Here is a 282,538-nt window from a genome sequence, read left to right as displayed (position 1 = left end):
CGCCAAGTCTGACCCATCCCCATCACTGACCCCGTCCCTTAGTGCCACGTCTCCATGGCTCTGTAACACCTCCGGGGACGATGACCCCACCACCTCCCTGTGCAACCTGTGCCACTACCCAACCTCCCCTTCAGATAAGTTTTCCTAATATCCAACGTGAATAGTACAACCCTTCTTCTTCCCAACACCGAGACACCTTTCTACCTCCCAAGGCAACCCTGCTGACTTCAGGCTTGGCCTTGCTTACTGATATTGCTCTGCTGTTGAGTTTGTCTTCTTGGCGAGTCCAAGTCTTATGCGTTTCTCCAGGTCCAGAAGTAAAATTGATGTTAGAGAATTGAAAGCCAAAAGGAAACACAGCATTTCATTTTAGATAATTAATAGATTTTTGATAGGAGAACAGTGTCGGTATTTTTGCTGATATTTAGTAATAAGTGCTGTCACTGAAATGCCTCCTTTGAAATATAATTTTAATTGAATTTGAAGCAGAAAGAATTTCAAGATGAGGAGAGCTGAGCTGCTAGGCTCGGAGAAATATTGCAACTAGACATTTTGATTTTGCAGAATTAAAACATTTCAGAGTGAAGAGCCTTCAATGTGAAGGAGTCAGGAGTGATTTGAGAAGCATTTTGATGTTATTGCATTTGCATTTCTCCCTGGTATCACATGCGTGGATGGTACTGGAACGCTTCTACCTGCTTCCACAGTGGATGAGGAGGTCAGAGTCCTCTGATGAAAAGCCTTCCAGTTTAAACAGAGAAACTGGCAAGTTAGCTCACCTCTGGGTGCTTTTTGCCTGCCAGTGAAGGAAGGATTTCTCACTTGCCCAGCTCAGTTTTGGCCAAGCCAAGAACTGAAGCTGGGCCTTCTGAGTCCTTGTCCAGCATCCCATGACAAGATCCCTGTCTTTTCTCTTTGTTTGTGCTTTGTGATTAATCGCCCAAGTCCGCAGATATTATTTCTGTTCTGCTCCTTGACTGTATGAGTTGAAATTTTATAAACAGGCCATAGAGAATGCATTTGACATACAAAAATATGGGTATTCATCAAAGGAGCACAGCTGCTCCTGAAACAATGGTGCTAAGGAAACTCATTCATACTAATTACAGTGGCACAAAGAATTGTGTTGCTAAATTTGCTGGCAGGTCCGAGAAGTGTTTTGGCTTGGCCTGGAACAGTCTCTTTTGGGGAAGAAATTTCTGGCAAGTTGAAGCGTTTTAGTTTAGCTCTAGAGGGAGCATTTTGTTTTGAATCAGAAGGATTTGCTTTAAATAGAAATTAGGAATTAGCAGGTGAAACCTTTCTTCTAATTTAAGTTGAAGTGGAACTTTTTCGTGAGCATGGGGGGAAAATTCCTCTCTTAAATGTTGCCAAGCCCGAAAGAAATGGGACGTGGTTACCCTCCCTGTGTTGGTATTTCTATGTACTCCTCTGGTGGCACTCCAAGCACACAATGATATTTTCCTTTCTGAAGATAAAATACCTGTTTAGTAAAAATCCTTTAATGTTTAGAAAACCTGGAAATGCATAATTGAGGTATCCAGCCAATTCCCCTTTTTGCCTTGTAATTATTGTTTGTTCATTATCACCCCGACTGACTTCCGCCACCCACTCAAGCTTAACTTTGCCCTGCAAATCTGTCAAAATAGAGACACGCATCAACATTGCAAATTGCTGTTGCAACAGGGGGAACAAACTTTCCTTTTCCCTCAGATGAATCAATTTTCAACGTAATTTCACAATCGTGCAGTAGGTAGAATGATTTGCTGCTGAACAATCTCTGCATTCTTTCCCCTTTGACTGTCTTACCTGCTCCACCTTCCTGGTTGTGTTTCGGGTACCTAAAACAGCCCCAGAGAATGGTTGCATTCCTAGAATAGAATCATGGTGTCATTACCTAAGGAAGACCTCAAAAATCACTGAGTCCAACCCCAATCCAGCCCCAGCACTGACCGTGCCCCTCAGCACCTCATCTCTGTGGTCCTTGAGCACCTCCAGGCATGGTGACCCCACTGTCTCCCTGGGCAGCCTGTGCCAGTGCCTGGCCCCTCTGAGTAAATGTTTCCTAATATCCAGCCTGAACCTCCTCTGGCACAACTTGAGACCTATTTCTGTTACCTGGGAGAAGAGGCTGACCCTCATCCTCCTATCAGGGGGTTGTAGATCATGCAATGAACATCCAACATCATAACAGCGAAGACCCTGTTCCCAAAGCTGCCTGGGAGTTGGACACTAAAAGCTGCCCTCACTACAGCTTTGCTCCTGGATGTAGGTCGAAAAGCAGTGTTTCCAGCCCTCAGCAGCTTTGCTGACTTCACCAGGAGCTGCTTTGCTTTGGCAGTGTGGGGCTGACTGTTGTCCACGTGAGCTGGTGGGAAAAGTGCATCTCACGTTGTTTCAGTCCCTGACTTTATCAAACAGCCATTCCAATGACATATGGAAATTAATGTTATATTTAGGCATGTTCCTGGATGTCCACGAAGACAGTTACAAACCTATTTTTAACTCTAATGCTTGTACTAATCCTCCTAAAACTCACTGAGGGACACTAACTCTTCTCCAGCAGCAGAGGAATACTCAGGCTGGGCTTTAGGGGGCTGTTTCTGGATAGAAAGGTATTTGCTATGATTTCCCCCTTCTGTTCACTCTGGTTCTGCTCTCATCTCAAGTTGCTGTGCCCTTCTTGCCAGCACCCTGCTGCTTCCTTTGGCTGGCAATGCCTGCAGCCTTGCCTTAGCGAGTCCCAGGGCTTGGCAAACGCCTTGAGCTGCTCCTGGTTCTGGCAAGCACCAGCAGATGTGTTGCAGAGCTATTCCAGTGCACATCTGTGTGGGGCTGTTCCTGTCACTACATGCCCCATGTCAAAAGCTGGGATGCTGCTGCTCGTGCATGCCCTGTGTGATGTTCCAGATGTTTGCTTCCAGTTCATGGGCTGCATGTGCCCACCTACCCCACAGATGGCTCCTGAGCACTGCAGCCAACCAGCAGTATCTCTTCTCTCTTGCAGGCCAGGGCAAACTGTAAAGACTAGGGGGCCGTCCAGGTTGCCAGTGGAGATGCACAAGTGCCACTAAGAACTCTGATTTTTTGCAGAGAGGCTGGAGATGGTGTGCCAGGATCTCCTGGGATGACTCCTGTCTGGGGTATTCCTGCAGGTCTGTGCTTGTGAAACCCTTATTCTAACTTACTGGGGTGTTTTCACAGATCACAGAATCATTGGGTTTGGAAAGGACCTCTAAAGTCACCTACTCCAGCCCCAGCCCAGCCTGACCACTGACCACATCCCTCAGTGCCACATCTCCATGGTTCCTGAACACCACCAAGGATGGTGACCACACCACATCTCTGGGCAGCCTGTGCCGGTGCCCAGCCACACTCTTGGGGAAATAAATGCTCCCTACCATCCAACCTGCACCTCTCCTGGCACAACTTGAGGCCAACACCCCTTGTCCTGTGGCTGTTACCTGTGAGCACAGGCCAGCACCACCTCACCGCATCTCCTTTCTGGCAGTTGTAGAGTTCCCTCAGCTGCTCCCCATCAGACCTGTGCCCCAGCCCCTGCACAGCACCGTTGCTTTTCTTTGGACGCACTCAATGACTTTCTTGTAGTGAGGGGCCAAGCACAGGGCCAACACTTCCCAGCTGGATAACGTCGCAGCTTGCTCCAGCTGGTCAGCAGGGAAGCATCTCTTTGCTGTTTTTTCCACTCTTTAGCATCTTCTGCCAGCCCGCCCCATCCCCAGGAAGGCGTGGGGTTGCTCCTTCTCCTGGGTGAGGGCACTCCCACGGTGCCATGCAACACACGTGCCTCCTCCTGCGGCTGTGCTGCGGGCAGCTCTGGCCAGCACACCATTATTATTACCTTGCACTTCTGCACTGCGGTGTGGAGATGACTGCAATTTATCAGGCTATTCCCCGGTGGACTGGATTCGACCTGAGCAGCGCTAGAGTGTCTCAGTGCTTCCAGCTAGCTCCAATCACGTGGTGCCCGTGCCAGCTTTCCTGGAAGGCAGGCATTGATGGCGGGAACCGCCTGACACATCGCCATCAATGCATAATAACCTTTATTTAAAAAAAAGAAAAAAGGAAAAAAAAAACCCACCAACTTTCTGCACACGATCCCACGGTAACGCTGGCAATATGGGCATTAGCGTCCAGAGAGCTTTCTCCTCTGGAAGGGGGGAGTTAATGGGTTTAGATTATTTGTGGTTATCTGGATTTCAGATTGACACCATAAATATTCAAACTCTGAACCTGGCTGGATGCAGCCGCTGTTGACTTTTGTATGACCTAGCTGGAAACTTTAAATCAGCTGTCGGCTTGACTTTCAAGGGAATGAAATGCTCCAAATCCACTAGATAGCATCTCCTTGGTGTTTTATTACCTCCTGAGAACCTCACTTTGGTAGGGCCCAGCTCCAGGCTGCTTTCAGAAAGCAGAGCTTTGTGAGCCTCGCGGAGTCGTTAAACCTGCCGTGTGGGAACAGGGGTGCCCTACCTTGTGACAGCACACTGGGCTCATTATATAAACCACACATGATTAATATACGAGTGGAACGAGTCCAGATGCAAGCCCAGCACCGTGTTATTAATAGGCTAACATAGATCTCTATCAATGGCTCTCTGTTCTCTAGATCACATTGTATGCTGTATTTTTTTATTTTTATTTTGTTTTTTAAAGTGTTCCTTTGTCTTTTGGAATAGTTAGATAGGGCGATTCTGCAGGTACTGGACACATCTTGCTCCCCATGCATGGTGTGCTGTCACTGTGGTCCAGAACTAGGGTTTGGTTTGTGAAGTGCTGAGTAAGCCCAAAATGGAATGCCATGAGCTGTGGTCAGGGTTGCCCAGCGGCTGAGAGCAGGGCTGTCCTCTGATGCCAGATTCATCATAGCAAGTGGCCTGTGTTGAGGGCCACTGTCAGCTTAATGGATGTCACAGCAGCCACAATGTCAATAAAGGTTAAAGCCCGCGCTACAGTGAGAGACCCAAACACCACTTAAGTAATTGCGTGATGGTGGGGGTGGGAATGGCTGTGACGTGTCTGGCTGCTCCACATGTTAATTCTCCTCTAAAGAGAAGGGCAGTGCATTCAGAGATAATAAAAAACGCTGGGGCCTGTTGTTTTGCTGGAGTGAAGGGAGCTCCATGCTGAGAAGGAGGTCTGCAGTGCGGTTGAAGCCAAGGCTTCCAGCCCTCCATAGCTTCACAAAACACGCGGGGGAACTGTCTGCATCTTCCCTCAGTCACCTTGGCTTATTTTTCTGAAGTCATTACTGAATTCAGTAGCTCAGCTTTGGGCTGGTCTGGTTTGGCACTGGGCAATCCCAACACCAACAGTCATGTGGGACAAAGGGCTCTCAGGTCTATGTGTCATGCCTGAAGGTAGCCCAGGGTAGTAGCTGGCTTTGAAAACACAGAGGTTGGCAGGTCTGGGCTGACAGCTTTTAGACTAATTGGTTTCATGGCCGACTCCTTTAAACTAATGTTTTATTAGATCCAACAGATTTCTGTTCCAAATTCCCCGGGGAGCTCTCCAAAATAACTGTTCAATGAATAGCTTTTCCCTGCAGCTAAGTGAGAGAGGCGCTGGCAATAGAGAGATTTTGGCAACCCAGCCCGACAAAGACTTGGAAAGGCTCAGTCCAACCTTACAGATTATCTCACATCTCCACGCGTCTTGCTGGTACTGGAAGCATAGAATCATTAAGGTTGGAAAAGACCTCTAAGATCATCTAGGCCAACCATTCACCTATCCCTCATATTGCCTACTAAACCATGTCCCTCAGTGCCACATCGCCACGGTTCTCCTCCAGAGACAGTGACCCCACCACCTCCTTGAGCTGCCAGTTCCAATGCACCACCACTCTTCTGGAAAATCATTTTTTTCCCTAATATCCAGTTTGAACCTCCCCTGGTACAACTTAAGGCCATTCCCTCTTGTCCTGTTGTGTCACTGGCAAATGGTTGGGTCTTCTGATGGCTGGAAATGTCACTTCTGGGTCTTCTTTTCAGCTCTATTTCTCTCAAGAAGTTCTTCCTGTGGTTCCTCTTCATGATGCATGAGATCCCCTCTGTAGAAACCCTCAGACATGACCAAGGACAGGAAGCTGCAGGTCCCCATGTGGCTGTAGCCATCCTCTCATGTCTGCAGCCCACCTGGTGTCTTCTCCTGTGGGCAGTGGGCTCATGTAGTGACATCTTCCTCCATCCTCACTCTTCTTCATGAAGATGTCTGGACACCCCAGCACATATTCTCATGCCTTGTGCTTTTAATATCGTGTATGAATTGCTATCCACTGACTAAGATTAATTGAATATGTAAAACAATAGGTACTAAGTATTAATACAAGGCTTCGTAATACAAGCTGACTTTTATTCTAGTTTGAATACTTCACAGAGTGGCTGTAAGTACATTAGTTTTATTGATCTATGTTCGCAGAATTATTTAAATGTACTCTCTGGTGCTGAGTGTCAGGGATTTTCCAATGCTTGCGTTTTTCATTAGAGGCCAGCAAAAGCAGATCCAAACTTGGACTGCTCAGGCAAGATTGATTCTGCCCTGCCAGTGGGGGTGAATCACAAGCGTGATGTCTGGGAGCTGACCCCTAACCACACCGCACATCCCACAGTGGTTACCCCAGCTCCTCGTGTTGGGCTCTGCACCATCAGCATTGCAGCAGTGCCAGGGTGGGCTGTCTACCAAGCGGGCTGTCCTCGCCCAAGCTTTTCTTCTGCTTTGAAGAATGAGAATGGATCTGTTCCTATATATAGCTGAAGCTCTTAAATTAAAGCCCCGTCCCTTCTGCGCATACTAAACCTGCCCTGATCTCTCAAGGTCAGATGTTTGGCAGGTGCCAACTGTCTGTAGCTGGAACAACGCCTTTTTTTCCATCCATATGGAATAGGGTTGTCTCTTATTTCAGCAGATTTTCTTTTTTCACTTTGGTCTGCAAATGCTCGCTTCATCTTCTTCTAGTGGAGCATTAAAAAAAAACAAAAACACAAATTTCCAGCAAGTTTCATTGCTAGTGAAAAGCATTCCCAACTTTCCCTTTTAATAGTGTTTCTAATTAGTGACCAAAAGGAACAGAACTGTTTTCAGGGAGCTTGGGATTAGAAGAATTAAACTTCCCAGAGACAAATGAAATGTGATGATGGGGTTTAGTGTTTGGAAGTAAGGAGGGTGCTCAGGTGAGAAAGACAGGTTTCCTACAGATTTGTCTTAAGGTTGGGAGTTCTCAAAAGCTGCCATTCCTCCAACCCTGGCAATTCTCAGGTGTCTGCTGTGAGGCTGAGCTCACACTGCAGCCTTTGCTCAAGAGAGGACGCTGAGAAAGTGCCTGTCCTCTAGCTGACAGCCCACTACAACTGAAAGTTCTCTGTTTCAGCTAAATGGGGATAAAATTAGCTGACAGGTTCCAAAGCGATGGGAACACACAAGCCCACGGTGTAATTGCATAAGCCACTTTTCTTGGGAACGGAGAGCAAAAGCATCAATATGTTTTACAATGCTTATTCTAACAGTCATTTGGCATCTGGTGGTTCACAGTGCCATCTGAACGTGAACTTCAGGAATGCTGGAGGGGTGCATGGCTGATGGGAGGGTGGATGTGTGTGCTGTAGCAGGAACGCCTTTGGGCCTGGCCTTGAAGAGATGCTCATGTCAGTCCTGCCCTATGTAGGGAGATTGCTCCTTGTGCTTCTCTGTGGGGTTTTCGAGGAGGATCTATGCTTTTATTTTTTATTTCTGTGTTTGTAAGAAGTGGAGGAGCTGGACTGGGAGCTGTCCCTACTATCACTTGATCTCCATCTCTCAGCATCTTCCTTGCAGTGGAGATGGAGTTTAGGATGGGGCCAGGAGCCAGTGCTGCGCTGAGTATTGCTCTTGTCCCCAGCTCTGCCTCTCCCAGGGTCCCGGTGTGGCTTGTGCAGGGACAGCTGACCCTGGGACATGGTGCCCCAGCGCTCAGACTCTGGATCTGGGAGAAGACAGTGCTGGGAAAGGGTTCGTGAACTTTGCTATGTTTTATAGCCACTAGAGGGGGGTCAGAGACTGCTGGCTTAGGCTACTGCATGCCGGGCTGCCCGGGCTGGGGGGAGCACAGGGCAGCTGGGTGGGGGGTTTCAGGCTGAGCCCTCAAGTGTGCAGCCAGGGTTTCCTCTCCCATAGCATATTTTCAGCATCTGTCACAGCCTCGTTGGAAATTCCTTTGGGAAGGTCAGAACTGAGATATGCTGTGCACAGACACCTTGCTTCCTGCCCCTGGGAATGTGGTATGGCAGGACACGTGGACTGGGAGCAATGGGCTAGCTGGGAGCCAAGCCGAGGAGTCCCTGTAGCCTAGGGCAGACTTACCAGTAATGCTTTGTAGCTGGGGAGCCAAGTGGTGTCACCCAAAGGCAGCCATCCTGCGCTCCTTCTCCAGCAGGACTTCAGGCTCCTGGGTGGCAATGCAGGCCTTTGGTTCACTCGTGGTGACTGCAAAGTGACAGTGGAGGACAGTGCTGGCAGTTCAGGGCACATGGCATTGGCCTCGTGAAGTTGGTGCACCGAGAGCTGCTGAGGAACGTCATCCTTCAGGACCACTGGCACTGATGCAATTTCTGCTGGCCAGGAGCAAGTCTGTTGACTGTCTCCATGGCCAGGTGTTCAAGGTGCTGAATTCCCCCTGGTAGCAAAGCACGGAGCAGCACTCTGTGCTGAGACGAGAGATTTTCAGAGTGCTTTTATAGCTCAGTGCTTTCCCTTGTGGGTCCTCCATATGATATTTTTAAAGGAGGAGGAAGCGCTGGGTTTTCCATTTCTTGGTGCTGCTCTCTAAAGTCTGAGTGACGTGAGCCGTAGCACTTGGTAACTTCTCACAGGAGCCTTGGCAAGGCTCGATGAACTTCTGAAGAGCAGGAACAGGGTGAAGAGAGCCAACAGTTGCCATGAACAGAGTCTGGCACAGCACTGAGAGGAATTTCATAGAAACTTGGAAGTGTTTGAGCTGGAAGAGACCCGTAAAGGCCATCTGGTCCAACTCCCCTGCACTGAACAGAGGCACCCACAGCTCCATCAGGTGCTCAGAGCCTTGGCCTTGAATGTCTCCAAGGAATTTTAATTCCTATGAACAACACGCCTACGCCACCATTGCATGGTGGATGTTCCTGGTGACACAGGATTCAAAAGCAGGTATCCAGTGGCTTCAAACCAATCTTCCAACGTGCTGTACTTGTTGCTGACAGCACCCAGCCCCTAACACCTCGTGGGATGTCTTATCTGCTCTCCGTGTCACTGGTGAGTGATGGGAACTTGTTGCGTTAATGAATGGGAAGGATTTGCCCTCGACACAGCTCCAGGATTGTTTTAAGTGCAAGGCTCTGGATTATAAATTATACAGCATTTATAATCAGGAAAACATCTGCTGGGTGCTCTTTGCAGTGGACAGGGCCAGCCGAAGGCTCCAGGACACGATGCGTAGGGGTTGCACCAATCGCCACCTGTCTGCTCCTATAATCGAGTTGATTTTTTATGGTCTTGACATCAGCTTTCAAGACGCATGATCTATGTGTTTATTTAGCTGTCTTTCCTGGCGTCCCTTAGTTTTGAACTCCTGTAAATCCTCCCACAGTTGGATTTCTGCACTTTTCAGAGATTACGTTTCCTGACAGTACATTTCTCCTTCCCCCTCACTTCAGTGACAGCTTAGGCGAGGCTCCAGGGACCAAAGCGCTCAAACCTGGCTCTGGAAATCTGAGCTCCGACACAGAGCAAGCCTAACTTTTTAGGTGCTGAGCAACTCATGCTAAGTGAGAGAATGAGACCCAGAAATGATGATTCGAGGCTGGTGGTCCCATCCAGGCTCAGAAATCTGTCTCAAGGTGTGCAGGAGCTGGCAGCTGGACCACAACAGTGTCCTTCCCGCTGGGACCTCTTGGTCAGCCTCATCCAGTTCAGCAGAATTTATGATTGAGCATACGGTGAGTTATCCTGTGTAACGAAGTGCAAAAAGATCTCATTCACACTTGGCATAACGAGCTTGCCCTTATGGGCATCTCAAAGCCTCGGCCTTGAATGGAAACCTGTCTCCTGCTAGCAGAAGGTTGGGTACATCTCTTCATCACTTGTGCGTATTTTTGCTTGCCAGGCAATCACAGGAAAACAGATGAAGGAAGATTGATCCGTAGGCCTTAATTTTATAGACTTGAGTGGAATCCACCTCCCATCAATTTACCAACGAAGGTTGGAAGAGCCAGTATCCTTATCATTCCCCTCATCGTGGCTGGGAATAATCTGCCAAATGAGCTATCCTTTTAGAAGGGTGCTATCACGGAGAAGCGCATTTGCACCCAGGAGGGCTCTGGAGTTATTTTTGTATTGCTTAGTGCCTAGCTGAGGTTGTTCCATCTGTGCATGGGGCGAACCCAGCCTTCCTCCTCCATTTGTAGAGAGATTCAGCGCCCTGCATCCTTGCTGTGGGGCCTGGGAGCCTTGCCCAACCCAGCTTTCACATTCTGTGCGTTCCCATCCTGCAGCTTGGAGGGACATGAGAGAGCTATCCCTGCCACCAAGAGCTGGTGACATGCCTTCCTGGTGGTGTCACAAGCAGATTTTGCCCTCAAGGATCTGGTACCCATATTATTTTATTTGTTAAAAGTACCCCTGAAAACTAAGGCAGAGAAATGGAGCCGTTTGCCCAAGGTCGCTTAGCAGCTGCAAGGCTGCCCTGTTTTCCTGCTGTTGTGTCACGAGTGTGAGCAGCTCCTTGCTCTGATGACAGTGAGGGCTTTACAGTAAGGGGGAAAAAAAGCCATCTTTCAGCAGGCACCTCACTGTGCTCCCAAGTGCATCCCACAGGGTGTGAGTGAAGTCAAGAGGCTGCTGTGGAAGGGTTGTACCAGTTCTCTGATCACTGCTGGCTAATGACAGCCCCAGGGAGCCAGGCCCTCGAGCTGGCAGCAGGGAGTGTATGGAGAGTGACACAGTTCTAAATGCAGTGGTCAGAGACCAGCACAGAGCAATTGCGGGGGAAAAGCTGTGCTCAAGCACACGGCAACAGTGAAGAATCATAGAATGATTGGGTTGGAAGGGACCCCACAACCCCCAGATCCACTCTCTGCCATGTGCTGGCTGCCCCACCCCAGCTCAGGCTGCCCAGGGTCCATCCATGACACCACCAAGGATGGGAAACCCACAACTCTGGGCAGCACTCTGAGTAAAGAATTTCCTCCAATACTTCTAGAGGAAAGTATCCTAAATTTCTAAATCTCATCTCTTTTAGTTTAATGCCATCCCCTCTTGCCCTATCACTATCAGACCACGCAAAATGTTGGTCCCCCAATTGCTTGTAAGCTCCCCCAAAGTAGTGTAAGGCTGCAGTGAGGTCACCCTGGAGCCTTCTGTTTCAAAGCTAAACAAGCCCACCTCCCCTAACTTTTCTCCACAGGAGAGGTGCCCCAGTCCTTAAGAAGTCGAGGTGATTTCCCCATCCCACCAATTTGCATCCAAGCCTTCAGCCACCAAAAAATGACTATGAGTGATTGGCTGTAATGTTTTTTCTGGTTATTTTTTATTTGCCCAAATAAGCACAAAGCTGCCACGAGTTTAGGTTAGTACTTAACACCAACAAGCATGCGGCCACTCCCCATGAGGAGAGAAACTGAGGCACGGCATCGGGATGGGGCGAACAGGGCCAGGAGGAACCTTGCTCTCCCAGTGCTGCTGTGCAACCAGCTTTGTGCTGGCCTCAGCACAAACCTTCCCTTAACGTAATTAAGGGATGAGCAGAGATGGCTGCGAGCGGAGGCGGCTGTTTATGAGCACGGAGGAGGAGGGCATGCCGGGAAGCTGCTCCATCCTCCCGCTCCATCCCGCTGCTCAGGAGCACGACCCCTGGGTGAGGCTGTGTGCAGTGCTTGGAGGCCCTCCAACTCCAGTGCATAGGGCTGAAAGCAAAATGGTTGTAATGGTTGTGATACGGCATGAGGCACTTGCTCTTCCACGGGCTGCGGGGTGGAGAAGAAGCCCGTGCTTCTTCTGCAAGTGGTCTGAGCCCGCTTGTTAGACCTGGTCAATAGTTTGCTGTCAGATGCAATTCTCTCATCAAATAGGTGTTGTTTTTTTTTCCTTTCTGCCAGAGTAGAATTTTTCTCAGAATGTGTCAATTTTCAGCCAAATTTTTTTGCTTTCGGTGCTTTCTTTACTTTTTCCTTTCTTTCTTTTTTCCTTTTTTTGCCTTCTTAAAAAAAAAAGAAAAGCGAAATAGCACCGGCTGACAGCTCCTGATGCCTGAATCTGAGGGCTCAAACCAGCAAGGTCTCCACGTACACTTTTGATTTAATGTCAAAAAGAAGTAGTGGAATGGAGGAAGGTTTTTAAGGGCTGATTTTCACAGGGAGAAAATAGTATGTGTTTAAAGGATGTCAGGGAAGTTTTCGAAGACTTGGTCCTTACAGCGAGCCTGGGAGTGGCTCAGAAGGAGCAGTGCTCAGGGACAGGGGTGGCTGCAGCCAATTACTGGTGACATCCAGTGGCATGTGGACTTATGCTTGGGCATGGTGTGTCATCAGCTCGTGCAGTGGTTGCGTTCATCACTAAACATGACAGATCCATGATACAATGGAAAATGGGCCGTCTGGAGCAACGCTTAGGAAAGCTTTGATTAATAGAAGCAATTAAGGCTGGAAAAGACCTCTCAGATCACCAAGTCCAACCACGGTCCACCCCCACCATGCCCACTGACCACATCCCTCAGTGCCACATCTCCACAGTCCTGGAACACCTCTAGGGATGGTAACTTCACCATCTCCCTGAGCAGTCCATTCCAATTCTATATATCCAACCCGAACATCCCCTGGCCCAACTTAAGGCTATCACCTCTTGTCTTATCACTGTCCTTTGGGTAGAGTCTGCACTCCATCCCATGGGATCTGCAGTGGTGAAGCTTAGCTGGTGCTGGTGATGGGAACACAGCTTCTGCCCCACTCCAAAGGAAACAAAGGTACCTCTCAAATGGACCCTAGGCAGTGGGGACATGACCTGCAGCCCCAGGTCTGTGGGCTCATTGGCTTCACAGGGCGTTTGGGTGTTGCCAGAGTTAATGCTGGAAGCATGCATGCCTCTGCCGCGTGTGTTTATGCATGCAAAGATGTGCCTGCTGGGGAAGGAGTGGAAGGCTTGTGATTTATCATTGCTTTGTAATGGGTGCCATGCTTCTAGTGAAAGAGGTCAGCCTCCCTGTGAGATACCGAACCCCCTCCTTATTAACGTCCTGTTAGAGCTAATGGCTTGGGGTAGGGCAAGCAGGTCTTACAAGGAAGGCATTAAAGAGCAGCACTACTTGGAAGGGAAGCCAAAGAATTTACAGCAATATTTACACAGAGGCTCTCCCCAGAGATAAGGAGGTACACAGTCGCTCAGCAGATAAGCAGAGCTGTGGGACGAGGCACAGAAGGCACTGTTGTCTGTGCATCCTGAAGTTCAACGGGAGTGTAAGCCAGAGCTGCGTGGAGCAGGAGGAGGGGATGTGGTTGGGACTACGTGTACCAGCTAGGGGCTGGTGTCTGTGGATACATAAATAGCATTAGTTCAGTGCCTGGGAGCGAGGAATGGGGCCAGTAGAAGGAACTCCATCGTGCTCCTAATTGAATCCCCAAGCCTTGGTTTGAAGACCTTAATGAATGTCTTTAGTCATCCTAGTGAAGATAGGGAGATCTGGGCTGGGTGAATATTTGTGGCAATGCTCTCTGTCCTGCCCACAATGTGCTTTGTGAGTTACAGGCTGAGAACTGTTCCTTCAGCAGTTCATGCTGGTGTCTCCCAGCTCTTGCTCCGAGCCCTGCCATGACCCTAGGGGCTGTGTCCTGGGGGCACAAGGACCTCTTCTACAGTCTAAAGGAAAGAGGCAGACCTCCCCATACCCGGGCTTTTGGAGAGAGAGAGATGTGAAATCTAATCCCTTAACAAGTGTGTTTTCTCAGAGAGCAGGTCTTGCAAAAATCCCTCCAGCTGGGGGGCAAGTGAGACACTTGGGGCTCGTTCCTGTCTGGCTGCTGTTAGGTCCCACCTCCCAGATGCTTCCCTCCAGGCTCACCTTGTCACACATTTCCCATGTTTGCCCTGTTAGGCCTGCAGTGTGTCTGCACCCAACCGTCCCAAAGCCACTGGGCTTTGCATCCAGCCATGTCTGCAAGAGAGAAACCCAATAGCTCCAGTGCAGCAATCCATAACGAGACACTCCTGTCCGCTCTGTGCTCCCTCCTCTGTCCCCAAAGGCCTTCATGTGCCCCTCATTTCCCTCCCAGCCTCAAATAACCCACGGCCACCACTTCATCTTGCACTCGGCCACGTCTTCACTCCGTCGACCTCCCCAGCCCCTAATAGCACTCGGACAGCGATCTCCAAGCACGCCATCCATCACTTGGCTAGCACATTATTTATTTACCATGGGGGAGAGAAGGGAGTTGAGTTGTCTGGAGAATGTATTAAATTTTCATTTGTTCTCATTGATTCCTGAAAGGAAATGCTGAGTTATGCCATCAGGGTGGACTAGTTACGATGTAGAGAGTGTCTCCTATAGAGGGGAGCTGGATGGGAAATGGGGACAGAGTTAAGGTTATTTGGACTATTCAAAGTAAAACTATGATGACTGTTTGTGAAATGTACCTGAGCGTATTTTCTCTGTTCCCCTTCCCTCTGCTGCAGCTTCTTGCCCAGATACTTGCTAGACTCACCAATTTCCCTCACCATATGGGATGTGTGTGGTGCTGCTTCCTCCTGGCTGTTGGGTGAGTGGCTGTCACTCGTGGGGTTCTGCACAGGCTCCAAAGCTTTGTGTGTGAGAACTGCTCCTGGCTGAGGCTCATCTCTGTCTGCTGGAGCTGCTCAGTCTCTTTCAGCACATCCCATTCTGTTCAGAGACAGTTCCTGCAAGCATCTCTTCTCCAGGCGTAGCTGCTTTCTCTTCCCCGCATTTCAGCCGTGGTAGTTATCACGTTATTTATGGTAAATTTTCCTTTTCTCTTTTCTTTTTTTTGAGTGTATGCTGATAACATAAGTTGTACAGAAATGACTTCTGCACAGGACTCCTTGTCATCCAAGACCTACTCAACTTCCTTCCCCAGCCAGGAATTGCATCCCAGCCAAAAGGGATGATGATGGGTCATGTTTCTATGCTTTGAAGCCCACCATGGACTGACCTGGAGTCCAGAGAGCTGTGGGTGCCCCATCGCTGGAGGTACCCCAGGCCATGGATGAGCCCTGGCAGCCTGATCTGTTGGGTAGCCAGCCCATGGCAGGAGTAGGGCTGGATGGGCTTTGAGATCTCTTCCAACCCAACCATTCTATGGTTCTGTGTCCTAGGAGCGTGGACTGGAGAAGGTCTCATCTCAGAAGGGATTTTTGCTCCTCCAACCCCTCCAGCCCTGCTCTCTGCCTCCTGGCACTGAGTCTCCTGAACTCAGGGAAAGGCAGTGCAGAAGGGGGGTGGCTTTACTCTGGTTTTATTTGTGCAGTCTGGAGGATAATCAGGGGTCCTCAAGTTTCTGTGGGAGTTGAAAGAAAGGACAGCGCAGACTGGCACTGTTCCCAGTCCAAAATGTTTTTACTAATTGCATGCAACCTTTCCTACAAGAGAGAGAGACTACAAATACCACAGGCAGTTTAATTACCACTGCTGGTTCACATTGATCTTATTTATGCTGCTCCCGGTGCCGTGTGTGCAGTGTGTGTGTGCAGGGCAGGGACAGGCTGCACGGGGAACTGTGGATGGCTGGAACTGGGTGGGGAAATCCAAGTGGCAGGCACATTTATTTTGGGTGCAGGCTCTCTCCAAAAAAGACATCACCATTTGAATCTGGTGTGCGGGGCAGCTGTGCCCCAAATACCCCGGTGTGGGTGAGATGTGGGCTCAGTGAGGATGAGGATGGGCGCAGGGAATGTGGTGCCACCATGGCCAAGTTGCCAGTGACTGGAGGAACCCTGATCCCCGTTGGTAAACAGCCTTCCCTTTGCCAACCTTCCCCTCCTCTTTTCCTCCCCGTCCTGCAGTGGGGAGAAAGCAGCATGGGAGGAATCCGAGGCGAGCAGGCTGATGGCTGCCGTCCCAGTGCAGGCTCAGCAAATGGGGCTCGTGATGGATGAATGTGCAGGGCAAGAAGTAATAAAATGGGCCCCAGTCATGTAATCTTCCATTAAAATGAAATGCATACCAGAAATGAGGCATTTCTGCAGCTTGTACCATCTCCCACGGAAGATCATGAATAAAAGAGGCAAGTGTACTGTTGACAGATGCCGGCATGCATAAAGGACAGTTCCTATAAAGGCAAAGCCCCGGCTAACAGATGGACTAAAGATGTGAGATGCAGGAAGATTTACCAGTCTAAATAATTCAAGGGAATGTCGTATGGGGAGGCAGTGCTGGAGAGGGGAGCCGGCAGAAGGTACAGATGGAAAGGCAGGCCAGGCCTTTCCCACAAACCCATTAAGAACGTCGCTTGTCTGAGTGACAGTATGTCGCGCGCGGCACCGGCAGAGAGGGTGGATTTGCCTCCAGCACTCCTTCTGCAAGGTCAGGAGAGGAGGCAATCTCAGAGGCTGCAACTTTTGGAGGGCAAGCTTTGCCTCCTGCAAGGCTGCTTCCTCTGGGAGGCTTGGCACAGCAAGCAGAGGGGCTGCTGGGTTGGGGCTTGGGAATGGAACAGCCCCAAATTGCTGATCGAGAGCATCAGTTCCCATCCCTTTGGTCCAGACCCTGGCAAACCTGAGACAGTTGCAAGGATGGATGGAGGGCTCCTATGAGTTGGTCGTGTTTGTGCTGTGCTGAACGTAGTCCATCATGGCTTGGGTGGCTGCTAGTGTGCATGGGACTGCGCGTGGAGCTTTTGCAGCTGGAAACACGAGTGCTGATCTCATCTGCCACGTTCGGGTCCCCTGTTGCAACCCAGCTATGGCAGGGCAATGGGAGCTGGAAGCACGATGTCAGGCTCAGAGGTGCCAAGCTGGAGGCAAGAAGTGTGCTAGAATGGTCCCAGCAGTGTGGGGTATGGGTAAACTGCTGTTCATCACCCCTGGGTGTGCCCTGGACCCCTCTCCCCCCAGGTGAGCCCAGGGCTTGCTGGGTGAACACAAGACATTTTGGGAGAAGCAGGGAGATAAAGGGCAAGATGCAGAGGGTTAGATAGAAGTTGGCAGCAGCTGCTTGGCAGAGATTGTGCGTGCTCTTCGCTTGGAGAGGACGCCTTCCCTGGGCTCGTCAGCCGTCTGCAGCGCAGCGATTAATCATTGGTGTCAGAATCCCTAATCCTATTCAATGGAAAACAAACAGCGCGGCATCCAGCCCTGTGCTGAGCCCAAGCAATTAGCATGTTTACATGGACTGGGAAAGCTCAACAAAGAGTGGCCAACGGGGGCCACGGGAAATGAACTCTTGTCAGCCCACGATCTTGGACAGCCCAGGATCCCTGGGCACTGATGAAGGTTTGGGCTTGGAAATGGGGTTTAAATGGGCTGAGTATGGGTGTCCTCGCTATCAAAAGTGATTTTTCTTGATAAGGGCTCGGAAGTGTGTGAGTGGGAGCAGATGTGGAAGTGGGGGCTGTGCCCGGGTTGTAGGGTCAGCTCAGGAGATGGAATCTGGGAGGAATGGGAGTTTTGCTTATGGTTCAGTTATAGACTCACAGAACTGTTTGAGTTGGAGGGGACCCTTAAAGGCCAACCAGTCCCACTCCCTGCACTGAGCTGGGATGCCCACAGCTCCATCAGTGCTCAGAGCCCCTCCAGCCTGACCTTGGCTATCTGCAGGGACAAGGCACTACCAGCTCTCTGTTCAACTAGTTCCACAGCTTCACTAACACTGTTGAGTCAGCAGTGGAAACAGCAGGAGGAAAGGCTTTTGCAATTCCAGCACACTAAATCCTGCCTCCAAAAGAAAAGGAAAAAAAAAAAAAGTTTACATTTAAGTTTTGAGTGCAGCTTGAGAGCTTGGGAGGCTGGGAGTGAGACGGACCTCATGAGCACTTGGTTGCTCTCAAAATGAAGGGGCATTTGCTGGGTGCACGGCTCTCCTGCTTCCCTCCCAGAAACACAACTGATTTTGGGGGGTGGAAAAGAAGAGGATTGATTCAAATAAAAATGTATTTGTATGAGAAAAATTATTTCCTTCCATGAGAAAACACATAGTTTGAGGCAAATTTATGGCTTTGGCCTGGTCATTAATATCTGGTTGTCAAAAAGTATTGGTTTGAACAAAAATATGTTGTAATAAAAATGCATTGTTTTGAAGAAATTTATTGTCCCCATGAAAACCTATTCAATTCAGAAAGATATGTTGATTTCAATGAAAATCTATTTGTTTTAAGAGACAGACAGAAGTTGCATTCATCTGAGAGCCGGAGGCTTCTCTCAGTACAAATCGCCCTGCAATCCTGCTGTATTTGGGATGGAGAAAGGCAGATCTGCAACTGGACCACAGAGGCAGCTCAGCGACATGGTGACTCCCCAGTGCTGCCCCAGACATGCTACGGGTGAGGTCTGGGAACCCCTTTGGGCTGAGGGGAATTGTGTGGGTTTGCATTTCCCAGCCCTGCTGTGGGGTTAGCCCAAGGTGGGACTGGCTTAGGCTGTTCTCCCTAAGCCTCTTTCCCTGCCAGTCAGGACTAGGTAAAATTCACTCTGAGCTCGAAAGCCATAATGCTGCCTTAGCTGGGATTATAAGAGGAGCCACCGTGGCATCACCTGAAATCCAGCTCCCAGTGCCTTCCGTGTAAAACAATCAGCGCTTGTTTGCAGTGGGCTTTTTCTTTCATTACTCTCTAACTCTGCTATTTAATCAGCTTCTTCCTTCCTCTGTTTGTACAAGGCATCGCTAGCCCATATTAAAAGGGGGAATGGAAGGCACAAGATAAAATAAAATCGCCTACCCAAGAAATGTCACTGCTGCAGTGTTATCCCCTCCCTGCCAACATGCGCTCAGGTGCTGGTGTCAATGGAAAGGTTGCCTCTGATTAATATTAATAAAGAATTAGAGCTGTGTTTGTCATGATCACCTCGTTTGGTATTGCTCTGTGTGGCAGGTGAAAGCAGAGGAAGGAAGGGAAGAGGTCTGCGTGGCATTCATTAATCATTTCATCAGGAAGGAGTTCAAAGCAGAGCCCTGCCTTAAGAAGGGCTGCAGGCAGGGATGGGGCTGCACCTATCCACACATTCCTCCTCACGTCTCTGACCTCCCACCTGGTCAGCTGCTAAGGTACTTCTAGGATCTGGGGCGTTTTGGTGTCCAAATGGGGGCTGTCTTGGTCTTGGATGGGCCGAGCTGATGTATGAAATGCTGTTATAGGTCTCCCATTGGTATCTATAGGCCAGTTAGAAAATGGACAAATGACTCTTGATTCTTGAAGAATATCTTTGGTTCCCCTTTGATTCAAGAAACAGTGATGAGACCAACATCTGAGCAGCTGGGTTTTTCTCTCTTGGGCAGTAACCCTCCTCCTCCATGCTGAGACGCAAACCTCCTTAGAGCAAGGACTTCTGCTTGGTTTGCAGGTGAAGAGTGGCCAGGAGCTGGGACTGCTTGTGAGAGAGTGATCAAGGAAACTCCTGGATTAAGCCCCGGGAAGAAGATGAGTGAGGTAGGGATGCAACTGAACTCAAAATAGGTATTCAGTCTAAGAGAGATCCTTGACTTCCAAAAGGTGTTTTTTCCCACTAGGTAACAAAGTGGGAAAAAACACCTTTTGGAAGAGGAAGCTACCTACCCAGCTACCCTTCCTCCATTGAAAGATGTTGTAGACAAACAGAAACAGTAGATGGCTTGAATTCTGTGCTGGCTGATGCTAGCATTATGGTCCAATGTGTTTCTTTAACAAGTATGAAATTCCTGTACATACTGGCTTGCATCCACATCTGTACATGTCCAGAACTGGTCTGGGCTTTATTTTTTTTCTATCCTGTATTTTCTGGGCACAAGACAACAAAGAATTGCATGTGTACATATTGTAAAGGGTCTTTGCATTAAGAGTTTGCAGCTCAACCTTCTTCTTGCTCCCTTTTCCTTCTTTTCGTTTGAAGATGCTATTTATTATTCAAATGTGGGAAGAGTCGAGCCAAGTGGTGCATTGCTCTCATTAATTATTCTCTGGGATTAAGGAATCAGTTAAATCCATATCTCCCTTAATCCTGTTTTATTAATTTTATATTCTTGGCAAAAAAGAAGGAAAACAACAATCTCCCACCCTCTTTACAAAGGGATCATGCAGCTTGCTGCTGGGACCGTGAGAACAGGAAGTCTCTGGTGTTCCACGGATGCTCTTCTTTTTAATTTGATAAAATAAATTAGCACAGGATTAGTGCCTTCCTGCGTGGGCCTGCAGCGTGGCTCAGCTGTGGTTGCTACCTTAGGGGGTGGCATTAGGCATTGTTATGGTTGCACAGAGGTGAGATGTGACCCCAGCCACTTTGTTGCTGGGAAGAAGAGCTTTGTTCTCAATAGCAGTGCATCTCGTAGCCTTCCTTCCCATGAGGCCTCCGTAAAAGTGGCTCCTTGTTTTACGTGGCTATCAGATAGAAGAGAAAGGCCAGTGGTGGCGTGTGGCCACATGATCTGTTCCTTGAATGCAGGGGAACCTGCTCTGGATTTCCATGAGCAGGATAAAACCAGCCCAAAAAGGGGGCTGGGGCTTGCAAGGCACAAGGACCTGGATGGGGATGTATCTGGTTCCTTAACCAAATAATGTTTCGTAAGTAATAGTTGGGAAATCTCTGCCATCTCTCCATTTAAACTGTAATTGATAGGACAGTGCTCAGAGCTTTGCTCTGGAGAGTATAGGGCTGATGAAATAGGTTGCATCAAAAACCAATCAACCAACCAACCAACCAACCAACCAGCCAACCAACCAGTGATCCAACCAACCAGCCAACCAACCAAAAAATGACTGTACTGCCTGCACAACTGATAATTTCTTACCCTTCTCTTGTCTTGAAGATGACCTCAACCAGCACTGAGCTGGGCTCTGGGGATGCAATACTATTTAACTTTACTCTTTGATTAAGGAAAGCTTTTAAAGCAGAATTGTGCCTGAAGAATTGCCAAGTGTTTTCTCCCTAGGGAGGGTGCCTTGTTTGCCAATAGTGACAAGACTTTGAAATGAGTCTGCAGCAATGTTAGCTGGGCAGGGTCACAATGGAGAGGGGTTTGTCCTTTGGCACAGGGACCACCTACAGCTTTCTTGTCAAGGACTGTGTGTATTAACAGGTGTTGGCAGATAAATGTTCTTATATTCCATCAGCACTGGGGTCACTTCTGAAAACTGTTCTTTCTTTTGAGGGTGTCTGGCTCACGAAATCTCTTCTGGCCTCTCCTGAACACCTTTGCCACAGGATAGTGGGACACACCGAAAGTGTCTGGAGTTGCTTTTGGGGCTTTTTGTTATGGAAATTCCCACAATTTCAGTCCTCTGAGAGTATAGAGATTTTTGTAGAAGAATTTCATTTTAGCGTAAAAGAAAGCAGAAGCTGTCAAGTCCCTGCAATAACAGCAAAACATCTTTAGGATTGTATTTATTAAAGACCCCAAATCTTCTTCTGTCTTTTCTGTTCCAGCCAGGGATTGCTTTTCTTCTGCAGTGTATCTGTTATGCTTTCTTGTTCGTGAAGATTCACTAGATAGTGGGGAAGCCTATTGCTCTAAAAACACGGTTCCATTGGAGGAAAGGTATGAAGTAAATGGCTTCATTTGTTTTGTACAGTCTAGGAACAACTTCCTAGCTTGCTGTGTTAAGAAGAGCCGGTTCCTTCTCTTTCTGCTGTAAGTAGAGCAGGCAGGGAGCAGTGGATGACCCATTCCCAGACATGGAGAACACCTTGTGAACACAGCCTGATGTCCCACGTGTGCTGGAATACAAATAAGATTCAGGCAGGATTTCATGGCTTAATAATTCTGAGCTCTATGGAAAATCACTGGGAACCAGCAAGGTACCGGGCTGGCATCGAGGAAATCCTTATCTCTTATTGTGAGGCCCAAAACTGGACAGATGGTGGAGGGGGACACATGGAGCTGGTTGGAGGCAAATGGTGCTCTGGGCCTAAGGAAATGAGTGGGAATCCTCCTTGCCACGCCAATGATAAGCTGAGTAAGGCTTTACCTTGCTCCTGAAATCCAGAGTTGGCTGGGAGGACTTTTTTTCAGTGCTGTTTGGGTAGAAAATATCATCACGCACCAAGGCCTGGTTGGGTTGGCAGAGCCTTCCCTCATGTTGGGCACACAAACCAAAGAAGAGCGTGGGCTGTGAACACTACTAGAGTTAGCCTCAGCAGTCATTTTCTTTGAGGAAAAAAAAAACCAACAGAGCTGAGAAAGAGCTGAAAAGACGTTAATAAAGATTTCAAACAGCATTCTGCTAAGTGCTCCAGTGGTGGCTTGATCTCATTCCCAATCTTTTAGGTGAAAGACCTCTTTTAAGTTAATTTGCATTGCGAAGCATCACTGATGCTCAGGTGAAGGAGACCTTGTGCAGCCATACACAAGGCAAGCCAAAAAAACAAAGGCGTGTATTTCAAATTTGAGGTAGGAATTATATACACTTAGAGTCATGAACTCTGGGTAATAATTGAAAGGTCAGATTGATGAGAGCAGCCTCCGAGATACGATTTCTATGACAGCTTGATGGATGCCCCACTATCAAGGTGTGCTTTTAATCATAATCTCATTACTCCACTTCTTATGGTTCGACTCACCTAAACTCATGGGAGGAATCAGGGGCCACCTCTAAAATGTGAATCGGCTTTTATTTGGAGAAAGAACAGTTGAGTGGCTGGGAGGACAAAAAGGAAAGGAATGAGCCAAAAAAAAAGATGTTCCTGGCTGAGGATGAGTCAAGAGCAGACGTGGAAGCAACACCTGCATGAGCAGTTTTCCAGCTAGCTCTCCACGGGCTAGAAATGTGACCAGTGGAGATGACCTGAGTAAAAGAAGGGAGATTTGAAGCCCCACCAGCTTGAGCATGTGTCATCCCCACAAGTCTTGCTGCATCACTGCCCTGAAGAGAGTGGCCATGGGCACTCTGGAGTGATGGCCATTACAGCTCTCCCAAGCAGGAGAGGAGCTTCATCTTGGGGAAAATCCACGTGCTTTGATTTATTCATCCAAAATCCATGCTGAAGCTTCCTGTTGATGGCCAACTGCTAAAATGCATGTGCATGGATGAAGAACACCAGTTTCTAGACTGGGACTGCTGAGACCTGGAGAAGGCCAAAGCCTTTTTCTTGAGGACTGGTGCATGGGAATTAAATATAGAGCTGTGCTCTATGTCTGCTGGGCCCCTGTAGCCAATAAGGCACTGCTTCTTCTCATCGCACTAAATACCAAGATACCCTGGAGATCCACTGTTTCCACTGGTCCATCCATAATGTGGCTATGCAGAAACTGTACCTCGGACCCCATCACTGGGGGTGGGCATTGTCCCTTCCCTGTGCCATTGGCCATGCCATACCAGGGGTCTGCCTGACTGGGAGCAGCCTCCAAAGCATCCACATGGGCTCCTCCATCAGAGCTGGGTGCTGAGGCCAGAAAATGCTGGGGTGGCACTGTGCAGCCCATCAGCCAATCCTGCAATTCATCCTCGTCTCCCTTGAACCTCCTGGAAGAGTTAGTATGGAAATTTCAACCTATTTTTAAGGGTTATTTTCACTCAAGTGAAATCTATCAAAGAAGGAGGGTTATTTTTACAGCGCGCAGCAACTGCCGGTTGCCATGGCAGCGGGCCGGGTGAAATGCAATAAAGCATCCCTCTGTTATTGTAAACACAAAGGGAACCACTGGCACTGCAAAGAAAGGCTATTGTCGTGGCGGGAGGAAGGCAATGCTGAGGTGCACTTCCCAAGATCTGGTCCCAGCTTGGGCTCAGGGAGCCATGTCCCAGGAATTTCATGGGTTCCTCTGTGCCAACATGGGTCTGGGATCCAAAAATACTGAGCCTCTCTGAGCTCCCTTCTGTGCATCTTAAGGGCTCTGGTACTCAGCCTGAGCTGAACTTTTTCCCCCTCCTTTGCAAAAACTTGGAAGAAGTTCTGAAAATGTATTGCCTAAAGAATGGGACAGGGTGGGGGAACCTCTGCGGTTTTCAGCCTGACTTCCATGACAGGGAGCAGTCACAGCTGGCTGCGAGGTCACTTCTTTAACATGCAGGCAGGCTGTAAAGAGGAGACAGGTCTCCTCCTCTCCATCTCTTCCAAATGTATGTCTGTCTGTACATTTAGGTGCCCTGTTTGACCGAAGAAGCTGAACATGTGTGACTGAAGTGCTCCCTGACTCTCTCAGACCATGGAGAACTGTGGTGAGCATGGACATCATCAGCTGCTAGAAAGGTGGAGGATGCCTGCTGGGATCTCTCTCATGACCTGTGGCTGTCCCCACCTGAGCAAGCCCTCGGCTCTTCCAGCAGCATCAGGGTCACCACCTCTTGAGGTATGTGTTTTGTCCCTTCAGTCTGTGTTGTGGTGCCTCCAGTGCTTCTGCTGTGCCTATTTGGAAACCACGTCTGCTTCTTGTTTTTCTTGCTCACGAGATGCAGGCTGCCCTAAAGTGGCACATCCTGTGAGCACAAGGGTCTGCCTGGGAAGGGGAAAGCCCAGCAGAACTGTCCTCATGTGCTGAAGTTTTCTTGAAGTACCATGTGGGTATTTTTATCTTTGACTCTAGCTGAGGTAACCACTAATAACGTGGAGGGAGAGCAAGGAGACGCAGGACCTGACCTTCCCACTCTACAGACACCTCTTCAAGACCCTGATGCTCTTTTTGAGGGAGTTCTAGGCACCCAGAGCACTTTTTGTTTGAAAACATCTCAAACCGAGTACCAAAATCCAGACCCTCAAAAATGTCTTGCCATTTGGTTCACCTTAGCAAAGTCACTGATGTCTTGGGGTTGTTACTTTGCTCTGTCATCAGACAAAGCCAGTGGTTGCCTCATTACCACTGAATGCCAGAGGAGCTGGTGTAGGAAGTAGTCAGTCTCTTGCACCAAGCAACATTCCCTCTCCTACCTTGCAGCACAGACATCCCCACGCTGGTTGATCTCAGGTCCTTCTGTAGAGTTTGCAGGGGATGATTTTTGGAGATTCTGTGGCCTGTTTTTTCAGTATCTCATAAGCAGAGAAAAGAAACAAAGGCAAGAATTGCCGTGCAACAGCATGTGTATAAATAGATCCCTGGGAGGGTGAGACCAGCAGGAGGGAAGAGATGGAAATGATTTCTATTTCCAAAGGAGCAGCCGTGAAGCTGCTTGCCTTTGTGCTTGACCCTTTGGCTTTAGGTCACTGCTCCTTGTGCCCAGTGCTCACTTATCCAGGAAAAGATTGTACTGAAAACTTGCTGCTCGCCACGGGAAGGGAGATTACTCCATGTTTTAAAGAGGTTAATGGCTTTTTTTGTTGCACAGTAAGGAAAAAAATTATGATAATGCTCATATGGAGATGTATCTCATCTAAAAGGGTTTCTAATGATTGGGTTTAATATGGAATTATTAGAAAGTCAATAACCAGAGCACGTGGTGATCTGTGAGTCCCTCGGAGGAAGGACTTGAACTAGTAATGCAGTGACTGGATTTGTTAAGACCACCTTTGGCATGGTGGGACCCAATGTCCTCGAGAGTCCGGGAGCATGTGTGTCCAATCCCATGAGGTCTTTTCCCACCACCCCTCTGTAGCTGTGGTTGGCAGCACTGAGGACACCTTTCTGTGATAGCTCCAATCTCAGGTTCCTAACCTACAATCCAGGGGCTGTTTCTTATTCAATTTTGTTCCCTTTGAAGTGCCCCAGCATGTTGACAACCACTTCTTCTTGCTTTATGATGAGCCCTGCCAGGAATACCAGCCTTGGCTGTGTGTGATCACGCTGTAGACCCTAGGGAATGGCATGGAGCTGTATTAGGGGAGTGTCAAATTGGGTGTTAGGAAGCCAGAGGGCAGTGGGCCTGGCACTGAGCTCAAGGAGTGCTTGGACAATACTCTCGGGGTCTGAACTTTGTGTGAACCTGTATGGAGCCAGGAGCTGGACTTGGTGATCCGTATGGGTCCCTTCCAAATCAGGATATTCTGTGGTTCTATGATCTCCAGCAATTCTTGAGCCACACTCTTGCTGAAAGGCAGTGTTTTCACCAAGGTCCTCTTCAAAGCAAAGTCAAGGAACATTTCTTCAGCAGACTCAGGTCTGAGCCCTCCCCATGTCAGCCCGCCACAACAACCTGGCAGGGTGCTGGATGATCTCCTTGAGATGAAACTTAATTCACAACTCTTTAACCTAAGGTTCTCGTTCATAAGTGGTTCGTTATTAAGGGGTGAGTACATAGCAGCTTCATTCTTTAATAGCATATATAGCATGTTACACTTTACAATGCATTAGCAATAAATGCTTAATGGAAGAGGCTATATCAAGCTGTTAGATAGAAAGCCTATTATAAAATGTGGGCTCCTGCTCAAACAATGCATGCGTCTGTTTAACACCTGATGTTAACTCAGGAAGCGTGTTAGAAAGCAGTGCTCCTTGGCATCGAGAAAATAAGAAGCACTTTATGTATTAAAGTGTCACCAAAATTTCCTCGCTTGTTTAAAACATTCTCGAGAAAATGTTGTCTAAAAGGTGGCTGGCAGAGATGGGAAGTCTGGAGCAATGTGTCTGGAGCAGGGGCTGGCAGGGGAGCAGATGCTTTGTGCACTTCACATTCACAGTCTCCACAGCCAGGTGGTGTGTGCTACACCTTGCAAAACCCACAGTGGCTTTGGCACCAATGGAACCAGACCAGGCTTCTTTGACTTCCAAACCAAGCACGACACTGCAGCCCTGACCCCTCTGTCTCCTTCCAGTGCTTCAGCAGTTAAATGAAAAATGGTGCTTGAGAAGATGAGAATTAAGTTATTAAAGCATCTGGACACTTTTAAGAGGATTGCTGAGTGTCGTAAGACTCAAGATTGACTTGAGAATTTGGGGGTGGATTTGCAGCTGGAAGAAATTCCTCATGTACTGTATACCTGCCCCCTGTGTATATGTTAGCATACTTGGCACAGATGTCTCTTTGTTTCCATACAGGAAACTAATTGCCTTTCTTGTTTCAGTCTGAAGTTTTCCTGTGTCATTCTGTAAATAATGAGAGGCATTTCTCAAAGTTTGCCAGGTGCCTTTGTCTCTCCTGACGGTGCTTCAGCTGCATGCCCCACGCTGGAGGAGCATCCCCTTGCTAGAAACCCACTGCCACCTTGCACCTCTGCTCTGGCCCTGAGGTTTGTCAGCTGGGAGACGTCTTGCCCAGCAGCAGGGAAAGGAAAGCAAGAGATGGAGGCTTGGAGTGAATGCCATGCTTTGCCTTGGAGGTGGAGAGAGCTCCCAGTTTTTTATGTGAATTCTGCCTCCAGAGATTCAAGGCCTTTATTTATCCTGAGCACAGCAATGGCTTAGGTTGCAGGGACAGCAAACACCTCCTGAGCAGCTCCTGCATGGTTGCGTTGAGATGCTGGGAGGGAAGGGGAACTTTCTCAGCCCATGTTCTGACCCTCTTCTGTCCTTTTGTGAGCCTTTTGGAGGCTGAATTTTTGGTATGCACTCTTTCCTTGTCCATCAGATACATCTCCTGAGGCTTGAAGAAGAACAGCACAAGTTCAGGGCTTGAGTTGGAAAGAGAGACAGTGCCATGCTGTGATGGAAATCCAGCTCTCTCCTCCTGGCACCAAGCTATTTCTTGCTACTTACCTGTGAAGAAAACAGAAATCCTCAGAGCCTTCCCAGGCTGGGAGCTGGAGCAGACACAGACAGAAACAGGGATGAGAGAGCCTAGAGCTAGCCTAAAGCTGTGCCCACTGCTCCCATTCGATGTGAAGGAGAAATTCAGGTCAATAATGAGAGCCCAGATGTGGTAGCAGGGAGGGGTGTACAGTCAGCAAAAGCACTGAGGAGGGCTTGTGGTGAGGGCAAGGTTTGGTGTTCCCCCTGGGGGACCAGGAGATCTGGTCAGGCATCTCCAAGCAGTGCCCTCACTGCTTGGCCTGTGCTCCTACCACTGCTCCCCATGTGTGCTGGGGGTGGCTGAGCTGTGTCCCAGTTTCCCCTCCCAATGATCAAAGGAAGGAGCCTGGGCAGTGAGGAGTCAGCACAGGGCTCTGACTGGGGACGTGCAGAGGGCTCTGCTGGGGCGGCTATTTATCAGTAACAACAAATGGACACCCTGAGCCAATTCAAGGCAGCAGCTCTCTGTGAAGGATTTGGCCTCAACCTTTGTCACCTGTTCCCCTTGTCACTTCTGGGTGAGAGGCACTGGGACGTGGTGGGTACCTTGTTGCTTGGGGCTGTCAAATCAGCTGCAAGGTGAGTGACTTGCTGGTGCCATTATTGCAGATCTCTGAGGCTGCTGTTGGTCGGGATCTGCTGGACCTCCTCTGCAGAGCCCCTCAGCTGGAGCTGGCTGGGCACTGAACCTGCCTGGCACTCAGCACCTGGGCAAGGGGCTGCCACCTTCTCCCATGGGGGGACACGCTGCAGTGCTGCTAATTGTGAAGGGCTCGTGCTTTTGGCACCTCTGTCTGCAGGCTGCCAATCACCCCGAGCACCGAGCATCGTGTCGGAGCCATCGCTGTTTGCTCTGACATCGGCCTGGCCCTGATGAACATTAATTGGGCCCCCCCTCCGCCCCGTGCTGGCCAGACAGTGTCAGTGTGGCAAACTGAGCAGCACTGAGAGCTTTGGGATGGACACGGACCCGTCAGGCTCTGCTGGCTGCAGGCAGCGGGATGAGCCTGCAGGTGCTGTCAGAAGCATGGGGCTGCAGGTAGCATCTCAAAGGGGGCTGGCACACGTTTAAAGACACTTGTAAATCTGACATCGTACCTGGCTGAGGTGGCTGCTAATGCTGCTGTTACAGGTTGGCCTGCAGGCTCTGGGCTTGCCCACCTGCCCCCAGCTCATAACATCCACTTCTCACCTCCTTGCAGCCTTCTTGCGTTAAGGAGGACAGCCCTGTGACCTTTCAGGGGCAGGAGGGACTCTTTCACTCTCAGCTTCCATAGCCATGGTGCCAAAACAAGGAAAAAAAAAGCCATGAAATGTAGGAAATGGTTGGAAAAAAAAAAAAAAGTACAACATCCGACTTGTTCTGTTAGTTTTTGCTCCTCTTGCTGCTGGCTTCCCACAGGCCCTGCTCAGATCACAGGAGGCCGCTCTCCCCTCGCAGCCTGGCAGCCCTGTGGAAGCAGGGTGTCCTTTCTACCTCATCGTACCTGCTTCGTATTTTCCAGGCCTTTTGGACCACATTAATGATTAAAGCAAAACAGGTTTCTTATTGGCATCACAAATCACTTTTTCAAGATGACACCAGCACTTACAGTCTTATTACTGTCATTAACAAGATTATTATTATGACTTTGCCATGCTCCCCCGTTCTAAAGAAAGCAATGCAAATCCAGACATAGTGGCTTAAAGATATCCTGGCCTTGTCTTCCTCTCTAACCAAAGGTCACACCATATGAAAGAGCAGCATCTTCCTACGGACGTACATAGGCTATGGGCATGCAGGCTACCCTGAGCTCAAACACCATGCAGTGAAACCATGCTGTTGGTGTTTGTCACAGCTGGGACTGTCCTCACTGGCCTGGAGGTAGCTGGATGATAGGAGACACAGGAGAGGACACATTGTTCCTCATCTTGGCATTACTGCTTTACAAATGACTACTCCAAGCTGAGATCCAAAATGGTGTCGTGGCTTTCGCTGCTGTCATCAATTGCCATCAACACTGCATTTAGCTGACATAATTACTTATTGTTACAATCAGTGCCCATTAGGTTAAAGCTAAATTACAGTCTCAGTCCTTGGGAACTGCCTATTACATCCATATGAATACGCAAAGTTCATCACTCATGATTAACGTTGCTACAGTGAATACAAAAGGAATTAGTGAGGACCTGTCACTTATTGTAAAGTGCTGCCAGATTATGGTATCAGAAATGATGTGTCAACTGTTAAAACTTAATAATCCATGCTGGAGTGCTGTATCTGATTATAACACTGATCAAAGGAGAGGCCTGATTGGCAGTGGGAAACCCAGGCTGGGTGGTGATGGCACCAATAACCTACATGGGTCAGGAGTCCTGTGCCACGCACTGGGGCTGCTCTCCCAGTGCCACAGGGTCGGGACCCCACTGGGGCACGTGGTTGGGAAGGATGGATGTGGTCTGTGGGCACGTGCCTGGGCCAGGAGGCTGGTTCAGCTCCAGCCAGCAGTGAGAATGGCTGCTGCAACGAGCTGCTGTCACAGCCCCTGCCTCTTACAGTGGTTGGAGATGGAGGAGTTTGGGAACAACTGGGGATCAGTTTCCCACTGCCCATCGACAATGACCTGGGAGGTCTCCTCAATCCAATGTGTTTGCTGGGGGTGAAACAGCATGCCATAGTGTATGAGTATATATGTAATTATATATAAGTGCAGGAATGCATGAGTTCAGATCAAGTCCTGTGTCTTTGCTTTGGCTTCATGCAAGGGAACCCTCTGGTTTTTCTAATTCAAAAAGACTTTTTGCTTTGAAACTGTTTTTTCCATTTTTCTTTCCAACTCCTGAGACTGAAGAAAATTCTCTTCTTGTCTTCCAACGTGGGTTAGTGGGCACAGTGGGGATGGGTGGATGGTTGGACTCAGTGATCTTACAGGCCTTTTTCAACCATAATGGCTCTATGATTCTATGAATATAATAAGGAGCCTGGTAGCAGTACAAAGGTTCTACAAAATAGCCACAAAATTGAAAGTTTTTGATAACTTCATGTAGTTGTTCCTCGCAACAACTTTCCTCTTACACTGACTTATGGGGTTATTTCATCTTTGGTTGCCTAAGCACGATGGCAAGAGCTGGATTTCTTCTTCTCCTGCTGCAGCTCCAATAGAACAAACCTAATTAAACTAAAACCCCTCATTTGGGATAAATTGCAAACATTTTCTTGAAACATCATAGAATCACAGAATATCTCAAAGTTGGAAACGACCCATGAGGATCATGGAGTCCAACGGCTGGCTTCGCACAGGACCACCTGAAAATCAGACTGTATGTGAGAGCATCTTCCATATGCTTCATGAATGTGCTCAGCACCATGACCACTGCCCTGGGGAGCCTGTTCCATACCCACTGCTCTCTGATGAAGAAACTTGTCCTGATACCAACCTGAACCTTCCCTGAGATGTGAACCTGCAAACCTTTGGTCCGAGTCTACTAACAGAACTGATACATTTGATATTTGGAAAAAAAATACTTAAACATTTACTAATTCTAGACAAACAAAACTCTCTTTAGAGGACCTGAAATGCAATCTGTCATTTTTGTTTCAAATCGTTTTAAATGTCTCTATAATTTTAACCATGAAGTGGAAAGTGTGACTGACTAGTCACTGCAAATGGAAATGTTCCTTTCTAAAGCATTCAAATGAAACATTTTTTTTTTTTTCTCAAAGGTTTCCTGTCTGTTGGCTGGTTTGGAAGTCAGCAATTCCCCGAGATGAAGTTGTACAAAGTTGGCTGGTGCTGAATTTGAATTTTTTTCCCAGAAGAGAGAGAGATTGAGGGAAAAATGTCACCGTGCTGCATCACCGGGCGCTGCATCCCACGGGTCTGCCCATCCTCACCCCTCCAATGCCGACGTCCTCTCGGGCGGTGATCCCCGTGTCCCCGCTCGGACTCAGGATCACAGCTCCAGCAGCCCTTCCCAGCACATCATCAACATGTTGTTTCCAGGGTCATAAATTTGCACGGTGATGAGACACAACCAGATGTTCGGCTACGTGAAGCGACTGGCGAAGCAGCCTGCCTGGCGCAGCCCCCGCCGCCGGAGCCAGCCGCCTGCTAATGAGAAGCAGGTCTCTCGCCTCGCGCCAGGCCAGCACAGACGGGGAGAGTCCCCGGGAGCACCTGCAGAGCTGCCATCCCGACCCCCGGCCTGCTCTTGGCGTCCAGGGAACGACTACAGGCTCTTTGGTGTCTATCGGCTTCTGGCGGCCATCTGGAAAGCGAGTTTGGCCTAGCGCAGGGGGGACGTTCAAGGCCGTGGTCCTCCTTGCTAGCGAGGAAGCCGGTTACAATGCAGAGTGATGCTTTATCATGTACAAATACTTCTGAGACACGTGCTCAGTATGGCTGAGCAGGTTAGTTCTTGACGGAGAGACCCACGGGGGAGTGAGGTCTTAGTTCAGGATGCTGAAGCAGTACCCTCTGCCGGGAGCTGGTGTTGACTTGAGATACCTATTTCCACGTCTCTGAATGCCTGTGTCCCCTGAATGGGTTGAAAAGTGCTGAAAGGTGGGCTGCGGTGGTCCTCAGGACAGCTTTCGGCCAACGCACAGCAGACGCAACTGCTGCGACATTCTTGCGACGTTTTGGGATACGCACTTAACATCTGTGAAACACACAGTGATGGCAGTCCCCAGCCACAACCATCCTGTGGGGGCTTTCTCTCTGTGGCCTTCTTCTAGAAGCCTCTGGAGGTCCCAGGGACAGGACTGAGCTCTGTGTGAGGCTGGCACGACTCCATCGCTGCATGCCAGCCCTTGAATCACAGGGTGAGTCTAGGGTGAAAGGTGACCCCATGTGAAGCTCTGGCCTTGGTGTCACTTCTCTGTTTCTTTGTTCTTCCCTGGATCACACAGGCAATGGTGGCACCTCCTCATATGCCTGCATGCACTCTCCCATTGCCTGGGCACAGACAAGTGCAAGGACTGTGCACATGGGTGGGCTGCAGAGGAGAGAGAGAGGACGTGTTTGAAGAAGAATAAGGAACATGTTGATATGAGACTCCATGGCTGCAAGTTGATCCTGGGCAGTCACTCCTTGCTTGGAGGTTCAGGAACAGCCTCTAGATTAGAAGAGAAGGAGATGGATCTTGGTGAGTGCTTGGAGGTGACAATGCTGGCCTGTAAGCCATGAGCATATCCCTTCTAGCTGTGAATGCAATAGAGGGGAAAGCCAGCTGTCCTTGGAGGTCTTAGCCATTGGCCCAAGGGGTTTCCCAAGGCCATGCAGGAGGGATGGGATCCTTGGACGTGCGTCCACCACTCCCATCCAGTGACTTGAGAGGGAGGGTGAGCACATGTGGCTCTGGGCATCCAGGAGAGCTGTTGTCCTCCCTGATGGGACGCCAGGTGACACGGGGCCATCGCCTTGCTGTCCCATGCATGTAGAGGGAAGGAGGGGACACAGCCCTACAGGGGGTGAGGGACCTCGATGTCCCCACTGTGTCACATGTTGGCCGCTCCATTGTGTGGCAGTATGTTGGAGGGAGTTTGGGTTAAAAGGGGTTAACAGCTCTCTGCTGTAACACATGATTGGTCTTTATGAGGTTGAAACTCTTGTCTGTTTGAGGCCTACAGATGATGCTAAAGAGCACAATAATGACAGCAATTCAAAGCAATCTAATTATGCAAACGGGAGGCTAAACAATTTCATCATCCTTAAATTAGATTGTCCTAATGAGATAAAGACACCAATTAATCCTGAATTAATTTCAATAGCCTATTTCAGGCAAACACTTTAATATGCAAATGTAAATGAGAAACAAAGCCTACTGTAGAATGCCAGAGTTCAAAACCTCTCTCTGCACAGCTGCAGCGGGTGTAAATAGTGTCTAATGAGTTTGCATGGAAAGGCACAACCAGTTGAAAATTTTAGCCTTCATGAAGCACAGCCGGTGCCTCAGGTACGTGCGGCGCTGAGGCGGGCAGGGAACCTCGGGATGGGACCCACGTGGGACAGAGGGCTCCAACAAGATGCTGCCCCGCCGAGCCCAGCGCTTCATGCTGGGTACCTGGCTGGCCGCCTTTCTAGGACACGGAGATGGTTTTAATTAGCTGTTGCATAATTGTTTTAAATTAGCTGGTTTGCTGTGTGCTCGCAAAGGTCCGCTCCCGGTTGTTCTCCCAGGCACTTGGCAGAGGAAAGGGCAGAGCCTGGGATGTTGGTTATGGACAAAGACAGATGTCCTTTCTCCCTGTTCTCACACCTTGCTCCCCTTCTACCGCAGCACCAGGGGCATCCCTTTGGTTAGGTCCCTGGGCATGGTGCTGCACGGAGGGCTGTGGGAAATGGTGTCCCTGATGATCAGGCCGAATGAATCACAGAATCATAGAGTCACAGAATCCTTAGAGTTGGAAGGGACCTCTGAAGGCCGTCTAGTCCAACTCCTCTGCAATGAGCAGGGACACCACAGCTCCATCAGGCTGCCCAGGACCTGACCCAGCCTCGCATTGGAAGTCTCCAGGGATGGGGCCGTGGCTGTGTCTCCCCTCCAGCAGGTCCCAGGAGTATGCCTTGGAGAAGATAGTCGAAAAAGTCCCAAACCACCCAAACTGACCCAGAATGAGCATCTTTTGAATAATTTCCTGCTCCTTCCACTAGATTTGTTCAGGGCTGCTGGTAGAGGATAACATAAACAGAGAGGCTTTGTGTCCTTCCAAAAATTTCCTAATGTGTGTCAGCCCTAGATGCTCTTCCCCTTAAAAACATTCATTTTGTCTTTGAATTTTGCCAAGCTTTATTTCAGCATCACCCTGTGGTAGTGCATACCCCCGGATAAGGGCTGTCCCATGTGGGGATGTGATCTCATCACCATTAGCGGATTCCACCAAATGAACAGCTCAGTTCTTCCCTCTGTGTTAGAGGGATTTTGCTCTTCGTTTTGACACTGTGTGGTTTTACTGCTGGGACAGTTCATGGAGCAGGGAGAGGTGTGAACTTCCAGCTCAAAGTGAGGTCCTGCCTTGCTCACATCACCTCTTTCAGGGACTTTATGGACCAAATAACATCCCTGCAGTTAATTGCCCCTCCTGCTTCACTTAGGAGGGCATTGAGAGTGGTGATTTTGGCACTTCTAGCAGGAAACCTTGGGTCAGCATTGTTTGGTGACATGGCGTTTAATCTTGCCGGGTGGAGCATGAGCATCCCTTTCCATTTCTCCAGCCTTAATGGCGCAGTGGTTTATTGACAGATGAATTGAGACAGGGAAAGGGCTGGTGGCCCAGAGCTCGCTGCGTGCCAGCAGATCTGGAGATCTTCTATCACACATGTTTGTCCTTGGAAAAAAGACAATTGACTCAGTAAATTGCTTCAACTCTGGCATGCTGGGTACCAGCACCGCCTTTTGCTCTGGAGCAGGGGAGATTTTCCCCATAAGCTCTACCTCTGCTGGAGATGCCATGCCTGCGGATGGAGATCTGGGCAAGAGCTCAGTGTGCCTGCTCCTCATCCCACTCCTGGCCAGGAGTGTAAATCCATCCCGTTGGAGTCCAGCCAGCACCTTGGGACAGAGGCATGCACAGTTCTGGAGATGAAGCATCTTTGGTCCAGCACACAGAGCCGGGGGATCACTGCACCCAAGTTGGGGAGCCATTAGCAACCGCAAGCTGCATCCAGAGGAGGATGACAGATCGCTGCCTCTGGCTGTGGTTTCCCCTTAATTAATACCAGATCTGTTCATTACCCGCTCACCCCATGGGATGAGTTGGGTCTGAATCGGGGGTGAGCACATGATGGCGCTTTTGCCAAATTAGCCGGCTCGTGCAATATGGTGTGCAGCTGGCCGCCCGCCAGCGGGAGCACAGAGCAGTACCTGATTCAGCAGAAAGTCTCCCTGGCCCCTTCGGAGACACCGCGAGGCAGCAGAAAAGAGTTTTTCTCTCTCCAGGCTGGGACTGGGTGCCATCAAATTGGATTTAGTGTCTCACTAGAGTGTGGCCAGAGGAGCGCAGGCTCTCATGCCGGTGCAGCTTAAGCCTGGGCATGGAGATGAGTGCAGAAGTCCTCCTGATGTCCACTGAGGATGGGCTGCGTTGCCTGGATCCATCTGCTCCCGAAGTGCCACAGGAGATGAGCATGCTTCTGATCCCCAAAACGCGGATGCTCACTCACATGTTGGTTATAGGGCTCACAAAGCCACCTGGGGGACTTGTAAGAATGCCACCCCGAGGGCTCCTGTTTATCCTCCGCTCCGAAAAGATGACATTTTTCTAGCTGGTGTCTGAAGGATCCAGCTGTTTTCTTTCCCCCTATAAAATCACAATGGTGGCTGAGGGATGGTGGGTGTGCCCACACCCCACTGACGTGGGGGATCAGGGAGGTAAAGCCAGGCGGTGTAGCCTGGTTACTGATGAGCCATCCGAGGTGCAGTGGAGAATCTGCATAAAATATTCCTGGTGGAGCTCGGGTAGCTGGTTCCAGCCCAGATAACAGGCTGACAGGAGCCGAGGAAGGATGCCTTTAACCTTCACAAAAGTGAGAGGACGGGAAAGAAATGAGGCAGGCAGCAGTGTCATGAAAAGCACAGCCTCAGCGATTTGGACGTGTTTTGCTGTGCTGTGGAGTGGTGTGTGGCGGAAGGGAAGCAATCAACGCTGGGGGAAGCTGGTGGGCAAGGGGATTCTAGGGGCTCAGAAGGGTCTGTGCATTGGGCTGCGTGCTGCTGCTTCCACTTCTGCCTGGTGATATTGTCCCAGCTTGGGTCCCTGCAGGCAGTGGACGTGACAATTCACGTCCAGATGTGGTGTAAAGAGGTGGGAAGGGCCCCATGGGCTGGGGGCATGCTGTGCTGAATGAGTCGGGGCAATAAAGTGGCTTTCAGTGGGGCTGTCCCTGCTGAGCTTGGAGCCAAGTGCCTCCCCACCAGCGCAAGGCAGAGCTTTGGGGATGCCTTGTGACACTCAGAGAGACCAAAGAAAAGGGAGAGGAGGGGTTCAACCCTTCATCTGGAATGGAAATCAAGCTGGTGAAAGGATGGATGATTTCTCTTTTGCCTTGAGGTTAGAAAACAGCAGGAGATCCTTGCTTTAAGAAAAGGCACATGGCCACCAGTGTGACTTGCACAGGCTCTGCTGCCTTGAAGTCAGCCTGCAAACAGAGTTTTGCGGTGGATACAATTTCATAGACTTTCCATGGGTTGTGGCTGCAGCCTTTCTTGTGCCTGGCTTGAAGCTAGCATTACATTTTTGCCATACTTGCACTAGCCTGGGAGGCTGTGTTCACGCCATGGGTGTCACGTAGCAGAGTGAAGCAAATGCTGGTTTTATCTTGCCAGCGCTTGCACATGTTCGCAGCTTTACATCTGGCAAGACTGCCTGTGTGAGTTATCTGGGGGAAGTATTTGGAGTCATCATCCCTGGAGGTGTTCAAGAGCCGTGGAGGTGTGGCACTGAGGGATGTGGTCAGCAGGCATGGTGGGATGGGCTGGGGTTGGACTTGGGAATCTTAGAGGTCTTCTCCCACCCTAATGGTCCTGTGCATACCTCTGACCCAACAGTGTTTTGCAAAGCAAGCCCTCCCTGTACTGACAACCCCACAGCCTGCAGAACTAAGTTTGCCTTCCTCGCTTATTAATAAGCATCTTTTCCGAGTAACCAAGACGTATTGAGTTGGGACTCCCCAGGTGCGAGCAGCCAGAGATAGCTTTGACTTTTCCTTTTTTAATTTACCTTGTGAGGCTGTGGGAAAAGAGCAATCCTTCTGGCTGTCAGTGCTGCTGGTGGTGGCATGGCGGGGGGGCTGCGAGGGAAACGCGCCCCGGGACCGGCTTCTCCTCCTCGCTCCAACCGTTGCTGATGGGGCTGCAGCCAGCAGGATGCTTGTGGCTCCCAGACAATAGTTTTTGCATCAGTTCTCCCTCTGCCCAGCCTGCTCCAGCCCTTCTCTTTCTCCTTCCCCTGCCCTCCTCTCTCCACAGAAGCCAGTGCTCTCGTGGCACTTTTGGGGGTCACCCAACCCCAATTGGTGGTGTCTTCTTCCATGACTTCGTGGCAAGGGAAAGGAGGCTTGCAGGTGGGCATGGGGAGAAGGGCATCACCTGCACCATAATTGGGAAAGAAGTGAGGTGCTGCAGCTGAGTGTGGTGAGGCTGGGAAGAAGGAGGTGGGAGGAAATAAAAGGGATGTAGGTGATCACAGGGTGTTTGTTGGCCTGGGGACAGCAGAGTTGTGGGGATGTAAAATCCTAGAATGGCTAAGGCTGAATGGGACTTTGAGAATAAGCTCCACTCCCTGCTGTGGGCTGGCAGCTCAGGCTGCCCAGGGTTCATCTATGGCCTGGGGCATCCGTAGCTCTGGACAGTAGTGCCAGGGTATCACTGCCATCTGAGATGTCTGCTCGAAGACATAAACTCTAAGTGGGGTACTGGGGAGGACCGTGTGTGTTTGTTTTGGGATTCTGCTTAGTTGTGGGTGTTTGGGGCCAAGGAGTGCTGCCCAGGTTTCTGTTGCTCCAGGACCCTATTGTATGCTTGGTTCTTGCCTGGGCTGCTGGCTTTTTGCAGGATGCAGGCAGCAGTGATGGCTTGTGATGGGTTTTGAGGCATCTCTTTCTTGAGTGTTGGAGTTTAGCTTTGTCTGTTGCACTAGAATAATCTGCAGGGAGCACATAGATTTGCCTCCTGTTGTGTGGCTTCTGGTCCAGCCTGGGGGGGACCTGATGAAGGGAAGGAGCAGGTAGTCTGTGACAAAGGCTGCTTCCCACCTCTTTCCCCCCCCTCTCAGTGCCCAGCTGCTGGCCGTGACCTGGGCGTGGAGTCACTGAGGTTGGAAGAGACCTCTAAGATAGTCAGGCATGACCCAGGTGCCTTCCAGAACCTCCTCTGTTGATCCCTCCATGAACAGGTAATGTTTTGTGCCATTCAGTGCTTTCCCATGGCTCCGTGGTCATCACAGCTGGTGGGAGCTGTCTTGGTGCCATTCATCTCTGATGCTTTTCCTCCCCCTTGGTGAGATGCTTTAGGCTTTTAGATCACTTCAGGTGATCTAAAACGGACCTCTCCCTGTCACTACTGCTCCATTTCACTGCAGCAGCGATGGCCATCACAGGGGTGGTAACCCCATCAAGGCCGCTTAGCGTGGTTCATTTTCCAAAGGATGCTTGTGACAGCGTGGCTGGGCAACGCAGGGAAGTGGTTTAACCCCGGTGGGCAGAGGAGTTGGTGAGCAGGAGAAGGGCCGCCTGGCCCAAGAGGAGCCGGGCAGGGGACAGCCATTGATTTTATGACAAGGGGCACAGCGGTGTCAGCGCGGTGCGGGGACGTTTCAATTAGTGATGGCAGGGAAACTGCGGCCGCTTCGTCGCTTTATTTCCTAACAGTGAAAAATGAGCCCGGAATTAGAATCCCTATTAACAATTAGCATAATCAAAGGAGACACGTTATAATTTCAGCAGAAATGTGCTCTCTGATGATACGGTGGCCTGAGATAATTACGGCCGGAGCGGTGCTGCCTGCCACTCGCTCAGCCCCGCTATTACCCTGCACGTGACACTGTCCCCACTGCCACCTCTGTGCTGGCACAGAGCTGTCCCTGAAGCATTCTTGATGCTGAGCCCATCACCCAGTCATGCTGCAGCCTTTCCTGTGCTGTGGTGGGCAGAGCGTTGTCCCCTTGCCCTGGGGACTGCATGGAGACTACGGGGGCCCATGCTTTGCAAGCAAAGTTGCTCCAATTTTGGCAAATTATCTGAATAATTGCATGAGCAGAGCTACCCCAGAGTGTTGGAATGTGCAGCAACGCGTCCCATCTGCGTGCACACAGCATCAAAGTCGGAGCTCTGAAAGGAGGTCGGGCTCGCTTGCGTTGCAATTTGGGGAGGGAGGGGAAGGGGGAGGGAGAGGAGCTAAAAAGGAACCGCTGCCAAAATGACCCACTTGGTCTCAGAGCCAAAAGCTTGCGTTCGGAGGGCTTTTTTGAGGCTTGAGATCGTTTTGGATTACAGTTTACATAAGACAATGCGAACCTTGAAAGCGTTCAGCTGGAAGCAGAGCTGTCAATTCCGTGGCAAAGGAGCGCTTTGATCAACAGGAGAGGAATTTTTTTTTTCTTGAGTTTTCCTCCACTGAGGATCTCGAGCGTGCTGGGGAGGCTCCTGCAAATCTGGAGCGGAGTCAGGCAAGTGGCTCCTGTGCCTCTGAGCCCCTTCATGGGGATAAACCTGGGGATCTGGGGGCTCTCCCCACGAGCCTTGCCAAGCTGTTGGGCTGAGGACCTCTCCTTTTCCCTTCTGCTGGCCTGCAGAAGGGACCTGGGATGCTCTGCTCGAGCAGCTCGCTCCCGCTGGAAGGCAGTTACTGGCAATTTACAGCGTGTGCAGGGAAGTCCCCCGGAAGAGGGCTTAAGAGTCGTTGAGTCAACACGGAACTATATATCAGTTAATGAAGTTTAATAGCACCGAATAAGAACTGCACTGCGGCTCTGGGATCCTCTTGCAAATGCAGTTACGGTCTAAAAAGAGAGGCTGGGAAAGCAGTCCCCAGCTCCTGCCCATATGTCGTTCCCTCCGTGCTCTGCAGCTCAGATGCCTCTAATGGAGAGGTGGTCCCACGGAGGTGATAACAGAGCTGGCTGGCATCTCCTCTGCCCTGCAGCATCAGCAGGAGAGTGCTGGAACAGTGAGTCAGGCCTTTCCCAAATTAGCTCCGAACCTGGCTTTCCAGTGGGAAGGCCCATAGTGGAGCTCTTCCCTTCTGCTTCACGCCCCTGATGGCCTTTGGGGGAAATGAAGCTCTCAGCTTCCCAGCAAGGGATTTGCTGGTGGCAATTTTGTTGTGAATGTTGGGATATTTTCCCAATGGGACATCAGGAAAACTAGAGAGGAAAAGGGAAATGGGAAGAAGACCAAGAGCAGAAGTGTTCCTAGGATGGCAGATCTCACTCCTAGCTGGGAGTGCTGGCTCTGCACATTGTTGCCCTGCCCTGTGACCATGTGAGAAATAACCATTTGACAGTATGGTGAGTGTGGGATGGCAGAGCTGTGCAGGAGGGACATGTGCATCCCTCCCACTCCCACAGGGTCCGTCCTTGGGATGGAGCAGGGGAGAGCAAATTCTGCTGTTGGTACCCAGATAGTGATACGATCTGTGCTTGTGCAACATGGAACTCCTGCTTGGAGGCACCTGGGCACCCTGCTCCTACAGCATCAGGCATGGGGGACCTGCAGGGAGCATTGCGTCCCCAAAATGATGTGGAGCATCATTTCTCTGCCCTACAGTTAGCTCCTATGGGAGGGCAGCATGCTTCCTGGCACTCTCTAAGTTCCAATATCAGAATAAATGCTGCCTGACCCCCTCCCTCTCCCTTTCCTCCCTCCCTCTCCTTTCCCATTGCCAGCTCCCAGTAACCCAGGTCCAATAATTTGGTTGTAATAAAATGTGACTGCTGGGGCTATTTTTACGGAGCTGGCATTCATTTGCATGCCGGCTCCGTGTGGGGCCCCAGGCGATCTTTTTTCCTCTCCCTCCCTGTGCTCCCCCCACTTCCTCCACCCCGCTGGCATGGCTCTGATCAGAAGTGACAACAGAAACACAGCCGTATTTCCTGGAGATTTACCGAGTTAGATGATGAAAGCTCGGAGGAGCGGCAACAAGGGAAGGGGGGATGCGAAGGGGAGAAGTGTGTGTGTGTGTGTATGTGTGTGTGTAGGGGGGGAAGTTCCTAAACTGATCACTTTCAAATGTCAGCTCTGTTCTCGGGGGCTCTTGGAGTGAAGCCACTGCTTGTGAAAATGCTGTGAGACAGCTGAGGCAGGGATGGAGAAGGCCAGCTCCCCATGCATCCCACCCGCAGGGCATGGAGCCTCTGCTCCCTCAGGGTGACTCTGAAGGTTTTGTTCTTGACTGGGCACTGAGGGTGTCACCCATGTCCTTGTGCTTCACTGCTTCCTTCTGCACCTCTGGGCACAGCATCCCAGGAGCAAAATGGGATTGAAGGGAAGGGGCCAAGACTTGGATCTATGCAGGGGAGGGAACTGGGGACCCTTGAGTAGGATGGAGGAGGAGGGACCGGGACTGGGGAGCCATGGGCAGGAGGGAAGGAATGGGACTGGGACCAGCTCCTCCACTGGGGCCAAGAGGTGTGAAGTGTGGTGGCACGTCCCGACCTGACTGGTGCCAGTGATGCCATCAAGCTGCCCCATACCTCTGGGGATGAGCAGGATGCTCACAGCCAGGACCAGTAACGCAGCACGTGGTCACCCTGTCTTCCCTCCTGTCCTCACCCTCCCTCTGCTCTCTCTGTGTCTCTCTGCAGCACTGCTGTCAAGCCGCTTGATCACCTGCCAGCCCGTATTGATTTTTGCTTCCCAATCTCCAAGCTGGATGGAAAGAAAAGATTAAAAACAGTTTGTCAGTTTGAAGTTGAATAAGAATTCAGCACGAGGGACATCTCGGTGGCTTGTAGGGGGGAGAAGGGGTCAAGGCCGAGGGACGATGCTGGTGGGAACGTAGCCCTTTTCCACCGGTGATGCCCATGCCCTGCACAGCTAATGCACTCAATGGATCCCTGGCTGCTGGCATCATCCCTGCAGGCTGGGTGTCCCATGGGGGCCCTGATGCTCCATATCAGGGTACCTTGGTTGCTTCTCCCCCTGCTGCTCCGCCAGCAGTGCCCAGCCCCAGCGCTCCCATCCCCACGTGTCCCTGCTGCTGGTGCCATTAGTATTCATGTGGTGGGGCTCCTGCTGTCCTTGTCAAGACTGAGTGGGCAGGCTAAGGAAATTTGCCCTTCAAAAAATGAGAATCATTTGAGTCAGGGAAGCTCTTCCCTCGTGCGTGTGGTTTCCTTGCCAGCCCGGGGGATGACGAATGGTTCGCCGTGATCCCTGTGCAGCAAAAAGGACTGCTGGGCTGAGATTAGGTGGGTGATTCTGGGTGCAAGAGAGAGCACAGGCAATGCTGGAATGTGGGCTGGGAGCTGGGCTGCAGGAATTTTGGGGTAGGTGGATGTGTGCTGGCATGGGGTGCAACACCTAGTGCTGGAGGATGCTCAGATGGAAGAGATGACTTTACAGGTTGGTTTCTGGATGGTGGCTGGGTTCAGCAGGGCCAGGTCCTCAGCTGATGTCCATGTTGTTGTGAGCCTGTACCCCTCTGTGGGTAAAGCTTTCTCTTCTCTGCTTCCATAAGGCAGCAGAGCTGCAGGCTCTTCCTACTGCTTTCATCTCTGGCCAGCATACAGTAAGAATCCGCTAAGATGTGTTTGCTTACGTAAGAAAAGTAGAGTGAGTTTACTTGAGTTTGTATCTGTGGGTGTAATTCCTTATCTAAATAATAAATGGTTCTGTTTTCAGCCAGGGAAAGCTGGCAGAGTGCCTCCAAGGTCAGCAGAGCTGCGCTGGCTCACACCCAGAGGAGAGGACCTGGTCCTTCCAAGAAATAGTGGCGTGGTGGCAGAGTGCATGGCAGAGGCTGAGGGTAGGAAGCACTGAGGATGGAAGTGTCCTCATTTGTGCAGGGCCTGGGAGGTCTGGGTTGCATTCCCTGCCTCTGTCCTGGGTGATGTGGGACAAGCCTTCTTGAGGTTGGAGATGGCAGTGAAGGACCAGTCATCTCAGGGATGGAGAAGACTTTGCCTCTTTGCTCTTCATGTTTTTTGCTACCAACCTGCCATGGGGGGACCTGGTTTTCACCAGGTGCTGGAACTGGACCAAGATCCTTCTGCTCTTGTGACCACTGTGGGGATGGTGGTCAGTGGGTGCTAGATGGTGGTCAGGGCTAGGCTGGGAGGTACTGGGGGCTCTGTCTGCTCTTGCTGAAGTTTCACTCAAAAACATGTTGTTAGTGCACAGGTATTGCAGGGCCACCTCCCCTCCCTGCCCATGGGAGATACTCTGCTGTCTCCATCAAATCTGTAGCTCTGGTGGCACCTCTTGAAGAGGTGAGGAAGCAAAGGGGAACCCCACTGTTTGCTGGTACCAGTGAGGCACCATGCAAGGCCGGCTTTCTTCCTCATCCTGAGCAGAGAGCTGAGCATCCCCATGCTGTTGCAAAGCCCCGAGCTGAAGGGATGTGTGGCACACTGACAGCAAACTGCTGCGTGTCCCTTCCCTCCTACCCTGAGCTTTCCCTGCAGTATGGAGTTGTGGTCTCCCCACCAACCCACATCAGGGATGGGGCTGTGGAGCTGCCACCCTGCCTTGCTGCATGGCCAGCACCAGCTCCAGAGCTGCCTCCGACTTCCCTGGCCTTAATTACCAAATTTCCATATCATCAATTCCCTGCGAGTCAGCACTTGACAGGGAAGGCTGTGGCCACTGTCCTTGCTGCTGCCATCAGAGAGCACCAGCCCCGTCCAGGGGACAGCTCTCAAAACGTTATTTTTATCTCCATCTCATAAAGCCTGTTCTGTATAAATATATTTTAATTAATTAATAAATGGGACGTAATGAGTTCTGGCAGGGTGACATTTGAGCATAAAGCGAGGCTTAAACAGATCCTGACATGTGTTAGCTGGGAAAACACGACACCCACGTGCGCAGCACACACACATACACACACATATACATTTTGTTACTGGTGTCTGGTGATCTCCGGGCTGCGGTTGTGGCTCTGGTCTCTGCTCAGCAGTGGGGACTGAGCAGGGCTCTGCTGGGGTCCCTGCTCCTTCCTGTGAGTCTGAGGGCTGGAGGTGCACCTGGCAGTGGCCCTACTGTGGGTGTGGGAGCTCAGTGGGCAAGGAAGGTACTGTGGCTCATCAGGGTTGTATTACGGGTCTGACTTTGTGCCAAATGGGGAGAGCATCTCAGAGGTCCCTATGCCTGTGGAAAATAGCACAAAAGCTTGAACCTGGTGGCAAAGACCTCATGTACCTCTTTCCATACCTCTGTGCATCCAAAGGTCTCCTTTCCTGCATGGTAGAGGGCTGCTCTTATCTAGGGCTCAGGGTTTGATCCAGATGCAGATGCTGATCTCCAAAAGCCCGTCATCACTTGCACGCTAGGGTCTTGATATGGAAAACTGAGGGATGAGGAAGGTGAAAATTGTCCAGCCTTGAATCTTGGAAGTCTCCTCCTTTCCAGAGGTGGGGAATGTGAGTTTATGACCGCCCCACTGCAGCTCCAGCTGCCCATCAGTTAGTCCCCACCACGTTAACTCAACATGAAAAGGTCGCACCTACGTACATCAGTGCATGTGAAGGGAAATGTAATAGGGGTGAGTCATTCAGCAGCGTGGAAACACTGCCCGAAGACCCATAAGCCTGATAATGCCTTCTTCCCCTCTGCAAACCAGCCCTTGGTAGTCACATACCCCTGGCTGATGCCTGCTGTGGTGCCTGTTAGTGATCGTGGCAATCTCGCCTTTAGGTTCACCAGCATCAACGTGGGGAGAACGGGAGAGAACAGGATGCTGTGACCTGCAATTCTGTGTATGAACGTATCTGCTTTTAGAGTTTGATCAGATGGGAAGGATGCGGCGTTTTGTTGAGATTTAGTCACAAGGTTTGGCTGCTGGGAAGATGAAGTGGAAGCATATTTCCAACAAACAATGCACAAGGCTGGTTGGACACTGGGCTCATGTGGGAGGATGGGTGAGTGGGGATTTCAGTGTTTTCCTCCATGGAATGGGTCAGTATTCCTCCCCTCTCCCCTGGGTAGCTAATAATACAGTGGTTGGCTCTTCTTCGCCCAGCAGGGCTATTGTCATCCTTGCTAAAGTTTGACATTTTACACTTTAACTAAGCACAGCCTTAGGCAAGAAGCTGCTAAGAGACACATTTCCTTATTAAAAGATGTCACCAAAAGAGCAAGTCAACAAATATGCCACTGCCCAGAAACAGCCAGGGAGCAGGGGGAGGCACATGGGGGCCGGGGGCCCTTCCTTGTGACCGTGCATGTGGCAGCTGTGGCAGTGGGGTCTGGGGACACATCGTGGCCATCATCCCCCAGCTGTGGGGTGTTTGGGTGTCTCCGTGGGAAATTTCTGAGCCCAAAAACGTTTTCAAGGATTTTTCTCAATGTTGTGCTCGTGAAATGCCAGACACAGGGCTGCAGGCAACTGCTCTTTTTTTTCTTTTCTTTTTTTTTTCTTAAATCTGATCGTGCTTGGTAATGTGCCTTTTCCCTATGCTGCTGACAATGGTTTTTTTGCTCCCCTTTATGGAGTTTAAGTATAATACACTTAATAGCAGTTAGTGATGTCAGTGCTCTTTGGTATAGCAAGTCTCTGGTGTGAGATAGTCTTAGTTAATGACCAGCATAAAACAGATAGAGGTCAGTGTTTTAGCGTGGCTATAAATCCCACATTTACCACGACAGAGTTGGAAGGAGGCGATCCCATTAACCTTTCTGCTGTGTTGGTAGGACACACGTCCTGCCATGGCCAACCGGGCTGGAGGAGCTCCTTGGGCTCGTGCTCACCCTGCTCTGGCCAAGCCAAGCATCACAGAGAAACCATGTTGGCTCCAAAGCTCCAGGGCAGCTCTGAGTCATCCCTGGACCAACAACTGCTGAGGATTTTGGCAGTAAGTCTGCTGTGGTGGAGTGGATGCTCTTGATTGTATCGTGTAGTGATATAGGCAGTGTGGAGGGGGAAAAAATAAGATGAAGTCAATGAAGCGTTATGGTTAAGAATCAAATGGTGTAAAAGGCAGGAAATAAAACATTTAAAGCTCCTATAGGAACATTAAATCGGTGAGGGCTGTGCTTAGGTAGCATCAGCCCTGGCTTTTCCCTGAGCATCCATGTGTCTCAGCTTCAGTTGTGCAGAAGGGCAGCAGAGGGGCTCACAAGATGCTCCAAGCTTTGGGAAATGAGCTTTTTTCTGGCTAATGAGGACCAGGAAGCAGCCTCCCTTGAGGAGGAGTGGCTAATGGCTTGGCACCAGCATTCAGGTGCTGGCTGGTTTGGTGTGAAGCCCTTGGGCAGATCTGGCTCAGCTGATTCTGAGGGTGAGAAAGGAAAAATCTGCTGTTTCTCTGTGGGGAAATATTTGTGGTGTCTGAGCTGGACTTTGAGATAGCTCTGAGGCTAGGACTTCAGTGAAGGGTGTTTTTCAGAATTCCCCTCCCCAAGATTTGGGCTGTAAAGGCTTGTGTGTGCTGCACTGGATTCATTTAAACAGCCAGAATTAGAAGAAAGGAGTCTTGGAGCAGTCCTTGTGCCAGCAGCCAGGATGTGGGGCTGAATGTAGGTGCTTGGCAAGTCCTGCTGCTGCTAGGGTGGCTTTTCTTGACCTCTCTTCTTAGAATTAATGCAGCAGGGTGGCATACAGTGCATCTCTGCACTGCTCCAGGAGAGTGTTGTGCTCCTGTGACCTCTGACCACTGCCATGGGGGCACATGCAAGGGTTTGGGGCAGGATGGAGACCTGGGCAGGCAGGTAGGATGGTGCCCACACCCCATTCATATGGCCATGGGGACACAGAGCCTGCAACAGGTCATCAGCAGCACTCTCCTCTTGCAGGGCCTCTTCGTCCCTCCCTTCCAGTGCTTCTAGCAGCTGGGACTGGTCTTGCAACGTGACTCAGGACCCGGGGCTTTACTGCACTTCAGGCCACACCTTCTCCCCAATGTCCTTGATTAGTTGCCTTGGTTGTAGGGTAGCACTAATTCGATCAGCTTTAGAAATCAGTGCAGGGCTGGAACCTTTTTCCCTGTCTTTCAACTGAATGGATAGAGAGGGCAGAAATAAAGGCTCCCTCGGGTTCTGGTTCATATGTCACCATGAAGTGCACTAATGAATCACTGGTCCCAGAGCACATTTGCGGCTTGTTACTAGCAGATAATCCTGTGCTGTGACCCAATTGCTACTTGGCTGCCCAAGAGGAGATCTTCCTCCAAGGCCCCGAGGAGCAAAGATGGTCTGGGCTGGAAGTCGCCTTCAGCTCTGGAGTGGAAGCAATGCATTCATTAGGGAGTTATTTCATGGCTAGGTTTTTTTTTTTTTTTTGTGTGTGTGTGTGCTTTTCAATGGAGAAAGCTTGGAAAAATTGCCCCTAGAACATGTTTCCACATTGCCCTGCTGCTGGAGGTGCTCCTCTGCATTATTACACAGCTTTGCTGAATGCCTCCTGCTTTTAATCAGCTACAGAATGATGCTCCCAAGTACACCAGGTCTCTGCGGCACGGGGGATTTGACACAGGGTAGAGGTAACAGCTCCCACAGTGAGCATGGTTACAATGAGTAGAGGAGCTGAAGCAGTGACTATACTGATGCAAACCATACTTGTCTCACTCATCTGTCCCAAAGCTAATTTGCTTGGGAGAAAGCTGCTGCACATCACGGTATAAGGTTGGTGGCAGGTGCCTGAACGACTCTTCTTTGATGGCAGCAAGTTTGCAGGCAGTCGTGGGCAAGCCTAAGTATTGCTCTTCCTTCCCTACCTCCAAAAACAGCTATGCACTTTCATAGAACCATAGAATGGTTGGGTTGGAAGGGACCTCAAAATCCCTCTGAGGTCTGTCTGCCTCCCACCAGGTCAGGCTGTCCAGTGCCCCATCCAGCCTGGCTGTGGACACCTCCAGGAATGGGGCCCCCACAGCCCTCTGGGGACTCACCAATGCTACTGGAGCATGAAAGGAGCAAGCACATCCTCCAGCAATGCCAACCGTTGGAGACTCCTCCACTAAAACCAGAGGAACCCATGGGAGATGTTGTGCAACGGCAAGATCTGCTAGTTGGTGGAGAAGTTAATATTTCCTGCCATAAGAAGTATCTTTATGAGCATTTTCTCTGCGTACAACCACTCAGTAGAAGGGGCCGTGCAGGTCAGGAAAGTCATCAGGAATTGGCAAATACAATCACCCCTTATTTATTAGGAAGTTTATCTCTGCCTTAAATTTTGTCTGAAGAGGGTTTCATTAGGCCCACAAGGCTGGTATAAATGGGAAGCTGGAGCGGTGTTTTCTGCAACTCCAGAGCTAATTTCTTGCTCTGTTTTTCAGTTTTCTCATTGCTCTTGCACTGGGACCGCTGAGCACGCTGAGAGCAGCCTGTATTCAAGTCAGATTTTTTTTTTATTTCCTGCATTTGAGCAGGCCAGAATTTATATTGCTCAGGTCTCCTTAAATTAGTCCGAGAGGATTTCATTTTACAGGCCTGCTTGACTGGGATCCTTTTGGCACGATGGGCTCAGCTTTGTATACAACTGAGATTCATATTTTATGTGTGTATAAAAATCCCAGCCATGAATCTAGCGGCTTAAAACTTCACCTTCATTCTTTACAGCTCAATTCAGAGCGCTCCGCACGCTCTCAGCCGCTTGGTCTTGCAGGCAGCCGGGCTGGAGAAGGAGGGTGGCAGAAATGGGGGATGGCTCCCAAGGATTGCTTGGCTCTCCTTGCCCCCAGAGGTTGTTAGAGAGCCCTAAAAGCCCATGGCGGCAGCAGGTCTCCAGTTCATGACAATGTGGTTCATGGTGATGCTTTTCTCCCATTCAGAGTCAGTTCTAATTTTGAAGGGAGACCTGAGAGATATTCCTGGGTCTTAGGGAGACAGCAGCAAACTATGGCTCTGGGCTTCTTCTGTCTCTCTAGCCAGGGTTATTATGGACAAACCCAACTGAGAGTGAAAGGCAGGTTAAAATATTGGTGGCAAGGGTTATCTTGCTGCCCAAGCCTCCACCTTTCTTCCTCTTCACGTGGGACTGGTCCTTTGCTCACCTGGGGGAGGAGATCTATGGGGCTTTGTGTCTTTGTACACACTCCTTCCAAAACACAGCCTCTATAAGATGCGAAGGAAGTGAGCTCTGCCTTCCTTTGCCCCGTCAGAATGACAGAATATCCCAAGTTGGAAGGGACCCATAATGATCATGAAGTCCTGGAGCTGCTGATCTCCATTGTTACTTGTAGCAAAGTCCTTTGGATTGATGGTGTCCCATTGAAGTTGGAAGTAGGTGGTGCAGCGATGTGGATATTGGTCTGCAGACTGCGAATTCAGAGTTAAGTCAATGGGTCATCTTGAACAAATGGGTCAGTTAGCAACAAATGTTCCAACTATGCTTCACAGCTCTTGCTGCTTGAACAAGCAGAGATGTCGTCCTCAGCAATCATTTTCTTTGAGGTTTTCTTCTTGGCTGGGACTTCCAGTAGAATTCAGCAGCATTAAATTTTGTAGAAGAAAGATTTTAAGAATATGGATGCACAAATGTCGGGTTTTACTCCAGGCTTCTTGGCAATACCTGCTCTACATTTGGTTGGCAAGCACGTCCAATGCCGTGCTGTCTTCCAGTGTTAGCACAGTTTGGCTCTGTACGTGTGAATCCCCTGAGGCTCACGTCAGCCTCAGCAGATTCAACGTGGCCCTTAGAAAACCACAAAGGAAACTTGTTCAAGAGTTGAAAAGCAGTGGAGAAACGGGCTGCTCCTTGGCTTAGCATTGCTGGTGCAGCTTAGCTGTAGCAGGAGCATCACTGCTGCGCGCTCCGGGTTGTGAATCCGAAGCACATCCAGCCCCATGCACTCCCTCCCCAAACCATGTTTGGCTTTCCAGTGGTTGGGTTTTATCGAGCAGTTCTTTATTGGATTTATCATGCCAGTTGTTAAAGCTTCCAGCTGCTTAAATTTACTTTCTTGTTTTCTCATTTTCTCATCTGTCTTTTCTGTGTTCTTTACAACAAAATCCACACGGCCCTCTATATCATTAACTCCACAGGCAAGTTAATCAAATTTACTGTCAGGCACAGCTATAGCTGTTGGAATGTTTCTAATTTCTTTGGAGGGGATATTGGACTCGCAAAGAGTCAGCCAGTGCCTCCATTTCTGCTGGCTTTCTCTCTAACATGCCCTGCAGTTACCACAGTTCCCCAGCGAGCTCAGTTGCTCCACTTCCCACCGTTGTCTTTCTGCTCACTCCATGTCATGGCTTTGGTCTGAATTTTTGAGTTTAGCATTGGATCATAGAATCATTAAGGTTGGAAAAGACTCTAAGATCATCAAATCCAGCTGTCCACCTACCAGCAATATTGCCCTCAGTGCCACAGGAACTCCTCCAGCGATGGTGACCTCACCATCTCCCTGGGCAGCCTGTGCCAGTGCCCAATCATTATTTTGGAGATGTTTTTCCTCATATCCAACCTCAAGTTGAGTGAACTTCTCTGATGTGTGGTCCTCTCCTCAGAGTGGCCGCTTGCTGGGGGCTGCCCAGTGGAAGGCTGACCCCTGTGCAGGAGCACTGGGAAGGTTTGCCTTCTACAGGCCGTCCTTTGGGAGAAGAAAGAGGTTCTCAAGCCTTTGTGCCGGGCTATCAGTGGCTGTGCTCAGGTCTCCATGGTGTCCTTGGGAAGTGGGCTACTTTGCTGCTTTTGGATGCATGGCACTAAAAGCATTTATGGGCTCTCCTGCTGCGTTTATGGGTCACGGTGGGTTCCAGAGGCAGAACAGAGACTTGAGAGTCATGAGCATGTTGCTACATGACCTTGCCACTTGCCTGCCTTTAGTGTTCAAAGGCACTTTGTGGAGCAAGTGCTTTTCTTACGGGGCTTGGTCATCTCTCTTGTGGTTGTGGGCTTGTCACACATGGGGAAACATAGCCTCCAACCATATATGTCCCATAGCCTGCAAGCAGAGAATGGATTTTGTCCCTGGCTCCTGTTGGCTTATATCAACAGTGTCGCCAGAGCTCCTGGACCAGATCGCCAGCAAGATGCTGGGGCTGCACATAGGGCTGGGGTGGCATCTGTAGGTCTCATTTGGTTTTTGGAGATACGGCCCAAGAGGTGGGGAAGGGAGGAGGAAGGGGAGAGGAGCAGAGGAGGGCTGGGAGAAGGTGAGAGAACAGGAGGAAGGAGGGAGGGGGAGCGAGGGGAGGAGGGAGCGGAGCGAAGTAAACAGGGCTGGAATTGCAGGTAAAAATAAAGCTGAAGAAGCCCAGGTGGAATTCATGCAAAGTCTCCTCATCAACACTGCGACTCCCTCCTGTCACGGGAACTGTCATCCGGGCTCGGCTCGTAATGAAAGGGAAAATATTTTATTCAGATTTATTAATTTGAAAATGAAGCCCGCCTGTCGAGAGGGGGACAGTTCTTCTCAATCTGTCATCGTTGAACCACACGCTCCTGACACCGGGATTCATTTGTCTTGTCGGCTCTGACAGTCGGATTCTCCCAGAGCTGTTCCTGGTGGATCGCCCTGGGATTTTAAACCGGATGAAACACATTCCGACAAGGAACAGCCTCTTTATTAATGCAAATTACACGAGGAGAGAGCGCGAGGGAGGGGGAGAGGGAGGGAGGGTGACGCCAGCAGACGCGCTGGTTCCTCTCCCTGTATCAGTCATTTGTTATTTACTTTTGTACACATTTTTCAGGTTTAATAAAAGGAGACTGGGATTTTCGGTGACATTTATGGACGGATTGGTTAAAAAAAAAATAAAAAATGGGACCGTCACCACAAATGTATGCAAAAATACATATGTGTGTGCGTAGACGTATATATTTTTGTGTGAGCAAGCCCAGCCCCTCTCCTGCTCATCCGTGGGGAAGGGGGTGGACTGGCCCAGGATGAGGTGCCTTGGAGCAGCTCCGTTAGCCCCTTAGCTCATCAGCACGGCATAAAACAAATGCCAGAGCCGGGAGTGTGGAGAGCCTGAACGTATGTGTCTAATGATGTCTCCACAGTCTATAGAATGAATATTTAATAGTGCTTGTCAGCAAGATCTTATAGAGGGATTTCTTTCCTAAAATGCTCGTTAACTCTTGTGATTTCCACAGCGGCCTCGGTTTTAGTGTTGGTGTTTATGGTGGCATCTGCCTGGCTTGCGGCTGTCCCCTGTGTTCACCTCCTCAGGGTCCCTGCCAGCTCCAGCAAAGGCTGCTGCTGTTGTCACAGCCCTCGGCAGCGCTGTCCCTAGTGATGCTGGAGGTGCAAGGCTGTGGTGTGCACCTTGGAGCTGATGGGCTCCGCTCCCAGATGGGGAGGTGACGAGCTTCAGGCTTGAGGACTCTGGCAGCCAGTGATTCCCTGAGCCAGGATCCCCTCAGACACAGGAGAAACAGGATTGCTCAAATACCTCCAATCCATGAGCCCACAGAATGGTTAGCGTTGGAAAAGACCTCTGAGATCGTGTTCAACTACCTGCCCCCACCATTCCCACTGACCACATCCCTCAGTGCCACATCTCCACGGATCATGACCGCCTCCAGGAATGGTGACTCCACACCTCCCTGGGCAGCCTGCGACCACACTTTCTCAGAAGAAATGTTTCCTAACATCCAACCATGTCGTACCCAAAGTGGTGGGTGGCACGTGTTTTAGGATCACAGCCCGTGGGTAGGTGGGCATCCCTGCCTTAGGGTCAACTTGTGGGTCTGAGACCCTCATCCCTTAATTCCCACACCCTGTGCAACCTCCCTGGAGAGTGGCTTCACTTGAAGCCTGCAAGTTGATGGAGAATCTACCACATCGTTAGGCAAATTGTTCTGCTGGTTAATTAGCTTCGCTTTTAACGTGCAATGAGAGCAGTAATTCACATTAGGAATAGGGACGTGCGGTGCGGTGCTGGAGAGGTGGGGAGGATGGAAAGTCAGAAAATGGAATTAGAGCAGAGATGTTTTTCAGTGAATCTGTAGTTTGTGAGAGGTAATGAGAGAGCGGGAGTAAAAAATAAGAGAAAAAATAAGCACGGAGGAGAAAGAACATTTCAGAGGGACTGATGTTATTTTTGAATTTGGGTTGAGTTTTGCGAATACTATTTTTAAGACAGAAAGCTCAAGGGTGGAAATGCCAAAATGCCATTTGGTGACATCTCTGAAACGTACCCTTCAACTTTATATTGCCAAATGGCAATTTCTTACATTTAAAGCTTGGTCTGAAACCTCAAAAGAGAAAAAAAAAAAAGGGAGGGAGGGGATCGGTTGGAGTATTTGACCCAGATTTATCCTTTTAAGATGGAAAAAGGAGTGAGATGGAGACCTCAGTGTGGTTTGCCCTGAAGGAGTATGCATCTCTTTAGCCTCCCAGGCACATCAGAGGGGTGCTGCCTTCAGTAGCCCGGTGCCCATCAGTCCTCTGAAAGCCACAGCAGGGAGGTGTTTTTTCACTGGGGTGCAGAAGCCAAAGGGACGTGGCCCCAAGCCTGCTGTGAGCACAGCCTTGAGTGGAGCCACCTGGAGCCCAAACCCACAGTGTTCAGAGCACTTCTAGATGGTAGCAAGGAGCTCCTCACTACGTCTGTGGGGACAGTCTGAAAAATCACTTCTGTCCTTGGATTCCCATTTCCTTGTGAAGCCCGTGGCTAGGGCTCGCCCCGGTGTAATAGGCATCTGCTTGCAGTAATCTCACCATCCCTCCCCAAACCTACTTACAAAATAATGTACCTTGCACCAATTTTTGTTGGTGACATTGCATTAAAAAAAAAAAAATCCATTAAAAGAAATAAAAGCAGGTGCAGTTTGGTGCTGCAAACACTCCTTCACTCTCATTCTCTCCCTTCCGTTCCCTCTCTCCTTCGCTCCTGGTGTTTGCTAGTTTGTATGATTAATTTTATCAATTTTCCTGACCTGCTTTGCCACTGAAATAAATATGACAGCTGCAGTGCTGCCTCAATTCGTTCTCTTGCCAAGTGAGCTGCTGAGATGTGTTTTCTTGTTGATCGCAGACTTTGGTAAATATCAAGTAAATAGACTGAAGAGGATTCATTTCAGCAGCTTGGATTGTCAGGACTTCAGCCCCAGAGCCCATCCTTCAACAGGGAGACAAAGAGAGAAGGCAGGCTCCCGTCCCTCCCCAAAAAAGCAATCAGGAAATTCGTGCGCTGTACCGAGCTGTGTCAGCCCGGCTGGAGATGAGCGGTGTCAGCAGGTGTTGTGGTGGGGACTCCTAAGGGCCGGGTGAAAGAAAGCCAGCCCCATGGCTGCTGTGCGTGGGGCAAGTTTGGAGCATGGCGTGGTGACCTCATGCTCTGTTTTCTTTATGGTCTTTTTCTATATCGTAGAGGTTGGCAACCCTGCCCTCCGCTGGAGTTGGAAGTCATTGATCCTTAAGGTGCCTTCCAACCCAAGCCATTGTGTGATTCTCTTATCACAGATGTGATCCATCATCAGCTCTCCTTTTGTATCTCGGTGTTGTCTCTTGAACGGGAGGGTGGCAAATGGGAGTACCCAAACAGACGTCACTCTGTTCGGGGCCAGTGTTGGTGACTAATGCAGGGAGGTGACCCGGTGACAATCCAGTGTTGCAACGTCTTCACGTGAATGGGTTGTGTCCGGTACAGCTTTTCTCCGGTGTGGTTTCAACCATCATAGAATCACAGAGTCACCAGGATTGAAAAAGACCTCCAAGATCATCCAGTCCAGCCCTCCACCCGCCACCACATTTGATTGGGTGACATTTGCTGTGTTACCTGCCCATTTTCTTTCGGCATGGCCAGCTCCTAGATAGGAATGCTATTTTGAAGTCTTTGCTGTCTAATCACTGATAGAGCTGAGCTGTGCTCCAGTTAACTGGAAGCAGTGATACCTGGCCCAGCCCCGTGCTAAGCCTTCAGCTGACACGTACAGGCAGGTGGGGAGAGGAAAAAATAGAAACTTTCAGCCTCCAAAATCGTTGAGAGAACTTGTAAACGTGACCCAGATAAACACAATGCAGGATGGCTTCCTTGAGTCAGCAGAGCCTAAAATACCGCCTCACGCGACCTCCATCCTGCTGTGTCTGAAGCCTGAAAATGCCATTTGCAAGGGCTGGGTACCCCACCAACCACCCCAACCTGCTCTTTGCTCATCCACAGCGGTTGTGCATGGCCAAGCTGAAGCTCAGCATCTTGAGGGCAGGAAGGAGAGCCCCAGAAAACACCTGCGGTTGCCTGTAACACCAGAGATGTAGGGCTCCCCTGCTGCCTCAGCTCCAGTTTCATGCAGATTGACTGTGAGCTACAGCTTCACCTCTTGGAATTGTTATATTATTACCATTAATAAGACAATAATTTTCATTAATGACTTACTGCTGGAAGCTGCAGCTCTCCAGGACTTTCCATCAGAGGGAAGGTCTGCCCAGCTGCAGGATCCCACCAGGGCTGTGCAGGTGCTTTCTTCTCCCCACGGCTGAGCTCTGACGGACTAAACTGGCCAAGCAGATGCCTGCTTTCCTCAGCAGAGGGAGACCAGCACCTCTTTGCTGAGCCCAGTGGTCTGGGCCTGACTTCTGACAGTCCTTTGGTGCAGCAAGACTCCACTGATGGTGAAAGAATTAAAGATGACCAGGGCAACCAAGGTTGAAATGTCTGTAGGCAGTCATGGGGCACCCACCTGGGAACCAGGAGCTACTGAAACATCCCTGCTTCCACTAGCCTTGGGACAGTTATAGTTATGTGGTGGTGGTCATGCTCCTCTAAGTCCTTGCATGGCATGCTCTTGGACAGAAAGCCCAGCCTGGAACAACGCTCCTGGCCAGCCTCTGTTGCGATACAGTTTTTGGCTGAGGAACCCAACCATCACTTCTTGGTGTTGGTGGAAATGCCCAGGGGATGGGAATGGGACAGCGTGATGCTTGCCAACAAAGCCTTGGTTTAGCAGCATCCATCCTGCTGGTGGTACTCAGCTGGACCAGCAAGAGCTGGAATCAGGAGTGATGGGGAGCGAAGGCATTCAGCACTGCCCTCCTTCCCACGGGGACGGCCAGAATCCCAACTATGTTGACTGGGCATATTTTTCTAACCGATGCAGCTCACCTTGGTCCAGCAAGGAGTGCGTGCAGCAGCCGCCCGCCATCAATTCAGATACCCCCTCCCCTCGTTTCAAGGACTTGGGAGAACACAAGGCTTGTGGCTACAAAGATTTACACCCCCTCGGCAAGGGTTAACTTCATCTCGCCGCCACTATTGTCTCAGGACAACTTGTCAGTCTGCAAGAACGTGCCGTAATGGATTTGAAGTGGATTGCTCAGCCCACGGAGAGGGTGATGCTGTATTTATTGAATAGACATTAAAAAGAACATTTCTCAATTTCTCAGCACTGAACTCGAGGTCAATGGATCTTTTTTGGCACTGACATGCTGAGTCAACTCCTAGCTTAAAGCTTTTAGAAGGACCAGGGTTAGATGAAAGGATTAGACTCCGTCTTTAACGTTTCCCTGGCAAAATTGTTGGGTTCTAAATCATTTATGTTGCTTTGCGTTGCTTTGCTCGGCCTCTCCCCGTTACCTTGGGATAAAAAAATAACACAAAAAAGGTTGGCTTTTTTTCGGATTGAAATGACACAAGTAGATTATGTGCTGCCCCGAGACGAGGCGGATCCAAAGTGCTTTGGGCTCCCAGAGTGTGGATCTGCCCCCGATAATTGTGCAGTGCTCTGAGCATTGCTGGGGTGTTTGCTTGGGCAGCGAGCAGGGGGCATCCCAACTGAGCCCACCGACCGCCGCCGATGTTTCCATGGATATGAGCAACGCTGACCTCCTCGCTGTGTTGCATGTTGCTGCCATTCCCCGAGGTTTCTGGCAATTTTGTTGAGGTACATTGGTGTCATGCTGAGGGCAGGGCTGTAGCTGTAGCAAGGTTTGGATAAGCTTAAGAGAAAACCTCAGGAAAGACATTTTTGGAACCACAAAGAGTGGTGAGAAACTGCTGCACGTTGCTGGTCCCCATGCTCCTGCAGCCAGCATTTACCTGGAAAGGGCCCACGGTTTCAGGGCTTCTGGTAGCAGTGCAACAAATAAAATGCAATCCGCCTGTATCATAAAGTCCAATAAAAATGAAACTGAACATCCACTTTGCAGACAGCAAGTACACTGTAAATTTATGAGATCATATCTCGTGGAGGACAGGGTAGTTAAGGGGGGAAGGAAGGGGCTGGCAAAAATGGGAGAGAGCGGCCAAGGGGTAGTAAATATGTTTTCAATAATGAAGAGGCCCGATTACCCTCTTTGCAATAAAAGCGTGCACAAGGCAGAGCTGCTGTAAAAATTACTCCCGAGCAGCCGGGCGTATTTGCACCTTGTCATCTTGTCAGCTCCATGCAAATCCGCGGGGCGGGCCGAGGGCCAGGTGACCGTCCTCCCTCCGCAACAGCCACTCCATTTACAGCCCCCGTCACCCCGGACCCGTCCGTCGCCCCCTCCTGCTCTGCCAAACGCTGTCGATTTGCCCGTAACCGTGGCAACCAGAGAGGCTGCAGGATGCAGGATGGAGCTGAGGGCAGCCCCGTGCCCTGGGTGCTCCCAGCCAGGCAAGGATGGTGGAAGGGGCTTCGGTTCCTGTGGGGTTCTGGGGTGTGACGCCCTCCCTAAAAAGCAGTCGTGAAGCCCCAGCTGCAACCTCCTGCCCTGGCCACAGTGCAAAGTGATGTTTCTCATTGCTGGGGTGCCTCATGCATCCTCGCTGAGGCTGCCTGGGGCGAGCAGGTAGAGCTGGGTGCTGTCGGGCATCGTGGATCTAAAGCAAAAATATCAGCTCAGTTTCTTTTTCTCCCGGCGCAGAACAGAGCAAAGGGCGAGGCCTTGCTTCTCCGAAGGGGCTTCTTCAGAAGGTGTGGGTTTAAAGTGAATTAATGGAGGTGAAGTAGGCAGCACAGGTGCGGCTTTGTGTCGTCTGAGAATCAGCCTGAGCTGTCCTCAAATAAACCACCGCTGGGCCCCGGAGAAAGCAATTACACAGGGGCTTAACTGCGCTGATTTAACAAAGCTGCAGTAATTAAACCTCAGACACTCAAGGCTGGGGATTCAGCGCTGAGTGCTGGCAGGATCCTGCTCTCTGAAGGTGAATCTGGTCGGTGCCGGCAGCTGGGTGGCTTTCAGCCAATGGTGCTGGGGTGATTCCCTCTTTCAGCTCTGCTGCCTCTTGGCCTTGCCCTGCATGGTTCTCACCCTCCATCCGAGCATCTCACTCATCATCAGTGCGCTTTGAATTGGCCCGTGGATGCAAACACGGGTGGAAGAGTCCAGAGTGGGACAGGATGGGAGCATCCCAGTGTGCTGCATCCCACAGCCCCCCGAGTGCCATCCACCAGCCAGCCCAAGTCATGGGATTTAGGGTCCCATCAAGTCCTGGGCTGTGTGGGTGGCAATGTCCACCAGCAGGGGTGGGAGAGGCCGGGACCCCTGTGGTAGGGGCTGGCTGAGGACGTGTGGATGGAAGGGCCTTCTGCCAAGGGAAGGGGTGATTAACCCAGTGCCTTGGGCAGGGGGACAGAAGAGAGCACTGAATCTGTAAGTAGAACTGGGAAGCCCAGCTACTGGTGGATGGGTACAGCTCCTGGGAAACTATCTGTGGGGGGAAAGACATTGTTAAGGAGTGTCGCCAGTTATTACGGGCATGGTCCAAACACTGGCGTTGCAGGAGAAAGATAAAAAGCGTGGCGAAGGATCACGGAGCTCGGATCTGAGCAATAAACCTGGGGGAAATGAAAAGTAGGTCAGGCCATGAAGATCAAGTAGAAAAGCGCAGCGTGCGCATGCAGAGAGAAGATCAGATGAGCCAAGGCACATGGTGAGATACAATTAGCAGGGGACATCAAGTGTAACGAGCGATCGCTCCAGAAGCACATTAGCAGTCGCAGGAGGGCTGCAATTTTGGTTTGGTGCTCGGGGAGAGGAGAAGCACTCAGCAGATGATGCCAGAGGAGCGTGCTGTGCCTTTTCCCTGTTTGTTTTCACCTTTGAGGTCAGCGAGGATCCTGGTTAACAGCAAAGGTCTCAGGGGAGAAAGGTGTTTGGGCATTGCAGAGACAGGGTGGGTGCTCTCTGAGCACATGGGGTGAGTGAGCTACATCCTGAGGTGTCTGAAGAGCCGGGTGCAGCCTTCCACCAGCAGCTCCCAAGGGATGCCTGGAAGGTGGGCAGAGGAAAGGGAAAATATCCCTATTCTGGAATTGTTTGAGTTGGAGGGACCCTTAAAGGCCATCTGGTCCCACTCCCTGCACTGAGCAGGGACACCCGCAGCTCCATCAGTGCTCAGAGCCCACCCATCCCTTGGCTGTCTGTGGGGATGGAGCACCCACACCTCTTTGGGCACGCTGTGCCAGTGCCTCACTGCCCTTATTGCTCTTCTTTCTCATGAATCCAGGACATCACTAGTCAGCTGCTGGTGATGACATCTGTGTGCTGGTACTGGCTCAGCTGAAAGCAGAGAGAGCAGACAGTAACATCATGATGATACCTGTTTATTGCGATACCAAAGCTGGCAAACTTTGGGAGTTATGGCTTTGAGATGCTGAAATTAGGAGAGAAAATCCTCCTGGCCATTCCGCAGCTGAAACATTCTGGAGTGAGTGAGGATACTTGTGCCAAATCTATTCAAGCAAATGGAGGTTTTTTTTCTGGTTCAGATGGTAAATGGTCAGTTATGTGCCCCAGCCCCTTCTGTTTTTCACAGTGGATGCAACAGGCTCATAGTTTTTGGATGCCATGCAGACTCTAAGTGGTTTTATCTGTCTGTGTCTCATTCACCAAGCATTTTGGAAGGAGGCTGAGTGGAAAGGACCTGGTACTGAGAGCATCCCATGCATGGGGTATACCCGAACCAGGGGGGCTCAGCTGTTTTGGATGCTCTGTAATGGGCCGGCTGGAGGAGGGCTCCAGCCCGAGCAGCCTGGAGAAGTGTTTCTCACCAGGACTCAATCGCGCCTGTTTCGGGGAGAATATTTAATTTCAAAGCCCAGTAGATCAAATGCAGCTGTGGGGCGGAGCTGCGTCGTCTCTCTCGCCTTCTCCAGAAGTTGGAACAGCAGAACAAATGGTTTGATCATGTCTTCCTCCTGCTTCTCCCCTTCCCTCCTTTCGGGGAACCGTAAGACAGAGAGAATCTGCAATTCTCCCTGGTTAACGGCGCTGCCCGGCCACCTGAATGCCAGCACCGCGAAGGGAGAATGCCCTCCATCTCCTCAGCTCTCCTCGCAGCTGGCTGCATGGCCCACACCCCAGCTGTTCCCAAGGTGAGAATTTTCAGAGGTGCTATATGGGCACTCCTCCAGCCCAAAAGGGTGGGGGAGACCTGATGGGAAACCCTTGTGCAGGGAAATTAGCTAAAGATGGGTAGGAAAAATGGCCATCGGGCTTCATATTTAAGCCCAGAGTAGTACCCAGTAGGATGAAAAGCTGTTTAACAGCAGTGAAGACTTGAAAGCCAGCAGGCTGATTTTTGTTGAAATATTAGCTTTTTTTCCCCTTGATTATAAAATTGAATCAGAACCACGTGCCACATGCCTCATTCAAGGGGAACTAAACCAACTCACCCCCCAAAACAGCCCCAAACACCAACACCCCGCAGCAGCCAGAGGCTTTCTCTCCCCCTCCTTGCACCCCACTACCATTTCTGCTTTGCTTTGAGGGGCAGAAAAATAAATTCATATAAGAAAACGACCCACACAACTTTCAAATCAATATTTTACATTACCTGGAAAAAAAAAAACCTATTTTTTTTTCCAAAGCTCCACACTGATGACATGAACTGGCTGGACATGGCTGCTCCCTTCTGGAAGCTCCCTCTGTGGGTGATGCTGCGTAGAGTTGCTGCAGCTCCAAGCCACGACCCTCTGACTGATTTCCAGGCTGCTGTGCCCAGCTTCTGGGTTCAGTCCTTTCTTTGTTTCCTCCACTCACCCCCTGGACAGAGAGAGGTTAATAAGGAAGTGTTTCTGAGTGACGCTGCAGTCGGAGGAGGTAGGCTCAGTGCCTGGCAGGGAAGCTATGGGGTTTGTCCAGTGGGTTTGCGACCTCGTGTGCAGGTCTTGACAGTGCTTTTGCTTTGCATGATGCGATCTTCTCATCTCTGTGTGCTGATGAGAAGCTGAAATTTCAGAGTAGCCACTGGGACGGGTGTAAGATGCTATAGAAACATTTTGCTGCTGAAATACAGCGCATCCTAAAAGCAAGTTCAGGGTCAAAGGGAGAAATCCTGTTCAATGGCCATGAAATCTGGCCTTGAGAACCCCTTGCTTTCACAGAAGACCTGGAGTTGCTGAAGCAGCATTTCTGAGTGAGAAGAAGAGCTGTGAGAGCACATCACAGGGCAAAGCACTAGAGCTGGGGTTGGAGGCAGAAGGTTTCATCCTAGGGTCCCCCCTTTCTCTGGGGCCGGCAGCAGTGGGATGCAGGTGTGGCCCTCAGCTCTGAGATGCCCTGACCCCTTCACCAAGTGGAGTTATGCCAAGCTGTCGTGTTGGTGCACAGCCAGTGGGAAAGGCAGGAGAAGCACCTCCCTGCAGAGGGCTGTATCTTTCCCCATCAAGTAAAACATGGTGTAATTTTATCTGGTTACTATAAAGCAGTTTATACTCCTTGTTTATAAAAAAAGACAGGAAAGAAAAGCATTTTTCACTTCTTCTGCTGACAGGGTGTGGAGGAAAAATAGGTGTTTTTTCTGCATTTAGTATTTCAAAGCAAGTAGACCCTAAAGAAAAAGCAGCAATTAACCACAAGTACCAGCAATGTGTTCCTTGCATTTCTCCTCTCTGGACTCAGCTGCCAGGAGTGAGTCTGGAGCACCTCATCTGTAGTCACGTTATATCTTTTAGAAGTAATTTTGTAGGTGGTGTAAGGAGGAAAGTAGTTGGTGTGATCACCTTGAAGACATCAGAGCTTTACGATGGGACCAGAATTTGGTGTGATACCGTGCAGATATGAGCTGCATCCTTTGTGGCCAGTGAATGATGAGCAGATATTTGACTTTATGATGGAGCACATTTACACACAGAATCAAAGAACCGTAGAATCATTAAGGTTGGAAGAGACCACCAAGGTCTCCAACCATCAGCCCATCACCACCATGCCTGCTACCCATGTCCCTCGGTGCCACGTGTACAGCAGGGAATCTTCATAGGGTTGTGGTGCAGGTTCTCTGTCCTTGTACACACAGAGGTGCACAGCCATGTATTTTTCTCCACCCACTGTTAATTCCACGCTGTGGACCTGCTCTGTAAACCCAGACGACGAGAGGAGCCTGCGTGTTGTCCCGTCTGTGCCTGCTGCATCACCTTGCCAGCACTGCTCGGGCCCTTGCCACCAAACTAACACGTGCTGTAAAGCCAGGATTAGCTGAATGCTCAGCAGGAATCCTGCAAGGACGCCGGGCTCCTCGCCTGCTGCCTCTTTCTCTAAATAGCCTGCACCCAGGCTGGCAGCATGCTGTGACTAACTCTTGTAGACTGGATTTCTCCAAGGGAGGACTGGTGCTTAATTTGGCTGACTGTGCTCTGTGGGAGCTCTCATCCATGCCAGCTCGAGTCCTTGCAAAAACCCATCATCATTAGTCCTCGAAAGGAGCGGCTGGGATCTTCTCCACCCCCATTTGCACAGGCACTGCGCCTTCCCCCCCCTCCCAAGCTGAAATTCCCCTGCTAGGCTCAATTACAGCAATCTGCCTTCACGCTCCTTTCTGTGCTGCCAGCTCAGCACGGCCACCACGCTGTGCCTGGGGGTGGCTGTGCTCCCACTGGGGACAGTGACACGGCTGTGGGACGCTCTGCAGGGTGGGCAGAAAGCAGGGTGCATTCACTCCAGTGCAATGCACTGGGGTGGGGAGGATGAGGCCGGTGTAATTCTCCCCGCTGACACATTGGCAGACTCTCAATGTATAAAACAAACCCAGAGTCGCTCTGGTGGCTGTTAGCAGGGCTGAGGAGCACCAGCTGCTTGGCACCGGCCCCTTCTGCCACCCTTGGGGTGAGCAGAGAGCCCCCGGCCCCTTGTGCAGCTTTCCCACTCCAGCTCAGGATCCAAATCCGAATTTCATGGCTTCACGTGCCGCCTGCGCTGCGCTGGAATCAATGCCTTTGCTCCGAGTGCCAAACCCCTCCAAAGAGCTCGGTGGTGCCAAGGTTTTTCCGCCTGTGGGGAAGCCTGGCTCTGTGTCATGCTGACTTTGAGGGGATGAGGACGGAGTGGGGACGTGTTGTTTTGGCTCTTGCAAGGCGTTAACTAACCCTTTCTTGGAAACCGAGCCTGGGAGACCTGCTGCCCTCCCCGTGTTTTGCAGCCGTGGCTGCTCCAACACCAGCTGTGGTTGAGCCCCACGTCCGCTGTTCAGCACAGGAGATTGCAGTGCTTGGTCACAGTCAGGAAAGGTCTGGTGGCAGGAGCTCCATTTCCCTTCCATCTAAGATCCACCAGTGATAAGCACTAATGAATGTTAACTGTATCTCAAAGTCTCTTCTGGCCAAGGGCACAGCTAGAATCATAGAACGGTTGGGTTGGAAGGAACCTCAAAGCACACCCAGCCCCATCCCCTGCCGTGGGCTGGCTGCAGCCTATCAGACCAGGCTGCCCATGGCCCCATCCATGGCATGTTTTCCTCAAAAATATAAAGAGGAGCAAAGGAAATTAAGTGGTATCGCACAAGGACAGCTCTTGGGGTGCAGGGTTTTCTGCCTGCCCTTCTCCCAGCTCCCACCCTGCTGCTGCCTCCTCCCTCCTCCTAGGATCCCCCTCCTGAAGCCTCACCCTGCTGTGGCACCTACTGTCAAATGCTTCACACGTTTGTCACCAAAATGTTTTGGCAGCAGCAGCATCTCTAGGTTTTGACATAATCCCGACAGGAGACTTTCTCAATTATTACTAATGGAACATTATGCTCTTCTTTGGGAACTCCTGCATGAATAAAAAGGGTCATTAATGACATCTGCGCAGAGCCCGGAAATTATTAGTCAATGCTGATAACAGTTTGATTTTATTTTTTTAATTTTTACATATATATTTTCTTAAGCTCCTGGTAATTTCCCACCTTGCCTCCCACCCTCTTCTCCAGAGCCTCCCATGCAAGCCGGAGCTGAGTTGCATTCGTGCCGACACTCCTGCTTTGTTCAGGTAAATGCAGCTCCCCTCCCACCCTTCTTCCCTTCTATTCCCTCTCGGCTTCTCCGCAGATCGTAGCTCTCGTTTTGCTCCCAGGAGATCTCGTCACACCTTCCTCTGGGCTTGATTTTACTGTCAGTGCAGCTCAGACACTCCTTGGGCCCGGAGAACCCGGCACTGCCTGCCCACGGAGCACTTCTCCAGGCTCCATGCTGGGTTATCGGCGAGACTTAGTGGGATTGGAGGTCCCCAAAGTGTCACACAGAACAGAAGCTCAGCCTGGACCATTTTCAGGGATTTTCTACATAGCAAGCTATGGTTTTTCCCGTCTTTCTTCCAGCTGTTCATTTCTTGCTGCTCAATAACCCTAAAAAAGGCCCATGACACGGTTGTTGTTGGCTTTTTTCTTTTTTTCTATTCTCTTCAGAATAATGCAGCAATTGGACAAACGTATTTTGCAGGCCAGCAGAACCCCAGTGGCTGTGCTTCCATGCGAGCATCCCAGACATGAGCTGCCCCTTCCCAGGCACTTTCTTTTGCTCACCAGGAGGGATGGGCACCGTGGCACACCACTTCCTAAAGAGTGGGAAGGTCTGGAGGAAGGGAAGGACCTGCCTTCAGGTACACAGATGATCTCCTGACCTCATCTCCTCCTGATTTCCCTAATGAGCTGAGAGCAAAAACCCAGATCTCATCACCAAACCATGCCAAGTGGTCGCAGTGTCTTCCCCATGGCCCCACCGGGGCCGGTAGGAGCCGTGGCTGTTCCCCATGGGATGTCTGTGCCCACGACAGAGCTGCTGTGTTGCCCTGGTGAAGGGTCAAGCAAGGGATCAGTGGCTGCAGTTCAAACCTGGCACCGGGGCTAAAAGGTTGACGCAGTAACTCTGAAAACTGCTAAACAAGAAATAGACTCCTTTACAAGAAAAAAAAGAAAAAGAAAAAAAAGAAAAAGAAAAAAAAAAAAGTCCCTGGGAGAAAAGATATTTCAACCCCTTCTTGATTTATGACCTACTATAGGATATTGAGACATTATTTACAATCGATATATGCTCCTGCAGGACTCCCGCCGGAGCCATAGACCCTGCCTGTTAGAGGCAGAGCGGTCAGCTCGGCCGTGTCCTGTCGGAGCGAGCCGGGAGCCGCACGCCGCCGTATATCTCTCTGAAAACAGACCTGGTTACACGTGTCTTCGGGCAGCTGACAAGGGGTTGTAGTTTAGGGCTAAGAAGGGCAGTTTGGTAAGCAGAAATCGGCGTTCCTCGGCCTCGCCGACGATGAGATCTCTCGCACAGCACTGAGAGCACTGCAAACCTTAGAGGTGCAAAATGGAGTTGTTCCGTCGGCGTAGAATGGAGTCGGGCCAAATTCTGAAGCAAGCTCTGGATCTTATTCCGGGATTTTATCTTTAAAGGGGGAAATTTGCAAACATTTGCAAGGAGGGGAGGGGGGGGAAGTTCATTCAGCGTAAAATTGCGTCCTGGCCAAATTCCAGTTTGGGTAATTACATTCTCTTTCTGTAGTGGCTGCAGGACAAAGGGCCATTCATCACGCTCCAAACTGCTGCAAAAGGGCTCCCGTGCTCCTCCGCAGAAGGGGTTGAAACTTTTTTTCTCCCCGTGGTTGAGGCCACTCCAGAGAGTAACGGAGCTTGGCAGGGTTTTAGGATGCTTTTGGGTGAGATATAGGGGCGAGCGCGTCGTCACGCGCCGCTCAGCCTGCAGCAGATCTGGGTAAGTAGGGCGCTCAGAAGTAGGCTCGAGGACACGCTTTGCTTTGCAAAGTGCCTCCGGAGCTCCAGGGGCACTCAGAGGGAGCTGGATTCCCTCTCTGCCAGTTTGCCCTTTGGAAGTGCCTCCAGGCTGGAGGGGGGCTGCAAGGACTTAGGGCTCGTTTGGAAACGGGGCAGGTCCTCTCTCCTCCTCTCCCTTTATCTCCCTGGTAGAGCCCAGCTTGGAGAGGCCCAGCGAGGCTGCAGGCCTGGTGGCCGTGGGGAGGCTGCGTGCTGCTGGGGCCGTGGGGCAGGAGCATGTCCACGGGCTGTGTGCCTCGAGAGTGTCCCTTTGAAGCAATTTGTAGACTGTTATCCTGTATCATTAACCTAATTAGTGTAATTGCCGCCATTTATGTAATGAGTATAAATACTGGAGGAATCCCATAATTAGAAGATGTAATTAGGTAATTAATAGATGACATGGTAACAAAAATCCAGGGGAAACTTTGCAAGGTGGACAGCATGTGCGTGCGTGTGCATGGCTGCTCAGGCACGCCAGCCCCTGCTGCAGGCGTGCTATGGGGCTGGAGCCTGCTGCATGGCCCTGGACAGCTCAAGAGCCCTGCAGGAGGCAGGAGAAGGCTCTCGCACACCTCCACCAGTGCTGCAGACAGCCAGCTTTGCTCAGGGGCAAGGCCGGACCGGCGGGCATCGCCTTGACATCCTTCGCTTTTCAGCTCTGTGGGGAAGTGAGGTGAAGCGAAGAGCTCTGCAACTGGCTGAGAAAGTTTCTGCCAGGCCTGGAGAGCATTTTTTGGAGAGGTCCGTGAGCTGTGAGTGTTTTAGCTGGACTCTCGCTCGTTTTTCCTGCTGCTCTTTGTCTCTTGCTCCTGCTCGTGCTTCCAGATTATTTGCACAAAGAGATGGATGTGATGTCACGGTTAAGGTAAGGTTTCTACACTGCTGTTGCTTGGACTTCAGTTTTCACGTGCCAGGAGTCACTGCCCCCTGGCCTCCCACCTCCCTGCAGGAGCGTGTCCCCTCCAAGAGCTGTGCTATACCACGCTCCATTGCAGCAAGAGGTGACCCCAAAGCCCACAGTGCTGCAAGAGGGTCCCCAAGAGCCAGGGGGCAACCTGTGCAGGTGCCAGGCAACCAGAGGCCGCCGAGTCCCCAGGACCAGCAGCTAGAGGGAGATATGACCTCACGCTCAGGGCCAGCCTCCTCCTGCCACCGATGCCTGTGGAAATGCCAAGGGAAATCCGCTCGCTTTCCACTGTTTAGGGTCCACATAATGCATGGCCATAATGCAGGCTTCATTACGTGGAGTAAGTAATTCGTGGGGTTAAAGACTTTGAAAATGGCTCTTGCTGGAGTTTCTGCCAAAGCGTTTCTTAGTCCCTGTCTCCATGGGGAAGTTTTATCAGGTGTATCGCGATCAGAATGCAGGGGTCCAGTTACACCAGGAAGACTCTGTCTAGACGCTTTAATTCCAGCACAAAAAGGGCCTTTTTTTCCTTTAGCTTAAATTCATTTGCGAACGGCCTTGGCAGTACTGGTGCTCCTTGATCAGTGTCAGGGTCTCCCGGAGCAGAGCACGACAACGTTTTGATGTTTGTATCCCCTCCCTGCCCTGCCCAAACACTGCTCTGCTCCCATCATGGCCCTGGCTCAGAAGGTGGAGGTGACACAGAGCTCGGCAGCGAGCTCTCGGTCCCAAAGTTTTGTTCGGAGGCTCCCCAGGCTCTTGCCTGAGCCCTGCCAGGTTTCACCTCATTCCTGAATTATTCCTTCATTTCCAGATGTGTCTTCCTTTGCTGATCCCTCCCTCAACTCCTCATTTTCCCTTTGCAATCCTGATGCTAAGTGTGAATACCCTTTTCCTCCTAAGGCTCAAAGCCTTGCTGGAAGGGTTGTTCCACCTGCCTGTCTAATTAAAGGAAAAAAAATTGAGATCTCCTCCCTGTTCGAGTCTTCAGTCATGTTGTGCATGTCAATAGCGTCCTAGTTCTGCCCTAGCGTTGTGTGTTTTTTCCTGTGAATTTCAATATCCAGGATCAGTATGAACTTATTTTCTTTGCCAAAACTACAGCGTCAGAAGAAAGCCCAGGAGCAGCTAGGAGCTTGGGTAGAAGGAGCATCCCAGTTTGCCCAGTTTGGAGCAGCCTTAGAGCAATGGCTGACACTGGGGGAGGAGGATGTGAGGCTTCAGCTGGCAGTAGTTAATTGTGTTCCACTGTAAGCTTTGTCCTGCTGCAAAAATGGACCTGAGGAAGTCGCACGGCTCGTGTTAGGCTAGAAGATCACAGTGTTACACATATTTTTTCCTCCTAACTATCTGTCTACATGCAAGTCAGGTTGCCAGGAGTGTAACTGAATAATTACCCCGTGCTGCCTTACGGTAACCTTTGCAAGACGGTGTTTAGATTGAGGAACCGTGTGAACTACTCATTAATATCTCACAGGTCAGAGTTAAGGATGTTGCATTGCGATGAAATATGTATTTCTCCTTATTTCTTAGGAAAATGGACTCCTGAGACAAAGTAAGATTTATGGTGATCTTAATTAGTTATTTCCTAGCTCTCAAAATGTTTGGGTTTCAGCGATGATATGATAGATAATTAACTCGTTGTCACACGGTGACTTTTAAAATTAAGTGTTTGTTCTCCATATTTATCTCAGTATGCATGGCATGTGTGCCATAGTACAGGTATGGAGAGAGAAATGTGCCCATACACATCCCTGCAGCGTCCCCTCCGGCCTCAGGAGCGCGGCGAGCACGATGCTCACGCCTCAGGTGTTGAGCCCAGGGTGTAGCAATGCACTGCTGCTAAGAATCGAGATGTCGTGATATTTGCTGCTGAAATAGTGAAGTCTAAAGGAAGGGAGCTGTATCCCTCCATGCTGCATGCCTTGGGTGGCTGGAGAGCAGCTGCAGGGCAGGCAAAGGGAAGGGCAGCGCTGACCCCACACGGAGGTGGGCCCTGTGCCCGTGGAGCCTTGTTGCTGCAGGGAGCATGAGGTCATTTTATTTTCTGCCTTCAGGTTTTTTTTTTTTCACCAAAGCTTTATAAATAACTGACAAACCTCCCAAGGAAAACCCTCCCAACCAACCGCCTGTTGCAGATCCTCCAGGAAACGGGAGGCGGAGGGAAGGAAGGCTAAATTTGGTGGCTCTTATTTTTAACAAGGGCTATTTCAATCCATTTAAACCCATGCAAAAAAATACAGAGCCATGGGAAACTTCTGCTGGTGCCAGAGGAGCCTGGCAAGGTCTGCGACATCACCAAGTACATCACGGGGATGGGGAGATGGGAGGTGAACACCTCGAGGTGCTCAAGGCCTCACACAATTCCTCAAGCAAAGCCAAGAAATGAGCTTGCATCCCTCAAATTCTAGGCTTGAAAGCTGCTTTATGAAAAACCCCATGACCAGCTTTTCCCTCTTGGCTGCCCCTTGCAGGAGCCGGCCGTTCCCAGCAGCGGATCCGGAGGCACATCCAGCAGCTAGGCAGCCTCCATCCGCGCTCCCCCGGCACTCTTCTGCGAGTGAAGGTGTTAACTTGGTGTCCTGGCCTCCTGTCAGGATAAGTAATTACAGCTTGGGCTTCATTTCGGAGGCTGGGGCCTCCATTTTGGAGGCTGGTGGCTGGTGACTGGTGCGCAGGCCACGGGAGCTGCTCTTTTGCATCGCTCCTCTGTGTGTGGGAAAGGATTTCAAGAAACTATTGACCAAATGAAACCTCCGTAATGCTTCTAAATACTCAAACACATTAGACATGCCTGCCCAGCTCAGAGATAAATTAGAGCTATTATCACTAGAGCCCAGACAAACAAACGGAGGGCTCTCTCCAAACAAGCCATTCACTCAAGAGACTGGATTTACAAGGGTCAGGGAAGCAGCGTGAGCTGTGGGCACCTGCTTTCTTCTGAAACCTCTTTAAATTGGCCATATTGACTGGGGCAGAGGGAAGGGAGGGAGCACTGCTCTGCCTTTGGGGTGTGGTGATCCCATCCCTGCATGGCACCGTGATGTACTGCTGGCATTCTGCTCTCTGCCTGCAATTAAAAGCTGCAAATCCGACCCTAGTCCATTTTGCTTTTCTTCCACGTGTGCTTGGGAGAGTGGGGGGCTTGTGAACACCAGGGATGCCGTGGCTGTTTGTTCTGCTGCACTCTTGGGTTTTTGCTTCTGTTCCTACGGAGGGGTGGGAGCTGTGCTGGTGGTAAGGTGGCGATGGGAGAGGTCAGATCAAATCAGCATCTTGGGCATCACTGAGACTGCCTGAAAGGGTAAACAGAAGCTGCAGTGTGTATTTTGGGCTTGGTTTCATGTGGAGGAGGGAGGAAGGAGCAGACACAAAGAATAAAAGGAAGAAAAGAGAGCATTATTCTGCTGCCTCGATGCAGGGAACCTGGTGGCACAGCTAGCAGCAGTGGCTGCAGGACTCAGCTCCCAGCCTGGCTGGGTGCCTGCAGACGGGCAGTGCTCAGCCCCAAACCCAGCCCTGGTGCAACCAAAGGGAGCTGCAGGCTCAGCAGCACTGCGACCCCAACCGTGTGCCAGGCATCACGTGGTGGCTGTGATGGAGAGCACTGTTCTCCTCGGAGGGATACTCTTGAAGCCAAAGGTTTGGTCCTGAACCTGTGCATCTCTTCTTGGAAGACATCCAGTCTCCGCGTGCGACCTCTGGCTGGTGATGAATTTGCCATTTCCCTTGGTAACCGGACCTGGTGATTAACTACCCTCGCTGCTCCAAATTGTCTTTTATTTCCCATTCAAGGTTCCCTCACTCAGTGTTGTCAACTCCCGCTATTTATTTTGGGTTGTGCTGCTTACCTGCGAGCCTAACGATCATGCCAGTCTCAGCTATTTTCACTCTGTGGGTATCTGGGCTCAAGTCACGACGAAGATTTCCTCTGACTGCTGAGCAGACAGAGCCCTTTCAGCCTTTTGCAGGGTTGAGCACAGGCGAAGCAGGAGCTGCGCTTACCACTGCCTCGAGCATCTCCCAGCGCGTGGGATTTTATTTAAAGTCCCAGCCTCTGGACTCGCACCATTACAAGGACTTGATTTTACAGAGACATCAAAGCATCACTCAAAAGGCAAACAAAAATCATCATATTCTGAGGGATTTTTTTTTTCTCAGTTGCATAAGGAATTCTGCGATGTTTTGGTTTATTGGGAGTGGAAGGGGTGGGGATGCTGGCTCAGGGACTAGCTCATGAAGCTGTCCACGCACTTGGGACATCACGGGGTCTCTGCCTGCGTGCCTGTGGGGGTCCTGCAGGATCCAAAATTCCTGTGGCTCTTTCATCTGTACATCTCCCTCTGCTGGGCTAATGCATTTTGGGAACATTGGGGTTTAAGCTTTCTCATCTTCCACTGCTTTGGTCACCTCCATGTCTCCTGGTGGCCGCCCCTACGTGACCAGGACATTCCCAGAGCTGGAACTAGTGGCTGCACAGACTTCACATGGTGGAAAAGCTGCAAACAGAAAAACTTGGAAGGGAAATGGTAGTAAGGGCTCGGAAAGAGTGGAAAAGGATCTGCTTTGGGCTGGCCCGGAGGTCAGTGGTTGGGGACAGTGGTGCTGGCACATCTGGGACAACTAACAGGTCCTCTGAAATGGGAAAGTAGGAGCCAAGAGTGTTCCCAACTGGCACAGCAAGATGCCTTCTTTAAAAATAGTGCTAGGAGCTGACAGTGCTGGAAATTTGATTTCTGACTGTGCGTGCCTATGTGTTTCTTGTGAAAGAAGAAGGAGAGAGAGCCAGGCGTACTTTGAATCCTGCAATCATTAAAACCAATTCCACTTTTCCTGCCCCTGCCCACCTCCTGATATGTGTGTGAAACAATCTTTACAGCTACACAGCCATCAGATGGTATCGACCCAGCGGTGGAAATTGCTATTGACTGCTGCTGGTGCTGCTCTCTGCACTTCCGTGGCTTTTAAAGCGACACTATCCAGGTGATTTCATTTTGCCCATGATAAAGCCTGGGAAGCTGAGCCTCAAACAGGCCACAGTGGGGATGTGTGTGTGTGCAACACGACACTGCTCACTGCTGCACAGCCAGGGGAAGGGTGTTAGAGCTGGTGGGGAGAAATGCTGACTCCAAAGATGCTCGCCTAAAGGGGAGGGTCAGGAGTGAGCTTCCTTTCTTTACTCCAGCAAGAAGGGATTCTTGCATCCCGCTGCAGATTTTCCCTTTTAGCTCTACTGCTTAAAAAGCTGCTGCAATTACAGCACCAAGCCGAGAGCAGCCCACTGCCCTTACGAAGGATCCATCCAGTCCTAGAGAGATGGATGCATTGATTTCTCGTTTTAACGGACCCCTCTGGTTCTGCATTATGAATTCTCTCTCATCTGCACGAGGTTCCAGAGGAAAAAGCAGGACATGATAATGTTTGCCTTTTAGTGCGAGTGGTTTGTGCAGCCTAAAGAACTCCTTTCATCATGAAGCACGAGAACAGGGCTCCAGCTCAGAACTGTAAAAATGTGCATTTTGTTTCCTCTGGGGCAATTTAATTGATGGCATTTGGTTAATCCAGCTTGGGGTTGGAGCTAAGTGGTGGTGAGGGGAGATGATAGACCAACTGTGTAAGAGCTAAGGTTGGAGTCTGATTCCAGCTCCACAGAGTAAATCTTGTGTAATGCCATCCTTGTATCGCCTGAGTTTCTGGTATAGAAAATGACCTGAGGCTGAATGGAGTCAGCCTAACCAATGGAGGTGTGGCGGGGGCTATATGCTGTAGGCTATGAAAATAGCCTAGGCACGTTTTGGTAAATGATTCTGGTCAAGGAATGGAGTAGAGTGCTACTTGTAACTTACAGCCTACAGATACCTCACTCAGGACCTGGCCAAGCTTCCGTCCTTCCTCTACCAGCAGCTGGAGGGAACTGTTAGGAAGGAAACAGCAACTGTGAGGGAAGGAAAGGATGTTGTTCGTTCTCATAAAGCTCTGCCTTTGCTCTTCTTCCTCGTGCCTTTGACTTCAACCACACGGCAATGCTCAGGAGCAGCAGTTGGCCAGCTGTGTCTAGGAGCATGTCTCCTTGCCTGTGATCTGGAAGTGACAGCCTAAAGCTTCTGAGACCCCAGCTCAAATGCAAATAACCAGTGCTCTAGCTCCTAACCGAGACTTGCTTCCAGACCCACCAGTATCTTTCTCCCTGCCCTAATTCTTGTATTGCTCCAGAAATAGACTATTCCTCCAGGAAAACAAACAACTAGCTGGAGAAAGGGGCTGAGCAGTCTGGAACAAGGAAGGAGATTTAGCTCTTTCATTCAGGGACAGGTACGAGTGAGCCTGGTGAGGTCTTCCCTTGACATTCAATGCCTACTTAGGGACCCTAAAATCTGAAAGTTAGATCTGTACTGTGAGTAAATTGGTACTCAATAGGATCTCCTTCTAAAGTCACAAACGCGGTGAATTTGGGCTCAGTGCAGTGGCTTGTCCCCCCCAGCAGGTGATGAACTGACCAGTTTTGGTGGGCCACCCATTTTATGTCAGTGCTAGGTGGATCTGAACTCACTGCAAAAGGTGTGAACACATTTTGTTCTGTGGGCCAGGCATTTCTGGCTGCCCTTCAGGAGAACTGTGCCCATTCCTAGGAGGGCAACGTGCTCCCCCAGCCCCCTTCCAGTGTCCCACACTAACTAGGTGCCAGTGGACTGCGGATGTGCCCTTATCAAACAAGCAGCCTTTGAGAGTTTTTCTTTCTTCCAGGCTTAACCTGCCTAGATCTTTTTTGGGGGAGATACGATATGTGATTTGACAGCAGTTCTAGGTGAGATTTTTTCCTCCTGGGAAAGCGTGGTAAGAAATTAAGCTTTGTGGGTTTTCTGCCCAGTCGACCAGGAAAAGTGAAGTCCTTGGTGAACCTGGGTTGGGTCTGGAGGCAGGAGAGCTGCTGCTGTGATTTGTGGTTATAATCTCTGCAGCACTGCCTCCTTTCTCAGAAGTGAGAGGCAAGTGGCTTTGACACCTCTGTACGACCTGGGAGCTACAGGAAGCAGCAGTGACATGTTCTGGGAAGACAAGGTCGTCGGCAGGGGTGGTGTGAGCATCTTTGGTCCGGCTGACCGTACAGGGATCCAGACAATTAGGAGGAATTCACAGGAATCGAAGGGAAATCTTGCATTTGGTTTGCTGTGTGTTTGTAACTTGGTCCTTCCCAGGGTGGTGTGCGATACAGCAAGGTTACTGGGAAAGCTGCTGGTAAAAAAGCAACCATGAAAATGGATGTCCAGTTGTGAAACCTATCTGTCCTACAACCTTCAGGGCCTGCCAAGGGACATGTGCCATGGGCTGTGAAGAACCAATATGGGACGCGACCATATATCAGTGATTATATCGATCACTGTCTCAGACCCGCTCAGCCAAGGGCACTGGCACCTCTGCAGGGGAAGCTTTGCTCCTGCTCCGGGAGTCAGGGGAGCACACTGAATACGTGGCAGCGGCTGCGTGAGAGGGGAAATGACCCTGTTTTAGGGAATGCTGTGCCTGTGATCCAAACAATTAGTAGAATGGAGCTGAGTAAAGTGCAGGAGGGACCAGACTGATAATAAGCAAAGTGGTGAAATATGGGAAGTTGGGGAAGAAGCCAAATGAAAATGAAACGAAAGGCTGAGGTCCAATTTCAGCAGTTGCGTAGAAAGAATGGGACAGCTGACAATAGGAAAGCCTGCAGGAACACTGGGTCAAAAACACCGCTGGAGGAACCCATGGAAAAGCCAAGAGGATGATTTTATTGAAAAGAGAGATGGCAAATTCGAGTTGTTGGTTTACTGATGGCCATAGAGACCTGAGTGTCACACTGTGACCCCTCTGCTCGCTGCTCTGTGCTGGTGCGCGTGGGTAGGCAGGCTCTAGGCTGGAGAGCACCAAGGGCCTCCTTGTCAGGAGGTCTCTGCACGAGATGGGACAGTTCCCTGTCTGAAACCTGCCTCTACTTTTGCAGCCTTTCTCAGCCTCGAACATCTACGGAAAGCTCGAGAGGGGAAAAACAACTCCTGCTTGGAGATGAATTCAAAAAATGAGGGTAGGTGACATCGTGGAAGATTAAAGGCCTGACTTGTGAGAACTCACGGAGAAGCTGTGGGATACAGTCATGCGTTTGTCCCTCTAATGTGGTTTTCTCTTTTTAAAAAGTACCGTGCTGAATGTGAGGCACACTCGATAAGAGTGAATGTAACAGCTATTTCCTATCCTTTGAGGAACATCAGTTTCGGCTGAAAGAGGGGAAAAGGCCGTTTCTGTAGAGTCCACAATAGGCCTGCATTTACTGGAGGCATCGGAGCGCTTTTGCTGATATTTCCTTTGATAGCTTTTACCTGACTGGTTTTCAAATCCCGCCTTGAAATTTTTCAGCCTTTCCTTGTTGAAATTTCAGTCTTTCCTTGTTGAAATTTCAGTCTTTCCTTGTTGAAATTTCAGTCTTTCCTTGTTGAAATTTGACTTTGAGAGCTGGAATGGTGTCCAAAATGATTTTGCAAACGGCCTGCGGTGCCGTGCGGGGCAGGTCGCCTGTTTGTTTGTGGGAGGGCAGAGGATTTATTCCAAACAACACCGTTTGCTTTTCAATTATAGGCATTTTCATGGGGGAAAAAAAAAAATGGCAGCAGCCTCTCAGAAATAGCACGTGATCGCAATTAGAGGATGCGTTGTGCCGTATCGGAAGGTGGCACTGAAAGCAGGGAAAGCCTGAATATTGGCTATAACTCATTGTAATTATGCCATCTATTTCCAACATGTAAATATGTTTGGTAGTGCTTACATGTTTATGTCAGCTATTGGGAAAAGCAGTTTTCCTTTTTGGTAAACTTCTGACGAGAAGAGTTTTGTTACTTGCATTTGAATAAGCGAGCAGCAGCAAGGTTAGGCACACTGTTAGACGGGAGTGAATCCTCTCCCCTGCGGCTGCAGCTGTTTGTAAGAACGCTGTGAGCAGGAGATGTTAATGGACAATGAAAAATACACACAATTTAACAGAATACACTATCAGCATGTTAAAGCTGGTGTGATGGAAAGGACTGAACGTGAGCCTGGAGCGAGGTGACTGGGAATCCCTTCCCGGCTCTCCCAGTCCCTGGCCTGATGAACCTCAGCAAATCCCATCCTTTAACTGGGAAGAGCCGTATCGAGCTCCTCTGGGAGAGGCTTTGTGATCTACAGATCAAAATGACTCCAGCAGACCCAAGCACTTTGCTGAGGTCTAACGTGCAAACCAGGAGAAAGCTTGAACGCTGATTTAGCCTGGCATGGTGAGTGAAGTCATGTCTCTGCTAAAATGGATGAGAAAACTCCCTTAGCTTCTGGGGACTGGGATCCTTCGCCAGGGGAAATTATTCTGAGCCTATTTCCTTTCCCTTTGACATTTTCTGTCTTATCAAAAGCCAGATGAGTAAGGGAGAAGGATAATGACTAAACTGACAAATAAACAATCCGTTCAAAAAACAAAACAAAACAAAAAGGAACACAACATTTCCAAGTAAATTTAAGAACCTGCTCTGAAAACCTGCTAGGAATTTAAACTCTGCCACGTTTAACCCAACAGAGACCGTCCACCCAGAGCTCACCGTGCTCCTGGGGCTGCAGAGGGCTGAGGAATGGGACGGGCTGCGTCTTCGTGGAATTAATCAAGGGAAACAGCAGAAGAAGAGAGAGGAAAATGAATTTGGTCACGAAGAACAGAGAAGGGCATGGGCACGGGCAGGTTTTAAACAAGTGGTTCCCATAAACATTTTCTTCAGGAATCTGTGATAAACCAAAGACAGCGATAGACCTGCTGCCAGGGAGCGGAGCCGGCGGGCTTGGAGCCCGTCCATCTGCTCCACCATCGAAACAAAACCACTTTATAAGAACCACAGAGGAAAGGAAGCGATGCAGCTTGGCATATACACTTACACACTACGTGTGGTGGAAATGTTTATTCTTTATTTCAGAAAGATTTAGTGGGTGTAGAGATAATAGAGAATAGCGCCTGCTCATGCGCTGGGGAAGGAGGGGTGGTGGTGGTTGGGCTTTAAGGGAGTCCGGTGTCGGCTCCCGAGGGGGATATTTTCGGTAATGCCTATTGCAATCTCATGCACTTGGAAGTGGAAGGAGACAGAAGAATGAAATGTGCTTTTCAGGAGAGGCGTTGTAAAGGCCCCAGGATTAGTTATCTCTGACAGGAAGGATTTTACAGGCTCCGGTAGATGGCAGAGAGTCCTGGCCATGGCTGACTGCTCCTCCAAGGCTCTGTGCTGGATGCCTGCCTTGGAGCCGCTCGGAGTATGAGGTTCCTCTCCCTGTGACACAGCACAGGGTCACCTCAGGCTCACTGTCCCAAAGACAGCTCGGCTCATCTCCACGTGTGCCTCATCTCCCACACACGACAGCTTCCCCAAAGCTCTTCTGGCTCCATGCTCCCACAGTATGCTGTGATTTGGGAAACGGGGAGGGTCGGCATGCCACCACAGCCCACATGCCCCAACATCTCTGGGGTGCCACTGTCTGTCCTCCCCGGACTGGCCTGTCACTGCCGTGCTTCCTCTCCTCGGCGCTGCTCAGGATCAAACCCAACAGATCCTGTACTGACCTCTGGGGATGGGAGAGTCCCTGCCAAATGTTGAGACAGCACACGTCTAGACTCGGTGCGCAAGCAAGGGAGATGACTGAGTGTCTGAAAGGTTGGACCTTTGGGCAGAAGTCCCTTGGCTCCTTGCTGCTTGGATTAAGTTCCACATCCTGTGCAGCCATGGAGATCCTGAATATTTTCTCCTTGTTTCTGGCCTCAAAAAAAAAAAAAGCAGCTAAAAATAATAATAATAAAAAAAGACGTAGATACATCTTGGGTGAAAAGCTGATTTGGCAAGCCAAGAAACAAAAAGAACGTGTCGAGTGAAACATTTCACAGCGACAACGATCAAAACATCTCGCTTCGCCTTCAACCACTTTAAAACATTTTAATGGTTCGAAAGGAAATTTCCAAATGGGAAGTCGTGTTTTGCTTAAAATATTGGAAAGCGTTTCATTCAAAGGGAAGAGCAGAAGCAAAACAATTGCTTTATTGTTATTATTTTTGTGTGTGTGTTTCCGACACACTGCTCCATCCCGACCTGAGCTGAGGTCAGGGAGCGGGGCTGTGCAGGACCTGCAGCTTGGCAGCCCTCGGATCTGATGAAACCATCTGCCAAGCAGGAAGTTCTCGTGATCGCCATAACTGCCCTCTCTGTTTTTCAAAGACAAGTTTGCAGGCTAGCCTGGTTTTATAGCTGGCCTCGTTCACCATCAGATAGAGGTATATTCTTAGATCCATGACAACACAGATAGGCATTTGGGAAGTCCTTTCACCCTTCGGGTGCTATGACGTGTAGATCTGAATGAAGTTCTCCATGGCTTTGGGACAACCACCAGCTTCCCATGCCTGGAAGAGGTGTGCTTTGGGCTGAAGAACCCCGTGTGAGCCCCTCAAGGCACGCAAGCGTCCTTCGGAGTAAATGCCACGCACTGGGCTTGCTTGTGGCAGGAGGGAGGTCGCACCCCACCATCCCCTGGCCCAACAGATCTCTGCGCACACTCTCCTCCCATCCGCGGCTGCTTTTGTTGCCCTCGGCTCTCCCCATCGTTCCGTAGAAGGGAGGAAGCAAATCCCGCCACCGCCTCATCCCGTGCAACAGAACCCAAAGGGACGGTTCACGCAGCACAGCCCCGGCGGCCACATCTCCGCGCACGGAGCTGGGGGACGATGGGCGAGCTGGGGGGCACGGAGCCGCGCTCCCCACACGGCCGCACCGCGGCGCTGCCCTCTCCCATCCGCCCGCGGCCGAGGCCGCTTTAAGGCGCGGGCGGGGCGCGGCCCCCGGCCCACCTCTGAACCCGGAGATTGACGGGCGGCCGCCGGGAGGGCGGGGCTGCCCGCGGGGGCCGGCCTTCCCGCCGCCGCCGCCAATGGGGCCGGGGGGGCGGAGAGCCGCCGCTGCCCCTTCCTCCCTTCCCTCCCTCCTTCTTTCCTCCCGCCCCCCCCCCTCCCCTCCTCCTCCTCCTCCGTCCCTCCTCCTCGGGCTCCTCCGTGCCACTTTGAGGAGTCCGGAGCCGAACAAAAGCAGGCGGCGAAGGCCGGGGGGAGGGAAGGGGGAAAGTTTGGAGCCCGCTCCCGCCGAGCTCCGGCCCCGCGGTGCGGCGCTGCCATCGCGGGGGCCGCCCCGCTCCGCTCCGCCCCGCGGCGGCCGCTGCCCGCCGGCCCTGCCCGCCCCCCGCCGCCGCCTCCCGGGCCGCGCCGCGCTGCCCTGCTTTTGGAGTCGCCGCCGTTTCCCCTCCCTTCCCCGGAACCCCCCCCTCCCTCCTTCCATCCCTCCTCCTCCTCCTCCTCCTCCTCCAGCAACCAAAGGGATTTTTTCCCCCCTTTCTTTTCTCTCTCTCTCTCTCTCTCTCTCTTTTTTTTTCTCTTTCTTTTTTTTTTTTTTCCTCCTCTGTGTGTGTGTGTGTGTGTGCGCGCGTGCATTTTTTCCCTCCTCCTCCTCCTCCCTTTTCCTCTCCGCCGCCGAGCTGGGAGCCAGCGTGAAGGATAAATAAATTAAAAAAAAAAAAAAAAAAAGGCGAAGAGGAGGAAGAGGCTGCGGGGAGGAGGAGGAGGAGGAGGAGGAGGGGGGGAGGGGGGGGAAGGAAAGAAGAAGAAGAAAGCGAGCAAGAAAAGAAAGCGAGGAGCCAGGCGGGCAGCCCAGCCGCCGCGGCCGGCAGCCAGCAGGGAGGCGGCGGAGCGGGAGCCGGCGGCCGGAGATGGACGAGCAGCCGCGGCTGATGCACACGCACAGCGGGGTGGGGATGCCGGGCCACCCGGGCCTGTCCCAGCACATGCAGGATGGACCAGGCGGGGCGGAGGGGGAGGCAGGCAGGAAGCAGGACATCGGAGACATCTTACAGCAGATCATGACCATCACGGACCAGAGTTTGGACGAGGCGCAGGCCAGGTGAGCGGGTGGGGCGGGCGCGGGGAAGTTTAGCGGCGGTGGGGGGGACCGCCCGGCTCGCAGCCCTTTGTGCGGCTTTGTTGTGCGGCGGGAGGGCGGCTTCTCCCGTCCCTTGAGCTCGGGGGGTTGCTTCCCATCCGTGTTTGCATCGGGGTGAGGGTGGGGGGGGTTGGAAGTATACGTGTGTGTTTTATTTCTCCCCTTTTTCTTGCAACTTTGGGGCAGTTCCCCGCACCGAACGGCGCGGCCCAGCGCTGGTTTGGCGAGGCCGTGCTTTGCTGGCAGGGCGCACTCAGCGCCTTCCTTTTGGCTTTTAATTTTCTTCCCCTATTCCCATTTATTATTATTTCTCCTCCTGAATTCCAAGGTATTTAAAAACAAAAAAAAGAGGGAAAGGAAAGGCTGTAGGGTATGTGGACTGATGTGCCCTCCCCGTGTGCAGCACTGAGGTGCAAGCAAAAGTTGGGAAGAGGAAGGAAAAAATATATGTATGTATACCGTCCGATTAAAAGCACGGTTTAAGGGATAAATAACGATAATTAACGAGTTGCCCGGGATGGCAGTCGGGGTTCACCTAGTGCCGTGGGGTGCGATGCTGCTCCATCCCCTGGCACTGCGGTACACGGTGCTGGGATTAGGCACGGGTCCACAGCCGTGCTTTGGGACAGCTTGCACGGGAAGCAGCAGCCCCCATCTTCCCCCCCAGCACCCCACTGCTGGCAGTGCCCTCAGCAGTGTTCCTGGGAGCAGGAGGACGCAGTGCGCTTTCTCCCCAGCCTGGCATAGGGCAGAGAGGGCTTCTCTCCTCCTGAAAGTTGTGGGAATGATGCGTTCCTGCGTGGTGCATTTAGGCTGCTTCATCAGACCACTCAAACTCAACGACCCCGACCGGAGCAGCCCTAGAAGACGGCAAGGTTTTGCCTCGCTGGGCTATTCCTACACCATCCTCATAGGACTTTTTTTTCCTCCAGAGCTGCCAAACACTCATTATTTAGCAGTGATCTTTGGCTTTGCTCCTGCTATCATCGCATGGGTGTTTCGCTGCTTTTTTTTTTCTCGTCGCTGTTGTTCTTTTCCTTTTTAAGTTTGGTGCTCAGCCTCTCCCCCACTGCGATGTGCAGGAGGGCCCCTCCAGCGCCCATATGTGATTTGTGCACCCATCTGATGACGGGCACGCCGTGGCTCCGCGAGGGCATCCACCTTTAGGAGGCTTCGTCGGGCGCATAAATCTCTCCCAACGTGTTGTGGGTGGTGGGGGGGAAGTGGTGTGAATGTTTGCCAGATGTTCACATCGGCTTCGCGTGTTGTTTCGGTTGGTAAACAGAAATCCCGTAGCCGGCGCCTGCTAGGAGCAGCCCTTCACACAACCCAGCCCTCGGCCGAGCCATCGTATGGCTGCAGGAGGGCCCCACAGCCACCCCACGGCTCTGCTTTGCAGGCACCTTGTGAATCCTACCCCTAAAACCACCCCGAAAACTCTCTCCATTCCCCCAACCCCGCAGGCGGAGGGCGGCCAGCTCCGCAGCACCGACCTCGAGAAGGGAGCGTTGAGCGCGATGGCACCGCTGCCCAGCGGCGTCAAGGCTGCGTCCTGTAAATGTTTCCTGCCCCAACTGCAAAGAATGAAACCCCACCACCTGCAAAGAAACTGGGTGCATGCAAGGAGTGCAGCACGGGCGCGGAGAGCCGGATTTATTTCTCCATCTGCACGCGTGCCTGTGGCTGTGCCTTTCGGTGCTCCAAGTTGGGCTCTGAAATTCCCCGGGTTGACAGCTCTCAGCAGAGGATGTTTCAGCACTGGGGGAAGGCTGGGGGGGGTGGGGGGGGCTTTTTTCCCCTCTCTGCTTTGTGGGATGAGGATGAAACACATGGCTGGAGACGGAGAGAGCTCGCTGCTGCATGTGTTTGGATAAGAGTTAAACCAAGCCTGGCTTCCGAGCCTCCTGGCTTGGGGAGCAGCCGGCCTGGAGAGCCGCTCAGTAGCGAATGCTCTATTCAAAGCCATTCTAAATTGGCCTCATTTCTCCCCTCTCCACCAGGGAGATGGCTGCTGGCGGCTCCTATGTCGCATCCCTTAGGTCCTAGCAGGGCCCTACCCCAAATGTTGCCCCCCCCCCCCCCCCCTCCTACCCAGCCCTGGGGCACACCAACAGGCTGCATTGAATTTGAGCAAGTTGCGCCCGTGTGGCATCCCGACCCCAGCCCCTTTCCATTTATCTATTTATCTATGTATTTACCCATTCCCCTTTTCCCTGCAGGAAACACGCTTTAAACTGCCACAGGATGAAGCCAGCCCTTTTTAACGTCTTGTGCGAAATCAAAGAGAAAACAGGTAGGGAAGCCACGCCGTTGGTTCCGCGCTGTTTTTCTTTCCGCTCTTTGAAGGTGTTATTCTGCAAAGTTTGTGACCCCCCCCCCTCCTCCCCTCCCTGTATCCGTCTGTGTGGGAGTGTTTAAGCAGGGAGGAACAACTCCTTGGTATGCAATGCTCCTGGCGCTGGACTCGAGTGATGTGGTTGGTGTGTGCCGGGGAGAATAGCGTGGTTTAGTTCCTATTGTGGAGCCTCTTCTCATTTATTGTTTTTGGGGGGAGAGGAGGAGAAATTGGAAAATAGTGCCATTTTTCTCTCCCTGTTGGTTTTTGCGTGCTTTAAAAAAAATAGTCCTGACTGGAGATCGTTGGGGGGGGAGAGTAAAATCATACACTTCTGCTGCTATTCCTGTGAGGGTAAACCTAAAGATTTCTTCCTTTTAAATTATTCTTAAAGGAAAGGGTTAAAATGCTCACGTCTGCCAATCATCCGCCGTCGCTCGCGTAAGAGCAAGTTGTCAGCTGCCTTCAGTGAAAGCGATATATGAGATTGTTAGTTACTTTAGGGTACTGTTGTTTTATGACATGGGGTGTTCTCAGGCTTCTAAAGAAGCTAATGACATGAGAGCCTTGGCTCTGCTGTTTCCCACTTTCCAGACCTCCTACCATGTACTAACACACTTATAACACATCCCAGGGGGGCATTTAAATTTTAAAAGCAACAATTAAAAAATAGCAGTCATCAATCAAGGGTGATCTTAAACAACAGATGCTCAGGGAAGGACATTTAGCAACATGCACCACTTATTTATTTATTTGCCAGAATGCTTTATTTTTATTTATTTTTATTTATTTTTTGGGGGGAGTGGGGGACAGGGAGAGAGAAGGAGTGAGGGGTGGAAAAAGGGAAGAGCAGGAACACAGCGTGGAGGGGTGACTTATGCTTCTGCCTTTTGGAGCCGATCGGAGGGGCTCTCAGCTGCCTGCTTTCAGCACACTCGAAGTATTCAGCTCCCCCCCTCCCCTTTTACAACGAGGACTGTAACAGTCAATAATTCATATCTAAACCATATAAGCAAGGGCATGACATGAATGAATGTGACAATAAATATGATTGCGCGCCCGGTTGATATACATTGATAGTTACACATAAAAGGGGAACAGCTTTCGGAAACCCGAGTCTGGGTCTTACTTTCTTTTTTTTTTCTTAAATATATATGAAACCTCCTAGCGTGAGCAGCTGATTGAAAATACAATTACTTGACTCTTGCAATATATATGAAATGACTAAAGGGGCCTATTGTTAAACGTTGTTTGTGCAGCTTGTGGCCCAGACAAAGCACCTACGATGGCATTCAGCTCCGAGCCCTCACCGAGCAGCCCTTCGCTGTGGAGTTTGCACAATAATGCCATGGGTTCTGTAGGGGAACCTCTGTGGAGCTGATGGTGTAAGTCGGAGGAGACTGTGTGCCAGTATGTTTTAAGGGTGCTTTTTAGATGCGTCTCTGTGTGCCCAACCTCCACAAAAGGAGCTGTTGGGGTCCTTCTCCTCTTCTCCTTGTATTTTGCCTTAAGAAGGTGTTTGCTGACGTGTTTGTGGCACTGTTTGGCAGCGTGTCCGGCTGTGGTGCTGGGGCACACATAAAGTTATGGGGTGGGGATGACCAGGGGGACAGGGTGCATTCCTTCCCTTTAGCAAAGTGAAACCCGGAGAGGTGGTGGGCAGAGCTGTGCTGTGGGGATGGATGATGTTCAGGTGTGGGCTGGGGCTGTATTACAGTTTTAAAATAGAGTCGTGCATGGGTTATGTGGCTGCAGTGCTGCTGTACCGAAGCCCCGGAGGAGGCTGAACGGAGGTGGCTCTTGGAGCGTAGTGCATCTCCCCTTGGACACGGTGGATTCTGCTTTGCAAATTGAAGAAACCTCCTCCCCTTGCCCCCATCTGCATCCCCAAAAGTCGCACTTTGTCAGCGAGCAAACGGCCAGATGGTATTTTTCTTTCATTACTGCTCGGCGGGCCCGGCAGTGGCAGGAAGCTTGCCTGCTTTTCCCGGGGCCGAGGGCCCTGCGTTCTGCCCTTGGTCGCAGGGACTCCAGGCAGGCAGTGCTGTGGAAGCTGAGCCGACCTCTCCCTCCGCTCTTCCCCTTCGGGTTCCCACTCTGCCTGTGCTGTGGGAGCTGCTGTTGTTGGGCACAGGGAGGTTTTTGGCAGTGCCCATGTACACGGCTTCCCCCGGCGCTGTGATGTGCGTGGCGTTCGCTCAGTTGCCCGCTGCCTGATTTAAGTGACTCCAGAGCCTCACGGAGACTTTACCACCGTCTCTCGCAGCGTTATGGCTAATATTTCATAGCTCTAGCATTGCCTGAGCAAACCCAAAGTGTCTATAAAGTTTGCAGAAAAAAGAGCTCGTCTTTAAGTGGCCAAAGACTTTCCTTTTCGCACTCGCCTCCTTCAATTATATTAAAGCACTTGTAATCATTTCCCAATTTCTGAAGCTCAGCGGGTGGAACCCGTCGGCCGCATTTAATCTGGAGACTCTCCCCTTTGGGTGATGCTTGTTTTATAGCAGTAGAAGTTGAGCGTGTCGGTCCGGGTGGAAGCACGCAGGGAAAGAATCAGTGCTCCGATCGCGGCGCGAGTTGCCGGCGCTCATTTGGTGTGCGTTCACTTGCAGTTGGCCGCTTTGTTGCGAGCAGAGGGGCAGGACTGCCTTCAAATGGCTGGCTGGCTTTTTGGAATAATCATTATGGAAATGGGAGGCATTGTTGTCCTGAATGCAGCCGAAGTCCTCCGTCGATAGGGTCGAAGTCGGAAATCGCGTTGCGGATTTATGAAAAGTTTGAAGGCAGGGGTAGGGGCTCTGTGTCTGTGTCCTCCCCACCCCCCCCTTCCCTGTGTGGGCTTTTTTTTTTTCCTTCCCTTTTTCTTTAAGCTGTTCTCTGCATGAGCGGAATAGCTAAGCAGAAGGAGCAGGCAAGGCGTGCAGACGTGGGGTCCTTGGATGGCAAACTGGAAAATATCTGCTGTCAAAATGCAGCGGCGTCTCTCGGCTGCGAGCCTCCTCCAGCGCCCATCTCGCTGCTGGGCACCGGCAGAGCGCAGGATACGGGGCTGCTTCATCTCCCTCCTCCTCCTTAAGAGAGCTTTTCCTATCGTTTCGCTTTCTGTGCTCTTTGGGGGGAGGTGAGGGCACACGGTGCTTCTGTCGAGGCCCTGACTTTTTGCAGCCCTCCTGCGTCGCGGGGATTAGAGTGGAGCAGAAAAGGGTGCATAGAGCCGATGGATGGAATTTACTAAGTGGAATATTTATAGACAGCACTGATTAGCTGTGCAATTGTTGTTGAATAATGGGTTTGTTTCTTTAATTTTAGAACATAATAGCTATATAAGGTGCCTCTCAGCTACCTTTCCCCGTGCATTATCTTCACCAAACTTAACTCAAATCAGATCTTTGGAGGAGGCAGGATTTTTTTTTCCCCTTCTCTTCTTCCTTAACACCCCTTTGTTCTCTCCAGCTCTGTGTTCAATTAACACCCCCATCACAGAACTGTAGTCTTTTTTTTTTTTTTTTTAATGTCTGTTACTGTATTTCACTTCTGACACCTCTCTTATTATCCTTGCCTGCTGTTTCTCTTTAATCTAGCAATTACGTTCTGGGGTTTCTTTCTCTTCCTGCCCCCGAAACCCCTCCAGCAGAGACGTGGGATGAGGGGCAGTGTGCGGTGCACAGGGCTGGTGCTCCTTGGGGTCTGAGGGTCTCTATGGAGGGAGAGCAGAATGTTTTGTCCCCTTCTCTTTGGCCCTGCTGAGAGCAAGGCCTGTGTGTGTGCAGAGAAACCTCTGTGCAGCTCAGGCTAAATTGCTTCCAGAAACCCACTGCCTTGAAGGGAAAGAAGGGAACGTGCGAGGGCTGAAAGATAGGGATGATCTGGAAGGGTTGAAGGATAGGGATGATGGTCTGGGAGGGAAATGGTATCTGGGAGATGTCAGACTGAGGGGGTCAGGCTGCCTGGCTGCTTGGGGAGCAGGCAGGCTCTGGGGCTAGAACCCAGTCACCTTAATGGGAAGGCCCCAGTACAGCTCAGTGATTCACAGGGTGGCAGCAGGCTGTGTTTGTGGGGAATGGTCTGTGGGGTGGGATCTGTGAAGCCACGAGTCCTTTCTCTGAGCTTTCCTCCTCAATCAAGGTGTTGTCCATCAGGGCCTGTCAGGGATGGGTAGCGTCGCAGCAGCGTGTTTGCGGCGAGATTGTTCTTTCTCTCTTTTAATTTTGTGTTTTCTCCCCTCTCCCCTGGTAGCATGTGGCTGGAGCTCTGTGAACGGAGCAGGCTTAATTAGTTTCATCAAAATTGGCCTCCTGCAATTCACCAGGGCAGGAGGTGGAAGCGGGGAGCTGCCAGCAGGCTCCGGGCCCCCTCCCCTCAGGCAGCGCAGCGAGGCTGCGGCCGGGCCTTATTGCTCCCTGCTCTTCGCGGAGAGAATTCCCCAAACGGGAGGGCTTTGTTCCGAGATGGGGCTTTATTTGGGGTGCCTGGTGTCAAATCAACTTCCCAATGGTTGCAGTGGGTGGGGAGGACTGTGGGGTTGGCTGCTGAGCCCCCACCCCAGCTGCTTGCAGGCCCCCCAGCACCACACGTCCTCCTGTCCCTAATCTGGGGCAGACGCTGGAAAAATACCCACAGGAACCGTGTATAGCAGCTAATGGTGATGTCCTGTTAAGGATGTGTTAGGGGTCTTCACCATTTCTGTCTACCCCCCTGCCAGTGCTCTGGGCAGCGAAGTGATGTGGTCAAGTCCAGTTTGGGGAAGGAAGGTCTGTTATTGGGCTGTGTAACTCCAAATGAGAAACTCAGAAGATCTTTCAGGCCTAAATTTCTCCAGGGAAAACAGCTCTAGTTCCCTTATTTGAGAGCTGTGAAGGGATTTCCCCCTCTGAGCGCTGACTGTCTGCAAGCAGAGCTTTTCTAAACGGTCTGAAATGTTGGATTTATTCCTGTTAGCAGGCTCGTGCTCTGTGTGCTGGCCCTGGCTCTGAGGGCAGCAGCTGTAAACAAAATGCAGAGAAACTCTGAGACAATTTCATCATGGGTTTTTTTTTCTTTATCCCCCCCCCCCCCCCCCCCCGCCCTTGTCACAAGGAAATTACTGCATGCAGCAATTCTTTAGGAGAGCAGGGTGGTGTTTTAAATGTAAATGGTTTTGTTTGCAGTGAGATGCACTAGGCTATGCTGCTGTTCGTGCTTCTGCTGAATCAGAGCTGGAGATTTTGGCAGGGAGAACAGAGAAATAGGGATTCCTCCTTTGTCGCTGGTGTAGCACCTCATTTCCCAGCTCTTCCTTTAATCCAGGAGCTGCTGTGCTCTCTGCTGATGAAGCTCTGCAGAGGGTTTTGTGATCTTTTGAGAAGCTGTTAGGCATTTCTCTGTCTTTTTTCCCTTCCTATGTTTGGAGCTGGGTGCTTTGGGATGCAGGGGAGCCCATGCTGTTGGCTCTGTGCACTGGAGGGGCTGTTAGCAATGCATGCAGCTAGTGCAAAATAAAGCTCTCTAGGCAGGAGCAGGGGGGTGAGTTTGTGTCCAGATAAATGATATTTGTATATTTTTTTCTAGCCCTTTGATTTTTTTTTTTCTCTTCTTGCCTTGTATTCCTAGGGCAGTTTTCTTAGGCAGCGAGTTTCTTTGTTCTCTGCTTGGTTTTGGGGCTCCTGTGGGGGAAGACAGAGTACTCCTGGAGGGTTTCCCCTCTCCTATGCTGAATATTTTGCTTCTGGGTTGCAGCAGGAGCACTCCCTTGTGCTTGCTTTGCTGCCTGTACAGCACCTAACACAAGAGAACTCGGTCCTGATTCGGCCTTTTGAAGGAGGTAATGTGATTTACAGCAGTGGATCTGGTTAATAATCTATAGCAGCTTCTGTATACTCAGGGGCTGCTTTTATTCCCAGCCAGGTGTTTGCAGGCTGGATCAATACATCCCTATTTGCATGGGGACAGTCCATAATAATCTAATAAACTCGATCCCTTCCCCACCTCAGTTTGGCTGCATGGGCGAGAGTTTAAGAGGGTGGCAGAGCTGTTTGGGAACGGTATCAGGCCTCTTGACTGCCAGTCTGGAGTAGCACGTGATGCCCGAATGCTGCCAGGTTGCGTTAGGTGCCAATATAACAACCTCTGCCGAGCCACCTAGCTCTGTGGTTAGATGGGCTGGGCAGTCAGCTTCTGCACATGGTTTGTCTTAGGGGCACCACAGCCCCTGGCAGTTGGGCTTAAATAACACAGGGTGATGGGCACTATGGGCATAAATTGCTGGAAGCTGTGGCCTGAGGAGGCCGTGTGCTAAATACGTGGAGCCGTCAGCAGGGTCAGCAAGGCCTTCGTGTGCTGTAGTGCTTGGGGTGGGTGGGTGACTGCTGGGGCACTGCTTGGGCTGGAATTGGGATGGGAAGAAAAAGGCATGATATCTCTTGGCCTTGTTTGTGAGCCCTGCCCTTGTGTGGTTTGTTTGTTTGTTTGTTTTCTTAAAGTTGGAACATTGTGATCCTGAGACACGTGGTCCTGCAGTGTGTGTAAGCTGTGGAAGGGGGTGTGCTGGGTGGGGACAGCCTGCTGTCCCCTGCTGTAGGTCTGGGGACTGTGCTCTACCCTGGTCCAGGAACAAGCCTGCTCATCTGCTGCTTGCTGTTTAAACAGCAGGTTGGCCCTGAGTGCCACCTTCAGCTCTTTGGGCTTTCAGAGGGCTGAGCTAACTCCAGACGTGCCCCAAAATGGGCTCCAGCAGGGAGTCTTGTAGCTTAGGGTGCTTCTGTCTCAGTTATGTTTTTAAATCAGGGTCTCCTCCCTGTGTAGTCTCCTTTTCTCTGCTCTCCTTCTGTCTCTGGTTGCTAGTCTCCCTTCCCCAGCCCTTAATAGCTTTCTTCAGGCCTGGTGAGCAGAGCTGGGGAATGGAGGGAGGAATCCAGGCTGGGAAAACCTCTGCATACAGATTGTGCTTTACCGGCTGCTTCCCGCAGGGCTGGCACTGCTGTGCTGGGGAATGGCCTTGCCTGTCCCTGGTCCTTGCCCACGGAGGAGCATTGTGGGGAGCTGACCAGAGCGGATCACAGCAGTCCCCTCTGACACCTTGAGAGAGCAGCGCGTTGTCACTGTCCTCGCCCTGCCTGGCGTGTTCAGCTTGCACGGCCTTTTATTTATAGAAGCCTTACCCGAAATAGCTTTTTGCCTTGCCCTGAGCCTGAGGGGTTGTTTCCCACCCTCTTAAAAATACACTGATCGATGGAAACCCCTCACATCAGCCGGTGCTGCGAGGAGTCGCGATGAGCTGAAATAACTTGGCCATTTTACTACAGTCTTGATGGAAAAACAAGCAGAGCTGCGAGCAGACCCAGCCTGGCTTTGCTGCGGACGGCTGGACTCGATTCTCATCTGAGTCCAGGCCGAAAAACTCGGTTCCTTGCTTCTCTCCCTCTCTATCTGCGTGGCGTTTTGTAACTACGCACTTGGCCTAGCCTGGCTGGCCTGCCTGTCCTTGTTACTAGAAGAGGAAAATCAAGTTTCTCCTCCTGGTTGGATAACATTTTCAAATTCCAGAGTGATGTCGATTAGCAAAATTAACAGTGGCAGGTTAACCGGCAGAAATGCCGTTCCAGTTGCTAAGTGTGCATTGTTCCTTGCTGCTCCTTTCCGAACTTCGGCGGTCCCAATCCTGCGCACGTTTCCGCAGTGCAGGTTTCTTTCTTTCTAATTCATTGCAGTTCTGACGCTTGATGTGCACAGGGCCGAAGCCAAAATGAAAGCGAATCTGCCTGTAACTCTCCGAAACGTGCCTTTCTCGTTTCAGCATTCATGTTTCAAAACCCAAGCTGTTTGTGGGTGTGCGTCTGCTTGTTTACACAGCTCCTTCTTTTCTCACACGCGGTGGATCTCGGCTGCAATGTTAGGAATGATACAATACCTGGCGCCTGCTGGTTGCACCTCTGGGTGGATTGGTCTGCGTGTTTCAGCTTTGAGTTCGGCTTTTAACTTGAGCAGGCTCTGAACCTTAAAAGGTTGAGAATGGATTGAGTTAGTGCTGAGTTTTAACTTGTGATTCGTGTGGGGCATGTTGCGGGTCTCGACAGGAAAGGTTCGGTCCAGGGGTTGAAGGAAATGAGTTGGGAGCTGTTAGCGTGGCACCACCATCACAGAGGTGCTGCTTTGGTCTGCTTGCTGCCCTTGCTTTCAAATGAGCGTGCTTGCTTGCTTCTGATCTGATTTTTTTTTCTTTTTTCAAGCTTCTGACTGCTGACTTTTATTAGACATTTGCCTGTTCAGGACTGAGGAGCCCGTGCATCCCTGCTCCCAGCGCAGGGAGCAGATAGCAGGAATGGTGTTTTTGCCCTAAAAAGTCCTGGCCGTTGGAGCTGGTCAGCAGATGTGACGTACTGATCGGTATTGGCGATGGGGAGTTGCAATATACTTAGCTAATGGAGAAAAATCCAAGCAGCAATTCCCTGAATTACGCTTTCAGCAGTGTGAAATGAAGCAGTGTGAAGCGCTTTGCTCAGCAAGCTCTTAGCAGACCGCTTTTCCCTTTGTACCTCACACAGAACTGCCCAGAGAGGCTGCACCTCAACTTCATCTCACCGATGCAATTGCTCTGATGGGAGGCACGGAGCCTTCTGCGTGCACCCAGAGAAGCAAAGCATCTCCTTTTATCCCTGGGCTCGTTTCTTGCCTGTGTGGAGCTGAGCAATCAGCGCTGGCTCCTGCAAAGCCCCACCATAGTCTTGTCCCCAAGTGCCCACAAGGTCATTTAGTGCAGTAACACACTTCAATATATACGTATTATATTTTTTTGCTCTCCCTCAAAGTCAAACATGGTTCTTGCGATCCGGGTGCTGCTGGTGGAAGTGTCCCAGGAAGGATTATCGGGAGGAGCACCTGGGCTGGAGCTGCTCCTCTCCCGAAGGTCCCTGGCTGCTATTTGCACATCCTGGGGTCGGACTGCTGCTGGCATTTCCCTGCTTGGCTGGAATTTACTTTCCTTCTGGCGAGGGCATTCGGTAACATTTGCGCACCTGGGCCGCTTAAGCTTTGGAGGGGTTGGGGGATATGGCAGAGAAGGTCACGGGGCAAAAGTGATCTTTTGTCTGTGCCGATCTTTATTGGCAGCAGGCAGCGGTGGGAGCAGCTGTTAGGCACCGTGTCCTCCGCCCAGCAGAAGGAGGGAAGCCGCATTATGGAGCGTGTTGGTGCCCGTGCTGCCATCTGGGCCCTGCTGGGTTGGATGCTGGGTGGATCATTGTTGGCCCCGGCTGCGGAGAGCTCTGTGCCTGCTTGGTTTCTTTCCCTTTGTCGTGGTGATGGATCGGTTGGGTAACCAGGCCTGGGTTGCAGGTGTTTATTTTATTCTTTCCTATCGTGGAAAACTCGCGTTTCCATTTGGATAGGTGTGAGGTGCGCCACTGAAAGGGAGCGGAGCCGTGCCTGGAGTGACAGGAGGGGGACAGGGATGATGTGCTAGTGTGGTGGAGATTTAGGAAGGCCATCCTGGGGCAGGCAGAGACTGTTTACCTCTAAAAGTCGCGGATCATGTGAATAGAGGTAAAATATGGAGAGGGATGGAGGTAGGGGAAGTTCCTGCTCTTTTAATGAATCTGAGGCTGTTACTGTGCAGCAGAAAAGGTGGCAAAGTCCACGCTGATGGCAGGACAGGCTTTATTTTCCCTTTTGTGCAGTGTTTGATTAGGCCTTGGAAACATTCCCTGGCGATGGGAGCATGCCCAGCTTGTTGAGGTGCTCCGTGGGCAAACAGCAGGAAGGCTGCGTGCAGACAGCAAGTGCTGTGGCATGCGGTGCTTCATGCTCTGATGGCCCCTGTTAGAAACGACTGCTTTTGGGATCTGGTGCCTGCAGAAGGAACGTCGCAGAGCTGTAGCTTAGGAGAGGGGGTGGAGGTACAGAGCTTGAGTGAGTTGAATCCTAGAACTGCTTGAGTTGGAAGGGACCCTTTGAGGTCCTCACGTCCCCTGTGATGAGCAGGGACGTTGTGGCTGCTGGAAGTTTCCTCCTGCTCCTTGGTGTGGCTTGGCCACAGCTTGCTGTAGGCCTGTGTGGAGCTCGCTGGGTCCTGAATATCAAGGCATGTGGCTGTAGGCAAGGGCGGAGGACAGCCCTGCCTTATTATATGCAGGCTGTGATTGAGAAAGGAACTGCACAATTAGGAGAGGTCCCTGCGGTTTGTGTTTGAAAGGAGCTCTATTAGAATAATTCTTGAGCACCTGTTTAATCAGGAGGCTGTCTGCTGGTTAAAATGGAAACCGCTCGTGAGGTCCTGTGCCTTGCTGGTGTGTGTGGCAGGCCCCCGTCACTCCGAGTGCCCTTGTCCCTGTCCCTTTTGGTTTCCCTTTGGTTGTATTTGCTTCTCCCATCCGGGCTGCTGACCTGGGCCATAGCGATGAGGCCCTGAGGTGTGTGTGATGTTGCACCCTGCTGCCCATGGGCTCCTGTTAGGTGCTCTGCCAGCTCCTTGTCAGCACTTTGTGAGGCCGTGGTGATGGTCTCATCTGTCAGGCAGCATTTCTTGGGTCCTTTCCAAGGGTCTTTTTGGCCCAGGGCTGGGGTAGCTCCAGCTGTGGCAGTGCTGCTGGGAGGGGCTTGCTGCCAGAGCTTTTGGGTCTTTCTGGAGTGGGCAGCGGAGCAGGCTCCTCCAAACCACACCATGTTTTCCTGGTGGGGCCAGCTTGTCCTGGCACACTGCAGTGTAATGTAGAGGCAGCCCCTTGGGGACTGGCAGTGCTTGGAGCAGAGTTTCTTTGTCAGAGGTCCTGGGCAGTGCCTCTGTGTGTTCCCTCCTAGTGCGTGCTCCTGGGGGACATGGAGGAGGCTGGTGGCACAGGGAGGACCCCATGTTCCCAGCTTCTGCAAATAAACTGTCTCTTTGCCTGGTTCCTCTGCAGAAAGGAGCTTGTTTCCCGTTCCTCTCTTTTCAATCTGGTCTTTGCATGCAGTGGGTGGATCTGTGGGAGGGCTGGAACTGCGTGTAGCTTTGCATAGCTGAACTCGAGCCTTGATCCTTTCTGCCTTGGAGAGTCCCAGCTCTGCTTTCACTATCCTGCCTGGCACTGAGCGGTTGTGGGCATTGCACAAGGAGTAAAACTGTCTTGATCAGGACTCTGTGTTCTCCATGCTGTGCCTGGAGGGGAAACCACTCCCTTGCCTTCTGTGGCTTTGCTGCTTTTGGGCTGTTTTAGTTGTGCATCACATAGAGCTGGCTGATACAGAGTTGCTTGACCCCTGATAGGGAGTAGAAAGAAAAGGGGTGGGTTTTTTTTGTTTTTTGTTTTGTCCCTGAGATCAGTGAGGGCTTGTGGCAGCAGGGGTAGCAGTTACAGGCCTTGGGTCCTGGGGTGTGGTTGAGGCCTTTTGGCCTCAATAATCACACTGTGAGCTCTCGGTTCCCCTGGTTTGTATGGAGTGGGGTGCAGGGAACACTAACATGCCTTTGGCTGCCTGGCTGTCCGTGCATCCCAGAGCCCCTCCTCTGTGTTTCCAGAGAGGTCTGCATGTACGATACCTCGTACTGCTACCAGCAGGCTTCCTTTGAACAGTGCCATGGTGGGCCCTTTTTTTTCTTTTTTTTTTTAATTTTATTAGGAAATTCCCATTGGGTTGCTTTAAAAAAGCAAGCCCTTGTGGCTGGCCCCTGGCCCGCCGCTAACAGATTTGTTTGAGAAAAGGCTGCGTTGGCATCCTGCTTTATTGAACATGCCTCCTGGGAAGGCAGCTTGAATATCCTTCTGTCTCCTCGGAGCAGGGAGCTCTCGGGACTGCCTGCCGCCATGGGGATGGGGAATGCTCCGCACTCCTCTCCCTTCCCCTCCCACCCCTTCCCCTTGTTCAAGGCTCTTCTTTTTTTTTTTTGGTGGAGAGAGAGTGAGCTCTGCATGGTGCGTCCCACTCCATGCAGCTTTTCTCTTTCCCCACGGAGTTCATCCAAAGTTCGTATCCAGAGGATGAACAAAGTGGCTCAGACCTTTTCCTGACTCCTCACCCTTTGTCCTCATCACTTAGTGACAGACAGGAATCAAATGCCACAGACAGGCTGACGGGACCAGGCTCTGAGAAAGTTAGCGGCGGGGAGGAGGACACAAGTATTTTTTTGGCAGAAGCCAGATTAATTTTTAGTGACAATAGACATGGAGAAGAAGGACCGGATAGAGTTAGCCTGTGCTGTTAGCACTGGGTGTGCCTCTGGTTGCAGGCAGGGGAAGGAAGGGGCTAAGGGCTGCTATGGATCGGAGATAACGGTGCCTTGGAGGCAGGGATGAAGGTCGCTCTGCAGATGGAACTGCCCTTGGGAAAGGGGCACAGCTTGCCTCTTGGCATTGCCATCTCTGCTGGGCCAGCTGTTGGCTTGTGCTTCTCGCTGCACGCATCTCAGGGTCATTAAGGTTGGAGAAGACCACTAGGGTCATCTCATGCAACCATCCACCCGTTACTTGAGGCTGCTGAACCACGTCCTTCCCACTTGCTCCCTTCTGCCTGCTGCTGAAAGATGCAGGAGGGTAGATAGCACATTCCTAACTCATCCAACTGTCAGATGCTTCAGGTGAATCCTACTGATCCCTCTTTCAGTTGTCTCCCCCACCGTTCACCTTCTTTATGTGGAAAATAAGAACTTAGCAGGAATGTCAGGAAGTTGCAGATGAGGAAAGGATGGCAGTGCCTCGTGGCAGGGTTTTTGTGGGTGCTTTCATGGAGGCTGGATTGGCTGTAGCACCAAGTTTGGCAGGGTTGGGAGGTATGGATCTCACAAGCCTGAGGGCAGATGAGGTTTCTATGGGAAGATGTAATCATCCTTTGCTGGGAGCTGCTCTGTGAGAGGTGCTGTGGTTCTTCTGTCTGCTTCAGTCATGGAGCTTCTCGTGCCTTGCTTCTCTCTGGATGGCACCAGCCTGCCTGCTCTCCTTCGGGGCCTTTGGGCACAGATGTTGGGCTGCAGCCTTTTGCTCCGTGCTGTCTGCCTCACCCCCACAAGTGAAGTACCAGGCAGATTTGGGCTTGGCCTGCTCTGGGCTCACCTTGCTGGCAGGGAGGTGTGAATATCCCTTAGGCAGACAGACTCCATACCTGGCTGTTGAAGGCCCTGCTGTGAGCGAGGCAGGGAGGGGTCCCGCACACCTCCTGCCGGCACCGTGAGCACGCTGCTGTCTGCCCGGCCTGCTTTGGGGTCACCTCGGAGGCAGCAAGAAGGGGCTCTGGGGATGTGCAGGCTTTGCCCTGTTTTGTTCCCTGGTCTTGCAGAGCTTGCCTGGCCCCCTGCCAGCTGCTCTGACTCACAGGGCTCTTCTCGTGAGTCTCCTACACCCTCCATTACCCGATCCGAGCGCTTCCCAGCGTGTCAGCTCTCGCTGTTGTACGGTTGCAGAGCAGTGGCCGTGAAGGGAGCTGTGCGTTTGCACGCTGTGTACCCACTGCAGGCAGGTGCTGCTGGTAGGGACTGAAGCGTGGGTCTCTGCTGAGCTGCTGGAAAAGCCCTTTGCAGTGCGTCCTCTTGTTTTATACGGCCCGGCTCTCCTGACCCCACAAATGGCAGAATGGAGTTCTCCTTGGATGTTATGAGGAAGAAACTTGGAGGCTTTATCTCTTCTCTGTCCCTTATCTCTGTGCTGTGTTGATAGCAGCAGTGCTGGGTGCTGTAGGTGGCTTCAGGGTGTCCTCTAGCCTTTCCCTCGTTGCTGTGGGAATGCCCTATTTCTGTTCCTAAGCGTGACAGGTAGCACCTGGAGGGGGACTGTAGCAGTGGGGAGGATCTAAAGGCTCCTCCAGCACTCCCGATTCTCTGGTTAACTCGGCGTGTCAACAGGAGGTGACAAGAGCAGTGTCAAAACTCCATGTGCTGATGCAGCAAGCCCTGAAGTCCCTGTTGAGCAAAGGTGGGTGTGAGATGCTTGGAAATCCCCTGTGTTGCAAACAGGAGTCTCCTGGAGTTCCCAGCTTGCCACTGTGCCATGAGTTTTTGCAGACTTGACATCTTCACCCTTGCAGGGAAGCAGCTAGGGTGTGTTGCCTCCAGATCTCATAGCCCTGTGCGATGCTTGGTTTGGCAACAGATGCTCTTGCATCAGGCTGGGCTGTGCCCAGCACCTTGCTACCATGCTGGGTGTGTGCAAGGGCCCATCTTTCTCCTGGGAGAAAGGTGCAGCTCTGGTGGCTCTCCTGACTGGTGCCAGCAGAGAGAGGAGCCCTGCCTGCTGCTGGCTGAGGGTGTGGGAGGACTCACTGTGTGAATAACTGTTGGCTTTCTCCATGGCAGGGAGTTCGTGGTCTGCTTGATGTGTGCTTGCCTCCCTTTCCTTTGGGCTGAAGAGCATCCCCCTGGGGCTGAGAACAGTGTGAGCAAACACGCTGAGCCTCCACGTTCAGCTGTGAGCTGCCCTGTGCAGCCCAGGCGGACTTGCTGTTGCCCCAGTAGGGCTATGGGTGACCTGGAAGAGCCCAGTTTGGCTCTGAAGCCTGACTGTGTGCTGAGTGGGAGCAGGCTGATGGGCAGCAGAGGAGCAGCGTCTCCCCTCGAGCAGAAACGTTAAGCAGAGAGCGGGGTATGGTGGCTGAGGTTTATCTAAATGAAGTTCCCCACTTGTGAAGCTTTTCTGGACAGGCTGTTGGGGAGGTAGGCCATCCTCCGAAAACACTCTCCTCAGTGATTTAGGCACTGATGTTTTTCCACCTTTTCAACGGAGCGAGTGTCTTTGGGCTCTTAACTTTGCGCTTGCAGGCTGCCCCTTAGCAGGAGTCCGTGTGTGCAGCTCCCCCATAATCAGAAGGGATTTAGGGCTTGGGGGAGCTGTGCCACCTGCCTGTTGTGCCCTATTCCCACAGGATGTGTGCTCCTTGGCCGGCCCTCTCCCTGGGGATGCCGCCAAGTCAGCCCAGAGCCGAGGTCTCATTCCGTCTCTCCCAGCCCCTGCTTGCCTCCTCCATGTCTGTGTCTTCCCAAGCCAGCTGGCTGCTGCTGCCAGAACCCCCGGAGCCGAGCGTTCGGGTCCTGGCCCCCTCCCCTCCTCTGCCCCAACATTTATCAGCAGCCTCCCTTCCCTCCGAGGCGCTGAATTCTTTCTCTGTGGCGTCATCCTCCGGCCAGAAGCCGCCCCGTCCCTGCTCTCCCTTCCTCCCGAACGAGCCCAGAACTGCTGGGCAAACATTTCGCCTGTTGTTATTACAGTATTCCCATCTGCATACTTAGTCATAAACCCCTTTTAATTCCAGCCTTTTCTGGGGCGGGGTTAAGAGTTCAAACCCATCATTTTTCTTTTGGGGCTGGAGGCTTACAAAAGCTGCCTGCAGCGAGATTGTTCTGGAGGACGGGCCGAGAGCGAGCTTAGGGGGAGGGAGAGGCACTGGGAGGGGACGGGGTGCTGGGGTTATGGGCCCCCCCTCCCCAGGAGGGCTTTGGCAGCACTTTGCTGGCTGTAAGGCTGAGGCGCCAGCATCGGTGTGGATGTGTGTAGGGTGATGGCACGGGGTGCTTTCTGCCAACCCCCCTGCTTGTTGGTGGGAGGCAGATGGGGCTGGTTGCTGCTTGGGGAGGTGTGGGATCTTGCAGCTGATGGGGGTTCTTGGGGTTACAAACAGTGAAATCCCAAGGGAAGCGTTCCCAAATGTGCACAGCCCCACCAGGTGAGCCCCTCCAGGCACAATGCAATGCCACTGATTCTGCAATGGTGAAAACATTGCTGCTGGGCTCCTCTTGCCCCAGCTCAGCGTGTTCTTCCTTCGGACCACTTCTGGCAGCTCCAGTGCTGGCTGCCTGCTTTGTGATGCCTTTGCTCCCTCTCCTGCTGTTCAGGACCCGATAAGCCCAGGTGTCTCCATATTTCTTGCAAAGCCTGGGCTGTGTTAATTGTGAGCCTACCTGCGTTGAGTTAGGTGGCTGCTGTAACTCTTCCCTCCTCCTCATAGGGCCTGGCTGCCTTCAGCTCCCTCTGTCAGAGGTTCCTGGATGTACCAGTGTGATGCAATCCTGTTGTGGGGTCTCCCTGCCTTCATGTTCCTCACCAGCTGGCTCGCTTGGGGCGAGCGTGTTCTTAGTCCCACCTCACCCTATTACTTTCTTGGGGCTCTCAACCTTGAGCTGGAGGTGAAGGCATGGCCAGGGCTGAGCATGGGGTCCTGTCTGTGCCTCTCCCCATCCTTTCCCCTCCTGCCCTGGGAAGCATTGCCGTCTTCTTCATTTATTTAGGCAAGATGAATTTATTTATTTTTATCTCTTTCCTCCCTCCAAATTAAAAGCTCTTGAGGAGGGAAAGAAATACGAACGCGTATTTGGGCTGACGGAAATGCTGTGTGAATTTGTGCAGCTCAATTGCCCAACGTCTTTGAGCAAAGAAGGCTCTCTGGGTTTGCTTTCGGGAAGCATAAAAAGAAGATGGAAACGTCTCATATTTACATTTGTGAAATTAAGCCTTTGCTTTTTTTTTTTTAATTTATATTAAAAGCGTTTCTCTGGAATTTGAATTCAGTTTCATATAATGAAAACCTAAGGACAACTTTTAACTCTGGAGAGATGCTGCTTAGAATAACAAGTCCTGAAACAACAGGTATTTGGGCAGCTGTGGGGAACGCCGCTTTCCTGGGGCTTTCAGTTGGTTTTGCTCAAGTTAGAGGGTTTTTCTCATTTATCTGAACCCTTTTGACAAAGCCATAACCTGTGAGCAGGAGATGAACGCCGCCGAGCTGTGCATTCAAAGGCAGGAAATGCCAAAGCCAAGTTTGCACGAACAACCTCCACCGTTCTCCCTGTGCACATCCTGCCATTCCTCCTGTAATTGTATGATCGTGCAGTATTACCCAATTTGGACTGCGTGATGGCTTTTCGTAGGTGAGCAGAGTGAGGGTTTCTTGGCACTGTGTGGATGCTGTACAACCAAAGGGAAATAATCCACACAAGCCCTGTGCTTCCAGACCATCCTGCGGGGCTGTCCTTACAAGCACTTCGTGTAGGCACGGTGATCCTGCTAGCTGTGGGGCCATCTCAGGCAGGATTAGTGCTTGGAATTATTTGCATCTAAATTAGCTTCGCTGCTTGATTTCCCCTGTATTACCCTGTGAGAGCTGCACTTCTGGGTAGAGAGGTTTTCCATTTATTTATTTATTAATTTCTTGCACGTTCGGTTGTTAAGCTGATGCAGAAGGAAGAGAGCTTGTCATGTGGAAGAGTGAATGTTGGTGGGAGCTTTGCAAACAGTCGCTTTTACAATATCTCAATATTGAAATAAAGAAAGGCACGGCCTGGGCAGCTGTGTCCCTGGTAAAACTCCAGAATGAGCCCGTGGCACGGTGGGTCCTGCATGGTGCATCTCAAGCATAGCTCCATCCCCCCTGGGGGGGATCCCTGGGTACTGTTTGCATTACATGGGGGTTATTTTGGATGCAGGAAGGGGAAACGCCGTCCTGAGGCCATCAGCGCTTTGCTGGGCTGGATGTTTGGAGGAGCCCAAGCGGAGGCTCTGCAGGAGGGACCCAGCAGTGTGCACACAGTGTTTATTAGACCTGTTTTGCAGGAAGCTGGCATCTCAGAAAGGTCAGGCTGGCACGGGGCGAGGGAGCCGGAGTGGCGACGGTTTGGTTTCTGGGCACGCCGCGTTGCTGAGCGATGCCGGTCAGGTCGCCCCGCTTCCTGCTGCGCTGCGGGGCCGGCTGCGGCTGCACATCTCATGGCTGCTCGATCGATGACAGCAGCTCTGGTCGCTGCAGAGGGAGAAGGGAGCCTGCCTGCTGCACTCTGCCTGCTGCCCTGCGTCACGCAGCGGGGCTCTGCCTGGGCTGCCCCAGGTGATGTGCGCTCCTCTTCCCATCTATCTCCTTTGTTATTCCTTTTTTCTTAGGAAAACGAGGCCTTGTGTGATTTCTTTTTTTTTTTTTTCCCCTTGCTCACCTGCGCCGTTTGCCATTCAGCCACCCCGTGCACTAATGACAGCTTACAAACCCATGCACCAGTAAATCTTGGGTGAGGTCACCCCTGTCTCTCCCGGCCCCATGCGTCACATTCCAGCCCCGTGATGGAGACGTGTGTTCAGCTCCTGCCTGCCCCGTGCTCCACCGCCATGTCCTCATCGCTGCTTCTTTACCCTCTCTCCCTCTCTTCTTAACGTGTTGCCTGCGTAATTGTTGGCTGTTTGTCCGCTAATGATTATAAATTAGCGGCCGAGTGTATAAAAAGTTAATGAAGTTCTGTTAGTGGAACCATTACGAGTTCCCAGGCTGGCACGTACAGGTCGGCTGAGCCGGTAAGAAAAGCCAGACACTGCGTCCAGCGTTGCAGGATATCAGGTTTCAGCTTGCTCACTCTTTCCTGCTGTGGGCCCTTCTTACACTTTTTGTTGTTTCTTTCTGGATGGAGCCAACGTTAAGCACTTTGGGAATGCCTGAAGGTGCCCAAAGGTGGGAGAGGATGTTTGCTCTGCTACTGGGGGGAAAAGTCACCAAAATGCTTTTGTGTCCCATGTTCATTGTTATTTCCTCTCCCTGGGTCCCTCTGTGCCAGCTTTTCTTCTGCCTGTGAGGTTGAGTTGGAACCAAACGTCTCCAGCCCTTCAGCTTCTGTTGCTTTGCTTTCGGAGCACCGTGCCTCGACACCGTCGCAGCTTCCATCTCAGCACTCAGTGCTTGTGGGCACGCTGTAGGAAGGCTGGGCACAGAGCATGACTGGAGCTCCCGCAGGTTAAAGCTGTCTGCTAGAAACCTCCCGCCTCCTTAGTTATTTTTTCCCTTGTTTCATCACTTAGAAGTTGGCAGGACTCTTAACTGTGCAGCCTGAAGTTTCTCCAGGTGGAGGCAGATTTGGTGCAGCGCTTGCTAAAGTGAGCTGAGTGGCTCAGAAAAATGAGATGGAGAAGAAAGTGGCGTCCTGCCTGCAGCCTGAGTGGGGTTTTGGAGGTGCCCTGGAGGCTCTGGCACCCTCCTCTTAGGAGGAGCTATGAGAACGTGGCAGTGGGGACTGTCTTGTGTCATCATTGTGAAAATTCAGTCTGACTCGGCGTGGTTACCTGTCTGTTCAGCAGGTCTCTGAGGAGCCTGTGCTGTCTTTAGGCAGCTAACCCTCATGAGGGCCTGTTGGGGTGCTGGGGTCTGTGCTTGTGCTGCTCCTTGGCAGGTTCTGTCCCTGGTCCCGAAGTTCAGGCTGTTGCTTTGGGTGCTCTCCCCTCCAGGATCAGCTTGCCTCCTTTCTGTCTCTGTGATGTGATGTCCCTTGCTGCAGCTCAGCTGGGAAAAAATCATGTCCTGGGAGACAGGACAAGATCTGCAGGGCCAGAGAGACGTTGGGATGCTGCAGCCGGTGCTGAAGCAGTGGCTGAGAGCCTTAGAGAAGGTGCCATCTTTTTTCCCCTGGACTCAGGTTTTTCCCAGATGGGATTATTTGCGCTCTCGTGGCTCTCTTCCCATCTTTAAGGGTGTTAACACTAGTCTCCTGGCCGCGTGCCAGCCTGAACGATCGCTTTCGGCTTCCCTTATTTTCCCCCTGCTGCTTTCACTCGGGGCCGGCGCGGGGCTTTGTTCTGCGGGGCCGCTGCCCTTGCTTTTTAGGGCTGTGGGCCTGTGTTCCTGCAAGAAAGCGCCCTGCTCTTCTGGGGAACGTGCTTATAGGGCTGCTCAGAGGATGGTGGGCTGGACCCCACAGCCGTGCGTCAAGGTGGGCTTGAGCCTTCAGCTATGTTTCTTGAGTAGCAGGCACCGAGGCTAGCATAGCACAGGCTGCCCAAAGCCTTCCCCTAGGCTTGGCTGAGGTCCACATCAGTGCCTGGCTTTTGGGAAGAGAGAGACAAGCCAAAGAGGAGCAGCCCCGTGTGGATCCAGCTGCAAATGTGGGGATTAATGCTGGAAGGCGTGGGTGAAAACTGGAGCTGTGAGCGGAGCTGCAGAGGCCTGGTAGTGCTTGGCACGTGGCAGGGATTATGGGCAAACATCCTCCTGGACGTCCTGTGTCAGTGCTTTGTTTGGGGTTGGGGGCAGCTCACACCTCCCCTACACCTTGACGGGCTTAGGAAAAGGGAGAAGAGAGCGTGCGGGTCTCAGATTTTGGGTTGGAACCCTTTGGAGGGTACAGCAGCTGCTCTCCGTGGTGGTGGTGAGAAGTGTGCGGTGATGGGGTGGGGTGGGCTGTGCCGGGGACCCCTCGTTTTCGGAGGGCACAGGCATTCCAGGAATTTGTAAGGAATTAGCGGGCGGGTGGACGGGAGGAGGGGAAGAGCGGGAAGCCTCCTGCAATAGGAACCATCTGGCCTCGGTCTCTCCGAGCGGCGGTGCCTGGGATAAAGGAACTGATCGAAAACAGACATTGTTTGAGACAATAAAACCGTATTACACGTTAATGAGAAAATACATTTGAGAGCCGAGGGCCTGGGGCGAGCTGGGTGTTCTCCTCCATTTCCTCTCGACCCATGCGCGGCCCCGAGGTCGCAGGCGGCCGGCTGCTGCTTTCCCCTCCGCTCCCAAGCACTCGGCTTTGCCCCTCCAGCACTGCCATGGGGAGAGGCACAGTGGCTCGCATGGTGCTTGTGCCTGAGCTGGGGTACATGCTTTGATCCTTAATTTGCTATTAGCTGCTTATCGCCCTACGTCTAGTTCAGGGGGAGGGCTTGCTCTGTTTGCACCCCTGTCCTTACTCGTTGAGCCTGGAAGTCTGCAGGGCCTCAGGCTCCTGCATCTCTCTCTGAGTAAATAGAGCAGGTTAGAGCCTGCTTGCTGGCCCTAAGGTACGCAGCACAGCCTGCCCTGCCTTCATCCCTAAGTGGGGCCACCTCGACCGGAGCTGAGCTGAGCTCAGCTGCCTGTGGGCAGGCACGGGATGGACGGCTGTACCCATAACCTCGGGGACTGTGGTGCTGTGCATTGCTGAAGCTGTTTATGAGGTCCTGCAGGCCCTGGTTTCCTCCTTGCTGCCTCATGCATCCACCTGGAGGAGCCCCGGCGGGATGAGCAGGCTCTGCCTTGCCTTCCATGGGACATGAGGTGTGCTTATGTGGCTGTGGCTTGGCAGAGCTCCCTTTGTTCTGCCCTGTGGGGTTTGGGCTCTGGTGTTCCCATATTTCTCCTTCCTGGGTGTCCACATGTCCCCTGCTCTGCTTCTCCTTCCTGCAAAGAAATTTGGTTCCTGTGGGAAGAAAACCCAGACAATCCTTACCTGGAAGGGAACTCCTTGAACTCAACCCCATGGATTGACTCAACTCATCCAGGCTTCAAGCTGCGCTCCTTACCCCGTGTCATCTTGTGGCTTGTCTTCCCGGCCTCCTGGCATGCAAGGTTTTTCCCTGGGCTGACCCTTATAAAGGGGTCTGGAGGAGGAGAAATCAGCAGAAGCCTCCCTCCCCCCACAAACTAAGGAGAAGCAGTGATTTGGAAGGTGGGAATTGGGAAGAAAATGGGAATGGTGCTGTGGAGGGGGGGGAGCCGGAGCCTGTACCCTGTACCTCCCAGCCGAACATTTTCCGAGATCTTTCCTCACCTAAGGCAGGAGCAGGGAGCTGACAGTCCACAACAATGGCCCCTTTTCTTCTCCAGTGCTGGTGTTTTCATAGTGTTGGGTTACATCCCCCTCACTCTGGGAGAGGGAGGGGGGAAGGAAGGGAGGGAAGGGGGCATTTATAGAACCTGACACAGGCTACATGATGTAATGTTATTTTTCAGTACTGAAACAAGGCAATTTTTCACTCAAGGTCAGCAGAATTTATGTCAAGCCCTGCTGGAGGGAGGGAGCGTGGGCTGGGGGGTACGGGATGGGGTCTCCAGCCAGGCACCCGGTACCCGCTCCGCTCAGAGCTGACACACATGTAACCCCGGGCCCTTCCCTGCTCCCCCTGCTCCTTGCCTCGTGCTTGAACTTAAATATTTTAATTAAAATAGATTCTGCTGGGAGCGTGGAGCTAGGGAAGCCTGCTGCAGACCCGTGCTCTCGGTGCTTGGGCCCTCAACATCTGTTTCCTATTGAAAGCTCTTTGGAAAGGAGAGCTCACCCCTCCTCCCACCCCACAGTCTGAGTCCCTTTGGAGGTCCGCGTGCAGGCCTTGCTTTCCAGCACTCCGTCCCCCTTTCAGCCTTTCCCAGCCTCCCAGAGCTGAAGTTTTGCTCAAATGAAAATAAACAAAAGTTGATTGCAGCGAGGGCTGGCAGCAGGGAGGCTCTCATGAAGGAGCCTTGTCCCTCCAGGAGCCACAGAGGCGTGCTGCGAGCAGCTCGGTCCGTCGTGCTTGGGTGGAAACCCAGTGGGATGGAGCACCCTGAAGGAGCAGGTGGTTGGCGGGGGCCCCTGTGCTGCAGGAGCATCGCGGTGGTCTTCCAGCAGCGTGCTTATGTCAGAATCGTTCACGGTTGTAAGGGGAAGCTCGCTGTGTGTCTGCTCTCTGATGTAAAGGAGAGCTTCCCTGATGCAGCGTGGGGCCTGGACGTGCTCCAGGAGCACAAATAGCGGTGGTATGCTGATTATTCAGAGAAGTGCTGCCCGGGCAGCTCTGAGCTGCGGTGTTGTCAGCACTGGGATTGCCTTCGCGCTCCTTCCAGCCACGACCTGTGCTGGGCCACAAGGCCTCTTTCGGCAAGAAAAGCAGCAAATGGTGACTGAGCCTGCAGGAGTTCTGGTACATTCCTACCAAAACACGTGAGACCGAGGAGAAACCCGTCCAGAGCAAGGGCTGCCTAGTACCAGGCTGGCTGGGGAAGACAGAGGTGCTATGAAGGGCGGTGTCCCTACCCTTTGCCAAACTATGTGGTGAGGTCACAGACCTCACAGACCTTTGGCATTAGGATTTGGTTTGGTTGCTGTCGAGGCTGTTTGCTTCAGTCGGTTAAATCTGCTGTTTTGCTCGGTTAAGTCAGCCTGGTAAAAAACATGCTTTCTTGTGTAGAAATGCCAGGCTGTGCGAAAGGGGTTCCGATCCTTCATGACGAAGCTAATTTTCAATGTGTTTTTAAGCTGATTTTTTTTTGTAGTTAATGTCCACGTCTCACCCGTGCAGCATGGCAGGGGACATGCACTTCCCTTCCTTGGAAGGCACAGCCAAGGGACTGGAGGTGTGTGGGTGATGGGAGATGGGTGTGCCAGGATGCTCTCTGCACTGCTTGGAGGTGTCTGGATGCAGAGGTGAGCCCGAGCCCTCCTGCAGATGGAGAGCACAACTTTCCTCTGAGAGCTGTCATAGGGTGCTACTGCCATTTGGGAATGTGACAGAGAGCAAAACCTGCTGGGCTTGGAAGAGGGGAAGAAGGCATGGGTGGGATTTGGGGGGGGGAGGGAGGTAGAGGTATTCGAAAAAACACACAGAAAAACAAAAAACTGTGGCCTGTGAGAGTTGATTCGCGCTGCACTCAAAGGTTTAAAAGAGGGTTGTCTCTCTTCCCTTTCCTGCAACTTTTTCCTGACCCCTTTCAAATCAAAAAGCGTTATCAAATGTTAGTGGCTTTTCTTTTTATGTGACTGTTGCTTTTGGCTTGAAAGCCAGGAAGCAAACAAAAGCAATATGTGCTGCGCTGCCTGCTGCAGCCCCCCTCTCCCCAAAGCAATGGATGGCTTCCAGTGTCCATATTTCAGTGGAGTGTTATGGTTGGGGTGGCAGGGAAAGGGAGACTGCTGTAATGTGAATGAATACATCTGCCTGCTTGGGGTGACCTCCCATTCCTGCCCTGGCTGCTGTAGGGCCCTGGCACGTTGCTGACCCCGTTGCTGAAGGCCCAAGCGAGGCTGGTAGCTAACATATGAAGGGAGATCATCTGGCTAAAGGAATTGGACTCCCCTCTGTCTCCCTCGATGGGTTAGGACGGACCCACAACACCTTTGCGGTGCTGATGGCAGAGGTGAGGAACGGGCACCCCACGGCTCTCCCAGAGCCTCTCCCAGGGGTGGGGAATCCAGCCCCTTCCCTGGGACTCCTGTTCCTACAGGCTGCCAGCCGATCCCACACTCTCCTGCCCTGCGTTATATCTTGCTGCTGATAGTTTCCTGGCTGTGATGCTCTTCTGGTATTGGGACCAGCTGCCGTGTGAAGGTGCACGCATGTGCGGGGCGCAAAGGTTGTGCGTATGAATGAGTGAGAACTCGGGAAGAGCCGAACGTCCACGTTTATCTCATGGAGGAGGAATTTTTCGATGGAGACTCGCAGAATCATCTGTGTTCCCCACGTTGCTTTGGCAGCGGCGGTGCCCACAGGGACGCCCGTTTTGTTGGGGTGTAGGGGATTTGCTTCTGCTGCGTGTGTGCTGGGCCCCCTGGGCTGTCTGTGCAGACCTTAAGTCTTTGTTCTGATAGAAGTTCTCTGCTGTTGCTGCGGCGGTGTGAGCTCTCAGCAGCTGAAGAACAACTCGTGGTTGATTCCTGGCCTCCTTTCCCCCCCCCCCTCAATCTTTACGTGAACATCTGGATGGAGATAAACACACGCGGGCTGTTTTCACTTCGTGACTCCTTCACAGCTTCAATGGGAAGATGGTTTCTAATTTGGAGGAGTGGTGGCACGGATTGCGCCGGGGTTCGCTCCCCACATCCCTCCCCAGACAGCAGCATGTTGAGAACATACTCTGCAAACTTGGCACAGGCAGGAGGAGCGTAAGTGAAAGCTAATTGGAAGCAGCCCTAACTTACACTCTGCTGGAGCTATTTACAATATCTTTCATGCGGTGACTTATTGAGTTATTTGCTCAAAGGGAGGGGAAAAAAAAAAAAGCCAACGCTGCTTATTTATAGCAACAGTGGTAACCACTGATACATGAGCTGGCTTGGACGTGGAAGCATCTGTCCTGGTCGAACCTTGTGCTATTAATTCACATCCGTCACCCCCTGGCCCTGGATGCGATGAAGCACACAGGTGTGTGTTGTAAACGTCGCTGTCTGGGTGTCCCACCTGGGGACAGGAGGCCTTTCAGGCCTTCTTCTGTGCCGTGGTACCATCCTGGACCAGCTCTCCAGCAGGTTCCTTCTTGTGCTGTTTCATGCCTGGTGGGTGCCGGTCTTCCAGAGTTGACAGGACTGTGGTCGTTGCTTGGTTTTGCTCAGTCTGAGCTGCCTGGATGGAGGTGCTGCCAGGTGCCGCATCGTGTCGTTGTGCATCGTTGTAGGGCTGGGCAGAGGAAGCACTTCAGAAGGAGGGAGGAATGTACACATCCCACGCTGGGTGCTGGGCTCGGGTGGTGCCCCGAGGTGGAGGGGTTCAGCTGGAGGTGCTTTTGTGCTGTCATTTGCCCCCCCCCCCCCTCCCCATGGCCCTAAAATCCCTGCAAGCAACCTTATCCCAAGGTAGAGCCACACGCTGGGGCTGGGTTGATCTCTTGTGTAAATCCTGGCCATAACTTAACGTTGTTCCAAAACCCTCATGATGGTGGATTTGGAGCTGCGATTCCCATTCATCCCTGCTCTGCACCCTCCCCAGATCAGGGGCTTTATTTTAGGAGCACGCAACAATGTACGTGTGACATCTCCATGCTGGCCTATCTCCACATCATCCTGCTTTCCCTACCCTGCCTGCCTCCCCCTGACTTGGTTGTCATTTTTTCAGCCCGGCACTAACACGTTTGATGCTCCCAGCCTCCCATCCCTGCACATCTCCTGCAGCACCAGCCCCGTGCCTTTCATTACCGCGTTAACAAACTCGAGTCGTGCCTAACGAGGACGCCTCATACGTTATGCTAATGATCAAGAGACATGTTAATGATATTTTAGAAGCCTAATTAGTGGAATATATAACTATATGCAATTTGGTAATGGACTGTGACAAGAAGTTGTTAAAAGGGGGCTTGACAAATCCAGTTGTATGTGGCCTCAGACAAACAGTTGCTGGAAGAGATGAGCAGGAGCGGGGCTGCGCTGCCTGGCCGTGGCCAGGGGCTGGGCTTAGCGTCCCTCAGCCTGACTGACACAAGCTGTTTTGTGGCTCTAAATTTCCCATTCTGCTTCTTGAACTGATGTGACCAAAGCTTCAATTTATGGGCGCAGTAATTTTCTCCCTCTGTCTGTCGATAGCTGCGCACGTGTGTGTAAAATACAGTCGGGCTGCCTGCATAGGGCGTGCTGCCTTCCACCTGCAAGAGGGCATGGGGCAGCACCACGTCTTGCCTGCTGCCTGTGTCCCCTCAGTGTCACCTAAAGGCAGCCCTTCCTGAGGTGCACACAGTCATGCAATCACAGGATGGCTTAGGTTGGAAGGGACCTTAAAGATGGTAGAGCCTCACCCCCCTCCACCGTCCCTGCATGACCTGGGGCTTCCCATAGGGCACTGAGGGGACTGCCCTTCTTGGAGAGCAAAGGGTTAATGGTGTTAATTCCTGATGCTTGTGAGGCAGCTCCAATTAGTAGATCGTGTTTCTTGATATCGAGCCTAATCTTTGTCCTTTCTTAATGACTTCACAGTTTTCCCAGCTGTATCCTGAGAGCTGCACTGTTTTGTTGCTTTGTGCATCTTCATATGCATGGCTTCTCAACCTGCCCTGAAGTTGAGATTTTAGTACAAATACATTGGAGCTCTCACTGCTTCATTATGTGAGTGTACGCGTGCCACCTCCCTCTGGCAAGAAGGCACTGAATTTAAGGGCTGTGGAGAGATGTATGTGGCCTTTCTAAGAGCTTCGGATATCTATGGAGGCATTTCCTGGTTTTGTTTAGGGTGAGAGATGATGCACCAGGTTCAGATTGGATATTAGGAAAAGCTTCTCCAAAAGGAGTGGTTGGGCACAGGCCCCAGTGGTGGGGTCAGGAGATGTAGCACTGAGGGAGACGTGGTCAGTGGTGGGGATGGGTTGGAGTTGGACATTGGGGCTGCTAGAAGTGTTTGAATTTGCAGCCACTTTAAAGCTTGGAGAACTTTCATCCAGTTGGTTTTTCTTTTCCCTTCAAATATATATATTTTTTTAAACGCTGAAATTCTTTTACTTATTTGGTGGGTTTTTTTTCCCCCTTTACTAATAACTAAATTATAATGAGGCTCCCAGTGGGATCAAAGAAAAAAAAATCACACACACATAAAAAAAAAAAACCTTGCAGAAATTATTCCTCTTCCACCACCCCCCTTCTTCTTTTTTTTTTCCTCTTTCCAGTGAAATCCGTTCTGCATAATAGCTCTTTGTCTTGCTCACAGATAGGCACGGGGGAGGCCAGGAGCCAGAGCTGAGCAGTGGGGCTGTGCAGAATCACAGAACCATAGGGGGTGGAAGGGACCTCCAGAGATCATCGAGTCCAACCCCCCTGCCAAAGCAGTTCCCTGCACCAGGTAAAGAAGAGTACAGAAGAGTTTGGGAGCTTTGCACGTCCCGTAGGGCTGAGCTCTGCAGCTCGCTAGCTGTGCCCTGGGGTCCTTGCCCACAGGTGGCAGGGCTCGGTGACAGTGGGGAGCCAGGAGGTTGTGTCACTGCCTTTGTAAGGGAAGATGAAACCTGGGGGGGATGCGGGGAGCAAGCTGCAGTGCTGCGTGTCCTCCTGGCTGCTGGGGTCAAGCTGTCACCCAACAAAATGGCACCAGGTTCCTTTTTCAGGCTGTGAGCCTGGCTCTGTGTCTGAGTACCACCCTGCCTGCTCAGTGCTGGGGCAGAGGGGGATCTGGGACAGCCCCACTCCGGGCTCACCATAGCCTCCCCACTGCTGGGCAGGTGCCATAAAGCAGAAGGATCTCTCCACTCCGTGGTTTTATTCCACAGATCAGGGATCAAAGCAGAGGACTACACAGCGACCATAAAATTAACTGCTTTTTCAATTTTACAATGCTTTCAGTGATAAAGAATCATATAAATTTAATATTAATTAAACACTTAGCTTTTAACCTCCTCCCGCATCTACTTTTGGCTCCGTGTTGGGGAGAAATTAATTGGGCATCTTAAATCTTGCGTTACTAAATGCTTTGACGGGGGTGGGGGGGGGTTTGAAAGCACTTAGAACTTGAGTGGAATGTATTTGCACCATCCATCCTTCCACTCACCTAATTGAAAAATTGGAGAAGGAGTGGGGGCAGGGAAGGGGGGGGGGGGGAGAGAAGGGGGGTTTTATGGGTTGCTTTCTTAAAAGGAGAAAAAAAAAAAAAAAGAAGGGAGAAAGACATAACTTATAGCTGCTCTTCCAGGCCGTGCTTTAATTCAGGCAGCTTTTTAGAGGCAAACAGCAACGCTTCATAAATGCGCGGGGAAGGAATTGCGGAATAGCGATGTCGTGATCCAAACCGGAAAGATTCAGTGGGAGGAAAGCTCCTGGAAATCAGTAATGTTGCAAAAGACCTAAGGAGCACAGCGGAGAGCAAATTAGATGTGTTATTTGCAGCGTGGCTTGGCAAAAAGAGTGCAGCAGTGGGCTTTCTGGGCTGCACAGCCACACTTGATAGAGCAGCAGAGATCTTAGTTCTTGTTCCTAACTGCCTATGGCATGTGTCTCCAGGCATCTTATTAATAGTGCTAAAACAGTCCATAACAAACTGGGGGATCTGCCACCACCGAGCAGAGATTGGTGTTGGCGGTGTACCTCGGTGGAGATCAGTGGGTCTCATAGTTGAGGCTGACCCTGGGGGTCCTGCACACCGGTGTGAGGTCTGCCCAGTGAGAGGACCGCTGTCACACTGCCTTAGTGCTCTGCTGAATGGGGCATCCTCTGTGCAGGGCAGCATTCAGACAGCAGCAGGGCCAGCAGGACCTCTAGCACGCGTGGTGCAAGTTGGGTTATGTTCTCAAATGGACTAACGAGGAACGTGCTAATAGCTGAAGTCACCTCTGAAGTTCAGTATCGGCCCTCATCGCATATGTTGCTTGCTTCCGTCTTCCCCTGAAACACGCAGGTGCTGAGCAGGGCCTGGCACTTCCATAAATAATCCTTAGCAACCCCCCAGTTCTCCGTGTGCAGCCGTGGAAGTGCTTTGATGCGCTTTATCCTGCAGGATCTATAAGGAAAGTCGTTGAGAAACAGCATGACGCCGCTGAGGGTTCTGTAAGTGGCCCTTTGTGCTGCGACGTGCGAGGTAATGCTGAGAGCAAAGCACAGCAGCACTGCTCCCCACAGCAGCGGGCCTGGGAAGCACCGTGAGGCCGCTCTGGGCTTCCTTCTCCCTGCTGGCTGCAATTTTAATGCCTGTAAAGGATTGCCAGCAGCAATGGAAGGTCTCGTGGGTGTAGCAGTGCCCTGGAGGTGCAAATTGAGACCCCGCTGCTGTACGAGGGAGGGACGCCGCGACGGCGCAGCTTTGTGCGGTTGGGGGGAGATGCTGTGGGGGAGAGATGCTGTGGGGGAGAGATGCTGTGGGGGAGATGTGTTGAGACCTGGTAGGAGACCGGGAGGGATCAGCAGCTGGCTTACACCAGGGTGTTCGTCTGGTGCTAGGGGAGCTTCACCGATCCGTACCAGCTGGGACTCGTCTTGTTTTTCTGCTGCGTGCCTGAAGCTGTGTGCGGGCAGCGGCGCGGAGCTGCTGGTTTTGGCTTGCTGTTAACCCCCTTGGTGACGTGTCGGAGCTGCCCGAGCCGTGCTCTCGTGAGAAGCCTGTTCATTCCTTGCTGCGTATGAGGAGCGGACGTGGGGTGTGCATGTTGGGCTCGGGGCTGGAGGTGCTGTCGCATCCAGGAGCCAGGCATTTCTGCAGGGCTGCCTCCAGCAAGGCTCTTTGTTCCCGCTGCTCCCTGTGCTCAGCACATCCCACCCTTTCGTTCTGATGCTCCGTGGTGTCGGGGCTGTCATTAACCCAGCCCGCTGGCTTTCTCCTTGCTGCTGTCCGGCTGAGGCCCGCGGGCGGGCGCAGGGCAGTGCCGGTCACTTTGCCAGCTCTGGCAGTGGGAGGAGAGCAGCTGAATTTGGGTCAGTCGCTGACCGGCGCTCCTCAGGGAGGGTCTGATTTCAGTGCCCGGTTATGTTCACAGAGACTCAGTGCTGGCTTGTGAAATGGGCAGGAGCTCTCGTTACCTGCTCCGGCAAATTAACCCTCTGCTTGCAGTTCGCTCTGGGGAACTTTGCAGTATTTTGCTCTTAATTCATTATGTTTTCTCTAGCTTCTCCTTTTAGTTTCCATGAAAGTAAATCTAAGGATGAAGGCAGCAGACAGGAGGAGGTGGCTGTGGAAGGGCTAATGGGTCGGCGGGGGGGGTCAGACCTACCTGCAGACATCAGTCTTGATGTGGGCAGGCATGGGGAGGTGGGTGGGAGCAGTGCCTGCCCGTGCCACTGCGTGCCCTGGGCACGAGCGTGAACACACACCCGGCTATGTGCTGGCAGGAGGGACCACAGCTGCACCCTGGCCAATAAATACGTACGTCAGAGAGCAGTGCAGAGGCCCTGTGCTCGCTTTTTGGGCTCAGATCCCTCCCTGGTTTGTTTGGGAAAGGTGTGGAAGCGAGCTGGGCTCAATTCGCTGTTCATGCGCTGCTTTTCAGGGTCAGGCTGCTTTCGGATGGAGCTTGTTTGCATGCATTGTTTCCAGCCCCTGTCCCCACTGGCAAGCCTGAGGTAGCTGTGGGGAGGGAGCAAGCTGTTTTTCTGGTTTGCAGCTGGCCGTGGGGCAGGGAATGACTTGACTCTGCCTTCTTTCTGCTCCTTGGCAAGTCGGTGCTATTCAGACCTGAAAGGGGAGTTGGAGCCGGCCTTGTCCCAGCATTGCAACACCTCTGGCCCAGCCTCTTGCCTGCCCAGCTCCTGCGTCTTCCTTGCGACCACCCCTGCTCCAGCCTCCTCATCCTCACCAGTGGTCAGTTCTCTGCGGCCCCGACCGGCGTAGCAGCGCTTCCCTGCGGTATTTCCACACCTGGAACAGAAGGCCCCGTGATGCGAGCAGAGCGGGAAGGGATCCCTGTGCCATCCCTGCACCGTGCTGGAGCAGACCCCATCCCCGGCCCATGGGGACCTGGTCGCTGTGTCCCCCTGCCCTCTGCCCGCCTCCCCCCGCGCACCCTCCTTCCTGCCGTCGGAAGGAGGGGAAGAAAAGGAGGAACAACCCTATGAAAAAAATGTTAATTTATTAATCACGGAATATATAGCAGTTCATCTGAAATGCTGTTGCTATGCCAACACCCTGGGAGTTTATTTTCTTAATCCAGGAGTGAAGCGTTTGGTCCCCCGCTCTCCTGCTGAGCTATTTGAATATGTTGCTGCTGCCGCCGCCGTATCTGTTTAAAAGGGGGAAGGAGGGAATGAGGGGAAAAAAAAATAAAGTAGGCTAAACCACCAAAGCAGTCAGATGCAAAGCAGTAAGAAGCCTTTCTCAGTACGACTTAGTAAAAATGACACAAATTAATATACTCTACTTAAACCAGACCAAGATTAATGCTTCTCTTTCAGAGCAGCTTAGTCCAACTGTCACTCGACAAGCGTTCGTTGGACAAAATCAACACTAATCAACATTTATTCCTCTCTTGCCCTTGGGTCTGAGGAGCGTAGAGCGGGCTGCGCCATTCTCCGGCTCGTCTCGCCACGCTTTTCACCCTCCATCCAGCTTCGCCATATATCACCCTTCCTCTCTGTGCTTCTGCTTGTACGGATCCACACGCTCAGCTATCAGGCTACATTAGAGGCATGATAGATTTTCTGTTTTAATTTACATCTATTATATTACAACATAACAGATCTTGATTCAGTGGAGACCAGTGTCTCCTGTAGCCACGCTCTTTGGGAGGATTTCTGCATTAACTTATTAAGGCTGGTTAGAAAGTGGCTTTGGGTGGATTCTCCTTCTCCTTTCCTTGCCTCTAAGCGCTGAGCCAAGTGTGGCAGTGTTCCTCGCCAGTTGGGAAGGGCTCACCTTCAGGTGAGAGTACATGGGATGTGCTTTGAGGTCTCTTGCATGCTAAGTCATGCTGTGATTTTCCCTCGTGTACTTGACAGAGCGCTCGCTTGGATGGTCTGACTTTTTTTTGTTCCTGTGCCATGGGTATCTATCTATAAGCTCAGATATAGCACTTTGGTGTACTCTTAAATGGAAGTGATGGGAATGGGGGCTCTTGGGGAGGCTAAAATCGTGATTCTTGCTGTCTTTAGCCCAGAGAGCATAGTGAGCACATTTGCAGCTGAAGGGGTAAGTATCAAACCGAAAGCCAGGTGAGAAAGGAGCCTTTCTAGTAAGAATGCAGCATTCAAGCAACCTCTTTTTCAGGCTCTGTGCGAAATGTAAATCTCTCTGGGGAAGTGAGTGGTGAGTGTCCTTCAAAGCAGGTCAGGAGAACTTAAAAGAGGTGATGGACTCAGGTTCCACCACAAGGGGTTCAGGTTGGAAATTAGGCCGGACCTAACATGTGATGACCTGGAGCAGGACGGGATCCAGTTGGAAAGCAGAGGTTGTCTTCTCAGGTCAAAGCAGAGTTTGGCACTTTTCCTGTGCACCCTGTGGCCCTGTTCTGCCCTGGGTCCTTTTAGCCTGTGTTGCTAATTCTAGCTAGAAAAGTTGTCATTTTGTCTTCCTGCAGGCTTTGATAGGAGGGCTTTCGTTGCCCTCTCCTCCCACCGCAACCTCCATCACATCACACACAGTCTGCTGGCAGCGTGCGGGAGCATTCCCAGCCCTCTTGGAGCTGGTGGGATCTCTCCCCGCCTTCTTGTCTCCCTGCTGGTGTGAAGGAAGATGTGATTGATGCGGGCACTTTAGCACAAGTGCCATTTTCCAGGCCGTAGCTCTTGGCACCGGGAGCGCTTCCGGACCGGAGCAGAGGGAGCTGCAGGCAGCGTGTGCGTGCCGGGAGCTTTACGATGCTCTGGGAGGGGAGCAGCCACATCCCTCCCCAGCCCTTAGTGCTCAGCAGTAAAGTAAATGATGCTTAGTATAACTTTGCACTTAGAGGACTTGCAGCTCGATTTGAACAAAACCAAAACTCCGGGAGCAGGAGGGGCTCCGTTTCTGCAAACCCCACCTCGTTAATTTTAATAGAGGGAGGAAGAAACACTGTGGTGGGGGTGCCAGCAGCTCAGGGCATGGGCTGTGCTCAGGGCAGACCTCGCTGGGGAGCCCTGGATGCTTTAGTGACTCGTAAATTACCAGCCCCAAACAATGGTCTTGGGCAAACACTGCCTGAGCTGGGGAGCTCTCGCTCCAAGGCTTCCCGGGTCTGTGGGGCTTTGCCAGCTCTTCAGGGAGGTTTTTGGAAAGGAGATAACGTGCCCAGGAATGAAAGCTGTTTGTGAAGCACTTGGAAGATGGAGAGAGCTATAGAAGTGCTGTAATTAATAGGGACTGGCTAATTTAATGTTCTGCCTGGACATCATCTCTGCTGATATATATGTAAGGAAAAGCACCTCCATTAGTGCTAGGGAAAATCGTTCCCCCTCCTGTGCTGGGAATAAAGGAGCCAGATTTATTTCTCTTAATTGTCTCCAGGAACTGAAGTCCAAATGTCCCTGCATCTTGGATGTGTTTGAGACAGCAAAGCTCTGCACAGAGCCTCTGCCCCCAGCAACTGCCGTGCAGGGAGCAGGTTTGGGGCCAGAACCACCCGTGGGCTCTTAGAGAAAGCTGCACGGGTCTGCAGCACATGGGGTGCTTGCAAAACTCAGAGGCTCACGTGCTTCCTGTGTTGGGCCAGATCTGCACTGCTTTGAACGGCTGCTGTTGCAATTAGGGGCTTTGTAATGACACCTGTACTGCGGAAGGTCTTGCTTATATTCTGCTTTTCTTTTTATTGCTGTAGATTCTCTCTTCAGTCTTTTAGGCACCGGTTCTCACAGCCAAATCTCCAGCACTGGTCAGCACAGCTCTCCTGGCCTCTCCTCCCTGCCTGCAGCTGGTCTGCACTCCCTACTCCATATATAGCTTGCACGGAGGTTGCTGGAGCTGCTTCTGCTTTGTGTCCAGCTTTGGATGTGCGCTGCTCACTGGGAAGCTGGCCTGTTCCCTGCGCCTGAATATGGTGTTGGGACCTGCCCAAGGCCAAAGGGACTGGCCTTGTATGCATAGGAACGTGCTGTTTCTGTGTAGATGTTTTTATAAGGGCCGTAAAGCACTTTGCTGTGCTGTGGGTCTGGGGGGATCTTCCAGGAAGCATCGTATCCCGGCTCCATCTCCTGCACGCTTGGGTGCTGCAGGATAGGGGGTTGTTGGCGTGGGGAGCCAGCCCTGAAGCACAGAGCCAGCCTGGAGCTCTCCAGCTGCCTCTCCCAATTGCTGTGTGTGTGTGTGTGTGTGTGTGTGTGTATGTGTGCGCACGCAGAATGACGGCAGAGGCAGCAGGTATACCCAGCAGGGCTCGATGAACACCCTCCTGCCAGGGCCAGCTGGCCACCGTGCTGCATTTCGGAGATGCTTTGCCCTGCTGCTGAAAGAGCAAAGGAGAGATCCCTCAGGAGGAGGGTCAGCTGGCAGCCCTGATGCTGCTGTGTGCCCTGTGCCTGAGCCAGACCCGGGGCTGCCTGTGCCTCAGTTTCTCCATGGACAGAGGCAGTGTTCAGTCCCTTTCGAGCCATCTGTTTCCTTGGGAAGCACTAAAGAAGCCCTTGCCATGCACCAGCACGGTGTGGCAGGTTGGGAAGAAGTCCTGGTCACCAGGCTGGCATTGTCCTTAGCTGTGTGGAGCTGGGGCTGAAGAGCTGCCCCACAGGAGGCACCCCAACCCTTCTGTGCAATGAGGACCACCCAGAGGGCTGTTGGCCCCGAACCAGAGATGCTCTGTTAACTTAGTAACACTGCAGGGAGCAGCAGTGCTATGAAGAGGTACTGATTTAAACAGGTATTTAGGGGACTGGGGCTATGCCGAGGTGTCTTGCAGGCTGGTTAAAAGCTGCATGCAATCCACCTTAATTGTCTGCCTTTACATATCCCCAAATCACCAGGATCATGTTCTCTGACGAGTCTCTGGCCAGAGGCCACGAGGATAACAGGTGCCCCCAGGAGGGGACAAGCCAGCCCTGAAAGGCGTCCAAGGTCTGGGCCAAGGGGACCTAGAAGTCTGGCAGCATGGTTTGCAGCAGGGTGGACGTGTGAGTCCCAGGGGCTCCTCTGGTTTCACACGGGGAACTTTAGGGCCTGGTGACGCTGCACAAGGTCCCTGTGCGGCCAGCACACGATGTCTGTCCTTGGAGAAATGGGTTGGACACCAGAGGTGGTGCTAAAGGCCACGTGTTTGTCCTTCCCTGTAAAGGAGAGGGGGGCATGGTGGGGGCTGGAGACTTCATGTGCTAGTGAGGGTGAGGCTGGGTTTGTGGGTTGCCTGGATGTGGCAGTGGCCTGGCCCAGCAGCTGGGACCTTGTGTCTTTGTGTCTGAAGGGGCCACTGGTGGGGAGCTGGATGCAGGTTTGTGGAGCCAGGCCTGCCAGCTGGGGATGTGGGGAGCCCCAGGGACACGGCCAGCCTGCAGGGTGCCAGAAGGCAACAGCTTTCTGTGGCTGTGGCCTGGGCTTGGGTTGAACTTGTGACCCGGAGATAAAGGCCTGCCTCCTCCCTGCCTGGCTCCCGTGCCCCTTTCCTCCAGTTGCCCAGGCTCTGGGGCTTGCATCCAGCCTCACAGTGCAGAAAGGTCACTGATGGCCATGCCTGCCGTCTGCATCCCCTTGCAGCTCGGGCCTTAACCACGAGACCATCTGGCTCCACTCAGAGCCTCCTGCTCTCCCTCACCCTCTGCTCCCCACCCAGCTCTAGAGATGTACTGGTTGCCCTTTGACTTTCATGGGAGCTGCTGGGGAACCCTGACATGGGGGCAGCGTCATAAAATTCACCTGGATTTGGGGTTTATTGGGTCCAGGGAGGGCTCAGCAGGGAGGCACGGGGCTGGACAAGGGCTCCACGTGTGTCCCCCTCCCTGCCCACCCTATGGAGGATCCATGGGGAGGGAGGAGGGGGTCTGCGAATGTCCGTTATATCTGCCGTTAATTTCGTGATTGGAAACGAAGCAACAAAGGGAGGTGGTGCAGCGTGGGGATGGTTTAACCTTGATAAAACAGTGATTTCACCAAGGATGATGTTCTCCCATCTATCTTCATCCATCAAGGCGCCGCTGAAATATGCTGATGAAGCCTGTGGATAGGAGTACGGTGCAGTTAAATGGGGCGTTGCAAACGCTCTCTGCACCCCCGTGACAAGGTGGTGTTACTTACTGTCCAAATTTAGTGCAGGGAACAGCACGAGTGCTGCGTTGTGCTCAGGGCTGGGGCAGGATGCGACCAGGGCCCCCTCGGCAGAGGAGGTGGAGGTGGCAGTGGCACCTTGGCACATCCCTTCATTTTCCCTTTTTCCGTTCGGTGTCACTGAGAGTTACAAGTGCAGAAGCAGTAAGCACATTCAGCTTCCCTATGCGGTTGCCTTCCCTCCTCTAGCAGGTGGAGAGAGGTGGTTGTGCAAGGGGTCTGCTTTGCAGGTAAGGGGGTGGTTGCGTTGGCTTTGGTTGAGCTCACTGAAGGAGTGGGGGAGTTGGGGAATCCCAGGGCGTTGCTGTTTGCTTGGCTCCGCGTGTTGTGCCTGGGTGCGTTGTGTTGGAGCAGCAGTAATTAAGCTTTATTTATATGGGGTTTCCCACTTACGGGGTGGGAAGTCTCTGTACGTGGGTTTGAGCGCTGTGTGAGAACTTCTTGTCAAGTTGGGGGATTAGCAGCACGGGCCTGTGCGCTGCAGTCTTTTTTGGTCATGTATCTAAAGCTGGTTTGCTGGCTGCAGGAGATGTGAGCAGAAATGTGCATAGGTCAGTGGTAACCGAGCCCTGTAACCCAAGCTGCTGCCTTACCCGGCCCTGCTGGGAGCGGTCGCATTCTGCCGGGGTTATGGTGTTGTGTGTAGCTCCAGCTTTTCCAGTCTGGACTGGGAGCTGCTGGTGGTGCGGGGCCATCCCTGTGCTGAGGAACCAAGGGCTCGGTGCCCTGCCCCAGCAGGACCATCCCCAGCTCACCTGCCCCAACAGCACAGATTGCTGCACAAACTTTGAGCTTGCGGGACTTCTCCATCCCACCAGCAAACTCGCTGCTTATGGGTAGCTCAGACTTTGTGACAGCCTCCCTTGTGTGACACCCAGGATCTGGGGCCAGGGGGGCAGGTTGCTTCGGGGCATAGCTCTCCAGCTTACAGCAAAGCTGTTTCTCCCCACCCCTCAGCCTCCTGTGTTCTCATTCTCCTATTGCTGCTTCCACTCCTGATGCATTTGGGAGCGTTTGGGGAAAGAAAAAAAAAAAAAAGAAAGTTGACAAAAGAAATGAATTATGCATAAGGAATTAATTTCCTTGATGAATAGGGACTTACAAACTCAATTGCCATTCGCTTTCAAGGGATGCTTGGGGGTGTGGTGGGAGGGAAGAAAGCTGAGGATGGAAGGAAGGGTGAGAGGCTCAGCCTGGAAGTGTTCCTGGCCTTTGAGTGGACTTCTGGAAGCAGCCTTGGGTCATTTAAACCATATGATGGGCCCCGTATTCCCATCGTTGTGTGGGGTTCTTCACTGGGGGGGAAATGAGGGTGGTGAACATCCAGCAAATCTGGCAGCGCATCTGACAGTGAGTGCCATCCTTTGCTCAGAAAAGGAAGGAAAAAAGGGCCAGATGGGGACTGCGCTGTTTTCATAAGAGGGGAAACTGAGGAATGTGTGACTTGTTGAAGCCAGGTCCGGATCGGGAGCTGTGACAGGAGTGGTGCTCCGGGCTCCTGTGTTCCAGAGGTTTGCCTCCTTTCTCTCTTGGGTCCCGCTGTGTCCTGGGAGCAGAGCCAGCAACAGGGAGCATTAAACGCACCGGAGTGAAGATGCTGAAAGAGAGCCATCTGGAAACTTTATCCGGCCAGAAGACATTACCCCCCAAAGCCAAGCTCAAGCTCCTGATGGGGCAAGTGTATCCATCACCCCCAGCTGTCTGCCTCCTGGCGTTCAGCAGTTGAGCTCTTGTGCTGCGTGCTGGTGTGAACCAGTGGTCCCTTCATGGTGTGATGGGACCGGTCAACGCTTTGGAGGGAAGTCCGCTTTTGGTGGCAGTCACTTTTGGATTGAGAAGCATTTCACTTTGCAAAGCATCAGGGGCACCGTGTCCCAGCTGTTGCCCTGACTGATGCGTTTGGAGAGTGGTGGGTGAGAAGGTAGGAGCAGAGCTGTGCAGAACCGTAACTTCATCCCGAGATGGAGCAGGGTTCACTGGGAAGGCCAGTAGCTCTGTCTTCCATGAGATTGGTTTCTCAAACGTCAGCGTCGCCAGATGAGCCTGGGAAAGGATCAAAGCTGGGGGCATTGGTGCAGTGCTACCCCCACGCGGAGCCTGGGCTCGAGCCCAGCCCACGGGAAGGAGGTGACACGAGTGGGGCTCCCTGCTGCATGAGCTGATGGAAGGGGCACGTGGGCTGTGCCGGGGCAGCTTAATGGCTCGTTTTCTTTCCCTTCCCCATCTCCCCCACCCTTTCGCTTTCCCAAGCGCAGGGCAAAGGGGAGCTGCAGAAAGGGGGCTGTGGAAGCTGTCGCTTTGCATTGAGCGGATGGGGAAAGGTCTCTACCTGCCTTATTTTGTCCCTTTTGCTGTCAGCACTGACAGTGCTCATGTTTATTTCATCTGGCGTGGCGGCTGTCTCGTTTCCCTATCCTCCGATGTCATTAGCGCGCTGAGAGCGGGCCCTGCAGTGCTCAGCCTAATGAATTCCGCTGTGGCTCTTCTCTCCCCACCTCGTTACCAAAGCTCAAGGTGTCAAATTAAACCCGGCCTGGGAAAGGAGAGAGAGAACAAGGCACGGGGGGAGGTGGGGAGGGCAGGAAGGGGGGCAGCGCGTGCTGTGGGGCTCGCTGCCTTCCAGGGTTTCCCATTTTCCAGCTGCTTTTGTGCTTAAGGTGTTTCCTGTGCAGCTGAGATTTCTCCTCGAGGATGGGCTTGGGGATGACTTTGTCCTTGGCCCTGGGTGCCCTTCTCATGGGGACAAAGGGTGCAGAGACCCCCAGCCTCACCAGGTGTCATCGCAGCAGCAGGCCTCATCCTTGTCCCTGGCTGGCTTTGTAGATGTACCTCAGTGGGCAGAGAAACTGTATCCGTGGGCTTCTTCCTCTCTCCATCCCTGTCTGGACCTGCAGCTCACGGTAGGAGGAGACTCGTTCCCTCTTTAAATCCTAGAGATCAGCAGCGGCAGAGAGCCAGCTGCTCCATTCTGCTTGTGCTGAGCCAGCTGCACTTCATTAGCTGTCCTCTGCGTTGGTCAGAGCGGCCGTGCTGGGGGTTTGGCTGCACCACCCTGCCTCTCAGGGCTGATGCTGGCAGGAGGTGAAGACCCCAGCCCTGCCTCCTGCTGCTTGGGCAGGCTTGGAGTGGGAGGAGGAAGATGAAGAGGAGGAGATGCCGGACGTGGCTCTCCCCATCTCCGCGTATCTTGCTGGAGCCGTTGGGGTGGGTGTGCTCAGGAACTTGTCTGCTGCTGTCCCCAGCCATGGGGACACTGATGATGGCTTTTAACCCCGTGCGGGGTGGCCGGGGCACAGCTGGGTGCGACAGGAGGTGAGGAGCAATTTCACGTGCAATTGGAACTGCGAAGGGAGAGTGGAGGGAGCCGCGATTTAATCACCTCGGCTGGCCGTGGGCCAAGACCACCAAGGTTAAAACACCTCTCTGTTGCAGGAGGTGCCAGGGGAGTTTTAATTGTCGTAATTCATCAAGCAGTTGGCACCTGGTGGCTTGCTGTCCGTGCGCTGTCCTGGCACGCCGGGTTGGGGTCAGCGTTGGGTGGGGACGTTGGGCAATTTGGAGGATTTACTGGGAAGTGGGTTAAACCTGGTGGCTCCCGTGGCTGCAGTGCTAGGAGCTGGTGGAGGGAAGGGCCTCCAAAACCACCTGGGAAGATGGCAGGTTTTGTCTGTGCAAGTTGACATGTGGACTGGATGGGGGTTCAGACCCAGCCCGATTCCCTCCTTGGCCTGGCCCTTCTCCCTTCTTGGGAAGGGCTTGGTGCCAGGGATGCTGCAGGGGCAGGATGGCCCCGTGCTGTGTCAGCTTGCTGGCTGGGGCACCTGGCACGGCAGGGAGGCCTGAAGAGGAATTAAGTGATGTGAATGCTTGTTAGAGGGGCAGTCTGTGACAAAACAGGAATGTTTTCCCTGCGATGCCCTGGAAAAAAAAGCAGGCAAGAAGGAAATGCAAGGATCTCCTTTGGGATGACTCTTTGGCTGACGGCTCAGCCTGCTTGAAGAAAGACTCTGTGTGCAACAGCAAGGGGTGAGCGTGGTCCCAGGTGGACTCGGTGTGAGTATCGGTCTGTTACATGGAGGTATTGCCACTTTTCCCTACCATGGGAAGCACTGCTAAGTAGTTCTGATTTAAGCAGTTTATACTGTGCTCTCTGTTTGCTGGAGCTGTCTCCTCCCTGACGACATGGAAATGATAGGTTGGTGTGAGCTGAGCATTCGTTGGCAGAGCAGGAAGCTGCTGGGTGGAAAGCACCTCCGTGACACGGGGATCTCCAGGTGCTTCGGGCTCTCAGTGCCAGCCCAGGAGGCCAAAGAGGTGGAAAGAGCAAAAAGAGACGTGAGACCCTTCCCCGGTGTCCCCATCAAACTGGGGAGCAAGCAGGGATAGAGCTTTGTGATGCACACAGCAGAGGTGGGAGTTGGCCTACCCAGCCACGTGGCTTCTGTTTTGCTTTGGAGCACAGGAGCAGGGTTTGTACTCAGCAACATTTGCTGGCTCTGTAGTGATTCCTGTTAATGCGGGAGGATTATTGTGAGATCCTCCTCGTTAGCACAGCGATGTGGTGCTTCACTTCCCAGCTACCTGTCGGGGAAGCACGGGGTCATGGCAGTTTGTGGAGCTAAGTGCAGAAGTGCAAAGCTTCTTGCGTGGTGGGGGACAAGGCACCCAGCAGCATGCCTCAGTTTCCCCAGCGTTGCAGAGGTTGATGTGCGTTGGCTGTGGCTCTGTAGTACAGTGGAGACAAGTTCATTCAAGCACACACTGGAGTCCTCTGATGAAAAGCACTGCAGAAGGACAGAGGCTTATTAATTGTTGTTGAGAGTATCTGTCAATCCGGCACGAGGAGCTGCTTGCTGAATTTCTGCTCTTGCCGTCTAGAAGAAGATAGTGACAGTATTGAGACAACTGGAATGGGGCTGTCATTCTCATGGAAATCAGTGCTGCAGGCTGAAATCCTCCTGGTTTATAGGAGCTGTATATCCAAGTCGTGATGAGAAATAGCTGTCCTGCTACGTTCCTGCGAAGGCATGGCTGTAGTTGATGATAGCCTTCCTTTTCCAGGAACTTTCTGCTCTTCTGCCCTCTTTTCCCTAGCAGTGAAGGATGGAGGAGCTGCTTGTTGGCTTCGGCTGCTTAACTTCCTTGTTGACGCAAGCACATGGTAGACTTGAAAGCCGTAGGTGATAACGGGGAGCTGTCATCATGCATGCAAAACTGAATGCTCTTGGGGGTGATGGGCTCGTGCTTGACTCATACCCAGGCTCAATTAGTTGCAAAACTTGGGTTGTATTGCTCTGGAAAGGCATCTCTGCAGGTATGCTGTATCTCAAAGGCTTCTGTGGTCCTTGGAGCAGGCTCCCTTGCGACGCAGCCGGGCTGCAGCGCGGTGCCCGCTGCTGTTGAGCTGATGGGTCTCTGCCAGCCCAGATGGTCCACGGGCCAGATTTCCTTGGCTGGTCAGCTATCAGCAAACCAAACGGTGACGGCTTGTATGTCCTACAGCAACTCCATCTGGCAGAGCTGGGGCGGCATCCCAGCTGTCTCGGCTTGACGTCAAAAATCACCCACACAGCCTCTCTGCGGGTTTGTAGCTCTGGTTGAGGATCTGTGCTTTCTGTATTCTTCTGGTTAAGCTGTTGGTAGGCTCTGGTCTCCGTGGCCTGACCTGGTGTGGAGATCTCCCTTGGCTTTGGAGGTGGGAGAGATTTGGGAAGAGATTGTCCTCCAGCGAGCACGCATCCTGCCTGGCCCGGGAGAAGCAGCTCCCTTCACCCTCTGTGATAGAACCCCTGAGATGTGGGTTAAGGTTACCCTTTCTTTCCCCAGTGCCCTTTGAGCCTAAACCCCTGCTGTGCCGTGGGCCCATCGCTATCCTGCTCACCAGTTGTGTGCTGCTGCTGTGATTAACCTCTTAGCAGTCTCATGGCTTGATTGGCATGCATCTCAGGGTTCCTTGATGTGTCCACAGCTCTGCTGGCAAGGTGGTTGGGGCAGGAACTGCCAAAGCAGAGCTGATCACGGGTACTGACGGTGCCCGAAGTCCAGCTGAAGGCCCTCCTTCCTCCTAGACGAACGCTGCCTTGCAGCTGCACACCCACTCCTCCAACCAGGCCCTGGGGGCTCTTTTGGCACCTTCTGCACCCACGACCAAGGGAGACAGAGCAGGATCTCCCAACCTCATTGCTTTCCAGTGTGAGCAGCTCTGGGAGCCATCTCCTTTCACCCAGCTCTGTCTCACTGCTCCCCACCTTTGCCGTGACATGCAGCATCTTTCTGGCGGATGAGTTTGGCAGTGCCAAGCCAGGCTTTCTTGCCAGTGTGGCAACAGCCACAGCTCCCAGCTTGTTAGACTGAAAGAATGTGCCGTTTTAATTAATGATATGTAAATATCCTTGAATGGGCCGCATTTGCATATTAAGAGAGATTTGCGGAATCTGCGGAGTAATATATTTTAATTAAGGATTAATTAAAAATAATGGGAATTTCATTTCGCCTGGCAGAATCCGTTTAGATCTTAGCACACGTCTGCTCGGGAGTCTGGTCTGAGCATGCTGCCGCCGTGGCCGGGGCTGTGGCCGGGGTGCCAGTGCTCTCCAGGCAGGTCCTGGAAGCAGCAGCAGAGCTGGCAGTGGGGTGAGAGGCCGGTCCCCTTGGCCACGCTGCCCGGCTGAGGGTTTTCGGGCTGTTTTTTGATATTCTTTATGGCAAAATAAGCAAATGGCTGTGAGACACGGAACACTAGTTGTGTTGGCAATTATGTTAATAGCATGCTATTAGGCTATGATTCTATATGAGCAATTGGGGAGAAGAAATGCCTTACTGAGAGAGAATGATACAACAGACGTCTGTCTTATTGATATAGCTCCAGAGGAGCTTTCTGCGTAATTACACTCGGCCACTTTTCGGAGGTAGGGGCACGGGATGGAAGGGAGCATGGCCCCCAGGGGCTGGCCCCGAGGCGGGGGTGCCCTTGTCTCCTGATGCGGGGATTCGGTACCCAGCAGTGACACTGAGCATCCAGACATCCTTTTGGCTCTGATCCCGGGTGGCAGGATAGGCCCTGCTGTTGGTGGCTGCTGTAGGGCTCGGCAAAGCTTGGTGGGACCCCAGAGCTTGGTTGTGGTGATGGAGAGCATCAGTGAAGAGCCTCACAGGTTCCTGGTCACAGTTGGATCGAGTGGCACTGATGGAGGGTGGAGGTGGCACTTGGGGCTGCTGAGGAAGGGATGAGCTGGGCGGGCAGGAGAGCGGGGGCAGTGAGGGTGCTGCTCCCTCCATCCCGCCGCGTTTCCCGAGCGCTGAGCTTTCTGCAGCGTATCGAATGCAAATGGGGAAATGCAGTTTGTGGTAAGTGTCCGCTAATAAATAACCTCGGAGTCTTCTCCCTATCAGGCGGTGACATCCTGCATTTCTCTTCCCCGCCGCACCAGCCCAAGACATTAATGATGTGCTCCTTACGGGATGTGCTGTCCATGCTAAGCATCTCCGGGCTCACAAAATGGTGGGAAGAGAGCCTGGCCCTGCTCCTGCAGCCCCGGGCAGAAAGGTCAGCGCTGTCCCGGCGTCCCTCCACCTCACAGAGCCGTGTGCTCCAGCTCCTGGTTGCTAAAGGATTTCATTAACTGAACGAAGTAAAAAATAATCAATTTCAGATGTTCCCAGTGTTTGTGGTAATGGTCTCTCTAACCATTCTGATTAGCCGAGTGAAATGGAATTTTTCTTTTAAATTACAACGCACTGACATTAAATATAGGCAAACTTTGTGTGTGTGCAGGGGGAGGGGACCTGCTTTTTACATCCATCCTGTCCTCCTCTCTCCCTCCCCAGCCTCTGCCTTTATCTCGCCCTCGCTCCTCCCCAGCCCTGCTGAAATCCCCAGCCTGCTGCCCGCCAGGCTGTGTTTTTTCCCCTCTCCTTGCTGAAATGTTTCGAGAGGTTTGGTGTCCAGTGGGCCTTTTTTTCTTCTTTTTCTTGCAGTGCTTTGAGGCCCGGCCAGAGCCACAGGGCAGGCTATTCCTCCTTGCTTGGCTTCTGCCATGTCCCTTTTGGCCTTGTGCTTTCCTCCCGGTGCCCTGAGCTCAGTAGTGGTGCTGTGTATTTGGGATCGGGCTGGGGCTGCATCCGCAGGGCTGCACCCCTTCTCCTCTCACTGCAGGGCTCACTCCAGACCCGCTCACCATGCCTTCCTTCCTTGCCCACGCTCTCCTCTCATCACACCTCAAACCAGCCCAGCGTGGCTTTTCCATTATTAATATTTTTTTTCCTTTTTATTTATTTTTCATGCCTTCTCCTCCCACCCTCCCTTATTTCCTCCACTGGTCAGCGCATGGCCGCAGCGTGCTGCTGCTAGGGCTGTGTGTGTGTGCTCCTGTACCGAGCCCGCTGCTCTCACTTCTTCCTTTGATAAGCTGTCATCCTCGGGCCCTGAGCAGGGATTTGATCAGAGCGCTCTCTCGACCCCGTGGAAGACATTAAACACCCTCTCAGACCCTTTCCTCTGTCTCCGTCTCTGAACCTTTCACTCTCCTTTAATGAGAATTTCTCCTAATTATTTCAGTGGCTGTAGCACAGGGACCGCAGTGTAGTTAGATCTCGATACTGGGACGTGACTGTTATGCTGATAAAGGCAAAAGATCAATAATTTAGGCCCTGGCGTTAATGGCAGAGCTGAGAGCTTAAGTGTCTGTATTCAGGTTTAGTCCTGAAGGTTCCAGGAGTATTAATGATTTCCAGAGGAATTCCCCCCCCTCTTCCCCTCCACTTGTGCTGCCGTTGCTTTTTCCCCTGGTCCTGTGTCTCTTTAAAAACCCCTTTCCCTCATGTTTTGTTTTATTTTTGCATTCCCTTTGCAGCTTCCCCGCCGTGGCACACCGCAGCCGCTCCGCTCTGCTCTCTGCTTGCCCCAGAATTGCCCTCCTGCAGTCCCTCTGGTGCTGTGTTAGAAAGCAGGGGGAGGGAGGGGAACCTCGGGGTTGGAAAGTGTTAAAAGGGGAAGAAGAAAAAAAAAACCAAGCCAAAAAATGAATAGAATGCACAGGAAGAAAGCTGGCTTTGGGGATGGCAGCACTGACCCCGCTCTGGATCTGAGCCGCGGGTGTGAAATGCAGCTGCAAGCCTCCTCTCCCCATGCAGTGTCCCTGGGATGTGCTCGGATGCCCGTGGGAATTTTGGTGAGACAAGAATGGAGAGGGGTGGGAAACGTTAACCAATTTTCCTGGTTAAGCGCTTTCTTTCCTCCTTGGCTTTTTTCCTAGCCTGTTAGTGCTCGAGGATTCAGGAAATACTGAGTTGATTTGAAAGATGACAAATGATGAAGGGAAATTGGGGGATAAAGACTGTTATTTAGCCACTAGCAGCGATGCCTGGGAAGCACTGTTATGTGCATTAGCTGGTTAATGGGAATTTTGCCTGGGTTAGCTCCATCCTGATTAAGGGATGGAGAATGGAGGGGCTCAGATTTCGTGGCCTCTTGGTCCACATGGTGTCCCAGGCTGTCCCGGGGCGGAGGGTTTTTTGGGGTGACTCAGCACCCCCTTTCTGAGGCGCAGTGTGTCTGAAGAGCTGAGGTCTCCTGGTTTCCACCTTTTTGCTGTAAGCCAAGGGTCCCACTGGCTTCGAGGGGATGCTGTGCTCCTTTGCATCCCTGTTGGCTGGCTGGGCTTGGGCAGGCTGGGAATGGGAGCTTTGTAGGACAGTCCTATGGTGCTCAGCGCAGCTGGCCTCTGCTGTGCAGCTTGTGTTGGCAGGGCAAGTCAGAGCATAAATTAGTTTTAACTTATTGTAGTCACTGAAGTATATAAATATAGCTGAGGACATGCAGGGAGAACATCTGGCCAGTGGAATAGCGTTTGCTGGCTTTTATGTGGCAGCGTTGTTTGGAGTTGGGAGTGAAGAACCTTTAAAAGCAGATTTTCTCAAAGAACAGAAAGGATTTAAACAGTGCCTAATTCTGCTCTGTTTGCAGAAAATAAATATGCGCGTGTGTACCCATGCACGTGTCAGTGCTGTAGTGGTGGGGATCTGCAGCCCAGGCCGGGAACTTGAGCACCATTTTCAAGGTGTCTTCTTGCTTTTTCCAGTGTGTCTCAGCTTACTCTCCAGGGCACGTTTTTCCAGTAAGGGTGGGTGGGGTACAGGCACAGGCTGCCCATAGGGGTGTGGGTACCCCATCCCTGCTGACAGCCAGGGTCAGGCTGGGTGGGCTCTGAGCACTGATGGAGCTGTGGGTGTCCCTGCTGAGTGCAGGGCGTGGGACCACGTGGCCTTTAAGGGTCCCTCCAACTCAAATGGTGCTATGATACAGTCACCCGATGTTCCAGCACAAGTGTTGTGGTTGGGTGATGAGTTTACACCTGGGTGTTTGGGTGCCAATTTCTGTTGACTTCTGTAGAAACTTCTTCCTCATCGTCACGGTTCTTCCTCTGTGGCAGACTGATTTCTGGATGCTGTGCCCTTAGTGTGCGTGCCTAGTATTTGTCGTAGCAAGCTTCAGAAGCTGGAAGGGCAGATAAAAGTAGCTGTAGGTTTTCTGGCTCCCAGAATGTTGGTAGTGAGCTAAGGGAGGATTCCCAAAGGCGTGCTGGTATTTGTTGTGGGGTAGCCCTGGGGAGCGGGTATTTGTATCTGAAGTGTTAATAGAGAGGCTGAATTGAATTGTGCGTGCCGTTGGGGGAGCGGGGAAAGCCATTTACAAAAAAAAGCCAAGAGAAGATCAGTAGAAATGCACACAAACCCTAAAAGTCCCAATGTGACGCCTGAATAATCGTCCATTTGTCTGGGGAAAGAGATTAATCCAGCCAGGGTTCAGTTTAACAGGATTATTGAACGTGGGAGGGGGGACAGAGGCAGGGAACACCCTGGGATTTTCCGTGCTGCTCCAGACCATGGATCTGCCATTTCCAGGAGCCCCGACAGGGCTGGGGAGCCGTGGGGTGAAGGTAGCTAGTTGTCCCTGGGTTAGCTGTAGTGGGACACCTGGCCTTCCTTTCAAGGCAGAGATGGGGGTGTGGGCATGGATGTGGCGTAGGGGCAGGGGAAGGTGGAGCTGATGGTTTGGCCTTTAACCGTGTACCACCATGAAATCTATGTTTTTTCATTTAACAACACCACGTAGCCTGTTGTTGGTACATCCAAGGAACCTGTGATCAGCTTCATGGTGTCCATTTCAACCCTGCTGACGTCTCTCTTTGGAAAAGCCAAGGCAGGGATTTGGGAGGCGTTGCTGGGAGGGACACAGCCCCCAAAGCCTCTGGAGAGGGGCACGAGACCTGTGACAAGCCCACGTGAGCCCTCGGAGCCATCAGTGATGCTGATGAAACCCTGTCAGAGGGTCCTACCACAAAAGGTGCCTGGGGGCAATGGGGTTTCTGTCCTTCCGTGGCTGGCTGCTCTGATCCCAGCAGCTTTCCTGTCTTAAGCTGTTTTTTAGGCATTAATGTGTTTTCTTCTTTAAGGAGCTTTTTGCTCTCAAAAGCAAGCAGGCACGTAGACAGGCAGGAAGACAGTTCTGCTGCCTCTACAGCATTCCCACAAAGCAGATCACACAAACTCAAGTGAAAGGAGGAATGTTTTTACGGTATCACCTGCATTTATGTGCGGATAGATAGGAGTGCGGGTCTTTGTGCATGCTTTACAATATAAAGCAACCCCGGTGTCTCTGCAGAGAGCTGCTGATGTGTTCTCAGATACCATAATTCTGCCTCTTGTGTAGGGCAGAAAGAGAGGTTGGTGGGAGCAGGGGGCCGGAGCTCCGCTGTTCCTTTTGGGGTCTGTCAGCATCTTCAGGGCCGAGGGGTGGTGAGAAACAGCAGGCACGTAAACGGTGTCAGTTTTATAAAGGCCTCACTTTCCTGTTTTGCAGCTTGTGTGTGTTTAACCCACACGTTAGTTGTAGAAAAGCCTGTCGCTGTGCAGCATCCCCTCCTGTGCACACTCCTGTGCTGATGCCTTCCCAGCCCCTCTCTCCTCAAGTCAGCGTGCTCCTCTCTTCTGCAGCAGGGCCCGTTTTTCCCCCCTTCCCCACTCGCTGCTTGGTGTGGTTGCCAGCCCCATTTGTTCAGCCAGGAGTGCAGGATGTGGGTGAGAAGAATCCACCTGGTGCTCGAAGCCGGGAGCTGCGGGTGTTACCCCAAAACACTGTTTGATTTGGAAGGAGATGCATGCGGTGGGTGCTCACCAGCAAATCTGGCCTGCTGTTCCCGGACTCAGGCTGTTTTGGAATCGATGTCTGGCTTTTGTTACTGGATGGAGGATCTTTAGGATGCTGCATGCCTTGGGAAGAAGCGGTGGATGCCCCATCCTTGGAGGGTAGGCTGGGGGCCCTGGGCACTCCCGCAGTTCCTTGCAGCCGCAGATGCTCCCTGGAGCCTGTTCTGCTGGTGTGGGTGGGGAGTGTGGCTTGCCTCAGCTGGGGGGGGCCGCCCACCGTGTGCCCCCTGTGCCCCAACCCACGGCCCCCTGCACCGCGCCGTGCCGAGCTGGGGATGAGTGATGGGGGCTCAACAAAGTGTTTAAACACCAGAATGGAAATTAATGTCCCCTCATTGCTGGTGAGGCTGCCAATACATTACGGCAAGCACCTTCCCAAAGTGAAATGAATGTTTGTTTATCCTCATGAAATATACATCAAAACATGTTGGTGGGAGAGGCTCCTAATGAGGGACAGGGCCAGCTTGCCATCAATTCCCGGCTGGGAGCGGACGCTGCTCCCTCTCTCTTCCTCTCCTCTTTGCTTTCCTCTCTGGCCTTTATTTCTGCAGCCCGACCTGTCCACAGCTGCGCATCCAAAAGCATTAATACGGCTTTAATGAAAACTCCGCTTGATCTGTCCAAAGATATTGATGAGTGGTCCTCGATCGTATTCATCTTCTCGTTGCGGGAGGAAATGAAGGCTGAGCACGCGGGGCTGCCCTGCCACGCGCAGTGCTGGCAGAGCAGAGCAGGGGAACCTCGGGCACATCCCCCTGTTTTCAGTCCCTTTTTTGCAGCGGGAAACAAAGCCATCGGCTCAGCTGGACCGCGCGGCGGAAATTCCAGGCCGGTATTTAACGTTCAAATCATTAAGTTTCTGCCAATAAATCCATTACTGTTAATTATATTGAAGGGACTAACGATCCGTCGACAATATTCTCCCATTGATTTCCATTGGCGTCGAATGGGCTCCTCGCCTTCGCGCGGTGCCGGGGCGCGTGCGCGTTTGGGGGTTGCTCTCCCCCTTCCTCGCAGCAATGCAGCGCGGCCGCTCGCCCCGCTGAGCCCGCTCTCGATAGGAACGAGCTACATTTCTTTATGGCTTATGGCAAACTGCCTTGATTACTTCTACTGTTGTACCCATTATGTGAATTAAATATGTATTCAGTTGCATGCTGCTTGCGTTGTTATTGCAGGGTGACATATGGTAGTGACTCAATTAGAATGAAACTAGCATTAGATAACCCTTCTGATTACATGCATCCCAGCCTGCCGCCGCTCTGCCTGCTCCCCGGCCATCACCGGGCCGTGGGTCTCACCGTCCTCTGTGGTCTGCACCTGAGCTTCAGGTAGGAGTGTCCTGCCTCCGTGCTGGGGGAGGGGCTTGGATCCCACCTCGTGGCTTCCCGTTGCTGTTGGGTTTCCCTTTCTCTCATGGCAGCAATGGAATTTTATAGGGTGCCTAAGCATGAGGGCCACACCGCTGCGGCACGGCGGTGTTTGGGGATGTCCTCGCAGCAGCAGCAGAAAGGGCTCTGGCATAGGTGGATCTGACGGGTAAATGCTACCACTCCTTTTGTAAAGGGGAGGAGTTGAGTGGTGGATGGTGTTTCTTATCACTCTTCTTCTCACCAGGTGAGGAATGTCCTGCTAACCCGGCGTTGTTTTCTCTCTCCGTTGGGTGGCTTTGTCGCTGCTGCCCTCTGGTGCACGGAGTGACCGGGTCCCCAGGGAGGCCTAGGTCGGATCCCAGGGTGCTGGGCTGAAACTGACAGGTTTGGGTCATCCTCAGGTTCCTCCTGTCCTGCAGGGACCAGCCCGAAGCTCGTGCTTCCTGCAGCTAGAAACCAAGTCTTTCCCTGCCCTGCGTGTGCCTAGAGTTTGGAAACTGGGTCAAAAAGGTCACAGAAACAGGCATGCCAAGCTCTGTGGCTGAGTCTGGCTGCCTCTTCTGTATTTTTATTTTACCCCGAGGAGCAGTCTGTGTGCATGCCTGCGAGGACGGGGAGCCTCAGGCTGCTTTTCCCTCAGTGCTTCTTGAGACCGTGCCCTCCCTGCAGCTCCCAAATCCCCTGCTATAATTTTACAGTTTTGTGGATTGTTTGTCGGCAAATCCTGATGCAGAAGTGAATAGGAAATGGATTAATTACATAACCACCAGGTGGTTCCAGTGGTGAATCTCAGCCCGTGTGCTGTTTGCAGGCATCCCTCCTACAGGGCTGCTCCTTGGGGTCAGTGGGATTGGCACGGTGTCTCCTCCTGCACCGGGCAGAGGGGCTTTTTAGAGCCCAAGAATTTGCTCTCAGGAGGCAAATAACACACTTGTCAGTGACAGGGCTTAGCTAAATACAAATTTTATCTGTGTATGTATATAGCTATTGAGGGATGTTTGTGAATGGAAAATAATAGAGTTCAACAACAACAACAAAAAAGCATTTGCGAGCTTTTTCACATCAAAGCTGGGAGTTTGTTTTGTGGCTGGTGTTTGTTGTTAATTCTCTTTTCTCTCGCATGTTCCCCTTGTAAGTATGCCTATGTAGGTATATACGTGTACACGTGGGCCTGCGTGCGTATTATGCTGTCAGACCTCTGTGGGAAGCTTTATTCTTTCTCTTGCAAGTGGGAAGTTTCTTTTTTTCAGAGGAATAAAAGCCCAGAGCAGAGCCAGGAGATGTGGCAAAATAGCTGCTTCTGGAGCCCACCTCCTGCATCCCATCCCAGCCCCAATTGGTAGCCCCATTCCCATCAACTCCCTTCCTGTATTTTCCAAACGTGAAGCTTTGCACGTGGCTTGGTGTGTTCTGCCCCAGCCCAGTGCTTGCAGGGTGAGCTGCAGGGCTGACGTGGGGCTGCTGGAGCAGAATCCAGTCCTCTGTTGCTTGCCTTGCTATCAGTTGCTCTGCTTTCGGCTGGAAGACCGTCTGCTCATACAAATGACTGACAGCAGCCAGTGTCAGGCCTTGGCAGGTATGTAAAAGGAGGAGGGAATGGTTTCCTGCTCTTCCTTTTTTTTTCCCTTCTTTTATTCTGTGTGGGGAAGGTGTTGTTGCAAGCACGCGTGCAAGGTGCACACTGATGCAGTCACACGTGTGGCCCTGTCGGGGCCGACAGTGGCTCTGATGGATTTCAGGTGGGTCTCAGCTTTCTTTTGGCACCCTAGGAGCCAGGGAGAGGGATAAGCAGGAGGTTGGTGCCCATGTTGCGTGCTCCCCACCAGTTCCTGGGTTTCCCAGCCCTTTTGTTGCTCAACATCGCACACGTTTCCCCCTGCTCTTTGCTGTTCTCTGAGCTGCCTGCTGAGCTGAGCCCCTGGTCTGCAGGGCTGTCAAGGGCTCTGTCTCTGTCTGATTGATGGGAAAAGTCCTTGTGCATGTATGTTGTCTTTTTCACGATGAAAAGCACCACCTGAACGGCTCTGTGCTGGTAGAGCCTGCTCACAAGCTTTCAGCCAATGACTTCAACGCTAGCATAGTCCTAGCAGGGAAAAATAGGGCAGAAAACCCAACCCCAAACAACTCTAAAATCACGGCATGAGGTGTGCTTGCTGTGGGCGCTCAGCCCGCAGTGATGCTGCTCCTTCCTGCAGAGATTTGGGGCTTGGAAGTGTGAGTGGGGGGAGGGGGTTCATGGGAGTGAAAGGAGACGGGAAATAACGCGAGGCCGCTAAGCCAGGAGCGGATTATTTAAGTGGATTAGCCATTCCTGAGCGGGGGCTCGGGGGCCATGGGCCGGGTGTGGGAGCAGGAGGCCGTGGTGAGGCCCGCACAGCCTCCATGCCCCGCGCCCCAAACAAAGGCCCTGGGGTTGGGGGGGTTGGTGCGGTGTGCCCCCTCCCCACAGCCCCAGGATGAAAGCGCGGGGTCAGAGGGGACGGGGCTGGGGGCAGCGAGGCCCTCTTTGTCTGCACAGACCACTGCTGGGGGTGGAAATTCCCTCCTTCCCTCCACGCTTTCTTGGCACGGTGTGTGCATGCGCTTCTTTTCCCCCTTTTATTTTTTCCTTCTTTTCTTGCTTTCCCTTTCTCTAGAAAAAAAAATATATATATATATAAGAAAAAATAAAATAAAATAAACCCCCAGCAGAAAGCAAGCTGTGATACTGTCGGGCCTGGCGTTGATGTTATTTATTTTCCTCAGTTGCTGCTCTGGAAGCCCGGAGTTGACAGAGCGGTTTTGTAGAATAGAAACATTATAGACTGTTACTGTCAGAGTGTTAAATGTGATGGATAGAGAAATACAGGAGAGGGAGGGGACTTTATACTAGCCATGTCTGCCGGCGAGGGTGCTCATGGGAGAATAAACCATCCGCATGTAAGAAATGAATGAGGTAATGTGGCGGGAGGTAATGGACTCTCACAACACGCGGAGCAGGGATGCGGTGCTGCCCGGCCTTAACCCTCGCTGCTCTGCTGTGGGGCTCATGCCTGTGGGGCTTTGGGATGCGCAGGGACCTCTGTGCAGGAGCTGGAGCTGAGTACGGGCTGCTGCAGCATCCTGTAGGGCGGGTCTGGGGCTGTGCTGAGGGCGGCGTGGAGGCCTGGCTGCCCCCCAGCAGCCATGGGTCAAGGCTGAGTGCCTCGGGTGTTGGACTGGGATCCAAAGCCATCATGGTTGCTGTGCTCAGGTCAGGTTCCAGATCTTGGTTCTGGTGTGTGCAGACAGGATGAGGGCCTGGCTGCGGAGAGAAGCTGCGTGCTGTCTGGCTCTGCATCTCTGAACTCCTCTTCTGGTTTGCGTAAATGGCTTTTCCCGTCGTCCACGTAGCTATCAAATTGCATTTTGAAGCCTAATGAGCGCTTGGTGCTCGTTCCAGTCTCTCCTCACTCTCCTCATTACAAAGTCTCTCCGCAGCTCCGCTTGTTTTTATTGCCTTTGCCTGAGCTGTGCTGCAGCTTTGTGCATCGGAGGGCCACCAGGACACCCCTCTGCCGGCTCTTCCCCCGCTGCAGGACGAGGTCAGGAGGCAGCAGCAGGGCCACCCGAGCACCAGGCCTCCAGCGCTGCCCGCCCCTCGCCTTCACGCTCAGCTGCGCGGCCGCACCAAGTTTGGCGTGGCCAGCGTGTGTGAGTAATTAAATTACTTCCTTGCGCATTTCACCCTCGCTGGCTTCTACCTAGCGTCTTATCTCCGGCTCACGGAGCTTCGGGTGCACGGCCTTGCAGGGGCCGCGCTGCCACCTCGCTCAGCCGCGCCGCTCGTGCTCTCCTCCAGCTTCCCACCGCTGCTGCCGAGCGTGCCGAACAGCAGCGAACTTCTGCTTGCACTTTTTGAGCTTCTGGTGGAAAGAAGCTCGTTGTTTTTCTTCTCCCGCCTCTCGAACCAACTTTTAGTCCTCGAGTAACTGATGAAACTTCGGGGGAATGCAAGGAGCGTCAGCCGCGTTTGGTGTGTTGTGTCGTTGGGTGCGTGGCAATTGTAATAGATTAGCGAGGCGTGTTTTCCTCTTTCTTACAGGCACTGCTAGTTAATCTCAGCGGTATCGTGTCCATCTCCATGCTTTATCCTGCCTATTTATCATCTGAGCCGGTACTGAAGTGCGGCTCACGAGTCTGTGAATCCGTGGCTCATCTCACTCCATTTTTTAAAAATAGGGTATGACACTTTGTGTCCTCTGGTGTAATGAGAGATTGAGCTGCTAATGAAAATATGCAATCATTTTATTTCGGAGTCCCCGCAGAACTCTTAGACAGGTATTATCTGGTCCTGGTGACTCCTCATTTTTCATTTTCCAAACGTGTTTTAACATCGCTTCTTCTGACATCTCAATCTCGGACTGAGCCTTGGCACCGCCTGCGGGATCCCCATGCTGGGGACGGGCCGAGCGCCGGGACGTGTCCACCTGCACTGGGACTGTTGTTAGTTGGTGCGGTGAACGAGTTCAGGGCATTTCCTTGGGTTTGCCTGCTGCTTTTGAGACAGCTTCTGTGGGTGCTGAGCGTGAATTCCCCCGGGTGCTCAGTCGGGGAGGTGCGTGGGTGCTCTGTCCCCAATAGCTGAATGTTGGATTGCTGCTACCAGACCTGTCTCCGGCTTCAGTTGTCACCAGAGAAGGCAGGAGGAGCCCCCTTGAGCCCAGATCCATCCTTCAGGTGGGTGCCACCACACGCAGTGGCTGCAGCCCCGGGGATGCTGCAGGGCTGGCAGCAGTCAGGCAGTCAGCTAAAGAGCTTTTCTCCTCCCTCGTGCCCTCACTGCGCCGAGAAGCAGCCTGCAAATCCCTTTTTTATTACGGGTCCTTACATCTTCCCGTTCCCTGAATTACACTGGAGCCAGTCAAGAGGAAAGGAAGAAAAAAAGGAGAAATATCCCCTTGTTTGTTAAGGTGTGCTTCTCTTTCTCCCCGAGAAGGAAGGCTGCCCTCCAAATCAGCTTGATTTGGTAAACTGCTTCCAATGCAGCGTGTCACAGATAATTTATTCCCGCTTGCTGTAATCTGAGCAAAAACAGATAGAAGGACCTCTAGTCACATGCGCACACACACACCAAAAGTTAAGTATTCTTGCTTTCGCTGACAGTACAAAGGTGTCATATACGAGAAGGATTGACACAGACCAAAGGGTCTTGTGGGAAATATGATAATAACTATAAAGAAGACAGATTATTCCCCAGTTGCCAACATTCAAACCTTTTTACAGTCAGTTCAAACATATAAAACTTTATTGCTGTAGCAGAAAGGGGAACAATTTCTGGTTGCACAGCTTTCCCAGGGCTGGGTTTATACTGTCTGTGTTATTGCTCTATAGTGGCATTTTAAAGTTTATTGAACAAGACTTTTACAATTGAAGGAAGTATATAAAACTGTAAATTTATTAGATTTTTCAGGATAAGTGCCCTTTCTAGTTGTGCTCAAGAATTCGGAGCTACGAGAAACTGCTAGTTACAAGACTTATTAATATTAAAGACTGAGAGAGTGCACATTTTATACCTTAACTGATCTAAAAAATAATATTATGATATTACTGAAAACCTGAGCTGTCACGGAGCGGGGTGTGCGCAGCGTTGGTGTGTGTGTAAGTATTCCACAGGCTGTGTGGATACGTATAGGTGCACGAGCCAGGGGTGCCTATGGGGGTGTGTGGGAAGATGCTGTGTGTGCATCCCCTTGCACTGACACGCAGGGGGATGTGTGTGTTGGAGTGCATGTGGATAGAGAGGTGTGGGTATGTAAATCCTCTTGTGTGTGCTTCTGTTTCCTATATCGCACCATGCTCGTGAGTGAGGGTGCTCATGGGACGCTTCAGATGGTGTGGAAATGCTGTAGGGTGCCTACATGGATCTGATGGGGCTGTTTGTATGTGGTGCTGGTGGGCACCGCTGTGTTATTTGTGCGTGGGCATCTGCAGTGTGTAAATTACACCATTTATATGGTGTCCACAGACTCATCTGGGCGTCTGTGCTGCACGCTGCTGTGGGGTGCTGTGTCCGGAGGGCTCAGTGTGCCCTGCTCTGCCATCCGCTCCTTGGGGCTGCAGCAGAGTGCATGGATAATGAATGGGAAGGGACGGGATTCTCGGGTCTGCACATTTGCTCAGAGCTGCTTACGCAGCAAAACGGGGCCATAATGCTGCTGGAGACAGCAGAACCCTTACAGAGAGCTCGTCCTGCCTGCGGGCCGGTGCGAAGCCCTGTCGGCTCCCTGTAGGAAGGTTTGCTCTCCAGCTTTAGCATGATTTTGCCTTAATGTTGGACTCAGATTGTGCACAGGGCTCTACCTGCCCGCCCCAGTGGCCGCTGTCACCGTGGGGACACGTCTCTGCCATGGGGTGGCTGCTGTGACTCCTTCACAGCAAGCCATGCCCACCACCTCTCCCTCCATCCTCTGGTTGCTTTCCATCCTGTTCCCGTGCTAGCCTCTTTAATTAGTGTTTCTATTAGATTTAGCTAGGTTTTAGCTGGGGAGAAATAATCTCCCTGTAATTGCAGTATCTGCATGCGCGCCTTGAGGAGGAGGAAGAATATGAATGAGAAGTGGTGATGCTCAGCACGAAGCGGCGCAGTTTGACCATGGAGGATCTCAGTGCATGCAGGGAAGCGGGTGATGCCGGCGGTCCTGCCAGCACCCTGCTCGTCCTCCAGCCCAGGGCAGGGTGGGGATAAATCCTGCTTCCGGAGCAGAGCTGCTCTGCACTGCACTGAGGAAGCACCTTTTTTCAGCGTGGCTATCTGCGATGGCAGCTTGGATGGGCCACGGATCCTTCGGAGGCTGAGAGGGAGCGAGAGGAGCGGCGCGGAGCGGCAGCGAGCATCGGGAAGTCAATAAGCCCTGAATCTTTTATGAGACCTTGGATATTCTGATCACAGCTCCGCTGGCACCGAGATTGGAATACAGATTATATGAGAAAGTGTCCGTGACTCGAAGCTCGGTCCTGGGTCTTCCTGAGGTTTTTAACTTGCCTCCCCATATTAACGCTTCACCGCTGGTTCTTGGGGGGTTTCCCTGTTCTCTCCCTGCAGGAGAGGCAGCTCGGTGATTTCATGGGGCTGAGGATGGCTGGGGAGGCTCTGCAGCTAATGGGGCTCAGAGCGTTGTTAGCAGCAGCAGCAGGCAGAGACACAGCGTGGTGAGAGAAAGGGAAGCCCTCACATCCCTTGTCATCCGGCACTGCACAGCACGGAGGCACCGGCATCGCAAGGGTTCCTGCTGAATTCATTGCAGGTTTGGAGAGGACAGGAGAAGGGAAGAAAATAAGGAGGGTAGGGAGGGGAAAAAAAAATCCCTTGCACCGAGATGAATTTATGCCTAAGCTTGTCTAGGGAATGCAAATGTGTTTAAGACTCTCTGAGCTAAACCACCCCTTTTGGGAAGAGGGAGGGGGGGAGAGGGGGAAAAAAAAAGAAGTATGACACGGAAAGGACACTGGGAGAATGTGAAATGAGGGCCTGCCGCTCCTCCTCCTGCGCCCTGCGCTGCCAAAGCACTACTTGGGCTGAGATCAAGGGGATGGCAGCAGCGTGGTAGGGAGCAGTAGGGACAGGGATTGCGGGGTGCTGAGTGCTGTGGGGCTGCAGGGGAGCCCCACACTGTGTTTGCGGGGCCGTGCGGTCTATTAGGGTCCTTTTGCTGCCCCTCTGTCTGCTGCAGCCATCATGTGTCTGGACCGGATGGGAGGCATCTCTTTGCCTCTTGGTTCCCCGCTGTCCATCCTGCTGAACCCACAAACCGTTAAGCTGCAAGCTTTTATGGCGTGGTTTCTCCTCCTGGATCAAGCAGGAAGCTGTCCCAACAGGCTCGGCAGGAGGGGAGCACAGGCAGTGAAGGCAGCTCACTCTTCCCTGCTCTTCTGGCTGAACTGCAGCTGGTCCCATGGGACCAGGTAGCCTTGGCACCCGTGGGAATGAGTGGCAGGGTGCCACGTGCCCGCTTCTTGTGCCTCACAGCAGCGGGGCTCCTGGCATGGAGGTGATGCTCACCAGAGGTCTGCAAAGCACTGTGTGGGCAGGTGGCTCCCCATGCACCCCTGTCTGTATGCAGGTGACGTGTGGGTCCCCCTCTCCTGCTAGATCTGAGGACAGAAGGGAGAACGGGGAGAGGAGAACTGCAGCAGTGAGCAGGAGGGAGGGGGGGTGCAGAGGAGGCGAACCCACTGCCAATTGGGCAGTTGTGTCTGTTGTCTGGAGGCTGCTGCTAACCACTCGTTACAATTAAAATGAAGTGTCCGTCAGCGGCTATCTTCGCTGTGTGGCCCATATGTTTCTGAGCTGATACTGTCCGGATTATTCTGTTTGGGAGAACGATAACGGCTGTTTATAACCTTGGCAAAGACTGAGCCCTAATCAGGCTGGAGCACATTTTCACTGACTGGCTGATAACGGGCTGTTAGCTGCCTTATCGCTGGGGAGAGATAGGCCAAAATAAGCAGATCTGTGAGCACAGGAGCCCAACCAAGAGGCACATTCTCTGGCCTGGCCTTTATTTTTAGATGCTTTTCCCCCCACCCCTCCCTGTTTCTGGCTGATTTCAGAGAGAAGGGGGGATTATTGCAGCAGAAGGGGAGGGAGGTTCACATCAGTAAATGGGATGGCAAGCAAGGCGTGCAGTCGTCATGCGGTGTGCCATATTGCTTCCCACGCACCCGTTGCTCCATGAATTGCCCCATGCCCCAGAACACCCTGGGGTATGCGTGAGCATCTCCATCTTCGGAGAAGCTCGGAGAGCTGAATGTTCCACTGCAGACAACACGTCAGGCTGGGGCATGTTGAATGATGCTCAGGTACGCAGTGCAGCAGCCTCACAGCGAGGGTGGATGGAGCATCCCTGTGCTGGTGCAGGGTTTAGGCTGGTGCTGTGATCCTGGCCATCCCCTTTGTTGTGCCACATCCCAAGTTGTTCCTTGTCCCCGCTCTCGAATCTTCCAGTGGAAGCGGTCCAGCGCCCGGTGCCGCTCCTCCCTCCTTCCTTCACTCAGGCTCCGTACTCTGCCTTCAAGTCTCAGGCAGGTGTTCAAATAAATAATGCAGCTAAAAATACCTTTTGGCAGCAGCTGGGAGTTCTCGTGAGCAGCGCCGGGGCACTGGGAATGCAGCATCCCAGCTCTGCAGGCAGGTGTGATCCAGAAAGTTAGAGCAGGCGTTGGGGGCATGGGGCTGTGTGCAGGCTGGACCCCCGTGGCCTGGAACAAACCGAGATGCTTATTCTGAGCGGCATCACCTTCTGCATGCTGCCCTTTCCTAGGAATGGCCCCTTGGCTCCCCGTGGCTTTTCTTTCTCCATTTATCCACATGGGAGCCCGGACGCTGGTGGGTACAGATGGCTCCATCTCTACCAGCGCCCGTCTCCTGGCCTTGCACGGAGACCTTTTGAGATCTCCCCTGGCAGCAAATGGTTGGACGCCAGATTTAATTATCGCAGCAGGAACATGGCTGGGGGCAGAGCATCTTTCAGTTGGCCACAAACAAAACTGACCTTGGTTTTCCTCTCGCCCAACCGAAAGCGAATGGCGTGCTGCTGCCAGAGCTGCTCCCACTGCGGTGCACAGCTGGGCTGCTCCCCTCCCGCACCCGCAAGGTTTGGGGTGTGCTGTGTCCCCATTTTCAGACATCAGCGAGGGTCGCCCCGCTGTCCTGTGGAGCTTCTGGAAGGATGAAAGCAAACGGTGAGCTAGAAAACCTCCCAGTCTCCGAGGAAGGCAGTGGCTTGCTTTTTGGATGTATTCAGCCCCGTTCCAAAAGCAGAAGTGCAAGAGGTAAAGACAGTTTTGGGGTGAAGCTGCAGAAGACCACTGTGTGCTCCCAGCAGCGTGGTGGCTTCCCACTGCCCCAGGGCCGTGGGGTTCATGCAGCTCTGCTGCCTGGGAAGCACGGGCAGAGCTGCACGGCTGCCACGAGCCAGGGCAAGCTGACTGTTCCCATCTCGTCCTGCACAGAACAAACAGAGCTCAAGGTAAAGCGCTGAAATTTCACCATGACCTTTTCTTAAAGCATTATAATCAAGTTGAACGTTTCCAGTTGTCCCACTAATGTTTGCCCCATGGGAGCAGGCGTCCTGCTCTGAGCAGGATGTTTGTGGCGAGGCCGCGCGTGCCCCGGGAGCTAATTGCACTGGATGCCAAACGAATGCTGGGGGCGGGGAGGCAGGGGCAGAGGGCCGGGGCTGCTTCGTGCCTTTCGCTGCAGCTCAGCCAGGGGAATGAATGCGCTCAACGCTGTGCATCTGCTCCAGCCTTTGCTCTGGGCTCTCCGACACATGGATTGTAAAGCACACACCGCCTGGCGTGTTGCTCGGCACCCGTGAGGCCTCCCAAGTGCGATTTCAAGGAGCTCGGGCTGCCGATGAGCATCTCCTGTCTGGTGGTACCCTGGGGCTGGGACTGGAGGGCACTCTCCCGAGGGTGTGTGGGCACTGGGAGCCTTCCCAGCACAGGGGAGGGCGGATGGGCTGTGATTATCGTGTTGCATCCTAGGCTGAGCTCCCCCGTTGCACCTCGTGGCCCGTGAGCGTTCTGCACCTGCATGCAGGTGCTGCTCCAGCTTCTGTCTCAGTCAGTACTGCAGGAGGTTACACTGCCAGCCCCAATGAGAAGGGGGGGGCAGGATGAGAAGGGACAGGGTTTAAATTCAGCCACCACTGCTCCCTCCTGACCCCCAGCCAAGGGGATCATCCTCTCAGCATTTGCTGTAACCAGCAGCTCCTGCCCTTCCCCTGCACAGGGGGTCCGTGCCGCTGACTGGGAGCCCTGCTGGCACCGTGACATTTAGCTCGGCTGCCTCACCCCATCCATATGTATGAAGGGAGGCTGGTGAGGCCGAGGGCCTCGTGACCTCCACAGACAGCGAGCCGCCTTGCAGGGCTCCTGTTTGGGATTTCTTATTGGAATGTTCCAGCAAGCCCAGTTCGGTCCTGCTGCCTCCTCCCCCTGCACCGGGCAGGAGACGGCCGAGCAGGGCACTGCGTCCTCAGGGTCCCAAAGATTTGTGCTGCAAAGGGAAGGACGGCGCTGGGGGGATGCTTGAGTAACCACGGCATGGCACGACACAGCCACAGGGCGCAGCCAGCGGTCCCCTGGAGGGCTGATGCCACCTCCCTGCCCCCCACTGAGGTCCCCAGGTTGGGCCCTGGGTGCTCCATCCCCCTCACATCCCCTCCCAGGCTGCTCTCCCTGCACAAAATGGCTCCACCGGCCCCCAGCCTCCCCCTCCCCAAAACTTAGTGCTCTCAGGTTGTCTGCAGAGCTGTCCTCTGTTCGGTTGTTCCCGGCTGTCAGAGGTTATATATATCCGCTCTGCTCATGCTCATCCTCTGTAACCATTTTCTGCTACAGAATCTTCTGGCTGCTCGTTGAAGCCTTAATCCGTAATGCAGCGATCAATGGGTGTGCGCCTTTACCACTCGGATGCTCATTTTTTAATCCCCACTGCCTCCTTCAATGTCATCCCTTCCCATTTTTCTTTATAGAATTTCAGGTCTACTGTACCTGCTGATTACTTAGCGGAGACCGCTGGACATCTCCCTTAATTAATTCCATCGATTTCTCAAATCCCACAAGGTTTGGGGTCCTTAGATTTCTGAAGCAGCTAAATGGAATGTCTAAATTCCGACATTTTCCCTCTATAAATTGTTTTGCCAGGGAGACGCCGAGAGGCAGCGCTCCGGCTTTATTTATTCGGGGCCGATCCCGACCCCAGAGCTGTCCCCATCCTCGCTGCAGGCAGAAGGACGTGGCTGTCCCTTGATGGCCCTCTCCGTGCGGCACCCCGCTGCTGGAGCCTTGGGATGGGAGCAGGGCTGCTGGCAGGGCCCCGTGCACCAGCAGGGCTGGGGAAGACTCTGTTGCTATGCGCAGGGAGCTTAATTTTATTATTGCTCTCTGCTATTTAATGTCTGTCTCTCAGGCAGCTGGTGATGTTTTAATGAAGCTGGAATCGTACAGTCCGTAGCGCTGGGTGAGCGTAAGCTGCCGAGTCAGAATCGAATTAATAATTCATGAAATTAAAGTGTATAATTAATTTGAACCATGCAGATGAGGAGGGACCCCGGTCTTTGGACTGCAAGGAGCACACGTACACACGCACACACGTGTGTGTGTGTGTATGTGTGTGTGTGTGTGCGTACATCTACATGGAGTGTGAATCAACCACAGGAGCCCCATCCTGCGTGGAGCAGTTGTGGTTCAGATGCCGTGAATTCCACTGAATAAGTGGAGTTGGAGTGCAGCATAGCTGGTAAACCACGTGCAGACACAGCTGGGAGAACCCAGGAGGAAAGGAAACGGGGGTGCCCGTTTCTCCAGCCCTTGATGTGCACTTCTGGGGTGGGTGCCCCCTGTTTGTTGGTGGGGGATGGCTCGGGGCTTGGCTTGGTCAGTGAGTGGAGGTGCAGAAACCACATCCTTCTGTGCGAGCAGGAAATTCCCAAGGTTTGTTTAATTTTTCAGTCAAGGACAAACGTTGTTCCTTTCAGCGCTCCACAGAACGAGGTTCTTTTGATCGTTTCCAGGGTCTGTTGCAGCTGTTGGCTTTGGCAGTTCTGATGTTCCCAGTGAGATAGCGGAGCACGGTGCTAAGGTGCAGTACGCCCTGTGATGGAGAAGCTGAGTGTGCTGGACCTTCATGTTCGTTTGTTGTGTGCAGTTAAGCTGGTTGGATTGGACCCTGGGCAGCGTGATCTGTGGGGGTAACCGGTCCGTGGCAGGGCTTGGAACTGGGTGGGCTCTGAGGTCCCTTCTACCACCGCCATTCTGTGGTTCTCTGATTCTCCAATCCTCATGTCCCAGGCCCTTCCATCCCTGCTCCTCGCTGCTCACAGATTCCCAGAGTCCCCGAAAATCACAGCGTGTGGGGTGACATCGGGAGGTGGAGCGGGGCGGGATCGGAGGTGTGGGGCGGGAGCCCAGCTGAAAGGGTTACTGCAAACAAAAACACCATGCAAATGAGCTGCCTGCAACAGGTAGCCTTAATCAGATGCTGTCAGATGAATTCAGCATCTCTCCGATTGTCGCCTGCGCTAGCCTCCCGTTCAGAAGCCCTCATCTGCTCCAGATGTGGTTTAATTTACTGCGACTTGGCTAATTACTGTAATTAAGGATTAATTACTGTTAATTACTTTCACATAAACTCAACGCCAGTCAAAGAGCGGAGCCTTATGAAGCCTGCCACAGCAGCAAACACGAGCTCAGCAGCCTGGGTGGGCCCGGCAGGTTGTGGTGCCGTGGGGTTGGTACCCGGCCTCACCCCACGGGTCACCCCCTGTCCCCAGGTGGGGTGGGGGCAGCTGGCATCCACCACTCACAGCAGTGATAATGAGGCAGAGCCGGGCTTTGCCATGCTAACTGGTTTCCAGTAGGCTCTGGAAAGCCGCCCATCAGAGCATCCCTGTTGTCCCATCAGGACGCCGAGGTGCTGGGGATGAAGTGCAGTGGTGGCACCCAGGAGCGAGCCGTGGCCGTGCCGTGGGGCACAGCTTGGCAGTAGCACGTGCGGCACGAGGGAGAAAAATAGGAGTGATTAGATGGGTATTGTTCTATTAGATCTCTGCCTGCTTGCTATTGTGTCTCAGCATTTGAAGATGAAACATATTCATTTAGCTCCCAGGATGAATGGTTTTAATAAGGGGAGCACGATGAGGTGGGGTAGTCCTGATGACTTCAGAGACCCATCAGCTCACCCCCTGAGGCTGTTTCAGTGATGACGTGGGCCGCACGACTATTAACAGTGCCATCAGGACAAGTTCTCTGCATCCCTGCGAATCCTTCAGCCGGGAGGAGCGTGTTCGGGAGCCCGGTGGGAGACGTGTATTGGCCATAATCAGATTGGGGCTGCGGGAGGGGAGGGCAGGGCTCTGCGGAGCCATTCCCAGAGGACGCGGATGCCGCCCAGCACCCGCTGCTCTGCCACCACCTCCTCTGTGTCCCCAAACCCTGCTCATGTCGCCAGGCCCTCGTTACCCTGCGCTCGTTAGTGTGTCAGGGAGATCCGGTGTCCCTCCGCCTGCCCACCCGGCCCCGGCTGTTTCATTACGCTCTGCCTCCAGGCTGGCCGTGACCTGCTTAAGCCTCCGATCACCCTAATTACTGTTATTAGGAGCATCTCTGGGTGCAGGGATGGGGACACCACACTGCTGCTCTGCACGCCGGTTTGGGGCCGGGGTGTGCGGGGGGAGCGGGGTGGGCACGGCTCGGGCTGTCAGCTCTGCTCAGCCCGGCTGTCAGGCGCGGGGACGTGCGGGGGCTCATCGCTCTAATTGACACCTTCCCCTTGCACCCCACGCGCAGTCGTCCCTGCCTTCGTCCCTCTGCTTGGCTGTGTGTGGGAGGGAGCAGTGTCCGGCCCCCCCACACCCTGTAACAGGGAAGGGGAGCCTGGGATTTCATGGCTTGCAGTGCTGGAGAGGGAGAGGCGTGGACTTGCTACACATGGAGGCTACTTCCAGGAGCACGGTCGCATCCCTCGGATGACAGCATTGCGTGCTGATGTTCTGAACACGGGAGCCATCCCGTGTGGCTTCCCTTGCTGCTGTGCAAGGCGCTGCGGAAATGCCTCGTGTCACTGCTCCGGGGTTATTCGTGCCCGTGGAAGGAGCAGAGCCCTAAAACCCGCAGGATTTCTGGTCACGCCTTGCTGGTCTGGAGGCATCTCGGTGCACGAGAGCTGCAGAGCGTGCACGGACTGTGTTGCGGGGCCTTCAGAGCGCACGGGGAAGGCTGATGGGGGAGCTGCTGGGATGGCTTCGTCTTACCCCATGCTGGAAGCCAGGAGATCTGGCCTTTTGTGAGCCAGCAGAGGGGGTTGTTCCATCCTTCCTGCAAGGATAGATGACCCTGCTCCTTCACACCCCAAACACCAGCGAGATTTCCCCTTCGTGCACCAGGTCACCTGCGTATGGTGAGTTCCTCCCAGGCGGTGCACAAAGATCTCCCATTGACTGCTGTCTTTGTCATGTATTTATTTGAAAGTTTGCCCCTTTGATGTCTGACTTTGCAGCTTGTTTTATGCCATAGGGCTCAGAGCAGCCTGTGTAATTAGCCCAGAAAACGCCGCTTTCATGTGGGCTGGGGGGACCCAAGTGGAGAATGGATTCTGAGGGCTTTGTTCTGCTGTGGAGAAATGTTGTTTGGTGTTCGGTGGGTTTCAGCAGAGCTCTTCTCGCCCTTCCCTTTTTCTCCTCCTGTGGGGTGGAGCTCAGCGTTTTGGCAGTGAAAGCACACATGGTGAGCTGCTGCCTTGCGGGGCCGTTCGCTCCTGCTCTGCGTTTCCTGATAGCCAAGTGCTGCTGGGCAGCAGGCACAGCGTGAGTTTTTTCCACAGTGGCAGTGGGACCAGCAGTGAGGGGCACTGCAGACGTGTCCCCTTGCCATCCCCACACCAGAGCCAAGGCTCAGAGCTACCACCTTCCTCCTCCTGTCACATCTCAACGCATCTTGCACTGAGAAACCTTGTGCCATCTTCCTGCGTGTGCCACCTCCCCCAGCCCGGCCTCATTCTGCTCGTGTTGGGGGACGAATGGATGCGGTGCAGCCCCGTGCAGGGCACGAGCCCCTCGTGCGTGGGTTATCCACGGTGATCCTGTGTTTAGAGCACGTTAATGAGCATACGGGAGAGCAGGGAAGATGGATCGTTTATGGTTATGATCTGGCTACTGTCAAAATAACGTGTTATTTTGACGGTTGCTTTGTCTTTGCTCTTGGAGCAATACGGAGGTAGTTTCTTAGCAACAAAACTGTGTTCTCAAACAACACCAGTGAAAAACAACCCCCCAGAAGAGCAGCGCCTGGGGGGAGAGGAGGGGTGGGGAGCGTTCTCCAGCACGTTCCCTGGCCTGGGTGCACCCACAGATCTGGTGGAGAGCACCTTGCGTGCACCCGAGGGTGGCTGTCCTGCTTTGGGGACGCGCCGGGACACCGCAGCCTGGCTGGCCCAGCTGGGTGCCAGAAGGAGGACAGGAGGGAGCTGCCTGCAAACGATTTGGCAAAGGTTTTCCTGCTCAGTTTGGAGCATCTCCTTTGAAGCCAGCGCCGGGTCTTGTGTCTGCGCTGACGTTGGAGTCCATGAGTGCAAACGGCTCCTGCAGCCAAGTATCTGCCAGGCTGTGTCGGGAGAACTTTTATCATTTCTGTCACAGACATCACAACTCGCTTGTCTTACCATACATCTTCCTAAATGTGACAGAATATTCAGCTGTTATTAATTGAATACTCTCTAATTTAACTGCTTAGCAGGAGGAAGAGCGACTGGTTTGTTTCAGCGCGGAGAGCTGACGACAGGAGGATTTGGGGTACCAAGGGGTGGTTTGCAGATGAAATGGAGTTTTTGGACCGGGTACCCTCACGGGCATGGGGAGGTGAGCTAGAAGTGTCCCACCTGCATTGGCCTCATCCTGCTTCAGTGCCTGCTGTACTCATGGTCCCCATCCCCGGGCATGGTCCCATGTGGCAGAGCCCGCTCTGATTTGGATCTGGGAGATCTGGCAGCTTCAGGGAGGGGGGGGAAGTGCAGAGCCCCTCTGCCACCCCACACAGCAGCAGCAGCAGCACTGTAGGACTTGTCTCTTGTCCTCCATCCTGTGCCCGCCAGCCACTTGCACACGTGTGTGCTCACGTCTCCGCGCTGCTCACCGTAAAAGTTCAAAGCCGGAGTCAAGTTTATTGTTTCTATCTCGTTTACTTTAAGTATAGTTTTACACTTTATTATATGCTGTGACATCTTAAATGGAGCCTGTCACTCCATCTTGACTACTGCTAGGGGCTACAGCCACTTACTGTGTCAGGCTTTTCGGCAGCCCTGATTAACGATATCAAAACGAGTGGATCCCAGCACAGGCACAAGCACGAAAATCAAGGGCTGATTTGCATATTCAAATGGGCACAGCCTTGAAAGGATGCGGCTAATGCAGGTATTGCACCCGTACACCCTCCGGATACAGATGCATGCTGCCACACATCCCACGTGCACAACCTGTTCAGGCTGCTGAGGTTCACGCACACGTACGTGTGTGTTTATTTGGTGTCTTCAGCCAAAGGGGAAAAGCACTTGCCCGTTTTTCTCTGAGTTTTTCTTTTCATTTCCCAGGACGATACATCAATTAAGATAGCTAAATGGAATAATATTCTTTTTTTCTTGCGAGCCCATTGGAATATGTTGCAGAATTACCCACGCAAGAGCATTTTTTTTTTTCCCCGAAAGTAACATTTTGTTAGGTTAATTCATGCACTGGAAAAACAAACTTTCTGTTCTTCCAGTCCAATCTCCACTTACAAGTCAGGTTTTTGTAACCCTGTCATTAAAATGCGAGGTAGCCTACAGTAATTTGAATATTTCATTCTGCCGGCTGCTAATGCACTCTGCATTACAGATGGTACTTGCTCCATCCTTCTGGACTGGGTTCAATTATAAATGAAAGTAGGGAGCTGAGATTTGTCTTTTTGTCTCTGCTTAGTTGGAATAACACAATAAAGCTTGATGGGTAGGAATTCCTCAAGCTGCCTCTTTGCCTGCTACGTTTCCTGTGTAGCTTTCAAGCCGAGCCTGGAGTATTAGGGCTGGCAGTGGCAGAGTTTTTCACCGTTCCTTTGTGCCTCAGAGACGCTGCATCCCCTTTTTGGAAGTTCCTTTCCATCCCTCTGTGCCCCTTTTTGCCTCTTGAGTAGAGGGCGGTGGCAGGGGACACGCTTGAGGCACTGTGGGGACAAGGAAGGAGGATGCTGCATGGATGCTGGGGTGCTGCAGACCACCCCCTCGCTATGTCTGGGGATGCAGCCTCTCTCTTTGTGTGTCCTTTCCTAAATCCATACCAGGGTGACAGCCTTGTCCTTAGCTGTGGGGCACGAGGCAGCCCTGTTCCAGCCTGAGGCTGCTGCTGCTGGCTCTTCCCAAAGCTCCTTGCAGTGACGGGGCCCCTGGAGAACCAAAGAAAACATTTACCTCTGCTTCATGATTAACAAAAGGGGGGTAGCAAGGCTATAGCCCAGCTGCACGGCGGCTCTATATTACATACAGATGCCTTTTGCGAGCTCCTTCCTCATCTCCAAACGGTAAAAGCGATATTGCCAGGGGAGTCAGAGGAGGTGAGGGCAGGGCTTTCAATTTGGTTTTACATTTACAAGGACCAGATGGCCCGCTGGAGATGATCTTTGATCTGGGACACAGCCGGAGTTTGTTGAAGATTTTTGCTCCCTTTTTTAATCTCCTGCCTGTTTACGGCATGGGCCTCTTGCAGGAGGCTGGAGGAGCCGGGGGCTGTGCGTCAGTCTGTCTGGCCAGCCCCCCATCTCAGTCCTGATGTCAGCCCCGGAGCCTTCAGGGGGGTGGGAGAGGATGGCTTGGTGGTTAAAAACCCAAGATTGGGCTGTCCGGGGTCATAGGTCTCCTCCTTGGGCCTACCACTTGGTCTCCTGCATCCCTCTGGTTGTGTCCCTAAAAATCAGCCCCGATTTCGGGAGGACCCGGGTCTGTAGGGATGCACCAGCCCAGATCCTGTGATACCACGGTCCCGTGGCGTGGGTATTTGTGCCAGTAAGATCTTGCCTGGCATATAACTAAACAGACACAGACGCCTTGAGACAGAAATGCCATTAATTGATCCTTTTGAATGATTTTTCTCCATTTTCTCTTGCGTCTCCCACCCTTTCAGGCACGCGGAGGTGAATGGTCTCCTCTCCTCTCTCCTCCCAACCCCTCAACAGCAAAGACCCATTCTGGGTATCTTTCTTCCCCCACATGCTTTGCGTGGAGCCAAAGCGAATGCAGCCGATCCTATTTCACAAGCGCTTGGACTCGTGCAGCATTCTCCCTCCCGTCCAAACAGATCATTTACAGAAGGGGCCTCTATTTAAAAAAGGAACTGAACGTTCAGAGATGCTTTTTGGCCTTAAAAACGCTGCTGACCGGCTGTTGCCTTGCGCTGAGCTGGGCTTTGCCTGGCCCACTGAGGCCCAATGGTTTGGTGTGGTGGCATGGAGGCTGAGCATTGAATATGTCCTTGTTTATTTGCCCAAACTCGTTGAATCCCAGCAAAATTGGGCTGTTTGAGCATCGGTTTGCAGCTGTGATGGGCTTGGGGCTCAAGTTGGAGATGGTTCGTATGCGTGTTGCGTGTCCCTCCCTGCTCTCTTCCTTGATGTGGAGGTGATGGCTGTTTCTCTGGAAGGTGCAGCCCCAAGTACTCTTGCCATTGCTCAGCACCAGGAGCTCCAGCTTTGGGAATTCTCCCCTGTGCTGCACAAAACCCTGAGCCTGGCCCGTGGCCGCTCCTGCTGCTTCTTTCACCTATGGCTCCTTGGCCTGGCTGCTTTGTATGGGGAGCAGCAGGCATGGCGGGGCAGGGAGTTGACCTTAGCAGGAGGAGAGCGGCTGGAAAGGCCGCTTCCTTCTGGGGAAGGCCTCCCTTTGTTCCTTTCGGGCCTCTGGGCCTGGCCTGGGGCGGTGGGATCGGGACCCCTGTCCTCAGAGGGGCTGCAGAGGCCCCGGCTTCTCATTAGTAGATTCATCTCATTCAAAGGACCCATTTCTTTTCAGCAAGGAGAATTCATATGCAAAGCACCACACGGAGCAGGAGGCAGATCCCAGCCCAACTGGCGTTCAGTTTTTTATTTTTGATGACTGGACTTGTCCTCAGAGCAATCCCGTCTTTTGTTTGCTGATTTGTTCCTGCAGGGCTTAGGGAATCTCGCATCCACGTGGAGCTGAGGAGCATTTCCACGTGTGCCCAGAGCTGTGTCCGAGCCACTGGGGTGTGTGCAATGGCTTGCTCTGCCCTTTGGAGGGGGTGAGGTCCCACCACTGTAGGCACTGCTGTTTGAGGGATGGATGCAGAGCCGTATGTGGAACAGTAAATCTTAATTCTTTTGCCCCATCTCACAGTCTGGGTTTGGAAATAATCCGATCTACCTTCCAGGAGGTGTGGACATGTGGACACCTTTGTGTTGCCATCCTCTCCTTAAGAGATTGGAATGATGCTGATTCCCAGCATCACGTGCCTCCAAGTCCCTCCCATGGAAAGGAATTTTTCTGCTGGAGTGGATGGCATCAGAAGACCCATGAGTAAGTGGTTGGTGGTGCCAGGACTGCAAGGAGGAGAATGGAAAATGCAGAAATTTGATCCAGGAGGCTTTGTTGGACCCTTGTGTAGCATTAACTGGGCTCTTGGAGTCAAGTTTCTGTACTCAGCCCACTTGCTGGCCATGCACTAACCCAGTAGGCACGGCGAAGGGCTGGAAAGAGGCACTCAGATGAAGTCACATTGCTCAGGGAATCTGGTCCTCAGCAGTCACCGCGACACGCTGAGTGTTCTGGTTTGTTTTGGGGTTGTTTTTTTTTGTTTTGTGGAAAGGGCTATTTTAGGTCATTCTTCAGTTTTGGAGGATTTTTCTTTCCAACGTGTTAGTGATAATTTTCCAGACCTTTTGAGCGCTGTGCTGCCAGATTCTCACTCACTCTGGCAACTGGTTTGGTGCTGGGGAGGAGTTGGGAGAAAACTTGTGCAGATTTCCCCCCATCCGATGCGATCCACTTCTCTGTTCTGCAGCTTCCATGGCACACACAAGCTGCATCCCCCTGAAGTGATGGAAAGCTGCTGTTGGGAGATGAGAGATGTTTTGGCATGTGATAAGTCCAGCCCCCCCCGTTCCCCACACTGCAAAATTACAGTGTGAGGTTAGTTCAGACTTTTTTGTTCTGTGCATTTGGGTTGAATTCAGGAAACAATTTGGCCTCTTCCACCCCAGAAAGATGCAAAGTTATTATTTTCTGAAGCACTTTGATTCTTTTGAAGCTGACCCAAATTTTGATGAAAAAGAAAAGGAGGGAGAGAAAAACTTATGACATTAAATGGAAAGAGATTTCTTTGTTGGTTCAGGAAACGCTTTTGATTGATCTGTATTTGGGTTGTGATGCAAGCTGCCCAAACGTGATGGTCAGGGAGTGCTGGGGCATCTGATGCTTCTGCTGTGGTCGTGGCCCCGATGGGGTCTAGTGGGGCTTCTTGGCCATGGCTGGAGTTGGCCTCAGGGCTGGGTGGACCTTTAATCTGAGCAGACACAGTGCTCTTGGGTCATTGTGCAATTGATGAGCATGTTTTCTTGCATCCTGTATTGGTGACAGTGAGCGCAGGCCGTTGCCCTATGGCAGAGCTGTAGGACATTATGGTCAGTAGGTCTTCTTGGGGTTAGCCTCTTGTACAACCCCTGACTTCAGCCTCTTTGGGACACAACTGCGTGCACTTTGTGGACTGAACGAACACCTTGAAAAGCCTCTCACAAAATCATTGAAGCGCTGGGTTTCCAAGCAGCCTTGATGGACATCCCCATACTCAGAGAGGAGTTGACTGTGGGAAGGGTCGGGCTGAGTTTGCCAAGCTTACGGGTGTGAGCTGCTGTTTTTTCACTGCTGTTGGCATTTGTTGGTTTGTTTCATGGCTTTAGACTGCGAAAGCTGGTGACAGAAGTGGCCCATCCTCTTTTCTCCGTGAAATAAATAAGGAGATGCACAAAGAGTTGTTTTGCCAGCTGAAATTTTCCATGCCTCGTCTCATGGCAGCCTGTTTTGGAAAATCTGAGCAAAATCTGTTCATCCATTTGTAAGTTTTGGAAAGGTTGGAGAGAAGAGAGGAACTTTTTGTTTCAATTGTAAGAAAAAAACAACTTTTGTTAATTCCCACTTCCTGGAAGGGTGTGTGCCTGCCTACTTGGAAATACCAGCTTCCATTCATGTTGGAAATAAGTATTTATGTTTTGATGTTGATTTTCTCTGTTGCTTTACACAGTGAGTGTACCCAACTGAGGCTCTGGGTTGATTTAACGTGGGAGTACTCCACCTTGTTGGCTGTGATTGGTGATTTTACAGGGCTGTCAGTTGGAGATACGCAGTTTGATGTCCCTCCCTACGTTGGCCAGGCTCTCTCTCTACGTTAGCTGAGGTCTGGCCATAGTTTCTACATGTATTTAGAACATGTGCTTGATGCAGGGTACATTAGCTTGGTTTCTGCAGGATTTCAAGCTTCAGGGCTGCCGAGTTAGGGAATTTTGTGTTTTCCTTTGTGTTTGCTTTGTTGTTGCAGAAGAAAGCAAGCTGCACATATACCTGAATAGAAAACCAGCAGGAACGTAGGTAGGTAGGTAGGTTCACAGTGATTAGAGGCTTTTTTGAGAAGCAAGATTTGGGAGGAGCAACTGAGGACCATGCCATCATGGATCAGCCCCAGCTGTCCTGCCCTGGGTATGGACGCACACACAGGTGTGAGCTCCAGCCAGCCACAAGCCGCCGAGATGTGACAAGTCCTTGCAATTTTAATCCACAAATATGAGGCAGATGGGAGTATTTTTGTACCAGGTTCAGTGCTGTTGATCTCAAGTGTTCACAAATGTAGAACCAAGCTCCAGGGAATATTGAGAGTAGCTTGAAATAATGTGATTCGTTAGTGGTTTTGTTTGCACAGTGTTGGCATCAGGGAAGTCCCTCTGGTTGCTGGCTGTTGTTTCAGACCTAAAAGCATGTTAAAGAAAAACAGTGAGCTGGTGTGAATCCTGAAGTGAACATTGCGAATGGTGCTTAGATTGCAAAAGGTGGGAAGAGTGTTGATGTTTAATGTGCTGCTCTGTGGGTGCACACAGGAGTTGCTGTGTTCCCTTAGGAGCTGCCGTGCTATCACTGTGCTTATAGCACATGCCAGGAAAGGCTTTGGGCAAGACCTTGGTCATCCGCTGCCAGGGGATGGTGACACCTGGATGGCCCATTTCTGTAGCAGCAGCCAGCAGGAGCGGGTGGCAGGGCTCCACAAGTGGCATTGCTGCCCCAGTTTCCCAGTAGAAAAGGTGTGCAGGAGGCTCACAGCCACGGCAGACAGATCCTTGCTTCTCCTGAAACTGCTGCTGGCTGCGTTGCTTCCCCCCTCAGTACATCTTAGGCACAGTGGAGGCAGGAAAGAAAACCCTTCTGAAAATCACAACCTAATTACTCCCATCTGCTCCAGCACGGCTTGCCATTTCTGCCTGCCAGGATGCTTGTCTCCGATGCTAAGTAGCACATTATTTTCGATAAGTTGCAATCATTGACTTGAAATCTCCTTCTCCTTTAAACATCCCCCTGGAAAGGCACTGCAGCAAGTTGGGAAGAGGCAGGAGCAGCCAGGAGAGAAACCATCTGAGAGCATCCCAGCTTGGGCAGGAGCCCTCTGCTACTCCTTGAAAGCCCTCAGCTTGTTTCTTTCTTCATTTGGCTTGTTTCTGTGTCCGGCTGGGTTGGCCCCTGTTGTGCCCTATGTCCCCAAGTCATTCCCATCCCTTCCTTGGGCTTGAGCTGGTGCACCCACTGGCATGTGCTGGGTACACTTAGCTGGGGGTCACTTTTGGGGGCAGTGGGAGGGGAACATGGCTCTGTGGCCACGGGAGGGGAGTGGAGTGTGGCTCTGGTGGTCCCCAGCTGCTGGTGACCGTCACACTGGTCACCAGTGGCTGTGGGGGGGCCGTGCTCAGATGGTTTGCAGCACTGCAAACGGGGACGAGGAGCGTGGTTTTGCTTTGGTTTTACAATTCAGATACATATATATTTATGTGTGTTTGTGTAGGTACGTACATACAGAAACGTGTTCTGGGCCAGCAGGGGCCCTCGGCGAGGGCTGAGCACCCTCTAGCGGCACTGACTGCGGCTCAGGGCTGCCAAGCCCGCAGAAAGCAACCAAGGACAGAGGGTCTGCCACGAATTTGCCTCCCCCAGCCCCAGCTCTGTGTCGCTATCTTTCCTTCGGCTTCCCCTTCCCTCCTCTTTAACCAGGAGCAGCTCATGGCGGGCACTGGGGTCCCAGGCTGAGGACACGTCGCCCTACCCATTTATTCCCCTATCAGCATTATTCCACGTGGCCCCCAGCCCCAGCTGGGTTTTGGGGACACATATCCAGGCATGCCCACGGTACACAGCAATCTTGGTGCTCCTACAGCACGGCGATGTCCCGTGCTTCCCATCACGAAGCAGCTCGCCAAACATAAACTAATTAATCACTTGTGCCTACCTGTCAGGTCAATGATTCCCGAGATTTTTAATCTAAAAATATTTCCCTTTTGAAATCCAGATGCACCTGTTTTGGCAACTCTCTGTTTGATTTGTTTGAGGGGTTTTTTTTTAATTAGTGTTTTAAACCTGGGTTGCATTCCATTTGTATTTGGGCTTTTGATGTGCTTCTGCTTAATGATTTTATTATTTTTTTTTAACAGAGGAGCAGGAGTTTATTCTCTTCGTTCCATAGCAAGTTCGTGTCTTGAGGAGCTTGATGCTTCTTCCCCTTCTGGGAGAGCAGAGATGCCAGCACGAGCCGAGCAGTGCAGGACCCATCTGCTGGGGACTCCTCTCGCTTGGAAATTGGCCTCTGCTCCCAGATTTGGTGCCATGCCCCCATCCCTCTTCTTATAAACAATCGTCTCTAGTGTGGAGTTATTTAATATCAGTCTTTTCCAGCCTTGATGGTTCTGTGATTCTATGATCTTCAGCATATTTCAAAGCCAGGAGGAGCTCCTTGCTGGCTGTCTTTCTTACCTGCTCTGGTTTTACATCTCACTGGCAGCTGCCTTCAGATATGTTTTGAAATGCAGTGAACATCACTTGCTCTTGCTGCTGCTGCTGCTGCCTGGGGTTCAGAAGGATGGGATGAGCATCCCAGGTGCGAGCAGACCCTGCTTCCCTAAAGCCCTCACAGCATCACCCAGCTCCAGGAGTGCATGAGCTTCCACGTGAGGCTTCCACCATGTTTGGAGTCAGATGAGACAGGAAAACACAATTTGCTTCTCTTCTGAGATGTCTTCTTTTTTTCTGTTGGCTTGTCAAGGATGTATTTCACTTTGTGCAGATGTGCACATCTGTTTGTGTGCGTGTGGAAAGCGAGGCCCGTGTTTGTGTGTGCAAACAGCCAGCGGGAGGGACCTAAAGGAGACTTCCATGTGATGAAACCCCTTGAGTTCAGTGTGGGTATGCGTTCGTGTCCATGCATGCCTCCATCCTCCTCAGGTGGAGCAGCACTGAGCAGCTGAGTGCTCCCAAATCATCGGTGCAGGGAAACGCTCCGGGAACGACTTCTACTGGGAGAAGTAATTGAAGCACAGAGAGGAGTGAAGATTTCTCTCCTTGGCAAGTCACTGTGTGCAGATTGATTTATGGGTGCCCCTTTTCTGAGCACAGCTTTAGAAGTCACTCCAGCGATCGGGTTCTAAAAAAGGCATCTTGCAAATAATACATTTTATTTCATCCATTTTTCTTTTATTAATGTTGTTCCCTTGAGTGGCTGAAAGCTCCTTGTGCTTCAGCTTCACCCCTGTGTAGAGACAGAGAAACTGAGGCACGGCCTGCCCTGTGCTCTGTGCTTCCTCCTCCTCCTCCTCGGGCTGAGGATCTCTGGGCAAGCTGAGGTTTGGGCTGGAGCTTTTCCATCCCGTGCTTGAATTGGGAAGTGGTCCCAGTTACTGATTTCAGCGAGTTTGGGTACGGTCAGTGTGGTTTTGGTTGGTGGTGTTGGAGCTGAACCCAGAGAGGATGTGGTTTAGCGGGCGTGGTGGTCACGGGTCAATGGTTGGACTAGGTATCTCTGAGGTCTTTTGCAGCCTTAATGACTCTGTGCTTCTTTGACTGTGTGAGAGCATCGTGCCAGTGCAGATGCAATGGGAAACGCTGCAGGCTGTGAGCAAGGGTTACTTCTGCTGGGAGGTTCCTTCTGCTTCTGCCCTATTTCAAAAGCAGAGTGGGCAGAAATGGGAAGAGGAAAAACTGCAGAGCTCTCAGCTCAGGGCTGCGCCGTGCGGGTCACCGTGCACCGACCCTCCGTGCACGCGCAGCAGTGCAACTCATCCTCTTCCCTCTGTGTCCCCACAGTGCTGAGCATCCGGGGAGCACAGGAAGAGGAGCCCACGGACCCGCAGCTGATGCGGTTAGACAACATGCTGCTGGCCGAGGGCGTCGCGGGCCCCGAGAAAGGAGGGGGCTCTGCCGCCGCCGCCGCTGCCGCCGCCGCATCGGGAGGAGCCGGCTCCGACAACTCGGTGGAGCACTCCGACTACAGAGCCAAGCTGTCCCAGATCCGGCAGATCTACCACACGGAGCTGGAGAAGTACGAGCAGGTAACAGGCTCCTTCGCGGCGCGGGGTGGGATGGGGCGAGCAGCCTGGACCACTACTGACATCTATTGTTAGCAGAGTGCGGGCAGTGCAGGCGGTTGCTTTGTATGACAGGGGAAACGTGCCTCCCCTAGCATTGGGACAGTTGTTTTTTCGTTTTGCACTGCTATGAGAAATAGGCTCAGTGTGTGTTACCCCCCCCCCCTCAATTTTCCTTCTCTCCTCCCTTTGCATTTGGCTAAAAATTGGCACTGTCGAAGGGGACTCCTCGTTGCAGGCAGTTTTCCAAGGACCCTTAAGCTTGAATCAGAATCTCTCTTGAGTATTACTTCTGCTTGGAAAGTTAATTTTCCAGAAGGGAAAAAAAATAAATGAGAAAAAGAATATGTGGCTTTTTTCATGTGGCAAACGATTCTTTAAAAAACAAACAAACCAAAAAAATAAGAGAAACTATTTGGGTCATGAATGCAGCTATTAGTAACGCTGACAGTTGCATGAGAAGCTTTGCAAGCTCCAAATCTCTTTCTTTCAAACGCTTCCAGATGTTCTGCAGAGCTCTTTTTGCAGCCGCTCCACTCGCTCTTGCGACGAGTGTGGTTTGTACCCCGAGCATCCCTCCTTTTGGGTGGAGAAGAAGAGTACGGCCACAGCATTGCAGGCACTGTGCCATGGAGCGAGGAGGGCTGGCAGTGGAGGGGTGTGTGGTGAGGGCTGACCTTTGTGGCTGTCCTCAGCCGCTGCTGCTGCTGCCCCGGGGCGGCATGGCTGCTTCACGTGGCCAGGGCACTAGGCACGTCGCAGCTCATCCTTCAGGCCCCTGGCTGCAGAGGGAGAGGGACCCCACGTCCTCTGGCATCCCAGCCCAGGGAGAGCAATCAATAGGAAAGGCAGAGCCCTCCCAGCGCCTTGCCTCTGGCTTGTTCCTTCTCACAACCCATTCCAATGTCGTTTTTACCACCAAGATGCTTTGGGAATGGTTGTGCTGGGCCGCATTTTTGCAGCTGCAGGAGGCAGAGCTTGTACCACTACCTGCAGCCTGACAAAATCAGGGGTTAGGATGGCTCTCCCGACCTCTGTCCCCCCTCTTTATAGCTCTGTCTGGCTTCACACGGTGCCTGGCTGTCGCTGTGACAGCACAGCACTCTCCTGCAATTTTCCTTTAATGCTCTTATTTCACGCTAAGAGGAGACAAGCTGAAATTGCTCAGCTGTCTGGGAGCAAAGAGTCATTGAGCTCAGAGCTCTCATACCCAACCCCACAGCCCGGGCAGGTCAGGGCTGTTGGCTGTAGGGTTCATCACCTCTCCGTGGGCTGACCCTGGGGGCAATGAGCAGAGGGGGAGAAATTCCTTTGGATAGGAGATAGTAAGTCAACCTCGGGTTATCAGTCAATCTGCATTTCAGCCCCATTTTCCATGGGATGGGAGCTGGTGTTGCCCTTCCTAGATCATCTCTGCCTTTGTCCCAGGAGCATCTAAAGGTTCTCAGGCAACCAAGTGGTTTCCAAGTGCTGCTCTCACCTGGGTTTCAGGGCTTGGATCCCACACTGGTTCTGGGAATCAGAGGATCGGGTTTTGCCATCCAAGGGGTGAGGGAAAGCAATGAGGTTGCCTTCGTCCAGCCTCAGAATCATAGAATCACAGAATGGCTTGGGTTGGAAGGATCCTCAAAGATCAATCCATCTAGAGTCCTCCCTGGCCCCTCACTGCTGAGTCCTCAACGTGCCATGGGGAAGTGGGAGCAGGCAGTGCTGTGCCTGCAGCAAGCTAATGGGATTGTTACCTGCCTGCCCTTAACTGTCAGAGCTCCTGCCTCAGTCAGGCTGTGATCGTTATCCTTCCTTGCTTCTCACCCAAAGTGCTAAGGGCCCAGGGCAGGGCTGTGTCTCTGAGGAGCTGTTCCCATAAAGAAGAAGGGGCTCTGCAGGACACATGGTCCTCAAATTCATCTGTCGCTCCTCTGGCCCAATCCAGAAAAAGGATAAGGTCAGGGACACCCTGACAGGCCCTGGGGCTTCAGTTGTGCCAGGTCCATCTGAGAGCATGTAGTTGGCTCCTGCCTTTTGCTCTGTGTATGCTGGGATTTTCTCCCCCAGTGAGAGGAATCCACGTCCCCTTGAGAGGCTGCACACCTCTGTGGTTCTGCCCTAACAAACCTTGGCCATTGAGGCCACTGCCTGCGTCTCCATCTTGAGCTGTTCTGCCCCTGTGCTCTCCTTGACGCCGTCGAATGACCTTCCGATCCTGGGGTTTCTTTTGCTTTTCTTGCCATCCCAGGCATGCAACGAATTCACCACCCACGTGATGAACCTGCTGCGTGAGCAGAGCCGGACCCGGCCCATCTCACCGAAGGAGATAGAGCGGATGGTGAGCATCATCCACCGCAAGTTCAGTTCCATCCAGATGCAGTTGAAGCAGAGCACGTGTGAAGCCGTCATGATCTTGCGCTCCCGATTTCTGGACGCACGGTGAGTTCACTTCCCCCAGCCTTCACTGAGCAGCCTTGTTTGGGACTGGGAGAGCTTGTGGAGTGAATCAGGGAGACTGGGCAGGGCAGGGTCCCCTGATGTTGAGCCATGAGGACTGTATCTTCCTTGTCCTTACCTTGAGAACTGCACACTGCCGATTCTGCTGCAACACTTCAATTAGGGATGAGAGCTAGTCCTGCAACCTGTCCTGTCCCTGCTGGTTTCCTCTTCTTTTCCTTCTGTTTCCATTGTCCCAAATTTTCAGTGTTCTTTAGAATTATTCACTTTCCAAGCTGGTTAGTTGCAGACTCTAGGCTTGGGCTGCATCTTGAGCTAGGGAGGCGAGGCAGCGACCACTTGGGAAGAAGTAGCTGACAAGATCCAGCTGTAAAAGGAACAAACTTCCCCAAGGACATATCTGTGGCTGCTTTCTCAGCACAGAGCTTTGCAGAGCGGCGCTGAAATCTTTGGCCAGGACAGCCAGGTGTGGGTGGTCACCTTCCCAGGTGCAGGAGCTGGGTGCTGGTGTTAAGAGACGAGACTTACTTGCTTTGGAAGGTGCTGAGAGAGGAGTCCCCAGCAAGGTGCAGACTCGGATTCCTGACCACGAGTCTGCTGCACTGTATGCTCCCAGGAGCAGGGGGATACGGGAGGCAGATAGGGAAGTTCAGAGCCTCTGAAGTTTCATCTCAGGAAGAGTGGTGATGCACTGGCACAGGCTGCCCAGGGAAACTGTCCCTGGAGATATGCAAGAACCATGGAGTTATGGCACTGAGGGACGCGGTTGGTGGGCACGGTGGGGATGGGTTGACGGTTGGACTTGATGATTCTGTGAAAGTTACATTCCTGTTTCTGGATCCCTGCCACTGATTGCTTTTTCTTCTGTTTTTCCTTCCTTCTTCCCCATAAGGCGGAAGAGAAGAAACTTCAACAAGCAGGCTACGGAAATCCTGAATGAGTATTTCTATTCCCATCTCAGCAACCCTTACCCCAGTGAGGAAGCCAAAGAAGAGCTAGCCAAGAAATGTGGCATCACGGTCTCACAGGTGAGAGAGCCCAGAAATACAGCAAAGGCAGCTGCTGCTCAAGTAAACTGGACACCTTGAGGGGCACTCAGACCTCTGTCAAGTTAGTTATGTCCCACTGTTGAGCATTTCATTGCAAAATGGGATCAAGTGGGCTGGTGAGTAGGAGAGTAGACAGCAGACTTAGAGGATCAAGCCGTGGGTGAAAAAGGAGAGTTTGGGAGAGGGCTTAGGATGAAGACTTAATGTGTGTGACTGCGTGTGCAGTCAAGGTGTCAGCAGCACAGAAACAAGTCAGCACAATGCACAGAGGCAGTTTTCTCTTCAGGGAATCAGTGCTGGTTTGCAAGAAGAGCTGGTTTGAGCTGAAAGACCATTCTTCAGGGCAAGGGATCTGAAGGCAGTGGGAGGAGCTGAGCTGACGAGGCAGAAGGAACAAGGCCCTGGTGGGAAGGGGCTGGGTCAGACAGGCTGGTGGTTAGCATTAGTACTTGAGGAGAGTGGGCTTTCTCGGGGTTATTTCTCTCTGTCATCACTCCTACACTGCTGAACGTGACATCTCCTTGATTTGCTTAACCCTCCAAGAAAGGTGGTCAGTAAAGACAGACTGAATTATTTCCATGCATCTGGAGCAGCCGTGTACTTCCTGGAGTCTGTAGTTTGGAACCACTAGCTACAGGGATTTTTGAGGAGTACAGTCAGTCCTTGAAGTGTTCAGCTGTACATTACTCAGGCCTGCCCTCTGTTTTCTCACTTTTTGGAGCAAGCAGCATGACTGAGGGCCGGAGCGTTGCCTCTGGTAGTCTCGTCCTCGTGTGAGCTTAGCGCTCCCTCCAGGCTCCTGTTGCACTCCCTGTCTTGGGCCTCCTTCCAGCCCCAAGGCACATGCCTGCTCATCACTTGAGTAAACTGAAGACAGCAGCAGCATCTGGTGTCCTTGTGAGAGCGTGTCTGCCTTCAGCAGGAGCAGCAGCATCCAAGGGTAGGTGTCGTCACTGTGCCGCGTGCCCGCTGAGCCACTCCGACTGCATCCCCTGTGCCAGAAGATCCAAGCATTGATTCAGTCCAGAGTTACCTACAGGAGACAGGACATATTGGCTCAACTAAGACTGCAGCTGTCCTGATGCTTCCCCTCTCACTTTTAATTCATCTGTTCGCACTTACAACATCTCCCTGGTGGAGAGAAAATGCCCAGGAGAAACGCTGTGCTTATGAGCTAAGTGGGAAGCTGAAGACAGAGCACATTGCCATTAATGAGAAAGCTGGACTGAGAAGTAGAATGGAGCTCTTGACAAACTGTGCCTGCTCCCAGAGCATTCAGTCCCAGATCTGGCTTGGGTGCTGATGTGAGTTATTGCTTTTTGCCTCCCTGGAGTCCCTGCGTGTTACATTTTCCTTTTCCTCCTGTGCAGCAGCAGTAGGTGCAGTTCAGTACCACGTACATTGGTGGACGAAGCTGCTTCTCTGTAGAAGCTGCCGAGCTGTCTGTGAGCACTCCAGTCAGAAAACGTCAGAGGGATAAATCTCACCGTCTTCAATTATCAACGCTCAAGCAAAAACAATTTCCATCCGATGAGGAAAAAGCAGTGAGCTTCCGAGTGCGAGCTTCCATTCTTATCTCCTCTCAGGGGTGGTCTGTTTGGTCTGTTTGAAGGAGGGGGCACTGCTGAGCTGCTCACCAGCAAGCAGAGCAGAACATCCTTTGAATCCCACCAAAGACACTGGTCTGTTCTTTGTCCCAGCTCAAGATGACAGCTCCAGTCAACCCCAGGATGAACTTCTGCTGGAGAATTACAGCATCCTCTGCCCTTTGCCCATCTCTGTCATCCTGTTGAGCTTCCTAAAAAGTCAGGAGTGGCTGCAAGTTGTTCCCTGCTTAGAAACCTGCACATAGAAAGACGTTCCCCCAGTTCTCCGTGTTGCAAAAGAAGAAGCAGGGAGCTGCGTCCCAAACCCTAGGCTGAATCTTCCCTACATCTCTGTTGGCTACAGCACAGGCACCGTGACTGAACAAGGTTACATCAGCTTGGTTTGGGGCTTGGGGAACGCTGAGTGCGTGGTGGTTCTGGAGGTTCCCTAACCTTTTCCCTGCTGAAGCAGCCTGGCAGGGTACTGCAGCCCCATTTCTCAGACTCAGAGCTTCCCATTGCTGTGCTGGACGTGCAAACTTTGAGATGTTCATCCAGACATCAGGCAGGATGGCCAAGTGACTGTTTTCTGAGGCATGCATACCACTGAGCCCAGGATGTCACCTTGGTGGGCTGCTCACAGCCTGCTCTCACCCCTCCTTGGGGCTTTTTGCTGCTGTGTTACATTCCTGCAGTCAGCTCTCACGAGGACTGGTAGGAGCACAGCTGCACTGCTTCCTTGTGCCTTTACATCTGGCCCATCGTTTTCAGCCACCTCCAAAGGACACATTTGTTCCCTGGGAGCAAGTTAGGTCTCAGGACAGGCACACAGCCCTGCCCTGAAGGCACCAGATGTACCCACACAACCCTGCTGTTCTTAAGCGTCCCCACTGTCTTTCAAGGGGTTGCTATAGGTGCTCCCTGCCGTGGCTGCACAAATGGGGAAAAAAGCAATTATAATGCACAACTTAACTTGAACTAAACCACCTTCCTCACCCAAGTGCTCTTTCCGGAGCAGAAACGTTAACGTCTTTGTCTTTTCTTAAACTCACTCTAGGTATCAAACTGGTTTGGAAATAAGAGAATCCGGTACAAGAAGAACATAGGTAAATTTCAAGAGGAAGCCAATATTTATGCTGCCAAAACGGCTGTCACGGCTACCAATGTGTCAGCCCATGGAAGCCAGGCTAACTCACCCTCAACTCCCAATTCAGCTGGTTAGTTTTGTTTTATTTTATTTTGGGTTGTTAATGTTTGGTTTTTTGTTCGTTTGCCCCCGCTCCCTCTAATCTCTCTCTCGTTTTCCCCTTTGGGTTATTTCAGTTTTTGATTTCTGGTTTTGATTGGCTCGCTTTTGTAGTCTTGGAAAAGAAGAAAAAGAGAGATGGTTTCTGGGTTTGTTTTGGGGGGTGGAGGGGATTTATTTCAGCTGTTATTCTTGGTTCCCCTTCTCTGTTCTGGTTCCCATTTGAAAAGCAATGTGATCAGACTGTGTGAGTGATGGTGATGTGTTGGGTTCTGTGCACGGACACAGAAGCAGAAAAAAAAAAGAATGACCAGAAAACAAAACAAAACAAAAAAAAACCTGTTTGGGAAGAGGGGAAAAAAACAAAAAGAAGGGAAAAAAACCCAAAACACCTTCTTCCGATTGTTCCATTTCAGTGGGGGCAGAAATCATGAGCAGCCCTCATTAATGGAGCCCAACATTTCTGGGATGTCTGAGCTCATGCTGTTTGGGGGCAGATTTCTATCTGTTGCTTTTCTTTCTGTTGTGGTTACCTTTGATTGCTTACATGGCAATATCTGGATCACCTGCAAGAATGTGCTCTGTGTGAATTTCATTTTCCCTCTGTGTCAGGATGACCCAGGGAAACCTGTGGGTCGCTTTGTTCCCTTCCCATCCCCCTTTCCTGCCCATTTGCTGTGGTTTCCATCTGTTTGTTTTGAGGGTCAAAGGCACAGAGCGCTTTGCCCAGATTCCAACTCCTCCGCTAGAGTACGATGCTCACTTTGTCTGTAGTGGCCGACCCCGAAACGATGCCAGGCTGCTGTTCAGGTTATGCCCAGCTCCCAGGAGTGATGCAAAACTGAGACCTCATGATAAGGAACAAACAAAACAGGGCTTGCCCAGACAAATGTCCCTGTGCCTCTTTTCTTTGTAGGGGTGGGAGGCAGAGTGGGGATGTGTTACTCATTCCTTTGAGCTCGGTGTCTGCTCGTGATACCCTCGTGCTGCCATCAGGCTGCCAAGAGGAAGGAGACAGTGGGGCAGCAAAGGGGACAGAGTGCAGCGGGAGGAGCTGGGTGCTGGGCAGCACACTGCTTGTACCCCATACAGATGCTGGTGCTCACATAGCAAGTGCAATCTCTACACGGTGAGAAGTGTCAGGAGAATTGCACCCCCAGATCTGGAGGTCTGGAGAGGAGGAGGAAGCAGAGCCTGGACAAAGGGAAAAGCAGCAGTGTGTTTCCTATTTTCTTCCTTTCCCTTCCGTTGCTGTAACTGCTGAAGATATAAATGCAGTTTGAAAAATGTCATCCTTCCAACCTGCTCAAATAGCCTGGCTCTAGGAAAGCCTGGAGGATGGAAAGCAGAAGTGTGTGTGCTGGGGGGACGGTTACGTGCTGGACATGGTTCTGCCCTGCACATGCAGCTTGGGCCCACAGGGCACAGCTCTCCTCCTTTTCTGCCTTTCTCAACTGGAGTCAGGCCCGAAGGTGCGGAAGAGCAAGGGAGGAGCTTCAGATGACTCAAATAGGTTTGGAAACGGCTCGTGGATAGTGGAATAGGCATTTCCCCGGTGTGTGCCCAGTTAAATAGTGCTCCAGCATGAGTCTGTTTCTTCGACGTCCTCACAGGCAGTAACATGGCTGTTTCAGTGATAGATTGGCCGATACCCTGCAGTAAATGGCTGAGATAGTCCCTGGATAACTCTGTGCTTTCAAGGAAGGACAAACAGTCTTGTTATTAACGTGTAAGAATGAGCTCCTGGGTCCTCTTTCTTGCTCCCATGCCCACTCCCCAGGAACACCAACCCCTTTTCCCATGCTAAAGCAGCATGTTGATGCACACGAGCTCCTGCACCTTGAAGGTCCTTGCTCTGCTAGAAGCAAAGTGTTTCTGAGCTGACAGTTCTCCCTGTATGCTGCGGCAGTGGCAGAACAGGGAGACCCTACAGCCTGGTCTCTAGGGAAGCTTGCAGGGACTGTAGGATTGGATGGCATTATATCCTCTCTTGAGAAGACAGCTGAAGGGCCTTGGGACTTCAGCAGGGACACTTGCTGAACTCACAGCTGGGACTTGGGATCTCCAGCAGTGGCACCCCGGGTTATTTCACCTGCTCAGACAGGTATCCCTGTACACTGTAGGGCTAAGGTGTGTCCCAGTGGCACCTGAAGTCGTATGAGCTTCTTCAGGTTGTGCTGTAGGTGCTGACAGTGAAAAGTACACCTGTGCAGGCTGAAATAGCTGTCAAAAGACTTGGAGGATGATGTCAAGGGCTGTGAGCCATCCAGGTATGCTGCATTGTGTGGAAGTGCATGAAGAGGCCAAGGACTAAGGTGGATGGTACCTCTCCTTTAACACCACAATCTTTTTTCTGTTTTCAGATCATTGGCAGGGACTCTGGTGAGGAGGGAGCCTGAACAAAGACTAGATTTGCTGGCAGTTTTTAGGGTCTTCTGGTTTAAATACATGACAGGACACATGGCAAGAAAGGGAGCAGACAGAGGACAGGTCACGAGAAGGAGGTAACCAGCAGTGTTAGTCCCTGGAGGGCCATGATGCTGGAAGAGGAGGTGGGCCTGGATATGTTGGGACCTGGGACAGGAGCTAAATTCATTTTTGCCGTGGCTGCACAGACCCATCTGTTCTCTGCATTGACTGCCATGTTACCAGAGCTCGGTGAATGGCTACAGTCAGTCAAAGAGATTGGCCACACATTGACAAGGGCAAGGACTGCATCTGGCTGGCCATCTGGCACCTTCAGCACAGGGTCCCCCACCCTCAGTCACCCAGGCCTGAATGTCAAACACCTTTTCATCCTGAATACACACAGTTGGGTTTTATCAGCCAGATGTTCAAATAAGCTGAGATGTCTGGCTCATTTGGGCTAACAACTCCCCATCCTCACTTTGATTGTATGGACAATCTCAGCACAAAAACCATGTGGCAAATGAGAGCTCTTTTATGTGGACTGACCCTTTTGCCAACCAGAGTCCTGGAGGGCTGCACATAGGTGATGACATCCAGTGAAATCTTCCATGCAGAGCTGCCAAAATTATCCTGAACTTTTTTTTTTGTTAATTTTTTCTACCTGCTCACTCTTTTGTTTTGTAAAAATCTTCATGCACAGCTGCTGATGGATGGGATCTGAAAATGTGCTTCATCAGGCACCAGCCTGATGGCTGTATCTTCTCTGCCTTCCCTCATTTGTTTGAGGCAGTTGCTTTTTGTGGGATGCCAGAGCGAGGCATTGGACAGGATCCTGCTTCAGCAAAGAAACTGTGCTCATCATGGTGTCACTGCCTCCAGTGTCAGTTGGCAAACAAAAAAGAACAGCAGGTGTCCTGCAGGACCAGCCCAGGCTTATGTTTGCTTTCAGACCTGGTGTCAGATTCAGGGCCTTTGTCTGTCTGAGCTCCTGCATGGTCCATCATCTTCTTCCCTTATCTTTGGCCACAGTAGAATCACAAGGAGAAGTGAGATTAAATTAAGCATTCTCAGTGCATATAGGTTCACTGCTCTTGGCTTAAACTAGGCATCTCATTTACAGAACCAGAGTTGATTTCAGTGGTTCAGGGCACTGGACTTATCTCACTGGTGGTAGGTGGAATGAGCAGCAGATGAATGTTAGAAGTGGAATAGATCTTGTTGTTGGCATTGCTTTGATGTAGGTTTTCACCCAGTGACCAGATCCTAGTGCCACAGCTCGTTTCTTTCTAAGCTTTGGCACCACTTTTTCTGAAGCTGGTGTTCTGATGGAAACTCACCATCAAGGAATGGTCTTGAGGTTGATAAGATGTGTGGATGCTGAAGATGGACCTCTGTTTCACACTGCTACGAGTCATGATAAATGTTTCTTTCTGATTTCTTGTGTCTATGCATGGAAGCATCAAGGGACTTAGGTGTGCCAAGTTCAGAGACCTTCCATGGTGGGTCCACAAGCTCAAGGGTGGTTATTAGATTTCACTTCTCAAGGAGGTATGGTTGGACTAGATGATCTTGCAGGTCCTTTCCAACCTAATGTATCTATGAATCTATGAGTTCTGTGTCAAACTGTGACCACTGAAAAGCCATGGTATGTTTCCAGCGGAGCCTTTCAGAGGGACAGATCAGATTAACGACTGGTCAACTGATCCTCCAGCAGGCAGATATGCTTCTGTGAAGGATGCCAGTGTCTTAATTTTGAGGGCTCTTTGCATTCCTGCCCCCTCTCCCACCCCAGCGTGTCAGTCCCTCGTAGCTGTGTCTCTGAGGCTTTGGGCCATTGTAATTTTCGTACATGGCTAGTACATAGGCAGCAGAGTGCTGAAACAGCAGAGTAGCAGCTCAAAGGGCTCTCTGCAATTATGGCTCTGATACAAACGCATCCATACATGCGGGCCATTGGTATGCGCATATTTATCTTCGCATCCACATCAGCAGTGAGACACATTTACCATTTAGATATGCACATATATTGTAAAAATACCCTGTGCCGATAGCAGTGTATATCTTGTAAGTGACATCTCCAGTGCTCCTCATGATTTCCAAGACACCGGTGCTCTTCAGATCCAGAGTTTGTGATTGTTTCTGTTTATTTCCTCCCTCCCAGTCTCAATTTGTTCAATTTCCATAAAGACCAGTTATGTTTATGGTATTTTTATTTGTTATTATTATTGTTATTATTATTATCTTATTTTGGTAGGGGAAGGTGGAACAAAATGTTGCTCTGCTTGGGGGTAGAGTGATGGTGGAGTCCTGTCAGGTGCTCAGGGCTTCCCAAGTCCTCTTTCCAGCTCTGACACTGATTACTTGTGTCATCTCAAAGGGTTTTGCTCACCTTAAAATAATAGGAGAATGTTCTCTGTTTCTTATGAGGGTTAACTGCAAAATCCTTTGGTCCCCAGCCATTGTAGGAGCACAAAAGCCATCACACTGCTCTGGGCTTTATGCTGGTAGTCACAGTCATTCAGAAAACCTAGTAGGGAAGCAGCTTTTTGCATGTGAAAAGTGTCCATGTTCACGCTGTTAGGTTGAGCAGCATGAATGGGGGATATCCTCAGTGTGCTAGTTGATGTCCATAGCTTTTTGCCTTTAGAACCTGAGAGGTGGGGAGGTGTCAGGAGCTGGGTACCAGCTGGGCAGGGAGGTGCTGGCTGCAGCCCTGCCACCTACTGCTGCTTACTTTACACAGCACTGGTGGGTTGCTCCACCACATACATTTCTGATTAAAGGGCCACTTGCAAAGTGAGCAGTAGGGTGTCACGGACACGGAGTCTCCAGCATAGCCCTCCTGCTTGTAGACTTGACTTGCTCCCTGAGCCTTCCTGATGTTGGCTCCCATCCGGTTCAATCCTGGCTCATCTCCAGGGCAGAGCCTGGGGACTGCCCAGAGGGTTTCTCCCCTCTCCTCTCCAGCAGGACATGGGGATTTGTCAGACATTTCTCAGAGCACACGCATGAGCCATAGTTGGGCAATTCCACCAGGACTGTGGTTGCCAATCTCCTGAGTTGGAAGCAGCAGCGGAGATGATGAGAGCGTATTTTGGGTTGGAGCTGAAAGCAGAGCTGACCTGGGCCCCTGAAGTCTCTCCTTTCCAAGGCTAACGTCATGTATATAACCGAACCTTGCACGTTGAGCTGTCTCACACTTAACGCGCTGATCTGCACGATGAGTTCTGAAATAATCCCATAAAACCTTTTTATTTAATTTTAACCCCCTTCCCTCCTCCCCTGCCTTCCAGTCACACGATAGGTTTGTTTCTCCTGTAGTTGAAGAGGTGCTCAGATATCTCAAAGCTGGAAGCGGGACCTTTTTTTTTTTTTCTTCCTTATCATCTGTTGTTGTTGTTTTGGTTTTTTTTCCTGATCCCACCCAGTTGCCCTCACCGTTATCGTGGTGGGTTTTTTTTTCGCGTAACGCTGGCGACTGGTGCATGCAGTGGGGATTTGCTGACACAGCTTGTTGTTCTGGGGCAGCTGGCCCCACGGGGCTGGGACGCCCGCGTCCTCTCACAGCCCGTCGTGATGGAAGAAGGTTGCCAACGAGATCAGTCATGGGAGCCTGGCCCAGGTGCCTTCACGTCTTTGTGAACCTTCTCCTGGTGCGTTGCGCTCCCCATAGGGATGGATCCTGACGTCCTGAGGGCAGACCAGGCACTACTCCCTCAAGGGAGCTCTGGGTGTAGAAAGGGATGGTGGGTGCGGCCACCCGGCAGAAGGGCCGCATAAAGCTGCATGGCCTGGACTTACCCACGCCGAGCTGAGCTTCTCAGAGACCACAGCAGCATGGGCCTGGTTAGCCGTGCTGAAATGGCTTCTGCTTTTGATAGTGAGGCATCTTTGGGTAGTTCTGTTCCCCAGTGCAATCTGCCGGGTAGACGTCTCCAAAATTGGAGATCTGCAAAGCTGCCTGAAGGATTTTGATGCCCTGAAATGAAGGGGAAGGGCTGGTTGAGTCCTCCAGGCCAGGTTTTTGTTTATCTCAGGCCAGAGCATGAAGAATCCTTCCTCCAGCTGAGGAGCTGTTGAAGAATGTTCTTGGCATTGAGCTGTAACAACATGTGGCTTTGAATAACCTCAAGAGTGCATCCTTTTTTTTTTTTTTTGGCTTGCTCTATTCTTCATACTACTAACCTGATTGTGTGTTTTGTTTTTGTGGTTGCTTTGCATGTTGTTCCTTCCTCTTGGCTGAGAGTCATGGGGTGGATCTTTTTCCTTTTCTGTGATTCAGGTGCCTCACTCTTTCCTTTCCAGGTTCTTCCAGTTCTTTTAACATGTCAAACTCTGGAGATTTGTTCATGAGCGTGCAGTCTCTCAATGGGGATTCTTACCAAGGGGCCCAGGTTGGAGCCAACGTGCAGTCACAGGTAGGGACCCATCCGATGTACTGCCAGTGAATGCATTAGTGTTGGAGGAGCCTTTGATTGTATTGGCACTTCTCCCTCCCGTCCGAAAAGAGCAAATCTCAACCAGCACGAACGAACTAACCAACACTTAAAAAAAAAGTAAAGCAAACCAAAAAACCAACCAACCAAAAAAAAAGCAAAGGCAACAAACACCCAAAAAACCAATCGAAAAGAAAACAAAACCAAACACCCAACCAAACCAACAACCATGGTCTTGAGGAGACTTGCCCACACTTTGTGAATGCATTTGGCTCTGGCTTGATAGTCGTAACAGGAGAAAAGGAGGTTCAGGAGAATAGGCATGTACTCAAACAAAAGCAGATGAGGTTTAGGTTCTGCTTGCTTTATTCTTCCAAGGGAAGGGGTCAGATGTCTGGACCGGTGTCTCGTTTTACATGGCTTCCACTTACTCCTTTGATGCCAAACCAGGTGTCTGCTGCAAGGCAAGAGACGTTCAAATACACAGCTAGGTTGTTTTTGTTTTTTTTACTTTTTTTAACTAAAAGTCACCCCTCATCAGCTCCTCATATTCCCAAAGCGCAGGCACTCACACTGCCCATGTACATACCAGCAAGACAGTGAGGGAGCTTTGAGCAGCATTACTGAAACGTCAGCCTATGCTTTGGCCAAGAAGAAAGCATTTAAAGTAGCCGGTAGCTCGCTCAGATCTTCCCCTTCCTACCTGATGTCCAGATATGCCATGAGTCTTCTCTCTGGCATCTAAGGCTCTGTGTTGAGAGATGACAACCACTCTGACACGTTCACATTGGGCAAGGAGAGCTTTCTAAAGCCTGAGTCACTCCCCTCGCAGTGCTGGACGCAGAGATGCACGTCCCTGTGCGTACCACTGCTGGGGCTGGGCTGGGTAGTGGAGGGAGAGGAGCGGGGCACACAGAGGAGAGCTGACGGTGCCTTGCCATGGTAGGTATGTTCTCTCTGGGCCCTCTAAAATGAAAGGAGGAGCTGTGTTTGCCCAGCTCTAAAGATCTCCTTCCACTGATGTGAGCTCAAAGCATGGAAGGGGATAAGGGTAGGACTGTGGGTCCTCGGGCACGATGCTGGAGCTGGCCGCAGTGAGGTGCCCCAGGAGGTCCCAGTCTGTGCTTGCTGTGCTGTTCTCCCTCTCCACTCTTGGTGTCCAAGGGCTTGGGGCCACCAAGAGCGTGACAGGGGTAGGCCACCTGGGCAGGCAAGGGAGCGGTCCTCCAGCTTGGCTCCCACCGTGGGTCCAACCGCGGTCCTTTTCCCTTCCCTCTTTAAATACGTACCTTTATTTGTATGATTATTCTTACTGTGTATTTGTTGTACCTTGCCAAAGATGAACCGAAGCGGCTTTGCCCACTAATTGTTCACTCTAATTTGTGTCTTTGTTGTCGTTGGTCTGTTTAGGTGGATACCCTTCGCCATGTTATCAGCCAGACAGGAGGATACAGTGACGGACTCGCAGCAAGTCAGATGTATAGTCCGCAGGGCATCAGTGTAAGAAAAAAAAAATAGGCTTGGGTTCTTGTTTTATGTTTTTTTTCCTCCCTTTCATTTTTGTTCTCTCACTACCAATTATTTCAAAGCCATAGGGCTCAGAATGCCACTTAGTAGGACTTGTCTTTGCTTTTACGGTCACCTAGTTTATTGCTTCTGTATCGGTCACGCCAACGGCAGAGCTTTGCCCACGAAAAAAGTGGCGACTGGGCAGGCTCTGTGCAGGCAGCTGGCGTCTAGGACTGTCACAGCCGATCAGCGTTCGCGTGGCACCTGCGGCCACATGCGTTCGGCTCAGAGGAACTGCTAAACAGGTGACACCTCGCGTAACCGCGCTGGGGAATGTCACCACGAGCTCCCCGGCCCAGAGATGGCTCCAGAGATGGCGGCATCCTGCAGCGGCCACCTAAAAATAACCCATCTCTGGCCAGCATGGCTGGGCGGGCGGGAGGGGGCTGGAAGCACGGTGGTGATGGGGTTGACGGCAGTAGTGGTCGTAAATAGAATGAGAAGGGGAAAAAAAACAACCAAGCGCAACCCAAGAAAACCTCACCCAGCCGAACTGGGGGAGGATGCGAGGGGGAGGGAGGGCTTCGGAGCATCTTCTCCTTGTTCTTGGGTGCGCTGGCGGGTTCTGACTAGCATGAAAATTCGTAGCGACAAGCTGTGTCGTACAGGGTGAAATCGATCAGACACACACAAGGAGAACCGAGTGTAGATTCGGGACAGCAATCCAACTTCATTTCTCAGATCAATCGTCCACCATCTCAGCGGCGGTGACAGCAAGCTGGGAGAAGAGGGCAGCCTGGAAAAGGAGGCTGTGCTCGCGGAGTGGGTGGTGGTGGTGGTGGTGGTGGCAGGGCTGGCGAGGGGAGGAGGATGGCTGCAGCCCGTGGTCGGCGTGCACCGCAACCCCGTTGGGTGACGAGGAGGATGAAGGTTGAGGTGGGGCAGTCTTGGGCTGCGCAGGGAGGTGGTGGGTGCCATGTTGTGTTTTGCTGCCAGTGTAGCTCACGGGAAGACTGAGAGAGGATTGTTTTTGGGGAGAAGGGGTCAGGCCCAGCCTTGGCTTTGGGCTTGTGCCAATGGCAGCATGGGCTGCTCCAGGAAAATGCTGCCTGCGGCAAGGCGGCCAAGGGACGCCCAGGGAGCTCCAGCTCTGCCAGCCGGAGTCTGTGGCTTCCTGTCAGTTTGAAACAAAGGCGCTGAGATGGAGACGTGATACATGAGGAGGCATTAAAAGAGCTTCCTCGCAGCCTCCAGCCCTTCCCTGCCTGTGCCTTTCATTCAGGGACGGGAGAACATGGCCTCAGCTGCCAACCACGGGGCACCTCGCCCTGCCGCATCTCCCTTCGAGATCCTTCACCCTCCAAGGAAGCCACTCTCCAAGGAGGCTGTGCCATTTGGCACCTTGCATCTGACCGTCTTGGGACCCTGAAAGGCCACCACCGACGTGGGGAGACCCCGGGGGTGGAGGAAGAAGGGGCTGCGGGATGGGGGCTACGCTCCCCGCTCCACTGGGTGCCGGGGCTTAGCAGGCAGCTTGACGTCACGAGGCAGAGCCAGGGAGGATTTGTGAAGTAATGTAATTGAACATGTGCAGATAATTATGTCTCATTACATAAGCCCGTTGCAAAAACGGTGCTTGGAAATGCCACATGAAAGAGCCTATCGTTCCGCATTAATTTCTCTGTGCGCTGAATTTATTCCCTTTCTGGCTTTTTAATACTTGAAGAGTAAATGAATCGGAGGCTGATCATGATAAGAGATGATACTTTTGTATAAATTAAAATACCCCCAAGGAAAGAGGCTGAGCTGATTATGGTTGCAGTTGGCTTGGAAAATAACAGTGGGCTGGGTTAAGCCAAAATTTGGGGGGGAGGATTGCTCATGGGGATTGTAAGGCAGGGAGGGAGACGAGGGGAGAGGAGAGAAGAAAGGAGTGGAAACTTGAAAGCCAAGTAGGATGTCAGCGGATGGACTTGTATTTCTGGCAGCCAGTGATGGTTGTAATGGGAGCAGTGCTGGGAGTTGCTGAGCTGACAGCGACAGCTTCCCAAGTGGTGATCCAGGATGACTGGCATGTGGTGTTGGCTGACTTCTAGGGCAGCAGGATCCCAAAGTTGCCTAAAAGGGTCAGGCTTGTGAAGGATGTGGGTCAGAGACAGGAAGGGAGGCAAGTGGGTAAGCAGCTAGTGTGCTTCCCCATATAGCATCTGGAGCCACTCTAGAAGAGAGAAGGTTTAGGAAGCATCTTCTGGGTTGCCTTTCTTTCCCCAGACCCTTTGCTTGTGAAGTCGTGTCTTCCCATCCATCCGGATCCCAAAGCACTCGGCAGCCCCCAGCTGAGAGATCTGCCATCCTGGCAGCCTGGCTGCCTTCTGGAATGTGCTGGTGCTGGGTGAGGTCCCAGGTTGTCCGCGTAGGCAGGGGCTGTCTTGTAGCCGGCGCAGCGGGCACGTTTTCCCTGCCTCTCCTCAACCCCTTTAATGCTGCAGAAATGAAGCGGGATGCAGAGGAAAGCTGCCAGCAATGTAGAGAGCTGTGATCCCTGCCTAACCCGAGCATCCCTGTGAGCTGCTGGAAGGAGATGAGCCGAAACCGAGTCAAGAGCCCTGTCACAAAGATCTCTGCATGGGGCTGAGGTGAAGTCATCCCTGGAGCCCGTCAGGTCTGGGAAGGCAGCAGCAGGTTGCCCAGCTCCACCGCTGTAAAGCTTGGCAGGGGAGACAACACTCAGGGCTTGCCTTCCTTGGTGGAGGATGAATTTTTAAACGCGTGCACGTCGTGACAGCTGAGGACAGAAATACACCCAGAGCCCAGTTTCCTCCGTGGTTCTTCTGTGAGCCTGTCTTGCTGGTTGCAGCTGCTCAGCAGCTGACAGCCCGCCCGGCACTGTCTGTGCATCGTTAGCGGGATGATGAGCCATGTCCCTGCCACTGGATCTCCATGACCTGCAGCAATGGCTGAGGCGGAGTGAAAACAGCCAGCCTCACATCTCTAGGTGGAGATGGCGGTGGGGAGCACATCCCCGTGAGGTCTTCTTCAGCTTCAGTGGGTCACAGGGCTGAAATCCTCGTTGACCACATCTGGAAAGAGGTTGTCCCTGTATGTGTCCTCCCTTGTCTGTTTGGGGCACTTGGGGTATAGGGCACAGCTCTGGCACCATGGAGGATAACAGAATCATAAAAAGGTTGGAAGGCACCTCAAAGATCATTGAACTCCAACCTCCTGCCGTGGGCTTGGCTGTCCCCAAGCAGCTCAGGCTGCCCAGGACCCCATCCAACCTGCTTTTGGGCACCTCCAGGGGTGGGTACCCACAGCTCTGGGCAGCAGTGCCAGCGCCTCACCACTCTGAGCATGGCATTTTGAAGCTCAGAGGTAGGAGGCTGCTTTGAGGCCTGTTTCCCTCTGTCAGACTTGATGCCTGGCTTGCTGGGAGGCTGACCTGATTTCCTGGCCCATTGCTGGTGGGACAAGGATTTGGCCACGTACAGTGGGATGTGGCGACAGGCTTTGTGCAAAGCAGCAAGCTCCTTGAAGAACTGGCAGAAGATCAGCCCCGTGCAGGAGGCCCAGGCTGGGAGCCAGCCAGACTTGCTGAATGCCTTGAGACCTGCAGGAACCGGCCCCAAACCCAGTTACTTCAGCAATCCATCACCCCGGTTCTACGCTTGGACAGCCACCAAGGCTGTGGAAGTGCTCTGGCACCAGGTGACATTTGAAGAAACATCCTGGAGACCATTGCTGTGTGTCTGATTGTGTCCCCCCCCTGCAGAAGCCAGAGATGTGTATAGGGCTACTCACAAGGCCCCCTCCAGAGGTGAGCACCTCCGCAGTAGCATCTCCTCTTCCCACTGGGTGGGATTGAGGTGATGATCAGGGCACAAAGCCTCCTTTTCTGCCAGAGATGAAGGCTGGATCGCAATCTCGAAGGGCTGCCCAGCATTTTGGGGGTACAGGGAGAGAGGTGCTGGGCACGGAGGCACTGCAGCCATTGTCTGCAAGATGTTCTCCCCCACGGCAAGCATGAAAAAGCCTCTAAAAATAGTGCCACACAATAGGGACCGAGCCCTGCTCCGAGCGGCCCCCGCCGCCTCTCCCCCCTTCTGCTCGCTGTAATGACCCTGCAAACACTAAATGGCATCTGAGTGCATTAAGCAGCAAACTCTCCGGTGACATAGCAATTATGGCTCTGAAATAGATTTGGTGCGTCACGGAAGATAAGGGTTTTGAAAGTTTCTGTTGTGATTATAGCTTGTAACTCCAACAAATAACAGGCTTCGTAATAAGAGGCTGCCAGCGCCGCTATTGTGGTTCTCTCTCACTGATGGCACGTAAATTGCTATTAATGTCCTAAGTGTACTTGAATATGCCAGTCTCTGGGCGGCGGAGTTGGCTCCGTGTCTCTCTTTACGCGGCCTGTCATTGTGGGGCTGGTAATCTACGGTAATTGCTGCCTCTTGCAGTGGACCAAGATGTGGAGAAGGGTGGGTGCCGCGTCCCGGGAAGCAAGATGTGCACTGGGACCGCAGCGGGTGCATGTGGGGTTGTGGATGAGACTGTATGTCCCCCAAACATCCCTGTGTCCCCCTCCCACGAGTTCCTGTCTGGGCCTGTCGGGCTCTGCGATGGATGCCCTGGAGCAGGAGGCACAGGGATGGCCAGTGCAGGTAAAGCAGCCTGGGCACATCCAGAGCGGGATGGCGGCTTCTGCTGGCTCAGCGCAGGCAGGAGTCGGGGTGGATTAATTAGCCGAGCACTGAATCAATGTCAGAGCGAGCAGGGGAGGTGGGGGGAACATCTGCTGCTCTCTAAAGGGGTCGGCAGCCGGTGAGGAGCAGCTTCTCTGAGCTCCCATGCGTGGAAGCCAGGGCCCTATGGCCAGCTCTGTCCTGCGGAGATCTGGGGCTTTGCATGGGAAAGCATCCGTTGGCTTTAGGAGGAAAGCATTGCCTTCCTTCTCTGTATGACCCCTTGGATGAGAAGGATGCTCAGCTGCTCCTTTTTGTGGGCTGCTCTGCTGCCAGCTGTGTGGGACAGCACTGCAGGACACTGGGGCAGCGTCAGGACCGGTGTCGTGGCACAAGTAGGAGCTCCAGGATGGATGCCTAACCCACTGAGTCTGAGGAAGCCAAGGGGCATGAACACGTTGCACTTACAGGTCTCTCGTGTGCTTGTGTCCAGCACTTGTTCTGTGCTTTCATGGCACTTGGGTCCACATGGAGTTCCAGGAAGGGGGTTCCGGTTCCAAAAACAGTTGTTTACAGTCGTTTGCTGTTTCCTATTGAGAAAGATCCTATTGTAGATAGGATCTTTTAAAAAACAGCAGAGTTCAGGGTTTCTGCAGAAACCCATACTTCAAAGAGCAGAATTTCCATGAGTGCTTGAAATTCGTCAAAACCTCCACTTTCCAACACCGCTATCCTGAGCTGCTCTCATGCTTTGGGTGTCCACAGTCGGATTGGGGTGACAGAGCATGGGATCCTTGCCCTCCGTAACACCGCCCCACTGTCTGAATGGAGACCTGGGGTGGGCAGAGGCATTGCAGTGGGGCTGGGTGCTGCCGTGACTGACAGCTGCCCGTCTCTCTCCCCGCAGGCTAATGGAGGTTGGCAAGACGCTACTACCCCATCGTCGGTGACCTCCCCCACAGAAGGCCCTGGCAGCGTTCACTCTGATACCTCCAACTGATCTCCCAGCAAATTGCATCCCTGGCTGAGCCAGCCCCGGCGGGGCGGGAGGGGAGGGGGCCTCTCCTCACACCGCAGCAGTCAGACTGGAGGTGAAACCAATCAGCACACACAAGAAGACTCCTTCTCTTCTCTTCTCTTCGTCGGGATGCTTTTTTCAGCCAATCTGGACACTTCTTTATACTCTCTTCCCTTTCTTTTCTGGGTAGAAGCCGCTCTCCCCCCCCCCCACCCTTGCCGCCACCACAACACCTCCCCTCCCCCCACCTCCCCATTGAAGGATATTTTGACAGCCAGAAGGATTTTAAGGAGGAAAAGCAAAAAACAACCGCCGCCACGCCAACCAAACCAAAAGCAGCGCATGGCCTCGCACTGAGCCAAATCCATACCTCGGTCGGGTCTCACTCCTTCTCCACCAAGCAGCCCTGCTCACCCTGTTCCTCTCTCGCTACCTCTCCGTAGGAAATGGCCTCGGCTGCCCTCTGCCCTGCTGCACCCTCACCTCGGCTGCTCCGGACTCTGAGTGCACCCATGCCATGCTCCAAGAGCCATCCCCGTGCACTGTGGGCTGCAGGGCAGGCAATGCAACCCTGCCACACGTAGGAGCTGGAGCCGGGAGCTCCCCACTGCTTTATGGAGGTACCAGCCAACCCACTGCCAGCCCCTGGGCAGCACTGCTTGCCCTTCTGTCAGCCCTGTTCTGCCACAGCTCCCAAACACGTTGGCCCTGAGAGGTGGCACCTCGCCAGCATCCCTCCTGGTCGCCATGCTGCACAGCTGGTGGAGAGGGCAGGAAGCAGAGGCAGGTCGGGCACTGCTGGTAGCCAGAGTGCTGAGCACGGCCACGGTGCTTTATGTGATAAAAAGTGGTGATGGATGGAACACAAGCGGTTTTCTCACCCAGGGAGGCCAGCAGCAGATCGTGTTCTGCAGAGAGCACCACTCGGTTTTAGCTCGTGCTTCCCCCTGCAGGTCCACCAGCTGCAGAGAGGGAAAGGAGAATGTGGGTTTCTCGGTGAAAGGGTTGGTGATCCTCTGCATCCCCAAACTGTTGCCTGGTGCACGGGACCCCACGGGCTAGATTCACTCTGGGTGCCTTTGGGAATGGGTCATTTGCTTGAGGGTGAAGCTCCAAAAGGTGAGTGGACATCCCTTTGGGGTTTGTCCTTCCTCTGCAGCTTGGGGTTAACTCTGAGAAGCGACATCTGAAGCCCTGGGAGTTACAGTGAGGTTTTCTGCCCAGCTTTTCCCATCTGCTTTAGGCACAGCTGGTGATGGGTGGAGACTGGACTTCAACCTGCTGAGCAGCAGGAGGGAATTGCAGTGGCACCCACTGCCTCGTGTCATGGGTGGTGGACAGCACTTTGCTCTGTCAGGCAACGTGGGGCAACTGGCATCAAATCGTAGGGCCTCCCAACCTCAGCTCCACAGCTCCCGCTCTGTCCACAGCATCATTGGCTCCTTTGAGCTGGGAATATCGCTGGTGCAGAGCAAACATTTCACATTAAAGCTCTTGCACAAACATTTCCACCCCTCTGCTGGAAGCAGCAGCGCTGACCCACGGCCCGGTGCCTCAGGTGTGGCCACGGGGACGCGGCTTCCCGTGGGGCCTCCAGAGCGTGCAGTGGGTGACCTCCAGCTCAACCAGGTATCCATTCTGTGCTCATCCTTGCTTCTGAGCTGGAGGTGGGACGAGCACTCCTGCTTACAAAACAGAGTGAATGTCCCAAATCTTGAGTGATTCAGCCCAAAGGAGAGACTCTGCGCTGCCTCAGTCGGAGAGGGCCGGGCTGCAGCCACCCAAGGCGTGGGGCTGCCTCTGCCATGCTTTGCTTCAGGACAACACCCGAGGACGGCACCGAGGACAGCATCACGCTCACTCCTCCACGGTACTTTGTGGGTTGCGTTGTCGGTCACTCTCCTTATGTCTGTGCTTTTTATTTTTTTAAACGGTTTTATTCCCCCACTCTTCCCATCCCCTTCCTTACCCAGAAGTGTTGTGGTTATTTTCTTCTTCTTATTATTTTTTTTTTAATTATTTTAACGTTGTTTTATTTTTTTTCTGCCCAGAAAAAATCCTGACTTCGATACCAAAAAAATAAAAAACAAAAATACAAAATGAAACAAACACACAAAAAAAAAAAAACAACACAAAAACAAACAAAAAAACTGGCAGAAACTCAAAAAAATCAAAATAAAAACGAAAAAAAAAAAACCATGGGAAAAAAAAAAAAAACAACTCGATGATCCTTTCAGCTTTATTAACATTTTCCATCGTTTACTTGCGATTTGTGTCTCGTTCTTTGTAGTATTGATGATATAACGAACATTTGATAATGAATGTTCTTGTATATTCAGATAAAGGAAAAAAAAAAAAAGAAGAAAAAAAAAAAAAGAAAAAAAAAAGAAAAAAACCACAAAAAAACCAAAAACGCAGTCTGAATTTAATAGTGTTTATAATTAAAGAATCAAAAATGGCCCTCTTAGCACGCAAAACAGAGCAGGGGAAGCTCCATCCCCACTCTTCCTGTGGCAACAAGCGCTTCATTCCTGTATAGTTTATAACATCAGACTACCTACATTCATCTTCTTTTTGGTTTGCTTTGGTTTGGGTTTGGTTTGGTTTTCCCAGTATTTTTTTTTTAATTTTTATTTTTTACTTTTTAATTTTCTCGCATTTGTGAATTAGTTCAAGAATGCTAGAAAAGTGTAGAGTCGTGCACACTCATTTCTTATGACACGATGTTTAAAAAGTGACGGTAATTCATTTTGTAAAACTTTAAAAAAAAAAAAAGATAATGGTTGGAATAGTGAGCATTAATAGGTACATTCTAACACTTTATGTTTCTTAACGTTGAGACCCGGAAATTCCCTTTTTGTTTGTTTGTTTTTGGCGTAATTTTTTTTATTTGGGGGGGGTGGGGGGGGTCTTTGATGATGACTTTCTTTTGACCTGTCTGAGACGATGGCCTTGCAGCTTTCCCCTCCCTTTGGCTTCTGAGCTGGGATCCAAGTGATGTGAGAAGTGCTGGAAGCGGTTTTGAGGGGTGAGGGGGGTCCTTCTCTGTGGGTTCTCCATCTGTTTGGCCACCCAGGACCTTTTGGGGAGGAGATGCCCCAATGGGATACGAGGACGCAGCTCTGAGCCTGCAGTTCTGATGCCTTAGGGTGATGGGCAGCATTGAGCTGTAAGGTAGAGATAGGAAGACATGAATTCTCCCCTAAACTTGAACGGTGGGCCTCAGTGCCCTTCTTTTCTGCCCTACATCCATCCCACGCTACACGCATCTGCTCCAGAGCCCGTCTTGGTGGCACCAGTTGATCCAACTCAGCCCAAGAGTAAGGGATGCGAAGCAGTGGAAGTTCCAACCCCCGTGGCCTCCATCCACCGTGAGTGTTGGGTGAGGGTGGATCTTACAGGTGCCACCAAGACACACAGGGACCTGGGAACGAACAAGAGATGAGGGAAAGGACGCGGTCACATTGCCCACAGAGGTCTGCCAGCATTGCATGGCTGCAGATGAGGCCTGGGGAGAAGAAATCTCTTCTTAAAAGATACTTTTCCTCTCTCCCCCCAAAACACCTGAGCTTCTCACATCACTGAACGGTTTAGGTTTCGGGGTGTCCTTTTAACTCCTGAGCTTTCCTGGAGTCCTTTTGTTTTCATACACCTTTATTATTATTATTATTAATTATTATTATTCAGATGATGTAAATCAGATGTTGCCTGGGGGGTCGGTTTTGTCGGTTTGCTTTTTTGTTCTCCCTTCCTGTCCCTTGTAAAGACGATGCCGTTGTTCTGAGTTGCTTTTTTCTTTTCTCTCTCTTTTTTTTTTTTTCCCCTCTCTTCCTAATGGATTCCAAATATTAAAAAAAAAAAAAGAAAAAAGAAAAAAAAAAGAAAAAAAAGAAAAAAAAAAAAAAGAAAAAAAAAAAAAAGACTCTCTGTTCCGACCTGGTTTTGAAACTTTAAGCTTTTCTGCTTCTGTAAAGAAAAAAAAGGCCTCTGTCTTTCTGATCCCAATTGAGACTTTTCTGTTCTATGACGATACTAACAAGGTGTAGGTTTTACAGTTTCCTGATTTGTACTGGTAATGCATATTCCAAATAAATAGTTTCTTTTGTTGCAAAAAAAAAAAAAAATCCTTAAACCAACCCTGGCGTATTTATTGGGAGCAGGAGCTGCAAGAGAGAGAGGTTTGGGGTGCCCACAGAGGGGCACCACCCCATCCCCATGCCTCATAAGGACCAGGGCTCTGACCCAGGGTGGGGGCTGCTGGCAGCCCTGCACTGGTGCTGATGGGATGCAGGATGGGAACACTGGGAGGGGTTTGGGATGTGGGATGCAGGATGGCGGCCAAAATCCCTAACAGCACAAGGATGCCCGAGCTCTCCTGGCATCGCTGCCCGCGCTTCCCTGTGGGTTTCTTGTCAATGATTATTCAATCTCCAGCCTGACCTTTCTCTTCTAAATAACACGGCAATATCAGTGCAGGCCAGCCTCCAGCTCCGGCTGCAAATTAACTGTATCACTGGCTGCAGCAGCCCCTCGGCACCGGCACTGCGAAACCGCCCCAGGTATTATCTCCCTACAACGGTGCTCTCCTAATACCAGTTTAAATATCACCTTGCTCCCAGCTGTTTCCTTCTAATAACTACTCATCCCGGCTCCCAGCACAGAAATGCCAGGTCTCAGCGGGCTCCTCCGTGGAAATGGCCCCAAAAAGCCTGTGCTGGGGGTGGCACACGTGCTGGGGAACGTCCCCATCCTCATCACGGCCACCTCACAACCCAGGGCAAGGTGCAGCACTCCCGGTTATCCACAACCCCTCCAAAATATCTGTGTGCTTGGGAGGCATTCGAGTTATAGCTGGCAGTAAACACCGTGTCTGTTTGCTGGAGAATTTAATATATTGCGGGAAGTTTGGCCTATAAAAGGTGATTGTTATGTTTTCTCCAGTTCACCGGGAGTCTGTAACTTACGGCCTCCATCAACGGGAGTGGGACTCGCCTGCCAGCCCATCACTCTTTGGGGTAATTCTGCTTTGTAGGGAAATATTTCATGGGAGCTGCAGGCAGAGCCCCGAAAGGGCAGTGGTGTCCTCATGGCACAGTGGGGATGGGGCATAGGGTTGGCACTGCTTTTCTCAGGCATCACGAAGGCTGGGACAGAGTGACCCAGCCTAGAGGGAGATCCGCTGGGAGCATGTGCCACACCTGTTAATTATTGATAATGAGGTTGAGCTTTAATAGCTTTAGAGGGGCTCAAGAGTCGGATAACAAAGCAGCAGAGCGGATGTAGGAGTGGGATAGAGGAGGACTGGGAGGAAGGAGCCCAATGGGCACAAGGGTGATAAAGCATGGCCCACACACCTTGTCCTGGGTATAAGGTTCTCAGGTCCCCATGGGCCCCCAAAATGCTTCATTTTCCCCTCAGCGGACCCCATTCACAAGCACCCTTACAAGGGCAGGGACCCCAGAGGTGTGTGCTGATCCCAGCTAATTAAGAATGTAAATGAGAGTCATAGCCCTCACCTTGCAGAGGTGCAAATTTTGCAGGCTGGCTGTGCTCCTCCTGCTCAGGGACGGTTGGGGTGGTCTGTCCTCTGCCTCGACCTCCAGAACAGGCAAAGGGAGGAAGGAAAAACCATACCCATGCCACCACGGGCAGAGTCACCCTCAGGGCATGAGCTGCTTTCAGCACAGAGGGAGTAGGAGGGCTCCTCTGTCCCCCACCACATCACAGTGCTGCAAAACCTTTCCCCCTCACCCACAAACCCCCCCCCCCCGAGCTGGCACAACCGTGGGCTGTCACCACGTGATGCCCATGGACGTGAATCACAAATGACATTTCATTAACAGCTCAGATAAAGCTGCTTCCCTCTTTCCTGCAATGCCCAAAAGCTTTTGCACAAGCACTGCTCTTCAAACCTCAGAACAACAAAATGGAGCTGGAGGGCTCCACTGGGGGGCAGGACTTACTTTCCACCCTACCTGGCTTTAGGATCGGGCAATAGGTGCAGCAATGGAAGCAGTACTACCAAGTCACATCAAATGCCACAGCTGTCAGAGCATGAGAACACCAAACCATTATAATGGTCCCAGTGCCACCAAAATCCCACTGGGGACTGCTCCAAGGAAGCACACCTCCCAGGGAGGTGGTGGAGTCGCTACCCCCAGAGGTGTCCAAGAGCTGTGGAGATGTGGCTCAGAGGTAATGTGGTGAAGATAAGCTGATGGTTGGTCTAGAAGATCTCAGTGACCTTTCCAACCTTAATGATTCACGGGGAAAGAATCCTCAGCTGATGTGGTGCCCCAGCCCCATAGGCAGCAGGGACAGGAGGCTGTGGACAGAAGAGTGCCAAAATGCTGTTTTAACAACTGCACGCTCCCCAGCCAAGCAAAGAAGTACAGAATCACTCAGGTTGGAAAAGATCACTGAGATCATCAGGAACAACCATGGACCATCTAACCCAACTCAACACACCCATAGGCAGCGCATAGGTTTAAAGCTTAAACTCCACATCTCTGCAGGATGCAGTGTGTGACTGTACCCCCAGAGGTGGGTGCACAGCTGGGCACTGCCCAGGTCCCAGCCCTGCCCAGCTGGGACCTCAGACAGCAGTTCTGTGCCCCTTGGGTCCCCACGGCATCCCAAGGGTGGGCTCCACATGGCCACCAGTGTGGCTTTGTGTTGCCCAGCACAGGGGCCTCTGTCAGGGCGAGCGCTGCCTCCGCTGCGACCGCCGTTGACGTTATTCAGCTGGACAGTGTGATGTCTATGCGAATCATTTTCAACACTATTCCATATTCATAACGGGCTAAATATAGGGGAGCAAAGTGGGACCTGGCGGGCAAAAAGCCCTCCCCGTGGTCAGCGCGGATGACTTCTCTGCCAAGACGAGATGCTAGCGCCAGCCCCGCCGTCCCCACGGGCTTCACAAGCTGAAGTCCCACTGCCGGCGGCACTGGGATGTGGGAGCAGGTTTGGGGCCCCACTCCCGAGGCCATCTCCCAAGGATGTCTCAGCTGGCCAACTCGTTGCAATGGGCAGGAACCCACAGCGCAGCCCAGGAGGGGTCCACCAGCCCCTGGGCATGTTCTTCATTAAGCGAGAAGGTTAATGATTGCAATTATGTAAAAGGCAAGCTGCTAAATGAGTATAAATAAAGCTTTTTCTCGGGTGCAGTGTGGGGGCTGTGGGGCTGGCACAGGGCTCCCGAGGGAAATGTCCTCTTGGGGATGCAGCTGAAGCTTTTCCCGGTGTGAGCTGGGAGAAGAAATGCAGCAAAAAGTCAAGAATAGCCCTTCTCTCATGAGGTCCTTTCCAATCTTAATGATTCTATTACTCAAAAACCACCGGTGTCCCACACAACAAAAAACAGAGGGGGTTTCCTATTCACAGCCTTGGATTAATGCATTTCGGGCATCTGGTGTAAGAACAGCAAAGCACGGCTCCTTCCAGCACAAATCAATGCTCATGGTGGGGTCTGTCGGTGTCCCAGGAGCAGCCCCAGCTGATTGCCCCATGGAAGGCTGTGCCCTCCAGCACAGTTTTCTCTTGGGAGAAACTCAGCAATTATTTCTTTGGGGAAAAAAAAAAAAAAAAAGGAAGATGGTTCTGTGACTCATGGAAAAGATAAAATAAATTGCAGCCCCCACACTTGAATAGATACGTGGCTTTTAATAGATGAGGTAATAAATAAACCCGCTCGAGATTTTTCAAGTTTTCATTCATTTCTGATAGAGAGAAATTATTTTCTTTCCTCCATCAAAAGTAAACGTTCCCATTGGGAATCTGCTCGGCACCCAGGTCCCCAGCTGCACCCTGGTACCCAAAACAGTTTTCCAGCCCCACTGCCTGCAGCTGCTGCTTGAAACCATTCTGAAACTGGAATAGAGGCCTCCAAAACGCCTTTCAGTTCACCTTTAGGATACATTTAGTAACTCACCTTAATATTGATGCCCTCCTTATACGCTGCTGCAGAAGGAATTGCAGCTGTGGCCAGCGTAATGATATGTTCAATATTAACAGTCTCCATCTGTCAAAGCTCCCTGGCATCCCACCGGGCAGGGACAGAGCTCCGTGCCCTCCAATGCCACCCACTCTGTGGAGGACGGATGGAAGAATCAACAGCTTCTTTTGGAGAGCATCTGAGCGTTGGTCCACGGCTTAGCCCTGCAGAGGAGTGGAACACTGGAAGATACCACAAACAGGCAGCCATGAATAGATGCCATAAGAAAAGCTCATTTCACTCAACCCATTGCCCTCCTCCTACCCAATTAACCAAAGTGACTGCTGGCATTGGCCAGCCCTTAGAGGACTGATACTTGGTGGCCAGAAGACCTGAGCAAAGAGGATAACACAGCAGGAGCCTCTCCAGCTCCATATGAGGGCACGCGTGCTGAGCCCATACAAAGCCTGGTCACCAAAGGTGGCCCCAACCTACCTCTGCCCCAAGGGCCAGCCCCTCATAAGACATAAAGCTGTGCCAATGCCTTTATCTCCATCATCAGCCAGGATGGTGCTACAAAGGTATCCCCAGCACCAGGTGAAACCTCACCCACAGCCACATGCCCTGGGCAGGTGTGGGGCAGGAACTGCACCCCTTGCCACAGCCACCCGCATAGGAAAGGTATGAAGTGAGATAAGAAGAGCTTTTTCTACTTTATCCATTGTGCTACGTGGGCCTTTTCCTCTGGGTAAGCACAACGTCTGTGTCTCTCCTCGCTATTATTAAAAGTCAGGGCTGCAATCCCTTTGGGAGCGGGGAAGGCAGATAATCCCTTCTCCTGCTGACCTTATTTCTCTCCTCACTTTGCAAGGTTATTGCAACTCCCCAGCAGTAGCTGCCCTGCACAATATACTCCTCCTTCTCAAAAAAAATAATAAGAAAACCCAAACCACAAAAACCACCACATTATTTCCACCTAACACATCCTTAAACCATTACACTCCCACCCAATTCCTCCTTCATGAGAACAAACAGCTAAAAGCAGTTTACTCTTCCCCAGCACCACAGATATCTGTCCCTGGGGTGGAGGAGCTGCATGAGCAGCAGATGGGGTATTTTTTCTCTACTCGTAAAATACCCCAGAATACCGGGTTTGCAATCAGCTCGGGGGAGGATGGACCACAAGGAGGGGGCTGCATTCCTCCTGCTTTGGGTACACCCTTCCACGGCAGGCTGAGCGCTGATACCGACACTGCTTCGGGGTTGGGATGTGGCACCGTTGTGCGTGGCTCCAGCTACCTCTAGTGGAAGGCAGACAGAAGCGGCTGCACGTAAAGGAAGGACATGCCTGTTTACTCTGTAATATCATCCATCCACCTACTTTGAAACCTCAGTGCAAGATTTGGCCTTGAGATGTGCTGAAGCCCAATGCTCTCATTGCAAACATGGTCAGACAGATGGAGCTGCTCATCCCACCCAAAGCAGAAGACTCTCTTCCATGCTATTCTTGTTTGAAACCCAAACCACTGCGATTGAAATCCCCCAGAAATATGCTGCAAAAAAATGGATAACGAGCTCAAAGTGTCAGGGACAAGTGGGGCTGATGGGAAGGATTAGACATTAATGAGAGCCATCTCCAGGAGCATCCATCACCGCGCTTTCGTGAGTTTCTTAATGCAGTGGGAACTCTGCCATGGCTGAATTCCTTTTATTTAAAGCAGAGATAAAAAGCCAGAGAGGTATTAATATTAATTAAGAGACCGACATCTGCAGAAACTTTCCTTACCCCATGTCACACCCAACTCCCATTCCCACTTCAGCAAACAATCAGATTTATTCCAGAAAGGACCAAACCGTTCTACTGCATTTATGGGTCTTCATCATTCTGTGGGGACTTCTCTCCCGCAGTACAGGGAGCAAAGTTGATTCCCCCATGGAACATCTGAAAGGGGAAAAATCCACCCCCGACACACTCATCTCATTGCTGAAATACTTCATTTTCAAAGTAAAAAAATAGAAGAGCAAGCTCAGAGGGCAGTGTGTTGCATTGGTATTCTTCCATGAGGACACACAAAGAGGGCTCCCATTGCAATGCAGTGCCAGGCTCCATGTCACTACCCCAAGTCCTGCCACCAGGGTGAGGCATCCCATGCCTTTCTGTACAAATGAGCTCGCTCTGAGGCTACAAAATCCATTTGGGATTGGGAATGCTGTAGGGACACTCATCACCTCCCCTCTCTCCTTGAGGTGGGACACGATTACCTTTTCTACGCCATAGTTTCAAGACCACAAATCTCAAACAGAGGTACTTTCTAATGGGAAGCTCCCGTTGGAAATAGCTCCCAGTTTTAAACTGGAGTGTTTTCTTCGAGCTATGGTCCTCCTCAGCACCTCCAGCTACAGAAATTTGTGTTTTGTTTTGTTTTTTTTCTCACCAGTAGCACACAACGCAACCAAAGGAAAAGATCATTCATGGGAGGCTGAAACCAGAGGGGCTAAACCCATCACGGGGAAGAATCAGGCTGAAGAGCGGGAGGCACTGGGGTCAGGGATCCCTTCCTCAGCAGTGGGGTTGGGCAGAGTTTGCCATTCATAGGGCAGACAGACCCCCCCACTCCCCCTTCCCCCTCCCCATAGTCGCTGCCGTTCAGAGCTCGGCCAGCAGAGGGAGAGCACGGCCCGCCGAGCGGGGAGCAGGAGGACCCGGGCTCAGCAGAGGGATGAGCTGGGACCTCAGAACGGCCTAAGACCTTTAAATATCATGCATCAACCACTAGGTGCAAGCACTCAGCTGCACAGGGTGCTGCCACCATCGCCCATCACTCCGCAAGGATGACACAGCCAAAGGGATGGAAAAGGGATGGATACGGGGACAGACCCTGGGTCCTTGAGCCCGCTCCAAGCAGGTGATGATTTAGGGGCGAAGCAGCTTTGCTCCCATGTTCCCTTCCAATCTTTGCATGGGTGGAGGAAGGGAAGCTGCCTTTACCTGCGCAGTGCTGGGTTAGTGCCAGCATTGTTTCTTCTTCTGGCTCAAAGTCAGTGTGGTGATGGTGGAAGGGACAAAACCTGGCACAGCGAGCAGCACAGTGTCTGCGTTGCTTCAGGCAGCACTGAATAAAATCATCTGAATTGGAAGGGACCAATAATATCCAGCTGGTCCATCTCCCCTGCACTGAACAGGGCCACCTGCAGCTCAGAGCCCCATCCAGCCTGACCTTGAATGTTTGCAGGGACCAGGCATCCACCACTTCTCTTGGCAACCTTCTCACAGGGAATGGGCCCCCAATGCCCCAGGCCAGTGCCACAGGGCAGCCACTGCACGGTGCCAACTCCAAATCCCTCCCAGTGTGTCCCTGGTGCTCTGCAGGAGCAATCCTGCACTGCAGACTGCAAGCACAGACCGGACTCTGCATCCTTCAGAGACTCCTTCTTCCCCAAGCAGATGCAGAGCAGGAAACCCTCCAGCTCAGCACCATCTCTCGTGCTCAAAGCAAGCCCTGCCTGCAGAACAGCTTTCCACGAGCTCCCCAGCACGAGCCCTCCCACCTCTCCAGCACCTGTCTGTTATCACTGAACTTGTAGGAACTTAATTATCTCTGAGACCTCTCCCACCACCAAACCTGGCCAGGAGAGCTCACGAGATAACGAAGGCGGCGGACAGGCAGCACGCAGGAGCACTGTCTCCTCCTCCAGCAAGGTCAAAGCCACCACAGCCCTGTGCCAAAGTCAAGGGCAAGGGGGAACCTTCCCATCCCTCAGCCACAAGTGGGAATTGGGGTGAGGACAAGGCGAGGGATGCTGGTGCTGGCCGTCAAGCAGCGGGCCGGTAATAACCTCATTATGAGGCTGGAGATGCTGGGAGGGGTAGGGGGCAGATGCTGTCCTTCTGCCGCCCGAGTGCCGTCGGCAGCTTGCGGAGCCAGAGAGTTGTCAGCGCGTCTCCTGCCTCTCACCTTGCTTCTCATTAGCTCCCTGCCGCGCTGCCGTGCGGGCAGATGGGGCAGGGCCGTGGCCACAAGCCGCTGCCGGGCTGGGGGCTTGCACGCTGCTCCCCCCCCCCCCTTCAATTTCTGGGCTCTGTCTCAGGGTGGAGATGCCCACCCCAGCTGCCTGTCCAAGATGCGTATCCTAGGACAGGGGGGGACATCCTACCACTCTCCTCCCAAAATGGAGTCACTAGTTATCTTGGGGGCCGAAGGTGATTTGGGGCAGCCCCAACCCCACCACAAGCAGGTTGATTTATTTGCTGCAAGAGTAAGGCAGAGGTGTCTTCTGATGGTAACTGCCCCAAAGGTGACTCAGTGGGACCAGTGAGTTGCAGTCAGAAGGCACCAGCAAGGAGGAAAGCAGAGGGATGCAGGGGTGCGTAGTCAGCAGATCCAGGAGAGCACGTCCTTGTCACCACCCCAGTGCCCTGCACATCTCTCATCTTCCCAAGGGGGGACACCTCTCTCCATAAGAAGAAAATAAAACACAAACCCCTGCTTTTACCCATAATGAACAACTCTTCTAGACTGGATGGATACTCCCAGCCAAAAATGGCTCGTCCAATAGCATGGCATAGACAACTATTGACTGAGAAGACTCTCGTGTTTATCGCTTACTGATGGTCCTGCAGACCACCCGCAGCAGCAGTGCCTGCTCCATGCTTTCCCTCAGGCTCACTGCTCCTGTGGGCTTCCAACACGTGGGTCATGCCCTCATTCCCGTGGGCTGTGGTCACGTCCGTCTGCTCAGACCATACAGCCACTCCGGTATCACATCTTTGCTCTCAGCTCCCCAGCACCACCTGGATTCGCTGCACCAAAACACTGAGTCAAGGTGCTGGGGGAAGGATGGGATCATCTCACTGCACCCCAAACCCAGCTGGCATCCCACCTCCTCCTGTGCCCATCTTTCCCATCCACACTCCTCAACAGAAAGCTCCGGCTCATTTCCTAATCATAACAACTTCTTCCCCTCCACCAAGGTCTCCTAAAGGGAACCAGGATGCCAGACCCAGAGCGTGCTTTTGGGACAGAACGTGGCAGCTTCTCCTCCTTTTGTCAGCACAGGCTGCAATGCAAAGGAAGGAGATTTGAAGGCATGCGGTACCTGTGCTCAGCGGAGGGGGTGCGGCCGTGTGTGCAGGCGTACAGAGCTATTAATTAAAATTGCTCAGTCAGATGCTATAGAGAGATTAGTTGTCACATTGTGTTAATGGCAAGCTTGGCAATGCCGCGAGAAGGGGCAGGACTGCCCGCCGTCCCCTCAGCTGTTCAAGTGCCACGTTTATACCCAGCCAGAATGACTAATTGGCAGGTTTTGTAGAACAGAAGCCCCCTCATTATTTGGAAGGGATCGGCACCTTAATGAAGGAGAGGCAGGGAGGGGACACGTGGCACCAACCACTGAGGTCCCACGGGTGGGGACAGCTGCAGCCCCATCCTTGCAGCAAAGGCTCATAGGGAGGCTGGAAAAACCCAGTGGGTTGCCCAGCACTGGGTGCAGAGGGTAGAAGCTCAGAGATGGAGGCACAAAGCTATTTAGGTGTGCAGCAGCCCCAGCCCCTACAAATGCACACATCCCAAGACCACGTTCTGATCCAAGAAGCTGAGTTTTGGAGTAGAGAAAAGTAGAGAAAATAAGACACATATTGACCGTGACTTTCAGTTTAGTGCCCAGCAGCCTACTTACCTTAACCAACACAGATGTGTTACGCCTGCTTCATCATCCAATAGGTGGCTTCCTTCACCCCAACTTCAAATCCGTTTTGTAGATTCAAGCTTTGCTGGAAGACAGCAGGGAGCTCATGGAAATGCTGCCAGGGAGCAGCAGCTTTTGACTTGATCAAAATGGCAATGTTTGGGCATGTTACGTGCACAACAAAGCTGAAAATCCTGCGTGGCTTTAGAGGAGCTCTTCAGCACGACATGATTTGAACTTAGAACCATAGCCAGGTGGAGTCACTTCACCCCAAATCAGCTCTGAGCTGCTACAGCTGTTACTGTTGCCCAGCTAGGTCCTCATGCCATTAGCTCATTATCTCCACCCTGCAGTCATCAGGAGCCCCAGCTGTTTCACAGTCAGGGCTGAGATATCCCCACCTCCAGCCTCCAAGCTTGCTGTCTGTGTGGAGATGAGGAAGTCAGAAAGATCACAATCAGTGCTTTTTGCTCCCTAAGGCTAGGTTTGGATAGGACAACGTGGTAGCTGGAGATACACGAATGCCAAAAACACCACTGTCATTCACACCTTCAGAGGTCCTGGGCCTAAGTGGCTTTTAGGAGGTCACTGAATAATACCCATATAGTATCATAGAACCATTAAAGCTGTACAAGGCCTCTGAGGTCACTGAGTCTAACCCCAGCCCATCCCCACCAGGCCCATTGTGCACGTCCTTCAGTGCCTCATCTCCACAGTCCTTGAACAGCTCTAGGGGCAGTAACCCCACCACATCCCTGGGCAGCCTATGCCAATGCATTTCCAATCTTTCTAACAAGTTTTTTTCCTAACATTCAACCTGAATCTTTGCTGGAAAGTCGTGCAAGTCATCTCCTTCAGCACCGTGGTCTATTTGCACATAAGCAATCATCTTGGTGTGTTATTTCCTAGCACTGCCTAAGATGGTTCACAAAAAATACCCAAACCTCCTCCATGTGCTTCTCCTCTCCTCTCCTCTGTTAACCTGCTCTTTTCCTGCTGCTTTACCTTCCTTTATTCTTTCTTTTCCACGTTAATGTCATATTGACCTGAATAGTCCAAAGGAAGGGAAGAAGTGTGTTTGACAAAAATAATGGTAATAATAATAATCTCCAACAAACAGCATTGAACCATTTTTTTTCTCCCTGTCACTCAGTCATGCACTGTCATCTCCTGTCCAGCAGTTACCTGTCACAGTAGACACTTTGTTCGTGCATTTGAGGCCAACTTCTAATCACTGAACGTAATAGGGCAGGATGAGTGATAGATTGACACAATTAATTTCCATGTTCCCAGTAATAACATTGATTTTAGGGCATTCAGTCTTTACAAGTCACTGAATGCAAGGGAAAACTTGGCTCTGATCTTTCTGTAGAGGTCAAAAGGGTGCTCAGATCTTAGGAGAGCTCAACTGTTCAAATACCCTTCAGTGTCTTGACTTCTGCCCCACTCGTGCGTATCTAGGATGTGCCTCTCAGTCTCCATTTGCTCAGGGAGAACCTACTGAGAAGGATGTGTGGTCCTACATGAACACTCGAAGCTTTCTTGAGCCTGTCTACAGAGCGTGTGGAGGTTGAGTTTCACTGGATGTTTGATCTAGCTCTAGCACCACTTCTCTTCCACCATGCTCTAATCAGAAACTGATGGTGAGCAGCCCTCCAGTTTATTACAGTGGTAGCAACCCTTATACGTAGTCTCACTAGCAGGGTGCCTGCCCCACTTGGCCCAGCAGGTCTGGAAGGGCATAGGAGTGCCATGAACAGACATGAGTGGGCGACCAGGAGACGAGCCTCATCTGGCCTTGACACCACTGAGAGATGCTCAGACAGACTCACTCAGGAGTGCAGATATCCTCCTTTCACCACACCTTTGTAAAGCAACGACCCCAGGGGAAGAGACCAGCAAGCTTTGGACAGGAAGCACTGTATTTGGCAGCAAATAGAGAAGATGATTACTCTCACATCTAATTTGCCTTCTTGGAGTGAATGCCACAGCACCCAGCACAATGCTGGGCACACCAACCTGCTCACCACTCTGCAAGGCCCTCCAAGATGCTCCTTACCCCCAGCACACCTGACCCCGTCCCTGAGCTGCCAACTCCTGCCCCATCTTTTCTCCTCCATGCCCTGCTGCAGAACAATGCCTGCCCTAAGAAACCACCCTGTGAGCAGGCAGCCTTGCTATGCTCGGCATCCCTGCTCACCAGCCAAGCTGGGAGATTCACCTGTGCAGCCCAGACAGTGAAGAATTGTTTGGAGCAAAACACTGTGCAATCAAGTGGAGATAGCAGAGGCAATGGGGTCAGGCAGGCTGCCTGGGGCATCTTTCATCTCCCACGTCGGGAGGTGGGGTGTAAAGTGTGTGCTGGCCGGGGCTGGGGCAGGCTGAAAGGCAGCCTTGTTCTGCCAGCTATCTGCCATCTCTCTGATGTCACACGTCGCGTTTGGGCAGCTCACTTCAAAGGCCCCTTTCTGGTGCTCCCTCCCTCCCCTCGCCCCTTTCTCTTTTGGGTTCAGAGTTGGTTGTTTGGGGGGATAATAGCCCGGCTTTCCAAAAAGCATTTGGCTGTGCAATTGAAAAAAAAAGACACTTGAAGAGCAGCCGCCCAGGTTAACCCAGCTTGAGGTTGAGAACCAAGGACTCCCATTCTCCATTCACACTCAAGCACTCTATGTGTAGCAGCAGATTTGGACCCACCACCCTTGAATTCTCCAAGGAGCTCCCCTTGTGCCTGAGTCCACCAAACACTCAGTGACCTGCGCTCTGGTTCCTGCCAGCCCCACCTGCAGTCCCACGCACTCAGGTCCACTTTTGCCTAAGGTTTCTAGGGCAACCCCCACTGAACCACATCAAACACCGTCTCGGCGTACAAGCCCACAGCAACAGGGTGACAGCATCCCTCTCTGCAGCTTTCGCTGGGTGCCTGGAGGCATGTCCTGCAGGCAGGAGGCCAAAATAGCAGCCATGCATTGGCCATGCCAGACAAGACATCTTGCTGGGCTGCAGCCTCTTGTTGAATGACGGTGCCTCTGCCAAGCTACACAAACTTGTCCAACTCTGCACAACAGAAAGATGTCATTTCAAAAGGATAATAAGACTCTGGATCTAAGTTACCTGCTGGGAGAACGTGTGTCCCATTAGGCAAAACCTTGAGAAACCTAAAGAGAGCATATTCAGATGCACTCTGGGAGAAAGATTCTGGCCAAAAGCTGCTTCTAGCTTTTTGTCCTAAGCATGTAAAAATTCATGAGCCTCCAACTAAGTATTGGGTGACTTCCGCCCTCTGATTTTGAGAAGTTTGGCAAAGGCAATTTTGAAGTTTTTTCCACAGCTGGGTCAACTGGAAACTATCCAGTGTAGTAAATATCTTCCTGCATATTGCCATGCTTCCAGGAGATGGGGATTTAGAAGACCAAAAAAATTCTGTGGGAGAAAAAGGGGGTGGGATTTGGAGGAGGGATGGGGCCCAGCTTAAGCTGTGGCACCATGGGGGTACTGACATCAGCCCCACCATTGCTGGGGGATAAAGTCACCAAGGTTTCCTCCTCACTGAATCATTAAGGTTGGGAAAGACCCTTCAGATCACCTTCAGATCACAGCCCATCCCCATCACTGCCCATGTCCCTCAGTGCCACATCTCCAAGGTTCTGGAGCACCTCCAGGGACGGTGACTCCACCTCCTCCCTGGACAGCCTGTGCCACTGCATCACCGCTCTGTCTGAGAAGAATATTTTCCTAATATCCAGCTTGAACCTCCCTCAGCTGATACTGTTTCAGTTTCGGTGGCAGTAGTAGCAGAAGGTGCGTGAACACTTATGTACATGCATGAACAATGCCAGAACCCCCAGAGGTCATTTCTTCATGTTGGCAGTGGTGGAGGAATCCTTCATAGCAGCCACGTATGCCTTTCGTCCCCAAACCAGGCATCCACAGGAGGATTTAAGGGACTCACAGAACTTACTGGCAGGTATTAAAAGTTCACTGGGGCTGTAATAGCAATCTGTCAGCCTGCTGCTAATCCTTCTTGACAGAAACTTTATAAGAAACTGAAGCGTGCTAAATAGTCCTGGAGTTTGAGCAGAGCGAGTTTGAGGAGGGCGGTTTTAAGCCAGGTCTGCTTCCCTTGGACCCCAAACCAAGAGCCCAAGGGCGAGGTTGGGGCTTGACACCCCCTTTAAGGCTCTCCTTGCCTGGAGGAGAAAGAGGAGAGCCCTCCAGAAGGCACCGAGCTGCACTCGAGCATCCACGGGCAGCTGGCAAGCACCAGGCGATGCTCCTGGCCACACAATAGCGGCTCTGTGTGCTCACAGGACCGTCCGATGCACCTGCGTTCACCTTGGAGTCAGGAATGTGAGCAATTCACATCTGCAAATCCTGGGAAAGCCATTAGCAATGAAACTGGATCCACTCACCCCATGAGGGAAATCTGCCTGGGTCTGTGCTGGGCTGTGGTTCTGAGGGTGGTTTGGTAGTCACCGAGTCCTGGCAGGGCTATGTCACGCAAGTGGAGTGGCATCCAGCCCATGGATGCCAACAGATAGGACAGCCAGGTGTGCTGTCCCTGGAAAAGTGGTTCACCCAGGACAGCCAACCAGTTACCACCAGTATACAGCCCAACAGAATACCAGTTCCACAACCCACTGGCAGTAAATGGCAGCACCCCATCCGTCTCCAACACAGCAGGCTGTGTTAGGGACCAGAAGCTGAGATGCTGCATCCAGTGGGTTCCCACACCACCGAGGCTGTGAACGCATTGCAGGAGCAAGTTTGTGTTGGCACTGCTCTGAATGTTCCCTGCAGTCACCTTGTTCTGGAGCAGATGGCCAAGTTTCATCGCCGTCCCTGTATTTCACTGCTGTATTTCCCACAGACATCCCAGTCCTTCTGCCTTTTAGCCAAGGCTTCTGCTCTCTCATCCTCACCTCTTATCCATGCAGCAGAAAATGCCACAGGGAATGCACAGGGAACTTGCAGAAATCACCCAACAACTACAAAAAACTACTTGGGCAAGGAGGTTAGGTCAGGCAATTTCACAAGTTTTGAGCAGAATCCCAGTATGGTTGGATTGGAAGGGATGCCAAAACTCTCCCAGCCCCACCACTGCTCTGTCTGGCTGCCCCCCCACCAGCTCCTGCTGCCCAGGGCATATCCATGGCCTGGGGCACATCCTGGGATGGGACACCTCCATCTCTTGGCACCTCACCCCCTTCTGAGTGAATTCTTCCTAAAAATAAAAGCCAGCTAGGAATGCTTGCTGGGAAAGAGTGGCACCACCAGTAGCCTTGCTGGGTTTGCAGAGTGGGACCTATGAGAGCAGCTGAGGAGGAAACACATGACCTGGATGGGCTGTGATCCAGCACAGAGTCTACACAGCATCTCAAGAGGGGTGGATGCAAACCAGATCACCTGCTGCATGCCGTGTGCTTGGGAAGCACCCAGAAACTATCACACAGGAGCTCACTAACTGGCACTGTCATTCTATTTCCAAGCCCCCATTCCCCCCCAGGCACATTGTCATCATCCTCCCTGGGTGCAGAGTTGTTTCCAGGTAACCAGATCCCTGCAGCCACAAAGCCCCTACTGTACTCGCCCTGATGGTATCGGTGGGGCTGGCCCAGCACACACTGTCAGGCAGCACCTAAGCTCGGGTGGCCTGGGGCTGTGGGGTGAAACAGAACCCTTCCCCTTGACACACAGTGGCTTTGAGGATGTCACGGGGAGGGTTAAAACCACAGCATCCCTGCTGCTCACCGGTGGGTTTGGGGAGCTCTTGCCTATCAGCTCCAGCCCTGGACTTTCCACTGTTGCAGAAGCCAGCACGGCCACAAGCATTTGTCAGCTCCTCCTGAGCTCCTGGCTGGAGGTGAGCTGGTTGTACCAACAGCAGATTTGTGTTTTGAGGAAAGGAAAAATTAAGCGAGTTGGGGAGACAGCTGTTAAACTGCAGGAATAATCAATTAAGAGGCAATTTCACCATCTTGATGAAGCTTGTTTGCACTTAAAAGCCTTCTGAAGCAAGTGATTAGCCTCTAATTTATGAGGACCTGTAAAGCCCAGGGAAGAGACAAAGCAGCTCAGCTTTTACAGCCATTTCTGGGGCACCGTAAGGGCTCTGGGTCCCACCACCACTGCCCTGCACATTGGGTGCCCTTGAGGAATGCACCCACCCTTGGGTTTTGCAGGTCTAGCTCCTCGCCAGACCAATGCATTTCTCTGGATTCAATGTCCCCTCCTGGCAGCATCGGGATGTCACCGCTCCTTCTTCACTCCCTCCGCCTACTCCAGGAGGAGACCAAGCAGCCAGCAGGCAGTTATATCTTCTGGCACGCTCCAGCTGATCCTTTTGGAAGAGTTTCTCTGGTCTCCTCTCCCCACACTCCTTGGGGGCTCTCCAGTTACTTCCCACATACCTACATGTTCCTGACTGCACAGCCAAACCCTCCAACCCCGGGACAGCAGCACTGGGTTGTCAAGACAACATAATCAGCCACCCAAGGCACAGGCGTTACGCTACATCTTCAGTTCCATGACCTCATGCTATATTTTCCACACGGTCCATGCCTCACTCAGCAAACAGTTGGGTTTTCAGTATTTTCCATATCCTCCTCCCGTGCACAGCCTCAAGACCCACCATGCTCACATGTTATTGAGCCTGTGTTGAGCACAGACTTGTTTCCTCACAGATGCTCTTGGGAAAGCACTGAGAATCCAGTGGATACCTCCCTTCACAGCCCCTCCTCTCTGAAGCAGATATTATTGCAAGAAAGAGCACGAGGAGAGCTAGAGCTGCTGGGGGCCAGATGGTTTCATCCATCCTTGAGTTGCCAAACTCTGAGAGCCAAGCACTCTCCAGAGCACTGAGGCTGCCTGGACTCCTTCATAGTCCTCATAAAGATTGGTCAATACAGGGTCACTGGCTTTTCACCCCACTTGAAGCCACCAAGCTGGTGAGGACGCAAGGATGTTGCCCACTGGGTTTTGCCACCAGTTCCCCATCTGTGGCATGGGGCCTGCTCCCCATCCCCGTGCTCTGGCAGGGATTCACATCGCCCCGAGCCCGTGATCCAACCCACCAAGCATCCTCTGAATGAGCCCCCTGTTCTCGGGGTCAGGCCGAAACCTGAGCTCCCCTCTGAAGCAGCAGCACAGAGGGCCTGAGGCAGTGGGAATCTGCTGTTCTTCACCGAAAGTGCTGTCAGTATTTGATCAGTTGTAGTGTTTTGACATGGTTTGCAGTTGGATATGCTCGTCCTCAGCCTGTGAACTTATACGTGTCAACCAGGCTAGCACACGTCAGCCTCCACGGTGGTGTCTAGGAGGTCTACAGCTGACAGGATAACCTTTTCATGACCAACACGTTGCCACTCAGAGGAATGGAGACAAGAATTCGGTCTGATCTCCAACTAGATAAGAAACTACTATTCACCTTTTTACACCTAAAGAGCTCATCACCCTTCTCCTTCCTTTCCATTGCAAGTCTTTGCCATTTCACACAAGCTTCTTTAAGGGAACCTTCTTTACAGCTAATCAGTGGAGGAAAACGACTTAGCAAATGCAAGTCTCAGATCTGGACAGCTGGTGTTACCTAGGATCTTGCTCACAGACCTACCATAAGGCCAAGGCACTCGTCCTCAGTGGTTTGAGCCATATCATGTGTCACAAGACACAAGCATTTTCTAATGATGGGTGACATTTTATGCCCAGAACAGCATCAGTTTAGCTATCAGACATCTGGCAAACGATTTCACTCTGGAAAGGTGTCAGGAACAACCAGAGCCTTTTCTTTTCCCACCAGGAAAGCAACATTTGCCACCTCCAATGTCCGATTGCAGTGAAAGATTTTGCCTGTTTCTTCCCTGGGCAGATTTCCGAGACAGCCTCCACTACCAAGGTCACACGCTTCCAGGAAGGTTGCTTGCTCCTGCTCCATTTCTGCACATACCTAGAAATGCCACCACAGTTTAAATGTCCAAATGTAAATGCAGCCAATATTAGCCAAGGCCATTCTGAATTTCTTCCCAGTCTGCCTCTGCCCCAAGATCCTATACCATCCATTCACAAAGAGCGAGTTAATTAACATAGTATCACTCAGCTTGTTCTCGCCTATCAGTATCATCTAATCAGTGTCCTCAACTGAAAGGCAATCTCTGGCTTGATCTTGGCCACCGAGCAGTTCCTGAACAGAGAAGTCTTTGTTCACCAAGTCACTGGGGACGCGAAGGTCGGCTCCCAACCCCATCCTGCTATTGCCCTTGCCTTGGAGAGTGAGGTAGAGCCTGTTTTCATGACCTTGTTCTTTCCTTCCTGGGCCTGTCAAGAAGCTGCCATTCACCCCAGGGAGCTGCTCTGTGCGATGGGAGCTGACTAAGTCATGAAGAACTGTATGGCAGAGCAGCACCACAACAGTCTACCCAATGGGGTTAGCCCAAGGCGCAACAAACCCACCGCCCACCAGCACTCCATCAGCCCTGACAAGAAGTCATCTGCCACACTGAAACTGAACCTCCTCAGAAGAGAAATTCCAGATGGTTTTCTTTGTCAGGAGCAGTCTTCACCCCAAAATAAAGCACACCAGGGCATCGCATGCAGGTGGACAGGAGGATGTGTGCCCTACTGGATTTCATCAGTAGGACACCAGTGGACTGTGTCAAGCACCAACCAATTGGCAGAAGAAAGGTAGGTTTAAGACCATGAACTCTGCTAGATGATATTCTACCCCCTTCCACAACACTGATCCTTCTCAAAAATATATATACACACTACATGCATAATAATTCTACATAATAATTCTATAATGTATATGCACATGCCTTGAGATACTGCTATTATATTGCCACTGCGTTTTTGCAGGATTTTGAAAGAAGTAGGCAAGCTGTCTGTGTGACATGGAATTTATGGGGGGGGGGGTTATTTTGGGAGGAAGTAATTTCATAAGTATAAATTGAAAGTTGGGTTGACAGAATGGCAGGCTGATGTAGGTGAACGTTTTTCAAATAGGAGATAGCTGTGGGTGGGGAAGGCAAACCTTTCATCTTTATAACTTTTTTTTTTTCTTAAAAAACCTTAAAATACAATGTTTTAAGAAACATCCAAGTGAGGCAATTTTTAAGGCAGTTTTAATAATCATGAGTGAAAACATCAATTTTTCTACCGCAAGCCTGGGTGGTGTTAACCCAGCTATTAGCTACACCTGGATTCTACAAATCAGGCTCATGCTGGCTTCATGGCAGCTCTTGCACAGCACACATCCTCCATCCTTCCCAAAGCTCCCTTCCCACAAACAGAGCTCATCTTCACTTTCATCCCACAGTGAATATCACCTCACCCAGATCCCCTCCACCCCTCTACCACCAGCCAGCATTCCTCCAAGACTGCTGAGCCAAGTGGCAGTGAAATCTCAAGCAGTAATTTCCCATCCTGTTCATACCAGGAAATTCCAGACTTTTTTGTGTGCCAGGTTGATGGAGCAGTCCCCATACCCATGGGTTGTGGACACTGCTCAAAGATGTGTTACTTCCAGAGCCACCCATCCCCATTGCTTGGCTACAAAGACCCTCAAGGCTCAGCACAGCCCCAGGCCAGAGAACATTTGATCACAGAATCACAGAACATCCTGATTTGGAAGGGAACCATAAGGAACATGGTGTCCAGCTGCTGGGTGCCCACGGGACTGTCCAAAATTCGGAGCATATGACAGAAAACTGTCCAAACATTTGCTGAACTCTGGCAGCTCGGTGACGTGATCACTGCCCTGGGGAACCTGCTCCCACCACTCTCTGGTGAAAAGCCTTCTCTTGATATCCAACCTGACCCTCCCTTGATATTTAGTACCCAATGAGAAGAAGTGATACCTAACACCCGAGTCAACAGGACACCCCACACAAGAAGAGACCAGGCATGGCTGTTGTTGTTTTTCTTGTGGGTTTTTTTTTTTTTTTTTTCAGGATTTTGTTGTCTTTTAATTTCACCTTGCTACATGATTCCCGACAGAGCATCAGCATCTCCTGCCGGGTCAGCCACCTCTGGACCCTGCTACATTCAGTGTCAGATCAAGCTGTGCCAATGAACCAGTGTTCTGAGCCTCGCAGCCATTCATTGCATGTCTTTACATTGTTTGGGAACAGCAGCACAAAAGGACACAACGCATGAAAACGAGAAGGGGATGAGGCGACGGTCAGCAGAAAGCTCGACCTGGAGAACTTGCAGAGATGGACCCGTGTATAGGGTGGAGATGCAGGGCTCCTTCTTCCTGGCAGCATGGGCTAGTGCTTCCTGGAGCCAGGACACCTCTCCACACCACCCCATCATCCATCACTGGTTATGGGATGGGTCTGAGCTGGAGGAGAGAGGTGGAGATGTCTCTAGCTTCAGCACCAAGCACCAGCTGCACTGAGTGGAGAGGACAGGACGCTGTTGTCTTGCTGTCCCCAGCATTCTGCTGGTGAGGAGCCTGCTGTGGACTTCACCTCAAAACAAGTGGGGTAACCTGAGAGCACCGAAAAGAACCGACCCCGAAACCCAGACCTACATCCTGAAACAAACAGGTGTTCCTTCCCTGCCACTGGGCTTTTGCAACCTAAACATAACGTTTATAAAAAGTAAATTATTTCATCATATAACTTAAGTGCATTGAGTATTTCCTTAAATATGGTTCACGCTGAAAATAAAGTTACTTTTGCTGTACAGTAAATTTCTGATAGACTTAGAAATAAACTTTGTGGATATAATCTGGCGGGACATCCCCGCACACAACCGCACGGCTCCGCACGCATGTGTATCACACACATACACCCAGCCCCACATCCTGGGGAGATGCCTCCAGGCTTCTACATCTGCATGGCAACCTGAATCCAACCCGCCAGCTGCCCAACCTTCCCCTAACCCTAGGATCCTAAGAGAAACATGAAACTATGCAACCCAAAACTCATTTGGGTCCCTGGGCATCTCGAGCTACAAAATGTCATGGGACAGTGTCCCGTTGCAGGGCCCTGACACACTCAGGAGGTGAAGTAGGAGCTCTGCATGGAGTACAGGTGGTCGATGGGGTTCCCTGCCCGTGTCTGCAGTGGCCCCGCATCCACTGTGGCAAGGAAGCAGTCACCCAAGTTGCTCAGTGAGGTATCGTCGCTGTCCATGTCATGGAAGAGGGGCTCAGCACCTTGGGAAGAAGTGAAGAAGCAGTGATGGAGGGATGCTACGTGCTGCTGCAGGTCCCAACCCCTGCAACCGGCTCCTATTGGGAACCTGAGAGCCTGCTGAGATACTCTAGGGGTGCTGTCCTATGCCAAGGTGCTAAATCCATATGGGTTAGCATCATCAGAGAGGTGTTGGCACCATCAGAGATGGTTGGGATGGCATCAGCAAGCAGATGGTGGAACTATTAGGAAGGATGTGGCACCATGAGGGAGGAGGTGACACTCATAACGTTCCTACTATGGCTTCCTGCTTTCTGCTCTCCTTGGCTTTGTGTCCAGATACTCTATGGGGTACCCAGATGGTGCTGGCCACCTTAGTGCCCCCAGTTTTGCACTGTGGGTGTTTATGGCAGCAGGAACCACTTACCCACAAAACACTGCCCACCCATAACTTGCTGCACTCTCATCACGCAGCCCATCCTTTGACACTGAGAGGACAAGTAGGAGTGTAAATCCAGGGGATGTATGGCCTGTATATCCAGAGGATGTGTCCTGCTCCACCCCCTCTCTGTACAGCCTTACCATAGGGGTGCATGTGGTCTCCAGGCATCTGTGGGGGGGTGAGCCCTTGCCGGAAGGGATCAGAGCTGTAGACCTGCTCCATGCCCAGGAGCTGCTGTGGGGGGGGCAGAGTGGTGTAAGGGTTCATAAGCCCCTCCAGCCCCCCGGGGCCACTGCTGTTTGGCTGGGCTGCAAGACAAGAGCAAGCTGTTGGCATGGTTGGGATGTGGCTTTTTGCCGAGGAGGCTTGGAAAGCCCAGAGAGGGCATTTTGGGGTAGCAAATGGGGAGAGCTGGGTACCTGAGCTCAGGCGCTGCGTGTTCTGCTGGTCCTGCTGCTGCTGCTGCTGCCTCCTAGCCAGCTTCTTCATCTGGGCAAGAAGAAGGGAAAAGAGCAGGGGGTGATGAAACAGCTGTGGGGGAGGATGGGAGGGAGACCTGGCACCCACCTTCGCTCTCTGGTTCTGGAACCAGACCTGCACCACACGTACGCTCAGCCCTGTCTCGGCCGCCAGCGTCTCCCGCACCTGGAGAAGGAACAACATCTCAGTGGGACTCACACAGGGTTTGGGGGATTCAGGAGGGGGCAGAGCCATTGCCCACCCCCTAGGCCATGCCCGGTGTCCCCCTACCTTCCTGCAGGGCTTGGAGGAGACTTCGAAGGATGCCTTGAAGGCCCTGCGCTGTTGTGTGGTCAGGATGGTGCGCGGGCGCTTGGGCCGCTTGTGGTCCTTCCCCTCCTCAGCTCCTTTTGCTGAGGCTGGGCCCATTTTGCAGACACTGTCTTCATCATCACTTTTACCTGGTACAAACAACAAAAAAGGACCAAGACTCAGGTCCCTCTGCGTGGCTGGATGGCTGTGACATCCTCGTTCTCATCCTCCCTGGCATTGCTGTACCGGTGTCCTTGGCACCAAGGTGCAGCACAGGTTGGCCAACACGTGTCCTTCCCCCCTGTGAGCTGTAAATCACTTGCAGCCTTTTCCAGCAAGCTCACTATTTGTTAATTGCTAACAAAGCTGAGCTGCTTGCTATAAACCATGCAATGTTCAGCGGGCTGCAAGGAGGTGCCTGGCTCAAGTCCTACTCTGGGGCTGAGATGTCTCTGGGATGCATGGGGCAGATGCAAGTCTGATTCCCACAGCAAGAGGATGCAGTGTGAGGGCTCCTTCTCCGTGCATCACAACACTGGTGGACTCCAAAGGCACTGGAGCAGTGGTACCCAGGAAGAGGGATGCTGTGCCCATGGCCACACCAATCAAGCAGTTCCCAATAGGTGTTTCAGTGGATTTTTGGGATCTGGATGAGAGCTTCCACCACTGAGCTTACTGTTGGTGAAGGGGAAGAGCTTCAACAAATGCTAGGATTTGAGGCCTGCACTGATGGAGACACTGAGGTGCCTTTGTGCCCCAGAAAGGGGTGCCCACCCCAGTGTCTCTAGTCTAGGAGGGGGATGAGCTCAGCACGCAATGCTCAGAACCACACTGCTGTGCTCTGGGCAGGGGGAAAACCCACCCTGATCACTACCCCCCCTTGCCTTTCCCCCAGCACCTGCTCCCCAAATCCCTCCGTGTGTCAAAGGAGAAGCGGAGCCGGATTTGGCTGGGTATTACTTTTAATTAACTCTCCCTTTCAAGCCTTTCCCCAACGAGGGGGGAAATTAATGACTGTCTGGGGCTGCCCCTGACGTCACCTGGGAAGGGGCCAGGGTGGGGGACATTGTGCATGCCCCTAGCCCGACCCGCCGGCACGGGGGGGCCAGCACGGCCGCAGCAGGGCCGGGACATTCCTCGCCTGGGAGGATTTAGGGAGAGGAGAACAGTTAGGACGATTTAATTGGAAACCGGGGTCCTCTTTCAGAGGGGCTTGTTTGCTTAGGCTCGGCCAGGGTGGGCTCGGAGGAGGCAGTAATTGAAGTGAGGGTTGGGGAGATTACAGGCAACATATGGCTCGCTTTTTATCTGCACTTTCTCATAAAGTGGCCTTTGCTGTGCGGAGAATGGGGGGGCTGGAGGGGTGGGGGCTGGCAGCCCTGCAGGGACACCCGGCTGCATCCCTCGGTGAGGAATCTGGGGGTGCTGGGGGCTCAGGATGGGGTCCCACCATCCAAGGGGATGGGTGGCACTGGTGAACTCCATGCTGTCCCCCCGCATCCCTCCGCTGGGACTTTTCCTCTGAAGTAGTGTGTTCCTGGGGAATTTCTGCCATGTGAAGCCCTCATCTTGGCCAGCAGCTGGGAGCGGGGCCGGCAGCAGGCTGATGAGCCACAGGGGAGAAAAGCTCCCCAACCTTTCCCAAAGTGCCCTTTTCCCCCGGTCGGAACAGACCCAAATCGTTGTGGGATCAGCATCTGATTCCATTCTTTTCCTGCCTGACATTTCCTCCTCGGTTCCTATTTTAACTGAAAGTGTTTGCATCCCCCACAGAGCAGAACTCACTGTGCTGTGGCCATCAGGACATCCCCAGTGCACTTTCCCAGGGCTCACAGTGGTCCTGTTGCCTCCCCAGCCTTACTGTCCTCCTTCATTTTTTGTTACCACCACTGTTATTTGGTGGAAGGGAGTTGGGTGAGCACGATATTAAAGAGCTATGGTGATCCTTGCTCCATTCCCACCCCTGTCCTGTCCTTGTGAATGTAAATCCTTCCTTCCACAAAGCAAATTTCCCCACAGTGACCTCCTTTTTGTGTGATTTGGGAAGCACCAGTGCCTTTACCAGGGGCATCATGAACCCAGCTCATTTCCTATTTTGCTGGGTTGCTCCCTAAATTTGTGACCCTGGGAACCATGAGTTGCATCAAATGCACATTCAGGTTTAAATGTTGATCTCTATATCCCCCCACTGGTGCCACCCCAGGGATGCCACCCCATATCCCTGCAGCATCCCATCCCAGCTCTGCAGTGGAACTCTTCCCCCAACCAAACAATCCCAGGGCAGGAGCAGTGAGTCGGATCAATGCTGCACCGGGCGGCCCCTTACCAGAATCCGACAGAGCCGGGCTCACCAAGCTCAGCAGTTCACGCTCCTTCTCGTAGTCGCCCTTACAGAGCAGCTGCCCTTCCTTCAGCACAAACTCGTCTCCCTTCTGCAGGCGCCGCTCGCAGACGCAGCAGCAGAAGCAGTGCAGGTGGTAGACGCTCTGCTGGGCGCGCATCACCAGCTCGCTGGGAGCGATGCTCTCCAGGCACCCGGCACATTTTACTGCAAACAACCTGCAGGAGCAAAGCAAGACCCCATGGGATGCACCCCGGGGAGATGTGGTAGGCATTGGTACAGAGTGGCTTTGTCACCTTGTACAGGCTTTGGATGTGCTAAAAGGATGCACGTGATGGTGTAGCATCGTGCACTGACCTTGTACTGCCAATGGGGGATGCTGGTTTGGGCCAAGTGGTGTTATTTGTTCAGCCATAAAGCATGAAAGATGAAGACCCCAGTGCTTGGATGTCAGATAAACCATCACCAAACCCAACAGCCCAATTCCCACCATGGGATGAGGTACACATCACTTACAGGGTTAGGAAACCACCCTACACATCCGGCTGCCTCCAGCTGGAGACGGCAGCAGTGACCCCTCCACAACCCCATAGAATCACAGAATCATGAAGGCTAAAAAGACCACAAAGTCAAACCATAATCCATGGCCCAAGCTGGCAGCAGGGCACTGCCATGGCCCCGTCTAGGCTATTGGATGCATTGCAAATGCCCCAAACTTCACCAGGTAAGGGCTGAGCATCATAGAATCTTACTTAGCATCATAGAATCATGGAATCATCAATGCTGGAAAAAGCCATGAAGATCATCTAGTCCAGTCATGGCCCCATCCCCACCATGCCCACTGACCATGTTCCTCATGGTTCTACATCTCCACCATTCACGATGGTCTTGATGACTTGGTGACCAAAAGGAAAAGAAGCTCTGATTGTTCCTTGTCACCGATGGGGAAATAGTTGCAGTATCCTTAATAATGACAGTGATAACCTATAGCTTTAAACAGAGCTTGTTGTCCTTTACTTTCAGTGCTCTGAGCAAGGAGTTCAGCAGCACAATTACTGATGTACAGCTGGAGAAACTGAGCCAAACCTGGGCTGGGGACTCAAAGTGATTTTTGGAGTACCAAACCAGAACTCCTCCACGACCCTCAGATATCTGTGCTTTTGGCTTGGATGCCATAAAAAATCCTCACTGCTTACCCAGCCTCGTCCTAAATATCTGTGGGAACAGGACATCAGTATTCTCTGTTTTGATGACTTTGGCCCAGAAAGAGGAGGCAGAAGTCAGTGTATATCCTGAGGTTATCCATGAGTGTCCCCAGCGCCCTGGATGTGTCCCAGGCAGGACCTGCATAGGGGCACCACTGCTTCACCTCAGCTTTTCAGACCCCAGTTCATTGGTGAATGCAAAGTGCTGAGTCAGCCCTGTTGCTAACAGGAGAGGAACAGATGTACGTGAGAAACCCATCAGAAAAAAAAAAAGGGGGGATGATGGGGGGAAGAAATGAAAGATCTTCATCTCCCCCTCTCATTTTCCCACCCGACAGTGGCTCAGTGCCCCTCAGCTGTGCAATTCCCCAAGGGGATGAGCGGGTGGCAGCTGGTGGCATCTGTGCCCACCTTGGTGACCAGTGATGCCCCCCCATGATGAGCCCTTCCATGCTGGGAGGGGATGTGTGCACATCTGGAGGGAGAGCTCCCACCCATATCAGATGTTGAGGGCTCAAGGGTTATGACACGGGGTCCCTAAAGGTACCCATTGTGTTTTGCAGCTGCTCCAGCCCCAAGGAAGGCAGCCCAGTGTCAGCGCTGCGCTCATTCCGTCTGTCATTACGTCTCTCTTATGTCAAAGAGAGGCAATTTGTACCTGCAGAGTAATGCATCCTCGTCCTGTTTAAATGGAGTGTGAGCTCTACCTGTTGGGATCGCTGTGTTCTCAGTGATAAACCTCTGATAAGCTGCTATGTCAGTGCTAGCAGATCCTCATGAATGAATCACAGAATGGATTGAGCTGGAAGGCACCCTTAAAGGACATTTGGTCCAACTGCCCTGCACTGAACAGGGTCACCTACAGCTTCATCAGGTCCTCAGAGTTTCAATGAAAGCCTCAGCAAAAGGCTGGCAGAGGGTATTTATCAATTCTGAGAAATATTTAAGTTAGGGAGGGCTGGAATAAAAACAGGGGGAAGTAAGGAATTGTTATTGCTGCACACGATTCTTTGTTTCTCTTTTATTCCAATTGTTCCTCTTCTTCTATCGATTGATCACTATGAAAACGACTATTTATTTATTTACTCCTAAATTTAGGCTCCTGAAGACTTCGATCCTCTCCTCCTATGCTCCTCATCCTCGCAGCATCACCGAAAGCTGCCAGCTTCTCCACGTGGCCAAAGCCCAAAGCCATCAAGGCGGCAGCACGACCTGCATCCCACATCGTACGTCCCACATCATACATCCACGCATCCCGCATCCCTGCCCCGCTCTTTCCCGTGGGGCCGTCGAGGCACCCGCCGCCCTCTGCACTCCTTTATGCGGAGGTGATGCTTTGAAAGGGGCCGTGATTGACGGGCGCTTCCCGGCTGCTGCCTGTCTCCAGCCGCCTGCATGCGCCGCATACAAACGGGAGCCCCTCCGCGTTGGGAACTGCGATGCAAATCCCAAACGCCACTGAGGTTGGTTTCAGGGCGGCTCTGCCGGGTTGGGATCACACCCCTCCCCCAGGATGCAGCATCCATGCCCCTTTCCCTGGTCAGCCCCAGCCACAAGGGGCATCCTTTGGGCAGGGAAAGCTGTGGGGCATGGCTTCTTCCAGCAGGCATGATGGCACATTCACTCCAAGAGGACGGATGCGTGGGGATAGTGAGGGGAATGGGGTGGGGGGGGAGGGGCCTCAGTGCCACCGAATTGAGATGTCCTGGCACTCAGCCACCACCTCTCTCACAGGACAGGGGACAGCAGCATTAGGGCCGTGGAAAAACGTCGATCGCTGTCAACCCCACACCCAGAGCTGGGGTTGGGACGTGGCTCACTCCTTGTTGCCCTGTCCCCACATGTCCCCAAAGTGGGGCAACAGGGAGTGGTAACGGTGCTCCCCCAGCCCACACCCCGGGCTGTCCCCTGACCCCTCTTTCTCCCCGCTGCCCCCTCCTCCCCCCGAGGCGTACAAGTGTTCCCTTTACTGCCTGGCAACGGCGCCTGGGCTAAGCTTGCTAAAATATGAGTGGTTTTTGGCCGCAGTACCAGAAGGCTGCAGTCCTACAGAGAGAAAAAAATTGAGCACTCCATGCCATGGCTCCAGAAAGGGGGAGAATTAGATTTCACACCGAGCAGGCTGGACCATGGCATTCTTTAGTTAATGCTTAACAAACGCCCAAACAAAAGCGGCCAACTTAGCTGCATGTTTGTAAAATGTATTCTCAGCAGATTCGGGTTTATTGGGGAATTCGCTCGCTTTGCAGCGAGTGCCGTTTCCCTTTTTTTGTTGTTGTTGTTGTTTAATTTCCCTTCTCCTCCCCCCCGGCCCTGCTTCGTCCCACTGGCTGGATACAGCCCGGAGCTGCAACGGGATATAGCAACCACGCTTCCCAGTAATCCCCTCTTCCTGCTGGGTATGGGGACCCCAAGAAGCGCTTTGCCAAACTCACACCCCAGTTCCTGCCCTGTGGTGAAAACTCCATCCCAGTTTCACACCCAGACAAAAGCACAGGTAGAAAGTGAGCTCTCGGGCAAAGCCATAGAACACTGAATTTTGGGGAACCCTATGCATAATACCCCGCACCACTGGGAAGGGCAACAGCCCCATGCAGCACCATTGAGCACCTCCATGCAGGAAGGACACAGGGAGCGGAGGGCATCTCAGCAGCCCCCGCCCTGCCGTGCCCCCAAGAAAAGAGGGATAATTGAAACCCCACAATATCACCACTCCAATTTAATATCAAGAGGAGCGCACGGGAGCCAGAGGTCAGAATTAATTACACCCCACCATATTTCAGCACGCAGCCGCCGCTCCGCGTCCTTTCCTAGGGGAGCAGAGCTTCCACGGAGAGGTCGACAGCCATTATTAGAAAGGGCTGATTTCAACGGACCCCCAGGAGCTTTTCAGAGCCTTTGTTTGCACCGAGATTAATGGGGAGGCAAACGATGGAACAGCAAAGCCACCAGCAGCAGGAGGATGCGCCGTGGCCACCAACCCGGCTCTGGGCAGCGGACCGGAGGAGAAGGAAATGTTGTTGATGCCATTCGTTTTTTGGCAGATTAAAATGCAATTCTCTTAAAATCCTTTCTTTTTTCTTTCTTTCTTTCTTTCTTTTTTTCCTTGCTTTCCAGGAAGCAGGAATGCTGGATGACCCTCACAGCAGGTTTGTTTTCCTGCCCCGTGGGGCGCTGGCGGTGCGCTGGGTTGCTGAGGGGGGGGCGGGGGGGGAAGAGGAGCAATTTCCATCCCCTTCCTCAGGTTGAAAAATGAAAACAAACAAATAAATACGTAAGAAGCGCATTTCCCCGCAGAATTTCAAAAGGAAAATTAATAACCTAGAGAAGGAAAAGGGAAAAAAAAAAAAAAGAAATGCACTTCCAACCCACAGGGGCTGTAGGTGCGGGCGTGGGGTGGCCAATATCCTGCAGTGCTACTGGGTGCTTCCTGGTGCTCCAGTGGCTGTAAAAACCACTGGGCTGGATGAAATCTAAACAGAGACAGCCCGAAATAGAGGCCAGCTGCTCAGGGCTGGCATGGCAAGCTGCATCTTGTTGGGCTGCATCCTGCATCTCCACAGGCACAGCCTTGGGGCAGCCACTGTTGGAGCAGGGTTTTGCATGAGCTCTGAATGAATGGAAATATTCATCCAGAACAACATAACATTTAAGATATCCTTCCCCCCGCTCATCTCACATTGCAGCCCTCTCCTGTGTGTGCTCCCGAGGGTAACAAACCTTTCACATCCCACAGCACTGAGCATCCACAGGAGCGCAGCCCTGCAGTAACCAGTAACCAGAAAAGTGCAGTGCTGAGCATTCAGTGTTCACTCTCTGGTTGGTGCCTGTGAGTGTGATGCAGCCTCAGACCCCGACACAAGTGTAAGAGTCAGTGACCATCATGGGGACCACGCTCAGGGATCCTACAAGTGCTCAGCCCTGAGGCTCATTCAGAGCTTCCCCATGAACTCATCCCCCTTCCTTCACTTGCACATAATATGCCATGCAATATTTAATCATATATACAGATAATAGTTATCTATATAACGTATACTTGTATATATTTATATAATACAATAAAATAATTACACTGGGCTGGAAAAGCAAACACACGTTCTCCAGGAGACGGGTTCCTGCCTCCCGCTCGCGCAGGGTTATCGCAGCCCTTCCCCGCAGCCCCCGGCGAGGCAGGATATTACTTTGTTGCTTATTCACTTTATTGCTTCTCCTTTCTAAATATTTGCTTGGCAGGGAAAGGATTCCCTTTACACCGTATCTGTTTTTTACAGGTCAATTGGATTTCTGGCTCTTGCAATCCCTCTTCCTCTCCAATCGCGTTTGCAAAACAAATATTGGTTGTACCAATTAGCGGAGGCAGCTCAGCGTCGTCGGCCCCACACCAGGAGGCTCTCCCAGCCCCACAACAGTGTTGTGGGAACCCATGAGGGGCTGTGGGGCCTCCAGGGAGACATCAGCCAAAAGGACACTGTAAAACACTGCAGCAAGGCAAAACCTTCGCAGAGCATTGACTCGTGGCTGGGGTGCCCACTGTTCACTCTGAAGCCTAATGACTGCAGCCAACAGATGCCACCAATGGCAGGAACAGACGTGGCCAGGTAGATTGGATCCATCAGCCCCCAAAGCCACCCACCCACAGCAGAGCATCAGAATCCACATTTCTTTCACTGAGAGACAGAACACAGTGCTTGGCTGGGGTAGGTCACCACGGATCCCATTACTCAGTGCGGGCGGAGGTAACACGGTGGCCGCGTGCGTTGGGAGCACACTGCTAAATATGTCCCACTCATGCCAAAAGTCACAGCCCCAAGCAAAGGCACAGGGTGGGGGGGGGGGGTGGGAGGGAGGGGGACAGAGGGCACATGCCTGGTACCCAGCACCACGTCCATGTAGGGCAGCAAGAGCTGCATCCCCCTGCCTCACACCAAGCGCATCCCTTCCTCCCGGTGACATCCCCGTGATGTCACCCCCAGCCCCTGTCTCTCAGCCCGTTAAAGGTCAGCCCCAGCAGCATGCCCGCCACATATGGAGATCGGTTCGCCGTGGGTCCGGCCGTCCTTTCGCCGCAGCTGGGGGAACAATTCACAGGGCATAAATTTATCCAGCAGATTTCAGCCCACGTGCTGTTTGCTAAGAGTCAGCACAGAGGCCGTATTTTATCCCTTTGGGTTTCTTTGGCGTGCAGTCAAGCTCCTGACCCTGATTTACTTGCAATCGGTCAAGAGCCACGTTTTACCCCCCTGCCTGCATCGCGTGGTCCCACATCATGCTGCACCCCCCACTCCTCAGTGGCACCCCCAGACGTGGGCTCCCCAAGTTTTGCTGTCTCTTTGCCCCCCCTATTTATAGCCACGTGCGTGGGGAGATGACCAAGCTGCTGAGCACATGATGGCAAATGCTGCTCCTGGACATCACTGAGTCCTCCTGCGCTTGTTCTGCCCTTGGGCTCAAACAGAAAACCCCTCTTTGTGACACCAAGATTGCATACCTGGCCCTGGGGGCTTCATGAACCACATATGGGAGAACCTTTACTGGAGGATGAAAGATGAGCATTCCTTTGTGAAGCAAACGCATAAAATAATGACAGCAATGGGGAAAGAACACAGAGAAAAAGGGCAATGTGAGGGATCAGTTCTAGCATCAGCCTTTATCTGACATCTTCATTGGTGATCGCAACAAGGGACTTAATTAGCACGTTAATAACATTAGCAGGAGATAATAAACAGAAGAAGATGAGAAGGAGGCCCTTGAGAGAGATCACAGAATAACAAAGGATAAGCAACACCGAGTGTGCTCCCATAAACTGAGCACCCAAGCTGGCTAAATACTGCCTTGTTCCTAAAATACACCCGTGCCAGCCTTGTCACTGTGTCCCCAGCATGGTACCAATGTCACAGCACCCCAGCCTTGCCCTGGGCCCTCTGGAGTGTCTAACAGTGCCACCAAGTCTATTCCTCCCACTGGAGTTAGGACCGGTGCTATAGCACACACAAATTCGGAAGGCTCTTGGACATGCAGCACCCCCGCAGCAGGAAAGGGCAGGAGTTTTATCACCCAAGTAGGGATTAGAGGTGGTTCCTGATGCACGAGTAGCTGGAGGCAGAAAAGGAGGAGGGAGATGCTCTGCATTGATTTGTGGGTTGTTCCTGGGCCATCCTCGCTGCCAGGTCTTGGGCAATGGGATGACTTTTGTTGCAAACTGGAAGAATGGGAGACATATGTGAAGGAGGAAATTCGCATTCCTCCTCTCATAAGAAATCCCTTCTCACTTTCCCCCAAATCACTCGTACACCCAGTGCTCAGTCTCTCCAGGCTGCCTTGGACACCATCCCCCTCCCACGCCCAGATGACCTACTCATCCAGAAATGGCCAGGGCGGGATGCTCTCCTCCTCCCTGCCCACAGCCAGCAAGCTGGGGGGACCCTGCGTCCTCCTCCGTGGAGTGGAGATGCGGAAAATAATTGATACATACAGTTTATGATGTCCTGAGACCCTAAAATTTGCCATTGGCTTCGCTGGAGCTATGGGTAGTGGGGACTCCCCATCTGCAGGGCTGGGATTTCTCTTGATCAAGATGCTGTCCCCATTTCCCAGCACAGCACAGTGTGAGGAGACGCAGGTGCTCTCATGCTAAGTCAGGGCCTGCCCGAAAGCAAATAAAATATCTGAGCACAAACAGTCTGAATCAAAGCACCAAGGAGTCCCCCAGGCCATGGAGCTTGCAACTGTCACCTCCTGGGCAACCCTTCCTGCTGCCTCCCACAGCGTGTTAACTCTGAAACCTACTGAATACAGCATGATCTGCTGAATGCCTCTCAAGCTGATACATCCTGGGCTGGGCAAGGCAAAGGGACCCCCATGTCACTGTGTGGGGTGATGCTGCACCCTTCCAGGGCACCCAGCCACCAGCTGGAATTGCTTTTTCAAGCCAAGGCTGTTATTAGGGCTCGAGGCAGACTGGTTGCTGTCTTCTTTCCCCATCAGTGCTGCCCCATTAAAGGATGTGCAATTCCCAGTGCAGCTCATCTCATTGCATAGATATTGGATTTGGGAAATACTTTCTGCAGCAGGTGAAGCGCTTTTCCCCCTGCCCGTGACTCCCCTTTCAAATGAGGGAGGCTGAAGGCAGCATCCCTATGCACTACAGATATAATATGACACCTCTTCTCTCCCCTCCAGCCTTCCTTATAGCCTTGTGTGAATCCAGCCCAGCAGCCACCCCACTAATCTCGTTTTCCAGGTTGTAAAACCCCTCCTCGGTTGCTGGGACAGGGCCTAACCTCGCCATGCTCCTAATAGCCTCAAGGTCCTCAACAGGGAATCGCGCCCAGTTTCTGCAAACTATTATCTCACCTAATTCCCTCCATCCCGTCACTTAAGGATTTACAACACAACCTCCTCTGAAATGGTTTCTGGTAAATTCTTTGAAAGCCTTTCTGGTGCTCGCATCATCGTCAGGGTCAGCAGTGCATTAATGGCAGAGCATTTACGCGCCGGGTAACTCATCCCCTGGCAAGCACGTTTGTTTGTGCTTTTTAAATTCAGGAAGCAATTAATAGTTGCCACAAAAGCAACATGCTTCTCTTGGGCGAGGGCCATAAAGCCCTACCTCACTTTGAGGAGTTCAGATGCTGCCACGATCCTCCAGGAGGAGGTCGTGGATGGGGTTTCTTCTTGGGGTTCTTACACACCTGTAACCCTGAGAGCTGGGACTCCCGAGCCAGCTTGAGGGGAGTGTTTTGAGAAGCAGCACAGATAACACTGACATGAGATCTGAGCATCTTCCAGCTTTGCCTGAAGCCAGAAATGCTCCCACTGAGAGGCAGGGGAGGACTTTATTAAAACTCCTCACTGTGGCACCTGGAGCTTTTAAAAACAACAGGACAGGGATAAGGCTGTGGTGAAGCCAGGTTCCCAGTGGCACCTGTAGACTTACCAGACTATCCTGCAGAAAGCTGAAACACCTCACTTCTGGAGCCCAGCTTGGCTGTATCATCCCCCAAAACCCCATCCCTGGAGATCAGCATTGCCTACTCACCCCCCAAGCTCAGCACCACTGGCTCACCTCAGAAGTCCCCATTCCTGGAGCCTAGCATCCTCATTTAACCCCACAAGTCCTTACCACTGGAGTCCAGCTTGGTTGGCTCACCCCTAAATCCCCACTCCTGGAGTCCATCACCCCCTGCTCACAATAAAAAAATGGCAGCAGAAGGAAAGCAGAGGTAGAAGAACCTTCCCAATGGAGCTTCCTCCCTTTTGATCAACACAGCCTCCCCACCAAAACCACCTTCCAGTTGCTGAGCTCCCTGGCTTCCAGGAGCAGTGCTCCCTTCCCACGTCAGCCCCTCACAGCCATCAGCAAGCAATGATTTCCAGCCATACCCTCTGCACAAGACACTCAGCAGCTGCAGCCCGACCCGTGCACATCCTCTCCCTAATCCTTCCTGCTCCAGTCCCTGGCTTCTATTATTTTCTGGCAGGAGCGAGCACCACATTAACCCTCATGCACAGCTCGAGCATCTCTCAGCACATCCCAACCTGGATCCAAATTATAAATGAAATATTCTTGTAACAAGAGAACTTGCAAGGGCCAATTGTCCATTAATATTATAAACCCCCACTAATTCTTATTTAACGAGCCACCCAAAGGGCCCCTCATAGTGGCTTTATACAACCTAAAAACTGTTGTTATCGAGAGGGACTGTCTCTTCTTAGAGAAGGACCAGTAAGTACCATCCAGCATGATTTCCCCAACTTCAGGGAAAGTCCTGATGTTGGGGAATGTTGTCTGTGTGGCAGATATGGGATCATCACAGCGCAGGTACCCAACAGTGTGAAACAGCTCTGGTCTTCAGACTCCCACAAAGGGGCCAGGAAGAGCCCCAGTACCCAAGCTCCCTGCTGACCTTGAAGCACAGGGCTGAGATGGCTGGCATCATATGACACGTCCCAACGCACGGCGGGCTCTGCTCAGAGAGGGCACGCCGTCAGACAAATTTAACACCCGAGAGCATTCCCAATCCCACTGGAGGAATTCCTGGCAGGAGCTCAGGAATCGCCCACCAGTGTGAGCAGCCAAGTGCCATCTCACCGGTTCGGCTCCGGATGACCGACCCAGCCCTTCTGGCTGGTGGGCTGGCAGCACACATGACAAAGGGTTCCCATCGATGCTGCTCTCATAAGCTATTGTTTGTTTGAGAAACGTCTTTTAAATAAGCCTACAGCTAATGGGCTGCTCGGAAGGAGGTCCATGTGGTCAACCCATCCCTGCGGGTGCCCAAGGCCAGGTTGGATGGGGCCCTGGGCAGCCTGATCTGGTGGGGGACATCCCTGCTTGTGGCAGGGGATGAGGCCGGGGAGGATTTGAAGTCCCTTCTAATTTTACCATTCTATGATTCTTGGGGTGTGCAGCACACCAGCAGGCATTGCAAAGGCAACAATCTGGAACAGAGGCATCCCACAAGGAACAACACGGAAAGAGCTGGTCCTCAGAGGCCAGTTCCTTGAAGTTTCCCAAACTATAAGAGATGGACAGTGCTGGAAGCCTCCATTCCCACTGCACCTGAGGGCCCTCAGAGACAGGCTGGCATTTTTGGAGTGACCTGAAGAGCACCTCTACCACAGGGCTGGTCCAAGGACAGAGCGAGACAGACTCTGCTCTTATCTTCTTCCTCCTCATCCCTTCTGGCTGGCCCCAGATCCAGGTTGTGGAGCACAAGGAGTCAGATCTGCCCACACTGCTGCTGGGCCCTGAGCCAGCTCTGGCCATAACCTCAGGATGAAAACATCAGCTTCAAAACACAGCAACAGTGAAAACAAGCAGGACACGTGCACAGCCAAGGATTCTCACAATGGGCAGCACTCCTACATTAGGGTTGGGACAATGGGTCATCTGGGGCACCTGCTCTGAGCCACAGGTTTCAGAGGATGCCACACTCATCTGAGGCAGGCTCCCAGCAAGCAGGGTAACAAGGGGATTTCCTTCCAGCCCCACGAACCCAGGTGGAGCTGCTGGGATTTGGCAGCACTGGTCCAGCCACATCCCCCGTAATGCTATACGTGGGGACCCTGAGAGTCAGGTGGGGACTCCTGCAAGGAATGCAGCTGGGTCTCACCATAGGTGTCCCAGCACGTGATGCGAAGAAAATAGCAGGTGGGGAGTGTGGAGGTAATGGGGCCGTACCAGAGAAGCCACGAGAAGCCAGAAAGTGTTGTCAGCTATTTTTATCTGCAGGGCCCAACACTTAATACTTTCCTATCTCCCACAAAATGTCACTTGAGCGCCGTCCGAAAGTTTACACCGCTCCCAGACAAGCGCTGAAATCTGAGCATGTAATCCCTGCCCCAGTCAGAAGTTTTAGTGGGATTCACAGTGTCTGGATGGGGAAAGATGAAGAAAAAAAAGAAAAAAAAAGAAAAAAACACCTTTTCCAACCTGAGGAATTGTAGCTGGGGCAAGGAGAGCCAGAACAGGCAGGTCCATGAGCAAAGAGGGTCACTGCAGGATGTGGGTATCACTGCCCTTCAAACTGAGCACATCTAATGACCCCAAATGCCACCCCCTCCCTCCCACTACAGACTCCCTTGCCTCCATAAAGGCACAGCAGAGCCAGGCCATTATTAGGGTCACATCCTGCACCCTCTGCACCATGTATCTGCAGCTCAACATGAGCAAATAGCCTGGAAAAGCCAATTCTGTTGGATCCAAAAATCATCTCCTGCAGAAAGGAGCGGGGTGAGAGCCCCCGGGAACCCATGGCCGAGGCAGAAACCTGCATTCCTGGGATGGTCGAGAAATGACCACATCTATCTCCCTCCATCTCCGGTTTCTGAAGCATCGCCATCCAAGAAACTCCGGTGGATTGGCCGCAGTTAAACAGAGGCATGCAAAAAAAAACCCATAGTGCTGCAGCTCGAGCAGCTCCACAAACATCTCGCATATTTTTAAGGACGTTGAAGAAATGCACATTCCCCCCCCTCCCCCCCCACCTTTCACCTTTTTGTGAATTTATTAAAAATATTTAAATAATAATAATAAAAAAAAAATGCCTCGGGGGATAAAGTCATTTAGAACTACTTAAGAAACACAAAGCATAAAAAGTCCGTAATTATTTCTCTTGCCAAGGGCTTGTCAGTTTGAAAATCCCCGCTCTTGAACCACTAATCCTCATGGAAAAGAAAAAGCCACGCAGCCCCGGCAGGATGTGCCGGCGGTTGCCTTTCGCTGCGTTTTTCCATGAGGCTGCAGGGGAAGGCGTGGGCTCAGCTCTCGTTTTGTTAGCACCTTTCACCCACAGCACTTTCCCCGATGGATGGAGCTGGACGTGACGCGCGAGGCTCCGCCGGCGCCGGGATGGGGAGGGAAGGACCTGGGCTGGTGTTTGGAGGCAGGAGTGCCTGAAACAGGCGAAATAAATCAGCGTGGGGTGGGGGCAGGTTGAGTCGGAAAGCCAAGGGTTCAGGGAGTTGCTGGGATTGTTATTGTGCCGTTGGAAATAGTAAAGAGAGACATTATTGGCAGCACAATCGCACTTTCTTCGGAGGAAGGGGTGGGCCATCCCGGCAGAGCCGGGTGGATTCAGGCTCTCCAGGTTCATACTAGGCTTGCTGCATAACTTCCACCAAGTCATCATGCCCAGATGAGGACAGGTTGCACCAGTGTGCCATGGGGTCCTTTGGTGGCCACGAAGAAATGGTCTCATGAAGGCAGCCACATCCCCAGCTGCATCCCATTCACAGTGCAGTTGTTTCCTTCCCCCTTGCTTAAAGAGCCCCCAGATCTCACCCCTCACTCTCACAGACCTACAGTGACTTCATGAAGGGCCCTCACCCATCTTGGATCTCCTCTCCCAACTCATCTCCATACCTGAACCTCCCATCTGCATGGGTTTGCGTATCTTCAAGGCACTGCATGCAGGAAACTTTCTTCCCCTCTGTTTCACCTCACGCCAAAGCTAAAGCAAGCTCAAGCTCCAAACTGGAAGACTTTAAGCCTCATTAAACTTTTAAGCCAGCCCACTGGGGCTCACTTTTTTGTAATTATGGATGCAGAAGGAAGGAGCAACATCCACCTGAGCAGACATCAAGAAGATTCAAACGCTTAATGGCTTTCCTAACCAGGCTCCCACGCCCACAGCGCTGTTTAAGAGGATGATGCTTGATAGCACTCCAACGTTCTGCCCGGCAGATATACATAATTAAGCATTGCACTTCTCCATTGCCAACCCAGTTGGCCACGAGTGAGTCAGAGCCATCCTACCACACCAGAGACCACCAATGCCCCAGCCACGAGGGCCTCCATCCATGGCTTTGTCTAGGTCTGCAGAGAGCATCAGTATTTCACACTTTTACAGGATTAAATACTTCTAACCGAGCCGGCAAGCACTGAGCAGAAACATCAACAATCAGAACATCCCTCTGTTTTCAGGATGGGGGCATCTAGGGGGAAAAAAAATGACAACCCTGCTTCTTTCCAATAAAAACTGCTGTGGCTGAGAGCTGCTGTCAACCTATCTTTCCAAATTTTTCATCCCAAGCACTTCCTTGAGCTTTCAATAGCAAAGACAACGCTGCAGCCTCTCTCTTCCTTCTCAGCACTCCAGGTTGAGAAGCTCTCGGTGCACTCAGGCTCTGGCAGCCATGCCCGGAGGGGTTGGGGGCCGGGAGGCGGTGGTTCCCTGCAGGGATTTTCCACGGTGGCGGCGGAGGCGGAGGCAGGGCAGAGGACAATGGGCAGAGGAGCGGTGACTGCGTGAAAAAGCATTTGTTCCGCTGTCAAGGACAGAAAGCTCTCCCCAGGAGTGGTGCTCGGAAACAGAGTCCATGAGGGAAGGAGAGGGGAAGGGAGCGGAGAGAGATGGTGCAGTGGAGGACGAATGCAATGGGATGAGAGCAGTGCTGGCTCTGCATGGCACAGAGTAGTACCTGCATGGCCAGTGATGCCTTCCTAGGGGGTTTTCCCAGTCCCTGCCTATCTCCGTGGTTCACTTATCTCAGAAGTTACTACTATCCCTACAACATCACTTTCGGTCAACTTTGTGTAAAGGAGAGAAAGGCATCAACACGCACAACACAAAAACCAGGCAACTCTGGAGAAAGGCTGAGAAACCATGCCCAGGGAAGGTGCTCAAAGCACTGCAAACGTTAGTTGAATCTTTCTTAGATAAATTCACCTCAAGTGCCTGAATCACCTCCTTTATTTCCACCTCCTGCTGGCCTCTTTCTCCTCAAGCAGCCTCAGCCCCAGGGATGCCTGGAACAAATCCCCTTGGCACCCACCACAAGTGAAGAACACTCAACTCAGTACCCCAAATTCACAAAGATTGGAAGTGATCCTAACACCTATGGCCACCCTACGGAGATGCCAACGCTATGTGCTGGTAGTCCTCAGCACAACAGGAAGGGTAGTGAGGAGCTTCGGCACATGAGGGTGCTGCTCCTTCAGGGCTTGTTAGATGCAACGTTAATTGTAAGGCACAAGCCTGATTATGGTCAAGGATGAGGTGATGAAGATGCTATCTCCCCTTGCAGGGCCATCGTGCCCCCCAACGTGCCCCTCCCAAACAAAGGTACTGGGCATGATTATTCCAATCCAGATTTACAGGTTTATTTGCAGGCATTTTCTTTTGCACTCATGGCCAGGAGAGGGTTTTCTCTACCATCATGTTTCCACACACGGAGGCACCCACAGGACCCCAGGAACGGGGAACCTGGGACTCGCACCTCTCCACAGATGCTGGCAGCAGCACAGAGCCATCACGCGGTGCGCAGACGGCCCCGGCGTCACACAACTGCCTGCCCCGGCCGGGGAGTGCAGTGCAGAGGCGGCGGGGACCCGCATGCCAGCCTGCTCCGAGCCGTGCTGGCCATCTGCTCCCGCCCGCCGCGGCTGGGGATGTGCCAAGCCGGCACGTCGTCGCCGCGCTCCCCAGCTGCACCCCTCGGCATGGCCGCTGCCGCTCGTAGGCACGGGGGCTTCACAGAGCCCACCCTCACCTCCTGCACCACGCTGCAGTGGGGCTGTCCCCGTGGCGTCACCCCCAGGGCGAAGGCTGAACCTCATCATCCTCAGATAGATCAGATTGGGCCAAGCGCCGGTATTCGAGATGTTCCGTAACAAATGTCCTCTGTCCCAAATTTGTGTTGTCCTAAGCGTGTCGGTCAAGGAATCTCCCCCCACAAGAGCTCTGCACAGACTGCATAGCGTGGGGGGCACCGGCCCCCAGCTTCCCCCGAGGCCACTCCAGCTCCTTGAGAAATGCCCCAAGGAGACGCCGAGACCTGGCCCAGCGTCCCCAGTCTTTAATCCATCTCTCTGCAGTTCCTCGACCTCTTCACGAAAGATAAAGAAATGCAAAACATCTGGTTTAATAAATGATTCATCAATTTCGAGAGTCCAGCAAATCAGCCTCTTGCTTAAAACCGCCCTGCAACACTTTCCACGGGTGTATTTATAACTGAACGCATAGCTTGGCCGTCCCATGCTTGGCCATTAACCCTCCACAGCCATGGAACAGACAGGATAAGGACACACGTAGCAAAAGATCATCCCTATTCTTTTGGTAAAATGCCCTAGTGTCATACAGTACTGCATCTTCTGCTCTTCGGTAAATTGTCCCAGTGTCAAAAAATACCGCACCTATTGCTCTTCGGCAAAGCATCTCAACAGCCACCAACCCTTCTTTCAGTTAAAAAACAACGAACCACAGCCCATCCCGGGGAGGATCCCTGCACCCATGGCTGAGGCTGCACTAATCCCCAGCCCGCACGAATCACCGAGCGCTGCTGCCGTTCCCAATTCATCAGCCCCAGCAGCTCTTCCAGCACCATCGCCGTTGACGCTCTGGCACCAGGGAGAGCCCAGCCAGAAGAGAACAGGTAGTTTGAGCAAAAAATATACATAATATATACATAATATAGACAAGGCCACAGTGCTCTATGGGGCTCTGTCCTGTGTCCTTGATGTCCCCATCCTGCCCAAGCAGGAGCAGCCACAACGCAGCCGGGAAACACCCAGAGCAAGCAAACACCACACGAGCACAGAAATAGTTATGACTATTTTCTTTTTCCACTCGTTCTCATCCAACCTTATGGCATCGGGTGCTCTGTTGGGTGAGGGGCACAGCAAAAGGGAATTACTTTCACGGCCAGGAGATACAGGAGAAGGATTTTGGGTTGCAGCCCCTGGCACTGGGACGCGGGGCAGCGAGACATGCTCGTGCTGAAAGCTGGAACGGTTGTTGTTTGTTTGTTTTTGCAGCAATATTTCACCCCTTCTCCCCCTACGTGCTCCAAGCAGAGGTAGTGTTAGAGCAGAAAACGTGTAGTAAAATGCATTGGAAACCCAGGAGAACCGATAGCTGAATTTCTACAGCCAAACAAGCAGCACACCCAATCTCTGCAAAATTTTTTTTGCCTAAAATCGCAGCGCTCTCCTTTTCACCCCACGGCAGCTCATTCTTCCGCTCTTCCGTAAACATCCGAAAACAAGGCCGTGCACACAAATCCTGCTTTCAATTTTCCTTGTATCCATAGCAATTAAATCAGCCCCGCAATACAGGACCGAGAGAATGGGAAGCGGGTGCCGAGCGGGGCCGCTCCCAGCGCTGCCCCAGAGAAGTTTTTCTTCTCTGGGAGAGAAATCACAGCACTTCAATGTGTGCCACTGCCATAGAGAGGAGCCCGGCCCGTGTACGGCTGCCTCAGGAAGCAAGCAGCAAGCAGCCCCAGAGCTGTCCGGGAGAACCAAGAGGACAGAGGGATGTGTGGTGTGGCCCAGTGCTGAGTTCTGCTGGGCAAGGAGCCCCTGATCCCACAGCACAGATGTGGGGGGCTCCCAGCAGAATATCACGGAGCAGCAGTGATGGCAGGAATGGGACGTAGAATAGAAAGCAGCTGCAGGAGAGGGAATCTCAGCAGCTTTCTCTCTGTTCCCCCTGGCTTTTCTTTACAAATAAATATATTTTTAATTAAAAAAAAAAAAGTATGTATATATATAAAAATTCCCATCATCACTCCCCACACAGACAGAGTTTCCCCCCACCCCCCCCGGCCCCACACTTTCCAAAGGAGAAGCTTTGGACACCTACACCCGACTTCCTGCTCTGGTGCAGGGGAAGGCTCCAGCATACAGCAGAGAGCGCTGAGTCCAGCGGGACCCCACGCCCCCCCGGTGCCTCGATGTCCCCATCCGAACGGTTGGGGCCACCGTGTCACCTTGCCTGGAGGGCACTGGGGAAACGGCCCCATAAGGAACGGCGCTTGGAGAGGTGGTAACATTCCTCCCGCGGATGCTCGGAGGAAAATAACATGAAGGAAGAGAGGAATTTTTTTCCCTTTTTCAGTGCTTTTTGCTCCACGGCTTTGGTCTCACCGACCGCCGACAAAAGGTTCCTAAATTCCCAAAGGCAACGAAACAGCTCTAAAAAGGGGAAAACCCCTCCAAGGAGGGGTGCTGTGGGGGAGAACCAAAACCAACCGCGCGCTGCAGCGATGCCAATGCCTTTGGGACACGGTGAGCGGGGATGGGAGCACGGGGCCACCGAGAGCTTCGCGGATGGGAACGGGCAAAGGGAGGGGGAAGAAGGGGACGACACTCACTTCTCGTAGTCCAGCTTGCAGTAGAGCTTCTTGTCGCGGTAGAAGCAGGTGGTGTGCAGGGGCTCCTTGCACGACGTGCACTGCACGCAGCGCTCGTGCCACAGGCTGTCGTTGAGGCGCAGGAGGAAGCGGTCGGCGATGACCCGCTGGCACCCCTCGCACACCGAGCGGGGCGTCGCGGCTCTGCCTGCGGGATGGGGTCGGTGGCAACGCCGGGCGGACGGGCACGGACCGAGGGAGCCGCCGCCACCGCGTCCCCGAGGGTCGGGGACGGACTGGGGGGTCCCGGGTGGGCCGAGGGGAGAGAGGAGAGTGCCAGGCGCTGCTCCCGGCTGCGGGGATGGGCCCGTGTTTTAGGGGAGCTCCGAGGGAGGGGAATCGGTCCCGATTTCGTTCCGTTTGGAAAGGCGGCGGCGGAGCCGCGGCTCGGAGAGATGGCGGATGTTTGGCAGCGGTGTGAAAACGAAGAAAAAAATTAAAAAAAAAAAAAAAAAAAGAGAGAGGGGGATGAAGGATGAAGGGAAAGGTTTCGTTTCGCTTGGAGCGGGGGGCAGATGGTTTCGTGGAACCGCGGAACGAAGCGGGCGCCGGGGGATCTCCGCGGCCGAGGGCAGCCGGAACGAGCCGGGAGCGGAGCAGCCCCACGGACTCCCCTCTGCCCGGGTCCTCCCACCGTGCTCCAGCCCTCAGAGCTCCCCGACTTACCCAGCAGCGAGGAGAAGGGGGCGGCGGGGTCCAGGGCGCTCTGTAAAGTCTCCTCCATCTTCAAGCCGTCCAGCATGGTGAGGAGCCGGGCCGGGCGAGGGGCCGCACCGCCCGCCTGCCGACACAGCCCGGACACGCCGCGCTCAGCTCCGGCAGCCCCGGGGCACCTCGCTTCCCCGGACCCCCCTCCCGCGTCCTCCCCACCATCGCCGGGGTTCGGGGTTCTGATGTCGCGGAGCTGCCGTCGGGGGTTCGGCCGCTTACCTTGGGCGGCCCCGGTGGGGAGGCCTCGGGGGTAAGGGTGGGGGGCAGCCCCGGGGGGGCTCAGCAGCTGCCCCCGGCGGCCCCGCGCTCTCCGCGGGTTGGGGCTGCGGAACGGGGGGAGCCGCCGAGCCCCGGGCGGCTGCGGAGAGAAACGCGGCGACCTGCGGGGAAGCGCCCGTCCGACTGCTGCCAAGACACATTTCCCGGAGCTGATACCTCCCTGCCCGACCCCCACCCCCTGCCCTCCCCTCTCCACCCCACTCGAAAGAAGTTTCCTCCCCGCTCTCCTGCCCGCCCGCAGCAGCGGCCCCGCCACGCCTCGAGGGGCCGGAGCGCTGCCCGGCTGCGGGGGGCACGAACGGGCGGCCCCAGCCCCTCCCCGGTTGCGTGTGAGCTTTCGAAGAAAGCAACCCCAAAAGAAGAGAAGACAATAAACAAATAAATAAATAAATGAAAATAATAATAGAGAGGAGGGTGGTGCGGCTCTCCCGGCAGTGAAAGAGGCTGAAATCCGCTCCTCGTTGGCGAAGAAATCCCCGCGGGCGGAGGGATGCCCCAGCACCGAGCCGGGACGCCGCCCCGTCAGCGCTCCGGGTTCGGGGAAGGGAACCCCCACCCCCCCCCACCCCGGTCCCCACCAGGGTGGGGAAGACGAAATTCAAAGCTTTCCCACGGCCGCAGTGCTGTCCCATCGCTGAACCCGTCCCAGTCGCCTCTCCCCGTTCTGCCACCCGGGGGAAGCTGCGGAGCTGCTGTGAGCTCTTGAAGGATTTAGGGGACCCGCACCTCCCGTGGCCACCTGTGAGCTCGGCAGTGGGACACCCCCATCACCAGGAGGTCCTCACACAACGTGGGTAACAAGGTCACGTCCTTAGGGACCTGGTGACAAGGAGGGGCCACAGGTGAGCACGGGTGGCACAGCACCGTGCCAGCCAGCATCCCCTCGGCTCCTGTGACAGACCCAGTGCATCCCAGCACACTCCAGCACAAAGGTATGGGTAACCACACACAAATCAGCAGGAAGCAGTTCAGAGCTGCAGCAGAGCGGCTCTGGGCTCTGACACCTCCATCTTTGTCTCTCCAGAGGATCTCTGAGCAGCTCCCACCAGGTCTTCAGGTACCCAGAGCCACTGCCAAGGGCCATCAGGCTCCAGGTGCCACTCCTCTCCCTGTATATCCAACCCACAGGGCTCAGCCCCCTGCCCTTCCATACCAGAAAAAGGGGAAAAAGTGTCCCTCCAAATATTGTCACCCTACAGCTTTACCCTTTCCCACCTGCAAGTGAGGAGTGTGCTGGGTACTGCTGTACCATGCATAGTTGCTGGTTCAGTCTGTGCAGGATCAGGAATGTGCCCAGCATGTATCACCAGGAGTTTAGGGTCTCACCGGTGATCCCCTTCCAAGGCAAAAACCCAGCACAGAGGCAGAGACACGCATGGGCACAGCAAAACTGATTTTTTTCCCCCTTCCCTCTCCATTCAGGGAGCGGAAAGCCAAAGTGTGAGCATCCCGTGTTGCAGATGGGCTCAGAGGACCCAAGCTGCCCTTACTGCGAGGGACATGAAGGGTGCTGCTCTGGGGTCAGTGAAAGTAGCTCCCCCTACCTCATGCAAAGGGTGATGACCAGGTGGAGAAGTAAAACGTGGAAGTTAAATGTTCCACCCCCCTCACTGATAGTGTTCACAGGGGCACCTAGCAATTCTCCCCCACACCCCCTCACCTCCAGCAATGTTCCTATAGCAGATGCAATCAGTTCTCTGCATCCCATGAGGGCCAGGGGATGGGTGTCTGAAGTCACCTGGGGTCTGTGGAGTGAGACCACGGCTCCCCACATTCAGCACAGAACCCAGAGCTGAACTGAATGCAAACCAGCCCAGACCTTTATGACTCGGGCTCTATTATCTTTATTCTCAAAGCAGAACTGCTGTATCCCAGTTTTGCTCAGTTTCAGCAGCAAATGAAGAAGCTGCATCAGAATGCAAGCAGACAGGGCAGGAAAACCCATTGGCTTTGTTACTGGGCGAGAAACAAACCCAGCTTAGTGAGAGCAATGGAGTTCAGGCATGGTTTGTTTTCCTTTCCATGTGTCATCACTGTGAGTGGCTCAACCCACTCTTCTTTATAACTCCTCCTCCATGGAGTGCTACAGAGCGAGCAGATCAGAATTAATCAATGCTTTGAAATGTTTGGCACGTGCACTAAAACAAAGCTCACCCGTGGTGTGGGGATGCTGCTAACTCTGAAAACTCATGAGATGTGATGCACGGTGGGAAAGAGAACATGAAGCTTCGCCTTGCACCTGCCACTACCAGAGCATGGCTCTTTATGGGAAAAGAAAAAGGTATCAGCGCTTAATCAGAGAGCAGAGGTTCAAAGGGATGGCAGAATGGGAATTTGGGGAGAGAAAAATTTGCAGGAGACAGGAGGCAGGCAGCTCAGCCCTGTCATGCTGAGTCCTTACACCTGGGCTTTGAGGACATCACTGCCACACGTGTGCCAGGACAAACACCCACCTTTTAAGGGCTCAAATATTGGTTCTCCTCCATTTTTTGAGTTCTTTGACTTGCAGTTTTACAGCTACACAAGCTGGGGCTCAATGTCTGTGCAAAGGGAGGAAGTTTCCTTTGACTTAGCCACGATGGTGTTTGTTACTACTTCACAAAAACTAAGTTTTTTGCAGGGCTTCAGATTCTGTAGGCTCCAGCCACACCACTCTGATGTTATTCTGTGGGAACCCAAGATCCACCAGTCTCGTTGCAGATTGCCAAGAGCTGAGGTGCTCCTGAGCTCTGAGACTTTCTGCCCTAGCCTTAACCATCCTGTCCCATAACTTGCAGCTTCAGAAGGCACAGCTCACACTGCAAGCAGCAATATGGATTTCCTCTCAGACAGCAGACCAAGATCAGCATGAGGCCAGCCAAGGTAAACAGCCCACGGGACTTGGCAAGCTGCAAAGCCCTCTCTGGTACCATGTGCTGAGCATCAGTGCAGCCTGAATTCCTCATTATAGACTGGCTTATGGTGGAGGGGACCTTAAAGATCATCCAGCCCCAACCCACTGCCATGAACAGGGCTGATCACAGCAACTCGAGCTGCTCAGCAGGAGCTCTATCAAACTGTTTAGTTTGCATCCCTCTTTCTTCCCCTCCATCACTCCCCCTTCCCCTGATGCTCCCCACACTGCAGCGTGGCAATCTGTCAGGTGGACAGACGCAGCCTGGCTGCAGCTCAGCACACCACCATGCACAGGTCAGAGGGGGCAGACCACTTAACACTACACCTGTTTTATGAATAATAGTGCAGGCATCTTCACTGGGTTCCTGGGAGAGCATTTTCCCACCAGGATAAACCCCACATATCAAACAAATTTATATCTTTAACTTGTTTGACTCTGGTTAGCTTTGGTGATGGGGGAGCTCCAACAGTGCCATGCAGGCTGGGGAAGGTGCAGGTGGAGTTTGGGAGCAGCTTGTGTACTGTAAGGATGCACGTGATTATAGATTTGGGGTTGAAAAGCAAGTCTTCCATGCAAAAAGGAGGAAAAGAAAACAAACCAGGAAACAAAACCCCTCAAGAACATTATCCATCCAATCTCAGAAAAAGCAAAAGCTATGGTTATATTGTAAAAACCCCTAAAACATTGTGGTTTAATACGCCAGCCTGGTGTTCTCTAAGAGTGACCAAAAAGGGATTTCTCAGCCTGTTTGAAATGTTGTCCTTCTCTACATCCTGGGCTGCTCCTCCCTTCATCTGCACCGACACATCCCCACAGCCCCTGCATCCCACAGGGCACCGAGCACCCAGCAGCACAGCCCACAGCTGGAACAAGAGCTGCCTTCCAGTGCAGGCTGTGCAGGGATGGGGAGCAGCTCAGGGAAGGAAAAACACGTGAAGAAAGCCACTATCCAAATAATTTTAAATGATTAAAAAGAAAAAAAGAAGTCCAAGAGTTCTTTGCATGACACCAAAATGAATTATTTTTGATTCAAAGCAGCTCTTTCCTTAACAGGGGCAAGAAGCAATGCTATGTGGCATCCTGGTTGAAGACTTCTATCAGCACAGGCAACAATACTCCCCCTCAAATGATGCTTCTGCCCCAGCCCAGTCCAAAACCGTGACCACAGCAAAGCAGGACAGCGCTCTGCAGGCTCCAACCAGTGCCTCTCATATATTACTTTATTTTTTTGTTGTTGTTGGCTTTTATTGAGAGTGAAAAAATAATTTAAAGCAATTATCTGTACAGGGAGGTGAGTGGTTAGCTGGGCAGAGGGTCCACAACCCCACCAGGGAGGGTTAGAGGGGGTGATTTACAGCTGTACAAAGACACAACAATCCCACCAAAGAGGAGCAGAGGGTGGAGGGCAGCTCCCACAGACCCGAGCAGAAGGGTGGGAGCTGTGTGGGGACATGGAGGGGGGGGGCACGACCAGACTCTCAAGTGACCTGCAGGGGTGTTTCCAGCATCTCCATGAGGAAGGTGTCGATGGGGGTGTCCCCAATCAGCTTGAAGAAGAAGAGGTGCTCCAGACACTTCAGCCCAATGGACCGCAGTGCTGGCAAGCGCAGGAGGAGTTTGGCAAACCTGGAAGGAGGGGGGGAAGCAGGCAGAGGGGTGAGGGAAGCACTGACCACATGGCTCCTACTCGTGTCTGAGCCTGAGCTGGGGAGAGCAAAGTCCGGATCCTCCCACTGCCTTGGGAAGTCACCCATCTCACACCCCAGGGCACACTAACGTTGGTGGGGAGGGGAATAGAAGAGAGGAAGGGAAGCGGGTGTGGGGGAAGGAAGGAATTCTGAATCTTTAAGTTTCAAAGACCAAAGAAATAAAAACCCAGCTTCTTCCTGCGGCAAGGGCTTGAACCGGTGACTTGCATCTCTCCTCTCTACCATTGCGATCCTTCATGAAACACCCCGCCCCTCCTGGTCCGGGGGGGGGGGGGGCTGCCCTCTCCCCTTACCCCACGCCCAGCCGCACACCTGCGAGGATGCTGCGGCTGCTGCGGCTGCAACCGACGGCCCCGGACCGCGGCATTACGGCACGACAGCCAGCAGAGGGTGGACTTGCACCGGGATGCGAGAGGGATCCGCCGCCATCCCCGAAGTCTGCCGGCCGGCAGTGGGGCGGCCCCGGGCGGTGGTTTGCTTTTGCATTGCAGATTTCCCTCGCTGGGGTGGGGGGAACACTCACCGCCCCGGCTGCTCGGGGTATTTCTGCTTCGTGTAGGCTTCCAGCGTGGCGTAGACCTTCTCCCGCAGCGACTCCACTTCAGAAGGACTGGACAGACCCTTGGCGTCTGGACAAGAGAGATGCTGCCAGGGATCCAGCGGCATGCAGGGGGGGAGATGGTGATGCTGCGTGACAGCTCTGCATCTTACCTGGGTTGAACAGGACAATGGCTCGCAGGCACCCCAGCTCTGATTTATCCATCTGCATGTCCTTCATTTTAGACACCAGCTCTGTCAAAACTCTGCACGTGGAGAACATGAGTGGCAGACAGTCAGAGATGAGGGGCTGAAATCATCCAGGATGGGCACTAGGAATCTCCGCAGCCCCTCTCTGCAGGGAGAGGCAGCTGCAAGGGACAGCCATGCCACAAGCTTTTGTTCTATGAGCACTGTGAACACCCAGGGGCAGGAGCATTAAGTTTCCATTCCTGCTCTGCACACGGGCTCTGTGCTCTGCTGGAATTCCAAAGAACAATTTGTGTTTGAGAAAAACCACATGGGTGTTCCTCCACATTGCACCCCACGTGCCACTTCTCTAAAGGTGGCAACACTACGTCCTGCTGGGCTGGGAGCAGAAGTGGCACAGGCAGTACGTATGTGGCTGTTACATGAGCAGAAACTGCAAGCTGGGGTTTAAGGCTCTACTAGCTAAAGCTCTGCTGATCAGTATTAGCTCTAGATCCAGTTATGGCAAAAGCTTCAAGGAGAGGGCAGAGAAGCAGCCTCTCCCTGCACAAACAGACCCACCCACAGAGATGCTTCCGCAGCTGCAAATCCCTTTGAAGGTGTTTTCACCACATTCTGTTGTGTTTTTCTGAATCCAGTCAAATGTCCACTAATTCTGCCCCAAATCATCATGGATTTGCTCTAGTTCTCAGTAGAACAATAGAATATCCCAAGTTGGAAAGGACCCGTAAGGATTATTGATTCCCTTTCAGAGGGGAGAGAGCTTCTCTGGGCCCCACTGCTGGGGATGACAAACTGGCCACATACCTGTCAAAGATGGAGCCCACACCTGCACTGTGAGCACTGCTGCGGTGCACATGCAAACCTGTGGCCAGCAGGATGCCATCCTGCACCGACACGGAGCGATGGGAGAAGGATGCGATGAGCAGCTCGTTCCAGCCTGCAAGAGGGAGGTGTGTGAGATAAAGAGGGCAGCTGGCAGTCAAGCATCACTACTGTACAGAACAAGGAGCTGTTTTCTGCCCTCTGATCTGGCACCAGATTCCCAGTGCTCCATTTATACCCTCAGCCAAGTGCTTATCCTGGCCTGGGACAAGCCAGTCCCAACAGCAGGGACGGACTGGCTCAGAGTGCCCTGGTCCCCATGGACAGAGAAGGGATGGGGACAGCAGGAAAAGACCACATGTCAGGGACATTACCTGCCCGCAGGAGAATGACTTGGTCCTCCAGTGTCAGGTCAGAGAAGTGGGGGATGCGCTTGGCCCACTCAACGAGTGTGAAGAGCTGCTTGTCAGCAGCATGGCAGATGTTGGTGACAGGGTCGTTTGTCTACAGGAAGAATGATGTTGGGGGGGGGGGGGAAAGAGGGGAGAATTTGTCAGTGTAAAATCATTGACAGTCACCACCTGCACTGCACATGGCATCAGATCACGTTTGCAATAGTCAAGGCCGCAAGTGACGTGATCAAATTGCCAATAATCTCAGCTGCACATTTTGTCCCTTAGAATCACGTCTTGAAAGCTCTCATCTCAAGCTGTGTGACATTACTGACGCCACGCAGTGCCCCTTACTGAGCTCTCTGTGTTCACATCACTGTATGCCTCAGTCTTGGGTTCGACTGCCAGCTCAGCTTCCAGGATCCTCTCCACGGGCATGTCCTCACTACCGCCGCTCGTGGACTCTGCTTCATTCTCACTGCGCTCTCTGCTCCGCTGCCTCTCCTCCTGCACAGCTGAGGAGACAAAAAAAAGCATCTCCTTACATCCAGGCAGTGCTCAGCTGCTTGGAGCAAGTCTCCACTTGGTTGAGAAACCCTCTTGGTAGGGAGGAAATCAAAGAGATGCTTCTGATATAGGCCCAGCCAGAGCAGGGGACAGCCCCATCACTCTCCAATGACTTTGGGGTCCGTGCAGCCTGGTGGCCTCCAAACTTGAGGAAAGGTGCTGACCTCCAAGCTCCAGCAGAGGAAGAAGGAGGAGGTAATGCCTCCAGGTGGCAGCTTGGGCTCAGTAGTCACCAGCTGCTGGAGGGACCCTGGCTCCCAGCCACTAAGGTCTGCTGCATGCCCAGTTCCCAACCAGAGCTGGGTCCTCTGCATGAATCTCTGCAAGAAGCTCCACCTGCTTCAAGCTCATAGCTCTCCCACTCTTCTTCTGTTTCCCAAGATATCTGCTGATGGGAGAAATCTATTCACCCCCAGGGCTACTGGTATGGAGGGACAGGTCGATGCAGGATGCGTACACACAGCAAGCCGAATATTATGCCTGTAGCAGGTCCCAGACACACAAATTTTACGAGCAATCCCATAAGGAAATACTGCTTCAGGAAGAAAGAAAAAGAAGGCAAATGACCAGCAGGTGTCTCATCAGTTTAGCTTATTGCTGGGGAAAAGAGTCCCAGAAGAGCAGAGCAGCCCTGCTAGCTAGCATCACTCCCCCAGTACGATCACACAGCACCATCCAAGGTACCAAAATGCAATGTAAGCCCTGAAGGACAGGTGGGGTGGCTGGTCTGGTCATGGATAATGAGCTGTAGGTATACATACACATGAACTGATAGATTCACTGGGAGAAGTTTGATGCAAAGCTGGCCCCTGCTACATAGACATTGGTGTTTTGTTGTTGAACAAGTTAATGACTTCCCCCCCTTGAGCAGTCAGCAGCTGGAGGAGTAGGGAAGGCATCCCCATGAAACCAAGGGGGTAGAAGTCCCATATGTGGAGGACAGAGGAACCCCCCCACAGCAAGTCCTAAGGCTGCCTGAGAGCTCCATCCCCATTTGCCCAGTTAGGTAACTGCTGCTGGAAGGAGGATACAACATGTTCCCAGCACAAGCTTGTCCTCACACTGCCCACCAGCAGCCTGGGGTTTACATTTTCATGCTCCTTGAAGGGAAGCTGCATTGACTCCGTGGTCCTCCAAACCACTTTGCACCCAGCAGGAAGGGAGAGCTGTGCCTGAGATTGGGTTTTTGATTCGAGCCTGGTCTTCATGCAACCCCCTGCTTCCCTCAGTGCTTGGGGCAGCACAGCATCAACCGTGCTATGGGGAATGGGCCAAAGCATCACAGCTGCACACCCAGAACACACACGTAAAGATGTCTACAAGCCTGTGTGTACCTTCCCTCTTCATCCCCATGGCGAGGCACTTCTGATAGCGGCAGTACTGGCAGCGGTTGCGCTGGCGCTTGTCGATGAGGCAGTCCTTGTTGTCACGGCAGGTGTAGATCAGGTCCTTCCGGATGGTCCTCTTAAAGAAGCCTTTGCAGCCTTCGCAGCTGTACACTCCATAGTGCTTCCCTGGGGAGGTGGGGGCAGGCTGTCAGCGTGGGTGAGCTCAGAACAAACCCAAAAGGTGAAAGAAGAGCCTGCAGGGAGTCACCCTGCCAGGGATGGCTTGGCTTTAGCAGGGATAGGGAGCAGCTGTGCTATTGCTTTCCCACAATAAAGAGGGGCCATACCCATCTGCATCCCAGCAAAGGAATGTGGAGCCATGATTGGGGTGAACTGGGGCTTGCCAGGCTCAGCCAGGCTGCAGAAGTGGATAGGAGGAAGCAACCTAGGCACAGCTACAGGCTGGCTAACACAGAGCACAGCTAAACTGGAACACAGTGATTTTAACATTTTATCTTTGTTAAAGGGGGGCAAGCTATAAAATGAGATGATACCTAGAGAAGAGTCTGCCCTTAGGTAAGCCAGACCCAGCCTTGAACCCTGCAATACAGGGACAACCTCAGCCATAACAGGGCAGCTGTCATTGCACAAAGCCTCCTTGAAGCAGGAAGCCTCCTACCTGAGGACCTGTCCCCACAGATGGCACAGATGTGTTTGGCTAAGGAACCCGGGCTTGTGGATGGATAATTCATGTTTCCAATCCCTGGCAGACCTGGCAAGGGCTTGATGTCTTCTGAGCTGCTGATATTGTTGAGAACATTGAGCTGCAAAAGGAGAAGACAAAGAGATGGTTTAGCTCTGTACACCAGAGAAACCGTCCCCAAATCGAGCTGAGCATTCCCTCAATGTCCAGGCTCATCCCAAAGCTCATCCCTAGCCCACGGGCAGACCAGCATCCTCTGGTGAATCCAGCTGGACGGATTTAAGCAGAAGCTGAGTAGCAGAAATTGACTCTTATCCCACTTTGATGCTGTAAGCAAAAGACAGGGCTAAGCAGAGCTGGAAAAGGGCAGGCAGCAACACTCAGCTGTGCAGTTACAGCTCCCAGGCAACAACACTGGTGGGGTCCTGCCTCCTTCACTGGGCAGTGCTGGTCACCAGCTGACTGTGGCTTACAATGTGCAAATCTGCATGAAAACGTGGCAATCCCAGTCCCTCCCTAGGACTCAAATTCCCAAACTCAGTCACAAGCTGGAGAGCAGAGCAGATTTGGGGTTGCCAGATTTAAAATGGCAGAAAGTGAGACACCTAAAATGAGCTGCACTGAGATGCATGCCAACAGCCCAGAACTCTGAGCTGAGATCCCCAGGAGATGCTCATGGCTGCTGCAAGTTAAAGGTTGTAAGCTGACATCGATCAGAGACCAAAGGCTGAAGTTGCCTAGGGCTTCCTTTGATTACAGTTTGTTTTAGAGCTGTTGTCAGGCAGGGCAGTGAGGATGAAGGGCCATTGAGCACATCTTGTTGCAAGCTGCCTGGGCAGAGCAGCATCTCTCCAAAACTGTCATCCTTCCCACCACTGTGCTTTGTGGGATGGTTTCATCATCACTGAGCTTGTTTTTAACAAACGATTTATCAGCTGAATTTCTTTCCCCAAACAAGGAGGCAGAAGGAGGGACAGAAAACAGAGCATGGGATCAAAGTCCAGCTGTATCTGTAGTTAGCCTTCATCATATCTATACCATTCCATTTTATACATTATTTTATACTGAGCAGCTGGAAATCCAAGTACTCCTAAATCCAAAGCTGGAGCAAAGAAAGAAGAGTTCAACTCCTTCCTTCCCTTCAAGCATGCGGCCCCCTTTGTAACTTTGCAAACTTCCTCCCAAGATGCTGAGCCAGGAGGAACTTTCTGTCATTTAAAATGTTACCCAGAGCTCAGTTATCACCTTTGTTTTCTCTCTGCTACACTTGCAGACGGTAACAGCATACACAAAAAGGGAGGAAATGGGACAGTTTTAGCCATCAGTGTCTAGGAGCTTTGGCTCCTGCAGGTTAAGTGCAATCATGTATGATATTTGGGACAACTGCTTGAACCCAAATCCATTAGCAGCCTCCCAGCCAAATCCCTAGAGCCCAGCTGTCTCCTTGCATTAGAGACAACATGAGTAAAATGCTCCTCAGAGCTGGTAACATGGGGAAACTCCTGGATTGGGGAAAACTGTTTCCTGGAGCATCTCCAGACCCAGAAGATAAGGTTTCCATGCAGCCAGCATTGCCACTGGCTCCACCATCATCAAGCACCTTTCTGGCATGCAATGAGTAATGGGTATTGCCAGGTCAATGGAGTCCTTGCCCTGCACAGACACCCTAGGAGCCCCCAGCCTGTTCCTGGGGAAACACAGACTCCAGCCCCAGGGATCCCCCTTTGTCTGGAAAGGAATTTCAGCCCTTGAGTGAGCTCAGGCAGTAAGGATGGGTACATTTTATTTTTTCTTCAGGCAAAGTCTACAAGCAGCACAGAGTACGTGGCTGGCATTTAGCATTAACATTTGTCTCTCTAGAAAGTCTGCATCCTTTCCATATAATGAAACAGAGCAGCCAGCCTTTTACTGGAAGAACGGGAATGGCTATTTCCTACATGTATCGTACATGTATTTCAATAATTACCCATATGGCCATAGATGCAGCAGAGGGGATTGCCTCTATCGTAAGATAAGATGCGAGAATCATCTCCCCTCACCTCACTGTGAAATATAGACAGGTATCTTTGGTGTCAAGGTGATTTCATCAGGAAGATTCACACGCTGGCAATTGTTTTTCACATCAAAACTACAAAACACATCCAGGACTCCCCACCAGCCAGCCCACACCCTTCAGTTTCAGACTTCACCCAGCCCCTGAGCACCAGGAACGGGGGTGAAGCCAGCGTGCCCATCTACCTACCTGTGGGCTGTGGGTCACAAAGTTCATGCCTGGGGCTGAGGAGGACAGAGCAACGGGATGCGAGCCAATAGAGGATGCGATGACCCTGTAGGGTGAGCCCAACGCGTTCACTGGAGACCCGATGGTGTTCATGGGGGATGGCAGCGCCCGGGAGGCATTTGTGGGGGCCTCGAGGTAGTTGTGGTGTCCGTCCACTGCACTCCCCACAGACAGGCTGGATGATGGGCTCACAGATGTGGAGCTGGCGTGAACAGGGGAATCTACAGGGAGAGATGAGGTATACATGGATGCGCCTGCCTGTACAGCGGTTTGCTGCCCTGCCTTGCTTGTGTCAGCTTAGATGCTGGCCAAGCAAACATGCCTTATTGTATAAAGGGAAAGAGGAAACATTGTTTATGGTACAGGAAATAAGGTTACCTACAGCAACAAAACATATTAGGAAGATAATGTTTAATAATCAAATCTTCTCGCGTTGCGTTGGTGCCTTAGCTGACTTGGAAGAAGGCACTGCTGCTGCCTGCCTCAGGCTGGCTTTCTATTCCCTGAGGTCCCACGTTTGTTGTTCAAACCAGCTCTAGGGATAGAACATTTCTGAACCCAAGAAATCCCCAACAGCTACGCTAGAACCTCTCCACTCTCTCCATGCTTTGCAACATGCCTTCACCTCCCACAATGACTCCTCTTCCTCTCCCCAAGGCTCAACTCTTCCCTTCCCACCCACATACCTCTCCACCACGCTAACTCATGCATTTTTCCAGTTCCCCTTCAAGATGCTGGTGTCAAGAAACTCAGCTCTACAAGATCTACCTTCAGAGATTATTTTGACACATAATGCCCACCAGTCTCAATGAGTTATATATCTAGCTATATTTTAAGGATTTACATACAACCTTTTTTCCCCACCTTCCCTAGAATTTAGCAACCCTAGTTAGCATTGCTTTCATTAACATTTCAATGAGCCATTGTTTCTCTACTGGCTTTCCAACACAGGAGACCATTCCCTGGAGCAGCAAGGGAAAGGTGTTATGTAGGAAGGTCACACAGTTGGTTTTCCATAGCTGGCAAAGACGATGCTTGTTCCCATTGTGCTTGCAAGTAAGGCAGAGGTTTGGTGTTTTTTGTTTTTTTCCTCCTCATCCTTTTAACATTATTGCAAAGTTATTTACGTGACAGTGTTTGTTATTTTACCTGAAGTAACAATCAAATCTGATTCAAAGGGAAGATGCACAATAAAGACGGGAAAAGGTCAGCTTGCTGAATAACATTAAAGACATTTGTCAGAGTCAAGGAGGACTCGATCCGCTGTTATCAACCCACTTCAGACTTAATTCTGCAGAGGGTGGGGGAGAAAAGGTCTTTGTCAATTCCTGCTTTGGCTTTTTAGATCAATTCTCCCAGTGGTAAGCAATGTGTGGCAAGAGGAGGCCAGCACAACAACAGCAGCAGAAGCCCTAGAGGCAGTGCCTGGGCACAGGGCTCCATCCTACTGCTGCAGGGCTCACCCCAGGTCTCCACACCACCATCACAGGACAGGACACACAGCCCCATTTGTTAGACAACACCAACATTCCTACCTTGTAGTGGCTTCTGAGTGAAAAAGCCCTCCCCAGCATTGACACGCAAGCTTATAAACAAATTGCTTTTCACATCACTTTAAACAGATACTTTTCAGAACTCTTCAGCTTGGGAAATAAACCACTAAAAGAGAGATGGGGCAGAGGTCTTCCACAGCAGAATAGGTAAGGAGAGGGATGATTCTTCATCTTTTTCCATAACACAGAAGAAGGCATTTTTAAAATATCATGCAGAAAACTAAGTCACTAAGAATAGACTCACAGGAAATATTTTACCTGTTCATATTTACACCAGACCTAAGAGAAACACTGTTCTTTATTAGAAAGGCTCCAAGCTTTAGGAAAAAGCAAAGGCTTTCACACAAGGAAGAAGACAGCTTGCCAGAGCCAGCTCCATAGCATGCTTGTGTCCACAGCCCCCAGAGGGGGTGCAATTCTTCCCACACTACCCTGCCTAAGCTGGAATAAATACATTGGCCAAAACCATCAGTTTCCAGTTTCCTCTTACCAACAAACATTTGTACCTAACCATAATAAATTACAATACAAATCCTACTCAAAAATCAAAGCAGCGTTTCCTTTCACTTCCAGTCCCTCCTCAGAACCCAGGCTGGGTTGGACAGCATTAATAGCAGAGATATCAGGCCTAGATAATTCGGTCTGAAAATGGTTTGGAAAGATTAAATAAAGTGATCCTTTGGAAAATACTATTTGTGTCGTGCATCTCCCACCTGAAACTAACCCAGAAGTCTTGCAAGGACTTCCCTCGAGATTCTCTCTCCCTTCACATGGAGGCAAACAGAGGCATCCATGCTGCAATAGTTCTGGGGAGGAACTGCTCCATAGGGACGCAACTGTGGGATTACATGGGGGTGGGGTGGGAGGAACACCACAGAGCCAGGAGCCAGCCCAGTGTGCCAGCCATGGCTGCCTCCATGGCAGCATCTGGCCCAGGTGACATTTACACAGGCCACGGTGGGCCCGCAGCCTGCCCGTCAGGTAATGCAAGGTGACATGCAGTGCTGGGGACCTGGCCGGCCACGGTGGTGCATAGGGCAGCCCTGCATTGCGAGGAGAGGAGATAAGCAAGGATGCTGCATAGCTTTGATTCTTCATTCACCACAGTAAAATCCTGGCTGAGGGTGGAAGCTTTGCATGAACAGCCTCATAGAACCGGGAATATAGAAATACTACCTCCATCAGTGCAGAGGTGCAGGTGCAGAGCCCCCACATCAGTGCCGAGCAGCCTGGGCTGGGAGACCACTGCTCCAGGACCAACACTAGCTCAGTGAAGCCAGCTTGAACAACCTGTGCTGTGAGTACTTTGCAGGGGAAAGCTGGATCATGTCTGGAGAGAAAGATAAGAGCATACTAGTGACCACAAATACCTTGGCAAGGGCAGTGGGAAGTGTCCAGCCTGCTACGCAACAAGATGTCTTGATTTTCACCCAAGAAAGAACAGAACACACCAGTCTCATCAATTGTATTTGAGCAAAAAGTAGAAAGAGAACACAGACTAGAAACATCCAAGCCTTACACACTACCTAATAGCCACTTCAGCAGTTGTAAGTTTACATTGGTGAAAGCCTCTTCAGCCCTAATACAGAACAAAGGCAGGAGCAGAATGTCCTATGTCACGCCCCCTAAGGCATGAAATGACAAAGGTCAGAAAAGGCAACGAAGATCATCTAGTCCAACTATCAGCCCATCACCTAGGGCAATCCCACCTGCAGAAACCTAGCAAGTCCACTGACAATTGTTCTTTCAGTCTTTCCACTTGTTCTTTAGGAATCAGAGATTCAATTGACAGAGAAAATTCCCCAAATAACAAAGAATAGGCCTATTCTTCTGAGGACTCAGATATGCACAGACAAGGATCATCTCATTGGCATGAAGGTTCAGAGGTGTGAGCTGTGCTGCCTCCCCTTCTTCCACAGATCCAAGAACACCAAACAAGGATGTGCAGGGAAGGGCTCCAGCACCAGAACATGGGATGTATGGAAGGCAGTCTGGCAGGAGGCTCATCCTTAGGGACAACCTTCACAAGGACATACCTGTGAGAAACTTCTGGAATGGGATGCGATTGTTTAGCAAGGACTTTGTTAGCTGGAATCAAAGCTTGGCTGCTGTGATTGCCTATTTAAAATACAGAAGTTAAATATACATATATATTCCCTTTCTGGTGATATTTATAACTGTCCAAGCATGTTTCCCCATGGTAATATCCTATATAAAGGTTATTGGTTTTGTCTGTCTTTTAAGGTCCAGTAACCTTTGTGCTCCCACCTTTCCCTTCCGCTCTGTGAGTCAATAAATAATGCAGCCCTCCCCTGACAGCTAACATCACAGAGGAACACAAATTTTTGGAGGCGGGTAGAGATATCTGCAGTGGGGACCTGCAGAAGGCTGGAGAGGAACACACTAGAAAGATGTTTTCCCCTTTTCTTTGGGTGGTGGAGAGAGCTGCCACCAGTAGCTCTGGTTGTAAGCTATATGGCTCCTCTGCTGCCTTTGCAAGCCAGGGCCACACAAAAACCAGCTCCCAAGGATCAGTGGGCTGGAAGCACTCGAGGCTTTCACCTGGCTCATCGAACTGATGGTTGGACTAGATGATATCAGCAGTCTTTTCCAACCTTTATGATTCTATGCCTTGGCAGACTCAGCATCAGGTGCTACTTGAAGATCTCAGTCTGATTTGATTGAAATCGAACGGTGTTTTCACACTTCAATATGCCCAAGGACATTCAGACAACACACACCTGTGGTGCAATCACATGCCCTTCTCCTCGGGAAGCCAAGCTAGGGGAAGGAGGGAGCACAACCCACAGATATCAAAGTCATGGCAAAACATGCATTGACAGGAACCACTCATTTCAGGGTATCTCTACGATATGGGGGTTTTCTCAGCCAAAGAGTCCTTTAACAACTGCTTGCCAGGTATTTAAAATAAATACATCAAACACAAGAGTTATATTAAGCATTCTATCCCCAGAGAAGGAGAAGTCATTGAACATGAGGCCTGATGTACTTCTGGTGATGGTCTGATCAGATTTCCCATCTGACCGGAGGGATCGCCAGCACAACTTCCACCAAGTTTGAATTCCTACAGTGGTCCTTGAGCTCCTGGAGAAGATACAAGTCCTCATCAGAAAGCATCACATGGACTGCAAGGCCAGTGGCTCTGCAAAGGCAAAAAAACCTCTCTTTCGGGCTGCAGGAGTTTGCCTAGTCAATGATTTTCCTCATGTATTTTCCCATTGGGGCAGAAACTCCTTTGCCACTCTAAGATAAGGACATACAGGTACAGATGTGGCAAGCTGTGGCACCTAAAGGAAAAGCATCCCAGAAATCCTGAAACCTGAGTCCACCAAGGGTGATAAAAAAAACGGGCAGCCCACAGCATGAGTTTTCCTCAACAGCTCTCCCAAGCCACCAAGCAACCCGGTCTAACCCCGCTTTGCCTGGGAGAGCTGACAAGATTGCAGCCAGAGGTGGTGTGGCTGCAGGCCAAGTTACATGAGTACTCATAAAAGAGACTTTGTGGAGGAGCCAAGTTAGTTCTTGTCCCTGACCAACTGTGCCAGAGTGCTCTGAGAGGGGACAAGCCAGCACGGCATCTTTCCATGCCCTGGGAGCAGGGCATCAGATGAAATGCATCCTTCTGGGGAAAAAGATCACATTTTGAAACACTTTCTGTGTTCCTAAAACCCAGGCTGAGAAGGCAAGCTCATCTGCTTAGTGCACTCCTCCCACTTTGGATGTGTGTGACTAACCCAAACTCTTAACACTGCTTCTCTGCTCTCCTCTGCAATACTAAAGTCAGTATCCTTTTCCTCACTGCAAATTACATTCTTATTAGCAATGTGTGTACGCCCATTCTCCAACACAAACTTGTTTTTTCTAAACCAAACTAGAAAGATGCTAAAAAAAAATCAGTTAAATGCACTTCTAAATGGAAGTTGATGTCCTGGTATATTGAACTATGTTGGCTTAGTGCCTTAGTCTCCATTGGTGGAGCAGAAACGCCTCTTCTTACTCCCATGTCCCTCACCCAGCAGCCTCCAAAATGCTCAGCCAAGCACTGTGACCCCTATCCCTACAGGGATCTGTGCCTGGTTCCTACAAAGAGCAGTTTGAATGTCTCCTCGTAAATTCGTAATACTCAAGGAATTAAGCACAAATAACACTTCCATTGTTTCACTCCTATTGCAGCAATAGGAATTTGGCTTCCCTTTTCTTGTTCTTTAAAAAACACCAGTGAGCAATAGATCTCTTCCAGTCCAATTCCTGCAGAAAGTGGCTAAAAAGCTACTTTGGGTGCCATCATCCTGAGAAGCATTTAAAAGGTGTGCAGATACAGTGCTTAGTGACTTGGACTTGGCTACGCTAGTAGTTGGGTTTGGTGACATTAGAAGCATTTCGGTCGGAAGAGACCACTCTACTTGTGACTTCCCTGCACCTGAAGGATTATTAGAGGTGAGCATCTATGGCAAGACAAAGTTATTCATAGTAGAAACAACCCATGTGCCATCTAACCCGTACCCAAATGTCAACTCCAGCACAGAAGCTGCTCCAGCAGCACCCTTCAACCTATTCCCCCTCCACCCCTCCAAGTTAGGACAAGGGAAATGGCTTCAGATAAAGATAAGCAAGCTCTGGAACCTCAGAGCCTGCTTCCTAGGAGCAGTTCTGGTTTCTGCAGCAGGGTCTTGCTGGTGCAAAGCAGACCAATGCTGCTTCCAGCCCTGCAAGCAGGCAAAGCCCTGTTCTGTGTTTGCAACCTGACACAGCTCCAAGCAAAGAACCCTCTGTTGGTTGCCTTGTCCAGGATGGGGGCTGTTTTATCTTTAAAAGAGCATCGGGTGTTTCTTTTCCTCCAAGGGCAAAATGAATAGAAATGCAATTGGAAAGATGCTGCATCAGCTAGATCCCCTCCTTTCAATGAATAGGTTCAACTCAACCCACAAACACCTCCACTCATCTTCAGAGCAAAAAGCCACACTTGGATTTGTGTTGTATGATTTGGGGCAGCGTGGTTTGACTGTGCTGAAGCGAATCGCAGGACAACTCGAACCAGCAGCACACACAGGCTCCGGAGGTTACAGCCTCACACAAGAGAGGTTAAACACACTTCTAAACTCCCTTTTTCCCCATGCTCCCACCGCGGGATCAGTTTCTCCACCTAACCCCTCAGGCACCGATTGCAAACGCGAGGAAAATACTCACTGCCAAAGCCCGCAGGAAACTTAATGAAGTGAGGATAATTCCCATACATGTTTAATCTTCAGTTCATCTCTCGCCTTTCAAAACACGACCGTCTCCTCTCACTTCAAAGCCGCCCGGAGCGCGGTGCAGCCCAGGGGGGTCGGGACACGGCTCTGCGGGGGCTCTCGGAGCGCTGCGGGGCAGCTGCCTCCTCCCGCAGCCCCATCCTCGCTTTGCACAGCTGTTGGCCGGGATGAGACTCTCTCCCGTTCCCAGCAGATCAGGGCTGGCTCCTCCTGCTTTCGGCTGCCCGAGCTCCCTGCGAATTCACGGCGGAGCGTCCCGGTAGCATAATCGCTCGGTTAAGAGGCAGTCGGATGCATGCTGGCTCTGGTACATAGCAGAAATTGGGAGGTGGAGGGGAGGTTAAGTTGTTTAGGGGAGGAGCATCATGAGGAAGGAGGGGGCTGTTTTGCTTTCCCACCAGTGAAGGCTCGATGCAGATTATTAGTTATGCTGGCCCCAGCCATGTGGAGGTGTTTTCCAGCCACGCAAAGAGGATGCTGGCCAAGTGCTTCGAGACTAGGGCTGTACAGGGCACAGAGCATCGTGCTCCTGCCCTACGTGAAGTTTCCCTCCACCTGCACTCTCAGCATCCAGCTGCAGGGTGCTGGACTGCAGCCATCCCAGGAAACATAAGATGGAGTTGGAAAGGGTAAAATAACCAAAAAGAAGTCAGCCCTATGCGCTACATAAAGCATCACATGCAAACATAAGCCTCCTCGCCCCACCATTGCACAGGGCAATAACACAGATGGTGCTACATCCTGCCCTGCAGGTGAGACACAGAACACAGCAGAGGAGAGGGCTGCAAGGTGGCTTCTTTCCATCTCTGGATGGAAAACCAGATTTCTCAGCATGGAAAGCTCCCTCTCCCTCCCCACTTTGTAACAAGTCTGAGAAACATTTCTCAATCAACAACAACAACACAACAAACTGCATGCTTCAGAAATGCTTTTTTTTCCTTCTCTTTGCCTAGTGAGGCTGTGCCCTCACTGCTCAGGATGGAGCCAGCTGCAATGGGACCAGGAGGTGTGAGCAGCAAAGCTGCTTTGAGCTTTAAGCACCCAGCACGCTGAGTTTAGCAGCAGCATTAGTTCTTACCCACTGCACGGGATCTCAGCAGCTTTAATTCCATGCTAATGACATTTTAGTAGGGAATTATTTTTATTGATCTGCCCAGAGCAAAGAGCCTGAGTTCAGCACAGCTCGGCCAACACCCTGACCCTTTTTCCTTTCCAGCTTGTAAGAAACGAGGAAGAAGAGAAGACAAAACAGCCCCGAGCTCCTTAAAAAGGCTGCGGACCCAGGCTGTAAGTGGATTACCTTATTGATTTTTAGCAGATCTGGGCTAGTGAGTGCTTAATGCTGCAGAACACACGTACACCAAGCACCTCCAAAGAAAACCCCCCTCAAGATAAGCAAGCATCGGGCAATTAATTTTGGGGAACATGTGAGCTTGGGGTAGGGAGAGGCTCCAGCCTCTGTACACAGCTCAGTCTGTGACAGGCTCCAAGAACCAGCTTATCCTCTCCTGACAAGTGTTGTGGGATCTCAGCTCCTGTGAGACACAGCAGAAGTCACCACTTCGTGCTCTGGTTTGTGCCTCTTTTTATGTAGAAGAATACATTATGGAGCTGCAAGCATTCAGAGAAAAGCCACTGCCCACAGGTGTGGGTGGCAGAGATGGGTTACAAGGCTGTGTCCCATGAGCCAAAGTGCCTATTCCCTTTTGCCACACAACCCTTGAGAAGAGCACACAGATGCCTCCCCCATGCCAGAACAGGGACTTGAAGCAGAGTTTCTCTAAGCTTATCATTGGAGTGGCCCAATCTCATCAATCTGCCATACTGATTGGCACTGGCATGGAAACACAATGATAAAGTTTGGAAAAGACCACTATAATCATCTAGTCCAATCATCATCAACCCATCACAGAGATATGGGCAAAGTCACTTTGACCTGTACAATCCCTAGAGAGGCAGGGAGCTCCTGCATCAGCCCTTCCCCACCCAGCCCTGTCCTTTCTCACCACTACCTCTTGCAAAGCAATAACCGCAGACACCAAGCTAATGAAATTAGCCCCAGAGCCCCACCAGGCTAATGTAATTACCAGCAGTAGCACAGCCCAGCCGTGGCACCGCCTCACCTGCAGCCACACAGCCTGCCCTCCCCTCCTCCCCAGCTGCAGCAGGAGGTCCAGAGGGCAGTGGGCACCATCCTCAGCATGGGGCAGGGCACAGCCTACCTTGCAGGAAGCCCCGTCCCATGCAGCCTCTGAGGACAGATAATTCCCAGACTGTTTTAACCTCGGGAGTCATTCAATAACCAGCACGGTAATGAGGGCCTCAATGCTAATCAGAGGTGTCACCAAATCCTCTTAGGGCTGCCTAAGCACCTCCAGAAGCTTTGCTGGTACATGGCCCAGCTGCCCACTCCTCCCAGGAATTACCTCCCCACGCAGGCACTTTTGGACACAGATGCAGGCAAGATGATCCCAGGCTTTGATACCAGAAGACAGGGTGACAGCATCACCTGAAGAAGGTTTTACCCAGCCCACAGGGTACCCAGAGCCAAGCCCACACTGGAGTGGGAAAACACACAGAAATCATTTTAAAGAAGTGCAATAAACAAGCAGGTTTCCCTCCACCCATCTCTGAATATCGCCATCTGATCATCGAGCTAAAAGTCATTCTGCACGATGCTCCACACAACTTTTTGGCTCCTAAAAGCAGCTGGAGGGGACCTCATCGCTCTCCTCTGCAGGGTGACAAGGAACTCTGCACACACATCCGTTCTGACTCAGGCTTTCTGCTCCAACAATGCACTTCTTAATATCATGCGAGGAGCAAAAACAACAGGTCCACTATAACGCCGAGATATCCTGAGGCAGAAAATCCATTCAGAGCCCAGCAAGAGAGAGTTGAGTCAATTAGACACTTTCTAGGTCGTCAAGCTGCCAACAATCCCAGCCTTTGTAATGGGGAAGAATCACTGCCTATGTGCTTCCCGATGACCCCCTCCTTACTGGAGCAGAAAGGTCAGTGGCAAAGCGTCATGGAAAAGCATGCAGCAAAATATTCCCGGGAAGGTGGATGCAAAGAAATTGCCATGTGGATCTCTGCTGTCAAAAGCATCCATTGCTCTGGGGTCAGGGATTGTGGGGGAACTGGTGAGTCTGGGAGAGGGGAGATATGTGCTGCACCACTCTGAGAGGTCTGGGGATAGTATCCTTAAGGTTGGAAAAGACCTCTCGGATCACCAGGTCCAACCCTAACCCATCCCCACTGCTGCCCACGTCCTTCAGTGCCACATCTCCATGAACCAAAGTCATCCAGATCCATGATCTCTGGCACAATGCCCCTGTGTCCAGAGGAGATTTAGGTGGGAAAGAAACACTCAGCTCTTAATAGTGTCCACTCTGATGTGACATCTAGTGTTCAGCAAAGGGTTTCAAAGCATAGGTTTAAGAGGAACTTCATACCTTCTTGATACTGTCCTGCAAGAAAACTTAGTTATCTGATCACTACAGCACTTAACTAATTACTGCCTACATTTAAGCCCCGCTTCAGCCCTCCTCTATGTGATATGAAGTCGGGATCTCTGTTAAGCTAGGTTAACTTCCTTCAAAGGAAAATGAAGACTAAGATTTTCTGCTCTTCTGAAAACAACCCCCAGGTTCTTAGAGAAGACACAGCCCATGCAATTGCCTTCAGTGCTGCTGTTTTCCCCTCAACCACCATTTCTACATCGGTCCTTTACAAGAAGAGACATTAAAAAACCCACAAATACAAAAGCTCTACTGATTTTTGGGCTTCTCTGCCTGCTCAGACACAAACTACTTGTACAAAACTCTGCTTATACAAAAAACTACTTATACAAAACAGAAGACTTCTCCACAGAAGTCCTGGAAAACTTCCCAAAAGCTTTTTATTTTCCTGCATTCCTACATCCTGCTGCATTCTTTGTTTTGTTGTTTGTTTTTTTTGCTGAGTTTTTGTTACCAAACCATGCTCCCCTCCCCAACAAGGGCCTGAGCCAGGTGGCACACAGCTGATAGGACAGCCTAGCCACATCAGGTATCAGCTCCTGCATGTGTTGATGGCTGTCAGAGTGTGGCACAGAGCTGGAGAGGTTTTGGGGCACCATTGCCATGCATGAGGCCACAAAGGGCTTCCACCTGTATCCCCTGGGGCACACATCACAGCCCCTGTGCAGCCAAGGGCTTTGTCTGCTGTTCTCACTCCATGAATCCCCACATCTGTGCTTTTACATTTCCTCCTGCTTCAGCAAGTGCAAAACTCCAGAGACAACCTGTCAATCTCCATCACATCTGGTTGCCTCACATGGTCTATTTATAACAGCCAGGCAAACGTGGATCTTTGAGTTCAAGGTAACAGGGGTTATTTCTGCTCTGAGCAGCTACTTTCTCAGGGATAGAAGGGCAGAAGGCATCCAAGAGGAACAGCTTCCCTTTAGGGGCTGGCAGCCATACCTCCATGGCCAAGGGCACAGTAGCCATCACTGGCCACAACCCCATCCCCAAGGACCCAGCCACAGCAGGCAGGATCCTGCAGCCCTGAAGGTTGACATCTATCACAGGACTCCTCATCCCATGCCCCTATGCTTCATGCCACGGAGAGGTCAGGCCAGCACACCCCATTCTAACCCATGCTCTCTCCAAAGCCACAGCATCAAAACAGCTTATAAATGTACCTGCATGAAAGAAGGGAAGGTTTCTCAGTGCTTTGCTGTCTTCTCTAATGCATAAAGATCTCACCCATTTCTATAAGGACAGGGTCTTCCTGGGGATGGCTCTCCTGAGCATGGCCACATTTCAGGCAAACCTTGGAGTGAGTTTCCCTTGCTGTAAGCACCCTGATCCAGTACTGCTGGCCTAGCACTATCAGTATGGCAATCCTGGACTCTTCAAGCCCCTCAGCTCACCCCACAATGCCTGAGTCACTAAGAAAACAAATGAAAACCACACCTTTGCCCAACAGCACACCAGCCAACATTAGCCTGAGCCCACCAGCTTGCTGTTTGATATTCAGGACACTGAGCAGCTTTGCCTCACTCTGACAGATGCACACATCTCTTCTTTGCAGGCTCTTCCCCTGGGACCCCACACTCCGTGGCAGCCAGAGGGAGACAAGCACAACACAGCTCAGCCAGAACAGCCCCATGAGATCTACTCCCCTCAGTACTTCTCCACCTGTGCAGCCAAGGGGGAGGTAAGGAGCCAGTAGCACTGAACATCCTTTACCTTATCAACAGCCTCCATCACCTTTCAAACATATTTTCCTCCTGAAAGCCACACATTCCCTCTTAAAAAGAAAATCTACTGGTATTTAAAGACAATAATTCCCTGTTCCTCAAAGAAAGGAACGACTTTGGATCAAGGTGAGTACAGACCACACCACAAAGAGCCAAGACAGCACAGCAACCAAAAATGAATACATGAAATTTTAACAGATTTTAAGAGCCAAGCCATTCCCACACGAAGCAGTCTGCCCTCACAGCCTACCCTGGCTTATTTCACCATCAGAGCCTTTAAATCACAGCTTTCTACACACATAACCTCTAACCCAGGATGACACAGCAGCAAGGAAGGATGAGTGCTGATGAACCCTTGGTCAGGTGAAATAGAAGAGCTTAAACAGCTGATATTGATGGACACAGCTCTCTTACAAACAAGTCTCCCATCGACAGTAGCCCAGAGCCACACTCATGCCTTTTTTCTGCACAAAAAAAACCCAGCCAAGGACTCCGTGTAGCTTCCAGGAACCCAAGCAGAGCCAAAAGCAACTCCTTTACCAGGGCTCCACACTCCTCCTCCTTCTGTAGGAGGCTAGACCTTTCTGTGCATCCTCATCACCTCTAGGCAAGTGTTTCCCAGAACCTTCACCACCTGCAGCCCTCCTTGGGGAGCAGCTTTGCTCCCATCTCTACCGAGCACCTCACACAGCAAGGAGGCGAGACCTTTGCTTGACATGGAGATGCGATTTGACTGCTCCCTGCCCTCCCAGGCTCCAAAGGGCACCTGGCTCCCCATCCCTGGCTGAGCACGCACAGCCACCCTGGGGCACCCACAGCCCTGTGCGTGCAGAGACGGCCAGCTGCTGGATGGCACATCAGCCCCCATGAGATCACCCTGCCCAGCTCCTGCTAGAGCTGTCAGGGCAGGGACAGTGGCTTAGTATAGACACAGGGCCAAGCTTTTCACAGCTGCCCCGCACCACTGAACACAGGCAAGGCTGCAGAGGAGAGTTAGTTTTGCATCTTGAGTGGCCAAAGGGTGGTACAGCTTTGGATGAGCCCAGAGCAGTTCCCCAAGTGGATCCGCTTCTCCCTCAGCAGAAACCAGTGCTCTCTTTCTCACCCCCAAGAGCACTTGGAGGGGAAGGAGCCCCCTTCTCCAGAGTCACCCTTTGCTTTTGTGGCCATAATGTCCAAAGAGAGCTCATCACAAGGGTGTCTCAGCCTGCTTTCAGAACACTTTTCTCCCAACACAGCACCAGCAACTTCATTTGCAAACCCACCCCAAACCTGGTGCCAGGTACCCTCCTTTCCCAGCTGCCTACCTTCTTCACCTTGCATGTGCCTGTAACAGCTTGCTAGGCTACCCATTGCAGCTAAAGCAACAAAGCTGCAAAAAAAAAAAAAAAAAAAGAAAAGAAAAGGGACAAACAAACAATATTCTGCAGCAATTAGGGCTAAATAGGGAAAAAGGGATTAGGGAATGAATGGACAATGGGGAGGGCAGGCACTGCAGCGGGCTGTGCACAAACTGTCCTTGGGCAGCCAGGCTGCACGTAAGGAGGAGATGAAAAGGGTTATTTCAAGAGGTATAAGGCAGCTCCTGCAGGGCCTGCCTGTCTGCTGGGCTCATCACAGAGCACCCAGCACTCCCCCTTCGCCAAGTTCTTTTGGGTGGCAGGAAGATGCTGGCAAGTGTCAATGGGGTCCGCTCAGAAAGGAAGGAATCCATTAATCTCCCTGGTAATTACTGCCACATATGGATTTGCACAATTACACTCTGTTAATTGGTTATTACAGGCAAGGCAGACTGATTGGGCAGAACGGCTGTGCTTTAACTCCTTCACTACCACAGCAGGCCAAAAGTCTACTCTATCCTCCTCTAACCTTACTGGCTCCCACACCAAGGTATGTACAGCCATAGTGAGACAAACTACACCAGGCAATAGAGGTAAAGCCTTCATAAAACCCCAAGATTTCTTCTGCCTTATCTCTTCCACTCCCAGGGACAGCCTCACCAGAAGCTGTGTGAAATTCACGTATTGCTTAGCACAAGCAAGAAACTTAAGGGAAAGCCAGGCATCACACGATGCACACAGTGAGAACTTGCATGTCAGCCTTCAAATGACCCCAGCCAGCAGCTGCAAAAAGAGCAAAGGCAGCAGCCACACAGGACCACAGCAAGGGAAGTGGGAGTCCAAAGCACCCTCCGGCCTTCTCTGAGTGAAAAAAAGGCCTTGGGAGGACCAGTCTGAGTTATCAGCTAGAGAAGATCAAGAGGAGACTCAAAACACCTGCAACAAACCTTCAGCAGGGCACACACAGCCCTTTCCCATACTGTTGGTATTGCAGGATTCCCTCCTATCACACAAAACACAGCATAGGAGAAACCTGTTTCCATCAGTGAGTTAAAGGACTTGATCTCCTGGCTCCCTGACTTCAGTGCAGAATTTTCTTTCCTGTGCAAAAGCCAGCTCCAAGCTTCACCAGCTGGAGGACCAACCCATCCACCAAGATGGCAGCATCCCCTGTTTGCATTCACAGGCATGCATGAGCTCAGCTCGGAGGAAGGGAAAGGCAGGCAAGCCCACAGCCATGGAATGCTGCTGATCCCTGCCAGAAGCTGCTCTGTGCTGCAAAGTTCAGAGTCTTGGAGCTGTCAAAGGGAAGATGGGGCAGAACCCACAGCAGTGCTTAAAAAGGTCAAGTGGGAAAAGTCAGCAAGGGAAAGCTGCTTGTGTTATTGCCAGATGCAGAGAGGAAGGGGCTAACCCAGGAGTAACTGCAAGGTGGCTTTGGCAGCGCACGCTAGGCTTCAACTCTGGGCAGCTGTAGCCAGCAGTGAGTCCTCTGTGGATCACTTCCTGACAACAGAGGCTGGGGACAAAGCCTGAAAGTGGCACCAGGCAGCATTCCTTTGTCCACAGCCCACATCAGCTCTTCAGGACTCTTGAGCCTCAGATATTGCTCTCTGTCCTTCATCTCCATGCACACCTATTTGTGCAAGTTTCTTCAAGAAATGGAATTATCCCCATAATCCTGGGCTGAAACAATGACTGTGGCAGCCATAATTAACTGCCAGGAAAATCAATTCCAGTGCTGGTTTACCTGATATACAGGAATCAGCCCAATAATGTGTCATCAGATGCTAATCAAATTTGATATCGATATAGAATGATTAAGGTTGGAAAAGGCCATTAAGATCATCTAGTCCAACCCATCATCAACAAGCTCAATATGTGACATATTAACCAGGGAAGCAGTAAGAAAAAAAAAGATTGCCATTTTAAATCATATGTGACTTGGAAAGATAAAGCAACTTAACATCTTCCTTTTGGTCAATATATGGTTATAATGTAAAGAGCTCACATGCAGTGGAGGTAGTGTGGGTCAGTCCAAAACACAAACCAGGTTCAAACTGATCTGAGCTGAAATGGACCACTTCAACAGTTTTCAGCATCATTCTCTCTCCCCCACCACATGTAAGTATATGTATCTATGAAAAAAGTGAGTACCTTTGACAAAAGCCAATATTTATCCAGTAATAACTTCAGATTTTGAAGAAACACCTCTCCATTAAATAATTGTTCTCAGAAAAATTGTGACTATGCGTAACCCACTCATGAGCTCACTGCCAGAACTCCTGTAGTATGAGCCATTGCATCCCTCACCCCTAAGCACAGTCCCCTTCCTTCCAAACCCTGGGCTGGTGTATACCCATAGGGCTGGGCAAGCAATGCACCTCTTGGTGTCCCACCACCCCTCTGTATGCGTACCCTACACACGGCCAATTCACATGGGGACAAAGCAAGGACTTACAGAAGTGAGGAAAGGAGCCCATCTCCAGGGAATAAGGAGCCTGCATGCCTGGCTGCATTTCCAACCCACGTCCTGTCTCTTCTGAAGACTCAACCATGAAGGGAGGTTTGGGATCAGCTCTCCCATCTACACCAGGCTGTTGGAGAGGGAAAGGATCAAAGAGAAAGGAGTGCTGGCGCATTACACAGCAGCATCCTCACAATCTGTCCCAAGTTACAAATTTACCTCCCAGACCTTGACCAGGACTGGTGCTTCCTGTGTTTGCTCTTTGGGCTCATGTCCCTTCAAGGTGTTGCAATGCTGGGGGGAGGGCTGACTGCACACACTGCCTGGAAAAGGCTGTACAGTGCAAAGGAGTTGGTCCAAAGCAAGACAAATCATCTCCAGGATGCAGTTTCTTTTGGTACAGGCTGCCCAGGGAAGTGGATGAGTCCCTGTCCCTGGAAGCATTCAAGAAATGTGGAGATGTGGTACTGAGGGATGTGGTTTAGTGGATGGTATTGGGGGTAGGTGAACAGCTGGACTTGATCATAGAGGTCTTTTACAACATTAATGATTCTAACCCTGACTTCTGATGGAACCAAACCACACAAAACAACTGTCACCCCACCACAAGCAGCCTCTGCTCAGATTTTCTCCTCCTCTCTTCTTTTCTCTCTTCCAGTTGGCCTCTTCCTCTTGTCTGTGGAAGTACTTGCTCTACAACAACATTTGCCATTAGGAAGGACACAGCGTTAGCTGCATCCCCGCTGGACTCCAGTGGAGACCAAGCAGAGCTGGCTTTGGCCTCAGTGAATCTGTCTCAGTGCTGTGGGGGCAGGTGATGAGGAGAAATGTCCACATACAGGCGACCTGGACAGACCCTTGTCTCCAGCAGACATTCAGAAGGCAGCCAGCCTGCGCTGCAACCCGTTTGACTTGTGCTGCAGTCAGATGCTCAGCTTTGTCCCTGTGCCTGCTTATCTCTGTTACACTCAGGCCGTGCGTGGGTGTCCACCAGCAGCTCCCCTCCGTGTTTGGATTTTGCCAGTCCTGATGGAGAGGAGCTACAAGCAAACAACATTCCTCTCCCTGTCTGCACTGATAATCTTGGGAACTCATCTCCCTGCGCTCCTCTCCAGCCTGTGTCAACAACACTGGGGTTGCAGAGGGCAAGACTGTGCTGACTGCCATCCCATCCTGCACACCGTGTGCTGCCCAGCCCAGCAGGGCTCCTCTGAGGATGAGTCAGACCCACGAGGGGTTTTCAAACATCTTTTCCTGGATTTCTCCACGTTTAGGGCAACAAAACACACAGGTCCTGGAGTGCAAAGTAACCTTGAGAGCTTTTCTTGCTAGAGGCTTTCAGGAACTGAAGCCTCTCCATCACTTCCAGGCCTTCAGATCACCAAATAGAGCCTTGCTAGTTCAATTCACCTTGCAGTTCCACTCACGTTTGCTTCTCTATATCCCACAACCTACAAGACTCCTGTGCCCTGAGCAGCAGTGCTCAGATCCCCCCCCTTCTCCCTTTCTCAGACCAAACAGATCACAGCAGATGCCAGGAGCCACTCCAGAAATCAGGCTGCAGCATTAGGTGGCACAGTTTTAATTACATGGCTGGAGCCAGGAGAAAGGCTATGAAATGCTGCTCCTCCAAGAACTGAAACCTTTGCTCTGAGAGCTCCGTGCAGAAGCAGCAAGACATGAATTGTGCCAGTGCACAAAGGAGCTGAATCAATGTCCTGTTGCTTCAGCCCAGCACTGCAGATTTCCATATGGGAGGGAAGGACTTACAGTGATATCAAAGGAATTATTTCAGCCCCACAGTGACAATACCCACCTGCTTCCTTATTATATTTTATTGATCTTGTCCTAAATACACGTGGCTGGAGGAAATGATGCATAAATTACTAACGAGTTAATTTCTTGCTCTGACACAGGCTCACAACAGCCCCTTGAAGGGGAACCAGGAAAGACAATGTGTGAAAGGATAAAGGCAATGAGACAAGCTTGGATGTAATAATCCTATGTGAATGATTATTGCTGCAACTAATGTAATCTAATAATGAAGAATTTATGCCAGATGTCCCCCGGAATATGCCAGGCAGACTCAGGATTCAGCAGTGGATCCATTTCTAAGGAAACCTTGTTAGGAGGAACAAAATGCTGTTGTTTGTTCATCAACCAAGAGCCTGTAGACCTTTATAGACAGATTTGCAGTAAGAGCATGCCTTGCAAAGCTTCCCAAAAGCGTTTTCCTTCATCTTGATTTCAAATTTGTCTTAAGGTGAAGTTCAGGATGTTGGGTTTGGGGTCAGCCTGTTTCAAAACCTAACCCTTGTCCCAAACCAGAGCCACCACTCATACTTTACCCAAGGTTGCAGGTGTTGGAAGAGCATGTGAATGAAGAGGGGGAAATAGCCTCCCTCTCTTTATTTTCACTGTGCATCCTTTCTGCTTCCACAAGGATACCAGACCAGAGCTCCATCCCTGTCCTGGGCCACAACACACCCCGTAAACTCCTTCCTTTGCAAAAGCAGAGGTACATGGGGACACCATATAGCAGGTAAAACACTGGATGCTACAAAATACATGCATATCCCTCTTGACTCATGCTATTTAGAAGGCTGTTCTGCAGGCTGGGCATGGGACTGCTGGAGCACTGCCAACTATCCAAGTGTTTAATGAAGACCTGACCCAGACCAAAACTGTGGCCCAGTGCATAGACCAGAGTTGGTAGGATTTGCTATTTCAGATCAGCACCAAAGGGATGCTCTTCTAGACTAGTCATATCAAGGTGTGAGGACTGCACTGCCAACAGGCACTGATTTCCAAGGCAGCATGTTAGGCAATTAGAGCCAAACTAGAGACCTGACATCAATGCATCCTCTTCATTCAAAAAATACACAGGATAACATTAAAAAGAAAAACCAACCAGGCACAAACCACACTTTTCACACTCTCTCCTTCCTTCTCTTTGCTTATTCGTCAACTTTTTGAGGGCATTTCATACCATAACTCCAAATAACTATTCCAGTTATGTGGTTTCATAGCTGTTACTTTTTGACTATTCTTTTTTTTAAGTAGCTTCAGTAGGAAGAAGGGGAAAGGAAGGGGGAAGGAAAGCTTTGGCAAGATCCAGATCCACTCAAACACAAAACACTCCATGCAACTTCAAAGATTTGCTTAAGGCCCATTAACTCAATTGGGACTTCACATCTTGTCCATTAGCTGTTTTTGTAGAAAACTCAGAGGACTCCACAATGAACCTGCCTGACTCCTGTACTGAATTAGTGCCCCGCGTGAGCATGGTTTGATTGTGTCAACATCAGTCCCTCAGTGCTTGTCCCGTGATTCTCCTTTGTCAGCTCATCTGATAGCATGGGCTGCTCATTTATGTCGAAATCTGTTTGACAGGGGCTCTTTGATCTGCCCATACACTGCTTTTTCATTCTAACAGACCCACAGCAGCCCCGAAGGACTTTGCAAACAATAACACAAACATAGCTGAACTTAGGACTTGCAAACCCTGATTTTAGCCCCTTCGTACGTCAGACGCCACCAGGCCCAGAAACAACTTGCAAACAGGACCTAAGATCAGGCCTAATTTTAGTAAGCCTTTAGGCTCCAGGTCCCCTGACTGTGCGTGCTTTGATGAAACATGATCCTAGGATGAAAGAAAGCAAAAACCCAGCTGGCACCTGCCGGGAGGGCAGGGAGAGGGAATCTGGCAGACAGGAGGTTCCTACAGAGATTGCCAACACTACTACACGTCTGTTTTGCTTTTTGGGCAGCACAGCAATTCCAAAGGTGATAAACATTTGGCTTGGCTGGCCAGACAAGATGTGCCCACATCAGATACTGCGCTCTCCCTCCCTCGCTAGCATCTCCGCACCTCTCAGGCAGCCCCTTCTGTTGTGCTTCAGGACACCAAGCTGCAGAGAGCATCCAGGCTCTGCTGGAGCAAAGCATGTCAGTGGGAAGAGCTGCTCCCTTGCTAAGCGTGGGCCAGCTGGCTGGGCTGCATCTGGACAACTGATTTCAAATGTCAGTCTGCAGCACAATACAAGGATTTTCAGTACAGGACACACCTGAACCTCAGGCAACACTGAGGTTAGTATAGTCTTTTTAGGAATGCAACTTTACTTATGATTCAGTGTCCTGAAGAGATGCATCTTCAAATTGGGAGTGGAATATTTTTTTCCCCCAGATACTTTCTGTGTGGAAGAATGAGTCTTTGAAGGGAAAAACTTGCTATCACCAGAGCCCATTCACTCTCCTTTTCATTGTTCTACTATCCTGAGGAATCCCCTACAACCCAGTTATGCTCTTCAACCAAAGAGCATTTAGAAGGTTCCCTGCAGTATCTTCCTATAAATACTTATTGGTTTCACCCCACTGTCAAGAATGGAGGTGGGCTGGCTCAATCCACTTATCAGCCAAAAACCTGTGGCTGGGATGACTCACTGCCACTGCAGCAGCTATCAGCATCCTCTGATGCAGGGTGGGCAGGCAGGCCAAAGCACTGCTTTCAAACCCCCATATCTCATCCCCACAGTCTCCTCAGAGAAGCCTACAGCATCTCTCAAGCAGCACATCTTAGGCATGAGCCACTGGCTAGGTCTTATGGAGGTGATCTGGACAGCTGGGCCTCTCCTAGAAAGGAAGGGGCTGCTGATAGCATTACTGTGTCTGCACTCTGTCACAGACCGGGGCTTGCCTGCACCGGAAGCAACACATGAGGCAAACATGCAGACCTTGGTGGAAGCTATAGCAATTAGGTTAATGAAGAGCTGGGGCTGTCCCATATGTTTTCTGATCTGTGTGCCATACTGCACCTGTTCCCACAGCATCCAAAGACCTCAAAGGCATGGATTTGCCTGCACTAGACACAGGAGCAGAAGGGCAACTGATACAGATTGCTGGCATAATGCAGAGGCAGAAGTTGCTCAGATTTAGCCATCATTGATGCTGGGAAATAAAACCCAGTGCTCATCCATCCAAGCCAACGTAGCTAATGGCCCTAGCTTGGGATTTCTGAAATAGGTGGAAATTCAGACACTAAACTGCTCCAGCTACACAGGAGTTGGGAACCCAGGTCCCTGGAATTCTTTGGAGCATCCCTTCAGCTGCCCACGTCCCACTCAGAAAGCTCCTGATTTTTGCACAGGGTTACAGTACTCAGTGCCAGCTTCCACCTACAGTGCCATCACTCACAGCCAGGGACAGGGCTTCAGAATAGGTATCTTCTCAGAGCCCTTCAAATCTCAGTTCCTAAGATCGTCTGATAAGTTCTTTCCCCGGAGAAAAACCTACTCTTCAGAGCTAACTTTACTCATTACAAAGTCTAAAGGAGTCTATATTCCCAAAACACTACCAAGGCAAATGGTCCATCCTTCCCCAGTTCACTTCCACTGCCCACAGGAGTAAACGTGGCACTAAAAGATACAGTCAGGGGGCATAATGCAATAGAAAGCACATCAGTGACAGCAAGAGTAACAAAGTCCTAGGCTGCAGCAAATGAGGACTTGCTCAAATGCAACAGCTGCGAGCATAGAAACAAAGAAAAGAAGCTGCTTACCTTCAGAAGGCCTCAGACACACAGTGATCTCCAGTAAAAAAAAAACCCTCACCTTCACTACCAACCCTAAATGAGGTTTGGGAAGGGGTGGATCCTGGCTCCACCCCTTCCAGTCACTCAGGTGCATTGCATACACCTGGGTTGGCCCTGCCTTCCCACCAGGTGCTTCATCACTGCTTGGTGCGGACGTGTTGGTCATCACACATCATGGTGCAGTTGATGGTTGGACTAAAGGGTCTTTTCTACCTTAATGGTTCCACCATTTCTCAGAGGCAGAACGTTTTCTGAAGCCAGGCTTCAATGTTGACATAAAAGCAGAGATTATCTGCCATTTGCAACCATTCCTGCCTCCTGCTAGGATATGAATAAAGTACCTTAATAGTTCCCAAAGCTGTTACCAGTTTCCATGGCCAAAAGGCTGACCATCAAGGAAGCACAAAGGGAAGGATGCTGTGAAGAATCATTCACCACTTAACGAGGCAAGATCCAAAATCTGCAAGGAAACAGGAAGCAAAAGTGACAAAAGAGAAGTACGGGCCAGCTCGCCATTCGTGTGTGCACAGGAACATTTGTGCATTATGAGCTTCCTCTGGCAGCATGTGAAACACCCATCAGCACTGAAAGGAACCGCCCATGGCTTCAGTGCAGCCAAAGTGAACAAATGCTGCCTGCAGTCTGGGTAAAACAGGAATCTGTGTGACTTGTTCTCTGCACTCAGCATGGCTTTGAGAAGCAAGATGCTTGTTTCTTAGTAATTACTGTTGCTGTACAAGAAACTTTTTACCTCTGGTGGGTCCTAAATTCTGATTTTAAAGCCAGTGTTAGGGAAGATGGAGTCTTTTTACCTTCTGGCATGTCAGCTGGGATTTTACACTGCAGTGTACAAAATCTACAGCCTCTGCTCCAACCGAGCAAATGATATGGCACTGAATATTCGTGAAGAAAAAGCTAATAGAGGGAAAAGAAAATGAAGCAGATTGATCTGTACTGACCTCAGCAGTGGTACCTACCTGCCCTAGTTCTAAAGAGTGTTGTGATAAATGCATTCAGATGAACAGCTGGCCTGGCTCTGGTGCGAATGAACCACCAACCTGAGCATACTCTGCATGAAGAGGATGTCTGAGTAGTGCGTGCAAAATGCACTGTGGCTTTGCCAATTACACATGGAATGCAAACTGCCACTGTCCCTCCAAAGACACATGGTGAGGGTCTCTCAGCTCTGCTCAGACCCTGCTCCCACCAAACTTGCAGGTATTCTATAGGTTCGATCATTCATCCTGTGCCAGTGGATGGAAATGGTATCATATACTCCATCTGGTTGTTTCCAACAGTCATGTCTTGGACAAAAGAGAGCCAGTGTAAAGCAGCAAGGGTTTACTCTGTTCTCCCAGCCTGCCCACATCTGCAACCCTGGCATCAGCTACACCAAGGAAAAGGATAGGAACATATCTCTCTTCAGATAGGACTTCGTAGAACTACTCTTGCTGTCATTTTGGTATCATTTCCCTGTGGCACATTTATTGCCCAAGTGAGCCCAGCATTTCACCATGTCTGATTTGTATGTTATCTGAATTGTTTGCGCTGATATGCGACAAGATGAAGGGGGGACGTCACTGTTTTGTTCAGCGTTGGCTGTGCTATATTTCCCTCTTGATGTAGGTCAGGCTGGGCTCGATTTCCCAAGATCCCAAAGAGAAAACATCCTGCCTGATTGCAGCTCCTCCTTTCCCAGAAATCTCACTGTGGAATAAGCCCTGAATACAGTGTTTCCTGTCTTCCCTTTAACCCTTTATCTTCTACCCAATTGCTCCATGACACAGGCCTGCTCCAGCAGGCATGGATTCAGAATGCTCCCTCCTCCTACCCACTCAAAAGCTGTCAGCAGCTCAAAATGACAGCACAGGAGTGCCAGAAGCAAGCAAGTCACCTGCAATTTCACACCTGCCTTCGCTGCCGTTGTGGCAGCTGGTGAGGCGAGAAGCTGATGAAGGTCCCACTTGGCCCAGGCTGAAAGTCAAAGCAACTGTTGGGTCTTTCAGGGAACGTCCTTTCCTGAAGTGGGAAGGCAGGTAGAAAACCTGCTGGCAGCTGCCTAGGGGCAATCTGCTGCCTTGCCGAGGAGGCATTTGTGCTTTTTTTGCCCTGTTCTTGGCAGTATTCCTGAGCTGTAAAAAACATTGGCCATCATCAGCTGTGCAAGCACTTTCTGGGCAGTGGATTTCTTTCTTACCACTGAAGCTGCAGCTGAACTGTTCTGGCCAAATCTGCCTCTCTCCTAGGCAAGATTTAACAGCACCAGGTAAGCAGCAATAACCACCTACCAATTTTCACTTCACTGGCCAAAATTAACCTGCAGTTTTCTTTGTTTCACCCTAGAGGCATGTGTGAGAGAGGCCATAAACTGAGCTCGAGAGTCCCATGACTGTGAAAACATTAGAGGCTGGACTGCGATATTTGTGACTGTTCTACACTCTGCTAAGCTTTTTCTGTTTAATACCAACAGGAGGTTGGCCTGCCAGCCTGTGGGCAAGGCCACACTGTGCTTCTCATTTGCTGTGAGATATGGCTCTCAAAGAGCAGCTGTCTCATTTTCTTACCTGTCCCTAACCAACAGCTCTAGCACTCACCATACCACCTTACTCCTCTGGGTCCCTGGGCTAAAGACTGCCCTCAGGGATGTCCCATTAGCAGCATGCTTAGGCCAGGAAGCAGCATCCAGTCTCCCTTCAAGAACCAGAGGAATACAAACAGGAGCAAGACTTGGGACAGAAAATAGACTCACACAGACGTTGCATGTTGCAGTCAGGCCTCCCAGCCCTAATACCCTCTGACAGCTCCCAGAGCTAGAGCTGGCCAGGTTAGTGATTTGATCATGACTTCAACTCCTACAGGAGCTTCAGAGTTCCTGCTGCCAGTCCTCAGCAAAGCATGCGAGGAGCTGCAAAGATTGGCAGCCTCCAGAGCCTGTAGCAGTGACCTACCTTTGTGAGCTAAGAAGCGCTGGCCAAATGCTGGGTCCAGTCCAACCCTTGAAAACAGGAGCTCTGGAAGGCAGCTTCAGCCAGACCCTAGTAAATGACTGCTTGTTTGACAGCTAATTGCTTATGAAAATACAAGGCACAATCCCAATGTGGGCAGGGCTTATACTGTCCGAATCACCAAAGGACAGAGACACCTACCCCAAACCAAATGCTAATTGTCTTTGAGGCAAGTATTTGAGGCAGAGGTTCTAAGTGAGCATCTTACAATGAATATTCCCACAGCCACTCTTGTCAAAGACATCAAACTACAGAAGAGCCGTGTTTGTGGTCACTGTGACAGAGATATTCTCATTACACTCAGAAGATCCTAGAGGCCTGGATGTGCCATAACAGCATAGTTGGTAATTTCATAGAATCATTTAGGCTGGAAGGTCTAAGGTCATCTAGTCCAAACTTGAAGGTATCACCACCATGCCCACTAAACCATGTCCCTCAATTTGTGTCCTGAAGCAGGAGAAAAAAGTGCCAGTCCTATAAGATCCCAGGAGAAGTGAAGGAAAGCTGCTAGAAGCACTAGGTTCAGTCAGCTCCTGGGAGAGAAGCTGGGCTGCCCTGATTGAATGGCAGGAGCCATGCTGGCCTGAGCAGCTGTCTCCAGAGGATGCTACAGGACTGTGCATGTAGAGGACAACAACAAGGACAGGCTGGGAGACCCATGTGGTGGTTTAGCTCTCAAAACAGCTCCTGCAGGGATTCAGAGCAGGGCGTTTCGGGCTAATCTCTACATCCCCTCAGGGAACCTGAAGGATTACTGCTCTACATCTGCTCACACGGTTGGGCCCCACCTTGTCAAGGCAGCGGGGGAAGCGCTGGCAGCCACTCTCAGTTTGTTAATCGGTTTGGGATAAACAGCAATGGACCCTGTTCATCGTGGTAAAGCAACCTCTGACTGCCTTTGCTCGTTGACCTGATGGCTTCTCTTGAGCCTTGACTGGGCCTGGAGCAAACCACATCAGGGGCTGGCTCCTGGCAGCTGCCACAGTGAAGCTTCCTTGGATGTGTCAAGGGCTGAGGAAGGGCAGCCACAGCAGCGCCTGGCCATCCCTGGCCCCTGGCAATCACCACCCCAGGGCAGCCTTTGTTACAGCCCAAGACAGGGTGGGAGTGGAGGTCCCTGGAAAGCAGTCACCACAGATCCCAGAGCAGCGCTTTCGCCCGCTAGTTCATGCTCTCCCCAGCCCTTCACTAACTTCCCAGCAAAAAAGGACACAAAAGACTTGTATGAGCTAAGTGGTTTGTGCTGTTAATTGCACACCAAGGTCACCCACTTGCTTTTCCTTCAGCTCTCCTTTGCCTCCTGAGCACGCATCTCTCAAAGCTCAGTGCTGGTCCAAGCACTCGCTTTATGGGATGCATTGCTGAGCCTTCCTTCTTCCTTTCAGGACCAGAAACGCCGGTTTTGAGTCCAGCTATGGCTGCGCTGGCTCCCAGGTAATCAGTGCCATCTGCCGGCTGCTCTTCCCTTGACGACTACAAAACGTGAACAGCTAAATAAAGAGCGCAAGCTCCCAGCCTTACGATTTATCTATCTTTCCCCACACCCTGACTTTCCGCTGTTGAAGGCATAACCACAGGGCACATCTAAAAGATGGACAATTTCAGAAAGGGAGCATTATGTTGAAAACATTTTATTAAATACAAATAGGATAGCACACATCAGAATCTAAGTTAAGCAGAGACGTTTAATTCATAACTTAAGACTCTCATTTGAAGTCCTTTAACAGCTTAATAAGTCATACTTACAACACACATAAAAATCTGAGGCTGCTATTTGATTTGTAAATTATGTTTGTAAGATTACATGCCTGCATATTTCTGACTTATTTTAACACAGCCTGGGCCCAAATCAGGGACCACGAAGCTACTCAGGAGCAGGTGTTTTAAATATATTTGCCATTAACAGCACAGAAATATCCACAGTAAAACTTATACAACAAATTAAATATTTATGTTCACACATATGCATTACAGTGCACAATCCCATGGGGATGAGAACTTCCAATCTACTTGCTGCATTCAGAAACCAGAGTACCTAGGACAAGCACTACCATTCCCAGTGCCATCGACAAAAAATCAAGTCCAAAGGCTTTCTGAAACGTGCAGCAGAAACCCAGATAATTGCCTGTATCATTTCAGGCATATTTATGTCTGGGAACATCTTAAAATAAAATGACTTCAACAGAGCCAGGTCAATGGCTCCAAAGCAATTCAGAGAATGTTTTTAACCCCAATTATTTTGTTTCCACAAGTGTAACCCATATGTCTCCAGAGGAGACATCTCCAGCAGTGTAATAAGTGATGTGAAATAATGCATGTCTTCACCTCACCTAGGTACCTCACCTAGTAGACCAGAGGAGAAACCAGCCTCCTCCTTAGGCAGCAGCTTACTATTTGCTCACCATCTGGACAAGACATGGCAAGCTCCCAGTTATGATAACTACATGACTGAACGTAGACAGTGTTTTGCCAGAAGGCCAGAGTTTTGCTCTCTGCTTGTTTGTCTTCTATGGAAATACCAGACAGCTTGAGTTCAAAATCTGAGCAATACACAAGGTGAATCATCTTGTCAGCAAGAGGTAAAAACATCTGGTCAGCTGCTGATCTGCATGCAGTTTCATTTCCTGAAAATCTCTGAGACGTAAGTAAAGATGGCTTCAATTCCTGCAGAGAGAAGAACATTCCTCTATAAATTGGAAAAACTGGCACAGATTTGTACTTGCTCTCACGTCAGAGGAATTTTATATGCAGCAGAAAGCAAAAATATACCAAAGTGTTCCTAATATTATATACAGCTAGACAGACAGCATAGCACAATAATCCTTTAGGAGCTGAATAACCATTTCTAAATCAATAAATCTATCAGTTTCCTTAGGAATTTGGGTGCAATGGCAAAATGCAGGTTAGGTACCACAAAAGGGTATATTGCTATTTTTGCAAGTGTGTAGCAATTAGTAGGCTCTGATTACTTCTGTGATTAGAAGGAAGAGAATTTGGGAATGCAGCTATCTCGTGTGCTTACCTGAAACACCTGGAGTTAGACATTCTGGCTTTCAGTAGTGAGGTGCTGACAGCTGCTATAAAAACAGAAAAGAAAAGTACTTCAGTGACAACTGTTCTATACCTAGTGGATTTTAGCAAAGTGGTTGCAGTGCTTTTCATGCTGCTTTTTGAGATGCAACTTACCTGGCAGGAGTGAATTTCTTTACTGCAAGAAGAAAAAGAAAAAATATTAGCATTTCAAGATGAAAGCCCTCACCTCCAAACTTTTTTTCCTATTAAAAACTCTTATCTGAACATGTGATAAAAAGCCATTCATCTAGAAACAGAAATCTCACAGCTAGTTATTACTGTATTGTCATTAGCCCCAGCTCAAACTCCCATTCACTTTCCCTGGCAGTAATTTCTGATGAATAACCACTGGCTTTTTCACCTCTCATTCTTGCTTTCTTAATTATTTTTTAACTCTTTCAGATTTTTTAAATGCTCATCCTAAAACCAAACTTGCCACACAAGCAGGCTTCCTGAAATTAATTCTGGAATTTGTTGACGTGAGCATCTTCACTTTTTCAAAAAGCAAAGGTTTGGGGTCTGAAGGTTTTTCCTCCCCACTACAAACTAGGTAAATAAAATTAATGGAAACAGTCCAATTGCTCACCTTTGCTTCGTAACCGTTTTGCAAGCCAAAAGAGGAAGGATGCTGTGGCAAGCAGAGAGGTACTGGTGGCTGCTATGCCCACAGTGACATAGCCAACTTGTTGAGAAGCTGAAAGAAGAAAAAAAGTTACAGTGAGATCAAGAGGTATGTGGTTTTCACCTCTTTGAAAGTCCAACTGAAATAAATGAAATTATTCTAGGATCTGAATTCTGCCCAAACAGAGTGGGGTTGAGCTCTTGGCAAAGGCACATCAGCTGGGCCAAGCAAGTTCCTACTGAGGACAGGGAAAGAGTTCTTACTGCCTTGGATGGAAAGGGAGACTTTTGCCCTGTAAAATTACAGCCTTTCACAGAAAAGCTCTGTGAGGTTTTCAGCTGAGGAGCTCACTTAAAAAGCTATCACATCAGATTTACAAATCTACAAACATTTCTCACTGAGAAGCAGACTGATAAATGCACATTTTTTTTATAATGTTATACATCTATAGAAAAGCTCTTTATTAACATGGAAACAGCTCATCATGAGAAACATATTTTAGTCGAGAACACAAAAAAAAATGCCTAAAGTCAGGTTGAGGCTTCTAGTTTTGATAAGAAATCGAGGTTTCCTATGAAGAGCTGTCAGGAATGCTCCCCCTTATTTTTAAGGATCATATTCAAAGATTTCATTAGGTTTCCTCCCTTGTGGGCTGCACTACAAGTTCTAACTCACTGCTTGCTGTTATTTCCTCCACCCTTCCATGCCTCCTACTTTGGCCAGGAACCTACTGACATCTTTTTCCAGCTAGTCACAGATAGAATACCTTCACATGTGGGCAGACTGGCACTCCAGTTTCCCGAATGACTGCACTCAAGAAGGTGAGATCCATTGAGATTCCACCCTTCCAGGCAGCTGAAGTGGCAGGCTGTGTTATATGTGAAGTTCCCAGCACCATGTATGCAATCCATAGAGCCTTTCTCAGGAGACTTCAGCGGTTCACACTGTACAACTGAAATACAGAAAAACAAATGGTTGAGTCATACAGGCCTGTCTTGTGTTTGACCCTACTACTTGCACCAGTAAATGCACACTGTATTTTTGGAATAATTTGAATTTGGGATGAGAGGAGTTCAGAAAGCTACGAGCAGGTATTCTGAAAGCAGGGCAGGTCACAGCTGAAAGCATAAGGGATAGTACAGATATTAGCTTGGAGTGGGTCAGAACAATATACTCCTCTTTTAGCTAACAAGATGATGCGAATAGCTAACCTCTATGAGGCCATGATATTACCTTGCACAACTAATCAGTGCTGGATATTGACTGAATTGAACCTGGACTCTCAGGGATAGGATTTCAGAGTATTGCTCAGTACCAAGAAAACACTTTCCAACCCACTAAATCTCACCTTTGCATTTGGGAAATGCCTCTGACCACCGTCCCTGGGCCATGCACTTAATGCTGGAGGGGCCCTCCAGAACATAGCCTTCCTGGCAATGGAAATCACAGCTTGAGCCATAGGTGAGATCCACAGAAGTACAGCTCACAGAACCTTCTTCTGGCCAGGTTACAGCCTCACACCTCACAGCTGCAACACATAGATCACAACAGCTGTCAGCACAGAGGCCTCAGGAGTTCAACATGCCAATGCTGATAGTCCCAAGAGCTCATGTGGACATGGAAAAAAAAAGGTACCTGCACAGGATGGCTGCTGCTTGTCCCAGGCCCCAGAAGATCCACACTGCAGTGTGGATGGTCCTGTCAAAGCAAATCCTTCCTCACAGGTGAACTCACAGGTGGTACCCCAGCTAAGCTCCACAGAGGGATGGAAGCAGTTCAGAGAGCCATGAGTAGGTGTTTCTAAGGCAGGGCAGGTCACAGCTGAAAGCATAAGAGACAGCACTGACATCAGCTTGGAACAGGTCAGAATAAATCACAGAATTATAGGGTTTGGAAGGGACCTCTAGAGATCATCTAGTCCACCTCCTCTTTCAGCTGACAAGAGGATGTGTCCTGCCTGGAGTTCTCCCCTATGGAGCCATAGTACAGCTCTTCACACCTAGCAATATCTCAGGAAATAGGAATTACAGCATGTTGTACTGTGGAGCCAGAACTCTTAAGAATGTACTGTAAGCATACAAGCTGTTCCCAATGCTGGCTCCAGATTATGAGGTTCATTTTTGGGGTGTAAACTCCCATTTGAAGATAAAGAGTTCCTGCCAGAACACTCCACTTCAAACGTCTGTTATGACTTATTCTGGGAGTACAGCTTCCAAGTATAGTTTCTCAACTTGCATTGCTATTTCTATTTCCATTTTAATACAACAGGATATGTGATTCTAGTCTTGAAACCTCTTTAAGAGAAATACTATAAACATACAGTAGATGATTGTTATTATTTGACAATACTTGAATAATTAAGTCTCTTCAGACTATTTGAGCTAGCCTTAAGTTTAACAGTTGGTTTGTAACCCACTAAATCTCACCTTTGCATTTGGGAAATGCCTCTGACCACCGTCCCTGGGCCATGCACTTAATGCTGGAGGGGCCTTCCAGAACATAGCCTTCCTGGCAATGGAAATCACAGCTTGAGCCATAGGTGAGATCCACAGAAGTACAGCTTACAGAACCTTCTTCTGGCCAGGTTACAGCCTCACACCTCACAGCTGCAACACATAGATCACAACAGCTGTCAGCACAGAGGCCTCAGGAGTTCAACATGCCAATGCTGATAGTCCCAAGAGCTCATGTGGACATGGAAAAAAAAAGGTACCTGCACAGGATGGCTGCTGCTTGTCCCAGGCCCCAGAAGATCCACACTGCAGTGTGGATGGTCCTGTCAAAGCAAATCCTTCCTCACAGGTGAACTCACAGGTGGTACCCCAGCTAAGCTCCACAGAGGGATGGAAGCAGTTCAGAGAGCCATGAGTAGGTGTTTCTAAGGCAGGGCAGGTCACAGCTAAAAGCATAAGAAACAGCACTGACATCAGCTTGGGATAAACTTTCAAAAAGCATTTTTTCTTTCCTGAAGCTTAGTAATATATCTAATGCATAGAAACATCTTTAGAAACAAGAACTACTATCCTGATATTTCAGAAAGCAGGGAGGATTTGGAAGATCTCAGAATGGAAGGCTGACTGTTTTAAGGTAAGACTGTAAATTCATCTGCAGCTCACAGCAGCAGCTAATTGCTAGCAAACATTTTCCCAGTTTGACTCCTGCAGTGATGTCTGATGCTTTTACTGGTTTCTAACAATGACTTATTGTATGACAACCTCAAAAAAAAAAAAAAAGAATAAGTGATGGAGTTAGGAGTAATTAGCCTTTTGTATCCATTAATAGAGCTTTGTAGACTGCAGTGTTGCTATGTATAATGCAGAAATCTCATCTGCTGACAGGCTCACCTTTGCAGGATGGAAGTGGGCCAGACCAGACTCCAGAAGATGTACAGTGTACTGACTCCAATCCATTCAGCTCATAGCCTTCTTCACACCGAGCAGTGCATGACGAGTTGTAGCTGAAGTCCCCCAATGGATGGTTGCACTCAAGGCTTCCGTGATCAGGTTTCTCTAGTGAATCACAAGTTTTAACTTCAAAGGAACACAAGAAGGTACACAGTCAGTCTCTGTGGTTAAGCAGGCAAATCAAGCCAGACAAGCAGAGAACTAAGCTAGCATGACCATCTCCCTCGTTGGAAAGAAGGACGTATTAATCTTACCAAATTCACAATCAGGCCCATAGAATCCAGGGTTACAACGGCAGGTGTGATTGTTAATAGTCTCTAAGCATTCTCCATGGCCACTGCAGAGAGATGGGTTGCAAGAAGCTGTACAAAAAAAAAAAAGTCCATCAAATAAAGGAATCAGCAATGGCCACTAAACCTGGTTGGGGCTTCTTTTGTCTTTCTGTCACTACAGAAACAGTTTGCAAAGCAAAAGAATCACAGGAAATTTTGGTGTGTTAGTCAACTCTGTGATTTTACAGAAGCGTTTGAGAAACCAATGCCTTTGACAGACTAGCTCACAATGAACTCCATGATCACTTGTTCTCAGGTAGGTATTAGTAATATTTAAAATGCAAAAGGAACAATATATGTGAGGTGGGTAGAAAACTTCAGCAGAGGCATTCTTACTTAGGTCAGCTGCAAATTGGCAGATATTTGACTTGGATTATGTTGTTTTTTGTTTGGTTGGGTTTTTTTTACCTAGCCTTAGTAATCTCTATGTAGAGTATATAACCCAGTGCTCTATAGTCAGCAGAGAGACAGATGCCTCCAAAAGGGCAATTCTTATCTAGCTCAGACACTTCAGAGTGGGATGAAAGCCATCCTCTGACAGAACCTGCTTCTCTCCACTGATTATAGAGACGTGATGACTTGTTTAGAAAAGACATAATACTCCAGGGGATGAAATGTAAGTGAGATCAATCCAGCTCTTAGAACAAGAGCAATCTCAGCCCTCTTAAGTGTAGGACATTTACAGGGTCAGGTAGTCAGCACGTAAAACTAGGTTAAGCAACCCATCCCACTATCTCATCTCCACAGGGACTCACTGAAATGGACTTTATGATACTATACCTGTATAGCACAAGGCAACCTTCTTTTTCTCACACTGCTCATCATTCCATTTGCCGTCATCCTTCCCTCTTTTGATGTAGATTTCAACACAGTCCTCGTTGTTCCCTTTGCCATTTGGCTCACCTGAAGCCCAGTTTTCTGCTTCATCTGTCAGCTCTTTGTTTGTTCCTACCCAGGTCCACGTACCATTAATTTTTCTGATTCCAATCCAGTAGTAACCCGGATTGAAGGGTAAGAACTTATTAAGATAGTTGATTTCATCCTTATTTTGAATAGCAACCATATTAGTATAGCTCTTTTTGCACCATAACTCTGCCTCTTTGTAGGTCATGTTTGTGTCTGAATAATGGTATGTCCAACAATTCACCACCTCTAGTATTGTAAGCCCTGGAATAAAAAGATGGCAAAAAGTTGGTACTGGACATTTCCCCCCTTCTTTCTCAAGAAAAGGAAACATAAAACTTTATAAACATTGTACATTTGTCAATATCTGAAACTGCATAAAATTTAGTGGCAATTATTTTACAAGTAATTAACTAGCAGCAAGCTTCAAAACAGGCAAGTCACCATCAAGTACAGCAACTTCAGCCTGTCAACCTATGCCCATTCATACAACGATCTGCAGAATTCATATCAAATAATAGGAACCAATTACACTTTAGTCAGGCAATCAGGGTAAAGCATCATTGCAGCTACAGTTTTTTCTATGCGAAACTAACCTCAATTCAGTTAGGTCAGATTCAAAAAATACCTCTAATTCCAAACTCAGAACTAAGCACACTAACCTTACTGCTCAAATAGTTTTCTGCAGACACAGACACACTTACCGTAAGCAAGAAGAGATAGGAACCACAGGCAAGTCATGTCTGTGAGAGTTCTCTCTTTGTCTTTTAAGTGGATGGCTATGAAAGATCAAAGGAACACATTTGTATAGAAGATACACTGCTTTTATTTTTTTTTTTACTATCCAATATAAAATACTGCCTGTGCAATCTTTTCTGCATACTTTTAAACAGTCATTCTAAAGAATTAAGTAAGATTCTTGCAAGGTTAATCACTAAAACAGAACTTAATGTCAAGATAGCTTTTAAATTTAAATAGCTCTTAAAACAAACAAACAAAAAAAACCAAACAAATAAAAAAATCTCTAGCACAGAATTCTCTGTCCAGTTTTCCTCTAGCTGAGCCATAGAATATAATAAAGCACCCCACTGATACTCACAGGCTGTAGTTGTATTGGTCAGGTGCTATAGAAGTCCTCTGTAATATTTCTCAACGTCTTCTTTCTGTTGCTAAGCTGCTGACCACGGACTTGAAGATTAAGCTCAGCTCAAAGCTCCTGGACTGTGCCTCCTTGCCTTTACCACAGCCTTTTATTTTCTCAGCCAGCCTGTTGTTCATAGTACGGGAAATTCCACGTACAAAAAATTTCTTGGAAAACCCCAGGATCACATCCTCACACGTGAAGCTTGATGCTTCCCCTCGCCAATCAACCCTCCCATGCTGTGCTGCCAAGCTGCCAAGCAGTGGATTACAGCTTTACTGACGGAAGCACACAATTCCAGGATATCAGAAAGGAGCGAGAAAGTTAAAGAGTTTGTTGTATAAATAGATTCCAACTTTTCTCCCAGGAGAGTGTTTTGCACCAAGCTGCTACCAGTTCTTTTGGCATCTCAGTAAGAAAGGCACTGACAATTAAAAGCTGGTTAGCTAGTTCATTGAGTAAAAGAATGATATTGCAGCATTGGTCAATCTCTTCCTTGTGGGACACAGCGCATTGTACAGAATGTGGACTTAGCTCTGACCTTGGACAATACGTTCTGATATTCTCATCTCAATAGTTACAATTCCTAACCAGGTGCATATAATATTTCAGATGGACAAGACAATATATACTAGTCATAGACTGAATACATGTACATTGATTGTGTATACACTGATTAATTACACTACTGCATAGTGCAGTTGCATGGTGTCAGTGGTATGAAGGCACACACCTGAGTAGTCATGGACACTGTACTATAGCAGGTTGGTAAGGGGTTACAGGCTATTCAGAGTGCTCCTATGTATCTGAGAAGGCAGCAAGCATGAGGATCACCACATCCTCATATGTGCTAGCCTTCCAGCTGCACCGCTCCACCATCCTCCTGCACACCTTCACATGTATGCCACTTAAGTGATGAGTGACTTGCCACGCTATGTACAACAGTTATGTTGAATATTCTTACCTATGTATCCTTCTGGATGCATAGCATGTACTGCTGAGGGCTGTATGTAGGTGAGCATGCTAGGTTCTCCACCCTGTGCAAAGGCATGATACTTAAGATGTGTTGCAGGGTACACACTGCCCAGCAGTACCAACCCTGGTCAATTGGAAGTGGCATTATTCCCCTGTGCCCTGACTACCCTTTGTTCCACAGCCACTTAGACAGTGACCATGAAGACTCCAGTATGTAATTCAGTTTCTAAACAGGTATTCCAGGCACAAAGATTCACCATTACAAGTAAGGTTTAGTGAGGCTCAGTGATGAAAGGTCTCAACAAGTGTTGTCAGCAACAGGAGGACAGAGGGCATCATCTCCCTTTCACACCTGTAAAACAGTTATAGTTTGTACAGTACATGATGGAATACATATTTTGGAGGCTCAGCCAGTTCTTCCAGACTAAAATCAGTGGCTCTTGGATCCCAAGCTGAGATCTCACTTGATGTCAATTCCCTGATAAGTACAGTGTGGGAGATTCAGGTTGGCTATTGGGAACAGGTTCTTTACCCAAAGTGTGGTCAGGCATGGGAACAAGCTCCCCAGGGAAGGGGGCTTGGCACTGGACTTGCAGGAGCTGAAGTGTCTGCACAATGCTCCCAGTCACGTGGTCTGATATTTGGGTGGTTCTGCATGGAGTTGGACTCAGTTACCCTTATGAATCACTTCCAAATCAGTATATTTTATGATTCTAAGTAGATATTATTTCATTAATTCAACATGCTCATCATCAGTACCATCCTGGCACATGCTGTATTACACTTCATGATGCATCCCATCAGCAATTGATAAGCAGTATGAGTTTGAACATGGACTTTTTTATTCAGGATCACAGCTATGTGGCTTCACACTGTAAATCAGTTTCTCAGCATGTCTGAGTGAAGGAGAACTTTCATTTTGTCTTTCCTTTCTACTAACCCATTCCCTCAAGGATGGTGAAGAATATGACAGATCCAATGCACATCAGTCTTGACAGCACGCTGCCACACCATGTGATGCAGATAATGGGATCCATTATCTGTTTGGATGCATGTAGGATATCTATAGGGTATCTTCTAGGGTAGACACATGTAGGGTATACTCATAGTAGATATAAAGAATATACTTGCTTCAGCAGATCTTTTCCTCAAAACTGGGACAAGGCACAGTACATTCTCTTTGAATTCAGCATAACAAGTGCCTAAGAATGGAAACGTATCAACCTATTTCTAAGCGAGTTACTGTGTTAAGATATTCCTTTCAATACCAGCTGACAGCTTGACAGCTTAAGCTATCAGCATTCTATTCCACCTGGAGTTGCTGCTGATAAATATTACAGCAGAACAGGTAGATTGGGTAAAGGCACAAAGCAGTTTCAAGGACTACCTTTTGCTTTAGTCAAAAAAGTAAAACATTGATGAGAACTCATAGCTTGATAAATCTCTGTCTATTAAGGGAAGCTATCAAAGGAAAGAGAATACAGTAAGTAGTACACAGTAAGCTGTTACTATCAAAATCAACTTTCCTAGAAACTGCAGTTAAATTTTTGAAAGCTTGTCAAAATCAGTTAAGAATGAGAATTAAAAGCATACACTGAATATTTGCAAGGAGAGGTGTACTTTCTTGCAGGTGTGATCTAGCAAAGCTAGAATAACAGACAAGCCATCAAGAAACTCTGGAAAGTTGAGATTAACTCCTGACTTTTCTACAGATATATACTGGGACCTCAGGCCTGGGCTAGCCTCACTTGTTACAGCCAGACTTAGAGTTAGCAAGCATCAGGACAGGACTGATTTCTTTAGCCTCAGCTGCTCAACTGAAAATAGGGAATGAAAGTATTTCCTGTCTGCCAGCCTGTCTGTCAGTGCCTGCCTCCTAACAGACTGGGACTTATAAGGTAGGCAGAGCAGGCCAAAATTTAATGGGCTTTGTTAAGTGTTGAACTAACACAAATGATGTTTTGATAGGGCAGTCATTTTCTCTTCTTAAAATATTGATCAGCTATAATAATTGTAAGCACAGAGGAATTATAATTCCAAAACAGTTTATATCCTCTCCAGATCCAGGAGGAGAAAAATCCTTCATGCATTCCTGGAGATTCACTTCTTCAAATTGTGTTATGAGCATCCTACTGGTAAAAGCTCATTCTTCTCTCAGCAGAAGCTCTGAAGTTGAGTAGAGGAAACGATATCAGAATTGTTTTTACCAACGGAATCTCCAGGGGAAGGAAGAGAGGGTTTCACAGTTTACAAAAGTCTTCCTTTACAAGGACTGCTCGAGACCTCTTGTCTGCAGTAGATAAAAAAACCACACACCAAAAAAAAAAAAACCCTAAAAACCACCACTCAAGCCCCAGAGCAATATGTCTGTAAAGACTCTCACCTAAAATAGACTGCCTCTTTTTGTTGGCAGCGTTCCCCTGTGCATCACCAATATGTGGCTCATTTTATTTATTTTTTCTTTTGTTCCAGGGAATTCTGCAATCCACAGATAATATTTTATCACATTTTGATGTAATGGAATACAAAAACAAATGTTAAAGTTTCACACCAAAAAAAAAAAAAAAAGAGAGAGAGAGAAAAAAGTGTGAGAAGTGTTTTTAAAAGCACAAAACTCAGAGGTTAAAATTTCATTAAAGTTAAAGGCACTTAAAAACAACAACTCCTTTGTTGCTCAGGAAGACTGGGATTCTTGCTCATACTGGATTGTAAGCTTTATAGATATTACAGGAAAAAATGTACATCTGATATAGGAGTGTCTTCTGAACTACAGGTACTCAAGCAGAAATGCCATCCAGCCTGCCTCTTAATCAGTAATGTGCCTGGCTCCATGTTACTGATTTATTCTCATTTCATTGTTGTTTCTCATTTGCACATTTTCTTCCTTGAGCAATTGATTTGGGAGCATAATAAAGAACTTCATTCCTTACACTGCACTGAGCTGGGTGCTGTTGTTTGCTCCCACCTTGTCCTGCAGGAACACAGACATAGTTCCATGAAATAAATCCAATTTCTTTGTAAAAAAAAAAAAAAAGAGGCTACACCTAAATTAAGTCAAGTTTTTAGAAATGTTCAACATTTCTTGTTCTTGTGTACTCCAGACCTTCATTTCAACAAGTGAAAGCTTATCTTTTTCAAAGTGAATTGTAATGTTCCAGACTACCTCTTTTCCAATACATATATAGATGCCTATTAAGGATTACCTAATAGCAACTAATTTTCTAGTTGGACAGTTTAGTTGATAACATACTATGTGAAATAATCAGCAAGAAAAAGCTATATAGATATACTAGGAGTAAGAGTACGTAAAACCACTCAGGACTGCTATTCAAAGAGGGACTCCCATTGACAGAAGACATGTCAAATATAATTTCTTTCTATATACAGAAAAGTTAGTAGATACTCCATGGCAAGGGTGATGAGTGTTGGGAAAAGGGAACAGGACAGAGCATGGCAAGGCTGGAGTGAAGATTCTATAGGTTCATTATATATAATCAAATTAGTGTTTAAGGACCCAACCAAATTATCTCTTGATAATTACTTTTTAGAGTATGTGTCTGAGGGCTGATGAAAAGCAAATATTGTCTCTCTAAGCCTACAAGAGGAAGGTAATTAGAAGGCAGGTTCTCCAAACAAGTACCTAGAACAATGCTCAAACTGTACTGGAAAATGCTAAGGAAAACAACTGAAAACTGGTTTTGTCTGTAGTTTAAGGCTGAGTAACAGGGACACAATAGCGTGCTGTAGATTGCTGTTATCAAAGCCCTACTGTCCCATTCTTATAAGCAAACAAGTGAAATTTCAGTAGCTGAAATTATCATAAAGTGAACACATTTAACCACTACTTGAAGGGCAATTGTTCAAAGATCTGTCAGTTTCAGGACTGTATAAACGAGCCCTGCAACAGTTTATACTGAACTAACTTGAGCTAACTTACACTGGATTGCAAAACACCTAAAATACTCAGAAATTACACAGACACCGACCTTTGAGGAACTGCAGGGATTCCAAAAGACCAATATAAAGTTTAGAATGGTTTTGATAAATTAGAGAGACAATCTGAAAGAAATGAAGAAACTCAGAAAAATGCACAGTGATCTTCATACTAACGATCAACAAAACCATAGAAGCAATAAAGGTAATATGCAATGAAATCCTAAGCAACACAGTTGATAGATTATTTAGAACTAAAGCAAAGATTTATTTATTTATTTATTTATTTGAAATAAATGAGGTCTATACCATACTCCTAACTATTTTCAAACAAGAAAATAGAAGTTTTGTTTCTTACAGGCACCCTCATTCTGTTTGCATGACCTGCAAGCCTACTGCAAGTGATCTAATCTTCTGAACAACCCGTTCTCTATGCTTTGAGGTTCCAGCAACGTGTGTTCAGAAAATAGAGTCTATGTGAGAAAACTGAACATTTTAAACTGATTTAATGACTCCTCCATCCAGAAAAGAATGGTAGACAAAAGAAATCTACTTGATCTTTAAAATATATAAGGTGTGCTAGTGTACTTTGGAGGAATTCAACGAATGTTCCTTATGCCCACTTGGTGTATAACAAATAGTGTTTGGACTGATACGTAGTGATAGAATTGTAAAGGATATTTTTCTATATGCAAAGGCCTTAGCAGAGCTAGAACAAAAGTTCTTCATAGAGACTTTCGTTTCTCTGGAGATTTAAGTCTTGGTTTGGGAAAAAATTGTCTGACTTAATCAGGAGCTTATTGAAATGGGAGGCAGTTAAAATTATTTTAAACAATTAGAAGCCCAAATTGAATTTGACAGAACTACAAAAATAAAATAGATACAAGATATTTTAGTTTGTAGAGCAGACATTTATCTCATGGCAAAGAGCTGTAAAACTATATAAAATTTTAAAGTTCTGGAAAAATAACTCCATTCTCCCTCTTCATTCCTAAGAAGAGAAAAACTGTAGCCAGCCTTGAAGGGAAAAGGAGTTCTGGTGCCAGTAGTGAAGGTGTTTCCTGTTTAGACAGGAGCTTGAAACACTAATTATTTAAAAATTCAGAGACAAAAGGACATGTTTTCCCTGAGGTCTTGATGGGAAGAAAAGATAATTTCTGAAGGCATACTCATCCCTCAGCCTCTGTCTCATTAGATGTGAACAGAGTAATACAACTGCTACAAAAGAAGTTGGAATTTCTCAGGATGCCTAAGACAGTCTCCATTCTGTCTGGAGCAAAACCCCAGGGGACAAAAATCTTATCTCCTCTTCTTATTTCGGGAACTCTCTGATGTGACTCATAATGCTCAATTTCCTCTAAGCCAGCCAAAATTCACATCCAATAATCTAACTTCAGGCCAATCATCACTTGCACTGGCAAGGTATGATTCAGACCATTGTAATATGAAGCTGAGTGCAGGACTGGAGGAAACTACTTGGTAAATGACAGAGCCTCCTCACACCTTCAGTTAGGATAATAGTGAGACTGGTCTTAACATCTAGAACTTCCTTGTGGAGACAGGTGGAGCTGATACTGTGCAGAACACAATTATCTGCTGGATTCTATGGCACTGGCTTGGAGCCTTCCCACCCTTCATACGCAAGGATGGATAAATGACTATGATCCATGCACTGTTGATTTTACTGCTGGGGTCCATTCCATACTCCCATGCTCTCAGCAGGAGAGATGCCTGAGCGTATGATACTGGAAGGGATAACGGCTGTGAGGAGAAGAACAGCTAAACTTTTGGCAAATGAGAGGAGTAAAAAGTTGTTTCAGGATTAAGAGATCAAGTAGGCAGCTGGTTCTTGTAAAAGTGGTCTTTATGGGAAATGTTTTCTCTTCGTTTCTCCCAGAAAGGTTGCAGGAATGGTCCAAAAAATAATGAATCTTTTCAAGCCTTCTGACTTCTTTGGTTCCCAGAAAATACTGTTTTGACTTATTAGATTGAAAATGAACTAGCAGTAGCGCTTGAATGCTGACGTACCTTTCCATTCTCCATCTGCAGTATTATGAAGGAGAAACAATAAAAATGGATGACAGTAGTGCCTTCACTTCCTCACTTAACACATCACACCATTGATCTAAGAAGCCCAAGCTTCAGGTCTGTTCTTTTCTGTGCTTAAAATGGTTTCAGGTAGATTTCCATACACCTACAGACATAGAATTTAAAGTGTTTCAGTCCACAACTAAATTGCTGTTAGATAATATGTCAGTATGGTAAGCTCTCGGGTTTCTCCAGATCTTTTCAGCCTAAATTACCAACCCCACAAGTTCTACTGCTTTAGGAAGGAATATCTGCTAACCCAGCTTCAGACAGGGCCTGTACAAATATTTCAGTCTTTTTTTTTAATGGGAAACAAGCAGTAAATAAAGTCTCTAAGTGTCATCTGCAGCAAATTATAGCCGGATTTCTGAAGTATCTAGAAGCCTGTACCTGAAAGATGCTGTGCTTGATGCTGGCCTGCAATTTAATCTCTATAAATACTCTCATTGAAGTCAAATGTCATTTATAAAACCAAGAAGCAGAAATAATTGCCACCCAAGCTACAGATATACTGTAAAATGAGATCTTATCACTTAGTATCTGAAATCTTTGAAGCAGAAGATGAAAGCGTGAGGAACAACTGCACAGCAATGAGAACCTGACCCAGGATCAGCTGACAAAGGCATATCATTCACTGTCATCATTACTTTTCTCAGATCACAAGATAACAGAAGTTCCTGAACTAAGTACTCATTCAGGAGCACTTTATCCACTTCACCACAAGATTGCTGTCACCGTAACATCCGTGCATTATTTGAAGAAAGAAGTAGATTTCCGCTAACTGTAACTTTATGTTAAAGCTATGCCTAACATAGGATCACTAGTGGAGGATAACTTGATGCATATAGCCTTTGTTTTAAGAATAAGGAAGTTCACTGCAAACACTGAAAACAATGGTATTAAGTTCCATGATTTTACTGTTTCCCATACAAATAACAGTGCCACAAGGCTTTTCAAAGTTCCTGTTAGCGGGTATCAAGGTCACTAGAACATTGTTTATTTAGTGGGCCAGAAAACAATACTTCAACTTTCCAGTGAGGTGTTTGCTCCTCCACCACATCTAGATTTCTTGTTCATGTTTCTAGGAAACATGCGTGTCATCTACCCTGAAGTTGCTCCACTTCATGGAAAGGCATCAGGGCATTGAGTAGACTCAATGGTATGCTTTTGGTATGCTTTTCATACTCTAGACTAAAGAGTAATGACACAAAGACATTTTTCTCAAATAAAAGCAAGCACAGATCCTCATTCCACCATTCCTAATGAAAATTTAGCTTTCTTGGTGCAAATTATTTGGTTTGATTTTTTTTTCCCTTTCATGGTAAATGATATCAATAGCCATTTACTCATCTTTTATAATCACATATGATCACATATGAGTTTGGTTCTTTATAATCAGCTTAGATTATTTTCATAGTAGGTATTGGATCAATGGGAAGAGAAAGGATTGTTACTTACTCATCCATAAATTAATACTGGACCCTACTGAAATGTTCTTACCTGAAACAGGTAAGAGTTCAGATTATTTGTACTATTTCTAAGTGTCAAAATCCATATTAGACTGCATAGGCTACAAAAGAGAAACTACTCTATTGTCAAAATATAAGGAAATATCTAGGTTTAAGCATACCTAAAAGTAAGTAAGTTGTAAGTGCAGTTGCTCTATATTCTATAGAGTCAAAGACATATGTTTACCTAAAAGTTAAGTCAAAGGAGATCCATTCTCTCTTCATTAATAAAAATGAGAGCAAACACACTTGCTTTTTCCCAGTCAATCTATACCCAGAATTCTGCAAGGAAGTCTTTGTACAATTACATTCTCATCCATCTTCTCCATTCTATTTTTATCTTTGATTTAGGAAATTGCACACCCAAGACCATGAGTAAGGAGGGACAGAGTGTCTCCCTACAGCAGCATCTTCCCAGGTGCTTAGCAGAAGATGGTGTTTAAGACCAGGGAAGCAGCAGCAGCTAGAAAAGCTCTATAAATGTGATGGACTATTTATAAGTGCCAGGTAAGCACAGGAGCTGATCATAAGCCTTCTGTATACAAATGGATAAAGTTAGTAGAAAGCTCAAATGGATATAAACCATCTGTGAGTGAATGAAAACTGGATATTAGGAATGAATTTCTAGCCAGCAGAGCAATGAGGTTATAGAAAAGAGCAGAAACAAACAAAAAATAAAAATAAAAAAAAAGTGATGGGTTTGATACTGATATTGTTCATTTTCTGAAAGAGATTATATGAGAGTGTTATCCAGAACAGCCAAACATAAAGGACCCTGCAGACACCCTGTGCAGTCCTGCATCCTGGAGGCTGCCTTGCATTCTGCCATGCACAGACCAAGCCTCTGGCTTCTCAACTGACCATACATACACAGATCCAGAAGATGTTTATATGAAGAGAGATAATGTTATTACCCTGTATTTGATCTGGCTTTCAGAGCTAATGTGACGAGCTGGTAACCAACAGTTGTTGAAGAAAAATCTTCATTCAAAACCTATTAAAACAAGTGGGCCAAGCAGTAAAGCAGACCTGTGGTCCTAGATGTCCATGACACATACAGGGTACAACAGTATTTCATCTGCATGAGATAAAGAATTTGTGAGAACAGCTGAAATTTAACCCTCATTTTATTTTCTCCCTCATTTTATTTTCTCTCTTGTATGAGAATTATGTATGATGGAAATCACCTACTTCAAAAATATTTTCTTAATACTTTCCTGTAATACAAAAACAGATGAAACATATCCTTACATCTTGTGCACTACTGTCAAAGAACTCAATAAAAGGAAAAATTTATAATGCTGGACTTCAAATTGATTGTTTCCCTTTTCCTGATTCTGGTAACCTGGAACAGACTAATGGCTTGAGAGAGTCCCATGATGAGCTTTCTCTTTAGTTGCACCACAACATAGCCTATACTTAATATAGTTGTTTAACACTAACATTTATTTTCTAGTACTTTTGGAAAATCAGGTTGTGGGTGCTGGTGGTGAGCGTTTGTTGGGTTTTTTTTTTTTTTTGTGCTTTCATTTGCTTTTTCTTTTTTTTTTTTCCCATTAGAATGAAATGTTACACTTGTTATTAAAACACAAGGCAGTGTCTGCCTTTTAAGATGTTATGCAAGTTAACCAGGATGGTCTGAGCACGAAAACAAGCTAGAAATAACAGATTTGGTACCTACATCATAAAAGGAATATTCTTTTTGTCAGGATAAACTAGACTGAACTCCATGCTTTTGCTACCAGAGCTTGTTCCACTACAACCCAAGTACAGCACATCTTCTCTTCCCCATCCCTCATGTCAATCCACACAGACAAAGCAAGTAACAACTGTCCATAAGTTAACAGCAGCTTCTCAGAAACTCTACTCAAGGCCAAATGATCTTTTAACTACAGATAAAATACCCCAAATCTTCATGCACAAGTTACCCAGTGCAACTTTCTACCCAGATTTTCTCAGTGATTCTTTTTGTTACTAGGTTTCTCAAGAAGGGAAGCCAGTTTTCTTCATAATCATCATCTATTGGGTACTTAACTTTTCAACTTAGTAATGTTAACTGAAGACTGAAAAACACAGAACAAAGAAATGCAGGAGAAAGCAGTTATCTCAGACAATCAGCCTCTGGATGGTGAAATTCAGCCTCACAGGTGGACCCTTGACATTCAATCCAGGACAAGAGTTGAAATTATGCACACAGTGTTTTGCCTGAACTTCAAATGAACACTCACGTCTCTACTCCAATTGAAAAATACTGTTGCTGACTACATAGAATTGAACTGGACTAATGACAGTAGAAGCCCTGAACCTTTTTTTTCTGTGGAGATGTACTTTTGTGAACATCTAATCTTTGCATGCACAAAAACATTCACGTGGGAAGTCCATTTATGCAGCCACTGGCACATAAACCAAAACTAAAAATCAAAAACAGGAAAACAACAAACAAATTGGAAAATAGTTTTCCACTGCTTTTTCAGTAACCTTAGGACTTAAATTTGCCCTGTTTTGTATATGGACAGTTTTTTTCAGTGATATTTATGGGGAAAGCTAGTAAGAGATTCAACCATTCTGCTTTTATAAAAGAAAAGCTTTAGGAATGCAGTTAGCAGGGTCTTGAATAGCCATCTCATGTATCGTCAAGGGAAGGTGCAAACCAACCAAAGGAAAGGGATACTGGGTTCATACACACTGGTTCAATCAGTAACTTGGTTTGCATATGCCAGTTTCAGTCTGATAACAGCTTGCCACATAAATTGTCACACTCAAACACCTTTAAACCAGCAGTTCAATACACTGAAACATACCATGCAGTACCGGAAGAAACCAAGCCAACGTATGAATAGGGGAATTCAGCAAGATACGTAGACAATAGGAAATGCATACATGGTGACACTTTATAGCCATTTGGGTCCAATTCAAAGCCTGCAAACCATTAT

General features: G+C 50.9%; 4 protein-coding genes across 8 annotated transcripts; 1 reads left to right on the top strand and 3 right to left on the bottom strand.

Annotated features, from left to right (window-relative positions):
* Nucleotides 1-79,518: 79,518 nt before the first annotated feature.
* Nucleotides 79,519-232,034, top strand: PBX1 (PBX homeobox 1). 3 transcript variants are annotated; one of them, XM_065744161.1, is made up of 10 exons: nucleotides 79,519-80,100; nucleotides 82,359-82,432; nucleotides 157,894-158,138; nucleotides 160,411-160,601; nucleotides 161,512-161,647; nucleotides 164,312-164,471; nucleotides 171,215-171,327; nucleotides 172,756-172,845; nucleotides 178,447-179,909; nucleotides 232,021-232,034. In XM_065744161.1, exons 1-9 carry the CDS (start codon nucleotides 79,910-79,912, stop codon nucleotides 178,537-178,539), a joined length of 1,293 nt encoding a protein of 430 aa, XP_065600233.1. In that variant the 5' UTR covers nucleotides 79,519-79,909; the 3' UTR covers nucleotides 178,540-179,909; nucleotides 232,021-232,034. The 3 variants fall into 3 exon arrangements, with proteins under 3 accessions (XP_065600233.1, XP_065600252.1, XP_065600242.1); XM_065744170.1 differs by lacking the exons at nucleotides 171,215-171,327; nucleotides 232,021-232,034 and having other exon boundaries at nucleotides 79,520-80,100; nucleotides 178,447-178,537; XM_065744180.1 differs by lacking the exons at nucleotides 171,215-171,327; nucleotides 172,756-172,845; nucleotides 232,021-232,034 and having other exon boundaries at nucleotides 178,447-178,519.
* LMX1A (LIM homeobox transcription factor 1 alpha) lies at nucleotides 203,091-225,663 on the bottom strand. The gene is made up of 9 exons (XM_065744224.1): nucleotides 225,641-225,663; nucleotides 225,377-225,491; nucleotides 224,672-224,858; nucleotides 206,853-207,085; nucleotides 204,506-204,675; nucleotides 204,323-204,400; nucleotides 204,175-204,244; nucleotides 203,896-204,063; nucleotides 203,091-203,336 (listed from the first exon to the last, which is right to left on the bottom strand). The coding sequence occupies exons 2-9, from the start codon at nucleotides 225,450-225,452 to the stop codon at nucleotides 203,176-203,178; spliced, it is 1,143 nt and encodes a 380-aa protein (XP_065600296.1). The 5' UTR covers nucleotides 225,453-225,491; nucleotides 225,641-225,663; the 3' UTR covers nucleotides 203,091-203,175.
* RXRG (retinoid X receptor gamma) lies at nucleotides 229,806-253,207 on the bottom strand. Of its 2 annotated transcripts, none has more exons than XM_065744129.1 (10): nucleotides 253,027-253,207; nucleotides 237,110-237,369; nucleotides 234,844-234,988; nucleotides 234,171-234,350; nucleotides 232,624-232,784; nucleotides 232,252-232,381; nucleotides 231,860-231,992; nucleotides 231,017-231,108; nucleotides 230,829-230,934; nucleotides 229,806-230,222 (listed from the first exon to the last, which is right to left on the bottom strand). In XM_065744129.1, the coding sequence occupies exons 1-10, from the start codon at nucleotides 253,205-253,207 to the stop codon at nucleotides 230,075-230,077; spliced, it is 1,536 nt and encodes a 511-aa protein (XP_065600201.1). In that variant the 3' UTR covers nucleotides 229,806-230,074. The 2 variants fall into 2 exon arrangements, with proteins under 2 accessions (XP_065600201.1, XP_065600202.1); XM_065744130.1 differs by lacking the exon at nucleotides 253,027-253,207 and adding an exon at nucleotides 243,910-244,044.
* Nucleotides 253,208-263,257: 10,050 nt separating this feature from the next.
* On the bottom strand, nucleotides 263,258-271,171 carry SELE (selectin E). 2 transcript variants are annotated; one of them, XM_065744056.1, is made up of 13 exons: nucleotides 270,665-271,171; nucleotides 269,838-270,224; nucleotides 268,980-269,087; nucleotides 268,666-268,851; nucleotides 268,035-268,220; nucleotides 267,748-267,927; nucleotides 266,957-267,142; nucleotides 266,670-266,849; nucleotides 266,088-266,273; nucleotides 265,286-265,393; nucleotides 264,814-264,835; nucleotides 264,650-264,704; nucleotides 263,258-264,291 (listed from the first exon to the last, which is right to left on the bottom strand). In XM_065744056.1, exons 1-12 carry the CDS (start codon nucleotides 270,699-270,701, stop codon nucleotides 264,665-264,667), a joined length of 1,806 nt encoding a protein of 601 aa, XP_065600128.1. In that variant the 5' UTR covers nucleotides 270,702-271,171; the 3' UTR covers nucleotides 263,258-264,291; nucleotides 264,650-264,664. The 2 variants fall into 2 exon arrangements, with proteins under 2 accessions (XP_065600128.1, XP_065600118.1); XM_065744046.1 differs by having other exon boundaries at nucleotides 269,838-271,171.
* Nucleotides 271,172-282,538: the final 11,367 nt, after the last annotated feature.

Source organism: Cyrtonyx montezumae, unplaced genomic scaffold, assembly GCF_038088225.1.
Source record: "Cyrtonyx montezumae isolate F1298 unplaced genomic scaffold, pur_monq_1.0 scaffold_1, whole genome shotgun sequence".
NCBI classification, from domain to species: domain Eukaryota; kingdom Metazoa; phylum Chordata; class Aves; order Galliformes; family Odontophoridae; genus Cyrtonyx; species Cyrtonyx montezumae.
The sequence above is the reverse complement of the archived record's forward strand: the minus strand, read 5'-3'. Positions and strand labels throughout refer to the sequence as shown.

Excerpts from the sequence above, each read along its gene's own strand:
- PBX1 (XM_065744161.1), top strand. The coding sequence starts at position 79,910 with ATGGACGAGCAGCCGCGGCTGATGCACACGCACAGCGGGGTGGGGATG. Across the intron at positions 80,101-82,358 it reads TTGGACGAGGCGCAGGCCAG|GAAACACGCTTTAAACTGCC; the intron begins GTGAGCGGGTGG and ends TTTTCCCTGCAG. Across the intron at positions 172,846-178,446 it reads ATAGTCCGCAGGGCATCAGT|GCTAATGGAGGTTGGCAAGA; the intron begins GTAAGAAAAAAA and ends CTCTCCCCGCAG.
- LMX1A (XM_065744224.1), bottom strand. The coding sequence starts at position 225,452 with ATGCTGGACGGCTTGAAGATGGAGGAGACTTTACAGAGCGCCCTGGAC. Across the intron at positions 204,676-206,852 it reads CCCGGCTCTGTCGGATTCTG|GTAAAAGTGATGATGAAGAC; the intron begins GTAAGGGGCCGC and ends TGTTTGTACCAG. Across the intron at positions 204,401-204,505 it reads CCTCCAAGCCCTGCAGGAAG|GTGCGGGAGACGCTGGCGGC; the intron begins GTAGGGGGACAC and ends TTCCTTCTCCAG.
- RXRG (XM_065744129.1), bottom strand. The coding sequence starts at position 253,207 with ATGCGCCAGCACTCCTTTCTCTTTGATCCTTTCCCTCTCCAACAGCCT. Across the intron at positions 234,989-237,109 it reads TTGTGACCCACAGCCCACAG|CTCAATGTTCTCAACAATAT; the intron begins GTAGGTAGATGG and ends CTCCTTTTGCAG. Across the intron at positions 230,223-230,828 it reads TACCCCGAGCAGCCGGGGCG|GTTTGCCAAACTCCTCCTGC; the intron begins GTGAGTGTTCCC and ends CCCTCCTTCCAG.
- SELE (XM_065744046.1), bottom strand. The coding sequence starts at position 270,294 with ATGTTTCCTTTTCTTGAGAAAGAAGGGGGGAAATGTCCAGTACCAACT. Across the intron at positions 266,274-266,669 it reads GGCATTTCCCAAATGCAAAG|TTGTACAGTGTGAACCGCTG; the intron begins GTGAGATTTAGT and ends TCTGTATTTCAG. Across the intron at positions 265,394-266,087 it reads CAGTCTGCCCACATGTGAAG|CTTCTCAACAAGTTGGCTAT; the intron begins GTATTCTATCTG and ends TTCTTCTTTCAG.